Source organism: Acanthaster planci, linkage group LG02 (genome assembly GCF_054643075.1).
Source record: "Acanthaster planci isolate LZ-2023a linkage group LG02, COTS_SCS, whole genome shotgun sequence".
Taxonomy (NCBI): domain Eukaryota; kingdom Metazoa; phylum Echinodermata; class Asteroidea; order Valvatida; family Acanthasteridae; genus Acanthaster; species Acanthaster planci.
In genome coordinates this window covers 12,668,341-12,870,272 of record NC_141778.1, presented here as the reverse complement: position 1 = coordinate 12,870,272, position 201,932 = coordinate 12,668,341, and the positions used below count along the sequence as shown (strand labels likewise).

At 40.5% G+C, this 201,932-nt stretch overlaps 14 protein-coding genes across 29 annotated transcripts; 10 read left to right on the top strand and 4 right to left on the bottom strand.

Annotated features, from left to right (window-relative positions):
* Positions 1-248: 248 nt before the first annotated feature.
* Positions 249-10,433, top strand: LOC110980455 (NACHT, LRR and PYD domains-containing protein 3-like). Of its 2 annotated transcripts, XM_022237148.2 has the most exons (4): positions 249-397; positions 753-860; positions 4,483-4,838; positions 5,390-10,433. In XM_022237148.2, exons 3-4 carry the CDS (start codon positions 4,562-4,564, stop codon positions 8,719-8,721), a joined length of 3,609 nt encoding a protein of 1,202 aa, XP_022092840.2. In that variant the 5' UTR covers positions 249-397; positions 753-860; positions 4,483-4,561; the 3' UTR covers positions 8,722-10,433. The 2 variants fall into 2 exon arrangements, with proteins under 2 accessions (XP_022092840.2, XP_086989350.1); XM_087133224.1 differs by lacking the exon at positions 249-397 and having other exon boundaries at positions 488-860.
* Positions 10,434-10,802: 369 nt separating this feature from the next.
* On the top strand, positions 10,803-19,813 carry LOC110980456 (NACHT, LRR and PYD domains-containing protein 3-like). 2 transcript variants are annotated; one of them, XM_022237150.2, is made up of 3 exons: positions 10,803-10,938; positions 11,940-12,300; positions 12,508-19,813. In XM_022237150.2, the coding sequence occupies exons 2-3, from the start codon at positions 12,024-12,026 to the stop codon at positions 15,465-15,467; spliced, it is 3,237 nt and encodes a 1,078-aa protein (XP_022092842.2). In that variant the 5' UTR covers positions 10,803-10,938; positions 11,940-12,023; the 3' UTR covers positions 15,468-19,813. The 2 variants fall into 2 exon arrangements, with proteins under 2 accessions (XP_022092842.2, XP_022092843.2); XM_022237151.2 differs by lacking the exon at positions 10,803-10,938 and having other exon boundaries at positions 12,159-12,324; positions 12,508-19,811.
* Positions 19,814-20,319: 506 nt separating this feature from the next.
* On the top strand, positions 20,320-28,179 carry LOC110980485 (NLR family CARD domain-containing protein 4-like). 2 transcript variants are annotated; one of them, XM_022237194.2, is made up of 4 exons: positions 20,320-20,883; positions 21,787-21,866; positions 22,967-23,253; positions 23,407-28,179. In XM_022237194.2, the coding sequence occupies exons 3-4, from the start codon at positions 22,977-22,979 to the stop codon at positions 26,349-26,351; spliced, it is 3,222 nt and encodes a 1,073-aa protein (XP_022092886.2). In that variant the 5' UTR covers positions 20,320-20,883; positions 21,787-21,866; positions 22,967-22,976; the 3' UTR covers positions 26,352-28,179. The 2 variants fall into 2 exon arrangements, with proteins under 2 accessions (XP_022092886.2, XP_086988764.1); XM_087132638.1 differs by lacking the exon at positions 20,320-20,883 and having other exon boundaries at positions 20,924-21,866.
* Positions 28,180-30,554: 2,375 nt separating this feature from the next.
* Positions 30,555-40,283, top strand: LOC110980414 (uncharacterized). 4 transcript variants are annotated; one of them, XM_022237063.2, is made up of 6 exons: positions 30,555-30,783; positions 34,590-34,935; positions 36,557-36,750; positions 37,562-37,829; positions 38,177-38,319; positions 38,827-40,283. In XM_022237063.2, exons 1-6 carry the CDS (start codon positions 30,697-30,699, stop codon positions 38,848-38,850), a joined length of 1,062 nt encoding a protein of 353 aa, XP_022092755.2. In that variant the 5' UTR covers positions 30,555-30,696; the 3' UTR covers positions 38,851-40,283. The 4 variants fall into 4 exon arrangements, with proteins under 4 accessions (XP_022092755.2, XP_022092759.2, XP_022092757.2 ...); XM_022237067.2 differs by having other exon boundaries at positions 30,559-30,783; positions 34,622-34,935; XM_022237065.2 differs by lacking the exon at positions 30,555-30,783 and adding an exon at positions 30,853-30,982 and having other exon boundaries at positions 34,622-34,935.
* Positions 40,284-40,423: 140 nt separating this feature from the next.
* On the bottom strand, positions 40,424-76,477 carry LOC110980413 (uncharacterized). 4 transcript variants are annotated; one of them, XM_022237062.2, is made up of 36 exons: positions 76,311-76,477; positions 73,933-74,071; positions 73,029-73,202; positions 67,242-67,390; positions 66,090-66,198; positions 65,730-65,942; positions 64,958-65,115; positions 64,559-64,652; positions 63,926-64,331; positions 62,412-62,548; positions 61,935-62,090; positions 61,296-61,429; positions 60,519-60,681; positions 59,913-60,128; positions 59,259-59,393; positions 58,624-58,824; positions 57,493-57,678; positions 56,483-56,652; positions 55,881-56,175; positions 54,957-55,136; positions 53,839-54,036; positions 53,054-53,254; positions 52,267-52,367; positions 51,888-52,047; positions 51,007-51,164; positions 49,070-49,343; positions 48,274-48,541; positions 47,311-47,485; positions 45,780-45,996; positions 45,221-45,417; positions 44,210-44,369; positions 43,625-43,914; positions 42,605-42,867; positions 42,105-42,286; positions 41,483-41,632; positions 40,424-40,898 (listed from the first exon to the last, which is right to left on the bottom strand). In XM_022237062.2, exons 2-36 carry the CDS (start codon positions 74,060-74,062, stop codon positions 40,864-40,866), a joined length of 6,435 nt encoding a protein of 2,144 aa, XP_022092754.2. In that variant the 5' UTR covers positions 74,063-74,071; positions 76,311-76,477; the 3' UTR covers positions 40,424-40,863. The 4 variants fall into 4 exon arrangements, with proteins under 4 accessions (XP_022092754.2, XP_086988761.1, XP_086988763.1 ...); XM_087132635.1 differs by lacking the exons at positions 73,029-73,202; positions 73,933-74,071; positions 76,311-76,477 and adding an exon at positions 69,956-70,197; XM_087132637.1 differs by lacking the exons at positions 73,029-73,202; positions 73,933-74,071; positions 76,311-76,477 and adding an exon at positions 69,969-70,057.
* Positions 70,306-74,570, top strand: LOC110980416 (RWD domain-containing protein 2B-like). Of its 2 annotated transcripts, XM_022237068.2 has the most exons (3): positions 70,306-70,637; positions 71,858-72,582; positions 73,008-74,570. In XM_022237068.2, the coding sequence occupies exons 1-2, from the start codon at positions 70,419-70,421 to the stop codon at positions 72,563-72,565; spliced, it is 927 nt and encodes a 308-aa protein (XP_022092760.2). In that variant the 5' UTR covers positions 70,306-70,418; the 3' UTR covers positions 72,566-72,582; positions 73,008-74,570. The 2 variants fall into 2 exon arrangements, with proteins under 2 accessions (XP_022092760.2, XP_086988765.1); XM_087132639.1 differs by having other exon boundaries at positions 71,858-74,570.
* A 2,455-nt stretch (positions 76,478-78,932) lies between the features above and the next one.
* On the top strand, positions 78,933-89,043 carry LOC110980440 (membrane-associated progesterone receptor component 1-like). Its single transcript, XM_022237119.2, has 3 exons — positions 78,933-79,235; positions 83,155-83,310; positions 84,247-89,043. The coding sequence occupies exons 1-3, from the start codon at positions 78,962-78,964 to the stop codon at positions 84,345-84,347; spliced, it is 531 nt and encodes a 176-aa protein (XP_022092811.2). The 5' UTR covers positions 78,933-78,961; the 3' UTR covers positions 84,348-89,043.
* Positions 89,044-89,707: 664 nt separating this feature from the next.
* ik (IK cytokine) lies at positions 89,708-102,249 on the top strand. The gene is made up of 20 exons (XM_022237159.2): positions 89,708-89,866; positions 91,215-91,290; positions 91,813-91,911; positions 92,441-92,570; positions 92,916-93,010; positions 93,245-93,359; positions 94,180-94,268; positions 94,562-94,599; positions 94,860-95,023; positions 95,205-95,313; positions 96,768-96,822; positions 97,064-97,313; positions 97,929-98,000; positions 98,165-98,250; positions 98,403-98,486; positions 98,630-98,696; positions 99,360-99,448; positions 99,642-99,753; positions 100,151-100,188; positions 100,599-102,249. The coding sequence occupies exons 1-20, from the start codon at positions 89,857-89,859 to the stop codon at positions 100,621-100,623; spliced, it is 1,803 nt and encodes a 600-aa protein (XP_022092851.2). The 5' UTR covers positions 89,708-89,856; the 3' UTR covers positions 100,624-102,249.
* A 582-nt stretch (positions 102,250-102,831) lies between these two features.
* Positions 102,832-119,701, top strand: LOC110980448 (ATP-dependent DNA helicase Q5-like). 3 transcript variants are annotated; one of them, XM_022237133.2, is made up of 19 exons: positions 102,836-103,068; positions 104,207-104,465; positions 105,626-106,266; positions 106,934-107,151; positions 108,208-108,391; positions 108,758-108,846; positions 109,114-109,350; positions 109,866-109,989; positions 110,517-110,556; positions 111,608-111,666; positions 112,325-112,416; positions 113,048-113,144; positions 113,601-113,711; positions 114,257-115,050; positions 115,367-115,427; positions 116,192-116,455; positions 117,390-117,462; positions 117,752-117,885; positions 118,437-119,701. In XM_022237133.2, exons 2-18 carry the CDS (start codon positions 104,219-104,221, stop codon positions 117,847-117,849), a joined length of 3,429 nt encoding a protein of 1,142 aa, XP_022092825.2. In that variant the 5' UTR covers positions 102,836-103,068; positions 104,207-104,218; the 3' UTR covers positions 117,850-117,885; positions 118,437-119,701. The 3 variants fall into 3 exon arrangements, with proteins under 3 accessions (XP_086989147.1, XP_022092825.2, XP_022092826.2); XM_022237134.2 differs by lacking the exons at positions 102,836-103,068; positions 105,626-106,266 and having other exon boundaries at positions 104,332-104,465; XM_087133021.1 differs by lacking the exons at positions 115,367-115,427; positions 117,390-117,462; positions 117,752-117,885; positions 118,437-119,701 and having other exon boundaries at positions 102,832-103,068; positions 116,192-116,447.
* Positions 119,702-133,245: 13,544 nt separating this feature from the next.
* LOC110980445 (uncharacterized) lies at positions 133,246-141,665 on the bottom strand. The gene is made up of 5 exons (XM_022237129.2): positions 140,821-141,665; positions 138,487-138,544; positions 136,980-137,105; positions 136,586-136,675; positions 133,246-135,128 (listed from the first exon to the last, which is right to left on the bottom strand). The coding sequence occupies exons 1-5, from the start codon at positions 141,181-141,183 to the stop codon at positions 134,893-134,895; spliced, it is 873 nt and encodes a 290-aa protein (XP_022092821.1). The 5' UTR covers positions 141,184-141,665; the 3' UTR covers positions 133,246-134,892.
* Positions 141,666-144,106: 2,441 nt separating this feature from the next.
* LOC110980446 (core alpha-(1,3)-fucosyltransferase-like) lies at positions 144,107-152,676 on the bottom strand. 2 transcript variants are annotated; one of them, XM_022237130.2, is made up of 2 exons: positions 152,548-152,676; positions 144,107-147,913 (listed from the first exon to the last, which is right to left on the bottom strand). In XM_022237130.2, exons 1-2 carry the CDS (start codon positions 152,557-152,559, stop codon positions 146,621-146,623), a joined length of 1,305 nt encoding a protein of 434 aa, XP_022092822.1. In that variant the 5' UTR covers positions 152,560-152,676; the 3' UTR covers positions 144,107-146,620. The 2 variants fall into 2 exon arrangements, with proteins under 2 accessions (XP_022092822.1, XP_022092823.1); XM_022237131.2 differs by lacking the exon at positions 152,548-152,676 and adding an exon at positions 148,523-148,720.
* A 4,400-nt stretch (positions 152,677-157,076) lies between these two features.
* On the bottom strand, positions 157,077-161,579 carry LOC147799906 (uncharacterized). Its single transcript, XM_087133875.1, has 4 exons — positions 161,252-161,579; positions 159,572-159,641; positions 158,686-158,811; positions 157,077-157,650 (listed from the first exon to the last, which is right to left on the bottom strand). Exons 1-4 carry the CDS (start codon positions 161,576-161,578, stop codon positions 157,415-157,417), a joined length of 759 nt encoding a protein of 252 aa, XP_086990001.1. The 5' UTR covers position 161,579; the 3' UTR covers positions 157,077-157,414.
* A 3,568-nt stretch (positions 161,580-165,147) lies between these two features.
* On the top strand, positions 165,148-180,587 carry LOC110980444 (lymphocyte antigen 75-like). 2 transcript variants are annotated; one of them, XM_022237128.2, is made up of 14 exons: positions 165,148-165,462; positions 167,514-167,601; positions 168,463-168,620; positions 169,427-169,533; positions 171,488-171,612; positions 172,155-172,312; positions 173,564-173,667; positions 174,295-174,431; positions 175,299-175,439; positions 175,880-176,076; positions 176,763-176,877; positions 177,015-177,053; positions 177,561-177,649; positions 178,084-180,587. In XM_022237128.2, exons 2-14 carry the CDS (start codon positions 167,529-167,531, stop codon positions 178,147-178,149), a joined length of 1,509 nt encoding a protein of 502 aa, XP_022092820.2. In that variant the 5' UTR covers positions 165,148-165,462; positions 167,514-167,528; the 3' UTR covers positions 178,150-180,587. The 2 variants fall into 2 exon arrangements, with proteins under 2 accessions (XP_022092820.2, XP_022092819.2); XM_022237127.2 differs by having other exon boundaries at positions 165,149-165,462; positions 177,558-177,649.
* A 2,234-nt stretch (positions 180,588-182,821) lies between these two features.
* On the top strand, positions 182,822-197,823 carry LOC110980486 (secretory phospholipase A2 receptor-like). 2 transcript variants are annotated; one of them, XM_022237195.2, is made up of 15 exons: positions 182,822-182,965; positions 186,125-186,212; positions 187,068-187,225; positions 188,414-188,520; positions 190,178-190,302; positions 191,379-191,536; positions 192,064-192,167; positions 192,946-193,076; positions 193,510-193,650; positions 193,923-194,119; positions 194,632-194,746; positions 194,881-194,919; positions 195,257-195,298; positions 195,476-195,552; positions 195,759-197,823. In XM_022237195.2, the coding sequence occupies exons 2-15, from the start codon at positions 186,140-186,142 to the stop codon at positions 195,822-195,824; spliced, it is 1,533 nt and encodes a 510-aa protein (XP_022092887.2). In that variant the 5' UTR covers positions 182,822-182,965; positions 186,125-186,139; the 3' UTR covers positions 195,825-197,823. The 2 variants fall into 2 exon arrangements, with proteins under 2 accessions (XP_022092887.2, XP_022092888.2); XM_022237196.2 differs by having other exon boundaries at positions 182,895-182,971.
* Positions 197,824-201,932: the final 4,109 nt, after the last annotated feature.

Sequence of the window (201,932 nt, the reverse complement as noted above, 5' to 3'; positions counted from 1 at the left end):
GGAATTTCTTTGTGTGACCTTGTGTGGCCTTTATAAGGAGTCAGGCAACATTTTGTGCATTTACCCGCTTTGGGAAGGAGAAATAAAAAAAGCATCCAGTCGCCTTTCTCTGACTCTCATTTTATGAAAAAAAACAACTTTCCCTTTTAAGGGGATGGCCCCCGTCGTGCAAAGGGACTGGCTAATTTCCTCATGACGAATGACAAAATTTCTTTGAGCCCTCACTGGATACAGTGAATTCGCTTGACAGTAACATAAAACAGTACGCGCATCAGGGCAGTGCACAGCTCGAAATGCCTCGAAACGAATGGGTTTCGGTTACTGCACTTTGTGACGGATGCCCACGTCCCTGCGACGTGGAGGCGGTGACGACCAGGAAAATTCCCGAATTGTACAAGTATGTGTCTTCTTAAATGTTTCACTTTAACCTGTTCAACTTAATGGATAACCCCTGACTCTCTGGAACACATTAATTATTATTATTATTATAACCGTGCGCTCGATGTAGGCCTACGTGTCTGACTCGTCGTGGGTAATTGCGTCATGTCCCGCTGGCACGTTGAAGCACCGAAATATAAACTGTGCCAACATTTATATTTCACTGAAAGGTTGTCATGTCATAGCATGGACATTCCTACACTGTGGTCGTTATGTTTTCTGTGCACTGCCAGTGTGCGTGCAGCAAAACCTGGAGAGCCGATGTTTTTGTTCGAGATCTTAAAAATAGTCGGCCATCTCTGTTTTCAACACAGCTCAAAATATGTGTCTGATGTGTTCGTCCGATGACTGAATAGAACAAGCTAAACCACTGTTGATGTGGAGTAAAGATGGTTCGTTTGGTGGTAGCAAGAAGGATAAAGGTAAGATTTGTGGTATTTATAAGAATGCAGGTCTTTGTTCGTCAGTTTCTAAAACAATGAACATGAGTAGAACAATGCATGAGTAGAACGTTTCTCCAAAGGACCCTTACAATGAACTTTTTCAAAAAACGATTGGAAATGCAACCTTGTACCCCAATTAGCCATGTTTGCAATTTTGTTTTTTAATATGGTATTACTTTACTAACTTTTTATGTTATACTAATGAGATTTCCATCTTCACAAGCGACACCGTGATCTCATTCTTTAACAAAAACTTCAGCGTTACATTGATTGAGCACAAAGGCTTGACATGGAATGACCATGTTGACTGCCATGTGTCTATGTAGGGTGAGTAAAAGACTGTACATAGAGCCTATTTGATAAATCGAAACTTGTAGTTAGAAATAAGACTGGCCTGCTAGCAGTTTATTTTCTGACCTTACACCTGGTTTGGAATATGCATGGCAAGAATAGCTCAATAGTTTACCATATTATGAATGGTCTGACAAACTAAAATGATCCAGAAAAGGGTTCTGCGATGTATCCACCCAGGTCGGAGTGGTCAGTCATAATCTTCTTTGGGCATCTAATCACTGCATGAGAGGCGTAGTAAAAAGTGCAAGAAGTAAATAATAAATAAATGTGCGTTCTAACCACAAATGACGCCGTTTATTGTCCCCGAGACTCGCCCATAAGCTGAGATTCTAAGATAAATTTCTCCTCTCCTCCACTTAAAAAGGGGTTCAGGAATTCTTTAATATCATGGAGCCTTTTTAACCAATAATTGTTCACAACAATTTGTTTTTATCTTGTCTCATCTCCGGTTTATTTTCTCAAACTAATTAGTTTTTTTTTACAATTAAATACTGTTGTCTTTTTTTATCCTCAGTTCTTAATTCCTTCAAAATTGTGGTTATTGCTTCGTGGCTCTGAACGGACCTTTTCCTATTACCGATTACCGTTGCAAGTCTGTCTGCCAGGCGGGCCTTTTTGCTGTTTTTCTGGTTGCTTGTTTTGTTTCGTTATATGTAATTTATCCCAGCCAGAACAATTTGGCCGGAGCTTACTTAATCCCTACTTTTTATTAAATTCATTCCATTTTTTTCAATGAATTCAATCATATATGTCTGCTAGGATTTGTTATCAAATCTTATCCCAATATTGTTTTCAATGAGGTGATTCTTTTGAAATTTGGTGAAGTATGGAAAAATTTCAAAACGCTTTTTCAATACACTAACAACTGGCCCAAAATGGACGTCAAAAATAGTTTTTCTTGATTTGAAAGGAGATTAAAGATGCAGAAAATGTTCGTCTTAGAAAATTCATTGCATGGACCCTTTAAAACTTGGTGAATGTCGTCGGTTGAATGTGAGGCCTGCGCATAATAAGCAAGGTGTGCCGCGGGGTCATGCATAGTCTGACAATCTCATAATGGCTTGGCTTCCGCCTGGTTGTCGGACGCATTGAATGTAACGAAGGAAATGAATCACATACCACGCCGTTTAAATGCAAGTAATTATACTAGTAATATTATTAAAAAATTCCACGTAAAAATTTGAAAAATTGCAAGGTTTGTAGGGATTGTTTGATTTTTGTTTCTCAGTTCTGGTGATGTTATAGGTTTGGTGGGCTGGCTGAGCAAGTGGTTTAGGGTTTGGTTAGGTCGGGTTGGGTTAGCTCCGGTGGGGGTTGGATTGGGCCGAGTGGGTTGGCGTGGTGAGGTTGCTTGTGAGTTTTTATGTGTTTTGTTCTGTTCTAGGTTTTGATTTGGGTTTGGGTTTCCATTCAGTTTAGCTGTGGGTTTATCTTGGCTGTCGCTGTTTCCCGCGCTGTGAAGTACATGTATAGTTGACAGCATTAACTGAACAAGTGGGTACTTGGACAGGCTGCAGAAAACTGCACAAGGGGATTTTCTGAAAAAGAAAACCAGGGTTTGAATTGCTCGATTGTCCAGATACTTATTCAAAAGATAATTGGATCCTCTTTTTTATATGATACCTTAAGGTGATACTTATGTATACGTATGACTGATCAAAGACAATAATCTGAAATTGTGATGCCAAAATTGCATGGCTTGGCTTTGTTCATTAGAAGTGGTCGACGGGTGTCGGGTAGTTTTAAGCGAAGTCAAAGAGATGCGTGTTCAATTTATTTGCCGTCTTTGCTCATATTTTAACATAATGATAAAAAGATTGCTGAATAAACTGTCCACATGTAGAACACGTCCTCACTGTTTCCACATAAGATTTTGCTTTTGGCGTTACCCTGCATATCTGGTTGTGGCCCAGCTGCTTTGGACTTCGATGATCATTCTGTCATGCAGGTACTGATGAGTGCATGGAGGTGGACTTTAGTGTGAACCTTGTTTTAAATGTAGGAAAGCCCAACATATGGAGAAATCCCGGGACCTGCTTTGGCCCTTCAGACGGGTTATTCCACACAATATCCCAATCATCATTTTAGACATTCTATTCCTCGTTCTCCCGCAATCACTTACTAATGTTGAGGAGGTGCTCCATCCTTTCGAAAACGTCATCCTTTCTGTCGTGAGAGTAAACAGAACAAGATGAACAGTTCCGTCCAGTCTTTGAATTAGCCTAAAAAAATGTCCAGCCTCTCACTGTTCTGATCAGACCGGTTCACCAGACCACCAAATCAACCGAACAATTTTCGCCACCGTTGCGTTGTACGCATCGTTATCTGCACTTATCCCCGCTTCGGTTTTGTAATCGGCCACTTGGTTTTAACAGGGTGGCCAGTCACGCGATGACAGTCTGTTTCTGTATGTTCCACTAGGAATCATGTGACTTTCTTCGTGAATTTGACTGGTCAGCATGGCCTAACATTGTATCTGGAGGAATATATTTCTTGCCCGAACACATTTCCAGTGATTTCAGATCTGATGAAATTGGATGCAAACAAATCAACGTTTGATTTCGTCCTGCGCCCGAGGTACAGTCAGATCGGCCGATTTTGAGCGCACACCTTTCCGAGAGTGGCGTAAAAAACGGGGGGGGGGACATGAGGGCACGCCCCTTCCCGCTTGGGGCCTGTACCTCCTGTGTCCCCCCCCCTAGAAATTAGAGAAGGAAAACATGTGGAAATAGTGCATTTAAGTCATCGTTTCAACCTGACCAAATCGAGTGTCCATTCCAGCAAAGGAGAGCCCCACGTGGCCTCCTTTAATTAACATGTACCTCAGTTTCGCCACAGTGTGGCCTGATGAACTGGTCAAATGGCATTATGTGCTGCGGGTTAAAAGTGTCCAACACCATAAAGCTGCTTCCCGTAAATAAAGCCAAGTTAGGCATCACCGATTCAAATTGTCTCTGATTATGTAGGCTAGTCATGCTTGAATTTTCTGGTATCAAATAAAAGAGGACAAAATGAGCTTTACAATTAACCATATATGTACACTTGTGGAAAATGCTTATTAGGAATTGCTTATTAATCTATTCATCGTTAAGTCAATTTTTTTAGAGCACCCTGCTTTATGTCAACAGATAAAAGGCAACAAAATTTGGAAAACTGCCACTTGCATGTGGGACAGACGTTTTTTTGCGCATAAAAAGAGGAACATGAACGTGAACATGCAAAAGGATTTATGTTTTGTTGCTTGCAGAGAAACAACTTGAAAGCCATTTGGCACAAAGAAAACGGACACAGTAGGATCTTGTGTTAGGACACTCTACAGATCCACGATGTCATCCTGTCTGTCTGAGAAAAAACTGCGACTTTTGGCTTCGAATCTCGGAGAGGAGTGGAAGGCTGTAGCCACCTATCTGGGAATTAGAAGAGATGAGGTTGAGCGGATTCAAGCTGATCATTGGGGTACAGAAGAGCAGATATTCCAGATGTTGATGATTTGGTGGCAGCGGTGGGATCATCTGAATGACGGTAGCGATAGTATTGCCGTTGCTGCTCTTTGTGAATCTCTCGTGAAAAGTGGAAGATTTGACGCAGCAGAGTCATTGAGAGGTGAGATGATTTTCAGTATAAAATACGAATTCCATTTCCTCAAGAAATCTTGATTTTATTTATTAAAATAGTCACTTCGTTGCTTTGTGTACACTCTAAAAACGTCCGGGTCAGATTGACCCAGAATTGGGTCCAATTCGGTATGACCCTTTTCTGGGTCAAAATATGATCCCCTTTCGGGTCATATTTGACCCTTTCTGGGTCATAATTTGACCCGGAAAAGGGTTATACCAGACGTTTTTAGAGTGTATTGCCTTGAAGCAGGATGGAGGAAAGATTTATTTCAATCCCTTCGAAGGAACAAAAACCGATCAAGAGTTTTTCCAACAGTTCAGAATCAAATAATTCAAGCTAACAAAAAGATTATTCTAAGGGAACTGTTGAAATGTGTTTACTTATAGTCTGCCTGAATTCAGCCCATAAATGTATCATCGTTCCCCATTGATTCCTATAAGACACAATTTCTTTTGACAACGAATGATTAAGTTTCTTTCACAAAGACGATCACAGCATTAATCAGATTTAACAAAACTGATATTTTCTGTGACTAGGTCTGATCGCGCAAGATTTCAATTTTGATGTGTGCCTTGCCGAGTTTACCCAGTACTACATTGACACGATGGGTCTAGTCCCCCTGATACCTTGGCTGCCATCAGAGGTCAAAAGGATAAGTGATATCTATGTAAAACTGAAGCTGATTGAGAGAGAGAACAAGGCTGGTAGAGTGGTAGTGCGTAACATCAACTCCTATGAGGACATGCTTCGTCTTGAATATGATAACGGTCAACCAGTCAGATTTATCTTGCTGTCTGGCATTGCCGGTACTGGCAAGACAACTATCGTGTCAAAGATGGCAACCGACTGGGCACTTCAGAAACCAGAATCACCGCTCTCCAAATTCAGTCTTTTGGTTGCTTTGAGTGTTCGAGAGTTGAAGCGCGTCCCTGATCTTGGTGAGGGAATATTCGACCAGATTCTTGCGAAAGATACAAACATGTGTCGCACCTCTCTAACAAATTACTTGAAGTCTCATGCTGAAGAAGTCCTTATCGTGTTAGACGGTGCTGATGAGTTTAATGAAGAAGGATCCGAGCTGCCAACTGAAGGTGACATCATTGACATTATCAGCAACAAAATTCTCCGTGGATGTACCGTCCTTGTTACCACACGTCCCCACATGGTGGACAAGCTGTGCAAGCTCAACCCTGCTTTTACTCGCATCGAGACCAGTGGTTTCTCAGACAGTGGAGTTCAGGAATATGTTCAGAAGATTTTCAAAGGTGAAAAGACATCGGTCCGTGCCGATCTGTATCAGGTTTTGATGGAATCCAAAAGTCTGCACACTCTTGCAAGAATACCCATGATGTTGTTGCTCATTTGTCTCATTTGGTCGGATGAACGCAAGCTGCCTGAGACATTAACGGAACTTTTCAGGGAAGCAGTCTTCTTCATGATGAAACGACACTCTGAGAAATTTGGCAAACTCTGCGAAAAAGAAGATTCACTTGAGCATGAGTTAATGCAGTTCGTGCAGGCATTAGGCAAACCAGCGCTTGATGGCTTGTTGCTTCCTGGTCAGAAACTGATTTTTGAATCGGTGGAATTTGGAAGTGCCGAAATGGTAGACAAAGCATGCAGTCTTGGCATTCTATCACTGGAAAAACGGCGAAGAAAGTTGCGTTCAGTGCATTATGTCACCTTTCTCCATAAAACCCTCCAAGAAGCAATTGCTGGGTTTTACTGGGCTAGTCTGTTTGAATCAGACATGGAGTCTTTCTACCGGTATCGCCGTTTACTCAATGAGGAAAATGCCTTCAATTTGGAGTATGTGTTGCGTTTTTGTTGCGGGGCAAATGTCGGAGCAGCTGAGTCTCTTCTGACCTGTGTCACTGATGTTTTCTCCAAGACAAATCCAGAATCATCGATGTCAATGGAAAGCGAGCATTTGCCGAAGAGCATAGTTTGGACACCCATTTCACTCGAGGCTAAAAAAGAGAGGATGGTTCAACGACTGTGGCTTTTGATGCATTTGGAAGCACAGTCCTGGGAACTGCACAGCATTGACAAACCTATGAATAGATACAGGCTGATATTCAACTTTGACTGTTCAGGTGATGAGAGAATAGCCTTCGGATATTTGATTGAATGCGCGTCTTCTGCCAGAATGTCGTTCCTACACGAGATACAGATAGTTTCCATGAGTGCCATTAGTGGAGCAAGTGCGACGATCGTCACAGAAATTCTACTCCAGGGAGTAATGAATATTACAGATCTCACGATTGCATTTGTAGACTATAAGAATGAGGAAGCCATCCATCACTGGCAGTTGGACCTCGGCAAGGCACTAAGTAAGATGAAACTTCAAACCCTCTCCTTCTGTGGCCCATCTGTTATCGTAGATTACGACATATCGACTGTCTTTGAGGGATTATACAACACTAACAACTCTGCTTCTCTTCAGAACTTGACTCTTGAATCGGTTGCTGTTAATCCAAGATACCTAAAGAAATTCCTTGAAAAGCAAGGGGAGCTTCGCTGCATTACTCTTCGTTCGCAGCACGATGTCGACAACCGACAGGTTTGGGGTGAAGCTTTGGGAGGCCTTCAAACCCAGGCACTTCAAGAGATGGATGTGAGACAGTGTGTACTATCCGATTCCCATGAATATTGCTTAGATCGATCGTATCCAAAGCTTCAAATCCTCAGACTGATTGATGATGATCTTCAAGAGGACGACATACAACATGTCAGTAGTCTTCTCTTGAAATCTCCAAAACTGAAAGAACTTGATCTATCAAGGAACAACATTGGTCGAGGTATCCAGAGCCTTGCGGAGAGGTTTCCACATCTTGATCAACTTCAAGTGCTAAAGCTCACGGACACTGGCTTGACATCAAAAGAAGCGATCACTCTTGCCGGATATATTCCTAGCTTGGTTAATCTTCAAGCCTTGTCCCTGAGCCGTTATGAGTATTCGCCAGTGATAATAACTGCAGAAGCCTTGCTCACAGTTTTACAGTGGTCGTGCAGATGCCCATTGCTAAAAGATCTTGATATCAAGCAGTGCGTTTTGACAATCCTTGATTTGGATGAAGCCGATGTATCAGTGGATTTAAAAGATGGTTCTCAGATGCTGGTAGATGAATCACGTTCATCGGAAGGTTTAGCAGACGGTCCTCAGATGCTTGCAGATGAACTGCATTCATCTGTAGATTTAGCAGACGGTCTTCAGACAGTGGCAGAAGAACCATATTCATTAAAAGGTATAGAAGACGGTTCTCAGATGCTGGCAGATGAATCACATTCATCAGAAGTTTTAGCAGAAGGTCCTCAGATGCTGGCAAAAGAGCCATATTCATCAGAAGATTTAGCACACGGTCCTCAGGTGCTGGCAGATGAACCACATCCAACACTTAAAAGCACCATTGAAAACTTAGATTTGAGTAGTAACTATTTTGGCAAGTGGACACAACAATTCCTGAGGCTTCTGAAGTATATGCCCTTCTTGAAGAACTTGGACATGAGTAGCATGAGTCTCACATATGCAGACGCAGTATGTCTAGCTGAGGTTCTCCCATACTGTCAACGACTACAAACTGTACATGTAGGAGACAACAATCAGATGGGAAATCGTGGTCTCGAAGTATTGCTGGGAGTGATTCCGGAACTTCCTGATCTGAAATATCTTTCACTGCCAGATAGGGGTAGAAAACCTCCCGAGATGGTTCGAGAATGCCTCCAACATGGTCACCGATACAGCATTATCAGATACTTTCACCATTTTAATCGACCCCAAATTGAGGCTGTAGTTCAGGTTGTCAAGCGATTTAAGGGAAAACAGAACAACGTTGATAAAAGGGCAAAGCTAATCTTTGATGTATAAAGTCATAGCTACCCTTGGCAAGCGGACTATGGCCTATTTCCTGATCAATGTCTAAGACGACAGCTGCATCTTTGTATGACCCTCCAGACTCTTTATAGTCCCAGAGGCAATCTTTACGAGCCAAGATGTTTATATACACATGCAAGATTTTCTAAGAGTTGGTATTTAGACATTGGACATAGTTAAGCATTATCTCTCGTAACTACAGGGCTGTAGGTGTGAACTTACAGGTTGCATGAATGGCGTTTGAGTGGATCGGAGCTGCCCATCCCCAAACCCTTGACGTAAGTTTTTTTTTCTGCTAAGAAAAGCTCAAGCTGATCTAAATATGGATAGTTTAGTAGCCTTGGCAATTCCTCCCAAAACTGTTTTCTTTTTGGCGCTGTTGCTTCCATTTTGCGTTGAGAAGTGTCAGCCACACTGGATTACCATTATTACATGAGACACGTATTAACAGTTCACCAGCATCCCCCTACAGGCTCTCGTCTTGTCACACCCCTTTCTATTATTGGTCGGTGCCAAAGAAAAAATATGTGCCCATCCAAAAAATTACTGCCAAGGAAATATCTTGTGTTTGCCTACACGGCAAACATTTTTCACGATTCTTATGTCCATTATGGTATGTTACCGTCGGCACTAACACACTTTTTAAGTATCTGTTTAGGAAACAAAAGAACTTGTACCATCTAGGTTTAGGCTTTTTCTTTGTTAACTAGAGAACTTCTGGGTGTGCATCCTCGTGGGATTATGAAATGGTAATCGTTTGACTTGGATGGCTTTGGACGTATTTTTATTGGAAAATCTCGTTACCGATAAACCATCAAAATAAAAACAGCAACACAAGGAAACACCAGTTTGCTATAGAAACCTGGTGATGTGACCCATTCCTTGAAAAGAAAACAGTGCAGTTTTCACGATGTTTACACACGAATACGGTGATGATGTTTCCTTGTTATAAGTTAAGATGTCTATGGGAGGACCCTTGTAAATAAATTCCCATACACACCGATAATAAAACTTTTATTTCAAAATTATTTTAAAAATACAACTCTCACAGGTGTCCAAGCTGGACATCAAAATGGTGTTCGATATGTCCTCCTTCATTTTCCTTTCAAGTTTTAGTGGGTTGACGGTTGAATTTTTGAGAAAATCTCACCCAAAGCAGACAACCCCTAAAATGAAGGAAATTTCACTGCCCGGAAAAGCAGCCATCTTGAAAATGCATCTCAGGCCTCTGCAAAACGACTAAATAGTGCCACATTCGAACCTGATTGCATCGCAATTGATCAGAATTGGAAGCCCTGAATCCGGGCCAGAGGTTCAGTGCCATAATTCTTCATTTTCCCAATTCCATGGCTCTCAGGACTCTCTAATATAGAATATTTTGAGTGTATAACTTTTATTGATATTTTTAAATAAGCTCGACAGACATATTCCCAGCCTATTTACCAGGTTGCACCCCTATGGACAATCGCTGCCTTGTAAAAACACGCCCTCTCTTGTTTATTTTGGAGTGGATCGATAAAATAACCCTTTGTGCTTTTTCTTGTTTATGATTTTTTTCATTGTTTGGTTTTGTTTACATTGGTTTGGAGTGAGGGTGGCCTTTACTTTAAGACTGGCCTTGAGGTCAAACCGGGTTTGAGATATTTACTTTGGTTTGATCCTCTTCTCTTTTAGCAAAAATAAAGGTTAATATTAGGTGAAGAGAATTTCATTGATATCAAGGCGGTGTCTGACATATAAAGAACCGTCCACCCTTCAAGTCTGAAATCATAATATAAGGCCATTTCCTGCAGACCACAATTGCTGAATCGTTTCCTGCTTTCGATGCAGTGAGCCTGGATTTCCATAGTCTGCCTAGCGTACCGGTATATAGTAGTGGTGATGCATAGGCCTGCCGGCTGGTTTCGTGCGGTTCACTGAAAACGAAAGTATACGCACCAAGCTTTCTATTATTTGGCTATTCTATGAAACTTGACAATGGAACGAACACGCCATCGCCATTCATTTCATTTGAGAGAGCTCACTTTTGTCACGGGCTTATCTGAGCATGAACTTTGTACTCTGCTCTGGTAACTATAATAAAATGAACCACGTGACTGCTCAGTGTGGAGAGAGGCCTGCACCGTAAAAAGGCAATGCTGTGGCGCTGGCCGGCAGTGAATAGAGAAAGTTAACTTGGCCAATAGTCTCGGCATACGAACCACCAACAAGGTAAGGCTTTTTAATAAAAAGGATTACTCGTTATATTTCCGGTCGTATCAATGTGAGTTTATCATTACAGATGTTTCCGATTGGTATGAAGTGAAATTACACGGAAACAATAGGGAGATGAAACAAAGAACCCGGATTGAAACAAACAAAACAAAGATATAATGTATGTACATGTATACTGTGTTGTTAGTGTTCTGTGTGCAGCCGATGGTCTTGTCACTGGTTATGTGTCTTTCGCTTGATTATTGACTCGCTGGGAAATTTAAGGAAATAAGTGTCACCAGCAAAACATGCATATCAATAATAGCCCCTACCAACAGCCTTGCCTGTCCTTCATTCTTGGTCATATTTTACAGTGCGCGTTTAACTTAATTATGAAGTAGAACAAATACAATTTCATGTATTATTTTTGAGGAGCTGCAAGGTGGTCATAATCAGTAAAATATGAATACCGAGTGCTCAGTGAAGTATTACCATTAGCATCCCCAGCAAAAATAGCGAGGGAGTATCACTGATCTCGTACACCTCTCTGGTATCGGTTTCGATGCTTTTATATCTCCCTTGTCTGTCTAAGAAAAAAATGGGGGAAGAAAACGGTGGCCATTGAGCAGTTCAGGAGCAGTTGTGTGATTGGGTACGCGTTTAACATAGAGGTAAACCCTGTCCTTCCATGTAAAATTCAGAATCCGCCATAGGGTCCTTGGAAGCTGCAGTCTTGCTATGGTTTCAGGAATCACTTAGCGAATATTTGTGGTGAAGTAGCTGGTGTATTGGTATGCCACAGAACCCCCCCCCCCATTGTGTCCACGGCGGTGGTGCACTGACGATTCCACGACCTCCAGGAGCCCTTTGCGTCACAAACGTACAAAGATCGAATCACTTTGTGAAGTGCTAAGCAGATGATTGTGATAGTGCTGTATTTAATTTAAAATGTGACCAAAACACTCTTGATATCAAATTTGTTTAGTTTCAAGGTTGATATTTTGTTTTGTTCCAAACAGTATATTAGCTCCGCACTACTGTATATTAAAGCTCCTAAAAGATTCAGCTGTCCCCTCCCCGACCAAGAGAAAAGGCTTCCCAGAATGCAGTCGGCTCTGACTGAGGCTACTCTGAGACACATTGCCTGTAACCTGGGAAAAGAGTGGAAGGCTTTGGCAACCTACTTGGGTGTCAGGAGTGATGAGGTTTACCGGATTGAAGCTGATCATCAAGGAACAGGGGAGCAGATATTCCAGATGCTGATTATTTGGTGGCAGCGATGGGATCATCAGAGTTACAATAGAAATGGTATTTCTGTGGATGTTCTCTGTGAATCTCTCATCAAATGTGGGAGAACTGATGTAGCAGATTCGTTGAGAGGTTAGCAAAACTCAATTTAAAACTGTAAGTCCTATACCCCCCCAATACCTGTTTTTAATTATACTGAAATAAAAAACGAAGGAAGTTTAAAATTATGTGACCATCACAGTCCACTGGTAATCGTAAGACTTAAATTAGGGAAATGAACGTTAACTGCATTCAATATGATTAAGAATTTCTAATTTATTGCTCTCGTAAAATATCTAGGTCCTATAGCGGGTGTGGATGACTTCAACCTTGACGTGTGCCGAGATGAGTTCATCAGATACTATAAAGACACACTGAGCGTGGTTCCTTTGCTTCCCTGGCTGTCTTCAGAGGTCATAAAGATACGAGATATGTTTGTTAAGATGGCCCTTGGAGACAAAGAGAATAAGGATGGAAGATTGGTGCGGTGTTACATCAGCTCCTATGAGGACATGCTTCGTCTTGAATATGATAACGGCCAACCCGTCAGATTCATCCTGCTTTCTGGTATTGCTGGTAGCGGCAAGACAACTATCGTGTCAAAGATCGCCACCGACTGGGCACTTCAGAAACCAGGATCACCTCTCTCTAAATTCAGTCTTTTGGTTGCCCTAAGTGTGCGAGAAATGAAGCGTGCCCCTGACTTTGGTGAAGCAATATTTGACCAGATCCTGGCAAAAGATACAGTGGTGAGACAAACCTCCCTAGAAAATCACCTGAAGTCCCATCCTCAAGAGGTCCTTGTTGTTTTGGATGGAGCTGATGAGTTTGACAAAGAGGGGTTCCAGCTACCAACTGAAGGTGACATCATGGACATCATCGGCAACAAGATCCTCCGTGGATGTACCGTCATTGTCACCACACGCCCTCACATGGTGGACAAGTTATGCAAGCTCAATCCTTCTTTCACTCGCGTCGAGACGAGTGGTTTTTCAGACAGTGGAGTTCGGGAATACGTACAGAAGTTTTTCAAGGGGGAAGACCCCAAGAACTCTGCCGAACTCTGCAGTATTTTGATGGCAACCAAGAGCCTTAAGAATTTGGCGAGATCGCCGATGATGTTGTTGCTCATTTGTCTTATCTGGTCTGGGGAGCATAGCTTACCAGATACTCTAACAGAGTTGTTCCAAGAGGCAGTCATGTTCATGCTGAAACGATACTTCGTGACAACCGACCATCCTTGTCAAGGTGACGAAGAATTGTATTCAAAAGAGGTATTACAGCTGGTTCAAGATTTGGGAAAAACAGCACTTGACGGACTTATGCTTCCAGGGCAGAAACTCATTTTTGAGGCATCTGAGTTTGGACATTCCAAAAAAGTAGTAAAGTCTTGCAAAATTGGAGTGCTGTCACAAGAAAAGGTTCGTAGTAAGCTTCGTGTGGTCCAGCATGTCACTTTCTTTCACAAAACCTTCCAAGAAGCAATTGCTGGTTTTTATTGGGCCAGCCTGTTTGAGTCTGATCAAGGTTCCTTCAAAAGGTATCTCGGGCAGGTGAATGAGAAAAACGTTATAGGTCTTGAGTACCTGTTGCGATTTTGTTGTGGAGTAAATGTTAATGCTGCAGAGTCCCTCCTTAAACACGTTGTTGGACAAGGAAGCATGGAGAAATTAGGGACTTTGTTGCTTAGGTTGCATTTGGAAGCGCAGTCCAAAACATTGCACGGCATCATGGCACCTATTTTCAAGAATGGCCTCTTCTTCGATTTAAAATGGGGAGGGGACATCAGGTTGGGTTTTGAGTTTCTGATAAAGTGTTCCTGTCAGCCCTCCGTAAGTCAGTCGTGCCTAAGTGAAGTGAAAAATGTTACCATTCTTAGGGTTAATAAAAATGTCCCACTGGTTGTTGACGTACTGCGACATGCTGAGAATGTGACCGATGTCCTGTTAGATTTTAGGCCCGCCGCAAGCGTTGATACAAGCTTGCTTTTTGCCTTGGGCAACGCAATGTGTCGGTCAACATTTCTCAGCAATATATCGCTGGTCGGCAAACTCAACTTATCAGCCATGTTTAAGCCCATGGTGGAATTACCCCCGGCTAGTTTCTTGCAGGGTTTTTTCTTAAGGGGTCCTATGATTGATTCCAGGCTTTTGAAGAGATTCATTCAAAAGCAAGATAAGCTTTGCCAGATTTCGCTCTGCAATGAAAACATAAGCGAGCGGGACTGCACTTGCGAAGTTGATGAAGCTGTTGGTAATGAGGAGGCAGCTGATGTTTCATCAGGAGATCATCAAATGCAGCCATTGCAAAAATTTACAGTAAGGTACTACAAGAGTCAGTTCCTGACAGGTTGCTTCTTTGGTTGGTCCTGTCCACACCTCCAGGTGTTGGAACTTGTGGGGGTTAACCTCCACGAGGGAGATTTTCACAGGGTCAGTGTCTTTCTCTCCCGAGCACGCCAACTGCAAGTGGTTGATTTATCCGAAAATAGAATCGGAGGTGCTTTCCTGAGGCTTGCAGAGCAGTTCATTGCTTTACAATGTCTGGAGGTGTTGATACTTAAAGACGTGGGGATGCTCCCGGATGATGTCTGTCATTTTGCCAGGGGCACTTTACCACAGTTAGCAAATCTGCGGATTCTGTCCATTGCCAGGAACAGTGCTCTCACTGCGAAGGCTTTACTTTCAGTCATTCAGGGGTCACGTCATTCCTCATCTCTAAAAGAACTTAGCATTCACAGCTGTGTAAAGGAGGAGCCTGAGGAAGAGCTCTCACAAATATCAGATAGTGACGTGGAAGATGCTTTTCCGATGGTAGAGGAGACCCAATTGAAGTATCAAGGCTCACTTGAGATTCTCTCTCTTCGTAACAACAATCTCGGTAAAAGCTCCTCCAAAGTCATAAGACTTTTAAAGGAAATGTCCTGTTTAAAATCATTGGATATGATGGATTTGCCGCTGACCGATTCCGATTTGATATTTTTCGCTGAGGTTCTTCCTTGCTGTCAGCAGCTTGAAGAATTATTCCTGTCAAGAAAGGATAAGTTTGGAAATGTTGGAATGGAAGCCCTTCTAAAGATACTTCCTGATCTACCACAATTAAAGCATATGGAGTTGCCAGCGTACGAAGACAACGAGGGCACTGACTTCATCCGAGAGTGTCTGAAACATCGATTTCCGTACAGCTCAGAGTGTCTCTTTGACCTGCCAGATATTACGAAAGTAAAACAAACCGTGCAAAAGTGCAGTGTAAAGACATAGTCAAAAATGAAAGGTTATTTACTACGTTAGGTGCAGAAACATCATTTCCAACAGCGCCAACAATCGCCACTCTTTCATGTAGAAATTGTTCCTCATTAGTGATCAAGCAGCATCGCCCATGATCACTCCACCTTGACATTTGTGGTGTCTTGAAATTTGTCACTGTTTCTGTGTACTATTATTAATATCAATATGTTATTTCAGTTATGGACTAATTAAAAATATAATTACACTTATCATTGCTTAGTTTAGGTTTCCCTTTTTATAATTGATTGTTCTTGTTTATTTATTTTGATAAATTGTCTTGTTCATCGTTTTTTTGTTTGTTGGGGTGTTGGGGTGTTTGTTTGTTTGTTTGTTGGGGTGTTTGTTGGGTTGTTTGTTTGTTGGGTTGTTTCAATTTCGTTTTGGGAGGTTGGAGCTCAGGCAGTCCTTTTTTATTGGACAATCAACCTTAGATTTGATGTTAAGTTACTTGTGAGAGAAATCATAACAGACCCATTTGTTGGCATTATTGAGCGCATCTAAGTCGGAATTGAGTTGAAGTAGTTTCTTTTAAGTGGTTTCATAATTGTAGATCCCTCTTCATAATATTGATAGGCCTATAAGTTTAGGTTATCTCAGTAAAGTTTATAATTTATCGAATGGCAGGAACTTGTAAAGGCCAGCGACACGTGGTTTGAAAATATAAGAGAAAACTGGATATTGTCTGCACAAGCAAAGCGGGATAAACTGGGAGTAATTGGAGAGGGAAAGTACGTGATCTTGGGCATCGCCTGGGTGAGGGGCAAGGTGCAGTGGCACTGGTCCTCGTGAAGATGTACTTTGCGTCGGGAAGATGTTAATTTTAATATGCAAGGATTTTGCCCATACGTAACATACATTGTTACGAATATACGTCAGTGTAAGGGGAAAGCCCGCTTTTAAATTGGCATCTGTCTTGGAAAAGTGAGCAGAAAAATAAAAATAAAGATAAAGGAAAAGGATCGAGGAAGAAAAGAGAGGAAAGAGATTGTAAATTGCTATTCTTCCATGGGAATATTTCGGAATTGCCGAATTCACGTTTGCAGTGTACCGAGTGCTTTACCCATTCCCGGGAGGAGTTATGCTTCTTCCCTGGCGACACTCATTAATATGATCTTCTCCACCAGTACATGTCGCAGTGCTATTTTGTGGTCACTCAAACTGTGTTCTAAACTGTCCAGTTGTTGCAAACAGACAGACAGCCCGACAGACAGACACGTATAGGTAGTGCATTACGTTGTTACTGATGTCCAAATAAGGTTCCTCATGGTATGTTGTGTTTTTTATTATTACTTTAATTATCGTTACTTTTTCTTCATTCCTTTTTGGTGTCAGATTGGGGGCGGGGGAGGTGTGACCCCTGAACCCCCTCCCGGATGACAAAAGTGCATAATCTGGAAGTTAACTTTAGTTCCATCTATACCCTTGCAATATACTCGAATTCGAATTTTCATATGCTAGACTCTAAGCCAATTTAAAAGCTAAACAAAAAAAAGCCAAATTGTAATATTTAGAGTTTAACTCTGTAGACTGTATAGTGCTTTGTTGTTTGCTGGATTTATGTACTTATACAAGGTGTCCCAGAAAAAAACAAACCCTGAGGAAAGGGGTTAATATGCCCAAACCATGAGATATGACTATAATGTAGAAGGATCTTATAATTATAAGGATCTTCGAAAAGAAGAAGCAGTATTCTTTCTAATGATACCTTGATAGTATCCCTCTTGTCATGCATGACTGAACACCGTTGTCTTGAAAACGGGGCATCCGAACTCAGTTGTAACACTTTCAATAAACCAGTGAATGAGGTTGTCCTCTGTCATGCTTGTCTAGGTTGAAAGTGACAACAGAAGGTCATGTTAATGCTTGGGTGGCTTGAAAGCTCCTGTTTTCAAGAAATTTCATAACGACAAACACTCTTTGCTCTTTGGTAAGTTGTACCATGTTGCAGATTTGCTGTCCTGCTTCGAACACTTTTCAACACTGCACTGGCACACCTCGGGGCAAGTCAACACATAAAACCAGATTATTGCATAACTTGAAAGTGACAAAAGGCAATCTTTCCTCATTAACATGACCTTCTGTTGTCACTTTCAACCAGGACAAGCATGACAGAGGACAACCTCATTCACTGGTTTATTCAAAGTGTTACAACTGAGTTCGGATGCCCCATTTTCAAGACAATGGTGTTCAGTCATGCATGACAGGAGGGGTACCATCAAGGTATCATTAGAAAGAATACTGCTTCTACTTTTTGGAGATCCTTATACACTATAATCATATCTCAAGGTTTTGACATATAACCCCTTTCCTCAGGGTTTGGTTTTTTTCTGGGACACCCTGTACAAAGTTTCAGAAGACTGTTCCAATGTCTTAGCCGTATCAGCAACGCGTGGTATTAGGATTTTGTATTTACCTCCATTTGTGTTTTTTAATTACTGGTATACAACAGCAGCACGGGCTTAATGCTTGATTCTGCCGCATTCTGAGACGCGTCTCAAGCAGATGGTACTTGTTTATATCTGTACACACATACTTTATCTTAGCCTATGTCAGAGCTAATATCTAAGCTCACATGATATCAGAGCTTCTATTATTTAGTATGAACACAAAAAGTACGACTAGACACGCGCTCAGGCATTACTGTATGTAGTTAGAACACCAAACGAGAAACTGCATTCTTTTATTTATTTCAGCACAACATGGATGTAAAATCTCCAACTTGATAAGACTAAAATACAGCTAGTGTATAATATCAACTTCAATTAGACAAATTTCTATTGTTCGGTCTGATGTGTCAGTCTTAAGTGACGAAGATTTATTGTTTTGAACTTAAAATGTTAAATATGCTTGGTATATTTTAGCTTAAAAAGCAAGTCCAGAAGGTAACTAATATAGTCAACTTTCTAAGTTCATTGAAGCCAAATTTTTAATGCTTGCACTAGATTAATTTTAGTCGTTTAAATAAGGCTATAAAGGATTTTTACTAAGATGATCCTGAACACGGATTCAAAGACATGAAGTGGCAAAAGAAATGACTATCTATCTTGAGTTGTGTAAAAGGATTAATACCGTGCTAATTGAATTTACCGAAGCAGCTAATATTCGAGAAAGTAGGACATAAAATGGAATTGCGCAATTTGGAATAATAAACATACTGTTACAGTCAGAGAAATTACTGTGTGTTTTCAGACAGTAGTTTTTTGTTATGAAAACAAAAGCAATATTGTTGGCTTAAGTTAATTAATTTATGGGCTTAATTTTTACATTCACAAGACTCTCCTCACAACGCGTTGCAACGGTTACTTGGAGGTTTGGATTACTGAATTTCAAGATTGTGTGCTTACGTGAAAATTATTCGAGTATTTGAGTTCAATACAACAAAAACAAAATCATGAAATTTAAACAGTGCATGATGAAATGGAAACTGTGGGAGTTTATGTAAATCATTCCTCGTTTGACATCATGTGTAATATGTCTAGTTGTTTTTGAATTAAAAGTGTGAATCAGTATCTTTTGGTCAAACATAAATTACGGATCTGTGCTTGACACGAAATAAACACCCTCGACGTATAGCATGAGTGACCTTTTTGACAGAAAATTATTTCAAATTCTATGATCATTAAATATCCAGTACTAAATATTTGATGACACGAAACAAATGTATGACAATTTTTATTCATTTTTTGATACTTTATGATAAATAGATCCTTTAGTTTGGTACAGATGAACTTAGTAACTGAATATGTGGTGATGAACTGATGTAGCGATAGGACATGGCGTTGGTCTGCCTAAATTGCCTGTGTACATTTACAGTTCTCATTTAGCGCGTACCCCCCCGTACGCCACACTTGCGCGGAAGTGCTGACCCACAGCATGTTGTTCACAGTGAACTTTGCCTTACGGAAGCCCGTTAGTGCCAATTTTAAATCCGCAAATTTTTCATTTTTATTGCTAAACAACGCAATAACATTGCGAAATAACGCAATAACTTTGCGGAATAACGTAATAGTGAAATAACGCAATAGTTCTACGGACATTTGGGGGTACGTTCGCAAGGTTACTCCTATTAACAAGAGTGGGATGCATGAGCATAACACTCGGGTACAAGAGTACACGCCCCCTCTTGCGAGAGTATATCCTCTCTCTGACCCGCGGGTCGTACTCCAGCCGTTCGAACGCTCAGGAGTGTATACTCATGTTAACACGAGTAGCTTGCTCGAACGCACCCCTGCGTATGCTGCATGCAGTATGAAAAGAGCAACATCAACAACTGGCGATGACTTATTCTTTCTCTTAGACAATGATCCGTAAAAGGCCAAATGTCGTTTTAGGGTCCTTAAACTTATAATGGTATTTCACCATGATTTAATGCCAAAACCACAATATGTCATCATAACTCAAACCAACAGAGAAGTGGAAGCACAAGTTTGCGTAATGTCCTGCTTAATTAGCTTTCCTCGATTACTGTTTCACGGGAAATTACCTGCACTGCTCACTCAAGAGTGCGTTCGAGCGAGCTACTCATGTTAACGCTCAAACGGATGCAGTACGACCCGCTGGTCAGCGAAAGTATACTCTCGCGAATGGGGGAATATACTCCTGCCCCCGGGTGTAATGCACATGCATCCGACTCTCTCAACAGGAGTAACTGCGAGAACGCACCCCAAATGTCCGTAGAACTATTGCGTTAGTTCGCAATACTGTTTAGTTATTTAACAATAAAAACAAATTTTGCGGAGTTAAAATTTCGGAAAGCCATTGCGTTATTTCGCAAAGTTATTGCGTTATTTCGCAGTAAAAAATGTTTGCGGAGTTAAAATTGGCACTAATTGGCCTCCGTACAGCCCCATATGGGCTCTAGGAAATTCAACGCTGTGCAGGATCTAACCACCACTGTCTTTCATCTAAATGAAGTCTGCTTCCGTGTTGATAAGCCGCATGCCGAGAATGTACCCGTTACACGTATCTGTATCAAAAGTCATCTGAGTTGTCTGTCGTAGCTAAAGCGCCCCGTCCTGGATTTCGCCCTTTTGAGCTATAAAATGGGTTTCCAACAAAATGGTATTAATTGGAAATATCAGTAAAAGGCCTACTGTAATCGTTCGCACGACCATCGTGCTTTTGCGAGGGAAGAAATTTCGTGGGTCGAAAATCTAAAACAATCTAAAATATTGACATTTGGGCGATATAGAACGGTGTCACCTTTAAAGCCGTGGAACACTGTGGCACGTAGGCCTATACGCTGAAAATCACACCATTACTTCCTGTATGGGCAACAACTACGCTATGATCAGCATGTCGTGTAGTTTATGACGTACGAAGTAGGTTCACTGCAGAACTAACGGATACCAGAACTTCCTTCCTTCATGGACCAACAATCACCGCCGAGGTAAAAATAAATTATCTTAAATGTTCGTTAAACCTGACTTTAAATGACAGTCTTTAAAACGGGTATCTGGAAAATAATGGTTGCATTAGCTACAAAAAAGGCCATGTTGCTTTGGCACCGTACGCGAAGGTGCATGGAGGCTTGCATGCAATTTCTCATGTAACTAGTATCATCAGTCTCCGACCCTTGCCTATAGAAGCAGTAAAACTCTGCAGAATCTCGACCCATTCTTAGTAAGAGATTTTAATTGCCTCTAAATGCTGTGTTGAATGCAGCTGATGCAGTTAAGCAATCTTGGATGAAGGCCTACCTTCATTATTCTGTACAGGTCTACAAAATGTGCGCGATAAGATTGCAACTCAGAGAATGAAAGTTGGGGAAATTTACTTCCAGTCTCATTTTGTCAAAATAAAGCTGGTTTTTTTTGGCGAAATCTGCCGGTTTTAAACTAACACCCTTGATCCATTGTTTGCTGTAACCCCTTGGTTCCGCCTTTGAATGTGGGCATGGCGATTCTTTGCCATACACTTGTGGCACCATACCTTTTCGTGGAATTTATTCATGGCATACAGTTATAGCCCTGAATATCCAGATGCTTCGCCCGCCCTCAGCAAGTAATGTGAAATGGTCAAATGTACATTGAGCTGCACGTAGGCTTTTCTTTTTATCTGAGTGCTGAAGATAGGCAAATACTTTATATCAGAATCGTACCAGGCCTAATCTGAGTACCGGTTTTCTAAGAAGCATATAGTCCTCAAAATGTTTTGATTGTGGACAAAGTCCAATCTTATATAAGTATAATCACATTTCACTGTAGTTTTGAACGTGGTGGCAGCAACCTTGCCGCCAGGCATATATACTTGACCACAGTGTTTGAGTTTTTGCTATCCTTTCTGTTTACAGGACTAGCTTTTCTTGGATATCCCCATTCCAAATATTCCAGTTGCACCTTTAGATATCCACGACGTAGCAAGCCCTCTAAGGTAAGTTCTGGGTTGAATTTATCTATATTATGTAGCTCAAGTCATTTCTGGCCTAATCTGCGAAACCGAAAACAATTTGCTCGCATTATTATTCTTCGTTGATTTTCATTCAGTTTTTGTTTTTATTACCCATTAAATTGACAATAGGATGGGTAATGCAGGCAGGCCCCAGCGGTGTTTGAAATTCGTGCTGTTTCCTGACGTATGAATGACTTCATCATTTATCGCTGCAAAGGCATTTGTATAAAACTAGATGAACCTGATTATCAATGTTACCAGTGAAAAGAAACCTCATGGACATTGATCCCGAAAAGGGGAGAAAGATCCTGTCTCAGTACCCTCGATGATAAAATGATGTACGATTTCACAGTTTGTACATTTATGTACGTTCACAAAAAATCAGACCACTAAAGCTATGCCCCGACTTGAATTAAAAAACCAAATGCAGAACCTTTACACAGTTTAACATCTACTAGATGTGATGCGAAAATTTTCTGATCAAAAATCGAACTACTGTGTTCAGGGACAAAGAAACGCCCAAAACGAATATTAGTTTGAAATTATAGTTTTGTCAACTATTTGTGGCCTTCACATCCCTCTTGCTGAAAAGTTCTCCACCTATTACAATGCTTATACTTAATCTCACTAATCAACTAATTGTTGAACTAAAGAATAGTGACGTTGAAAGAGCGTAGGTAGTCGTAACCATGTTAAAACTAAAAACCAAGACTAATTATAATAGTTCAGGGCTTGTGCGGTAATATTTTTTCACACATATACACAGCCACCCACTCTGAAGTTGTACTGCTTACTAGCGTAGTGGGGACGAATGTTGTATATTTACTCTGTAGCATTATTTCAGATATATATGAAAAAGTATGAACAAAGTCTTTGGTATAGTCTTATCATGTGGACAAGTTTTAAAATCTGGATTAAAACAACCCATCTCACGATGAATAATAGATGATCACTGTCGTGATTGTACATTGTTCCCATAGGAGAGCCATGTAGTGCATGTACTGCGCCATTTTTTTTAGCACCGCGGTAACTTGTCTCTTCATATGAAAACATGCTTAAAATTTTGTTTCTCATCACTTCAGGATTCTCAGGATGCAGCCAGCATTGAGTGAGGTCAAATTAAGGCGGTTGGCCTCAAATCTTGGATCGGAGTGGAAGGCTTTGGCAACCCATTTGGGAATTAGAAGAGATGAAGTTGACCGGTTTCAAGCTGATCATCGGGGTACAGAAGAGCAGATATTCCAGATGTTGATGATTTGGTGGCAGCGGTGGAAACATCAGAATGACGATGACGACAAAGATTGTCTGAGGCTCCTACAGGTTAACCTGGTCAAGATTAGCCGATCGGATCTCGCAGAATCTCTGTCTGGTTAGTTTTGAAATTATTCGATAGTGTTGCTTGCATAAGCTTAAATATTTTTTTGAAAATGTTCAAAACTAGTTTATTTTTCATTTCAGCTTTGAAGTCTTCTCAAGTAGGTACTAATACGAATCCTTTGTTTCCTCATTATTTCCCACGTAGAGCCTATGGAATGTCTGAAGAACTGGAACACTGGCGTTTGCTGTGCAGCGTTCGTCCAATACTACAAGGATATGATGGGAGTTGTTCCCTTGCTTCCCTGGTTGCCATCAGATGTCAGTAAAATAAATTATATCTACATGAAACCAACACTCATTGAGAAAAAGCAGAAGGCAAAAGGGATGATAGAGCGTGACATCGGTTCGTATGAAGACATGCTTTGTCTTGAATGTGATGACGGTCAACCAGTCAGATTTATCCTGCTTTATGGCATTGCCGGAAGCGGCAAGACAACCATCGTGTCAAAGATCGCCACCGACTGGGCACTGAAGAAATCAGGTTCACCACTTTCCAAATTCAGTTTGTTAATCTCCCTGAGTATGCGAGAATTGAAGCGCACCCCCAATCTAAGCGAAGCTATTTTTGACCAAATCCTGGCAAAAGATACAGAAATAAGGGGTAGTTGTCTGAGACATTACCTGAATTCTCATGCAAATGAAGTCCTCGTCGTCTTGGATGGGGCTGACGAAATTGATAAAGAAGGATCCGAGCTGCCAACTGAAGGTGACATCATGGACATCATCAGCAACAAGATTCTCCGTGGATGTACCGTCATCGTTACCACACGTCCCCACATGGTGGATAAGTTATGCAAGCTCAATCCTTCTTTTACTAGGATTGAAATCAATGGTTTCCGAGAGAGCGAAATCAGCGAATACATCCACAGGTTTTTTCATGGTGAAGCCCAACAACGTGCTACAGATTTGTATCTGTATTTGGCTGCATCTGAAAGCCTCCACAATTTGGCAAAAATACCTATGATGTTGTTGCTCATCTGCCTTGTCTGGTCAGAGGGACAGAAACTCCCTGAGACATTAACAGAGCTTTTCACAGAGGCAGTCTTTTTCATCATGAAGCGTTACTTTTTGGCAACGGGTAAACTGAGCACGTGTGACGAAGATGAGTTCCTGCAAAATGAGTTGAAAGATCTGGTACAAGCATTGGGCAGAATAGCTCTAGAAGGTCTGATGCTCAGTGGACAGAAATTGATTTTTGAGCCTTCAGATTTTGGAAATCCCGCAGTGGTTGAAAAGGCGTGTAAAGTAGGGATTCTGTCTCAGGAGAGAATGAGAAGTAAGCTGCGCACGGTGCAGTGTGTTACTTTCATCCACAAAACTTTCCAAGAGGCGATTGCTGGATTTTATTGGGCTACACTTGTAGAATCCAACAGAGATCTTTTCGACCATTACTTCCGTCTGATTCCAGATGATTGGAAATCCTCCACCCTGGAGTACGTGTTTCGGTTTTGTTGTGGGGCAAATGCAAAGGCAGCAAAGCATTTGCTCGCCCACGTTGTCTCCTCTTTCAGCTGGGACAGCCCAAGGGTGTTGAGATTTGATGATTACAAGAATGTCAGCATTTTGGATAGCGATATTGGGATGAGGCTGTATAACAGCATTTACACACAAACGAACCTTTGCCTTTTGATGCACTTGGAGGCGCAAAACAGAGAATTTCACAGCCTCATGAACCCAGTCTTTAAAAATGGATTATCATTTGACTTGAAATGCTCCACGGACATCAGGCTGGCTTTTGCTTTTTTAATCGAGTGTGCCTCAGTTGGGCGTCATTCTTTCCTCACATTGTTGAAGAAAATTAATATAGAGAGCATCGATAAAGACAGCGCTTGTGTAGTCGCCAGGATATTGAGACATTCAGTCATTGCGACAGACGTCGAACTAGAGTTCCATTCAGCGCCCTTCCCGAAGAATAAGAACGTCAATTCCGATTGGCAGTTTTCTATGGGTGATGCTCTTGGCTCGATGCAGTCATTGAAAACCCTTTCCCTTTATTGTCGACCTTTCCCAGTCAATCTAGATTTGTCTCCCATGTTCAGATGCTTTGCTCAGTCAACCACTGTTAAATTGGAATGCTTTGCGTTACAGGGGTGTGAGGTTGATCCGAGATGCTTGAAACAGTTCTTTGGAAACCAAGATAAGCTATTTCAACTCGGTCTCAGCAGTCGGAGTCTTGTTCACCTCAAGAATAATGATCACTTTTGGATCGGAGTCTTCGAAGGCCTTCAGACGCAGTCTTTGAGAGTACTGGAGATCAGTTTCTCCAAACATACAGGCACTCGAACTGTACATCTTCATCAGTCTTGCCCGGATTTGCAAGTGCTGAGGCTCGTCGATGATGGTCTTCATCAGGAAGATCTCCTGCAGATCTGTGCTCTCATTCAAAAGGCCCCTCCACTCCAAGAGATTGATTTGTCAGGCAGTAAGATCGGGGAAGCTTTTCCGAGCTTAGCTAAGCAGCTCCCGAAACTCATTCACTTAGAGGTTTTGAAACTGAACGATACAGGCTTGCTCTCAGACCAAGTTATCTTCTTAGCCAATGAAGTCCTTCCAGCCTTGTCAAATCTGCGGGTCTTGTCACTTTCTCGTTCATATCATCACTTTGCTGAATCAATATCCCCAGATTCTCTACTGTCAGTCGTACGATGGTCATGTAATTCGTCGTCCCTGAAAGAGCTTGGCATGAAAGGATGCGTAATGCACCTTCCTCATAGAAACGAACCACAAGCTGAAGATACCGGTAATGAGGTTCTTGCAATTGGAACTATGCATAGTAGTACCACCAGGCTCTGCTCACTTGAGATCTTAGATCTTCATCGAAACTATCTTGGCCAATTCACTCCTCAGTTAATAAAACTATTGAGGAGAATGCCCGCTTTGAGGATCTTAGACATGAATAGCATGGGGCTGACTGATTCTGACGCATTCCATCTGGCAGAGGTTCTTCCCAACTGTCAGAGGTTGCAGGAGTTGAAACTCGAGGGAAATGATGACAGCTTAGGAGAGGTTGGGGTCAAGGCACTTCAAAATGTTATGCGCAAGCTACCCGGCATGAAAAATGTCTACATGAATGTTCTAGTTGAACTTTAAACGAAACATGCTTTGAAGGTGGATCTGTCACATGTGCAAATTGTTGATTTCTTTCCAATACAAAAATTGCCACAGCGTCTCTGCAGTTCGTGCCCTTGAGGAACACCGGGATATTGCACTTTGCAAATTAATGTCAACAGCACCCCACACCAACCGCAGCTTTCTGATTACATGTTCAAGTGAGTGTGTCGATTTGCGTGCTGCGCATGTGTTGAGCATAATTAATATTACAGGAAGGACAATAAGCTAAGAGGCAATATGAGCAGTACTTCAACGTAGTTGAAGTGTCTATGATGCCGAGCCTGTGCATATGGGCAAATAACAAATACAACAAAGTTTAAAAATAATCATAGGACTTTTCTCCTTGAAGTCTTAAAAACAATTCTTTGAAACGTCAAGGGAAGGAGGAATGTCAAAATATGCACCTTGATAGGCTGTGTCACAGCTGAATCAGAGTAACCACATTTTTTTAGTCTTTTCCCTGGCAGGACCATGATTGCTGTTGGCCATTGTAGTTTTGTATTAATCAACTTAGTTCACCTTTTTGTTAGCCCTGGCCCAGCTTTGGAATGCAGGGGCGTGCACGAGTGCACCCTTGGCACTCGCTGAATGTGGGTGTGAATGTATATAAGGATTGATTAAACAGGGTGTGGTGTGAGATTTGCTATGGTAGAGGGAACACGGCGTTCTGATTTATGCTGACTTAGCCATTTTGGTTAGCTTATGCCATCCCTTGGCTATTGGCACAGATGATTGAGGATTTGTGAAGTTATACCTTATGGCTTTTTATTTTAATTGCTTGGAATTGGTTTAATTTGCCATCTTGACAGAGTTGTTGTACTCGTTTTGGCACGGCGTAGTTTGATAATTTTCTATTGTAGATGGTCTTTATATGATGTACATGGATCGGCGGATCCCTGATGTTGTACGCAGCCCAGTTAATCTGTGAAGCCTGGAGAGAGTCTTTAGCTGCCGGGAATCCCATTGGCAGAGTGAAGCCTCGCTGTTCCCGAACCTGTGTAGATGAAACTACAGGCGGCTCCCCACAACGTCGTCCTGCTCTTGCGAAGTAGCCTTAGCGATCTGGACGATGGGTGTGGAACTACCGTAACTGCGATGAGCACCATTGCAAATCTCCCCTACATAAGTAATTTCTTATTGTTGTATAACATTCTGATAATTTATTTTAATCCCTTTGTGTTTGGCTTTATCTTGTGAATATGATTGAAAGTTCAAGATATTTGATTTATTTGGTTTGTTGCCCCTGTTTAAAAGTCACACGTCGTGGGAAATTTACTGATTTTTTGCTATATAAATGTCCCCCTTGTGGTAAACTACTTGTGGTATTGTGATATTTTGGTTATAAACGTGTAAATTGTTCGACTTATTTGACTTGTCTGGATATTAAGTAAGGAATTGCAGTTTGAAGTAAATCTGGCTAATTTACTATATATCCTCCACAGTGCGGATGGATTGTGTGGTTAGGCGTTTTAACATTGAGCCTTGAGAATTGACCGGCAAATTAAGTATTCTAGAACTGTTTTATATAAAGAAAGGTTGTACAAGAAACTGACAGTTTTGTAACGTGAATTGATGATTGAGCATTACAAATATTGAGTAATTCGTATAAAGGAATTTGACCGTGTAAAATAAGAATTGGTCAGGAAACTCAATTGTAAGATAAATCTGGTATGATTGATGAATTTGCCATTTTATGGTCATGGGCCAAGTTCTGCATTGAGGGACATTTGGACTTTGTTATGTCCCCTGCAATTTCAAGTTGTGCATAATTATTGTTTTGAATAAATTTAGATGTATGTATTGTAAATATTAAAATTTTGTGTAAAGTGATCTTCTTGCTAGAGTTCCCAAAGACTGTGACAGGCTGTAATTATTTTTACTATTTAGCGCTGTCGGAAGAGGGAAGAAAAAGACAGGACTCAACAGTACTTTAATAGTGATGGGGCACAATAGTAACGGCAAGTAGGCTTAGCTCCCACAACAAACATAACTCCATATAGAAAACAAACACAATAAAAAGGGTGAACTGAATCTACTTGCCCTGAAAGCTCGGCAATCACATATTCCAGCCTGAGAGCACCGATTTTATATGATATTCTTGTCTATATACAATTAAAAAAGGTATTTTCTCATTTTGGGTTAATTTTATGTCCCAAACACAAAATGAAGCATATCGGAACGGATGCCATGCAAATGACGGCCTTCTTCGCATTGGAACGTGGAGGGTGCTTTCTGATAATGAAATGTGTCAAAAAATGAAACAAGTGTCAGTGTCCGGAGTCAAAGGGATATCGTAAATGATCCTAAGATATCCTAAACTGGATGCGGTACTGTACAATCTTAATTCTATTTACTGATGTATTTCTATAAACCTTCCTGGGATAGGCCTAGACTCCGTTTCTTGTGTTCTCGTAAAGGGATACAAGGCTCACCGTGTAGCTTTCGTCCCACTCAACCAGACTCCAAAGTGCAAGGGGTTGCCCCGTTCCGCCTCGCCTGGAACTGTTAAACACCTCAAGTAAAAACTTTAACATGCTTTGATACTTGATCCTACTTATCTGATTACCTTAAAATTAATCATGCATATTTTAAAAGGTCGCATGGGATGATGTATAAAATTTTATCAGTTTCTGTTTTTGAGAATGTGATTTGATGATTCAGCATAAGGGTTTGTTTCCATGTTTGCATCGTTTGTCAAATCTCTTGCAGTTCTCTGCAAAATTTACGTTAAGGAAATGCTTGAGACATGATTTAGGGGATTAGTACGTGCCTTATTCAAAGTAGTAAACATTACATAAATTGCAATGGTTTTGTTTTTCTGCAAACTTCTATGACAACCGAGGAACTTGATTTGAGGTATTTATAACAGACGGTCATTATCAAATTGTAAGGGACAAATGGGAAGGTACATAGAACAAAACCAAACCTGTATACCGGAATCAATTATAAAAATATAAACAAAATATACAATGCTAGATAATACGGTCAATTTACAGTCCAAGAATTTGCAACGCGTTGACCAATCACAGTCCGCGAAATCTGTCCGCCCTCGTCGCGCAATGAGGTTGGTCAACACGTTGCAAACTCTTGGAGGCGCACTATTGTGAAATGCCCGTGTAGGCCAGTGGCATAGGCGCAATTATTTAGTAATTGAATTTTGAATTTATGAGGTGAAATATTTTGTATGCAATATGTTGGAATTTTATTTTGCCCCTCAATAATAGAAAGTTTACTTTTAAACACACATCATAGTCACTTTACACAAAATGTCCATTCTCGGAGATGTTACGACAGAATTCAAGTGTGTACTATTTCAATCCACATTAACTAAAATTTAGCATGAAAATAAGCAAAAGTGCCGGGATGTGGTTTTCCCAGCTTTTTAATTTTTAAATACGAAGTGGAGAATTTTAAGTTTAATTAAGACATGCTATGGACAGCTTAAAATATACGAGACGAGGCCGTAAAGCTGAATCCGATGAATCGTCATCCCGCCGGCCCGCAGCTGGCTGGACACCGGCGCTAGATATAGAACCGCAATTGTTTTAGTAACTGTCATTATAAATAAGCGACCAACTGATGATTATAGACATCATGAACCGGTATAAAAGTTAAGTTAAATTTCGTGTGTATTTGTGAAGGAAAAAGTTACCTTGTAATATGTAAGTGTTATAAGACTAAAGTTCACTCCATTAACCTTTTAAAAAGACGTCAAACATCAATAACAAAAACCTTATGTTGGTTCTGAATTTCAGTATACTAAAAAGTTGATTCGTTGCATGTTTGTCCTCGATGAGTTTTGTGGATTTCAATGAATGAAGGATACTACACGTTGTGTGTTCCATCCACACACAAAAGCGGACTGAGAAGCTGCGCAATGAAGATGTTGCATACTTGCATCGTTTTCGAAGGGTAAGACTAAGAGGCCTTCAACGCCTTTTTGAAATGGGTTAGTGAAATTCTTAAATCGCATGTAATCTGCATTTCTATTATATATCCTGCACTGGGCAATACATCAAAAACAATCCCCCACACTCCCACCCCAAGAAAATTCTAAAATCTCATCATTATTCTCTTATTACGGAAGAACATATGTATTTTAGCGTCACGTGTAAAAGCCAGATGGTTCTTTGAGTTGTGTCGAAATTTATTTCAATTATACAAAATTTGGGGGCAGCTATATGCCCCCGTACTCCGTCGATTGAAAAAATCGCTACCCCAGACTCTTCTGATGGATATTAAAATGCTAGAAAATTGGGGCAACAGACTTTCAAAGATGGCAGCGTCCATAAACTTACATAACTTGTAACAACGACCCCTCGTTATGAAGTTTTACTGGAAGGTTCCAGCTGAAATTACAAGCAGAACTCAATTTTATTTTACTGCCCCGGTTGTGTCATACATGCTCAAGGTAATTATTAGACCTGTACTTTTTTTCTACTTCGAGAACTCAAAGTCACTAACGTTACCCCGTGTGCAGGGGTGAACTAGCCCCACTAGTGTGGCACGGACTCTCACTCCCGATTTTTAGGATGGATCGGGAGTGAGAGTCCGTGCCACACTAGTGGGGCTAGGGGTGAACATGCTACGCTGGCATGGTGGATGAGTGGGTATGTCGCTATGGGTACAAATAAAACCCTCTGATTGGGCCGAGTTAATTACATTAAGTCTTGCATGATTCATTCATGAGAAAATTTTGACCCAGAAGCTATGCGCTGTGCTTTACATATACATCACACTGCAGGACCCTAGTAGGGCCTGCCTCATGTTGTTGAGCTCATGAGAAGTGCACCGTACGCATATTGCACAGTGTTGAAAGCTTTTCGCAAGTTTATGCTTGAACTTTGAAGTATACTAATTTCTGTCTTTGTGATTATACATACATGTATGTGCATATGTGCATGTACGTGTACAGTAAAGTAGACTTGAAAATCTAGCTCTGTGCGGAATGACGCTTGTGTGATGAATCACAGAAAGAAGTACAACTGTAGCTGCACATCAATGTCGCCAACAGCAGCCCTAGGCCTACTTGTACATGTACATGATGTACATGGGCATGTACAGGGCAAAAGAAATGCACACAATTCCCATAATTACAAGTGACTACAACAGGGCTCAGTTCTCTTTCCACAGAACTCTTAATTTCAAGTGGGCTATGTGTGTGTTAAAAATACATGTATGAAAATTGTTGGCCTTTGTAGTGCATGTTAAAGTGGACAACCCAATTTGTCATGAAGCTAAATGTAGCCGTGATGTTGCAATCGTAGGAATCTCATTTAATGAACAGGGTGAAACATAAGGGGATATATGGGTATGATCATTCAAGCTCGAAGGAACTTGAAGACATTATTCAAAACACAGTTATAAATTCCACAACTACACGTACGACGACAATCAGAGGCGGATCCAGGAGTTTCCTAAAGGAGGGCGTGATCCCAGAGTGTTAACGAAAGCAGTAATGGTAAAATGCCCGTGAGCGTGTAGTCCTTACGGCATAGGATCTGGGGCATTTTTGGATTCTAGGCCACTATGGTGCAATTTCTCCATCCCTCTTCTTCTTCTGTTTTAAATTAATTTATTTATTTATTCATTCATTTTGTGTGTGAAAAAAGGGGGGGGCATGTGCCCCGCACTCCCCCTTGATCCGCCCTTGTATGTATCTTTTGGCCTTTGAACCTAATGCATCATGTACAGTATGACTACATGTATTTTGTGCACAACTCTATGGGACTATAGCGAATATGTGGTCCAGAAAAAAAAAAAAAACGCTGCCGTTGAAGTTGTTGGTTGTTGCATGTTTGTTGTCATGGGCATGATGAGATCCTAATGCTAAATGTTTCTGGAATCAAACTGTTGAGGTAATGATCTGGTGGGAAGAGTTCAATATGCGGATGCCACTTAATTGACATCCCATGCACAAACCTAGTGAGTATGAGATTGGTACTTTCTCAGTAAAAGACTTGATCATCATAATTGAATTTTTCTGGACATGTTTTTGCTTTCTGCATGATGGCTAATAGTACAGGGCTAGGTCACTTTAGGGAATAATTAGGAGCGTCTGTATATGGAACTCTACCCAAACGGTGTAACAGAGGTTTCAGACCACGAGACCAAGTATTTTCTGAAAAATCTGAGATCTTTACGGTGGTTTGAAATTACTTTACGTTACTTACATGACTTATTCCTCATTTGACGTTCAACGTTCAATGTTGAACAAGTAACTGTTTGATATTTGAACGTTGAATAAGTAATCATTTGACATTCAGGATGCACATCCCTAAAAGCAATGGAGTGCCAGAGGGACAAAAAACAAACTGTCATGACTATGCCAACTACATTAAGGGCTTGTTTGACCCCGAAGAACCCGGGTTGCAAGGACTTGTCTCCGATTGAGGAGAGAATGACATCAGATTCAGTGTGATCTCCAAGCGGGGCATGTGGGTATTGGATTTCAATTGGAGAAAAGTGTGGTGTGATGCATTAAAACTTTCCCTTTCTAGTTTGCAAAAGAAGAACTCAACAGACAAGACTCGTTAAAACCGTTTCGACCATGGAAAACTGCCTTTGCCCTAGTTGAAATGGAGGCAAAGGGGTCACTAAAGTGTACAGAAGCACTTTGAAAAAAAGTACACGTACATGTAGTTTAGATCTGGGGCGTGTGATTGATTTATCATTTCGATAGACTGAAATATACCGTGACTTTCGATGAAATGGCAAGTATATAAAACAAACCGTTTTTCCTTCTAATAATTATACTGGCGTAAAAAGCCGTCGCCTACATTTCAGGGCTTGTTTGACCCCACAGAACCCCATGCCCTACTGTATTTGCATTGTGTAGGTTCCCTCTATGGGAGAGAGTTGTTTGTGTATACATGTACATTATTGTGAAATGGCACGTACAATGTAAATTGGGTACATGTGAATGGATGTTTGGCAGAGTGTCTTTTTTGTCCCTTTTGCACTCCATTGCTGTTAGGGACCCTGAATGTCAAATGGTTACTTGTTCAACACTGAATGTTGAACATCAATCTAGGAATGAGGAACTACCTTGTAACTTCACATAGGTAATGTTTACTCACTAATCTGTCGTTTCCACCCGATGGTGATCGCTCTGTTCGTGCCGTGCGTATTTATTACATTCCACATGCGTCGGGCCAGCCAGCAGCAATTTTTTTTCATAATTTTTTATTTTTAGTTTGTGTTTATTCTCTTAAAGAATTGTAATTTTCTGACAAATTTCTCACCTAATCAACAAGTTAAGTCATTTCTTTCATAAAAAATTTGCAAACAGTAAAGCTTTTGTGTGCAGAACTTAAAACCACCTACTGATGTGATGGATGCCCATTGCGTGTCATAGAAATGGCAAGACTGATAGCACAGATTCAAATAAATATATACATACATTTGTAACATTAAGAAACAACGACTTGGCTTATTCTTAGCGACAAAATGAAAGGGTACAGGCTATTGAAATTATAGGTAAAGTTAGATCCTGGAAGAAGTGTGTGGTTTTCACAGAAAGTAAACCTCAGGTGCATACGTATAATCATGTAAATTCTGAAGGTGGGATCTAATTTGATAAACAGTTAGAATAACGTGCTCATACTGTTTACATGTTGAAAGGTGAAGCCAACACTTTTGTGCTGTGAGACACTCACTGCTGCCTACATGTACCTTGGTGTTTACTTGTATAATAATGCACATGGACATGGTATGATCAGCCTGATAAATGGAGACAGATCAATCAGTGTTAGAGAGCATCAAAATGAACAATTTTACTTGTTTTACATTCAATTTTTCCCCCAAAAGTAGATAGATACAGAAAGAAAATAAAACCACTGTGCGGTTACGTATAAGAGGAGTACATTCATTTCGTCTGTTTCAAAAAGAACACCGAAATCGTGTCGGTCAAATGTCAAACCTGAAAAAAGGGGTTCAGTTTAAACAATTTGGAACATCTGTAAGAGCTTTTTAACTTTTTCCGTTTAAACCTTTGAACATGCAAATTTCTCACCCTTAAAAACTACCTGATTTTCTGTATAAATACAGAAAATGTACTGTTCTTCCGTGCAAGTTATTAGTACAACTGAGAGCGTGGGGATAACATAATTCTACAGGACTTTATCGTTGGATTTTGACATACATGTACCAAGAAATTTCATGTAAACATTCATTGGAAACAACAGTTCATACTGAGCAGCCCCCTATTTATTTCAGGTATCCCAAAAGTGGTGTCAAATTACTTGCAGATGGACGTCCACAAGACCTACTAGCAGAAGGTTGCCTATTGTCCACCATGATGACTATGTGTGCACGCTGCCGCCCAAACATCGCTTCCCTATGTCCAAATTCACCAAAGTTTACAATCACTTGCTACAAGATGGTGTTATACAGCCAGATCAGGTTGCTGTGCCAACACTGGTTACCATGGAGACAGCAGAGTCCGTCCACACAACTGACTACGTTGACAAATTTTTTAGCGGAAAGACAAGTGAGAAGGAACAGCGAAGAACTGGATTTGCATGGACTGAGGGTTTAGTAAGGAGATGTCGCATGGAAACTGGTAAAATATGCTTCTACATCGCATACCCACCCCAAAACCAATCCTTGTAAAGTTTAACCTGCCATGTATTCATGAGTGTCATGTTTTGTCAAAAATCTATTTCCAAGGATGGATTGTGCTGGGGAGATGTTAATTAATTTTGGATTTTTTTGCCCTGCCTGACGTGTATTATAACACTGTATACTCAGTATTTGCTCCTGAGGGCTTGGGAAATCCATCCTTGGTAATAGTTTTTGTGGTACCCGCTGCTACATCTGACTTGAACCAGCCAGCCGACACTGATGAGCTCGGTGGTTGAGTGGTTAAGATGTCTGCACTGCACATGTAGTAAGCTGGAGGTCGTGGGTTCGATTCTCACCCGAGTACGCTTGTGGTTTTAAAATTAATTGTCAAAAATCTTCAGCTCCATCCGTTGTCTGCATGCGCCCTCAATGTACATACATGTACATGTCATTTGCATCTAGCGAAAACCTCCATTGCACACATGCAGCTCCCTGAAGACAAGATTTGAATGTCGTGCCCAAAGAAGGCTTTGTGTTACAACAAAAATGGGTTCTGTCAAGCAGACGGGGATGTGGATTATACCCTGTACGTACATGTACACGTAACCCAACTCATGGTGGACTTGGGGCCTTAATTTTCATTCGAATGTGCAGTTGTGCATAAATCCAAGCCTCTTCATGTGAGATTGATAATCACTGGTAACTTACAGATGGCACTTATGCAGTGCCATACAATCATGACAATGAACCTGATTGCGGGTTCAAGCATATATGCGTATGGTTCAAGTTATCCTAGGTCATGTGTATGTGGCATGCAGTGCCATACAATCATGACAATGAACCTGATTGCAGGTTCAAGCATATGCGTATGGTTCAAGTTATCCTAGGTCATGTGTATGTGGCATGCAGTGCCATACAATCATGACAATGAACCTGATTGCTGGTTCAAGCATATGTGTATGGTTCAATTTATGCTGTCAAACCTCGTTAATAAGAGGTCCTTCGGACTTGGCAAATTACCTTGTTAGAACAGGAACCTTGTAGTATTAGGAATAAAAACAATGAAGACAAAAGACTGCTACCACCTAGGCAGAATCTTGTAATAACAGTGGTCTTATTAACAAGGTTTGACTGAACCCGGACGGGGTGAAAGTGGGGTTGTGCCGGGGGGTACACAAACATACAGTATATGTGCTTGCATCCCATGCAAAATCATGCATGGCCAATAAGCCTTTTGCGAGTTAACTTTGACCCAAATCTGGTACACTGAGTTCTTTAAATTCACATGAATGTAAAAACTTGAAGTCTCCATACTAAAACCGCTGTTGCTATACCTCATGATTCAGGGCAAGCTTTTGCTCAGTTACATGTACATACATGGAAGAGATGCCTTGCAACAATACACTATTCTCAATGAATAAAAGAAGCGCACAAAGGAACCAGTCCATTTCAGAGATGGCGGTCGCTATGCGAAAGCTTGCCCCGAATTACGAGGTATAGCAACAGTGTCTTTAGTCTGGGGAATTCAAATCGTCGTTTATGTGCAATCAAATAACTCTTTGTGCCAGATTTCATTCAAATTTAACTTGCAAATGGTTTATTCTTTGCCTTTCATTCAGGCGGTACTGTTCTGGCAGCGCACATGGCCCTGTCTAGAGGCCTGGCCTGCAGCACAGCAGGGGGTACCCATCATGCCTATCCAAACTTTGGCTCAGGGTTTTGCTTGCTGAACGACTTAGCTGTAGCTGCAAGACAGGTCCAGCTCAATGGGAAGGCATCCAGAGTTCTTATCCTTGATCTTGATGTTCATCAGGTAATGCCTGTACTTGAATGGTGTATGTATAACACATGGAAGACAAACTTGTGTTTATCTTTTACTCTGTTGTTAATCCCTTGCCTCTGCAGTTCAAGTGGGGTATGATAAATAATGTAACAGGAATGGTACATGTGCATGTTCCACTCCAAGGTCAAGAGTCCATCCATTCGGCCTCAAATAATGCAAGAGGCTTTGTGCTACATACAGTCACTGTACAGAATACCGGTACGTGTAGCTGGTCCTGTATTACTGTGCCATATAACTAGGCTTCCTGAATATGCAGTGCTCTCATGCTGGGATAGGTCCAACATGCATGTACCTTTGTGTACTGTGTTGTTATAACGAACAGTTCTCTTAAAGTGCATAATACTGTAAAGTGTCTATGTGCTTCATTATCGTTATCCCAGCACATTGGGCTCATACTAGCCCAATACTGCCATAGCAGGCGCACACACAGCTAAACATAATGTTCTGCCCACACAGGTACATGTACCCATTTACTCCTGGGTGGAGAGAGGCTCGTAGGGGTAAAGTGACTTGCCCAAGATCACAACATGCTGCCACCAACTGGATTCGAACCCCTGACCCTATGATCAGAAGCTACAAACCCTAACCACTCTACCAGATGCCCCCATTTCTCAGTGTGCTCATGCAGTTTTCAACTCCATGCCTTCACCATGAATATCTCCATTTGCATTTTGTAAAGAAATATCTCTCCCCACTTGATCACAAATCTTTCAATATGAACTCTCCACTGTTTTCCTTCTTAAACCAACTTCGTGGTGCATGTATTTGGTTTTGCCTGCAGGGTGATGGGACTGCCTTCATTTTCCAAAATGACTCCAGCGTCTTCACTTTCTCTGTCCACTGTGGCAAAAACTTCCCTTTCCGTAAGGAAAAGAGTGACTTAGACATCAGTGTTCAACCTAAACTGAGAGACAAAGAATACTTATTGATTGTAAAGGAACAGTTGCCATGGATACTGGAAAGTTTCAGGCCTGATCTTGTCTTATATGATGCAGGAGTGGATCCTCATAAAAACGATGACCTAGGAATGTTATCATTAACAGATCAAGGTTAGTTAGTACTTCAGTCTTGTTCAACCATTTGGAGCTGTATACATATTTTTATCATTTTTAACACCTCATACGGAAGGTTTTGTTGCTTGATTGGCTAAGAATGCATCATGTGGTAGTCTCCGTTTTGTTTGTGTACGATTTTACCATGCACTGCATTAGATCGCAGTCTTCCTCAGAGTAGTATTGCATTGTATATGCATGTTTGTATAAGGCACAAAGTTTGTACAACCAATTTTCAGCGGAATGTGTACAAATCTGCAGAGTCTCAGTGTGAGAGGAGTCTGACCAGTGTCAGTAATGTTTTCCATTTTTCCCTCCTTGTGAATGTTTGGGTGTACTTGCAGGCTTACATGACCGAGATTACTGGGTGATCGATCACATTACATCCCGTGGTATTCCCTGTGCGTGTGTTATAGGTGGAGGATATTCTAAGGATATTGGTGTTCTGGCAATGCGTCACACAATAGTGCATCGTGCAGCAACTAAGGTAAAGTGTACATGTACGTCTAGGCATCTCATCACAATGACTCACTTCCCATGCGAGGTTTCTGCCAGAAACTTCCTGAGTAAAATCCAGCACTTTCTTGGAAGTTAGTCCTCTGGTGAAACTGTAGACAGTTTAAGGTAATAAGGTTGAGGGGTTTTGAACAAGTCTGTATCTTTGCTCTAAGTGTGAAGGCATTTCTGAAACCAGTGCCTCCTCGTAGCATATCTTGTACCCCCATATCCAGTGTTAAAAAGAGAAATTCACAGTCATCGGGTGATACACTTCACACTTTTGTTACTTCAAAGAAGAGGGATTTTTTTTATTCAAGATGCTGAAAAGTATACAGTTTGATTAGTTTTTAAGCTCAGAAGATGCTATCATTTTCGGAAAAAAGTTCAAAGCTACTTGCAAATTCACAAGTTCAGCCACTCTCCAACCACAGCCCTGGTTTCAGTATTCAGTGAAGTCCATTGCCCAAAATTTAGACAGTTTAGTTTGGCCCTCCAGGTTTGGGAAGAGAGAAGGCTTTGATGGAAACAGCCAACATTCATGGTTTTCCTTCAATACTACTGGAGTTGTATTCTGATGCTGAAGAGCAACGTGTATGATACACAAACTGGACCTACAAAAAGGCTGTTCCTTTGGGTTGTCGACAGAATCTTTGTAGACGGTGTGAACTTCGGATGCTTTTAGGTATTTATTCCTTACATGTCGTGTTACAATAATATAAGAGTGGTTGACGACAAAATGCAGACATTTGTCAACATAATGTACTTACATGGGCCTTGTTTGTAAGTGAAACCTTTCTTTTGAATTGGTTGGATTAATGACAATCACTGTTCGCAGTCATTGCAATGATTACTAAAAAAGGCAGAGATAAGTTGTTATAAACTCTGGTATGTCTTGACCCATTCAAATACAAAGCTGCAGTGTTCTGAATGTCGGAGGATTATTGTAGTTTACTGTCAAAAGTGTAAAGACAATTTCAGCCAACAAAGGATTTTTGTATAGAAAAAATTGCCACAGTATTTTTAATGTCTGTCTGCAATAATTGTTAACATAATACGGGTATACAGTATTCATTACATGACTTTTATACATCTACCTGTACATTTGCCAACCCTTCTGGATTATGGGAGAGAATTATATCTTTCAAACACTCTTAAATTTGATTGTATGTCAATGAAATCTTCTTTGAGTTCTCTTTGAAGAGATTCACTTTGGAATGATTTATGTGAGAGTAACTTTGAGTATCAGGAATTGAATGGATTCTGTAAACTGAATATTGGAAAACATCTACGTGTAGTTCACATTGATGCAAATTTCATGCACCGGCCTACATCAGTCAACCCCTTCATGACCATGTTTCAGCCAGCCGGGCTAAAGAACCAGCAAGATGTCCTCTCAGATCACTTTGGTGGATCAAAGGACTCAATAAAATAACTTAACAGTTATCTTGACAACAGTCCCACTAATTACACCACAGAGATAAGATTGTTCATTCTAATTTACTGGACATTTCCTTAAATTATCCACCAGTTTTCGGCATTGAAAAAAGTTCTTTATTGGGTTTCATTGGAATGGGCATTTTAATAAAATATTAGGGAAAGAACCTGTTCACAAAAAGCTTATTAAAGAAATGAAATTTTGATCCAAATGCACCAAGTGAAATAACACAGGGGATCACAAATAATTTAAATGCTTTGTTCAAACACATATGTGTATTTATTGAAAACAAAAACTTTTACCCCAAATCAGACTTTATTCAGTACCCGGCTGTGCTATACATTTTCATGTTCATAATATAAAACTGCAGGAGATGACATATTTGATTGTATTTGCCGAATACCTGACTTATCTATTGCACAATTTTTTCTTCATTATATTCCTATCGCAAAGCAATAAGTACTTGTATACGGGGCATGCAATAAACATGTTTGTCACCTGACATCTGGGTTAGGATACCCCTTTTTGCTGTAAGATCCTTTTAGTTCAACAGCTGTTTGGAACTGACCCCCTATAATGTGGCACAGAATGGCAGGCAAAAAGGTGTAAGGAACTTTGGAAATACACATCGTCCAAAATGAAGTTTGTTTTTGAGAGATATTTTTTTCCAAGTTCGTTACTTGAGTGAGTTTTTTCACAGTGCTTTTTTACAAAATATATTTTTCCATAGTTCATTTTACAAGATATATTTTTCAAATCTCTTTTAATGAGACAGTCAATGAAAGACTTCAAGCCCTCCAAGCCTACGATGCCGTTGATATTTTCTTGTGGTAATGTGATTTGACAACTATGTGATTTGACAAGTGCATACGTTCAAGTAAACATAAACAAGTTTTTCTTGGAGTAAGGCTGTACAAACATAAATATGATACAACTGTGTATCTGTTACAAACAAACTTGAAAAAATGTATTTCATAAAAATGAACTCTGAAAAATGTTCTTCTACTTTGCACTAGTTTGATTTTGTACTATTCCTTCAAATGCTTCCTACTAATGTTCCTTGCCTTGTTGGTCCACTAGCCAGCAAGATGAGAAAAGTTAGTAACTGCAGCTGAGAGAAGGTACCTTTTTACCTGAAAAACCAATGACATAGCAGTGATTTCAGTAAAATTAATAATGAAAGGCGTGGCGGTGGATAGACAGTGAGTAGGGTAGACTGGAACTAGACCTGCACTCTTATGTGAACAGGTACCAGCTGCAGGGGCCTACTTCGAGCCATGACCACTCGATCACCGGCCAATTTTACTTGGTACCCATGCTATACTTTGTGCATCGGTTACAAGGTAAAATGGTATAACTGGTCGGCAAATGGTCATCTCTTGAACTTGTCCCTGGAATTTTGTAGTGCTCTGGACTGTGATGCATTGTTTACTCCCTGTCCTCCAATTGTTATGCACAAGTATTATTTGAGTGGAACCAGACATCTGTTTGCCATGGGAACTGGGTGGCCACTGATCATCTGAGTACCCCTGGATCCACCAATGACGGCAATGAAAGCTAGTTCTCACAAAAGTATACCAACTGTGAAATTGTATATGGTAGCTAAACACTGGGAGAAGCTGCACCCGGCCCATTAGTCAGCCTCTGTGAACAGAGTCTGTCTCCAGACTAGGAGACAGTAGAAGATGGAATGGAACGTGTAAAACTCACAACTTACCAATCAGGATGAACTCTAGAATCAGCGATGGAGCAGGCAGGGCGTGGACCTCCTGACCTTCAAACAGTAAATCTTCCTCTTCATAAGCCGCCAATGCCGCCTGAACACGGCCAGTGTCACCCAACGGAAACACGTGAAAGCTGGTTGCACCTGGTCATAGGAATCAGAGCAGAACAAGTGCTTGACAATTGACAACTGAAAAGAGAAAAGCCTTACTAGTCAAAAAGAAAGACTAAGATGGGAGGGACTGTTACAATCTGACTCTTAATGTGACACGTTGGAAATCTTTTTAATTAATCAATTAATTCTAAATTGACCTTAAATGAGTGCCCTGCGTGAGGGACCTTTTTAACGAGTCCAAAAAGAGAACAGGAAGGGTGGAGGGGGAGGGGTCCTCAAGGAAATCTAGGCACACTTTTCCATCTTGGACTTACTGCTACCAGTACGGCACAAAAAGTCTTGAAACTTTTTACAATTGGCGGCTTTGATGTCATTTACCAATCCTGTCACCCATCTAACCTGCGTTTGAATCCCACGTTGACCAATTTGTGAACTGAATTTTTCGTTGATTTTCTCCAACCTCCTAAACTATAAACGGTGAAAACATTTCACAACTGCTTACCATACGTGTCCAAAGTGTGAATCTTTACAAAGAGGTCAACGCCCTGAAACTTGTAGACACTGGTGGTGACTTGGTCCACAACAATGATGAATGACTCATCTCCTGTGCTGTAGGAACCCAGAGCTCTAGCACCAAACGCTGACAGCTCTTGTTCTAGTACCAACGTGCTACTATCTGAATATCTACAGAGAACAAAGAACGAAGCGTAGCTAACACACTGCACTATATACTTGATGATCCGTGGGCATGCGCGTCCAATTACCTTAATTGGTTCAGCACCATATAAAGTATGATGAAGTAACTTGACTCATGAATTTCATGATTTTGTGCAGTGTTTTAACGGTTTGGGACTGTGTATTGCAGCCAGTGTTACTTTCGATCGGGGCGGATTGCCAAGTTCTGCTAAAGAACAGATCAGTTTACCGTACCAATCATTGCTAAAGTTTGGAGGATTAATAATCTAGGAAAAAAAGACAAGCGTGTAAAAATGGGGAGCTTACTTGTAAACGGACACTGGAACATCGTAATCTGCTTTGTTGAGTGTGCCACTGAATTCATTGGCTAGGACGATATACCAGTTATCTTCAATGGTAATCGGCAGGACATCCAAGGTTGCTGTTCCCTCAGTCGTAGCAACTTGGATGAAAGAGCCATTACTCGATTGTTGAAAAATGGCAGACTCGGCAACGAAGGAATCTGTGATGTCAGTCAAGCGATTAGCAACAGCCAAGTGAAGGATGCCATCCTTGAAGAAATGTTTGATCTTTGTAAATGAATAGACAAAATTTAACAGACATGATATTTTTATTGAACATATTATGGGAGAACAACTTGATAGTGATTTAGTTCGCTTTTTAGTAATCCCTCAGGGGCATGCAACTATTTTGGTGTTAGGGTCTTAGTCTTTTTATGAGGTTTGATGTTATATTTAAACTTTGTCTTTTTATGTCTATACTGCATGTAAATTTTCTTTTAACCCTTGTAAATTTGACCTGCGACATAATTAATGAAATGGAACATGAGAAACATACAGAACATGAGGTAAGTATGGTGAAAAGGACTAGCCAACACTGTCAGTCAAGTGAACACGAGATGTGTTAACTTTCAACAAAATGAACCTGATGATGTAACAGAACTTTTTATATTTTCTGAAAGAGCATGAGTGTAAATTAACATTGTGAAATGTTTGCTGAAACGACAGAGAGCCTAGGTAAACAAACTCAACTGAAAAAAACAAAATGTGAAGATAGTTTTCCATTAATATTACTTACATTTTTTCATAGTCGCCTTTATGAATACACACAAATATCCCTTACCCCTTCATCATAACTAAAGCATCGATTTTGACTAATTTTCACAGGGCTAACCTTAAAACAAGTGAAAAAGTGGAAATCTAAGCTAATTAAGCTCCAAAGAATAATGCTTTACTGAAATCCTGTTACAGACCAATATACAATGGAGCTAGAAGGCACACTGACAGAAAAAGTAAATAAGATGGAATCCAGCAAAGTTTTACTTACACTGCGTGCCCCAGCAGTAGTGAAATTATCTTTCAGATAGAATCCATTCTCCAGGTCTTCCAGACAATAGACATAAGACGGCAAGACAGAGAAGAAATCCCCATTGCTGTCAACATGGACCTCATTAGCTATGGCTACGCAGGTTTGATTGGTTAGGGGATCAACAAAGACTTCGACATCGGAAGGTGAGACACAAGGCAGGGCTTGGTAGAGATAGAAGGTCTCAGAGTCAGGCAACCAGACCAGGACATTGGTGGTGCTGTAACTGTAGAAATCACTGGGGACTGAGGCTGCGAAAGACAAGCACGAGAAAAGGATATTTATGGGTTGGCAGCCCCTAGAAACATCTCTCACTGTGCAACATGGCTACAGTACTGAAAAAAAAACGGGTTTGTCTCTTGCCAACATGAGTAGGAAAATTTCTGACAAGTGCTAAGAAAAACTGAACATACAGCATTCATCAAGTTGCATTGGCAAAGCGTAGCCTGCTTTTTCAAATGTACATCTTCCCAATACATTAGTTCTATTAGAAGTTATAGTCCACTGTGATTCCCGATGTTATGACAGTGACGCATGTTCACTTACTTCGATTAAGTGTGATGATACCATCCACATCATCGCCTTCAAATAAGCGTGTAAAGTTGTCACACTGTCCAGTATCATTATGCTTCCCAGCGAGGATTAAGAACAATCGATCATTCATTACAAACGAGTCAACATCAACAGTGGTTTTGGGATACAGCGTCTGATGATGAGAAATAAGATTGATAGATTGATTGAGGATGCAACATATTGTTCAAGAGGGCGGTATATCGCAGTATTCCCCTATGAACACTGCTAATGATCTTCAGATCCATGCTTCAGATACATAGCTTGGGTGCATAATGTAAAACTGATAGACTTGGCATAGAGGTTCCATGACAGCCAACTTTGAAACTCGGCTGCCACTAGTGTTAAACTTCTAATTTATGTACTCGTCCATCTCTTCTCTGTAGAGTGACGTCATTTTGAACCAGGACGTGCAGTACTGACGAATGGAGTATGCGCATGTGTTGTTTTACATGCATGTTCCCACGCTAATGTCTTTCACACACATAATTGTGCGTATGACATTGTCACATCGGCACACTATAATCCCACCTGTTTCTTTCTTTCAATGACTGGCATGAGATACTGAAACAATTTTGAACACTTTGAAAGCGGGACAAGTATTTTTACCCCCTCATACGATGCATGGCACCCCAGCTTCCCTACAAATACCAAGCATCCTCTAGGTGTAAAAACCACCATGCCCAACATGATCACAGCGGTCAGCAACAGACAAATTATGCTACAGAAATTATGGCCCATCATTCCAAAACCAGGCTGAAGAATGACAAGCTACTTCTGGAAAATGATACCAAAATAAACACAAGAACGATGCCAGTTCCACAACTTTCACAGCTTTCTGCAGACAAATCAGTCACTTTGGATTACTTTGAAGGATGAAAACTTTGGCCTGGTTTGGGGGTATTTGGTCATAATCCTCAAGTTTCACTCAGGATTCTCAATCAAGTTTTAAAAAGTAGCGTCTCAGCTAGTAGTCAACAGACAGACCTGATAGTACTGATAGTTGTTGGTAGTCTCATTCCATTGGTAGATATTTGAGCCAACACAGTCAGTGTCTGGATACGTTGTCTTCTGAGCTGCCACCAGCCACTGGGTGTCGTTAAAGTAGAATGCATGCCAAGAGAGAGAGCCAACTGTATCGATAACCTGCACTGTATCTAGATGTATCAGCAAGACTGCAGCGTCTATTGGAAGGGGTACAAAAACCAGCAATCAACGACAGCAATCTGTAGATTTAGATTTGTAGATTTTTTACGATTTATTGTGAACTAAGGGTGTTTTTAAATGCATAAATTACTTCTTTTTTCTATCTTGGGAGAAACCAAGACAATTTCTGCTACAATTCCTACTATTTCTGTAATCACCATTCAATTTCAATTCAATTAGTCAATAAGACGACAGCAAATGTGTCAGCTACTTTCAGTGTAAAGACGAGGCAACTGACATAAATGAGAGAATGAGACTGTAGAATCTAGTGTACGCTGTGTAAAGACAACATCAAAATAAATTCGTATTTCTTCAGGTCACAAAGCAAAGAACAGCTTACTTTCCTGGGCTTCATGCATCTTATTCAACATATCACATCTCAGCTGTAGACTTCTATTAAACTCCTCAAATGTAGGGTAGGTGTAGACATGACGATACAGCTCCTGAATACGTATTCCGTCAACAAGTACGTCAGGCAGGGTTGTGACATTACTCAATATCAGGTTGTCATAGAATGTGTACGTGCCAACGATTGTCTGGTTGGGACTGATCAGAAGCTGTTGATTAGACAAATTTAACAATCATTACAAACAATCAGTGATTTACTCATTTATTTTAGTTCCTTGATTTGATTAGGGATGACAGAGGGTGACTACAAAGCAATGTTCACTACTCTTCAGCTAATCAAAATTCTAATGTGAGAAATTCCAGGTCTTTCTTCTTCTTGTCTTTTTCAACAAAACTTCATCTTGCCAAAGCATCATTTCCCTCAGCTCCCCCCAAAAAGGTCAGAGGAGACAGATACTGGAGGAAACCACCAGACAACAGCTATTATTCTAATTATTATTATTTATTCAACCTCAACACAAAACAATAAAATATATAGCAAACATGTACAGTACAAAAGAAGTAAAAAATTTACAAATAACAAGGGGCCTACAGCAAAAACAAAATGAACTATAAACACGATAACAGAGGGGTGACGAGGCGAACACAGACTACCAAATAGATGTATGCAAGGGAAATGCATTTGGGTTTGTCAGGGAGCATACAAATATGAGAGGTCAATCATAAGAGAGAACAGCTATATAACGAGAAAATACCCACAAGTGGGAAAACGACATCCAAACAAGACACTACTACGTGGGTCGGGAACAACAACAGTAAACCAAATTACTGTTGCTCGGAAGCATGTTGAGTTGAGTTCTGCTCTCAGAGGAAAATCTCTTGACGTAGATGGAAAAAAAACAACCCCATGTGGTGCAGTTGAGGATAACTAGGCTATATCAAGGGATATTGGGTCAATGCTGAGGTTGCTGGTGGAAAAGATGACATTGCTGACAGATGACTAACTGCTGAGTAGCCCTCTTCACTGCATTGGAAAGATGCAAGTAACCTGGCAACTCTGACTAAATCAGGTGCACTCAGGGTATTTGTGCAGAATCTTGACAGTTTAACTTGGATGCACCTTGGAGTAGCCACGTTACATGTCAGAGCAAATGGGTTCAACCCAGGGCAATTAGTGTGCATCTTTATTGCTGACAGATGGCCTAAAAGATTTCATTCCGAAAATGAAGCACACAATGCCTCCAGAAAAATCCCTGGACCTGTTCAAACTTATTGTATGATTATGTGCTGTCAAACCTCTTGACGATGAGGCTAGCATGGGGGAAGAAGCAATGTGGAGTAGCCTCCAATATCACCATTCAGGAAATATCTCTAGGCATAGATGAAGCTCTGTTTGTTCTTTACAGAACGTCATCTGCATCAAGAAGAAATATTTCCTGCATGGCATTATTGCAAGCCGGTGTCACGCTTCTTACCTCATGAATACTGAAATATGTACACATTAAAGAAAACGAAAGACTTACTGTATTCTGGAACAAATCCACTAAGTCGATACCATTCAGCAAAGCATTGAGGATTATATTTGGAGAAACGTTCACATCCTGAGAGAATGTCTTAATGCCAGTGATGTTCTGAGATCCAGCTGTAAGCAGCAAGTTGTCCCCTGAGACATTAACGCCATCAATTTCTCCATCCACCCTAAAACAAGAAATGCTACTTGATTATTTCTCAATTCCAAGAGAAAACTCTGCAAGTGGCTGCAAAACGGCTGATTAAGAACACTGTTTGGAAATTCCGCTCTTTTTCTTGACCTTCATCACTATTTGATATCTAAACTACTCCCATGTTGCCTGCAATTTGTATGGGCGGCCAAAGTTTCCTCAAAATCACCTTTTGGTTCATTTTCAAGTTTAGGACATATTCTGTCAAAACGTACATTTGTCTCATTAAGTTTAAAGAGGTGTGTAATATTTACAAAATAGGTCATTTGGGAGACATTTTGTGGTAAATTTTTCAGCATTAGGGAGACATTGGCTTTAGGGAGACATTTCAGTGTCTCCCTATTTTCAAACTACCAGAAGGAGGCCGAATTTGACTGTCCTTATTTTGAGAGACGATAGTTTAGGGCCTAAAATGAAAACAAAGTTTGGTTCAGATCAGATTGGGGAAAATTGAATTATGGGACAGGAAAGTTGGAAAAATTTTGTGCACGTTCTTATGGGAATGTCTCCCTAATGACCCATTAGCGGTAAATATAATTTCATTTAGTAAAATATGCGTGTCATTATCTGATGTTCTGATAGCTGCGTGGGATTTTGAAAACTCTGAATTATTCTTTTACGTTTGTCCTGACAGCTAGCCATAGTTTCAGCAGTCACTTGTAGGAAAAACACAACTGCGGCGTAAACAGAGCAGTTCTTATAAACCCGATTCAAAAATCGCCTCAAGTGTGAGTACCAATAAGACTGCAGAAATCAATCACTCACTCCAGGTTACTTTGAAGGATAATCCCGGCAGCACCGGTAGGAAATGTGATGTTGTGGTCATCTCTGGTAGTAGCTGCATTCTTCTTATATTCTGATAAATCCACGCCATCCACTTCCATCCAATCCGTCATATTGATCCTGCCATTGACAGTCAGCGGGCTACCAGTGAAGGTCTTAATGCCAGTTACTGTGTTGCTTTGGTCGGTGACCATTGCATTGCCACCGACGTCTAGTCCATTAATAGTCCCGCCAACAGTTAAAGAGTACCCTGTGGGGTAGAAAGTTAATGGAAAGGATATCATCAACCACTTCACATGTATCACAAAGAAATCCATTCCACATCAGAGTCGGAGCCTTCTAACCAAAACTGAAAAGATTATTCTAAGCAGATCATGTTAACATGGAACGTCTTGACATTTGGCACCTCCTCTTATTCCCAACAGTGCTGAAATCCTCCAGTTCTGCTCTCAATTTGATTGGTTAATCAATGAAAAACCAAATTGCTGAGGATTAAATTTGGCACTTTCTGGTATAGTTAGACAGGCCAACATTTTTAATTTAAATACTTGCAAGCTCACCACCCTGATTTTTATAAAATTCCACAGCAGTGACTTAGCAACTGGTTGTGTTTTACTGAATTCTGTGCTCCATAATAAAGATACAACCAATTCACATGGGCACAATGTTCTTATTTTGTACAAGCAGAAATCTGGTTTCTGCTCATGCTAAGCATCCACCTTTGACTGATTCAAAGTGTATTAAAAAGCTCTTGGTGGTTTGCGGCAACAGAACTTACTTAGTGTAGCATTCTCTGTGAATGTCTTGACCGCGATGACCTCATCCCCACGACCTCCGACCCACACGGATGCAGCAAAGTCTTCCAAGTCAACCTCGTTTAGATTTCCGTCAAGTAGGATGGTGTCAGCATCTAGCGAGGCAGGACTAGCTATAGTCAGAGTGTCTTGAAGCATCTTGTAACCCGTCACAGTCTGAGGGATTGTAAGGCTCATGTAGGATTGCTTTAACTGCTCTGGATTCACACCATCCACCATACAATTACATGTCAGGTTCTGAAACAGCATTTGGATAAGAATTAGGAATCCATGTGGTGGTTAAGCCAAAACTCTGAAATATAAAGACATGAATATAGAGGTCCGAATTGACAAAATGGTACTGCTTTCACCATCTTCCACCTCTAGTTACTCAGGATAATCTGGTTTGAATAAACCCAAGTACAGATTTTAGAAACACTTCTATGACTACATTTATTGGCATTTCTGCATCCCAACTCATCAAAATCACTTTCAATCATGCTACATGTAACACCATATGAGCTTCCAATGACTACATTTATTGGCGTCATTTTTACCTTACATTTATATTTCATCATTTTGACTATAGACAATTAAAAACCCAAACACATGCATTTGGGAAACTTAAAACATATGCAAACATGTATTTGCAACCTATGTGAATTCGTTCTGTGGCAATTTTATGCTGAGATGAAATAAAAAATGCTTGAGATGAAAATAATTTCATTGGATATGTTTCACTGAAAATTGGCCCTAAATAACAGAAAGCTAAGTTGTCCAGTGACAGGACATTTTTGACATACATGTGCTTGGATTCGACTTTCAAAACCAAGAAAGTGTGGTGCAATATGCATTAAAAAAAGGTTAATTCAGAAATTAAAGCGCAACCCCAACGATGGACAAAAATAAGAAACCTGGCCGTAGTATGTTTACTTGGATCCCATTATAGACAACTACATGTATGCCATATAAACATGGATTCTGCAATATTTTTAGTTTAAAAAATTCACTTTTGAGACCCGTTTCTGCTGAGCGCCATGGCTAGCTTTCGCAAAAGGAGTGTGTCGTCATCGCTTCATTTACATCTCATGAATACAGCTTTTCCAGAGTTTTGTTGACGTAGCACCATGGAAACGGTTCTCTAGCTGGTGCATGTACGCACTGAGCCGGCACGGTCACGTGAACGCAATTACACGTTGTATTGTAATGCATGTGTAGTGACAGTTACATGTATACTGTCCCAAGTCTGAGGTACAGAGCCTTATTGCTATGAACCCATCGTGCCACTGGAGCGAGTGGCAACGGGATCCCGATCGGGCCGACGATGGGGCCACTGCTGGGGAACGAGGCGGTGAAGGAGACCAAGATCATTTGATAAATACGGCTTGGTACGTTCAGAGTGAAGGACAGATGTTTTAAATGTTTTTTGTGTTATTATTTTATTCCGATAAAAGTGTCAGGCGAGGCCATGCAGCTCAGGCGTGCACGGCTTGGTATGAAAATATACCCATGAAACCAGGTCCTGCGAGGTCATGAGGTTTTCTGTTTCCACGGTGGTAAATAATCCAAAAGGCATTACTGCGTGGTGCCACCAACGGTACAAATGTGGACAGTTTTGAAAAACCCACAGAATTGGTCCCTATTTTTATTGCACTATTACTATTTTACCAGAAGTCACAGTGCCACTTTACATATATAACTTATTACTTAGATGCCACGTCAGGATATTAAACTTTTTTCACCATCGTTGGGGTTGCTCTTTAAATCGAAATAAAAATTCTGAAATTCATCAGCTGCAAATTGGATCATGACACGAGGATAAGCAGAAAAAACCAAGATTTAAACATTTTTACACTTTATATCACTGAAAACAGAAATGTTACATCCAACAAAAAAAATTGCTCCGTAAAGAATATCCTACCCCGAGAACAATGATGTTTCCTAGGGTTCCATTGCCAAGGACAATTTGGTTTAACTTGAAATCACTCCTGGTTGCTAAGGCATTGGCCTGTAGTGCTTGGACGTCCACAGTGTCGACTAACATTGTCACTGTCAGGTTCTGCTGCAGAGAAATCCCTCCTAAAAGACAGACGAGGTTTACAGGTTTGCCAAATTAGCTATTCTGTATGCTGCCCACAACTATTCAGCATGAAAGTGATTTCTACCTTCCCCAAAAATGAAAACAATAATTTTTATTGAAAATGAGCTAGAATTGGGAAGTTCTCATAGAACAAGCTTGCTGTGGCGTGCTGAAAGAACAGTTCTTAAATGATGGTGAATTGTTACAAAGGTCATGCTAAAGGGACAGTGGAAGTTTGAAGAAGAGTAAGGCTGATTGCATCAATGTTTGACGATAAGGAGCATAAATTAGATCTTGAATGTTTTCCCACGTTCTGCTACTGAGGTATCCAACTGGTTTTGATTTCTTACACTTTTCACGACTGTGAAGACACACCATATGCAAGTTACACCATTTTAAATGGCCTCTACCACTCACTGTAGTCAATGTGGGTCACAAGCAAAGATCGTATGCAAGCCGCAAGATGGATAACTCTGCCCAAAAGGTGTAATTACCACGGGCACCATTTGAGCAAGCGATACGCCTGCGCAGGTCACGGTAATGCTTAGGCGCAGGCTCACCAGGTGTACGTGCCTGCCGCGGCACCTGCGCCTACGCATTAATGTGCATTGTGCAGGCGTATCGCTTGCTCAAATAGCACCTATGCGATAACAACATTTTACGCGTATTCACGGTGATGTTCTCCATATTGCGGCGCTATATGATCTTTGGTCAGAACTTACTGGCAAATGTCTTATTCCCGCTGATAGTCTCTGTTTCGTTGTGTCGTACAGCAAGACCGTTGAGATCATCAATAGAGACACCATTAATCAACAGAACGACCGCAGTTTCAGTTATCGTCAATGATCCTTTGAACCGCTTGTCACCTTTAATAGGTTGGAACTGGGGGTGGAAAATGAAACCAAAACAGGCTAATAAGACAACAGTTTGCAGACATGCGTATGGGAGCGCGTGCATGCACCGTCGGTGGAATGAGATGTCTCACGGTGAGTGTGATATGCGGATATGTCACCCTGTCATATGATCGTTCTGGGCCAATAAATGGACAGTATCCAAGACAGAGGTACGACAAAATCTTATTTCTAATATTATTGCACTTACCTCGGCCACCTTCAGAACAAAGTTGTTCATCTTGAAGCCATCAATCAATCCATCAAGAGTCACATTCCCTCCACATACAACGTCAGAAAACTCCACCTCCACTGAAAAAAAAATACACAACATTCCAAATGCTTCCAACATTTCTTATTTATCTAATGAAACCCTTGCCATGCAAATCATCCCAGTCTAGCACCATACTGCCTGGCCACTATGACAGGACACAGGGTTCTTTAATAATCTGATTGCACTTGGCGTAAACAATACGAAAGTGTATACAGCCGTGTTAGTCCACTGGAAACATCAATATACTGGAGGGATAACCAATTCAAAGAACCTTCCTATGCTCAAGAGAGCCTTCCAATGCTCAAGAGAGCCTTCCAATGCTCTAGAGAGCCTTCCAATGCTCTAGAGAGCCTGCCAATGCTCTAGAGAGCCTTCCAATGCTCAAGAGAGCCTTCCAATGCTCTAGAGAGCCTTCCAATGCTCAAGAGAGCCTTCCGATGCTCTCGAGAGCCTTCCGATGCTCTCGAGAGCCTTCCGATGCTCTAGAGAGCCTTCCGATGCTCTCGAGAGCCTTCCGATGCTCTAGAGAGCCTTCCCATGCTCAAGAGAGCCTTCCAATGCTCTAGAGAGGCCTAGGTTTTATGGTTACAGATACTTCTTGCATCTAAACATGGGGCAGACTTGTCATTCTCAAAAAAAAAAATTAGTGAAAACAGAAGTATATTCCGAAATGTACAAGTATTTTTATGTCCTAGATACTCGCAAAGTGGATGTTTTCTCTTACCTTCATAGGAACTGTTGAGGATGTTAAGAACGCCCAATAGCCTGGAAGTCACAGAGTGACCGTTGACAGTTTGTGCAACTATGATGTCATTAGCAAAGTCTACATCTTGATTAAAAGTAACAGTGCCTTGTATCGTCTGAGGGATTGTCTGGATTACGACTCGCTGGCTGAATGACGGCAGATGGACTCCATCAATGTGATCTGACGGATCGGGACAGAGTTGAGTCAGCAAAGTAAAACTTAGCCATTATCCAAAGCTTGCTGTATTTGACAACTTTCCATCAAATTTAGAAGGAAGTGAATGCACTAACAATGAACTGAGTTACGTAGTTAATCATGGTTAAGAGTTCAAAGAAGAAAAGAAACGTGCAATTAACCTTTGTCTTTGCATGTGCAATGTACTTTACATTACTGCTTAACTAGATAAACCTTTGAATTTGATAGAAACACACAGATGAATATACCCAGGATCCACTGGGGATCTGACAAAAAAAGCAATAACCAAAACAACAACAAAAAAGAGAAATAAAATAAAAACTATAAAAAGTTAAGATCTGGTAGCAATTACATGTATTATTTTTACATCAGTAACAATGTAATACATTATTAGTCACATGAATGTGTCCGTCGGTCTGCAACAGTGGGAGGAGCCTATCCCCCCCCCAATTTTTTATTAATTTGCCCATACCTCTTCATGAGGGACTTAATATCATGTGCAGTATTTCAATTCTCTAACAAAATGGCTTCTTAAAATGTAACTGATTTCTCCGTTACTGTTTTCTCACCTGTGGCATTAAGATGTGTTATATTTGCAAATCCAAAGGTTTTGGCTGCGGTAATGACAGTGTATGCGTCATTGGTGTACACCGAATCATTGGCAACAGTTGAAAGGTCAACACCAACAGTGTTGTTGTTGACAACAAGGTCACCATTGATGGTGAGTCCATTCAGGAAAGTCTTCTGGCCTGTGACTACCTGGGTTCCTAAGTATGATAGAGAAAAATGAATGTAATGTGGAACTGACAATATATGATCTGCCATCATGCATTATTTGCCTCTAATATGAGATAACTTTAAACCTTAGCCTGACCAGTCCTCAATCCTCATGATTTCAATATGATTTTACACACACCCCAGGTGGTTAGGGTTAAGTGCCAAGTTGCTGCATACTGTTTGCAGGGACCCATAAATATCAGTCGATTCCAGGTGCACCGTAAATAAAAATCTCGTTATCAAAAGAAGCAAATTCCAACTTCAATTTTATGTGAGGGAATGAGAAACGTAAGTCTTCATCATCAAGTCAGCATCCAAGTAGACACCAACTTCAATTGGCATGTGCTCCATAGCCAGCAACTTACACCTCCAGATTCACAGCCTGTATGCACTGTAATTCCCTTGAATTCAATTAGTAGCAATGGCCTGTTTTTGGGTCTCACTGCATGCATACGGAGGTTCATGTGCATGTGACAAAGGATGCACCGAGCACACATGATCAGTTTCTGCTTAAATGTATTCTTTGTGTATGTTCTGGGCACTTGAATGAACCCGGTTGAAAACTCCCCAACAGCCTGTCTGGTCTTTACCGGTGAGCTGCACGCCATGCAACTCAAAGACAGCTTTGCTACCTACTTTCTCAGTATTACCCATTGAACTCCCTGCTGATAGTGTAGCCTATCAAACTGCATGTTGCACTGCCATCTTCACAAGCATTGTTCTAGTGAAGACCACGAGACCAGCACAGGACCCAGCGAGACTATCATGTGACCAACGTAAGCTACAAGGCATTATATGGCAGTACAGCTCTACTCCTTGGTGTCTACCTATCAGTGCTGTACTAGGAACTTCACATCCAAGAGCATACTTGTGTGTAAAGGATTATACTTCTGATGACTTTGTCTCTTACCGGCTGTGTTTTTCTTGAGGGTGTCGTTGTTTACTGCTTGTACATCGTATCCATTGAGCAGACCTGACAATGTTAGAGTATCTACCCACAGGTTCCTTGCAGTAATATCACCGGTAAACGTTGTCATTGATGCTACACTAGAATTACCCGCAATCGTGACGATGTCTGGAATGTACGTACCTGGGAATTCAAAGGGGGCAAATTAGACGGTTGTTTAATGAGTTGCTATGTGTATTCAACGTCAAAACATTGTGCAAGAATTACGTATTAATAAATGGCCCAATTTATAACACAGCTTTTCTTGTAGATGTCGGTTTGATGTTGGTGTAGATCGAAGTAGGTTAACCACTTAGCGCCGGGTGACCCATACGGGCCACATTCTTCTGATCCACACAGCTGGGCAACCTTATTTGGGGACAGGAATGACTACTATGAGTCACCATAGGCTGTAATCCTTTTGTGAAGTACAATGGCATGAAATACTGCAGCGCTCTGGGCCAGCCTGGCTGACGAACGTGTCGCCCAGCCTGGCTGACGAACGTGTCGCCCAGCCTGCCCATTGTTTGTTGTTCCTGGCTGGGCTGAGGGCAAACAAAGAAGCCGTTATGTAACACCATCATCAACATAACAATGGTATTTTTTGAATAAAAGTATGGTGAATACGAATGTCAAAATCAAAATCATAAAGCACCGCCCAGCTGCTTGTGATTCAAGGGAATTTTTTACCCGGTGTTAAGTGGTGAATGACACTCTGGGGAAAAAATTTCAAGATGAGTGATCCTTCAAACTATAAATTGTGTCAACACATATGATGTGGCTTCCTCCCTAGGAGAAAATCACGGATTAAAAATGAAAGCTCACACATTGCTGCAGCTTGGCAAAGTATTACGCACAAAACAAACCAAGACAACGGACACAGCTTACCGTCAATGATTTGTGACTGAATGCTCAGGTTGCCGTTCATATTGACACTGTACCAGAAGGTGACGTTGTCGTCAATTACGAGAACAATGCCCGGAATGACTCGTACAGATTCTTGGAAGAAACGTGAGATGTTAATGCCATTGACTAGTGTTGCTTCTACATCCTTCAAGGATGAAACATCAGGGAAAGATTTGAAGCCATAGATGGTGTCCTCTCTGCCTTGGATGACGAGATCTTGGAGACTTCGTTTGTAAGGAAATGAATGATTGCCAGCAGTTATCAGTGGGCCTGCCATCTAGCGAGGAAATCGAAAATAGAGAGTGGATAAATGGTTCAGAAGGACAAGTGGATGAACTGATAATGCTCATCAAAGAAGATAAAAAATAACACATGCTTGGATGAAACAACACAAATTGCTAGGATGGTAAGAGAAACGTGCCTGTTTCCACTGGTGCAAATTTTAAATGAACCTACTGTCCCTATGTGGTTTTTGACAAATCAAAACTTTACTGAAATAACCATTTTACAAATGGACAGCAATAGTAAGTAATTCTAGTTTCTTACAAGTTGCCAGAGCAACTGCAAACACAAAGCTTCATTACCTTGGTTTCTGAAGCTGTGAGTTCAACATCTCCACTGAAGACAATGACATCATCTTCTCCAAAGAGTTTTACTGAACTGGACTCAAACTGAGTAACGTTGATGCCATTAATCAAAAGTTCCACCAGGAGATTGAATTGGAAAGTCACATCCGAGGCAAAAGTCTTCTCTCCTGAAAACATGGAAAATGTGGAAAAGTTAGACCATCTATTCCTTGCAAAGAGAGCTACATGAATAGTGTAAGAGAGTCAGGTTGGTGTAGTGGTCCTTTCCTCATGCACACTCCACCTCTGCAACCCGGGTTCGAATCCCAACAAGGTCAACATGTAGATTAGGTTTTCAGTCCCTCCCTGAGTCCGTGGTTTTTCCCTTGGAATATTTATGCCGGGTTTTCCTCCCACCTCTAAAACTGAACATTTCTTCATTGTCATCTGAACTGTCATTTCATCCTGTCATTGGCGCTAAAATGCACTGTTGGATGAACAGATATGAATAACTAAATAGACATTTTGGCAAAGACCCATTATAAAATTAGCTAGCATCTCCCAGATGCACATACAAACAATAAATAACTACGAGTAATTACATTTTACAAACATGAAACACTGACATAAGATGTAGATGCTTCACACTGATTTTTGCCTAATGTGTTGGCCAGCTGGTGCACACTGGTGTCACACCCGACTTGACTATGACGCGTGTGAATTATTCTGTAAGTCCTCCCCGATGACAATTTCTGATCACAAGCTGTTCACTTGGTGTGCAGTTGGTATGAGGTTTTCTGTACATGTAAGTCACATGCTCTACTACAGGTCCTATAGCAAATTAAAGGGTTCAAGCGCCGTGCATTTTTTCCAACGTTCCAAACGGGTCTACAGTTTTCTCAACAAAATGTGAACAGCAAGTCCTGTAGGGAGCAACTCGGCTCAACATGATAATGCTGCAAAGTCCCGGTGTACATTGGGATAGATTCCTGCTCAATTTCTCAATTCACACACATAGGATGAAATACCTGTAATCTCCTGATCACCATTCTTATACACAGCCTCTGCAGTCATGGATGGAATGTCCACACCATCAACGAGACCAGTGACCTGAGATGAACCCTCCAGTCGCATGCCCGCGGCAAATGAAATAGCGCCCTCAAGGGTCTGACTTCCACCATTCACCAGCATGACCTCCAGCCCAGTGCCTCCTCCTGTCAAACAGAACACAGGGGGAAAAGTCAACTCAAACTGGAAGTCGACACTAAGCTGAAATGAATTGGAAGCTCTGATGAGGTCACACTGTGTTATCCAGTCGGGGAGCATGGTGACTTCATCCTCAGCATTGCAGGCTACAATGCTTGAGTTGGGATTCCACCAAGGAAATTCAATCTGACTGCAATTGTCCATCTTCAAGATTTGTTTATTAATTACATCTTTCTGACCTAGGTAAAATTTCAAATTTAACCAACCTTTGATTCAGTTTGCTGGGAAACCCAACTTGGTATTTGTATGTGAGCAAACTACAAAGGTTTGACGGTAAATCTGATTGAAATGAACAACTTGCTGGCACAGATGAGCTTCACAATGGGGAAGGGTGTTAACCATGAGAAATTATGATCTTACTGGCAAGCTAATGAAATTATAATGTCTCTTGAAGGCACGTTTCCGACAGCCGATAACTGTAATTGTTGTTTAACACGCAAATCCAAGTGGAAACCAAACTGAATTTACCAGAACGGACTGAAAGAAACACTGCTCTGTGCTGTATGAGGAAGTTTTACCTGTTGCTAGGATACCATCAATGCTTGTGAGGAAGTTTTACCTGTTGCTAGGATACCATCAATGCTTGTGAGGAAGTTTTTACCTGTTGCTAGGATACCATCAATGCTTGTGAGGAAGTTTTTACCTGTTGCTAGGATACCATCAATGCTTGTGAGGAAGTTTTTACCTGTTGCTAGGATACCATCAATGCTTGTGAGGAAGTTTTTACCTGTTGCTAGGATACCATCAATGCTTGTGAGGAAGTTTTCACCTGTTGCTAGGATACCATCAATGCTTGTGAGGAAGTTTTTACCTGTTGCTAGGATACCATCAATGCTTGTGAGGAAGTTTTACCTGTTGCTAGGATACCATCAATGCTTGTGAGAAAGTTTTACCTGTTGCTAGGATACCATCAATGCTTGTCTCCACAGTGATGTTTTCTGCAGTGATGTCCTCAACTCCCCAATTCTCTGCCAAAACAGCCTGTCTCGCTGAATTTTCCACCAAGATGTCACCAGGAATACTCAGCCCATCCACCAGTCCATCCACGCTGAGATTGCCGTAAATATCAACACTTTGGCTGAAATTGTAATTTCCTGTTGACAGAAAAGATGGCAGGAGAAATGAAAATGCAAATAATCACAGGTATGATGCTTTACAGCAAGAAACTTCTTGTACAGCAATGCGGATTGTTCTTACAAACGACAAAACCAACTACATGTATTCTGCTTGACAATAACAATATACCATTTGTTTAATCACCTGTCAAACATCAACTTCGAGAAAGTGCACACACAGCAACATCTTAAATGATTGCCTTAGAGCGTCTGTTTCTATTATGTTATTTCAGCAACTGCGTGCACTGTGCACTTCCTGCCAAAGGTCCTCAAGTTATCTAAAGAAAATACCCTTAAAACCTAACCGGGCACATGATACTGAAATAATGTGCTTTACATATAAAGATTTCCGACTTGTTCATGCCACGAGTATCCAGGAGCTACACAAAATGACCAACATGATGCCTTCGTACCTGTTAGTTGCTGGTATCCCGTTGTCTTAAGCACTGTTCTATCAAGTTGCAGGATATCAACTCCATCTATGGTATGTCCTGCGCCCATTGTTATGCCCTTCTCTGGAGTCAGGTCACCGGTGAAATTCTTGTTTCCTGCCAGTCGAAAAAAAAAAAAATCATACCCACATTTTTAGATCATGACCTTCAGAACATAAATGCACATCAAACATCACACCAGACTTAAAATCTGATTGGGACCCCCGCACACAATTTCAACAACTTGACGAAAGGTTATGACACATGGATGTGCAGTGCAGTTCATCAACTGGTGACTGACCATTCCAACGGTTCAGTCTACGCTGGACGTGGTGTCGTAGATGCTGCTGTGAGTAAACCTGACGGACTAGGAGTTAATAGGATGCGAATCCAGTTGTGATGGGAATGAAAAGACGAACAAAATGAGTAGAGTGAACAGAGAAACGTCAAGGTAGTGGAGGAATAGGACAGTTGAGTACTAACTACAAGCTATGCTCAAGCACATGAGTAACTTTGTTACTCGAGTAGTCTTTAGCTGAAACTGAGTTACGAGAGGAGCAGGATAGTCACCACTGAAGACATCTGGAGTGTACAACTGGAGGGAGGGAGATGAACAATTTCTGGGGCCCCACAAACCTGTAACAGTTATGTTGCCTGATGTCAAGACAGCGTCTCGGTTGATTGTTGATAAATCACAGCCATCAACGAGTCCATCCACTTCCACATTGTTGAGGAAAGTTACAACTCCACTCACATTCAAGTGATATTGAATAGTCTGGTTGCCGTATGTGAGAAGAAGGTTGCTCTCAGACACCCTGACCCCATCGATATTTTGTGATACATCCAGATTTCCTAGGTAAGGGAAGCACGACTTTTTAATAAAACAGACTTCACATGTACATGAGGTATCATTCTTTTTTAAGGCCTTAAAACTTTGTGGTTTGTGGGATATTTTCTATTTGAAACTAAAAATTGAGATGACAATCATTTTAAGACCTTATCTTCAAATTCTCATTTTATGTACTAAGAAACATGCAAAGGTCTTCCAAGACACTTTCTGGCTCATTCTGAAAAAAAAACCCTATAAAAGGTTTATGATTAAAAGCCCACACAATGCAACTTTCAGCAGACATTAGATTCCTTCTTTATCACATGGGGATCACATTCTTGCTTTTAGAACTGCTCACTGTCGAGAGTCACGACAATTCAAAGGTTCCACAATCCGAACATAAATGCACAAACCTTTTACTTGCACAGATGTGTCAAATGTTTTGCTGCCCTCTATAGTGTGATCGCGGGACAGCGTAACAATGATCGATGTGTCCACCCCATCTAGCAAACCCGATACAGTCAGACTTCCTTGAACTGTCACATTTCCCGAGATGCTAACTGCAACGTCAATCATCTGAAAATGTAACACAAGACTGATCATTTTACTGAATGAAAACACTGTAAACACCATGCTGTAAGTGAAGGGAGCCTGCCACATTTGTTAACCCTTACCAAGATGTATGTAAAATCATATTGGGGCTTGTTTAATGTAAATATCAAACACAGCCATGCTGTAGGCAAACAACAGGCTGTCCAGACTACTTCCAAAAGTACTTTTCAATGGTCTATTGAGACTGTGTCTGACAATGATGGCTTGAACTGGAAATGAAATGGACAGCTAGGGGAACCACTGGCTAGTCGCTGCAGCTTCTTCTCAGGGATGTGACTTATTTGATTCAGATGATACCATAATTGCCTTTACTAGTGACCTATAGTAGTGAGACGATAAGCCACCTAGGTCAGCCATGCCCTCTCTGCTACACAGTTTCACTCTGTTGGCCACATGTAGGTCAGGTGGAAAGGACTGGGAACATATGTTGTGACGATCTATTTTTTGCTCTTATAATGATCTGATGTATTCATGAATAGAGGGGTGTGGCTGTTGTAAATGAAGGCCTGTGACCACACCCCATGATCACTGATTACGTGGAAAGGATTGAACCATCACATGTTTTGTCTCGTATTCACCTGGTCAGTATCCTTGTGCCATGTGTTAGTGACCAACTCCGTCAAATTCACATTTTTGTTGATGATGTCGCTTCCTACATTGACGGTGTTGACATCAAGAGCTGGGGTCATCATCTGGGTAAAGTTTTTCTGTCCTGGATATAAGACGAGAAACTCTGAATACCTCTGAATGCTCTGCTACATTTATGTACAAGAATTCAGCAACCTTTAATGAGATTCAAGGCAACAAAGCACACAAGTGTGTATTTGCCTGCAACTGGGGACCCCCTATTGTTCCTCTTTTATTTGTACTTTAACTTTTTTAGAAGACCACCCATATGTTTTGTACACGGTTGTCAATCGGGGACCCTCTGTCCATCGGGGACCTTATTGTCCGCTATTGTTCAGGGTCCCCAATTGAACGCAAAAACAAACTCAATTACACATTCAATGACACACCCATCATTCAATGCACACAGATATCCAATCCTTTGAATGCACGTTCTTGAATTCTGCTCTCACAAAAGTTGTACACATTGGCAAAACTTTTTACCAAATTGATAAAAACTCTCACAATTTTCACATCTCAATTCGGCGGCAAGTTTCCTGTTTTCAGTATGTCGTAAGTTTTCTGGATTCCTTTGTCAAGAGCCAACCTACCTGTCACTGTTTGTTGGGGGCCTGTTTTATTCATAGCTCCATGCAGCCGCTGTTCTATGGTGTTCAGGTCAGTGAAGCTCTGTGTCTGATTTGACCTCACCTCAGCAAATTGTACCTTTTCCTTCGCATCGAGGATCATACCATTATCAGCATGAACTATGGGAAAGTAAAAAAATCCAAAGAGTTCATTTACTTCAAAACACACAACTTAATTTGGGATTTTGCTCTATCTATTTTTCTCACCCTAATAAGAAATTAGGCCCCACCCCAATTTTTTTGATGTGTCCAATCCATCATCAGAGATGAAGGGAGGTATTTTAAACATTGCTAAAATATTCCTGTTGCATGGCCCCTCCATTCATAAACAAATAAAGCGAGGTGTCCAAACTTTTCATAAAGTTTTGCACAGCAACACTAGAGAGAGATGTTGAAATCAGGCTTTTGAGTAGAGTCTAAGACACACAGTTTAGTTCTTACTTTCAGTTGCTTTCACATTATACATGCTGACATCATCCAGGAACGTCTTGTTGCCGGTGACAACCTGAATTTTGGAAGAGTTGACATACACTAGGTTGTCTGCAGCATTCTGGGTACTGTTCAGTCGGCTCTTGAGGCTGCATTGATGTTGAAAGCAAAGTAATGGAATTCAGATCATGAAGCGACGGTGTTTTGTTATACAAATAATGAATGTTTACAAGTGTAATGGTAAGAATATTTTCCTGAGTTGAAATTCACCTTGTTAAAAGGAACATTCCATCTTTCAACTCATGAAAATATTCTTACTATTGCATGAGTGAAAAAACACTCATTATTTGTCGTATATATCTGTCATATAGATCATTGTCATTTGATTTATCTTTTAATAACTTTCAAACAATTTCAAATCCCAATAATTTTTCAGGCCAAATTTTATTCCTCCCAGGTTTCAATCAGCGCTGCATGTTGTGCTCGGGCTGTGTGTCACGCTGGCGCTGCCTTTTGAGGGACGAGGCCATTCATACATCATGGAAAAAGGGATGATCCAAACCGTTGTATATTTTCACCATCCACACATGGGCGAATAGTACCTGATGTAGCATGAATGGCAGGAATAATGAATGTCATGTGATGCATGTTCCACCAATCAAATAACAAGGATCTGTAAGGCAGTTATATAATGACACATATTCAATTTAGGCCAACTAACTGCCTTATCATCTCAGTAACTGCTATTGTGATGGTCACTGTCCTACTTCTGAAATATTTCCAAGGCCTACATCAGTGTGTGTTATTGTGAACAATCTGATATGATATATGCAGAGCCATGTTTGGGCTCTTAATGTACAAGTCTGGGGTACAATCAAGTAAGTTGAAAGTCTGAAGACTTTTGACAGAACCTTCTTGAAATTCTTTTGGAATACATACTCAGTGAAAACGTTGAGGGTGCAGTGCGTTAATAAGCCTTTTGCGAATTAACTTTGACCCAAATCTGGTACACTGAGTTCTTTAAATTCACGTGAACATAACAATTTGAATTCTCCTTACTAAAACCACTGTTGTTATACCTCGTGATTCAGGGCAAGTTTTTGCTTGGTTACATAAGAGACGCCTCGCAACAATACACTCAATGGATAAGAAGGGCACAAAGGAACCAGTCCATTCCAGAGATGGTGGTCGCTATGCAAAAGCTAGCCCCGAATCGCGAGGTATAGCAAGTGTCTTTAGTCTGGGGAATTCAAATCGTTATGTTTATGTGCAGTCAGATAACTCAGTGCACCAGATTTTATTCAAATTTAACTCGCAAATGGCTTATTAGGGCTGTGTGAATACAGAGTTACAGAGCTATTTTCAAAATAAATATTTAGTGCAAAGTACAGGTAATTCTACATTTATCTTTGGACAAACTCCTCTTGAACAAGTGTGAAGACCCTCTGAGGTCTTGAGGAATTGAATTTAACAAGGAGACCTGTACAGTCATCCCATGATCTCAACATTCCACAGCCACCACCAACCTTGCCACTTTTGATCTCAGGTGTATACATGATAATGATGCATCTCTGTGCAACTGCTGAACGGCGTGATTGGTGCGGAACTTCAACTCGAACACGTTGGCCACTAAAGTTGAATTGTCTGCCACCACGAGAACCACCCGACCACTCTCAATGAAGGAAGTCATGCTCTGAACCCCCATGTCTACTGAGCCGCCAGGCTGAGGAATCTTGATGGTAGACAGTTCAAACCGCCAGCCGTTGTACTGATAGAAATTGATACCATCATCGCTGGACAATGCAAGGGCTCTTAGGGTACCATCAGGATTTTTGACGGCATGCCACACTCTTGCTCCAGTAGCTAGGATACTTTGGAAAGGAACAAACTCATTGCGATGATATTTGTAGATGATAGACTTGCTTGGACCATCTGTGAATGCAAAAATCATAAAATGTCTGTTTCAATTTCTGCTTTCTTGTAGCTTTTTGTGTAAAATGGGATAATTGTTGGGCTTTCTCCGAGAGCTTTGTGAGGCAAAGTAAATCTCACATTCCTGCAGTAAAGGAAAATGAACTAAATCTCTGCCTTTTCCACAAATGTTCTTACATGTATTTAGAGTTGTAATTACTTGACAAGTTTGAAATGAAACTGCTGACCTTTACGGGTAGCTACAGCCAAGAAATAGTCCTGTTCTATGCCATCACCAAGTTTGAAATGCTCCCAGTCAACAGCATGAGTGATGTCAATATCCTAATGCACAAAGGGCCGGATGGGAAGAAACTAAACAAAGTTAGTTTGCAAGATGTGTCTTTGTAAAGTGAAGGAAAGTCTCAAACAAACAGACACAAGAAGAACAAATAAACAGCAAAGATCACACATGCACATGAGGGCCTTGTATACATTTCAGGTCCAAGATTGTGCTAGCCTTGTTACACCAGGGCCGTGTAATTTAATTTAGTCAAATGACATTTGACTTGGAACACTTTTTATTTCTTTGACAGGTAATTTGTATACAACAACTGAATAACAAAATGAAGGAATTTCTCAATCGATACCTGATATCTCACAAAGGCCTCCAAGTTTGGATTGAATATGAGGATGTGAGAGTCAGTGCTATTGGCCACAGCCAGGAAAACTTGGCTGTGAATCTGGAAGGGGTGAACATCAACCGCATCACCGGTGATAAATGTTGCAATCTGGTCAAAATGACCTCCTGTGAAACATCAAGGACAACAAAGTGAGAAGTTTGTGATGCAGATGAAGCGTTATACAAAGTTGGATCTCTTTGGTTGGTAAATCTTCTCCGGTGTATTCAGGTAGGATTTGATGAACCCACATCCTCTTGCTCACTAGTATAGCCATCTTGACCAACTGACCACTCATTGCTGGGTTCTTTAACACTAATCAAATCTTATACAGACTCCCCTTACCCTAGGGTGTACGTCAAGTCACAATGATTCAGGATCATTGGGGTTATTTTTTATATTTTTTGATCCAAGTGAAACTTAGTTGAAGAGCTGGACCTTTTAAAAATGTAAGTCACCTGCAGAGGCCGAAACCCCTTCAAACATTGATTAAAACAAAGTAGACTTTGGTTGCCAATTCTTAACATATAAGCCATCCATTTCGATACTAAATCCACATTTTGTAAGGATCTTACCAAAATGCCTTTGTTACTTGTTGGAGGAATATTGTTTACAGTTTGGTACTCCAGAGATGTAACAGAGCGAAAATATTGATTGATAAATGAGTCAGATACAGTTCCCTGCCAACTGATCCAGCTCAAAAGTCGAAGAACAAACTGTGACACACAGGTCCTGAACGCACCTTCCCATCTATGTATAGCAGATACTCTGCGTTGTATTCCTGCACCAACATTCTCCACGAAGGCACCAGCCAAAATCAGATACTCCACACCATTCAGTGAGAAGCCCTCAACCTGCTTGGGATCGTTGGTGAAAACTCTTTGGATGAAGTGAAAGCGTTGGGTTGCATTTTTGAACTCATAAATCACAGTGCCTGTTGGCAGGCCTGCGGTATCTATGAAAAGACACAAAAAATAAATAAAAGTTTCTGAACGTAACTCAGCTACAAAGGTGGTGGAGCTGTTTCACTGCTCATCTTAGACGCTGGATGCGACATTAACTATAAACAATGAACAGAAGAATCAAAATGGGAATCTTTTACCAGAGTTACTTTCCATGACAACCAACATGGTTCGATCCTCCATTTGAAGAACTGCCACATCCTTAACATCAGCCGTCTCCAAGACTTCAAGCACAGTTGATGTACCATTCTGAGTGTTGAAAGTTTTAATACAAAGCCACTGAGTGAAAATGGTAATAAGGTAAAAACTCTTGCGCAGAATGTCAGACAAAAGTCAGAAAAGTAGTGACTTTCTACAGTGAGTGAGAGAGTTCAAAAACTAAGGCAGTGAAAGCATGCAATTCAACAATATGGACCGCTTCATGGAACAACCTGTTTACCAAACCCTTTTCATGTTGCCTCGATCAAAAGAAATATCTGGCACCAGTTTTTATGTATTCACTCAACAGTCTTACAAATGTGCTTGCTTGCATAAGGCTTCAAATAAGCCTTTTGATACGGAGCTAGCTATTGCATAGCGACCATCTCTGGAAGGACTGGCTCCTCTGTGCCCTCCTTATCCATTGAAAACAGTGTATTGAGGCATGGCGTCTTTTAAGTACACAAGGAAAGCTTGCCCCAAATCAAGAGGTGTAGCAACAGTGACTTTACATACATGTAAACTTAAAGAACTCAGTGGACCAGATTTTTTTTCAAATTCAACTCGCAAAAGGCTTATTGGAATCCCTTCGCTTCATTCTCGTATAAAAAAATCTTCGGAGTTTGGTTTAAAACCAAAATGATGGTTCCCAAACAGGGCAGGTGAAGACCTGATGAAGAGTATGAAGGACCTCCTTCCCTAACACTATTTGGAGAATGTCTGTGGAAAAGCGAGTACACCTGCCATAATTACGTTTTATACATTTTTCGGCACTTGAATACAAGGCCGGTATTGTCTTGTAGCATCCACTGTACAGTCTCTTACTTGTACACAGCCTACCTCCAATTTCTTTTGAAATTGTGATTATAAATGGTTGAACCCTGTCTGTGAGATGGTTTTAGCACAAATGTATACATGTACATGTATATATTAAAATAATCTCACGATACCAAGAACTGAACTGGAACAATAATGTAATTGTACATGTATATGTAGCTCTCTTGTCGATTATACATTAAATGTAATACACTAAATCACATTTGTTCACTGCTCACAGATCACCTGCCACAAGTTTTCATTTTTCATGTACTTACATTGTATTTATATAGCACTGTTTGTTCTCTCGAGCTGATATTGGTTGCAACAATGTACTGATTGTTGTATAGAGCAAAGGACTCAACATCAGTACAACCGGGTATGCTGGCACCAGACAACGTTTGAATGCTGACCAATTCATAGAAAGCTACAATGAAATGAATACACAGAGGCAGTGTAATTTATAATCCATTAGGCAAGTGAAACATGTATCAACAATTAACAATAAAAGCCAAATAACCCCAAATTTAACCAAGGATTTCAAGCTTTAATTTTAGACAAAGTCTATCAAATCAATATATCACATTAAAATCATGCTCACAATAACAATTCACTACAGGTCTGCTTTGAGCCCATTATTCTCAAGGGTCTTTCAACATTTGGCCTACTTATCATGTCAAGTGGTCTAAGCAACTAGGATGCTACGAGTCACCTCTTTTAAGATGTAGATATGGTCGGCAATACATGTCCAAATGTTAAGAGGTCATTCACTGAGTCCTATACCTGTACAGTGTATACTTGAATGACATTAATTAAGCCAGGCTATTGCCCATAACTTTAAAAAAAAGTTAAATGTTAAGAAAGCCCAGCTTAAGACAATGACCGAGCAGCTGTTGTAACAACAGCAGTTGGAAAACGGGAGAGAGTTATATATAGACAACACTCGATGCCCCAAACTTGTAATGACTCAACTTGAGTCTGACTCAAGTCAATTTTGGGCAACTCGACTCGACTCTAGTCCTGAGGGGTAAATGACTCGACTTGAGTCTCTGCAACCAAATGACTCCACTCGACTCAAATCTCTCATGGAGACTCGACTTGAGTACAAGACTCAAGTCTCAACAAAATTAAATGGAAAATTTTAGTTGGCTAGATACATGTACCCGTCACCCTGGTCTATTTTCAGTATGTCTAAATGTAAACAAAAATACCCCAAAAATGACTTACAAGTAGTTATGTCTTATTTTGTTTGAAAATGTGATTCAAATTGATTTGAGCTTCAGTACTTGACTCAACTCAACTACACAGTGACTGAACTCGACTTACCCGACTGACCTACATGTACATGTAATGACTCAACTCAGGTTACAATGTTAAAATGACTTGACTCAAGTCACCAAATTTAGTGACTCGTTACAACACTGGCTGTGCACAAACCTACATGTATGAGACTTGTCTGAAAAAAACCAAGTCTGATTCACAAATCTCAATTTTGTGTATCTGCTAAAAAGGTCATGATGAAATTTTATTTTCACCCGGTTTTCCAAATTTTTTCTGAGGTGCAAAACAAACACTTTTAGAATGTGTTCAAAAATATGAAAATAATTTTCTGACACGCTTATGGATGGGTAGGTGAGCAGAAGGAACGATCCTTTACAAGAATTTATCAACCGTAAAGAACTTGGAAAATATTTACATGTTAGTCCGATTTTCTTAAATTTTTTTTAAGTGTGCCACATTCGGGAACACTCAATTGAATTCGAGCCCAATTTCCGGACTCAAACATTTTGGGATTTCGGATACAATTTCAGAACACTGAAATTGTTCACAAATGTCCACCTCCCTGTATCACAAGGGTTATAGTACATAGTATTTAACCAGATGGGTTTTGAGTTTTTCAGTGAAAAAGTTTGGCAAATGCTGTGAGGGAAAAGTTAAGTGGAAGTCGAAGTGTGCCATGTTAAGGGACTCTACTATAGCCAAAGTTTTTTCGAAGTAAATGCTTTGGAATTTGCCTCACTAAATTTCACTTTTTGGGATATGTTATCACTTTCTGATGACTGTTATAAAATTTCAAGGGTAAATTAGTGTTGTTTTACATGGAACTCTTTCTGGGAAATGTTCCAGATAGGCCTAGGCATATACAGATGCCACCTGAATTATGCACCGGGTGCACAAACCATCACGTATGTTTCCTTCCTCAAATTAGTTTTGCTTATTGTTCAAGGTCGTATACTGGAAAGCCAGTGAGCTTTTGTGATGGAAACGAGATGTCTGATGGATTACTTAGTCAATGATCTTTTGTAAGCAAATATGCAGTATCCTTTATCGAGCAGTGAAAATTCATTTATTTACTCTCTTCACGTAAAAAAAATCATATTCTTGCAACCGGGGTTTTTGCAAGAATGTGAAACACATAAATATGAAGCCAGCACTGAACTAATGGCCCTCCTGATGGTCGTTAGCTTGCAAAAGTTTTTTACAGCCAGATTCACAAACTTAAAATCTGGTTTGCCATGATTTGATTCTGTCACAGCATTCATTGCTTAACCAAAAGTCCAGTTGATATTCAAAGTGTAGAATTTAGTAGGGTTTAATGGTGTTGATAAAAATCAGTCTGAGATATGTCAAGGATCAATACTCACTATATTTCATGAAATGGCTCAATATCTCTTTAACATGTTTAAAATTCTTTTACATGTTTGGCCTTATAATGTGTGTCATTACAAACGTGCATTGCAAATATGTGGGGTATATCTGCAGGAAAATCCAAAAAGTACAAGAAACATTTTCAACAGTTTTTAATGTTGCATTCTAATTCCTCTGTCAGGTATACATGTACATGTTAGTTGGCAGCACGCGATGCGGCATCTCCACGTGAATAGTCTAGGGAAAACAAGTCGCGTCCGTTCCGAGCAGTTGCGAGGCTGCCTTTCTAAAACCTTTAAGGGATTTTTATGTTCATTCGTGGGGCTTACCCCTAAGATCTTACATGTAGAACATACATGTAGGCTATGCTGTGTTAAACACTGTCCAACTCCAAGTACATGAAGTAATGAGTAAACATCGCGCTGCTCGATCATCTAGTCACGCCTTCCCTATGAATATTTTTAATAAATTTTTATGAACTACTGGTGGCGCTTTACATTTTCTTCTTAAAATCAAAGAGATAAGGATTCAACGTAGGCTAGGCCCTAACTAAAAATTTGGGAGAATATGTCTGAAAAGTGAAATAATATTTTAATGGTCTATAGTATTTAAAAGTTTTATCAGAAAGTTCCCATTTATACAGTTGAGGCTTAGAAAGTGTAATAATTTTCTCACAATTGAACGAGTATGAGATGGCGGCGCCCATGATTAGTTGGATTTGACGAGTTGGCATGGGTGACCAAATTCCGAAGCAGAAAGTGTAAAATTGATTCTGAGTGTAATGATCGATTTAAGGTGAGCTTGAAATGGAGAAAAGGGAACTCATTGAGCTTCAGCTTTCGGAAGTTGAGATGCTTCAGAGTATGTTTCCTAACGAAGAGTTTTGTGTTGATGACCCGAGTGTCATTTCTGAAGCACGCAGTATCGTCAGCGACCAAGGCTACAGTCATGACAGTACAGCTACAGCACAGGAGGGATATCGTCAAATAACCTTCACAATCAAAATTAAGGTTGAAGAACCTGAGGTAAATTATGAAGAAATTTATGAAACGTCCACATGGTGGTCTGCATGGTCTGGGAGTTTTACTTAAATAGTGATGGCAGACATCACTTGACAGAGACTGAGTCATAAATGTTGTTAGTGTTACTGAATTATGCAGGCCTAATTTACTTAGGACCGTGATAAACTGCAGTGCTACGTACAGTAATGTACGATGCACGACATACACACATGCATTTGTGTCTTTAACTGCCAAACTTAGTAACCATGGTTACAAGTTTACATTTTTCTGGCACCCTCCCCAACATGCCCAATAAAACCAAGTCACCTCAATGCAAAAGGAAGACTTCCAGAGGCTGCTGAGTTAATTTCATGTTAATACATACCTTGTATTAAAAGTTGAATAACCTGAAGTTGTCCAAAAGTTTTACCTCATTTAAGCAACTAAACCATCCCCTGTGCATCTCTTACATGCAGATCAAAACTAAACCATTACTACTCATCAAACCTGCTACTCCTAGTTACATGAGCAGAAATTGGGCAGTCGGTTGATCTGTGTGATTGCTTAATTTGATTGCACAATTTGCTGATTATTTACCATCTACCAATCACCTTTTCTCTCAGATTCATAGTTGTGAAATACTGTTTCAAAAGAAGGGAGCAAAAGTTACTACAGGATTGACTACTTGTGCAGCATGATCTGGCAATACTGGTGATTCACAAGAGCACGCCTCAAAGAGTTTGCAACGCGTTAGCCAATCACGATGCGTAAAATCTGTCGACCCTTTCCAAATGCGCATTGGGCCGACAGATTTCGTGCATCATGATTGGCCAACACGTTGCAACCTCTTGGAGATGCACTTTCGTGAATCACCCATATTATGATGCAGCTGGACAGATTGCGGCCAACATATATTATTCCCTTTTGAAGTTCTCTGGAGAAAAACAACCAAGTGCCAAATAACTCCAGCCTCACACTCATCATTGTGGTAACAGAAAATTTGTGATTTTATCCTTCCTGATCACATGAGCATCAGGACGAGAGTTACATTTTCTCAGGGTACAAGTAGATACTCATTCACCTAAATAAATATTTAATAGCAGATACTAGAATACGTTGTTATATTTACTTAATGTACTACATGTATACACAAATGTATGTGAGTATGTATGTACATGTTCAAGGTACAGTGTATAGTTTTTGCCTGAAATCTGAATTTTTCCCATATTGTCATTTTTTTGCAGTGTGATTTGCATGTGATCTGCCTTCTTCCTGAAATGTACCCACAGGATGTCCCAGAGGTCTTGGTTCGATCAGACGCACCATTGTTTACACGCCAGCAGCAGAAGAGACTGAATGATGACGTTGCTGAGCACATTCTAAGTTTGGACCGAGGGGAGCTCTGCATCGGTGAAGCAATCCAATGGATTAGAGAAAATACCTACAAATATGTCGAACCTCCCTCCCCATCAAAAGACAAAAGTCTATCAAACTTGTCCAAGAAAACAAAACATGATGACACATTTACAAGACTTTGGATTCATAGTCATCATATCTACAGCAAGTTCAAAAGACGGGATATCTTAGACTGGGGTGCAGAGCTGCCGGTAACAGGGTTTTGTCTCCCTGGAAAGCCAGGCATCATCTGCATTGAGGGGGAGAAAAGTTCTGCTGAGGAATTCTGGAACCGCCTCCGAAGAATGAACTGGAAAAAGATCTCTTGCAAGCATCGGGAAGACTTCCCATTTTGTGATGGAAAGGGTCAATTGACTCCCGTGTCTGACCTCAGAAAATTTAGTGGGTTTGAGGAAAAGGAGTTTGCTGTCCGAGGTGGTCGAGACTATCACATGGACCTAGGAATGTTCTTTAAGTTCCTTGAGGAGCACAATTGTGGATCCGTGTTTAAAATCTTGTTGGGCGTAGATGGAAAGGTGTCATCCAAGGCTGAATGAATTTGTATTGTTGCAAAGTATGTAGCTGTCCTGTGAAATTATCAAAAACTTGTACTTTTTAATTGTGCGAAAATCATTTCTCCTTTGTGCAGATGTAGTGGGCTATTTGAAAGTCGTCAGAAAGTTCAGTCGTGTCTTAATTTCGGTATTTGTTTCTCATTCACTGCAAAGCTCAAGTTTCCAGTGGTAAAAGTTTTGCTTCAAAAAAATTAAAAAGGTATCCTGTCTTGTAGGGGAAAGGAATATGCTCCGGATCAAAACTCAAACAAAATGGAAATGAAAACCTTTTATTAAATTGTTAGGTTCACGGGTACATGTACGAGTGCTATACTGTTTACTAATATTTGCCATGTTGGAACACCAATCAATGACTTCTTAAGAAATATTGAATTGACTGGCTTTTTACATTTTTCGAAAATATATGTTTACATTGATTTACTAGATGCATGTGATTTCAACTTACGATGTTGGACTCGAGACAGCTGATCAGGAATGGATCGTCTTGTCCTGTGATGAGAAGGAATGTCACCCAATTTGTAGATTTCCTTTGTCCTTTGTAGCTTCTGCTTCATGATTTGGTCGGCTGATTTCTTAATTCTGGCAATAAGTTCATCCAGGGTTGCAGTTACGGGTATTTCTATTGAGAAATCGATGATGTAGTGACACATTAGTGTACCTAATTGACACACGTATACCTTGAAAGATTTTTTGTGAAGAATGGAATATCTTCAGTCAAACTTCTAGCAATTGACTTTTATAGGAAAAGATTTAGATGAAACATTTAAACAGATGATTACTCTAAGTTCTGTCGGATCATTTGCCATAGGGTTCTATGAAATGTGCTGAGCAAGACTGTTGAAATGTAACTTTAATAATTTGCAAGTAAAGAGTCCTCTGGTACAAAAACACCCCATGGAAGCACATTGCATGTGCTCCATATCTCATGTGATTTAGAAGGAGAAAAAGATGTTTGATGATGTACATGTAGGCCCCCACATGCAGTGCAAGGTTCACTCTGGTTGGAGTACCATAATAATGTGCGTGTATTGATCTACTGTGGAAATTCATAACACTCTGCTGCACAGATGGGAAGTCGAAGTAAATACAGTCGACTCTTGTAACAAAGTTGCAGGGATCAGACAAATTACAGGTACTTTGTTATACACAGGACTTTGTCATAAGAGGAGTGAAAAAAAGAAAGAAAAACATAAGAATTCAAGAAAGTGGGATCCTCAAAATTTGTTCTGTATAACAGTATTTTGTTATAACATTGTTCTTTATAATGAGAGTCAACTGTGTATTATTTCCTTCGATGTGGTTTGAGATTCTCTTGTGATCCTTCTCTTTTTTATAACTGGATCTCATACCTTCATGTTTCACCGGACTTCCAGAGCCCCCCAAAGCACTATCAGCCGCATTTGATGAGACCGTCTGGCTCCACAAAGATGCAGCCAAATACAAGGGAACTAGCAGGAGGAAAAACCAGTTCCCGGCCATGTTGGATATCTGGAAAATTGGCAATTTGATGAAAACCTACTGAATATATCTCATATTCATAACTCAGGCTTAAAAGGAAACGAGCATAAAAAACTAACTGAACGACTGAAATGCAGGCATTTCCCCGTGTTGCTCCCCAGTCTCGACTTTGAATCACACGTACGTGTTCTACTATTTTTTTGTTTGATGGCATTTGGGAAAATTATCTGAAATAGCCGTACTTGAATTTGCTTTACAGTGATGTTTATCAAGCCCATCAAGTCAACGATTTGTTTTTTCTGTCACTGGGAAAAGTCCTTCCGCGTTAGGAATTTTTCTTTAATATATAGTTTTGGGAAGAACTCAAAAACTGTTTCTCACAGAAAAAAAATGTATTTTACCTGAATTTTATGAACCAAGCATTTCCTACTAGCACACCGCGGCTGCTCTATCTTCGGGCGTTCCGCTTTGAAACATCCTCTCCCCCAAACTAACCAATAAAACCCTCGGGCTGTAATTCAGATCCATCCTTCTGACTCAAGTGTTATATTTTGTTCATATTCATTGTCAGTTTTCAAATTTAAATCGGCAAGTGATTTGTACAAAGGTGCTGAGGATTTTACCGCTAAAAAGAGCTGGGGCAGAATCCACCGCAGACATTTTTCGGTATCGCCATGCGTTATTGTCTTGGTGATCATCATGCCTTTAGAAGTTTTGTAGTAACGTCTTACGATCGTTTTGATACAACTTGTATCCAAACGGAAATAGCTGGTGCCGAAAATCATGAAAGGCTGGGTTTTTTTCCCCGAGACGGTCAGCCCCTGATATTAACTTTTTCCCATTGCTGTGCTTTATAGTGCACGTGGGTCACACACGTGAGATCTGGGAAGAACTTCAAATGACTATGGTTACAATAAAGCCCTATGCGTCAGGTAGAATTGAAACTTTAAGCTGCACTCGTTATGTCTTTATAATGAGTCAAGCTATACTCTATGTCTTTATATGCATGTTTGAAAATAGATCAGGCGCCTGGGACAGCTAAGATCTTAATTATAGCCCTCTCCCTCCCCGGCTGTAGAAACTGGAAGGTCCAAAATAGGCCTGGTCAGTGGCGTATCAGGTGAGGGACAGACTGAGGGGGCAACCCCCCCCCGGATTTTAAGTTATTATTATTTTCTTTTACTTAAGATGACATCATAGGTGAGTAGGAAAGAAAGTAATTGGTATATTTATTTATCAGATATTAACACAAGAACTCTAACTAGCAAATAAAGGCAAAGATGTCGGGACCGTAAGGCTTTCGATTTTTTTTACTCCCTATCATCAAGTGGAGTGAGCCCGAAGCCGCATTCGCTTTTTAATTTGCCCCCCGGCCAAAAGCTGAATACGCCGCTGGCCCTTTCAGAGTTAAGGAAGGATTGCGTTAGAATTTGCCGGAGGTATAGTTTCGGGTTTGTGAGTCGGTGCTTGCGCCTTTTCGGGTGCATATTTGGTTTCCGCTTGTCTGCAAAAAGGAGACATTAAAAAATCTCCGACGTGACACCCTCCGAAAAAAAAAATTCCCGCATCCGCCCCTGATACCTGTCAGCCTCTGAATAGAGTAATCAAAATCGCTGGTAATGTATGAGCATTTTAGTCAAACAGAACGAAAGACTGTTTTCGATGGTATACTCGGGACAGTTTCGTCTGTCTTTTGAGACATTCTTTCGGTGGACTAATCCTTTTTCTGTTTAATGTAATGAATGGTCAGCGCCGGGAAATAGCAGACGTCATGCCATTTTTGAACTCAGGGCGACAGGGTTTAACTCCAAATAAAAACGTTTCGTTTTGTAAATTTAGGGAGAGAGTTCCATACGGACAACGCATGATGCCCCTGTGCACAAACCTATGAGACTTAATGACTTAACCTATGAGATAAAAAAAGAAGTATTTTCAAAGTAAGTTCTTCGGACATGTTATCAATTCCTGACGGCTGTTAATTAAATTTTAAGGGAAAACTAGTGTTGTTCGTATATGGAACTCTTTCCGAATCCAGGCCTAGCTGTTGGTTGTGTTGTAGAGATAACAGGCCGTGGACGGGGATTGCTGAGTAAATTTAGGGTTGCCTTTCGTACAGTTTGCGTTATTCCGTTCATTTGACGTTAAGTGCCCAGCCCATCCTCAAAATGCTAGGCCGGGCTCTCAAATCTTAAGGACACTTTAAACAGACACAGTTGTGTTACAACCGAAATAAGCTTTACATACTAAGGAAGCAGTGAACTATACTCACCAGACCTAAGATGTACTGATAGGATACATATGATGCAAGACGGATTCCTAGACGGCGAAGATGGCCTGCGTATAGTGAAGACAGCGCAAACTCCGTAAAGAATGTGAGGAATCGCGATTATCAACTCTTTCCCCTCTGAGATGGAATTTTGCATTCAACCTCTTCTTGCTACAGAGCTCTTTCACAAGATTCAATGGCAAGACCCGCATTCCAAATATTTACTTTTCTTTTCCATCAACAGCTGAGGAATGCCGATTTCGTTCCCAACCCCCCAAGTTTGCGCTGTAAAAGAATCCAAATACAATGCATGTATTGGAAAGGCTAGTTAATTAAATCAATCTGCCAGTAGAAATTGACAATGAATTGATTCTTTAGCCATTGGTTTCATTCCCGACTCGAAAAGTAAACCGTCACTATGAAACAAACAAACAAACAAACAAACAAACAAGCAAACAAACAAACAAACAAACAAACAAACAAACAAACAAACAAACAAACAAACAAACAAACAAACAAATTGAGATTAAATACTTATGTTCCATAACTTGGGGGAAGCACATGAGAAATATCCATGTCTATGGACCTAGGGCTTTAAAACCACATTCAGTTTATTTCCTCAAATTTTGACCCTGGTAGTTATTAACATTTTATCACTGGTATCGAGACTGATGAAGATCGCACTTGAGAGAATTTCCTCATTGACAAGCTGATGTCGAACTAGAAGGAGCACTTACAGTCCACCTTGACTTTGAGATGGAAATTAAACGATGGACTTTTCCATTTAGGTAAATTAAGATGCACGCAGATCGTTTTTGAGATGACGGACTCATTATGAACGGAAGAAATTCCCGTGACGATCAGGTGTGACTTCACTGAATTACTTCACCAACTTCATGGGAGGTGACCATGGTCCACATTTGCTAGATTTCCATCATAATCCCAGTCAGAAGTCTCAATGTCAATTATTGCCATGAACAAAGAGGATTCAAAACTACAGTTGGGCAAGGAGATTATATGTTTTTAGCGGAGACTTGAATTTGTCTACAGAGTCAGCAGCTCTAATAGTGTATGACATTATAGTAGCAATCGTTTTTCCACCTGTAGTCGTACATACCGCCCCCTGTATGACAGCACTAGGAAGGGAAGGGTTAATTAATTCAAGTGCATTATGTAAAGTCTCAGAGCCCTCATTGAAGATTACACGGATCAACGTTTCCGCGTGATCATGACGCGTGTGATGGGTGTGTTACTTCAGTGGTATAACTACCAGTTGTGCTCAAAATTATAGGTCTAGGCTTAAAACTGCTTTGGTGAAAGACACTTATACACTTTAGCCTCTACCACCAGTGCCCTCTGGTCCCGGATTATTGTCAACTGTGTAAACCTATTTAATCTTTGAAATATTTAATTACTATTAAGAGGATGATACCATTTACTTTCCCCTAGATCTTCTGTTTGCCTTCAACTGAATATCCAACAACTTTTTAATAATGAAATCTGCCCGCTCGCGCACTCCGCAGGGAAATGTTGGACGGACCCACGCCCCCTGAACTTGAACGTACGAGGACGCGTCTTCGCCGACTGACACTCGCGTGTATTGATGAATGAAGCGCATACTAGTGGGACAGTTTCCCGTATTTGAAAAAGTGAACCCTTGGTGTCAGGAACACCTAAGGAATTTGCCGGGTGTAATAACCCTGAGAGAAACAGGAAGGCTAGTATGTAGTACTCTCGTACACGACAGTTAATTATGCGGCATATTGTGTATATGTACATGTATAATGTACATGTATGTACTGTTGCATAAGCAGATAGTTTTTCCGGCAGGGATTGTTCAGACCCTATAAAAAATAAAGCACAATGTCTTATTTTGCGTGTGCTGCTAAGAACAAAACAAGAGATTTATGGCTTCGCCGACGGCGTAAAGGCTTATGTTGTACGAACAAAAAATGTCCCAACCCGTTGCAACGTGGATCCGCCCCTGTTATGTGATCGTAGCCAATGAATTAGTGGTAAGCTGACCCAAATCGTACACGTACAGTGAGCTTTAGCAATAATGCAAACATGCGGGTGGTATGCGTTGTGCTAGACTGGGCCTACAGGTTTGATGGCAAATTGATCTACCTACCACCATGATGCCATCAAGTGGTAGATCATCATATTTTTATTCAAACTGTAACTGTTCTAATAGCCGGATATTACAATTATACATTCTCTTTTCTCATTGTACTTTTCAACTTAACATCTTAAAGATACATTGCTTTTGAAATAAACAGCAGAAGCTACGTTTTTGTTTGTTTATAAGTGCAATTACCTATCACAAGTTATTTCAGAAAGTAAAGAAACAGTCTTCTGCCAAGTTATTTTTTGTGTAATATTTATTTCATTACCCTGTTGTTTCTACCTTTTTGTGTTTTCAAATCAAAATTGAAGAGAAGAAATCCCTCCCTTTTTGCACTCCGCCCAGATTAAGCTTGGGGACTTTTGTCAAGGTCATGATTGTGAACATGCGATCTATCGATATCGCGACCCCGACGCGCGAAATCTACGTAGCACAAGCGAAAGCTAATCAGTCTGATACCTGGACGCCACACATCTAGAGTCTTTACAAATAAAATAAAGTTCACCAGACTAAATTCTCAGCATCCACCATGGCGGTCGAGGAACTGTTGAGAGAGCTGTTTTTCAACCCAATAAATCTCGCATTACTGTCCGTTTGCGGATTTCTTCTCTACAAAATCTTTGTGGGGAGTAGAAGGAAGCCAGATCCACCCAGGGATCCACCTCTCCCGAAGATGAAGAAGAGAGATTTCACCCTGCAAGATTTGAAAGACTACGATGGCACTGGCCCAGACAAACGGGTGCTGGTTGCAGTGAACGGCAAAGTTTTTGATGTGTCGAGGGGGAGGAGATTTTACGGACCAGGTGAGCAATGTCATGAATGTAGAACCGTGAAGAGAGAAAGTACCGGGAGGTGCTTCGAAGTATGCATGCTGTGAATTATGCCAAACTCTTTGACTACGCTGTGATCCCCTTAATCCTCCTGACATATTCCCCACCATGCCCACCACACTAGCATAGTGATGACTAAGGGGAGGGGAAATCAAAACATTGTCCTCTAGCTCTAGCATGCGTCCCAAACTCTAGCGGGATGCAGAGTCTTCTGTTTTGCGGAGGGCTTTTAGGGGAAGATTTGATTGAAAAAGGGCAATTCTAGGCAAAATAAATGTAAATGGGTACATTCAGAATCCCATAGCGTTTCAAACCAATGAAAATTTGGAACTTGTGCAGCAAATGATGGCATACGGAACATGCATTCTGTAACTTACACAGTGATTTTAGGAGGCGTACATTGTCATTAGGATGAACTAAAATGAATACATGTAATTGGACAAACTCATCATGTGTGGTTAAGGCTTATCATTGCCAAACTTAACAAGGCTTTTATGAAATACATGTACATGTACAACCGGGAAAGAATTCCATATATGGATGGCAGTAATATTTCCCCACGGAGACCTATTAGCCATCAGCAGAAAAGTCCAGGCAAGTTCAAACTAGGAGGGAAAGTGTGTTTACTTAGAAAACACTTATAATTGCGCAGCTACATGTAGGACACGAGGCTTACACGATTGGCTGCTGACGCCCCTGAATTAGTTCAACAACACTCACTAGATCAGCAGTCAATTTTGCCGCGACACAAGTCATAAATACAAGTTAATGCACAAACTTGTCAGTTCACAAATCAGATCAGAACAAACAAGTTGATTCACAACTGAATTATTAGTGACTGTCTAATGGAGACCTGTGGTGACTTGTGGTGACACCAACTATACTTGGGCCTATCCCAACTATAGTTTAGACTTGTCCAAGTATAATAATAGGGGCTATTGCCATAATTGGGACGTACATGTACATTGTAACATTGTCAGTTCCATTGTCAGACTCTGGAGTCAATTTTGAACAAACCTGGTACTCTGAGTTATCCGATTGCACTTAAACATAACACTTTGAATTCCCCAGTCTATGAGACACTGTTACTGTGCTTAGTGATTCTGGGCAACCTTTTTTTACAGTGACCACCATCTCTGGAATAGACTGGTTCCTTTGTGCCCTCTAATCCATTGAAAACAGTGTACTCTTATGTAACTAAGCAAAAGCTCGCCTAAATCACGAGGCACAATGCATAGCAACAGTTACTTAATATGGAGAATTTTAAGCGTTACGTTCACATGAATTTAACGAGCTCGGTGTACCATATTTTATTCAAATTTAACTCCCAGAAGTTGTATTACAGTTGGGATAATGCTAACTATATGTATACACCATACATGTAGTTGCGGCAATTCTAAATGCATGTACCGGCTACCGGTATGTGTAGGGTGCTGGAGTTGGTCAAGCCTAACTACATGTATGGTGAAGTGTGTGTGATCTGCCTACTGGTGCACAATATTGAGAATTATAATTTTTGTACATGTATGTGTCAAAGATGAAATGGCAAACTGGCATACTATTTACAATTTATGCGTTAGTATGAGCTGCAATGAATCACACAAGGTTGAGACATTATTTTCAGTGTACCTGCCCTATGCACCTTCACCGTGGAAAGGTTTAAAAAGGGCTCATTTGTGCATAATTTTGGCTTTGTAACTAAAGATATCTACTGTACAATATTCGATATCCTTTTTTTTTTGGAACTTGAAGTCACTTATTGCAGACATCCATAGCATACATGTACATGTACATCCAAGGTGTAATGCAAACATGGGTTCACCACACAATGTGCTTCATGTGTTTGTGCAAATATCACCAAACACTGTATTGCAGACTGCCGACCTATGTATCCCAGTCCTGTGCTTAGTCATGCCATTTAGTAAGCCAAGCAGAAATGCACACACACTGATCAGATAAAGCAGTTCCAATGTACAAGTTGTGAGTCTGCATTTGGAGCTTCTTGTACCTAAAATGTACTGGTACTAAGCCAGCCAACAAAGACTGGACGACCTTTCTGTGAAAAATGAACTTTGTATTAAACTCTTGTATATGGTGCAGGCACGAACTGTAGGCATGGTGGGGATACATCATGCATGTGAAAGTACATGTACAACAGGCAGGCCTTCACCAGTGTTTAAGGGGAAATTAGAACCAAGTCAGAGCCATTAGAACCAAGTTTTGGGGACATTTTGCTGTCTTCATGATGTTCTCGATCTCTACAAAATAGGTGAAATAACGTGTACATGTACGTCCCCACAACTGCGGAGCAAGTATGTTCATACATGTACAAGTACCTTTAGACACTGTGGGCGCATACAGTGTTCATTGTACCTATACATGTGTACGTGTGGTTGTGCACATGTACATTTGTTACTTTATAATGGAGATTATGCGCGTACATGTGTTTAATTGTAGACATTATGAGGAACAAAAACATTATGGTAACAAATTTTGTCCATACTGCAATTCCAGCTTTCCTGAGGGGTGGGATTGGTCAGGATTTTTCCCTGATTTCAGGATTTTTCAAACAACCTGTTCTTAGAATCTGGAATATCCCATGTTTACCACTTCAAAGTTTTTACATGTAATATTGATACAGAACACAAATATGGGTACATGTACGTGGATGTTAATGGGTGCGCTCAAAATGTCCAGTGATTACATTCTGAATTTTTCATTTTTCTCCAATTTCACCCCTGTGTCCTAACAAGAAATTCTCCCCTTCCAACGCATGCAAAACCTACATGTACTTACACCTGTACCAGTATACGTGTACATACAGCTGTATGTACATGTACTAGTACATGTGTCTTCCTGTATGCTTTAGATTTTAACCTTATCAACATGCATGCAGACGGATGTACATGTACGTATTTATATCCTAATCGTGCCGTCTGTTGGTACCATTACAAATTGTTCAATGTGTAACTTTAGGTCATTGTTGTGATTGAAGCCAGCATTTTTTGCATCGAGTGGTAACAATTTGAAGTTTTATCAAATTTTGTGTCTTGTGTGGGTCTTCATCACTTTCTATGCAGGCATGCAACTCTTCCGTGGAGCTGCGGATTTCCGCATTATTTAAAAGATCGGACCACAAAAGATTCCACCTTAGGCTTTGTCCACACTTTCATCGTTTGCTTGCACCTGGGATCGCTGCACGGTTGACATGATGAGGCCTTGCTGCCGCTTGGCGGAAACTCATACAATCATGCTTCCACTCAGAAAAAACAAGGATAGAAATTGTTGTCTGGTTCTGTGCTAGTGTGTGAGAGGAAACTTTTAAATGAGCTGTTTATCATAGCGCCCTCTATTCTATTCTGGTCAATAGTCTGGCTCCGTATCTTTTTCTCAATCAACTTGCATGGATACGGACTGCACATGCTGTCGCTCTGAGCAATGTACGTGCACATATACATGTACGTGTCGGAAAAACATCTGAGATCATTTGACAACGTGGAAAAATGACTTTGAAAAGGGAGGACATGGTCACAAGGCATCTCTCGCACTCTTCTTGAAGAAAGACTTTCTTCATGAGCCAGTCAGCAAGAGTCTTTTCCAGAACTGCCCAGAATGTACCAGAGAGCATCTAGAATTCAAAATTTTTCGGGGCCCACTGTATTGGCTTTTCACTTTACACTTGCTGTGTCGTTCGCGTAGGTTTTCCTCTTTTTATTGAAAACAAGAGTTGCATGCCCATCTTTGAAAATAAATTGCCTGGCATATCAAGAACACTTCCTCCAACGTGGTTAATTTGCACTTGTGAAATCCACAGACGGTTTTTACATTATCAAAAGTGAGATGACAGTTTACACTTGAGTGTGCAGTGATCTGTCATTTTGTCTGTATGCAGGGGGTCCATACGGCGTTTTTGCTGGTCACGATGCTTCCCGTGCCTTAGCAACATTCTCTTTGGATAAGGATTCTTTCAAAGATGAGTACGATGACCTTTCTGACCTAGACAAGGAATCTTTGGATGGTGTCCGAGAATGGGAAATGCAGTTCATGGGTAAGTGTCAGCCATTAGAAATTACTGTTTGGAAACATCAGGGGGGCATGCAGGTGCAGTCAGACAACTTACACTCAATGAAAAGGTAACAGGGTTACCCAGCATTGCGAGAAAATGGTTTTTATTGATGTGTACATGCGCACAGCGATTTTAAGGTGACTGCTTTGATAAAACTGTGTTTTGATCTGAGATTATCTTCGATGAGAGAAAAAAAAATCTGATAAAGAGTTGGCTTAGCTGAACCTTAAACGGTCTCTTAAGTACATTTTGTTACAATTCAGACCTGCAAAATGCACCTTTTTGTTTCAGGTATCCCGATTTTCAATTTCTGTTACAGTTTTAAAGGATATTTTGCCACCTTTTTCATTTTTATGTAAATTACTATATTAGTGAGCAACACGGCATCCATCGAAGAACACTTTAATGTTACGGTGGTTTATGCACAGAAATTACTCTTTTGATTTTGCTGGCCTCAATATTCATTTCTTTGGTATTTGCAAGTAAGCAATCCTTTTTTTGCTTGTAAGCAATCCTTTCTTAGTATGTTTTCAGTGTGTAAATTCTGATTCACAATTTGAACGGAAGAACAGTGCCCTCAGCTTCCCAGGAAAGCACGGCAAAGTTTTCAATGTATAATAAAGTGCACTTTCTGTACATTTATCAACGAAGCAATTGACATGTAAAGTTACCAAAAAAACCTGTGTCAATGAAAAATTTGTCACTACTACCCTTCAAGCTTGAACCTTGATCTGTGTTGCAATTGTTTAAAAATGGATTGCTTGTGCAGTCGTGGGAAAGAAGATCTTTTGTGCCCCTCCCTCTCAGTGTTAAAAGTCTCTCTTTACAAATTTTCACAATTGATGCATTTTTGTTCTTGATAAGAAAGTTTCATTCACTGTGATTTGTTACATGTGCATCTTTGTCTTATCTCCACAGAAAAATATGACTACGTGGGCAAGTTGTTGAAACCAGGGGAGGAGCCCACGGAATATTCAGATGAAGAGTCCGCCACAGAGACAGAGAAGAAAGAGAACTAGGAGCAACCAAGCATGAGAGATGAACAACGCACTACAATATGTGCGTGCCAGTGTGCGAATAAAGGAATGAGTGCCGTGGTGAGAATCGTTTGATGAGATGGCAGATGGAACGTTTCATTTCACAACGCAAGGCCGAGTGGAATGGATTCTCCCATCTGTCACCTCAGGAAGTTATTCTTTCCATGGCATGAATGTGGCATATTCATTGTTTTTTTTAATGCCGAATAAATCCCCAGCTGAATGTACATGTATACGTCTGCATCAACTACATGTACATGTATGAGTTCAGAAATGTCTTGTTATTAGGGATTAGTTTGTCTAATATTTATCGATTTGAACATTCTATTTTTGCAGTGCTGGTACCTGGTACATTTGTGCCACGTGTTTGTATGAATAAATCAGTAATCACATCATCCTCCACCCATCGACGAGATGACAGGGAATTATTCAAGTGTTACATCGAATGGAATGTGACAAGTCAAATTTATTCAGTTCAACATTTAAGCAATATTGGACTTTTCTGTTGTGCTAGCTTTACAAAAATGAAAATGTGCCCACACATTGTTTCCATTTGGATTGTGGCATTGGTTGACTGCTCGGTGAACATTCCTCATAAAATGCCATGATCTTAATGTGTTGAACATGTAGGGTTGGGCCATTCTTGGGTGGGTGTACATACATGTCTGTATGGCAGGCTAATGTTCAGTGCTCAGCCTAGTCCATTACAAGTCCCTGTGAGCCCACCACAAGTCATTCAGTCTTATTAAAGCCAAGACACAAGCCTTTTAAACTGAACCTGTGGCACTGTTCAGCCTGTTAGTACATAAGGACAGGACTCTACTTGTGAACGGACTTGTAATGGACGGCAACACTGGTGATTCCATCAGAGTATTCAAGGTTTTGAAACACTTCCTACTAGGAGCTCTGCCATGAAAGGTTTACTTTCGGGCTTTGCTGTTCAATATCACAGTTTGGTTTTCCATAACTACAAGATAAAAGAGCTGTTACCGCATAGGCAATATTTTGTATTGCTTTGTTTTGAAATGTTACTCTCGCTTGGCCCAAAATATTGGAGTTGTAGTTTGGTGTTTAAGCAGCAGTGGCCTAATGGGGGTTGTATCCTTACATGGCATATTTGGGCAACTCAAGCACAACTGGTACATGTACATGTAGTTCACATTACTTGAATGTACATGTATATGAAAGATTGTCCTGTACCACCGCCTTCTCATATTGTAGTGCGTTGTTAAATCAAAGACCAGTTTTTATAGATACTGGTACTAACAAATGAAAGTGATTTCCATAATGCTTTACTTCAAGAGATAGCCAGTTGCTTGTACTGGTACCTTGTAAAAAATGAGGTACATACAACGTGTACATTTAGATTTAGAGGCTTTGCATTCGCTTAGAGTCACTTGTCATTCAAACAAAGGAAAAGGGTTCAAAACTTGTAAATAATTGTTGTCAATTTTGGATTGACTTGAATAATTTACTATTCAGGTGTTAATTTTAGCCTTTGTGTACTCGGTCAAAATCTATTACAGTTTCATTTGATCATCAAAATGCTAAGTCTTGGATCTTTATGCAAGGGGACTTGCATGTTTCTTGTGCTAGTCTTGTGCTAGTGTTCTGTTCTCCCCCATTCATTTTCACCTGGAATGCTTTTCACTTCATTTCTTTTCAACTTGGTAACAACTTGTGTTTTCTTCGAACATTCCTACGTTCTATGCATTAGGTAGGCATCTTTCATTTTAGTGGCATGCATCTCTGCCTTTCAAGTAATCTTGGTACTTTGATACATGTACGTACAATTGGACTGTTTCAATTCCTCTTGTGGTGGTATCCAGTTTGAATGCCCCAATACTTTGCTACAATACTGATTTTGATTTTGTCTTGAATACGAAATCTAAGAGAAGGATTATTTCTTTTCAACTGAGGACATGCATGTACATTCATCCATAAAAAAGTGGGCTTGTTGAACCTCAACAATGCTTCAGTGATTTATTTCTGTTGTTAAAGTCTTAGTTGGTTTAGTTTTTGTCATTATCACTTTCATTTGAATCAAAGCTTTTTAAAGGTAATAAGAGAAAAGATATATAGTGGAATGGTTTCTTATAGTAAATATACTTGTATATGATGGACTTTAGGCATGAACTAACAGAATATCCTCCCCTAAATTTAGAGTGGAGGGTATTCTATGAGAACTGTGAGTTTTAGTTTACGAAAATGTAAACCCTTTTTTGTGTTTGTCGGGCCTCTTCCAGGGATCAGTCGTAACTCCACAAAAAGGACATTCTTACATTTGCATTGTATACGTGTATATGATGGCCCAGAAAAAAAGGGTTGATTTCATGAAGTTGTGTGCTCTACGACTATGATCGTGTATTTTTCATAAAGTAGGAGCAAGATGTATTCAAATAAGACTTTTATGGCTTCCCTTCTGTCATGCTTCACTGAGCACCTTTGTTTGGAAAATGTTACATGTACATGTATGTCAAGAGCCATTTGCGACACTTCTGTAGAATTGGAGTTTCATTCGGGGAAAGTGGTAAGCCAACATTTATTTGTGTTAAATGGAATGCCTGTAGTTTTGCTTTGCGGAAAAACGTATCTCAGGTTAGCTATGTGATGCGGATGCATTAGGCTGATGCATGAGAAAAAAAAGTTGTTTCGGTTAAAACCAGTTAGCTAGATATGTCTAACAACAGTTAGTGTCATGGTCCAGCTCACCATTGAGCAAAGAGTGTTTGTTGTGACTGAATTGATAACCATCTTGTTTTTTAATGTTTCAAAAACGTTAAACTTTGCTTCGGGCCATGTTAGATGTGATCAGTCATTTTTAAAACAGTGCTGCTTGGTGAAGCATGACTTGAGGAAGTCCAAAGTGTTTTGCTCTTTATGGCAAACACAATAGTTAGTCATTTTAACATGGCACACAACTTGGATTCATTAACCCTTTATTTCAGGATTCATTTTTTTCCGGCATACCCTGTTCATGTAGGATTCATTTGATTTCTTCCAATTCCTGGCAATTTCATGTTCTCATAGTTCCAGCAACCTCCCTGCCGAGGGTACTGAGACAGTTTATTGGAATCTCTCTTGTATGAGAAGATATCATTTTTCAAACAAGTTTTGTCTTGCCTATTTTGATTAATTTACTCAAGTATGGTGTACTAATCATAGATTAATGATGACTGGCTGTACAAGCTTGGGAATTTTAAGACAGCTGCAGTGTTTTATGTTGATGAAAATGTAGTGAAGCAAGCAGCCTTCAAAGTAGCTAATGAGAATGATCAAACATTGAATTCAAATAGTGAGAAATTTGTAAATGGTTAAATTTACAAAATTAAAAACTTACATGAATGTTTCTTGATCTGCTGTGAAATAGTACATGTGGATGTACCATTGAAATATGGGAATGGATTGCATCCATTTTACAATATTAGTAATTTTTGTATGCATTCCACCAGAAATAGATTTTTAAAAGTGCTATTTGATGAATTAGTTCTTTCAGCAATTAGCAGGATGCCTAGGTTGGCAGGTTGGCAAGACAGCAAAAGCAGTGAAATGGTTCATGATTTGAGTACTGCTCCTTGAAATCTTGCAGGAAGCCTTTGCAGTTGTTGAAAGTTCCACAGGGCTTTACATGGTGACAATGTAGAGAACTCTGCAGTAATTCAGTCACTGTTGAGTTTGCATTTGTGCACAAAAGAGGAGCAAGCCAGGGTGTATCTCAAAACGTTCTCTGATCCTGTTAAACGGATTTATTACTCTGATCAGAGGACGAATCCTATGGTCTGCTAGGAGTGTTCCTTCTCCCGGGGGATCTTCCAAATCTCTGTGTACATCACAGACTGCAGGCTATACTTATAGTTTTGTGAATCAAGCCCCCCTTGGATTAAGATCACTATGCTTAACTTAGCTGTACAGTTTGTGTAGTCTGAGGCTGTAGATGGATGGAGGTTTATGTCCTTCCCCACGGTGAACATTTCGGAACCGAGTGTACATATGGGGCTCTTAATGAACTCCTTGTAGAAGATGAAGCAAAAAAAAAGGGATATGTGTTCCCTGCTAAAAGCAGTACATCAGGGGACTGTTCCAGCTTTTTCTGAGCTCAGAGACATTCCCTGAAGTCTAAAATGGTGCTTCCACTGGAAAAATGAACAACATGCGGGGTTGAGTCTCATTGTATATGTGAGCTCTTACGACGTGTATGTTGTGATCAGCGTCACTTTTAAATTTGTGTGTTAATCTATTGAAGTGTGATCTTAATGAGGAGAATTAACCCTTCTAACTTCAGTTGCAAACATCGGGGTATTGTGTCGATTTGCAATGTTGCATAAATTCTTATAGTTAGCATTGTTCGGGCAGGAATGCTCGGCCTGTTTGCCCTCATATAAAACGTTTGAAACCGGTTCAGGATTTCGATCATTTGGGAAAGATGAACGAATCCTGTGTGAAGTGATGTGAATGACACTTGATGAAATACGCATCTACCCAGCAAAAGTAATTTCAGTGAATTGTGTGAGTTGCATGTACAGAAATTCTGATTAGGTAGATGATTATTGCTTAGATTTCTGTTATTTGATAAGCTGTTATGTTACCAGTTGATAACTTTGCCAATTTTCTGTTAAGTGTTGAAATTGGGCTATTCGAGTGATATACAAATAAACTGGCTAGATGCTTGGAACTGTTATGTATGGACTGAAATCTGTCTATTAATAAAATACTTTCAAATCTCCTTGTCAGAATAGAAAATTGAGTAAGTTCTTGTTTTGAAAATACTATACTACAGATCTGTACCCACCGAGAGGCAAGGGATGCTTTGATGGGGAGGGTGTCACCTGGCATTGGCTTTTTAAGGAGATTGTGTGGCCGGAAAAAAATTGAGAGATTGTTGAAAAATAGGCCAGGACCTCTTTCTTGGATTTGGGGGCTTCCATCCGAGGGAAGAGTTGACGAAATTACGTAAGTAGAGGGAAGCTGTTTGAAATATGGCTGCGAGCAGGCTTGGGAGCTATCCCTTTTGAGGGGCGAGTTTGTTTTGCGTGAACAGGTGAATAGATAGAGGAAAAAATGCTAAACCACCGAAAATTGAAAAGAAATGGAAAGATTAGGGTGAAGACAATAATTTAGGTTTTGTTAGAAGCTCCAGTAATTTCGGTTTGCATGTCACTGAGCGCTGAACTTTTTGTTGAGTTTATCATTCCATGATTATTGTTTTCAATGGACATGGATGTACACTGTACATGTAGTTGTCTACACCCTCGCCTCTTCGCCTCTGGCGCGCGCGATTGAGCGCCCTCATTGACTGCAAATGTGCGTAGATGGTGCACCATTAAATAGTTCTTTGGTTCTTTGACCATACGCAATTCATCAGTCTGGGTGCCAGACAGCAGTGCATCGTTGTAACTTGGTAAATTTTGTCTCGGTGGAACTGGAAATCTCGAAAAGGAAGTCCACCAATTTTCCGCCAAGAGTTGCTTCCAGTTTAATAAGCTTCCCAACAATGCCAGAGCGTAAGTAGCGAGGCTTGTGTTTTTGTATGAATAATATGGTGTACTATTTCATGACACATTTTCGCCTCCTCATGAGCGACGCCACTGACGTGACTACATCGCGTAGCCTACATGTACATCACCTACCGTACCTGCCCACTGCCTGTGTAGGACTACGCCATCAATTTACTTAATACGTCATGGGACTAAGACTAGGCCTACTTCCGGAACTGTAAGATTTATACATATCCGACATTGTGCTACTGCAGTTTGTACTGCATGTTTTTTGGGTACATTGCCTCTTTTTCCTTCCCACAATGCCTTTCTACCATTGTGCAAAATCACCCATGCAGTATTTGCCACAAGGCTTATGAAATTTCTATGCCGTTACACCAATTTTGCCCCTATAATTTCATGAGGTTCCTGAGATACAATTTTATATGGGATGGGGAGGTTCATTTACATTATGAGGCAGCGCGGACATCCGGGAGTTTCACCAAAAACGGGTAGCAACCACACCGCGTCGGTGAAAACAACTGTAACGAGTGCGCGCGTATGTACAGATCAAAGAAAAGATTGTATAACCCGATCCTCTGACTCGCTGGTGCATGCGTACATCGCCAAGATCGCTGTTTTCACCGGCACAGTACCTGTCATTTTGCAGATGTCTGCGCTGCCCCATACCATTTAAAATGCTGAATTTTATGAGAATTTTCCTTACCCACACTCTTGTCCACGACTGCCTGCCAAGCTCACCCTGTCATGTCAGTTGAAAGGTCATCGTTTTCAGCAGTGTGGCAGCTTCACCAATTACAATGTGGCTCCCATCTCTTTCTATTCAGTTTCCTTTTGCTCTCGAATGAAAGAAAAATTTCTATTGTTTGAATGGTGTGCTGGTGACATTCACCAATTACAGCTTGTCTCTTGTTTCATGCGTCATGTGGATAGGATGTTTCATTGGACAACACATTACTCGCACTGGAAACAGTTGTAGGAGTAGTGGAAATGCATTAGCTAAGAAAGGGTGTGCGGTGGCCTCAACATGACCAAAATTATGTTTGTCGGAAAACAAAATCAGTTTACCGAGGGTGAAGATGGGACTTTAATCAGCGGAGATTATGAATTTTTGTAGGGGGAGGACTGAAGTTTACTCCCAAAATAGCTTTGGATGATCGAGGCCACACCCCCGTGTGCCACTGTACAGGGAACTGGGAGTTATAATGCGCTGATCAGAGCTAGTGTCTAAGATGGATGTGCATATGCATTTTCTTTTTAATTTAGCATGTAAAATTCAAGGCTGTCATGTTTAGCCCATGTTAAGAAACAGCATGTTAATAAAAGAGTGTCGGATTACTTTGAACTTTGTTAGGAGACAAAGATGAACCATTTTCCAACCCCTTGCCACCTGCGGACATCCGACGTATGTCAGAGGATTCCGATGCAGCGTAAGTTCCCAGTCAGTTGATATTTTATCATGAGTAGTTAAAAATAAGTGTCTCAAATGTCTACTTAAGTTCCTTCCAAAGTTTCAATAAAATCTTGGGCTTCTGGCATAAATTGTTTTTGTTAGCAGTACTGTGTCTCGTTTAATATTTATTCAAGGTCCAGCAACAAACCAGTAATTGTGTTCCACTTCATTTGGGAAGCAGTGGGATTTGCGAAGCTCATCAAATGTGTGTCAGTTGTAGCAGTAGCTTGTGGGTGGACATGTTCCTGAAGTATAGAAAGTATCAATATGAAAACTTGTGACACGTATGCGTGTGTACATGTGCAGGTAAATGTATGGCTTGCCTGTTGCGGGCAAGTTGTGTCTTGTCTTTTGCGTGTCATATGCCATCACCATGATCACTCTGCCGTCGGGGGTAACCCATGCAACATCTTCAGGAGCTCTGTGTGGTTGAATATTGTTTTATTTCTTCAAGTGTCCATGTATACTGACTTTTCATTTACTCAACCCTTTACTGTAGCCTGACTCACATGACCAATGCAGACTTCAGGAAGCTGTTGATGACCCCTAGAACTACACCAGGAGAAGCCCCACCCTCTAAGGTCAAACATAACAAGGAGTAAGCACACCAATATTGTCATTTTATCTCCTTTCTCAAATAAAATGCCTTGCAGGAATTTATAAGCCTTTCTCAAACCCTATGTTTATCTAAGTATTTAAATCTCTGTCGAAACATTTTTTTTGGATCACGTTCATTTATCCAGTAACATTGTCATCTAAATATAATTTTTCAATCTAACCTGATTTTCCTTAAGTCTTGAAATAAGCAGCTACCGCTCGTTGGAAAAATCTTTCCATAGATCAAAAATATGCAACCATCTAAACTTGATGGATTATCAACAAATCATGCACGGAAAGACTGAGTGATACTGCAGATCAGCTGATCATTTCCAACCTCAATATATTGAAGGGACAGCCCCTTAAGACTTATGTTTAATGGAAGCAAACATGCAAGCTTTCACAGGTGAAGTTTCATACATTGTACGTCTTCACATGTGGGTCAGTGGTGTGCCTTGTGGGTGTATTTTGCCCAAGATTGCCCCCAGGAGGGAAAGAAACTCATTTGATCAAAATTTTTTTCTATGGAGACTGCCAAGAGATTACAATGAAGCGGATGATCCCAGAGCCTTACGGCGGAAGAAGAAGAGCTTCTATGCCAAACTCAAGAAGCAAGAAATGGAGAGGGAAGCTGAGCTGGCTAAGAAATACAGAAACAGGGTGAGAATCAACAGGTCTTCTTGAGCTGAAAGAATGCACGAACGGTATACGCGCAGTTAGATGTACATGAGGTTGTGGTCTCCAGGCACCATGCTTGATCCTGAAGAACCAATCAGTGTCAAAGTTATGAGGCTTGCTGAATTCAATAGACCCTAACTGGCAAGAGAAACAGACTCTTTGTCTTTGGCAAAGGAGGATGGCAGTGTACCCCTTTCATCTTCTGAAGGTTGTATCTCTCCAATTTCAAAGATCAGTCAATGAGTCGTTTTTGAAAGTAAGTCTATTTTTTTTTTTGAAGTAACAAAATATTTGAAAGCTTAATTTTTTTATCCTTCCCCTTGATAGGCTCAAGAACGACGTGAAGGTAAGAATGACTATGAAGATACTGAGGTGGTCAGTACAACGGCCAACTACCGTGCAGTGGCACCCGATGCTCAGGCGTAAGTACTGATAAACTCGCGCGTCTTGTGAGGATTTCATGTCTAATTCAGCCTGTGGAGATGAGATCTGGGGGTCATTAATACAAAAGCAGTCTGCTCACCTCCCAGATTAAAATGAAAAGTTTTAAAACCAAATGTAGAACTTCAGTAGAATTTTTCGGCTGGTGTACGTTTTTTTAAAGAACACCATGGATAGTACGCTCAACGCAATTTTGAATTTTGCCCTTACTTCAGGGGTGACACAGCTTCCAATCGCCGTAAACAGTTGATTGAGGAGAGTAAATATCTGGGTGGTGACATGGAACACACTCACTTGGTGAAAGGACTGGACTATGCATTGCTGCATAAAGTAAGTTTGTCTTGTAACTAAATAGTGTGGTAAGTAGAAGGGTTTACAAATAACTGCAGGCGACTTATTGAGAGTGGACAGATTGATGTGCCTGTACAGGTTAAACCTGTTCAGTTTACGTTGTTTTCTATCAGTTAATTCTCATTTCTTGAAAATGGTAAATGAAAGTACACAACGTTGATTTGTCAGTGTGTGTCTGATTCGTGTTTTGTCACTTTTGCTGTAAGTTTTTACCTTTTTAGCTACATTACATGCATGTACACATAAACCAGAATATTGAAAACACACGTCACACGTGTCAAACGGGACTTAAAGCAGTGCCTCATTAGAGAAGGAAAAAACATCAGAAAGTTCATTAAGAGGAAAGCCCACACGGTGAAGAAGGGACCAACAACAAAGCCTGCATGGTGGCAGCAGGGACAGCACAGTTGACTGGCAGGGAGAGAACCCTCCCAGTAATCTGCAGTGTCACGGTGGCATAGCTGGGGGGTGGGGGAATGGAAGCATGGCTGTTTTTAAGAGAGGGAATTTCAATTTGACCCAGGACTTAAATCAGGTCTGTGTCCACACTGGAGTAATGCGTATCAACACACTGTAGCTCCCCTCCCCATTCTAAAATCCCAATTTTCCAGAGGGGCAAATGTTCCCGGAGGGGGGGGGGGTAATTCTCCATTGGCTACATCCCAGTTCTTTTGGCTGCTCTGTGTCATGTCGATAGACCACTGTAATGGTGATACCATACCTTATTTTGGGTGCGCTTTCTGAAGGCGCTCAGTGGATCAGGAGGTTATTTTTGTTACTGACATTGCAATCGTTTCAGGTACGAGCCGAGATTCAAAGCAAGGAAAAAGAGAGGGACGAAATAATGGAAACCAGCCTCCAGACCTCCAGCAAGAGCCAGAAAATCATGTAAGCTCCCCTCCCCCCTGTCAAATCCCCATCGTCTGACCCCTGGGAAGAACATTGTCCCTCCTAAACTGAGTTTGTATCAGAGCTGTACGTTCTCTGTCAAACGTGGGAAAACCAAAGCTGCGTTTTGCTGCACTTTATTTCCTGGTTTAGAGGGTACTGATAATTTTGTTTTAAGCTAGCAGCAATTTCTGTATGTGTGTGAGTAATGTGGGGTTTGGTGCCATTACTGTTTTTACACGTAGAAATCTTTTTTCGTTTATTAACTTGGGAATTAATTTTGTATTTTTCAGTGAGCCCGAGGAAAGCATTCAGTTCAAGACCAAAATTGGTAAGTGATTTACTTTTCTGAACTCGTCTCAATGCATAAGAAGTACCACTGCAGGTGTTGCTTTTTAGAACTCGCATAACAAGAGGGTGTTACATGCTCTGCCTTGTGTGCATAATGTGTAACACTGAAGCTGCACATAGCATCATGATACGCTCTCATCTGGACCTACGTTGTGACTGCAGAAAACATGCTTTCACTCACAGCACTTAAGTCCAGATTGTTTCTTTGCCTCACTGGATAGATCTTGTCTCTCTTGACAGCAAGGAACATCTATCGTAGTTTGTTCAAGACCAAGCTACCTGAGCGTAATGAGCTGTTCCTACCGGGTCGTATGGCTTACAAAGTAGAGCTTGACGACGAGTATTCGGAGACTGATATACCCACGACAGTCATCAGGAGCAAAGCAGACTGCCCGACAATGGAGGTAAGGTGACCTTTGACCCTCTTGCTTAGTTTAATTGGAAGTTCCAACTGTGCAGTGTTGAGTCCAAAACTTGATCAAATTGAGTATCTGAAGTAGGCAATGAAAGTGATGGGAGAAATGATTGTCAGATTACCTGGAAAGAAAATATTACAGTGAACCATTGAATTTGGTTTGTTTTCAGTCTCAAACGACCCTAACCACCAATGACATCGTGATAAACAAGCTGACTCAGATCATCTCCTATCTGAGACAAGGTCAGAGAGGCAAGAAACTCAAGAAGAAAGACAAAGGTAAGACAACAAGAAATGTGTAAGTAAATACAAGCAAAACTATATAGGAAACACCAGATTTGGATAAAACCAAGCCGTTGTGTCAGTCATAAATTAGACAGTCAAACTTTGACGTTGACTGCAGGCTCTCTTTGGAGAAAATGATGTTCTAAAATGAATGGATATACTTTCTCCAAAAAGAGAGAATGTTTGAATAATATGACAAAATTTCTGCTTCATTATTCATCACGGAACCCCTTCAGCATCACTTGAGGTACTGTAGTAAGTCAGGTTTTATACTGAAGAGGCCTACCGTGTGGTGATGCAGTGTGGTTGATTATAGGACTATGTTGTGCATTTTGCTGGCTGATGTGCCCTGGCTTGGACTTCCAGGGACATCATTGTGTCCCTGCAATGTATTTTTGGACCCCACAGTAACAGGTGTACATTCAGGTGTGCAAAGTCCACACAGTCCTATGAAAAGATTACAAGTTTATAAATATCAGTACAGCATTGTTCACCGCATAACAACTTCATGCACAGACAAATGGAAGTGCAAACTGTAGCTTGACTTGAAGAAAATTGCTTGTTGACCCCTTCACGATGGGATTATTTTGACCGCGACTGCTGGGCTGTGGCATGCCCTGAATGGAGGGCTTGGTCCAGCAGCAGGCCCCATTGAACCAGCAGCTGCATGGTGAATAGACTGTATGCGTGGTATGCACTAATGCTCACACAAAGGTGCTGTAGTAGCCGTCATCCATAGCGAAAGGGTTAACAGTGTGTATATAAAATATAGCAACGCTCAAATGTCCTTAGTCAAATTATTTTCATAAGTCTCCTCAAGGCTCACATTTTGCCGTGGGCTACAACTCTCACGCTTTCATGGTCAGTGTTCTCAGTGAAACCTTATACAATTATTTTCTTGTGAACAATTCCCTCTGTACTGATAAGCCTACATGAAATTGGCCATTGATAACCTGTGGTGCAACCATGCTCTAGGGTCATGTCCGAAATGGTCAACTAGACGGTGAAAACCCATCCATCGTTCGGGCAGCGGTGGTTGACTATGGAGGCTTTGCATGGTAGCCATCTTGCAGGGCAGCTCTTTTGTTCCACAGGGAGTCCTCCTTTATGCATGCACTGCAGAACAAAAGTACTGGCCTGCAAGATGGCAGCCATGCAAACCCTCTATAGCTAAGTGTAGTTGTAGCTCAAATGTGCCCTAGGTATGTGTAGTTTAGTCTTGGCTCATTATTGCATCTTAGACTTTAAAATAGATTACAGCAACCAGTGCCGATTGGCTTCTACCTCACTGCTTTCACCGTTGTCACATTAATGTACATGTGGCTTTGTTTACCGTGAAAGTGTCAGATATGGAAAATGAGGTTATACCTGTTTTATTTTGTCCATCTGTGGACCGTCTGGCATATTTTTGGGGCCTCACACCTTGTCAAAATTTTGTTATCACACAGGAAAAGGAAAAGATGACAAACTTGACAAGGACAAGCTTCCTGGAGCAGATGACAGGTAATACCACAAACGTACAAGGAAGCTTAGAGTGAAAGTCTCTGTAGAAATTGTAGGTTTTGCATGGCTGTATAAGGATGTATGCTAGGAATGCAGATCTTATGCAACCATTGCAGACACATTTCAACATAGAATTTCTAACGTATAAAATCTTCACCTTTTTCAAGACCATGCATGAACATATTTAGTTCCCTCCCAGTTATTAAGGTTATTAATATTAAGTCTTCTTGCCTCTCCCTAGCATCTTTGCCGATATTGGTGAATATGCACCCAGCTTCACCAAGGCACCCCCTACCGCTAAAGACAGAGACACCAGGGACAGAGACCGTGGTAGGGATCGTGATAGAGACCGTGATAGGGACCGAGACCGTGACAGAGACCGTGATAGAGACCGACACAGAGACAGGGAGAGGGGACGTGATCGAGACAGAGAAAGAGAGGATGATAGACGACCCAGGAGCTACTTTGAACGACCCAAAGTTGATGACGAGGTAATTGATAGGATTGATATCAACACAGATCCTAGCCCCAGATAGGACTAAATTCCATATTTATTATCAACCTACATGTATTCTCAAGTTTACCATGTACTACTCGCTAACCCTTAACCCTCCTATGCTGAAGTCACTCTTTGGGTCATTTGGTAAACACCTCAAAGAAGCACAGCTGTGTTGTGTTGTGCACTGCACCAACTGTCCCTCACAGGAATATCAGATTGCACTTTTGTGCTGCCCAACAACTGTGCTTCACTGTTTCATGTGCATAACTGTGCAGTAAACCAAATGCAGTGAAGAGGACTGCACAAAAGACCCTGGGTCATTTTGTGCTGGCAACCTACTGTGTACACACTGAACCTGTGCATGTTTGAGTTCCATATAGAAACTACATGCTCACCAGTGACTGTGGGCATTTGTGCACATTTGTGCTGTAAAAACCAAAGGAGAGTTAAGGTCAGTAATTTTAAAACAAAAAGCTTCTTTGTTATTTTGCCAATTGATACAGGTCACATTTAAATTGAAAAATTACATACATTTTCATTGTCATGTCTTAAAATAGAAAAAAGAACAACTGGTTGTTTACAGTTTCTTGTTTTTTTTTCTTTTTAGCCTATACCAGCCCCCAAGAAGAGCTCCAATGCCAGGGATTTTGCTCAGATTATCAATGAGAAATATGGAAAAGTAAGAAATGTTTGGATGCTTGGTTCAATGATGGTCTAGTTTCTGAGACAGAACGTACATTTAGTGCATGAAATTTATCCATGAAATGCTGGTCAGGAGCAAAGTTGAGGTAAACTGTTGATGTTTCTTAAAAAGAAAGTGGTAATCTTTGCATGCAAACGCAGGTTGAACCGAGACACGAGGAACGCTTTGCTGGAACCATGACCACTGTTGATATTGCAACGTCACAAGCCAAGGAAAAGGAGCGCGGGTAAGTCAAGTTGACAGGTTCAAAAGGCAGACTACTTAAACCTGCTTCTGTACCTCTTTATTGGAATTATTGTTCATCCTTATAGTTTCTGATTTATTGCCTGTAATGACAAACTGGTAACCCTTTTGGAATTCATTTTCCACTCTGTACAGAATTGCATTCAAGGGTGAAGACAGACAGCGAACCAGAGGGACGAAGAGTGACTTTGTAGACAGCTACGCAGAATGTTACCCAGGGTAAGCATTGACAGTTTGCCTTTCTTTATGTGAAAGCTTTTTCATTGGAAGGTGGTTGGGAAAATAATTAGCCCATGATCATATTGAACGGTCCACTGTCTGGGGCTACGCTCAGTGATAATGTCTTGACTTCTATTTGACAGAGCTGCGGAGACTGCTGACGCATTGGACGATTCTGATGATGAAGTGGATTACAGCAAAATGGATCTGGTAATTCATGTGTACTGTGTTCAGTTAGAGTTCCGTGCATATTCTTGGACAATGGGTTTTTGATATACGCTGGCATGTCCAATGTTCACATAGGGTACTATTAGAGATGTGCGCGTACGGGATACGTATGTGGCTCTGAAAAACTGGGCGGTTACATGTAAATCACAACTGTGTGGTTATTTTATCCCCTACACAGTAGGCAATGTGCATTTCTCACAAATTCACTCGCGGAAACACACGTGCGGTAGGTTTTTGAAATAACTCTACAAAACGCGATGTAATCTCCTAATTTTTCTGAGCCGTATACATATGCCACATCAGCACCATTTGTAATGGTTCCTTTAGATCTCTCATTGGATGCCATCTTTGTTAAAAAAATTGCAGCTCTGTATGCACTGTCAACAGGTGCGTGTTTGCGTGCTGAGCAGAATGTTCTAAAATCACCCGCGTGCCGATCCAAATATGTTTGAAATACGGCACAGCCAACGTGTGTTATGAAAATTGAAGTAAACAAATGCCGATGAACTGGGCAATCTGTTCGAAGTGATGTCGTTCATTGAGACCTATTGCCCACTTCACAATCACACGTGAATGTTTCTTCAAAGTGTTCATCTTCCAATTCATTTTATGCCCTGTACAAAATGCGGTATTTTTCATCTGTAGGGAAACAAGAAGGGTCCAGTTGGCCGATGGGACTTTGATACTCAGGAGGAGTATAGCACTTACATGAACAACAAGGAAGCTTTGCCTAAGTAAGTCATCCCTAAGATCTCAGAGATCCTCGGGAGCTCGTAGCTTGGCATGGACAGTTCTTACAAATATTTCTCTGAATTAGTCGAGGACGATGCCGACTCCTTTTCCGGTGGAGGACTTACCTCTCTGAGGCCTCATTGTATGTGCTGTCCTAGCCAACCGTTAACTGCATGTCCCATTTTTTTTCAACAGAGCCGCTTTCCAGTTTGGCATAAAGATGTCTGACGGACGGAAGACAAGACGAACATTTGGTGAGAAGAATGAGAAAGCTGAACTGGATCGAGAGTGGCAACAGATCAGCCAGGTGAATGCGTAATGCTGTGGGAGGGATCAATATGGAGTGATCCAATAGCTGCATTGTGTTCATGGGCAAGACACTTTACGATAACTTTGGTCTTTTATGGACCAGAAAGGACAATAATGTGAAGTGAAATGATAAATTGGAATGTGTGTTTCTATAAAAGATGAAAATTACTCTGTATTAGATTTTGAATGTGAGATGACTGTCCGCGTTGATCTATATTGTACCCGAATTTTGTGGTAGGAATAAATATGTATTTGTAATAAAGTTATCACTTGCAGTTAATTGTTTCAATGTGAAAACGGTATAAGTTTAATCGTAATCCATCCATCCCATTATTTATTATCATATTATCCACTCATGTCAATGTTTCTAATTTCATGGACTCACATTTCTATAGATCATCTCCAAGAGGAAGACTGGTGCAGATGGAGGAAGGTAAGAAAAAGGACGTGACCTGGGAAGTGACCTTTGACTTTAAGCAACCCAAAAGTGTTCGGACATGTTTTTATCTGGTTAATGACGGTCCAACAAGATGAGGGTCACAAATAATAAGAAATTTGAAGTTTTTGCCTTCGAAATATTGCACTGCGCTGGCAGCCCCAGAAACATTGACTGATCTGTCACTGCCAGCTTTCAAGGACTCGGTTGACGAAGGTGTTTTCAGTGCAGTGATGAGTAAGACTGGAAGACTTTGGCCAAGTCCCTTGTCTGCTCTCTCAAATGTTGATTCCAGGTGCACAATTATGAATTCATCTGAGCCATAAATCCGAAAGATGACATATGCCGTAGTCTGGCCCATCGGTCTTATAGTAAGCTGATGTTTTATGTGTTTGTTTTCTTTGCAGTGGGGGCAAACGACCAAAATACTGAAGAACAGCAGCGTTGGAGCCATCCATGGTCTCATTGACGCCCATCTTCCAGGCATCTCTTTCTATAACCATAATTGGAATCACTAGCCCAAGCTGTGTATGGAAACATCTAAGATTTTAGCCTGCAGGATTGTAAATATTAAGATTTTACTCTTGATTTCAACAAAAATATGTCAAATGAAGTTGGTTTTCTGTTTTCCAACTGTACAGTAAAACTGATGCAAGAATGATTACTTCAGGCAGATTTTTCCTTTGGGATATCACAAGTATTCAGATATGGTGTGCTTTAGGACTGATGGAGAAGTTTGCATTTTAACTTCAGCATACCTACATGTATTTTAATATGCTTATACACTGGTTACATTCCGTGAAGTACATGCATCATACTCTTTGTACAAAAACCTGTAGAAGTAGAAAGTGTTGCATGCTGTAATATATATGTCCAGCAGAAAATAACCACCTCGGTGTGCTAAGGTCACCATCCCAAATTACACTGTTAATGGAGTACATGTACACTACATCAGACCTGCCAACCTTGCCGCACTCCTTCCTGAGGTCAGGCGTTACCACACAATAGATTAAAAGGTATTTAGCCTTCAATTCATTTAAAAGGTTGATCTATTGTGTGTTAATGCCTGACCTCAGGAAGGAGTACGGCATGTTGGCAGGTCTGCTACATGTTTTCTATGGGGATCAGTAGCTGAGCATGTCAGATCTTTTCAGGAATGAACTGATGTATCTGTTCCCAGAGTGGTACACAGACATACTCAGGGGTGTAAATCTGGTCAGGGGTGGATGATGGGGATTTGATATATCCCCCATACATGTGTTTTGATCAGGGGGATGGGCTATTGGCTCCTCCCCTCCCCCTACATTTTCCTGGTGGGGGGCGGAAACAGTGTGGATTTAGAGGTGCTTTGTTGAGCTTGCCAACAACGAGAGTGTATTCAATGCACTGGAGAAGGGAGAAAAGCTACAAAGTTTGGAATTTGCAGTTTTGATGTAAGGTTAAGTGGGTGCACATGGACATATACATAAGATGTACTTCTGTATCATGATTACCACTCCCTTGTGTCATATGGTGTGGGGGGGGGCTCCCTTCTTTGCAAATTTCCATGGCCAAGCAGTTTTTAAGTTACCCCCCGCCAAATCCCGGGGACAGATTTGCACCACTGCACATACACATGGCAAACCAGTTTGTTTGCTCCGTTTTCTACATTAATTATACGAAATAGAAACCACTAAGTATCTAGACAAAATTTGAACTGCTGCGATATCTGTTGTGGGTGAAAAATGACCACATATACATTGAAAGGGATGAGAGTGTACGATTTAGGAAACTCTGGTGAGCTGGAAAGATTTTGGTGGTGGAGTCTTCAGCGAGTGGCAGAATTGGCCTAAAATTACACATCTTCACTCACACAATCTAACAGACATCCTTCATTTGCATGATTAGTCTTGAAGTGATTTATCTGGGCAATGTTGGCAAAGTGTGGCTCCGAAATTGCTGTCAGTGCCGTTTTAGAAAATAAGGTAGTACAGAATGGTCATCATTGTTTAATCTGTAGGTAGCTCTGTAGTATTGTTTGTGGATAATAAATTGTTCATGAGGAATTGATTGATTAAAGTACCTGTCCATGGTCCAGTGAGCTTACTTTTCAAGAATGTGCTGATGAAAGTCTTGTGGTTGAAATAAATATAAGCAGACAGACTGCTACAAATTTCCAAATTTTCAGCACAGTTTATTGCATCAGATAATGGGACCAATTTTAAAAAAGACAACAGTAATTAAGTACATGTAGACATGTTGATCTGGTTATCAGTGCAAGCATTCCATACAGATAATGATCTCCTAGCTCAAGTTGCAGGGAACGGAGCAATTCTTTCATCAGCCAATCCTGTTTTCTTTCTACTTTGCGGTTATGAAAAACTGTATTAAATTTTAAAGGGAAGAAAAGATGGAGATTTCATGCAGAATCGAATAATCGCACAGAGTGATCGGGTGATCTAATCATGGAGCTGCAGATCAGTCGATCGTTCGCCAAACATTTGACGCGCCGCCCGCCGCCGCGCCCCGCTTTGATGCCCCCGTGACTATTTCGTGAAATGGTAAGAGCAATCTTGCAGATTTCGCGGACAGTGTGGTTCGTAACAGTCGTCGAGTATATCCCAGTACGAAAAGTACGTGCGTGTCACCGCTTGCCCAGCATTTAAATACCCTGTACGTCATGTGCATGCACTCGTGCACATCAGATAGATGTGTGCTTACTGCATGTACATTGTAGTCGAAAAAAAAAATCAGTTTGCTAATTGGCCGGGCAGCGGCAACATACTTCAGTGAAATATCAAGTTATATTCAAATTTCATCGGTTTTTAGCCCAAGAGATGACTGCAAGTGCCACCGAATCAACGTTAATTCACCTTTGATGTTAAATTGGAGAAGTCGGTAGGTCTTGGCATGGAGGTAGAATCACCTCCATGGTCTTGGTAAATTTTGAAGGAATTTCGTCGCACCTTTGAGCATGTTAAGGCTTTGTTGCCACTGACTGTCATGACCAGGGCTGCCTAGCACTATTAGTAGAAGTAGTACTAGTATATCACCCTGAAAATGGTCAGGATGGTTCGAGAAGGCAGTGACCAGTTATGTTTTAATAAAGATAAAATATCCCCAGAACTAACGTCTGTGACCGTATAGTCATGATAGTCACCAGGTCACCTAATGTCGCCACCTATTGTAAAGTAGGTTCTCACATTCAGTAAATAAAGGACTTGGCGACTAATCACAGTAGCCACACTGGTGGGGCGATAGTCACAGATGCCATGGGGTTTGTTGTTGACAGTTCTGGGTGTATCAAAGTAACACTAACATGACTACATGTACATGTAAGTTTAAGTTTATCTCGACACTTATTTCCATTGTGGCTGCCATATGGCATGGTACAAATAAATGTCCTTGACTGTACTGTCTCTAGGTCCCTTGTTTCGCCACTTACCATGCTTGCCGTGAAAACCAATCAGACTTGACAATAGGTGGTGAAATAAAGGAACTGATGACTATACGGTCACAGATGTTAGCTATGTTCATGATGTTAAACAGAAAACAAAGAGGCCCTAACACTAACAGCCAGGGGTTTACTACATACTGGGCAACTACATGTAGTATTCATGATTTATTTGTTGGCCTACGTCTACATTCAACCCAGGTGAACTCCTTGACCTCACTATATACACGTTAGTCCTTAGGCTACCCTCAGAACTGTGTTGTTTGTCATCCGCCATGCTCCTGTCCCTGATGAATCACACAGTTCTGGAGATAATCAGTCGTAATGTAATGAAGACTGGTGTCCAACCTGGGCCAGCCACTACATGTACAGTACTGTACATTGTACTTTAGCATGACCATCAGAGTCAAAAATCGGAAAAGGAGCAGGCTTACAGCTACTGGTAATGTACCTCTGGAAACCAAAAGCTTTGATTTTACATTTGTTTATAATAATTTCAATTTTACAATATACTTGTACAGATGCATATACATGTATTGTATTTGAAAGTGTTACAAATCAGTAATATTCTGAAACCTTTAGGTGTCTGCAGTTATGCCTAAAAAGTCTAGCAAGCATGTTGCAAGCAAGAGAATCACTGACTTCATGCGCCCAGACTCTGCCAAGACATCAGATGCATCCAGCCCATCTTCTTGCCAGGAGAAATCTTCCCTTCAGATGGTCGATAACAGGCATGACAGACTCAAAGTTCATGCTGTACAGAGGACCCTTGAGACAGTCTTCAAGCACAAGACCTTCAAGAGCTCATTGCAGCAGAAAGCTGTGGAAACGGTCACCGAAGGTATGCACGGTGTAGTTGAATTCTTTGACCACTGCTAAAGACTACCAGTTATCCATACAGTGTAACAACCACTGTACAGCACAGCAGTTTACCGCCATACCGAACACCGGTTTACTGAACAATCAGGTTTACTCAACATTCTCCTTTGCTCGTGAAGTTTTACATATGTTTATAAACATGTATGTTTATGCATGGGCGTAAATATTGGGGTCACAAATGGGGGTATGTATCCCATAATCCCCCGGCTTTTCATGGTGGAAAAAATAAGCAGATTTTGAAGAAGTTTTCTGAGTTCCCAACAACCAAATGTGTTCAGTATCACACAAAGGGGAACAATAACAAAGCCATAAGCATGCCGTTCTCATGTCCATGTAAGATTCAGCAGGAATGTAAGACAGTTGTACAACTGTATCATCAACATTGCCCTCTATAAAGTGTCATATGGTGTCATCAGGTCCCGCCCCCCTTTTCAAATTGCCATGGCAGGGTTAGTCATCCTTCCCCCTACATTTAGCCATCCCCCATCCCTCCTATTTCTGGCACAAATTTACACCACTGCATTTTTGACTGATGAGAATGACTTGAGAGTCTGACGACTCAATAAAGTAACAATAGCCAACATGCACTGCAGTCAATATTGTTTGTAGATGGGCCCTACACGTACATTTGTAAAGTACATTTGCACCATTGCTACAAAAGCAAGGATTTTTACCTCGAAAAGAATTCATCAATACATGCGCGGATGGACAAATTAGCTTTTGTGATTGAACTCAAAGTAGTTTGCTGGTTTCGATGGTTTTATACGTACATGCAGCTTGCCTGAGCTGACATTTTCCTGAGGTAGGCCACCATACATTTGAATGGGCTGGGAACCGGTGCATCAGTGACTGAAAATTACCATACCATTTGTCCGTCTACTGAACATTTTGTGTTGGATCCTGCTGTGTTTTTCTTTTTTTTGTAGCAGTGTTGTGCTGTACGTAGAAGTAACTGTTTTCAATCAAAAGTTGAGCTCATCCTAGACATCTAATGTTTTGCCCCATATGAATGTACATGTAGTTAATAGAATTTTGTGGAAGGTTCCCTATCTCAGCACCTTGGAAAATATTTAGTATAAGGATTTGGTGCACTGATGTTTGATTTATACTTTTTGTCAACAGGGAAGAAAGATGTATTTGTTTCCATGCCAACGGGTTCAGGTAAATCCTTGTGTTATCAGCTTCCAGCATTAGTGAGGCCTGGTGTCACTCTTGTTGTCTCTCCACTCTTGGCTCTGATCCAAGATCAGCTGGAGCATCTCGACCAGATGAAGATACCAGCCGAGACGTTAAACTCACAGATACAAGGTGAGAAGAGACTAGCTATCTTGGCAGACATCTCCAGCAAGACGCCTTCCATCAAACTTCTCTACATCACCCCAGAGCTTGCTGCCACCAATAACTTCCAGTCCATTTGTCGCTCCCTAGCAAGTCGTAACCTCCTCTCCTTGATAGTCATAGATGAGGCTCACTGTGTCTCTCAGTGGGGACACGACTTCAGGCCAGACTATCTGAAGCTCGGAAGCCTACGTGTCAAGTTTCCCCTGGTACCTTGCATTGCTTTGACTGCCACGGCAACACCTCACGTGCAGAAAGATATTCTTGACAACCTGAAGCTGAAAGAGCCAATTGCAATCTTCAAGGCTAGCTGTTTCAGAAAGAATCTCTTCTATGACGTTGTGTTCAAAGATCTTCTTGAGGATCCAGTGCAGGACTTGAAGGACTTTGCCACTGGAGTGCTGCAGAAAGACGAGGAGGAAGGGGTACATTGCTCTTTTCAGCTTCTTGAAATCTAGACTCTCATTCCTGGTCTGTATTTAATGCTCCCTGCTTTTGAATGTGCCATGCTTTGCCTTTTTGTACTTTGCTGGTGACAAGAGTACAGCAAATCAAAACATTCAATAAACTTAAGTAAAGCAGAGTACAGGTTGCCAAGGACAGGTGCACTTTGCTAAAGCTGATCAGACTGTGCTATTCTATGCTGTGCTTTATATACTGTGCTAATTTTTTTCCTCTGCTGTGTGACACTGCTTGGTTGAGACTGGTATTCTTTTCTGTGCTGTGCTGTGCTACAGTGTACCATATTTTGTGTTTCATTTGTAGACTCTGCAGTTCTTTATAGTTGTTTTCTGTAAAGGTACTGAGTTTTGTCCCCTACAATCTTCACTCAGCAGGTGTACTCTGATGACTATGAACACCTTTCTCAGTCACTAATTATGGTCTAATTGTTTCATGCGTTTCATCGTTCACCCTTTTTTCTGGTTTATACCAGTGAAACTAGCCTTTTCATTCATTGTTCTTCCTTGTATAAATTTGTACCAGTTTTGTCTTCCTGGCAACAGTGCTCTTCCTACTGTTTCAATCTGTTAACTCTGTTTTAGTTTGCATGCAATACCATATTTCTCCCTTTGTGTTTCTTTTACTCTGAAGGGTATCAACGGTTGTGGCATCATCTACTGTCGTACTAGAGATGCCTGTGCTGCAGTAGCTAATCGTCTGACTCGTCTTGGCTTACCATCCGAGGCGTACCATGCTGGCTTGAAGAGCTCCCAGCGCTTACAAGTACAGAATGACTGGGTAGACGGCAGGACACCAGTTATTGTAGCCACAGTCAGTTTTGGTATGGGTGTGGACAAGGCGACCGTCAGGTAAGTGTTTTAACAAAATCAAACCATTCCTGTTCTAATATGCAGAATTATTCATCAGGACAATGACGAGTTACTTTGTTTATAATGTGTACCTAAACAATTAAGGCTGTTTGACATTTGTTGGCATGTGCCTGTACATAAAATGAACAAATGTTAATGTTTTGGAACATATGTTGCTGCCAGGTTATTGCCAGTTACAATGTACATCAGGCAGTATTTCCATTGTAATGGTAACGGGCAGCATCTGAATCATATGCACATCTACTTACATGTAGCTATTCTTGAAATGATTCACAGTTCATGTCATAGATGTGCGTGCTACTGCTAACAACTGTTGAGTGATTCAGATCACGGACCATTTACCCAGGGATGTACAACTTAAGCTCAGAGCTGGTTCAATGCGTGTTACGGCCGGCACCTTATCAAAGCAGAAATTAAATTGGATTACGTAACACTTTCTCTAATAATAAAAAATATATTCCTGTCTACCACTTTGTTTTCTTGTAATATTTTTAAGTCAGGGCACACCCTTTCTAAAAATATGCTGCTCAAGATATTTCATCCTATACATTCTGAGAAAAGCGTACCACAAAATTGGGGAATTTTGCCTCATTAAAACTTCGTTTCTCCTTGAAATCGATAAATGAAGACGATTTATTCGTCAAAACGAATAGATTTAAGCACCGCGTCGGCACGTTGTCTCGGCATAACCATGGCTGCACTGTACATGCTGCAACACGTGTCATGTGGTTGCGAGTTTTCTTGAGAAAAGTCGAGAGCGCCTGCGGGGGTAATAACAATCCGTAACACGCATGGAACCAAGGTGGCACATGTGTGTTTCCACTGGGGCCACTCGCGGTTGCACGTCCCTGGGTAAATGGTCCGTGTTCAGATGTAGCCAAAGCATTCTGAATCTGTGGGAGCTGGTGCACAGACTTTTACATTGATAGTCAACCTCTCAAATTGTTCACAGGGGTCTGCATATTCTATTTTGTAATAATGCTAAATGCTAACTGGTGCAGTTTTCAAGCTTCTCCTTGCATGGATCTGTTTCAGGTTTGTGGCCCATTTCAACATTGCTAAATCCATGGCAGGGTATTACCAAGAATCGGGTCGTGCTGGACGGGATGGCAGGCCAGCTAGCTGTCGTCTGTACTACTCTAGAGATGAGAGGAATCAAGTGGCTTATCTGATCACTCAGGAAATGGCTAAGGCTAAGTCAAAAGAAGAACAGAGGTCTGTAAGTAGGCAAATACTATTTCTTGTTTTAAACATTACTAGTTTTTGTGCATGGAGGCCTCCATGGGTACAAATGTGCCACACCTTGTCATGCCACAGAAAAATTTGTTTTTGCTTTGAGAAAATTCTGCTTGGCACAAATTGTGAGGCCCTCAAAATTGTAACTTTTGTTAGTTGTAATGAATAACTAATTTCTATCTAGCATATTCAGGTCACTGCAGTCAGGAGGCAGTTTGCTGCTAGTTCTCTGTATGGTTTATCCTTAATATTCGGATTATTATCTGCACATAAACCAGTGATTAGTGGCCCCTCTGTATTGATTTTGTTGCAATCATTGAACACGTTTGTGTACTGTTTGTTCAAACAGGGGGCATCAAATGGAAGTGTGATTAATAAACATGGGAAAGCAAGCTTACAGAGCTTTGAATCTCTCGTCAAGTTCTGTGAAGAGGAAAAGTAAGTTGTAGAATCACCTTGTTTACTGAACAATTCATTATATGGCACGAGGTATTAAAAGATTTTGATTTCCTTTATAATAAGCCTTGGTGGAATTTTGTGTGGAAGGTAACTTGAATATATTCTACAAAAATTGAACGCAGTCCAAGTGACATAATGGCATGTTGATGTATCTGGCATTTTGCCAAGTAATAATTACAAGAGGTTTGTGATGGAATTCCTTAAACACAAATTTAAGTTTTCCATTCTTTACGTTTTCCTTGTCAGGTGCCGCCACCTTGCAATGTCAGATTTCTTTGGTGACAGCCCACCAAATTGCAGCGGTTCCTGTGACGTGTGTAAGTCGCCGGCCGAAGTCAGCCGACAGCTGGAATATCTCAAGCGAGGTGTCCTGGCCAATTCCAAGAAGAAGACGGATCGATCGGGACGCACCTGTATCATGGAAGACACTAAGGGCAAAGTAGATAAGGATCTGTATGGAGAGGGGCGGTATGGAGCTGACAGGTGCTTGGAAACAGCATTGCTAACTGTGGATCGGTGTTGAATGTCATAGACATATCTCCAGTTTAGCGTGTACAGTTCAGTTGCATTGGTCCTGTACCATTTATTGCCCTCTTAGTGTTGAAAAGACAGAAGTTCTTGTCTCATGAGGGCATTGCAGAACCACAGTATTTGCACATACATTTTCTTCGGATTCTCTCCAACTATTCCTATTTGGTGACGTAGTAGCAGTGTACCCCTTGAGTCACAGAAAGGTTAATGGGTTGTGCAGATTTCTTTTAGGCATGCTGGATATATTGTTGAAATTTTCAACTTGTTTTTTACAAGATTTGCATCAGTCTTGTATTTCTTTGAAGTGTTCTTACAGACATGAACCTCCACGTGTCTTGTCAACCAGGCCAAAGGAATTCATCAAAGAGCATAATCCAAGCTGTTGAAATCTTTATCAGAAACAATTCATGCAAAGTGTTTAACAAATGCTCAAGAGTGTAGCCATCTAACCTTTGTGCATCATGCAGCTACTATGATGGCAGATACAAGGCAAAGGATGACAGCAGTGACAGTGACGGTGATGATGATGACAAGGCAGCAGCCAGAGAGCGTACAAACATGATCAAAGCTGAGTTTGAGAGGAGAAAGAAGGTTTGTAGCATAGAAGTGTCAAATCATCAAGGATGACCTTTGACCTTGGGATGAGACTTGTTACCAACCTAGTGGTGTGTGTAAACAGCTGCTAAGAACCAATACTTACCTAGAACAGTTTCATGCTATTTTTATTCAGTATGACAACATTCGTCCCTTGGTTGAGAACCTTTCGTTGCACTGACCCCACTTACCAGAGTCCTTTTTGAAGAATTTCTTTCATACACAGCTAACTTCAACATGGACAGGCTGAATCTTGATTCTCCAGTCTTTCTTTGAACTGGATAGAGAACTATTGTAGTGCTTAACTTGAATCTGAAACATCTAACAGCCCCCTGCAGGTGTGACAGCCAAATCATGTCAGTCTTTTGAACAAGAAATCAGTAAACCCTATTTCACATAATAGTTTGCTGATTGAAAGCTGAACATCTGAGTTTAAGGTCTTTTTTGATGTTTGGATGCAGGGTGTTTATTTACATACATGTACTATATCTAAATCGTGTCTCGAAACGTTTCTCTTTTTTTAGAATCAAAGCAAGCCAGCTGAAACTGATTTTGTCAAACCTGGTAAGATTTCCTAATAAAATCTTCCAAATAAATCTCACAGTTGTCTTATGCTTTGGTCCAGCTTGGCTTTCGAACTTAAAATGTTGTCATTGATATAATAAAAATTACTTCAGAACGACATTGCTGTGTAGTGGAAAACTGCAGCTCATATAAATTAAGGATATAGTTTAGCCAAAAGTTGTACTCTGATCCATCACATATAAGGCTAGAATTCAGACCATAAGTATTGAATTAACAGTGGGTAAACAGCAGTGTTGTAGTCAAGTACTTCGGAGTACCAAGGTTCTCTGTCAAATATTGAACTGGGTAAGAGTGAATAAAGCTGGAGTACACAGGCATTTGATGGTAAATGCGCAAAGGAAGATTACAAACAAAATGTAAGACTGCAGACACTCCTAGTTTTGTGAAATTTCTGTTTTAAGGACAAAAGTACCCAGAAAGTACTCAGCCAAGTACTTTTGTCCTAAAAACTTTACTTTTACTAAACAGTGATAGTCCGGAATCATCATTTTACTTTATCTTACCTTTATGCATGTACCATCAAATGCCGATGTACTTCAGCTTTGTTCCCCCTAACAAGTTAAATATTTGCCAGAGAACTTGGTTCTTGAAAAGTACTCGACTGCAACACTGGTAAACGGTGACTAAGGTACGCCTGTGTTGTAGTTTATTACGTAGCTTGTTGCTAGTACTGGACAGGGGCTGTCTTGTTATGAGGTTTACCTGTAATGTGTTGATTACATCTCCTGTTATAGTCAAACACAGGCTGTTGGGACTTTACAGGGACCTCGTATAATCAGCAGTGGAAAGCAAAGAACACAGAGACACAGGGATCTAAACTTTATCTTGTTATAAGCAGGATTTTGTATGAATAGTCCACTTATTGGACTGTTGGGCTTGAATAACTAGTCATGGCATTTTTTCATTTCATATTATGGCCGCGTGTTATAGATAATAACAGATTCTAGCTCTGCCTTATTTGGCAGAAGTGTCTAGGAATTACACACAAGGAGGCAAGTAACCGGATCAGTTCAATGTGTGTTATACACAGATGAGGATTGCCCCTTGAGAGACGCAGCCAACTCCAAGATCCCAGGCCTGACTGTCAAGGTATAGCCTCGTTGTGAATCAGCACAGGCAGTGGTCATGTGCTCTGTGATATCAATTGTTGCCTCTCTCCTCACACTACGCTCAGTTTCCGGAGATCCAGAATTAAGCAAGGTCGTACATAACATACACCGTAGTCATGTGTGCAGAAGACATGCGTAGATCAATGAAGATTACCTGTGCTAATGTCATCAAGGCACCCTGAAAAAAGACTTAGATCTGTGACCTTAGAAGGGTTTTAGCCCATAGCTATAGATATATTTTTGTTCAGGGAATTGAATATGTGTGAAAAGAAATGAAGTCCGGGTAGTAGTGTTTGCACTCAATCATCACAGTGATCCTATGACTGTCCCTGCCAGAATTGGTACCATCACCAATGCCAAGCTTGAAGGCAGCAACAAACACAATGTAATGGGGGTTTTCATGGCTGCCATCTTAGTGGCTCATGCTTTTGTTCCACAGGGTATGTAAAAAGAAGGTTTCCCTGTGGGGTAAATGAATTGCCCTGCAAGATGGCTACCGTGCAAAGCCAGTATTGGACATAAGTTGAGCCTGGTGTAATGATAGATGTCATTCTAATCAACAATATATTTATATTGTTTCCCTGCCTTCACGCGATCTTCACATTTCCGATCTGTATAGTATTTCCTTTCTTATTCAGTCCAGAGAACACTGTCTGCAACTGATAGAGAAGGCTCTTCGAGACAACTTTGAGCAGTTTTTTAAGAATAACTCCAACAGGTTAATGGCCAGGTAATACACAGTTAATTTGTTAATGTCAAGATCCGTTTAACCAAATAAAGACAGAAACATCAAAGTTTCTTTTCAGAGACGCTCTTCAAAAGGCCAATTGCATCATTGCAAGTGTTTGTTGACGTTCTTGGCTTCATGATGACTTTGTGAATTTCTTACATGTACACGTCAAGCATGCAGCTTGATGTTTGATCAGCTGCCTTCGATAACCTCCTATGCTTGCCACTGCAAATTGAAACAGAAAATCTTGCACTCTTCTGAAGTTTGGACTCTTAATTTGACTAACTCCCTAGCTGCATGTCTCGCACACACTTGCTGCAAGTCCAGGGCAGACCTATCACAAAGCTTTCAATGGTACATAAAAGGTCTGGGACAAAGCCTTTGATATATCCTTAAAAAAGCAGAGCACCGAAAGAAATGACTCAAAACATGAACACATCAGACTAAAACAACAATTATGACAAATTATAACACATTAAACAATATTTGTATGGAGTCATTTGGAATTCAGGAAATTGAGTCGACTAGTGAATGAGTTTCAGTAGGTAGGGATGAAAGTGGTCCATTGTCTGCCTTTGGTCAGGATCTGAGTGTTGATGTAGGTGTTTGACGTGTTCTTTTTTCGCGGCAGTGAATGGGAATCCCATGGCCAGGCCATTGATGCAGAGCATGAGATTTTCAAGATATCGAGACGTAGCAATATGTACAAAGCCAAGATCCTCAGTCTGGTAAGACTTCAGTCATCAGTCTGGTGTAGACTTTTTAAACTTTGTTTTTTAAAATTTGTTTTCTTTTTACATTTTTAGACATTGATTTCGAGAGAAGGTAAAATGAATAAAAATGAGCAGGGCCTGTCATAGATCAAACAAAAGTTCAGAATTGTCACCCTAGATGTGTTAATTCCGACCCCTGTTCACACAATGAAACAATCCAGACTAATAATCAGGCAGAAACAATAAAGTTATAAGACTTATAATCCCCCAAATAATCATAAACCCTTCTTTATGATATTATTTTGCCATCCAGGGTTGAATGGTCTACTTGATGGAATGTTTTGTTGAAATACTTCATTTTAAGCATGTCCCCATTGCAATAAGAAACGTACATTATTCCAAGAGTCCTGAGTTCCTGTAACTAAGAGAGTTGTGATTTGAACCCTTTTCAACCACTTGTTTACGGATCAGGTGAGCAATATCAAGAAGGCTACCAAGGAAGCAGACATCCATGAGATATTCCTTAAAGGAAACAAAGAGAAGACGGAAGACTCTGCTGCCAATGTGCAGCTAGACAATCAGGTAAAGTTTTGACATTGTTATGTCTTGGCTCTCAATTGATTAGTATTTATAAACGCTGCACTCAGTGTTGTCCAGCAATATAAAATCAGGTGAAGTGTTTACTCATTAGTGTGCTGTGATGATAAACAGAAACATCCGGTGCCTCACACCACCACACAACTCAAAAGTGGGATTGATTTCCATAGTGTTACCACAATCCTTCCATACTTTCACTGCGTTTGTTTTCACCTTGAGCTCTATACAGAAGCATTGCAATAGTCCAGAGAGTGACCTTGTCTTATGTAGCAACACATGTAGTATTTATTGTGAGCTGCAGCTTATCTGAGTGAATGTTCATGAGAGTACAAAAAATTGTAATGCTGTATGAAATATACTTTCAGACCAGGAATCGGTCTGATCTACATGCTCTTGTAAAGTCTTCATAATAGGGTAAATAGAGCGGCCTATAGTTTGTGTGGAGGCACAGTAGTCCCTTTCCAACCCAAGTTAATCATGCTTCTTTTTTCAACTCAATAATTGATACCGTCAATGTTTTGTTATTCCAGGAAGTACTTTCTGCTGCTACAAACCAGACTGACGAGGCATCAACGTCCAACAACAAACTGTTTGTTGGTTTTCAGACTGTCTCCTCTCTCCTTGCCGCACCACGCCAAGCAAGCAGTAAGAAGGGAGATCCTGGTGCAGGCACACCGTCAAGACTTGAGGAAGAATCCTACCGGAATTTGGATCCCACAAGTCCCCACAAATCTGGTTTCCAGACGGTCTCCTCGCTGGTATCGCAAGGGGTGTGGGCAGGCAGCGATTCCAAACCCAAGGTGGGAAATGGCAAGAGAGAACAAAACAGCCAGAGCAACTTAGCCGGATGTAGCTCAGGACTTCTGAAAATGACGGCGAGAGCAGAGGCATTGCACAAAGACAAATCATCAGTATGGGTGCCATCAGGTGATTCCTCGGGTCCTACAGCAACACGGGACGGTCTCAAGGACAATCAGGGATATTATGTACCAGGATGCAATGAAAAGAGTAATGAGGCATGCGACACTATTGATGGGAGAATGAAACCTTTATTCGCTGACTCTGAGCATCCAAGCAACGTTCCAGATACCTGTCCAAGGGATCTCACTGTCAACCACGCTGATGCAGCCTCCGGGGATTGTTTAGATGATGACATCAGTGCAGCTCCTCACCCAACTTCTACTGGTACATGTATCCTAAATGCTGCTGCAGAACGTTGTAAAGACCGCCCAGAACTAACCAAAGAGTGTGTATCAGACCATTCAGGCAGGGGGTGTCCTTCAATGGAACCTACCGAGGGAACATCTGTATCTTATCATCCCAGGTAAAGCAGCCGATGACTGTCATAATTGCATTTGTTGTTCTTGAAGCATTTGGATTGTCTTCCATTCTCCTCTGCCATTTCTCTGCTCTTCACTCTCCACTCTGGCATTCGTCCTCAGCTTCATACCCTTTCTGTCCCTCCGCCGTCATCCCAAGGTCTCCATCCTTTGTCCATTTCCTCTCCTCACCGTTGATGTGTGGCAGCTTTGTGTGTTGCCACTCACGATGTCATGTTGCCTGAGGCAAAGATTCTGCTAAGATTGAAATTTCACACCTGCTTGCTTAACCATTCCTTTGTGTGCTGTTTCAATAAACAGTATTTCTGGTCATGACTTGAAGATATCGAACCGGAAGAGAACAAGCGATTCCGCCCTCAAGGTAGGTTCGGGCTCATGTCATCAACCATTTTCCATTATATTCCAATCATGGCAATCAATCTCTTTTAATTGTTGTAATGCCACCTGTTATAAGCAATTAAAGCTTATGCACTGTCTAAAGCAATACAGTTGACTCTTATCATTACAAACTTGTCTATGACAACATTCCAGTTATTATAAATAAAGGTTCACACTCAATTGAATTGATCATACCCTGCAAAGCATTCTTACAAGTATTCCAAACATGACACCTGTTCACATCGGTGTGTGCTCGCAATAGGATCTGTGTACATGGTGAACAGTAGACTGGAAGCCAGCACTTTGCACTCTCGCAATGCAGCAAGTTTCTGATGCAACAAACATTTTAATTGGGTCCTGGGGATTTTTTTAATAACGGGAGTCAACTGTAGCTGTTCAGTTAACCTACTCTGATAAGATTTGAAGGTTGATATGGTGAAGTGAGAAACAGGAACAACTTTGCAGTGACAAAGGTTCAAGTGTCTGTCCCAGATCCTGTCAAACTCACAGTGATATGGCTCCTTGGTGCTGCTACAAACTTGCAAACCCACTCTGATAGATAAAATTCAAGGACCCACAAATAGCTTGTGAATGGCACACGAAATACTTCTGTGTCTCGCCCATAATTTCGTTTGACAGTATGCCTCGTCTGTCAGCAATGAACAGATACGATGGCGCCCGCAATTGGAAACAGCTGTCGCATTATCTGACTTTATAGTTTTGATTTTCGCACATTTATTCACAAAGCATCCAAACTCTTCAAAGAGGCCAAAGCTGTCAAGCCAAGATGACCAGACCGCTGCAAAGAACAACTCTGGCAGCAGTAGCTCAGATGAGAGCAAGCCCAAGAGAACTGTGACCTTTGACCCAGGCACGGTGGACAATGAGAAGTCACGAGAAGACGGAGGGGATCAGAAAGGGTCAAAGTTTAAAGACGTTCGCCGCTTGGCAGCAGACGTCGTGGTGAAGTTATTGACGCCATATTACAAGGACAATAAATTTGGCTCAAAAGTAAGTCATTTATGTCCCCCATGTTAAGTTTTATTGTGTTAATATAGAATTGTGAACTGTTTGCGGTCCACTTCCACTTTAATGCTAAGATCCAGAGGGACAATTACAACTTCACCCCATCCATTTTCTCTGCTATCATTCTAACAGATTTCTTCATCTTGCCAAGCCTTCAGGAGTTTTCTCAATCTGACACTTTTATTCAAGTCAGATGTACTGGTACTGTTCTTGCAAAATGTCCATTTTTCAATACCAGTAGGCCCAAAGTGTTTACTTTTTCCACTGATGTATCCCTAGTGCACGTCCACGCACGAATGAGAACAGAAAATGGCCATAGCAACAAAGCCCTTTGTCTAGATGAATTGAAAGTTCTGAGGTACACCCATCATGGATGTCTGTACATGTACATGTACATGTATGGTCACGGAACAGCTCAGATCTCAGGAAGGGGATCCAAATCCTTCCCAGTCTATGTGAAGGTCTCCAATACCTTGGCCCTTTTATGGTTGTCTGTGAACACCTATTTCTCAGGCTGTTGTTGGTTTATATTTAGTTCAGTCATTGTTCAATAAGTGGATAACTTGGCATTTGTTTTTGTGGAGTTTCGTAGGCACAGATGCCCTTACATGTAAGTGGCAGGGACGCCCCATCTGTTTGTTTTCATATCAGTCTCATTCATAATGAATAAAATTTAATGTAATTGTATATTTAAGTTGGTAGTTATGGTTTTTGGAATTCAATTGTAGAATTTTACATGTATATGGTTTGACATGTCTATAATTTTGATGTCTATTTTAGACTTTTGATGTCTATTTTAGACGTATGCCAGTAGTATTATTGTTTTAAACTGTAAGGTGGATTTGATCATATTTTAATGGAAAATGTGTGGTATAAATGTTAAAATGTTAAATAATTCATGTTTGTTCCTCATGTTCAGGATTTGTTCAAGATGCTTGCTAAGCGGCTTGCTCACCAGATAACACTGGATGGTGCACTCACCAAACGGCCATGTAAGTTTACTTTGCTGTGAATGGCAAATCATCAAATGGGATAGAATTTCAAAAAACATCGTGCTATGCCAAGTCCGTTTGAGGCAGATTATTTCCAGTGCACTAATCTGTCAAATGCAGACAATCCAGAATGGCATTGTGAGTCCTCTTTGGAGAATAAGTTACAAATATAAATGCACCTCATATGTCATCTTCAAAACCAACTGCTCGGACAAACCACACAAATAGCATTTTTCCATTTGGTCCCGATTTTCTCAGTCCTTTTTTCTCCGCAAATCTGACTTTTCAGTAAAGGATAAAGCCAAGAAACTTGTCAAGGATTACTTCAAGAAGCATGCCCTGTGTAACCAAGAAAGCGACCTTCCCTCAGCTCCCTTGCATCAATGATAGTGGCTCTAAGCCAGCGAAACAGGTGTTTAGCAGGTGTGTTATACAAGTACAACATGTGTTTTTAAACATGTTAATCTTATGCTTCCATCTATCAAAATCCACATCCTTTTGCATTACTTTAACGTATCCAAAATGTTTGAGCCCAGACTCTACTGACAGGCCTGTGCACTGATGACATTACATTTTTTTAGGAGCTGGGGGGTACAATAAATTCCAAGCTCCGTAGGAAAACATCATGGATAAGTGGAACTTGATGCCAGCAGTACACTGGCCTGTTACATTACAAGGGCTTGATGATGGCCTTGTATCAGTACGTGTCATTTGCATGCTACACATTGTGAACTATGGTATGATTTTTAGTCAACACACCATGGGAGTTAACATAGTTTTAAATGTCTTGATTTACTGCTATGACTTTTGAACAAAGAAAAAGCAACTTGGCTGCCTTATTAATTGACCTAGAGCAATACACCTTGAATGGGTTTTATGGCTTGAGCCCAGCTGCTAGAAATGTGGCACATCCTTGGAGAATTATGTATCCAGCCTAAGTTTCACTTTCCTTTATCTGTTTGACCCATTCTCAGGCAAGAAGCAGCAAGTGACAGATTGGCATCTTTATCCAGGGAAACAGAAATATTTTCGGTCATTCTTTGGGGAATGAGCTGGTGCATTATCCTCTGGGAGCAGAAGTACCCCCTCATCGGTTGAAAAGAGCTGTGTCGGTCAGGAGTGTTCATTTTGCTGGTAGCGATGGGACCGCAACGCATGCATTTCTTTGTTGTTTGAAAGATATTTGTTTATTTTTAAGTTTGTAAACTTGAATCCAGGGAATAGAAATCACTTTTAAAGGTAATAGAAGATACAGAAGGAAATATTTCAGGTACGGTTCTTGCTAAAATTCAGAAAATCTAGGCGAAGTTATATTTTATGTTTGTCTTGCATAAGAAAAAAAATCAGGTTTCATTGCTGTTTAATCTTTTGTGATTTTATCTTTGTTATTACTCTCCGTAATTTTTAATTTGGTCAAAAATCACTGCATTGTAGCTGTTTATTCCCAATATTTATGACTGGAGAAAAAAAGTCCTGAGTTTATTTCACAATTTTATACAAAATGTGGCCCTACAGGCTTTGCTAACTGAACAGTACAGCTTAGTGCAGACATTAACTGTAGGAAATGAACTTACCAATGGCTTCATACCACCCAAAGCTTATATTTGCCAGTTTTATAGTCATAATGGAAAGAGAGTAAGATTAGCGTTTTAAGAATAGGGACTTTGATTTGAGCAACTTTGTCTACATATAGATCATGATTCTCTCAGTTTTCAGTAAGCCCGATCTGTGGGGAATAATATTTGTATTAGAAATACTTAAAAACGTTTTTGCAAGCAAGTTGAAACTCCATGTGATGAAGAGATACAGATGTGATTTAAGTTTTACGTGTTGAAAAATGTCCCCAGTTGTTGTTGTTTGCCTGTTCGTTCAGAAAACAAAAGCCTCACAGGGAGGTGTAACTACATACAACAAAAGTGAAAACAAAGGTGCACATTGCAACACAAATGAATGCATATTAACAATATTCAATGTAATGTCATGATGTTTTGTCGGATGGCATCATCAACTATATAAATTAAACTTGTTGATTCCACTGTAAGAATAATAAGTCTCTATCTTTAGCCCGCTGAGAGTCTTGGCAACTTTGTTGCTTCTGCAATATTTAAAAGTGGGCTTCAGCTAGCCTATTAGAAGAGAATGAAATTGTTTATACATTTATTTATAACTGATTTATATGTACTGAAAACAAAACCTAAAATTTGAGAAAGGTATCAGTAAATGTCCTGAATCAATGATATCAGTGGCTTGGCCGGGATCATTTTCATGGTATCTAACTGGTGAGTGTATACCCGTTGGCCCATGGACGGCTGTTTCTATTGTCTCTCGAGGGCAGGGTTGGATTGGGGGGGGGGTTGAAAGTTTAGACAGGGGCAGTGATCTGTTCACGGCTTATGTGGATACGAAGGTACAGTTTACCGTATGCGGATTGCAGATGCGGATTCAGAGGGTTGGAGTCAACGTGACTCTGACACAAACATTTAACAGTTTCAGCAACAAACAGTTAACTCATGCTACGTGTTAAAGGTATGTGTATCAGTCACAATGTAGTGTGTCCATGCACTGGTCTGCAACGGTCGGGCATCAAAAACTCTGATGGGCCTGACCCCTCGGGGAAAAAAGTCTGGATCCGCCCCTCGCGTCTATTCAGAAGTTAAAAAAACACGGATTTTTCTTGCCCCCCCCCACGTTGGAACGTCTGGAATCTCTCAGTAAGGCGGCCAATAGACCTTTTCACTGATAAATTCATAATTATGCACGCGTGCACAGAAATGGCCTTGGCGGAAAGAAGTGTGAGAGGGCCACTGAAAACGTACAGGAGTGCGAGTTTGATCATTTCCCCTCAGGTTTTCTGACTTTGTTCATTTTTTTCTTCAGAAAATCCCATTAGGCCTAAATCGTTTTTGCTATAAAACCACACGAAATGAGACCAGATTAGATACGGCAATCTCGTGCGTACAGCAAAAAATTACGATTTAAAGTCATTTACAGAGCACTAAAATCCCACTTTGATAGAAACTAAAAGCAAAAACGATTTAATGGTCCAAAGTCCAGGGGAATGGGACACGCTTCCATTGATACCTTTGCCAACCTCATGCTGCTGGAATTGGCATTCAAAGAACGATCTTCAGTTCCACTATAAATATAGAGATCGTTCCAAGCTAGAACCTTGTTGGCGCTGTTACGGTAAAATAAAGTAAAAACGCTCGTCTGTCCATGTAGGCCTATTTGGAATTCGCATAATGCACAAATCCTATTTAGTGTTTACGGTCGTCACTAATGATGTGCAAAACGCCAGAGCTAATTCGAAACCACACATCATGGCGAAAAGATTTGGGACGTATACATAGAGTAATAAGCCCTTTGCAAATTATAATTGGAATTACCTGTGCTGCACTGCGTTATCTGATTGCACCTAAACATAAAATTTTGAATTTCCCAGACCAGAGACAATGTTAATATGCTTCGTGATTCGGAGCAAGCTTTTGCATTAGCGACCAGCAACTTTCTAATGGATTGGTTCGTTCCTTTGCGTCTTTTATCAATTAAGAACAACATGTTGGTTAAAGTAAGGGGTCTCTTATGTAGGTGAACAAAATCTTGCCCCGAATCACTAGTTACAGCGACAGTGTCTTTAGTATAGAAAATTCGAATTGTGTTCATATGAATTTAAAGAACTCAGTGAACCAGATTTTATTCAAATTTGACTCGCAAATGCTTATTGAAACTTAGTAGGGCAATTCATTTCTTCCTAGAGATGATTTTGACAAGCGTGCAAAGCGTAAAGGTGGCTATACAATACAATTGTTAACAAGTATTGAGAACCTTACACATTGCAAATGCCCACTCTCCATGAGCATTTGTTTGTTCGCTCATGAAAATGATGATCAGAAATAGACGGCTCCGGTCCATTATGATTCCTGGACCGAATTTCATGGCGATGCTTAACAGTTAGTAATTTGCTTATTATGGTGACTCGAGTCGAGTCGGTGACACGAGTCGAGTCATTGACTTGACGAGTCATTACAACTCTGCTCTACATATATTTAGTCAACAGACCCCAAATTCCGTAGCGCGTATGTGCTAACATGAGAAGTTTCATCAACGTTAGATGATAATTTAATTTAGTCATAAACCGAATTCTCATTGCTACTTTTCTTGCACATTTTCCTTGACCATGACTTCACAGAGTTGAAGGAAATCAAATTTATCACCATAGTTAACATCTACACTGACATAACGAGCCAAAGTTTAGGAGGGTCACAAACAAACTCAATCCATGCCCCCGGTTGGGCCTGAGATTCAGTGACTGCTGAGCCACATACCATGTTACGGGTGACTTCAGAGTTGAGACCCACGCGAACTGTTGCGCCGATCAAGCGATCCTCTGCAAAAATGTAAAAAAGCGATCATTTCTAAATGTACAGACGTCATGGTAGGTCTACAGTAACAAAGTTTAATATATGTGAGAGGAAAAAGATAGAAGCTGTTAAGTCTTGAGTTGTCTTATACGTCTACAGCCTACTGTATTTTGTGCTAATTGTCATACACTTGATAGGCTTCAAGATAGGGTACACCATTGTTAAAATCACGAAAATGGGACTGTCGAATAATCTTTGGACGTCTTACTTGAAATTCAAGAACTATATAACAGTCACCGTGTAATCTTTACAATTTTGTCCGCCCCGATGCCGCTGTTTTTCGAGAAAATTTCAGAAATTTGGTTCAGTTTCTCACAGTAACCATGGTCGGTCCACCATCATTTGAATGTACGTTTCGTTTTATATACCACACTCGTTAAACGACGCTAATTTTACGTGTAGTGTTATCAAGAGGTTGTAGGAGTTCATACAAAGGGTTAATATTAGGAGCAGCTGCAACATACTGACGAAATTCACTAAAGGAATTACATGTACCTGTATAACAAATGGAAGGAGTGAAGTAAAAGGGAATACGGATCAGTTGAATCTATCTATGAAACAGAACATTCTTAACGCGAACAATAATAGAGCCTCAACTGAGTTGACCCGCTGAGATGCGCTTCCAGAACCCTTGGATAGGAAAAATAACCTGCAAAGATTTTAGACTTTGTTATATTTTTCGTTCAGATACTTCTTAAAAATCCAAATTGGAAAAGGGGCTTTGGAAAATATTTGCCAGTATATCAATTTATAGAAACTGAAAAATTGCCTGATCTAAAAGAGAAATATTCTGCCCAAAATTGACCCATCACTTCCGAAAATCTAAAATACACGAAGAACAGTGCAATGCGGCAGTCTCGTATGCAGATGAACATTTACGGTGAAATTTTATGGTAGTCTGTGGGTAAAAGCCGGAATAAAAACAAATCAAAATATTTTACAAACTGTTTCGATTTAGGTAATAAACTTAAAGCAATAATCTACTTTTACAAGAGATTCTAATATTTATTTACCTTTGCTGACAACAATTGCGTTATATCAAATCAACGGAACATGAAACCCATCGACTACAGGTAGGGAAATATTTGCAACGTTTCACAATCACATTTTCACGCACTGGGAGTGAAAACAAACGTGTATGAACAAGGTGACCTGGGTACGACATCGCCGGACGTGAACGGTCGTTGATGAAATTCGTTCTTCACCCATCTCCAGGTGGCGTTTCCTAAATATTACTTGAGGAGGACAAAGGTAAAATTCCAACAGAAGTGTTTCGTGGGGTAGTTTCAGTTAGGGACTATTCTTCAAAAAATTATCGAACGTGATAGGACGGCCCAATGTAAAACTCCCATAGGCAAACCGCGCCAGGGTTCCGGAAGCTCGTTACGTGACCTTCTACCTTCAGGCTGTATATTGCCATCTCGACTGTCACCCCTAAGGCATTATGGTATAGTCCAAACTTTTCGACTTGGCAAGGAGCAGCACAGACAAGGTTATTTTTGTCCGACGTTTTCAAATGATTTTCAGGTGTTATACCTCCTATAATTTTTCACCTTGCCTATAATTAGTAGTTTGCATCGTTCGCTCTCTTAGAACGGCGTCTTGTGCATGAGATTTGCGCAAGGAAAAGACCTTCGATTTCACCACACTATGTTTTCTCAGTTTTCTAAAAGCAGTTAATTAACTCAAAACATGAAAAAAATCTTGTTGGGAAAAAAAAGCTGCAGTAACTTTTGTATCCCAAACTCAACCAGTCTTGTATATTATTATAGTGAAAATCAATGGTGTAGGTCCATCATTCTTTTAACTTTTTCAGTGTATGATGATGCGCATGTAGGTTTATAGCAAGAAGTTCTTCCTCCCTGAAGTCTCAACCATACCCACGAAGCAAGCATTTATTAAGTACATGTTGTTATGCATGTTTTTGAAATTTTCCTTTCCTTAGTTTAAAATACACCACATACAGTTCTATTGTAATACTTGCACGCGTATTCGTTTTTAATTAACTGTGGCTGTGCTGAGTGTTTGGATATTCAATCATTTGGAAATTGGTCCGACATTTGGTGGTTTTAGATTTGAATGTGTACCGAATGTTAATTGAGGGAAAAGGAAGGGGAAATGGCAAGTTTCGGACAAAGGGCTGACGCTAGTCGGCGTCGTGCATGTATCAGCAGTCAATGAGGGACAAGCCGTATTCATTAAGTGTGACTGATATTCTTGAGGCTCTATTACAGTTTTCGGTTTTTTTTTTTACAATACCATGTCCCACACTTTGATTTAATGCTTACCACAACAGTCACCTCTATTGACAATGGTGATGCGTCCCAAAAGGCGGTCTCCTCCCAAGTCAACACGCCACCAAGGATGTTGGGCGGTACCTTGAGGGTGTTCCAAACAAAAACGTTAGTTCTAATTTAACGTATCATGTAAAGCATTCAGCTGTTTTCTAATGATCACTCCAAAAACTTATTTGCACATCCAGAGAATACACGAGTTTTTCCTCTTTTTTTAGCTCTAGTTTTGTTGGTACAGGAAACCTGTTTTACCAGTATAGTGTTGTTTCGAGCAAGCATATACTCTGACATTCTTCGTGTCTATATGTTCTGTAAATTAAACTGGCCTTTGCTGTAACTAAGACGGGTAAAGTCTTTCTGACACCCACCTGTGTGACCACAGTAGGGCTCGCTGGTCATGACTGTATTAACGTGGCCGTCGTTGGCTCGTTCAGGGCCATATGAAAGTCCGAAGAGTGGGCTCAGCTGGCTCGACTTTCCGACCAATGACAATTCTGCATGCGTTAACAAGAATCTCTTCATACATAAGCAGTGGCACACGGACCGGAGTGAGACATCGCACCACCAACAGTGTCATTTGTGAGCATTATGGGTATTTGATTAGATTATGGTATTCCACAGCTTGAGAACAATCAAAGTAGGGCTAAAGTACAAAATTTATGAAGTTCATACGACCACCAATCCTATTGGAGTTGAACACGCTTTCAGACACCACTCTCATTTGCCTACAATTTGTAGGCCAATGTGCCAAAGTTTGCAGAAAAACCATCCTGTAGTTGGTACTATTTTTCGGTCAAAATGTTGATTTGTGGCAGTAATTTAATGAACGTTGTGTTTTCATTAGGATTATAACATGTGTTATCTGGTGTTTTGTTAGCTGCATGGCAATTTTAATATCTCGGAAATTGTTCTTTTACTTTATTTTGTACTGACAGCAAGCCATGGTTTTAGAATTAGCCACTTACAGGAGAAACGCAACTGTGACGTGACCTTATAAACAGAGCAGACCTTATAGCTACTACAAGGCAGCAGCAAAGAACTTTTCATTGGCACAACTTTTTTCTGTATTCTTTAATAAAGGAGAACTATTTGATCCCTTTCACTTTAATCGTAATGAAATATGCACTTCTACACACTCAATATTGTCCAATCTTTCCCCGGTAACCCAGGGCGTTGTTGCTGTAATGTCATCTATGGAAGACTTGAATTAACATTTGCTTCCTATCAATTCTTTTTAAACTGGGAATCCTGAATAAATTCACTTGAAACATTTCTGAAAAAGGTTTGCTCGCTTGTTTATAATCATGGGTATATATCACCAAAGCAAAGAAAGGAGACAGTGTTTGAAACCCGAAGGGCGCCACCATTTGTTATAAAAGACTTCCACACGTGACAAAAAAAAAAGATGGGTAAAATGGCTTGAGGACCTTCCGGTTTGTCGATAAATGTACAGTTTGACCTCATAGTAACCCCTCCAAAGTGCTCTTAACTTGTTCTATCCATACTATCTCAGCCACACTGGTACTCTTCTCTGTGGTTGGTCCCATATTTCACTATACAGATACAGTGTAATATCGGATCATACATTATCAAGAGTCATCGTACTTTTAGAGTTAGTTGTTGTGCACTAATAATGAAAACATTAGAGTAATTACAAACTGTCATGAAGGACGAAGCCGCAGGTTTGAGTTTCATCGTAGTAAGCTTATAAGAGGAAATATGTAACTTATGAGGATCTCATGATTACATATATTACATCTACTACATTATCGATTCAAATGAACATTCCAACAGTGAAAAGTGCCAGACAAATGAAAATGTTCTAATGCACAGAGCAATACAAATTACATTAAAATTAATACCACAATTATGCTCGTCCTAAAAACATCACCACATAATCATTTTTCCTGAAAAACGCTGAAACTACAAAATATAAAACTTTCACCGGGTGTCTATTTTCCCTCATAAAAAGCCTTGTTGGAAAAAAATGCAGGTTTTCAATTCACGTTTAAAACTGTACAGAGTTTCCCGACATCTGATTTGACTATAGATAAACTGGTTCCAAAGCCGAGGACCAGCCAGCATAACTGCTTTTTCCCCAAATTTGTCACAAATCTTACAAGGGGGCCTGTAACTTGAGCTGGCAAGATGATCTCAGAGAATGAGGACTGGTATTGAATAAGACTACACGTAGGTGAGATTTTATGAACACATTTCAAAAGAAAAAAAAACAAGAAAAGAAAATCTTAAACCAGATGCAATACTTAACTTTAAATTGTAAGAATTCGAGTAAAATGTGGCAATGTCTGGATTCACAACCCACTAGTCTCGCTGTGGCATATTCTCTTCTCTCTAAAGTTTTGTTAGATCACTATTTGCTTTATCCTGCTAAACGTTATTACAGTAATCAATGCGACATGTAACGAGTGAGTAAACCAAGACTTGAGTAACCCAATGCGTAAAATATATCTGAATACTGCAAATGTTATACATCTAAATAAAGCAAGCATTACTCAAGTTGACTTGGACCGGCCAGTAGACCCTAGCAAGCTCGTTTTTCAAGTGGTAAAAACGTCTATACTCCTAGACGTCTAGCGAGCAGGGGACCGTGGGTTCGAGTCCCACCCCAGTAAGTTCGTGGATTTCTTTTCGGGTTCTCGAATGAACACTAATTATTGAGTGGTAGTATTAAAAAAAAAAGCAGAACCTATTTGGTCGTCACTTCAAAGGCTCTCACGATATAGAGGTTAGCCACGAAATGTCCAACGCTGAAACACTTCCAATCCTTATGAAAATCTATATACGATTTGCATAACGCAAGTTCAGCGCAAAAAACAAACAAAAACATATTCCTCGTTGCTGCAGGGATCGCCTCCCACGTTGTCAAGAACTGCTGTAGGGGATGAACGGATAATACTGACTTGCTCGAGCGTGTCGATGTCTGCTAGAGGCCTCATATTCTGCCATGTGTTACAAAAATAAAGGCTTCTTCGAGTAATTTCGTAAAAAGCCTCCCAATTGAGTGAACCATAGAGCATGATATTTTTCTGGAGACGAAACGGTCTATCTTTGTTTTGAAACACCTCCAGAGGTTCGGATTGATTTAATCGATAACTAAATACCATGCAAATTTGCCTGACATTATTTAAATACGAAATGTGTGATAAATTTACCACCAGCGTTACAAAGTACCTCTCACGAACCCATAGCATTTGCTAATACATGCACCACATTAGCCCGTACGTATTTTATTTGTTGTCACGGGTACACACTTTTGGCCATGCGTACATGTACATGTACATATGCAACAAGAAATACTGGGACTATAGAATCCGTGGGTGAGTTGTTATAAAGGGAACCATATCGTTCAGTACGTGACGTCGTCACGGCAGTCACTTTTTTCAAATAATCTTTAGGCCTAATTCTGAGCTTGATGTACCAAACCATTTTATTTGTACAGCTAGTTTCAGGAGGCCAATATACTGAAGTTTCACTAAATCTTATCGCCTGATTTCATATTAAAAGCAGTACTTTTCAGCTAGCATTGACATGGATATATTTTGACCTTACATATTTTCCCACCAGTTCTCCTTCAGAACCGTTCCCATTTCGCCTGTTGCCATTTTAATGTCGGTAAAATGACCTTGAAATCAACTTGCTCTTCGCTGATGATTTTTGCCACCTTACAGCTAGCTGACAAGAGGAAACAATACAAACTGAAGACAGAGGTTTTAGACATAACAGACCTCATGAATCTGACTTTTAAACCATTCAATGTAAAACTATGTCTATTTGTATGTCTGTACTGTTTCGATTGGTAACAAAACACTACGATCATTGAAGAACGCAGTACAATTCTTTTCAACGGTAAAATCAAAGGAATTTTCGATGTTGTAAAAATTAAATTGTGTTGCAGTATTCAAAATATTCACGCTTCCCCACGATCTGTGACAAATTCAAACTGCGTGTTTAAATAAAATAATGTTGCCATGTTAATGAGATGCTTTCAATTCATAATTGTTGTGACACCCAACTTGAATTGCTTGATCGTATCCAGGCAAATGCCATTAAGAGCTGGCTTGGCCTTGCAATCCACTTTGCTACTCCATCCTTTATTCAAAGACCAGAGGGATGTGTCCCTTGAGCAAGACAAGTATACCTAGCGTCACATATATACAGACTTAGAAATCTAAATTGGACTCTTCTGTGGTCTATTCAGATATTCCCGACCACGCAATAGCTGGCGGTACAATCCTCCCCAATATTTTGATTACCAAAGCCTGACATGGTTGTCTTGCAGCATAAACTAAGTTCGTTACAATTACGGAACTCATTATTTCTTTTGAACCAAACAAAGCTCAAGAGCCTAAGTTAATGAAATACAAGTGTTTAATTTAGGACCTCACTGTAGAAGGCTACAATGCCCAGCTCCACTGAATTGAAATTGGTAGTCGTGGGTTGATTACAACAAAACAGTGTAAGAGTTAATACGTCTTCAGTCTGTCTTCCAGGCCAATAAGAGACAAATTCAAAACTTAAAGAGGGCTTTAGTCGGATCTCCCTTCTCTCAAGCTTCACCATCTCGAACGCACGACATAATGGCGTTTGGGAAAATTGCCACATTTTAAGTCTTAGCTCCTGTCTGAAATGGACTTACAGAGCTGCGGCTCGGTCTGTTCTATAACGCGAGTCCCCATGTATACATTTGTAGTGGAGTGGAGCCCAGGACTCGGCTCTGGACGACAGATTCGGCTACAGCCCTCGTTTTAGGTCCATCTTTTCACTACGTAACTCCGTCTATTTTGTTTGGAACCTTCTTATAGTACAGAACATTTTATGTCCACCTCTACACTACCCCAGCCTCCGTTTTAGTATCAATTTGTGAGCTTTTACCGATTTCTACAATTCAAACGTAATATCTTAACCTAGTTTACTATTTTTCCCTATACAATTTCAGGCTTGTAGATTAATTTTTTTATGTAATAATGGTTTTGTAGTAGTTTTAAAATGTACTGTAGTATGTCGTTTCTGTCTTAGTATAGTGGTGCGTATACCGTGTATAATGTGTTGTACTTTGCCAAAACCATGACCTGGGTTATGCAAACATTCCCTTATCGTGAATGAAGAATGAATAAAAAAAACAGTTGTCCTTGAACAGTGCATGTTCACTCCTTTGCGAATCTCCTGTTCATTGTGTTTGATAAAGCTGCCCTTTATTATGCAATACGACACTATAATAACTGTCTTGTAGACAGTTTAAGTATCTGCACTGTCTTCAACAAAGTCAGTACAAACAGCACAATGTGATGGTTCCAATCGACTTCCATAAGGATTGCGTGGACACTGCTGGAGTACACAGAAAGGCTTAAACATTGTGTCCTGAAAAAAAGGTGTAAGAAAACAAAGAAACTATAACTAGACTGCTTGTGTTTACCGGAGCATGTCTTTCGGATTGGTAATGACAATTTGATGAAATGAAAAGCAGTTTCAGGTGAAGTTTAACAAATAAGCAACTTCACTAAGTGATAAAAAATTGATTTATATCAACGATAGAGACAATCTCACAACAGGAGGAATTGAGGCTTACGTCACTATTTTCCGGTATGATTCACAATACTGACTCTATGATTAGTCCATATTTAATACGGTGTTCTAGTTTCTAAATAACCCCCTTAATGTTTATGATCACATCTTTCGGAAATTAACTTCATACCACCGATTAATGTCGAATGCTCAGTCGAATATCAAGATTGTATTCAAGAATATTTCATAAACTACACATCTTTTCTTGATGCATTATGGGCGCAGCTGCAGCTATATGTTTATTTTCCTCAAGATGAACCTGGAGGAATTCCTCTACAGTTCATTACCTTCCACAGGTCCCTACATTCGTCAGCGTGAAGACGTCTGGAGACTGTTTATGAAAAGGAATCAGTCTATTGCATAATTTTAATTTAGTCGGAATCGTCTCTACCACAAAGTCTTGACGTCGTTTATTGTAGAATTGGCGGTCTCCAGGGAGTAATTACAGTGGAACATAGTTATAACATGGTCCTTGGGACTTCACAAATTACTTTGTTTTAATAATTACCCTTTGTTAACAGTAATGGAAAACAAAGACCTAAAATTGTGATAACAGTCCTTGTTATAAATGTGACCTTGTATTTACATTGCTCTTATCATCTATGTTTGACTGTAGTTTGATCATATTTTGTACATTATAGATATCTGAATAATTCAATATTTGATTTGCTCTCCCCAGCGTATTTCTGTCCTTTCTGTCTGCTTCATAAAGTTGATGTCGCGATCGCGATGACTGGCCTAGTCACTACTGATACATGAGTCATCAGCTGACTGGACATGCCAGGAAATTACCTGTTTACATGAGACGTTTGTCCATTTTATTCCAGTCTGTTTGGTAATGAAGCCAAGGATTCCTACAAATTTTTGGGTACTTTAACCTGGAGTGCTGAAACTCGGAAGAAATGGTTTCGGAGGGTGAAGGGCGCACTTCAACTGAGAGCTCGCATACTGCAGCCAGTCTCCTTCTTGTTGGTGACAGTGTACTCAAAACAAAGAGGGCAGCGTAGAGCAAGTTCAGGTAAAGACTGTTATGTCATTCATTCGTCCATTCGGCCCATACCCATTTTAGAGATAGATAACAAAGGAAAATCAACCACCCCTTGACGTCTTAGCAGTTGGTCAATTTTTCCCACATTGACTGGATTGCATGCGGCCTCATTGCTCAAATTTTGGGACTTCCTGGATTGGCTCGTGCAACAGAACGGGGGAATTTTTAAGGTTTTGAATAGTATCGAGGGATACCTAAACAGGAGCTAAATCGTGGGTTAAAAGAGATTTCTGACCGAGTAACCCTGGCATGAAAAGGAAGTTATGGGTCCTTCCAAAGTATCCGACTGTCAGAGTTTAATTCTCCCAGTGAGACTTTAAGGAGTGCATTCATAAGCAAATTTGGCGCCGCCAAAGATGCCGCCGTGCGTTGTCCAACCACTGATCTCGATCTACTATCCAAACAGTAGATGCATGTTAAGGGCAATACGAGAGTCCATGCTGGAGTGGACCAGTGAATCCCCGAGGCGATAAATGTTATCGCTCACGTTCATCCTGGATCATTTTACAAGCTAAGTCGACAACTTCATATCTTATCTCGTCAATATAAAGTATCACATTTTATATGAATATAATCACAATTCATAAAGGGTATTTTTAAATTAAAAGTGGACATAATAATTCACAGCAAATATGAGAATGCGTCATACATGTTGAACTTATAAACACCAAATGCATACTAGAAACTTTTTCTCCGATCGCGAAATCACGTTCAGCAGCAGCAATCTTTCCACTTTGTCTTTGTCATACACGGGTATTGTCTACAACTTCATACTTTGTAAGTGCTGCATATTCAAATCCTATGCATAACCGGGGAAACTCATTAAGATGTACCCAGTACACGAACAGAGGAATCAGTGATTTGGTCTGAATCAAACGGCAGCGACTGCAAGCTATTATAAAGGTTACTTTTACAAATAACACATAGAAAAGCCAATAGGAAGGAAAAGGAAAAATAAACACGGAGATAGACTCACACAACAATCAACGTTCTCTGTAAAAAAAACCCTCTCAAAACACAAGAGTACTGCAGCAAATTGAAAACTAAACCATCACCGACTTCACAGTAAAATCAGAACTATATTTATTTTACTCAACCATCAAAACTCAAAACGGAAACTTAACAATATTTATCAACTTGTTAAGAAAGTGGTAACTATGCATCACGTTTCAAAATGTAAGAGAAAAATGCACTCCAAAATAGTCTACATGAGTTGCAGAAAAGTTGGAAGTCATCACTTGGAGTATGAATGAATTAAGTTACTAGATTGAACAATTATATGATACCAATATCACTGATGTTCTAGCCAAATACATGAAAAGTAATTAGAGTGCTCCAGCAGATTAGCTCACCAAGACAGGGCTGGGATTGGTAAATTTTGGCTGTTTCAACTTAGCTGCTTGTGTGCCAAAGTCTCCTGGCATGTACCACACTCTGGGAGGGGGAATTCTGTAATTTTGGGAAGGGTACTGTTAAATTGACAGGGGTCATTCTGGTTACGATGTAGGGCACTGGGGAAAGTTCACCTGGAGGATGAGTATACATTAAATTGTCTGGCCCTACATATATCAACGTTAAGCTCATAAATATCGGTAATCAAACTCGCACAAAGATAAACAAGATTCTGAGAATACAAATGCGACAAAACACACAAAGAAAGGTCCACAGAATTATGGGAATTATTCGTAAATTACAAGGACTGCATAATCATAAGGGTGGGTGGGTACAACGGATTCCAAGTTCCATAGGAAAACATTATGGATAGACAAAGCCTGATGTCAGTAGTAGGCATACAATGGCCTATTACATTACAAAGGCTTGATGATGGCTTTGTAAAAGTACGTGACATTTACATGATACACATTGTGATATGACTATGGTATGATTTTTAGTCAACACACCATGGGAGTTAATATGATTTTAATTGTCTTTATGACATTTTAAATTAAACATGCAAGAAAAGGAATCGTGGCTACGACATCGACATAAAACAATACACCTTGAACGAGCTTTATGGCTCCAGCTCAGAGGATCAGCGGATCTAACCCAGCTGCTAGAAATGTGGCATTTCTTTGGAGATTTATGTATCCAGCCTAAGATTTTCTTTGTTTCATCCAAATTATTAGCTGAGAAGCAGCAAGTTACAGATTTGCTTTCCAGTCATTCCTCAAGGTATGAGCCAGTGCGTTATTACAAAAATTATCAAGGTTATTTGATCACAAAGCACGCGTGTGAGTCGGCATATCACTGCTCTGATAGGACAGCTCCCCACACGTGCCTGTTGCTGTTTTTACCCAAATAACTTTTTTATGCACTTAATGGGGGGGGGGCACGCACTGTCGGAATACCAAGCTGGCTCACTCCATTTGTTGTTAAAGTTATTTTCTGAAATTACACTTGGCGAACAAACTCTTCCAGCACTCAGTATGGCCTTATATCTGTTTCTTTTTTCAGATTTATTTGACAATAATCATTCAGTGCTGACATACAATTCGTCTACTTCTAAGTTTGTGAACTTTAATCCAAAGGGACAAATAGTTTAGGCGATAACAGATGTAGATAATAGAGGGAAAGGTTTCAGGTGTGGCTTTTGCTAAAGTGCAGACAATGTAGGTGAAGTTACATTTCATGTTTTTCTTGCACAACGGCCGTATTTAGAACCAAATGTGGCCCTACAGGATCGACTTTCTTAAAAGTAAAGCGTAGTGCAAAGATTTACCGTCGAAACTGTACTTACCAATGGCCTCATTTTGCCATTTTCGCATTCATAATGGAAAGAGAGTAAGATTAACATTTTAAGAATAGGGACTTCGATTTGAACATCTTTGTCTACATATAGATCAAATTCTTTCAATTTCCAGTAAGCCCCATCTGTAGGGAATATTTGTATTAGTTTAAGAATTACGTAGAACATTTGCAAGTTGAAATTCCATGTGATGATGAAATATCGATGAAGTTTGAGTTTGACTTTTTTGAAAATATCTCATCCCACTTGCTTGCCTCTTTGTTCAGAGAGCAAAACGTCTCATTGGGAGGTAAAACTACAGTACATGTTCTCAACAAAGGTGAAAAACAAGAAAAGGACACTTTACAACCGAGATGAATGTATATTAATAACAACACTGAAAGAAGAATAACTTTATCTTTAACCCGTTAAAAGTCTTAGCAACTTTGTGTCTTGTACCCTATTTAAAAGTGGGTTTTAGATAGCCATGAGGAGAAGGGCGTTAAATTATTCCTTGTTTAAACACTTACCGTACTCCTGGGCCGAATTTCATGGCGCTGCTTAACCTTAAGTTGAGACTTCATGTTTACTTCAGGAGAAAATTTCACCAATACTGTTTAACGGTGGTGCTCGGTGTGGTTGTACTTACGGTTGCGCACGCGTAGAAATTTCCATTGTTTTTACACAACGTTCAGCGAATTTCCTATCCAAGATAAGTTTACCTTTTGCTGCTTAAAGTCTCAATGAAATACTTGGAGCCTCTGTCGGCGTAAAACGGTGTGCTTAGCAACACCATGAAATTGGGAAGCTAAGGGTTTTAACGAGTCATCACTAATGTTTATTTGACTCGAGTTATTGTAACTTAGTCACTCCAGCTTCCTCGAGTCATTTTAACGTAGTACTTCGAGTCAAGTCATTAACGAAAAAAGTCAAGTTAAGTAATTTATAGCTCGAGTTATTTCGAGTCACCAATATTTGAACAAAACCTAGAAATACCAGAAAGAAAAATCTTTGGGGGCATTGTAAAAATTTACCTCGGGGTTTCTACATGCATTGTGATCACATGAAATCTTACTCTTGATGATCGTTACACATCGCATAAATATTAATTATAAACCGGCACTGTAAGTCAATGCAGATATTTTCAGCAAAGAAGTTTGCTTTTATGTTTTGGACTTGAGTCTTAGTAACTTTCACTCGAGTTGGGTCTTCTAATGAGGAACTCGAGTCGAGTCGCCAAAAATTGTGACTCTAGTCGAGCTCGAGTACACAACAGTCCAAAAATTTCATGCTAGCATTTAACTTTATTTTGAGAATAGTTTCATCAAAGCATTTAAGTCATAAACCGAATTCTCATTGCTACTTTTCTTGAACATATTCCTTGACCATGACTTCACAGATTTCAAGGGAGTCAGTACCAGCCCCATAGTTAGCATCTACACTGACATAACGAGCCAAAGTAGGAGGGTCACAAACAAACTCAATCCATGCCCCCGGTTGGGCCTGAGATTTAGTGACTGCTGAGCCACATATCATGTTACGGGTGACTTCAGAGTTGAGACCCACGCGAACTGTTGCTCCAATCAAGCGATTCTCTGCAAAAATGCGAAAAAGTGATCATTCCTAAATGTACAGACGTCATGGTACCGTAACCAACTGTAAAAGACATAAGCTTTCGAGTTATGAGTGGTCGTGGACGCATATGCCTACTATATGATGTGATACATTGTGCAGTTGATATATACATGTTGGTTACACAATTATTCAAATCACAAAAAAATGGAACTGCCGAATAATCCTTGGATACAAGAAAAGTGCATTACATTCATTGGACAATCTTTAAAACATTTCCGCCCAGGATACAACTGTTTTCAAGTTAACAAAAAATGTCTTCTGTTTTTGTAACTATGTTTGGCTGATCATCGTTTATGTTCATCACTCTATGCCACATCCGTTAATTGGCGCCAATTTACGCAAGCAGTTGTAGGACTTTATGTAAATTGTTAATACTAAAAGCAGCTAGATTACTTTGGCGAAATTCACCAGAAGAATTACCTCCAGGTATAAACTGAACGAAGAGGAAACTAAATGTAAGGTTTGAGGTAAAATAGAATATGGATCAGTTCAAAGTTAACATTTATCCACGAAAAGAGACATTTTTAATGCAAAAAAATACTGACATCTAACTATCATAGTCCAAACTTGTCGGCTGTGCATGTTTAGCTAACATCGCTGCTCTTTCGGTACTAGGGAGCGAGGCCTATTTTTCTGAACAAACTCTACGATTTCTAGACCTTATATCTCCTGATTTTCCAGCTACCGGAATAATTTCCTCTCCGCTACCTGTAGTAGTGACCAGAAACTAACGTGAAACTGCGATCACGGTGACCGTGCAAGCACCTCATGGACTCATATACGGACTGGATGTACACACATACGAATGCAGTCATTTTCCCGCTAAATCATTTTTTCATGTATTTTGGTGATACATGGTCCAATAGGCACACTACTCACTAGGTGCATTTTGTGTTCCTTAGAACGCCATGTAGTCCATGGGGTTTTGTACAAGAAAAAATTACAAGATGTTCAATTTGACCGTTGAAAACACACTTCTCTAAGGTAACTTTGCCGATTACTCTTGACTGTGAAAATAACTCTTTATAAAGGGAAAAAGCTTTGTTCCCCGGCAGGTGCATACTTCGTGTGCATCACTCACACTTTTTGAATACCATGTAGTCTGTGGGTTTCGCCCAAGACAAATTACAAGATCCTCTAATTGACTGTTCTCACTTTTCATCAAAAGAGTCAATTGAAAACATCAAAAATCTGCAAAATGAAGTTATAAATTGTGTATTCCAAAAGCAACCGATCTCGTAAACTTGAAGTCAAAAAACCCCTGTGCAATATGTGATGACGTACATTTAGGTTTGTACTAAATTCTTCCTTTCTGAAGTCTTAATCATGCTCACAACACGAAGCAACACATCAGACACTCGATTAAATAGAGATTTAAAAACCGAGTTAGGCCTACTGAAGTTGACGTATCACTTACCACAACAGTCACCTCTGGTGACAATGGTGATGCGTCCCAAACAGTGGTCTCCTCCCAAGTTAACACGCCACCAAGGATGTTGGGCGACATCTCAACAGTGTTCGAATAAAAAAAATCACTTTTGATGTATCATGTACGATCACTCTCTGGAGGTGTTATGTACCTCCCAATAACATTTTTTGCACATCAAGGGAAGACACAGATCTTTCTCCTTTTTTCATTTTTGATGTTGATGCAGTAAACTTGTATTGTAGTACCCAGTAAAGCGAGTGTTGCTTTGGGCCAGAATCGAATATACTCTCACATTCCTCATCTCTATTTTCGGTAAATTAATCTAATAGCTTGAAGCGCCTTTGTTAAAGTAATAAGGGGGCAAAATCGGTCTGACACCCACCTGTGTGAGCACAGTAGGGCTCGCTGGTCATGAGTGTATTAACGTGGCCGTCGTTGGCTCGTTCAGGGCCATATGAAAGTCTGAAGAATGGGCTCAGTTGGCTCGACCTTCCAACCAATGACAATTCTGCATGCGTAATATTAACAACAAACGTCTACTTATACATAAGCAGTGGCACACAGAGTGAGACACCGCACCACCAACAGTGTCATAAATTAATCGAGGGCATTGCGGGTATTAGATTAGATTATGATTTTCACAAATTGAGAACAACTGAAATGACGTAATCAAGACTCTCCCGTATCGCAACGACCATGCGAACTAGATTACTCGTCCACAGATCACTCCCATTTTGCCTCAATTTGCGGGCTGCCAAAGTTTGGAGAGAAATTACATCTTGATTGTTGTTTTGTTTTACCTTTATTTCCTTCAAAATGTAGGCTACGTTAGTGTTTCGTATTACATGTAACACTATCTTGTGCTTTGTTGTAGCTACATGGGATTTTAATTTATTAGATTAGAGGGGGGGAATGATTCATTGTCAATTTTGTCCCATGTCAGAGTGAACCATCCCCAATTATGCACCTAAATTTCAACACATTTGTGCTCAGTGATGCTTAACGGTAAAATCTTAAATGAGGCATCATTAGAAAGCATTTGTTCATTACTTTTAGATGATTCCAAGTTTTCCGCTGGAAAGTGTGTGGCTTTGCCATAGTAACCACTTAAAGTTGGGTTTCCTTTTTTGATAAACCCGCTATATGGGGTTTCTGATCGGATTCATAATTTCCTGACTGAAAATATGTTTTCCCAGAAAGGTTTGCTTGCTTTCTAATTGCAATTTGCTTACACAACAATGAATTGCCAAAGAATTGAAATCAGGCGTACAGTGTTTAATTAAAACGGGACTGATACCTAATAATTTGTTAAAATCTCCCACTCTCAAGTCTATAGAGGATCTGGGGATCTGACTCTTTTCACTGAATAGAATGTTCACATTCACAGGTCAGACGAATGGATTTCTTATCTTTTGCCCTTCCTGACGATTTTATAACACATATTACTCACAGTGTCCCCCAGAGGCTTGTAAAAAGACCACAAGCGTACTTAGGTGGGACTCAAACCCACGATTTCTTGCTTACTAGTGCAGACGTCTAAACCACTAAACCACCGAGCTTGCTGGTCTCGGCTGGTTGGCTCGAGTTAGATGTAGCAGCGGGTACCACGAACAGCTATTTCTTAGGATGGATTTACACCGGGGAGATCTTAATTAATTTTGAATTTTTTTGCCCTTCCCGCCGTGTTGTATGAAACTGTATACACAGCGTTTGCCCTTAAAGGCATGTGAAAAAACCTCAAGCGTACTTGGGTGCGAATCGAACCCACGACTTCTTGCTTACTAGTCCAAACGAATGCTTGGACATGTTGATAGAAAAAAATCTAAGGATCGAAGGTGTGTGTATCACGAGATTAAGTACGCACACATTGTAAAGCATGGTTATCGTACCTTGTTCAATCCATATTGCCTGAGTCTTCTCCGTGGTTGGTCCCATACTGCATTCAGGCTGTTTGTTCACAGATACAAAATAATTAGATCACTGATCAAGAGTCGTCGTAATTTACGAGTTTGTTTTCTGCAATAACTAATTAAAATTGCCATAAAGGACGAAGGTACAGGTTTGAATTTCATCAAGATCATAAGAGGTAATAAGTGAAAGATTATACATGACGAATTGATGGCATTTCCTTGAATATATTTCAGTTTCAAATTAAAAGTACCTTACTCAAAGGTGGACGATAACATTAACAATAACAACAACAATTCCCACACGGAAACTTACAATGTTTTTCCATCCGCATAACAATACAATTAACCTTAAAATTTCCGCCCAAACTATACTTATTCTAAAAATGTATTAGATAATATCATTTTAATCATAGATAATTTCCCGGACAGAAGTCGAAACCATCAACCATAAGAATGTCATTCGGTGCCTATTTTACTCATTAAACTGCACAGAGTTTCCTGACATTTCAATGAGACCAACAGACGACGAACCTCCATAAATGCTTTCCCCGAAACTTGTTTTTCCCCCAGGGCCTTGTTTATCTTGTGTATTAAATTGGGGTTAAAAAAAGAAATCAATACACCGTCAATTCACACTAGACATTAATAAATTACACGGAAAAGCGAAAAGGCCCCACTTAGTAATAAATTTGGCAGAATCTCCGTAAGTTATTTTCATCTTATTAATATGGAAGCGGCAAAACAAAAGAATTCAATTAAGTATATTCCTGGAATTATTGGATATTCTGAAAAGGATAATTAATTTGTTATCCAAAAGCATATCAATGTTCAGGGTATTTTTTAAGCCAATTGCTGATCTGGTTCCAAAAAGAAGTATGAAAACTCACAAGTACAAAAGAGATGCATCGAGGTTTTATTTTCAGCTTGACAAAAAAAAAACACAAGTCATTATCTCTCTTAAAGTTTTAAGCAAATAAGAATAAAAAGCCAAGATTCTTTAAGTCTATATTGAAACCACAGCAATTTGGAATCGTGGAACTGAAAGGGCAAACTGCAAAACCTTTTTTTTTGTTGTTAGAAGTCTTACAAGTTGGCACCTTTAACTCTACCTGGAGTGATGGTTTAAGAGAATAATGAGAACAAACTCAGTTGAATAAGACTTTAAATGTAAGTCGTTGGGATCTCATTGACAGATTTCGAAAACACTTACAAACAAACAGGAGAATCATATAAATCAGATATTTAACCGGGTGCATTGTAAATTTCGGTTGAGTAATACATGTACATATGGTGATATCTTGATTCACAACCAGCTGAGGCTTTCTCGTGATCACAGTGTTCTTTACTGTACAAGAGAGTATTACAATGATCATTACGGCTTGTAAAGAATGTGTGAGCCAACACTTGAGATAACCCAGGACAATGCAAATATTATACATCTGATCAAAGCCAGCATGACAAATTTTATTTATAATTATACACATCCGTTTTGAAGTTTTCATCGAGCCAAAAAACAGAGATTTTAATACACAAGAGACAAGAGTGACGCAATTGTTATGCCAACAGCTATGTGATCGATATTAATCTTGGATAGTCATTCCTTTTGTACTAATGACCAAAAAACACCCCCCCCCCGAAACAGTTTTTGTGTCTTTGATTTATCATAAACAGCCAATCACGAACCACCTGGCGCCTGTACACGGCCATTTCATGCCTCTACAGTCAATCAATTCAGGCACGAGCCGTTGGAACACTTTGGGGCAATTCAGAGTTATCCAATTTCCCAATTTCGTTGAGACCTTTCCGATAAATTAGTTGCATGCCTATTAACTGTATTCTACCGATTCTAAAGCTTTCTGCATGGCCACATTTTGGAAGCTCACATAGCCCTGATTATCAACGTATACGAAAAAACTGATTGAATAGCCAAAATAAATTGATAATGACATTCCAGCCTACTCTTTATGTGTGTTTTTTGCATGTACGCTTACATGTCTTACGTGTTGATTTGGTTCTAATAGCATCAGTTTCCAGACTCATCGCCTAAGCTTTTCAGCAACAGCTTGCGGTTTGTTGACTATCACTGTATGAGTAAAAAAAAATTCCACAACTTCTGATCTTATAAAGTGTGCACGGCAAACACTGCGGTGTAAGTTTAACACCCTTTATGTGTGGATATTGAAGATGTTAGTGCTTTGGACTACAACAAATCCACTCGCATGTATGAGTGGTCAAACGATTTAGGGTGACATGATGCGTAGCTTCTGTTCATACATTTGCAAGTAAGTGAAGAAAACGATTTTATTTACTCACCCTTGATTTGGTGAATGCATAGAAACTTCCAGATATCATCTCCAGTGCCTGGGTACCGCCAAAATGTGATACGTTGTTTAAGACACACTCATGTGTCTTCCAGAAGTAGTTTGTAGACTTGCAGTCTGGATGTTCAAGACACAGACTGAAGCAGTGTCTCTGTGTCTTTACGATTGATTGATTGAGGATTGGACTTTTCAAAAAGTAGTCAACAAACCCGCACATTTGGTCAGGCGTGTACCTGTGGTTTGTAGGGGTACGTGCATTATAAGCATGCAACTGCATGGAAACAAATGTATTGGCTAATGCCAAAATAAGTAACATTTTCTTCCTTGCTACAGGTTGGTCAAGAAACGTCCTCATTGAAACCACTCAACGAACCAGTATGAAAATCTATACAAAACGTGACGCCAATTTCGCGGCGTAGAAACATTCCTCGCTGCTATAGCGACCGCCTTGCATGGTTTTAGAACAACCGTAGGGGATGAGAGGGTCGATACAGAATTGCTCAGCATGTCTATCCCTGATGGAACCTCGCGTTCTATGAAGGTATTACACTATATTGACTTCTTGGAGTGATATAGTAAAAAGCGTTCAGAAGAGAAGCATGGAGCGTTCTATTTTTTTTTGCCAGCATTTGACAAAGTATTCCACTTCACAAAAATGTTAAATTTACATTTGATAAATTGAAAATTCGACTTAAAATTTTATTTTCTAATTTCTTTCTGGAGATGAAGCAGTCTGTGAATGTTTGTTTAAATACAACCCCCCCAGTAGATTCGGCAGTGACTGTATCGATGGCAGATTCCCCCTAAAATGTGCCTAAATTTTAAATCCAAAATTTTTGTGAACAAAAATACCAGCATTTTGACGAATTATACACTTAAGTGTTAAACCCAGCTCTGTATTTGGGATTACACGCAACACATACACCCGTACGCAGTTTGCACTAAAGACCGGTTAGTGTAAGTGTCGTTGCTGGACGAGTGGTGGTATATTGTATATACAGTGTGCCTTAAAAAAGGAAACCGAGATTCAACGTGTTGATGAATAAGCCAGCCACTTATTAATTGTTGTATATAAGTCAGGTGTTCAGGTGAAGTATATTTCAAGTCAGGTCTGTCCGGGTTACGTCATTAAGTTTCCACCAATCAGATTAGCCATCATCTCGACGAAGACCAACTTTCTTGGGGGACTCTCCGGCGTGCCGTCCGACGCGCAGCGTCTTGAGGAGGAGGGCGCCCTCGCCTTCGTCGGAGGGGCGCGGCGTCACAGTATACTTTTGTCAATCCTGGCCAACTTGGAGTGGGTTATTCTTGTTATTTGTGATGTCCTTTTGTTAAGTCCATTGATTTTTATGTTTGTTGAATATTGTCCCACCAGTATCTGTTCTGAATGGCCGAATAAATAAATAATAATAATAATAGTAATGAAGAATCCACGTATCCATTATACATGACTGAGCGCGGTTTAATGGACCGTGCCAGAAATGAAGAAAAATCGAAAAGCAGTACGTAGGAGAAGTTGAGGCGACTGGACCACTTAAGCATATTCCTGATTCTAACCATGATATTCCATAATCCAGGAAAATGATAAAATTGTTCTTAAAACATGACCAAAGCACTTGTTTGTTTATTGCAAACAGTTGAATTCAATTACATTAATAAAATTTATGAATATTAACTCATTAAAAATTCACCTAAAGTGGATCACCAGCCCCACACCCGGGGCAAGTGGACCACATCATAAAACTTTAAAACGTGACACCAAAAGAGTACGAAATGAATGTTGGAATGGGTAAATTGATAATAACACACTGAAATTGGCAATCGTAATTATGTCAGAAGCATCAGAGTTAAATAAAACAAAGTAATTATAAATTCCTGCATCTTTCCTCCAGTCATGCAATTTCTGTTTTTGTAATATTAAGCAAAACATGAATTTGTTTGGTTTTGGCATATTTATTATCCTAAGTCATGATTTGAAGTTTATTTTTCAAGTTTAATTTATATTTCTCCCATGGGCCTCAATTTATGTTCAGCTTGACCTCTGATAAATATGAATATTGTTGTTTAAACGCAACTGCTCAATTTCTAAACCTTTTAATTGCTTTTGGCTTAAGAGTGGGCCAGTTGCCCCGATGACCCACCTGCACCACCCTCCCCTACACTGCAGGAGCTCATTCTTCCTGCAGCCTATAACCCAGTGTCCTTCGACATAACCCCCATTTCTTCCAACGTATACTTCCTTCTCTGTTCTTATCGCTTTTGGGTATCATGCTTTGGAGATCCCAGCAAACATTACATAATTCTGACAAAAAGCTGTCTAGACAGTATGAATTTAACACGAAAATAGTTATTTGGTGCAAAGCCATTCCTGACTTCGTGCTCGTTCATCTGTGGCGGCAATTTGGATTTCTTTGTGTGTTACGAAAGAGAATAATGAAACAGATAATGGTTACTTTGTACAAAAATAATCACTCACGTTAAAGAAACAAGTTTATCTCAGTTTCCTTTTTTACTAGGCCATATGTTTGGATATGTGAAATTGCTCTCCCAGTGTGATTATGCCCTTTAATTCAGCCTAATGAAGCCGATGTTACGATCACGATGACTGGCTAGGTCATTGCTGGTATATGTAAGGCTAAGTTATCGGTTGACTGGACATGCCGGGAGATGACCTGCTTACATGAGAAGTTTGTTCATCTTAGTTTTATTGCAAGGCGGTCAGAGCAAATTTAGGGCCTCCAAAGACGGCACCTATGTCGTCCACCACGGGCGTCGCTAGACCGTTTTTAATAGGGGGTGCCACGTAAAATTAACCGACAAACTGACACGTAAAACGAACGTACTGTAGTCTGATCCCCTAGCCAGACATCTACCTGGCTTTTTTAGTTTGCAGACAGACCATGATTTTGCCGACAAAACTAACCAATGGGGGTGTGACACCCCCGACACCCCCTCTAGCGACGCCCCTGCGTCCAGGTTTTAGTCTCGAGGCAAAACCCAGTCATTGGATGCATTCGATTAGTTGAGGCTATAAGACAACTGAGGGTCCATGGAGCGGAGCAGTCCGTTACCAGGGTAATAAATTCATTCTGCCGCCTTCATCCTGGATTACGTTATAAATGAAGTTACCGTTGCAATATTTTACCGCCAATACACAGTATCGCATCAGATATAAATAAAACCAGAACTGAAAAGGCAATTTTTTTTATAGGAGAGTGGGCGTGATACTTCTCCCACAATAATGAATAATATACACGTAATATTGAAAACACCAAATGTATGACTGATATCATTTCTTTCCTTTATTGCGAAATCACGGTCAGAAATAGAAAACTTTGCATAGGCCAAAAAGGTCTCCGGTTTCTGGTCAGGGACTGGCCCCAAAGAGGGGCAGCGACGCTGCTTTTTGTCAATTCTTTTTTTTTTTTTTGCCCTCACTTTTTTCCTAGAAATTGATACACGCACATGTGCTTGTACGTAGGTTCCGCCGCCACCAACACTTGAATAGACTAGTTCCATTACTATGTACTGTTTAAAAATTTATAAGCGTTTACGCGGGACATCCACCTCGTTTGTCTGGTTCCCAGATGTAAATGTATAATGCAAAAATGACGTCATCTGAAAAAGATTGCCCGACTAAATGTATGGGGCCCAGAGGGACTCCTTTTTCTGTACATATTAATCATTTAAAACACGTTAACATTACGCAGTAGCAGGATTCAAGTTGATCAAGCAAGTTTGGTAGCTATTGGGCATCGTATTATACCAAATAACATTTTTTTTATTTTGCCTATGCGCAAGTCTACGGCAACACGCCTGCTGACCTGAAACTGAAGACTTTTTTTGGCCTTAGCCATCATTGTGTGTGCCTCGGGTATTGGCCTCGGGTTTCACGAGGCCCGCAATTTTTTTTTTATTTCTTTCACACAACGCGCTGCTCGGGGCAAAGGTCTCCGGTTGATTGTTTTTTGCTGTTTTTCAAAAGAAAGTATATAACGCCCAATACCTCGAGAAACGAAGCTTCCACGAGGCTTGAGGACTCATCTACTCTCAAGACTGGCAATAAAATAATCTCCCACAGGAAAGTGATGGTTAACCCAGTGGCTGGAAATACCTCAAAATCCATTTGGCAAACCCATCAAAAAGATGACGAATATAAGCTTCAATTTGAAGTGTAATTTAAAAACCTGATAATTTTGTGCCTTGGAGCATTTCGCCTCGAGGTATCAACTGTCTGCCTCATCGGAAATTCGGTGTATACCCGAGGAAGCTAATCAGAATGTGCCCAGTAAATGCAAGGGAAAAATCAGCGATTAGTCTTTAGAGGAAATAGTTTTTGTATCGGAGATCAACCTGCAACGACCTCAGGCTAGTTGAATGGGCTACTACTTATGAAAACACGCAACAAAGAAACGCCGAGGACAAATAAACAAGACTGAACACGCACGAGAAAAGCCTTGTAGTCTCTCATACAAACCATGCAGAAAACCTATTGTGCCAGAAAACCTATTGAGAGCTGAAGTATACAGGTATGTGACCTTGTCACATAAGTTCACGATCCTAAAAGGCCACACTGCCAAATTGCCAATTTAAGTTGCAATTTACTTATAAATATGAAATAAAGCTAAAAAGGCGCATAAAGCTCCTAATTAAACTGCGATTTGACAATTTTACATGGAATACTCCGACTAGTAGTACAAAAACTAGTCAACAAAAATAAGATAGAAACATTCATTGCGATTGATCCATTCTTGCTTTGAAACAGTCAAAATTACATCTGAAAGATGTCTAAAAATTTCCTCACCAGAATCTAGTTCCGCAAGACTAAATTGCCGTTGGCCACAGCCACTGGTCAGGGCTCACTGATGCAAAGATCGCATTACGTTAAGAAATCCAACGAAAGAAGAAAGTAATGTGGCTATTGACTAAGAGAACGCAAGAAACGAAAACAAGACAGTGCTCTACGTACTTTCTTTCTTACGACGGCATGTACAGGAATGGTCGTCTTCATCTTGGCGCTGCACCACATCCTAACCTGCTCATTTCTCTAGACGGTGACACTAGTCCCACCAGGCTATGTAAGCAAGAAATTCCCATTACCACATTGTGGGGCAGTAAGTAATCAAATTAAGTTGCAGGGCGCAGAATTCGGTTGCTTACAACTAAAAGGACTGAAATTCTGTCGTTCTTCGTAAGGTCTATCCTCCTTGAACAGAAGCACCCCCTAATAATTGGTTGAAAAGAGCCATGCTGGTATCAAGAGTGCTCATTTTGTTGGTAGCGATAGGACCGTAACGCGTGCATTTCATAGTCGTTTGTGAACCAGCGAAGGGCAGTTCCGACCAATGGAGCCTGCGTTGCTAGGAAAATTGCGCCCTCTCGTGGTTCAGCACGAGGCTCATATTATTATACATACTTGGACCGATATTTTTGAGTTAGACAAATAATGTAACATGTGAACATGTGGCTGGTGTTGGGTTCCATCGGTATTTCCTTCCGCCCTTTTAACAGGGCCATATTATCTTTAAATTTAGTGGGTAGTAGTAATATTTATGTTGTGTTTGGATATACTTCAAACGAAATGTACTCTGTGAACCGTTCTTTCGCTTTTGTATTGATGATCAACCATAGTTTAGAATCCAACGCGTTGCCGAAGGGAGAGAGAGATCTCCTGCCTCGGCCCCACGTTTTATTTTCACTACGTTTACTTGCATTTTGTGATAACGTCGGATTGAAATAAATTGAGGAGCCTTTGCTTATGTTTCGACCTAATCTCAACTCGGTGTTCTTAGTTACCACGTATCCAAGATTTCCACATTGGAGAGTGACTTCTGTCGACACGTTTGAACATAATCTCGCGACAAAACTTGTGTTCGTTTCAACTCGCCTCTCCGAACTCTTTCAATGATCGGCACAAGATGGCAAAACCTTGTCAGGTCGAAAATCCCGTAAAATATTTCAGTTGTAACGGCGGTCCCACTGTATTGCCATTCGAAGTACTTGGCATACAAGTCGGGGCGAGCGTCCAACAGTTTCAAGTAATCCGCCAGTTCTTTGATATTCTTATAGTCCCCAATGTAAATGAATGAATTGGGAGGGAGCAACACTTCATAGTCTCTCCGTCTGGCACCATAAACGACGGGAACAACTCCTCGAAGGAGAGTTTTGTCCCAAACTTTCTCTGTGATGTACTCTTCGCATTCAGAGTTCTCCAAGGCTAAATAGAACTTGTACTTTCGCACCAGGTCCACAGCGCATTTGGGCGACATTCTGGGTAGGCATTTGAGCTTTCCACACCCTCCGTACATGTCGATTTGGATGTAATTCTTGAGCTTTCGGACAAAGCGTAGTCTTGGCCAGGCTGTAGTTTTGCAATTGCTTCCAATCCAGATGGCCAACTTTGTCTTTCCTTGTAGCCATTCATCGGCCGTCTTTGTTCTATTTACCGTGGGTATCCCGGGCCGGTAGAATCCGAATGGAGTCGTGATATCGGATGCTCGATGGTAGGTCCACTCAACGTTGGCTGCTAAGCCCGTTAGTTTTGGTTGGTGACCGATCGGTGCGGCGGTTCTGTGCGGTGGTTCCCACGAGCAATACACCCACGTCTGTTCAGGGTTCATGTCTGCAGGGGGTATATGAAGTGGAACTAACTCCATGTAAAAATGAAAGAGGACAGCGTCCATTCCTGTGAAGTTATTTTTATCGTCAGCAATAGTAATCTCAATAGTGCAGTTATTGCCACACTGGACGTCAGCTCGGGGATTTGGGCCACCCTTTGAATGCTGCAGGATGCGTCTAAAGGTGTTAGTTTTTTTCGTCAAGTGTTTTCGAGTGTCGTACACCTGGATCTTGTAACTACGTGGCTCTCCGATGGTTGTCATCAAATCATCCATTCCAGCAGACTTGGTGTCCTTTGCCGCCAGTGGAATAACGCGTGAACATTTTCTTTTGGTGGAAGAACTGATGTTTTTTGCCCTAGAAACGGGCTTTGGAGGTCCTGTCGTCATCGAATTCAATATCCAAAGACTAAGAAGAAGGTCCACTCCAAGAAGAACGACACCTATAACAGGCAAGAAGTGCAGTCTCTGCAGAACAAAAATTGTGAAAAGACATTTATTTGAAACACTGTAAAACTGGACTGCACTTGTTTAAACCTTTGTAATCTGACAGTATCGCCGATGATCGGAGGGGAATTCGACAGAAATGTGAAAAGGTGAAAAATACGGAAAATGGGTCCCAGTGGAAAAAGGTAAATAAATAAAAAAAAAGGTTTTCTACCAAGAATGAACTTTTTTCTTCAAAAGAGTTACTAGTCTTTCATGTGGCAGCAAAGTTACTTGAAGGTAAACCCGGAAAAATTTGTGAAAATGAGACACAACGTTGGTAAAAAACGATAATTTTTTCACAGTTATCCTTTGTTGTAATTTTGACATGTTCCACCTCTTTTTTCAGAGATCTTTCTTACAAGAAGCTGTTAAGTATCACCATTTGAAAGATTCTTGGCAATTTATTCACACATGAGGTCTTTTAGGGAAGAGGCAGAACAAATCTGTCACACGGGTCACCATCGATATGCGTCGTCTGCTCGAATAACTTTTCAGGCCGACGACCACATGTCACTATTGCTCATGCGCTAATATACAAACTAAATGCACGCACAGTCTATTAGGACCGAACAAACGTGTTAAACGTACGCGTTCTGAAGCTTCAGATGCCTGCACACTGTTCGCAAGTCGCAGCACCTAAAGGCCTTTTTGACCCACGTGACTGGATAACGCTAAACTACAGTACAGTACCACCACGTGTGGACCGCATTGGCCACGGCGATCGCATAATTCCTACGAGCAGCTTCAACCAAGTGCAGGCGCATGTGCGAACACTGCATGCTTGACTACTTTATCTTGAATAAGTAGATTACCATCGCAATACTCCCCGCTCATTACCATCACAACACATGGCGGGCCAGCACGATTGTGACATCACAGGAAAAAGGTCTATCCGGTTCGTAAGTGTGACGTCACTTCAGTTTAAACCACGCCCACTGCACACGTGCATTGCACATAGGGTTACATGCATTGGTCGTCGTTTCGATTGATTGATTGATTGATTGATTGATTGATTGATTGATTGCTATCTATTTATATACATACGTATACAATAGAAATTGCTTCGGCTCTCGTGCATTAAAATACACTAAGTACTTACATGGTACCATGGAACCGGAAGTTAACGCGCAACTTCAACGATTGTCCAATGAGAGCCTGCAAATCGTGTCGCGTCTGCCTTTGTGACGAAGTCACTTACGAACCACATTGATCGAAGAGGCATACGCGCACCACTTTTCCACGAGCCTGTTACCATCGCTGTAAGGCTTCCAAGCTTTAATAGGACGCTGTGCTCTTGTCTGTGGCTTGAATTACGCACGAGCTTGTAAATTCGAACCGTGGACACGTAATTCGAAGCGGTTAACTGCATTCTAATAACCCTCAACATTTGCAATGCTTTGTGGGATTGTTCAGTCAGCCTTATGGTAGAAGTGTACCTGCGAAATCAAGCCAACCTCTTATTCACTGAATTGCTTTAAAGATTCAGAATAAACCGGCTTTAAAAATGGAACTTGAAAGCTTACCAGAAAAAAAAATCTTGAACCTTAACCTAGAATGTCAGTGAGCTGGTAGTGGCTTTTCAGAAGTGAATTTGGGAGCTCATTCATCCCGCGTTGACCAGTCACATTCATATTAAGCCTGGTTTCCATATGGTCATTTGTAACGCAGGCGGTTCGCAAGACACGAAGACGCAGACATGAACAGAAGAGACGGTACATGACGACACTTCCACTCAAAAATTGAAACGAAATGGCGACCAAACTCTTTGTAATTTTTTCGGAAAATACCCTTTTAGATTGACTGTATCAAACCTGTACTCCACTTTCGTGCATTTCGTAAATGGTGATCTATTTAGTTGATCATGAGGGTATGACGTTTAAGTATTAAGGAGAAAATGGGCAAAATTCGTGGAACTAAGAAAGAGGGACTTTGTTGCGCACCAGTCATGCCAGCATGCGTGTTTATATGGGGATAACACGGCTACCAGTCGGCAAAGTTGAACCTGGCTCAACATTTTCGTTCGGTCGCAGGTTATTTGCGTTTGTCTTGTCAGCGACACCTCCGTTTGGCATATTTCCATATATCCGCGTTGCAGTCTGCGTCTTGAATGCGTTGATCTCTGCGTTTCTTACGTCGATATGGAAATCAGGCTTTACAGTCTCTAGGACAGTTTCCCCTTTAAAGAGACCTTTAAGGGACCGCTTCTTCTAAATTAGCTTTTGGAAATTTCATAGCTGCACGTTTCTTCTATGCTAATGGCTGCATCAGTGACTTGAAAGCTATGTACATATTTTGGAGGGAACCGTTTGACTTGTTTAACTATAGTTAATTTCCATCATAAGTTTATGTGTAAAATTATTGGCTTATTGTCAACCAATCCTATGAAGCAACGTGTCAAATAATTTCATTTTATTGGTTGCTAATTCCACTTGTTAATGAAGTGCCCGAGCTAACGTGCAGCGTCCTCTTATCAGGCGAGAAATGTGCATGTATTTCTTTGCTTCTGGCACACGGTGGCTTACACAAAGTGAAATTCTGGTGAATTGCAACTAATCCCTTTCTTAAGTCTTGAGCTCTGTAACAAGTTCGAAAGTTACGAATAATATTTTATTTTGACATAATCTGTAGAGTTTACGTGGCCCGGAGTTTTCCATGAGGGGCGGGGCACATTTTGCGGGGAGAGGAAGCAAAATATTGATCTGATAACTCCTTTAACGGTGGAAGGCGTCAATTTCCGATGTATGGCCCTTTTTTATACTATAGCATTCGTTTTTTGGATAGGTTGGATGGTGTGGTAATATGATTGAAAGTATATAAACTTGGACTGGAAGCCTTTTTAAGATTAATAATCGTTTTCTGACAGCCAGTCCTATAGCTAATCAATCAGAATATCACTGGGATAAAGAGGATATGCTGGCTGACAGTCTAACGGAAAAAGAATAGTCTCTAGAAACCGGCACAATCTCTTTAAATCAAATTTAACTCTGTCAGTCCAAGTTAATGTTAAATTTCTAATCACAACAGTATCTCCGAATATTTCTACAAACACGAAGCTGAGGTTATGAGTGAAAATAATGTCAGATTGCTATTTGTTTTTTGAATGAAAACGAAAATCACATTTATTTGGGGATCATGTGAATTCGTAGCCACAACATAAGGAACAACTCTGGGAACAACCACAGTCACTGTGCAATACAGTCTGAAAACTAAGGGAAAAAAAACAGCTTTTAGAGTAATTTAATTCACATCTTCTCAACCGTCGGGGTATTAATTTCGTTCTTTCAGCGTATAAAAGACTAGTTAAAATGCTTTAACATGATTTAAAACTTATATTGATAAAATCCAAACTGAGTCCGTCAAATTTGACTTGAACATAGACACTAAAGCGAAGTTCATTGTGCGCCGTCTCATTTTTTCTCGATTTGACCGCTATTGGGAGCTTTGAACATCCATAAGCCCACAACCAACTCAGCTAATCTTTTCGTTCTCAAGCTAAAATAAGGAGTAAACCGTGACTCTGTATGACTGTTTATCAAAGACGAATGCGGTATAACAGAAATTTAGATAAACATTTACTATGGGCTTCAGCAAGGGGGACAAAAATAAAGTTTAGAGTTTAAACACTCTCTGTACCCACTTTGTCCACACGTTCACCCAATGACATGTTTATTAAAATGTGTTTAGGAATGTGTTTAAACGCTCAATACTTTTCGGTAGTACATGTTTACTTTTTGAAATCCGCTTAGTATTTCAACACATTCCTAAACGCATAACACTAAACATGTCGTGCTTAAACATGTAAAAAAAAGTGGGTACAAACAATGTGTTTATATACGTGTCAAAAATCTAAGCGTTGTTTTTACAGCGAAGCGCTCCTCAGCAAACTGACAAACCATCTACGACTGGGGGTATTTCCAAGGTATTTCTATGCAAGTGATAAAAGGAAAGCCCTCGTTCTGCTTATGCTGGGAATAATTTAGGTTATGTCGGCAAATCCCAGCCAATTAGCAATATCCAGCATTATATAAAAGTTTACTAAAAGTGTGCGTGTGAACAAATCAGCGATCACTGGACTGTTCGTTCACTGTTTCTAGCCGAGATTTTAATGAAGCCTCCTGAAGAATCCTATAGAAGTAATTGGAATGAATACTCAAACTGAAGAACGATGTATTGATGAAGATGAACTATTAACGTTAATATCCAGTGTACGCTCTAGTGTTATTGCTGCTTTTGCGGTACCTGTACTCGTAAACTTTATTGTCTTCATTCTATGGTGTGGCTTTAAAATGGTTGAATTTTTCAGCAATAGAAGCGTTTTGTTGAATAGGGGCACTAACTGATGGGTTCAGTTCGAGATGAGGAGTCGCGCAAGAATAAAGTGATGGAGATCCCTTCTTTTTACATTTATTCATTTAATTGTTTGATACATTGGAACAGCATCTTTCCTACTCTCAGATGCTGAACATACGAGGTTAGAAGGAACCAGAAGAGAGAACACGCGAAAGTTCACTAATGCGACCGAACAGTCTGGTAGGCAAATAGACTATGATGTACTATGGTAGATCCTATAGCAAAGTGCTCCCACTTGACGTAAAATATCGATTATATCTTACCAATTCAGCCATTTTCCGCACTGAAGATCATACAATCTGATACTGGCCGTTCAAAATGTCAGAATCAAGACATGGTCACTGCATCCCTCAATGCCAGTATACGAATTTGAAAACCACACCACAATGCACTACCGTATTTACTGCAGTCTTTGTGTCTGCGACCTCATACTCATTTTATGCTCTATTTGGTGCCCTTTGATACTTACAAAAGATGTGTTTGTTTAAGTTACAAACACTAGGTGATCGGTCCATGTCGATTTCTAGTTTGATCACATCGCTGATTTTTGAGGCGTGTCATTGGAAAACTGATGGTGCTCCATCCTATCACCAACCGGGTTAAGTTGTAGTGCTGTTTTGTTCTAATGGTGCTTTCGACTACTCCGGCTATTTGCGCCAACAACTATACGTTTATTCATAACCTTTATTAATCAGCATCACATTACGGAGGTAGGAAGAAGGTCCAGTTTTAGAGGCAGGAGGAAACCGGAGTACCCGGGAAAAAACGCGAGAGCGAGTATAGACTGGAAACCAAATGCACTTAAAGCCTGGGCCAAGCCACTCGAACCCGGGCCTCACTTGTAGAAAGCGAGGAAAGAGCCGCTACGCTAACCCGCTAACCCCATTTGAAATGGTCCATCTTTCTGCTTTAAGCTGATTGGGCTCAAGCCAATCATCCTTTTGAATTCATACAATTCCATGTTTTGCGCCCTCTGTTTTCTTCGGGACCACAATTATCTGATCCTATATTCAGCATGGTACACAGAATGTGAACTAACATGTTGGTGTAAACATCAACCCAAGACCTAAGGTAAGCCTACATGGTTGAGGATGACGCAATCAGTTGTCAAATTACAAACAACTAAGTTTTAACATCTTTATCTTTCCAAACTTCATATAAAATCAATCATGAGAAAACTTCGTCTTGCTTTTATATAGTGGCCAATACATCTATTCAATTCAAAAGTAGGGCAGCGAGAGGTGACGGATCAAGGTTAACACGATGCGACCGAGGCTTGAAGCTGATTACAGTGACTATAAATGCGCTTTTTGTGGTGCAGAGATGCAAACAATACTTTCTTATTTTTTTTCTTCAAAAATTGTAGGCCTGATGACGCTAGTGTCCCGCACAGCTGAAAATGATGCCCTATAAACTTGGGGTGGGACTTTGTCATTAATGTCTATAACTTGGATGCAATATGCAACAGGTTTCGGGAGTGGATTTACAGGTTACGGACACTCAGCAGCTTTATTTGTCGCTCACAGTATGTCCTATGACCCGTGAGTCAGCAAGAGTATACTCTCGCTGAAGGGGGCACCCGAGTGTAATGCGCACGCATATCCTACTCGTGTTCACTGGAGTACGCACCCCCGAAATCAAGATGTCCTCGGGCCAGTTGTTTCACACGGATCTGGAACTCGATCAGTGATCCCATCGCTGGTTTGCTCCATCCATTAGGCGGGTTTGGGTGTCAGTGAACCAATGATGGATCACTGATCCGATCCGGATCCGTATGAAACAAACTGGGCCTAGACTTGCCTATGCAGTGAACCAGCGTTAGAATCACAGATCCAGATCCGCAGAGACAAACATTCACAGAGGAGCTGCATGTAGCGCCCTCACAGAGGACATGTTTGTTACATTTAAGGACAATGAAGTACTAAGGTCTCCTCAAGTTTATCGCACAAGAACAAAGACCTGTCCTCACGATGCAAGTGCTCTAACGTGATGGCTAATACCATCGTCACTATATAACAGGTCATGAAATGCCCACGTGTTAAAACCACTCCAAATAAGTATGAGCACCTGCGCAAGGGATCGCCTCCCATATCACCGGTTTGTGAGAGCTACTGAAGGGAGCAAATGAGTCGATTTGGACTCACTCAAGCGTGTCGATCTCTGATGAAACCCTATATTCGATAATTACGACTGTATTACACAAGTATTGACTACTTCGAGCGGTGCAGGATAAGACATGGAGCTAATGAAGGAGACAGCTGGGTCGATACGGACTTACTCAAGCGTGTTGATTTCTAATGAAACTTTGTCTTCGATAATTATGGCTGTATCACAAAAATACGGACTTCTTCGAGCATTGTGTGAAAACCAACGTTCAGATGAGATTATGAAGCCTTCTCTTTTTCCTGAGGTGAAGCTGTCAGAATTTATAACACCCTTTCCACAGATTCGACCGCTAAACACAGTTAAAGTATGCCTATATTTTGAATCTGATTTTCGTGAAAATTTACTACGATTCTTACAAAACACCTCTTCACAAATTGTTTGAACCCGGCTCTCAACATAGTGCTATAGCGCCTAGGGTGCGAGCAACACACAGACCTGTATGCATTTGCAATACCGATGATACTGGTTACATTATAGTGGTTGCTACAGGTTTGGCCATGCATATCCATGTAGCAAGAAATATCGCGATTATATTAATCAAGGTGTTATAAAGGGAATTGTGTATCGTTCTGTATTATACGTCCTTACGGCAGTCGCTTTTTTCAAAATCTCTTTTTTTAAGCTTTACACTAAGCATGAATTATTTAATTGAAACAGAACATGTTCTATACTTTTTTATTTGTACAACTAGTCTCATAGAGGCCAATACATTAATCTTCACTAAATCCTTCTGCCCGATTTCACATTTAAAACATTAGGCCTACTTTTCAAGTTACATTTTTACTGTATCATATGCTGACCTCTTTCCCCCCATCATTACCTTCAGAATCGTTCCCATTTTCTTGTTGCCATTTTAATGTCATTTTGCTTAAGTAAAAGTGACAAGTGATGGTTCTTAGTTGAACAGGGCATGCTCACTCCTATGCAACTCTCCTATTCGCTGCTCTTCTACTATCTACACTCTGCACAAATAGCGCTTCGTAATGGTCACATACAATCGACTTAATAATATAATGACTGCATGTAGAGACCCCCAAAGTAAAAATGGTGCAAGCAAATAAAACTCAACTGTAATTAGACTGTTTTAACTGGGGCATGTCTTTGGATAGACAAAAGCGAATAAGATAAAATAAAAATGCCACCACACGGAGAAAGTGCGCTTTAAGACCGTGTACGTTCTGAGTGCCTCCATTTGACAGTTTACGTTTACCTTGGACAGTATGTGCTTGCATCACTTTTACCGATTTAAAAGGAGATTTAAGTCAAAAGGAAAATCAAGTGCTGAAAAAAATCTGAATCAACGGTGGAGGCAGTATCAAATCTGAAGGAAGGTTTTGGGTTTTTCCCCCCGAGACAAGTGTTGTATTCAAGTCCATCACAATTCCCTGCAAGTCCCTGTAAGCCCATCACAAGTCATGCGGTCTTAAGCCAATTCACAAGCTTTTAAAATGAGCTGTGACAAAAACATTCCTTTGTCATTGTTTACCCTCATACTTACGACTAGCCTTGTGAAGGGACTCATGACTGGGCGTGTGAAGGGACCTATGAAAGGACTTGTAATGGACTCGAATACAACATTGCCTGAAACATTTCCCCATTTTTCCCAATCGTTAAACAACTGTCCCTTTGAAAGGAAGGCGCTGCTATAGGTACAATTTCTACACTGTTGCTGCTCCCATTTGGCAGTGTATTCCACATTGCGTTCCTCAGGCTGAAAGTAACTCTGGCCAGTATTTTAGGTTCAACATTTATGTCAACATTGCCCTACAAAGACACATAGATAGTACATGGCAAGAATGCGCATATTTAAATTTAAAATAGATTTAAAGAATTAAATTATTACGCAGGACAAATAATACTAACACTTGAGCGCATAAACAGAGGGCAGCATCTAGGTACGTGGGTGAAGCTAAAACCTTTTGCGAGAACACATCATGCAGTGACTAGCTGCTGTAATTTAAAATGTGTGCTTCATCCACAGAGTGTCAGAAGTGTACATGAGACAAATGAAGTACCAATGGGAAAATGACTCGATTTATTAGCAGAAACATGCCTCACTGTCGTCACGTCTATCCCTGCAGGGCCATGTGTGACCCAGAGGGCCAGGAGACATCAGGACGTTCCTGGCCAATAGAAATGTTGATTTCCTGTATACGTCAGCTTTGAAAGGGCTCAGGAAATGTAAAAGTAGACGTTCCGTTGGACTATGTTTCTGTAATTATTACACCAGGTGTTAAATTAGGATAAAAATCTAGTTCGCATTTCCATTTAGGAGGCACATGTAGGAGGATTCATGCAGGAGTGGCGTTATAGCGGTGTGACATTGTATCCTGACGTAGAAAACCTAGGCAATACTGTTGAGGACAGTCACTATGCTGCCCCAAAGCCGCAGCAATAAAACCTATGTAGAAGTTGCTCATGATATCAAACAGAATTACAAAAGGATGAATGCATTTAGCAGCGGCGTATCCCGCTCTTGGTGTCGGGGGGGAATTCAAAAACAAATATTCACCATGACTATAGAGGGAGAAAATATAGCCTATTTATTTGATAAATATACCGATTAGTTTGTTTCCTACTCAGCTATCAAGTATTCAGTTGAAAAAATGTTGTTTTTCTTTAAATGAAAAAAACGGGGGGAGGGGGGCCAAGTCCCCCTGCTGGATACGCAACTGACATATACTAAGTACACCAGTTTTTATATAGCGAGTTATGATCGACGTATGGCGTGTCAATTTCCGTTACGGTCCCCTGATTTTATCGTATGATATACATGCATAAGGCGGTAAGTTGGCGGCTGGGGTCGTGTTTTCCAAGAATTTAATCATGTATATTGCAGGTTTTTCAATTTGATTCTCTATGATTACTGATCACCATTCAGCACATGACATAAACCTAAAGTTAGAATTTAATTTGATGTTGAGGATCATTTCATCTGAAGCTGTATTATCATAAATCACATAACTACTTCTCCTGCACACATTCCTTGACCATGACTTCACAGAGTTGAAGGAAATCATTTTTATCACCATAGTTAGCATCTACACTGACATAACGAGCCAAAGTAGGAGGGGAGCAAACAAACTCAATCCATGCCCCCGGTTGGGCCTGAGATTCAGTGACTGCTGAGCCACATATCATGTTACTGGAGACGTTTAAGTTGACACCCACGCGAACTGTTGCCCCGGTCAAGCGTTTTGCTGTGAAAAGTTAAAAGCAAAGTGACATTTGAGAGCTATTTAAAGTATGGGTAAACATTAAAGTTGACAAAACGCGAGGATTGTGCTTACTTATGGTATATGTACCGCTTATTCTTTTTGTACAAGTTAGAGGTAGTATGCATAACACGATTTTCCTGTTTGATGTCATATGTCAGCCAAACACGCCTTCGGTTAAGGCAGTTTTCTATTATTTTTTTGTGTGTCTTGTATTTTGTGCATCGCGTGGTTCTGTTTTGGTTTGGACTTTTTGTGGTATCCTATGAGCACATCATTTGGGAAAAATATTACATCGCAAGTACATCTAGGTAAAAACACATGGAAAGCTGGTAAACCTTAACAGTATAGAGTTAGAACCAAACGATAATTTTGTCTCTGGTCTTATTCAGTCATAAGTAAAATACAGTGTTTGTTGTGTTCTTTGTAACCGAGTTACTAAGTTGACTCATCGCTTACCACAGCAGTCACCTCTATTGACAATGGTGATTCGCCCCAAACAGTGTTCTCCCCCCAAGTTAACACGCCACCAAGGATGTTCGGAGATAGCTTAAAGGTATAAGATAGATTTGACCAGTTCTGATTTATTACGAATTATGGGCCAGTTTTCCCCCATATGATCACTTCCTGCCAGTCCTGTAGTCTTTTCTCCACATCTCATAACCGTCTTTTTATTAATATACAAGTCTTGTAATGTGACAGCCAATGTTCGTCATTCAAAGTTGTATGTGAGACACGTATGTTCACTCGGGCACGTCTAAATGAATTTGGCCAAACTGCGTTCATTATATTCAAATAATGATTTTTTCTCATAAGTACAATGATCTGAACGAAGTCATAAGTGGCAGATTATATGTTCTGCTCCCCACATGTGCACACAATACAACTGTGTAATCAACAGATAACCAACAGGTCCACACTTGATGGTGACCAATCAATCAGACGATGAGATTTATTCAGGTGTTGTATACAGGGGTATGATTACTGATGGAATAGGCCGAGTACCTTCTTTACACCTACCCGTGTGAGCACAGAAGGGCATTTCTCTCATGTTGGTATTCACATCACCATCAATGGCTCGTTCAGGGCCAAGTAAAGGGCTGTGTGTTGAGGTTTGCTGACTTGCTTTCCCCATCAGTGGCAATTCTACATTACAAGAATTGATTCGTGGCATTAAATCACTTGCTGTGAACTGTTTACAAGCTGTAAGTTATGTATTTCAGAAGTTCATATGAATAATCAGACTGGTATAAATGCAAAATCGAGACGGTGAAAACAGGTTACAAAGCAAAGAAAACCGCGTCACTTATATCCGTGAGTGTGGTTTCCACATCGACGTATAAGAAACGCTGAGAGCAACGAAATCAAGACACAAACTGCAACGCGGGCACATGGAAACGTCAAACGGTGGTGTCGCCGACAACGTAGACAAACGCAAACCAACCCGCGATCGATCGGCAAAGTTGAGCTAGGTTCAACTACACGGTTTGCGTCGGGTAGCCAACCAACAAACATGCATGGTGGTATGACCGGCGTGCAACGATGTCCCTCTCGCTTAGTTCCACGAATGTTGCCCATTTTCTCCAGAATGCTTAATCACTACACCCTTATGATCAACTACATAGCTGAACATCAATGAAATGCATGAAACTGGAGTACAGGTTTGGCATCATGAGGCGGTACCGTCAAGAAGAAGGGTATTTCCCGTAAATAATCACAGAGTTTCGGACGCCGTACGAGAGGCTTTACTTTGGAATTTACACAAACGCAGCTGGCAAACACAACCCTGGCAATAATGCTCCATATAGTTCATTTGTCGGAAAATAATTCTTAAAAATAAAACATAAAAAGTCACCTTACAGGTGTGTAGGGTGTATCCGTGCACCTTGTACAGAACAGTTCTTACCTCTTTCAATCCATGTGGTCTCTGCTAGATATGTTCTTTGCCCGGTGCTTGATCTCATACTGTAGTCAGACTGGACAGACACAGTATTGACACGAATGTTTATCTTCAAAAGTCAACGAAAAACGGTGTTGGGTTTTCTTAAGTTTACTTTCTCATAAAAGCATCAATTATACATAAAGAACGTGTCTCACGTCCCCGAGCAAGGTGTTACTATACAGGGTGTCCCAGAAAAAACCAAACCCTGAGGAAAGGGGTTAATATGCCCAAACCGTGAGATATGATTACAATGTATTAGGATCTCCGAAAAGTAGAAGCAGTATTTTTTCAAATGATACCTTAATGGTATCCCTCCTGTCATGTATGACTAAACACCATTGTCTTGAAAATGGGGCATCCAAACTCAATTGGAACACCTTGGATGCGTTCCAGGAGCCATTGAGAAAACTCCCGTCTCCTCCTGAGGTCTCCACGCAAAGGTTGGTGGCGGATGTGCATTCGGTATGGATGGAACTGCAGGTCTAACCGCGTTATCCGGTTAAACGAAGAATGGGACAGTCCAAGTCCATTCCTCCAGCAACTGGTTCCCCTTGGCTGTTTGACAAGTTGCTCTCGAACTGCAGCAATGTTTTCAGGGGTTGGCACTATGCACCTTCTTCCCGAATAACCCTTATTCAAATTAAGGCTTGTCCTATGTTCGAGGTATTTGGGCACACTTTCCCAGATGGTCGACTTGGCCGGTGGATCCCCATCAGGGAAGGCTTCCCTAAATGCAGCTTGGGTGGCTTGAAAGCTCTTGTTTTCAAGAAATTTCGTCACGACAAACACTTTTTGCTCTTTGGTAAGTTGCACCATGTTGCAGACTTGCTGTCCTGCTTTGAACACTTTTCAACGCTGCACTGGCCTACCTCGGGGCAAGTCAACACGTTTAAACCAGATTATTGCATAACTTGAAAGTGCCAAAAGGCAATCTTCCCTCATTAACACGACCTTTGTTGTCACCTTCAACCAGGACAAGCATGACAGAGGACAACCTCATTCACTGGTTTATCCAAAGTGCTACCACTGAGTTCGGATGCCCCATTTTCAAGACAATGGTGTTCAGTCATGCATGACAGGAGGGGTACCATCAAGGTATCATTTGAAAGAATACTGCTTCTACTTTTGGAGATCCTTATACATTATAATCACATCTCATGGTTTGGGCATATTAACCCCTTTCCTCAGGGTTTTTTTTCTGGGACACCCTGTATAGTTTGAGTACGATCATAGTTCGACTTTGGAAATCGGAGACGATCAAACTTAATTTAAGATTTAAATGAAAGATAACTGGTACAAAGTGAATTGTATATTTTTGCATAAGAATTTTGTATCGTCACAAAATCGGCGATAAGTTTTTTGTTCCATGTTTATAGCTGCTCCCATGCGAGCCCTTGCCACAGTTCATGCACTGCTCGTTTCATATTCAGGACGGGGAAAAGACAAAAATACACTGTCACTATAGTTCATAACTGAGCAGGCTTCATCAATGAAGTGTTTAGGAGATTGACACTTAACACCGATATTTGGCTTATTTGATTTATTTTGATTCCGATACTTTATAGTCTCAACTTATATGATGTGTAGTGCTAGTGTTTAATAACTGGGTAGAAAATAGACATTGCTGCTGCGTTATATACTCACCCCTGATTGGGCGAATGCATAGAAACTTCCAGATATTCTCTTCAGTTCCTGAGTATAACCGTCAAAATGTGATACGTTGTTTAAGACACACTCATGTGTCTTCAAGAAGTAGTTTGTAGACTTGCAGTCTGGATGTTCAAGACACAGACTGAAGCAGTGTGTCTGTGTCTTTACGATAGATTGATTAAGTCTTGGACTTTTCAAAACCTGATCAACAAACCCGCACATCTGTTCAGGTTTATACCCATGGTTTGCGGGAATACATACCTTATAAGCACAAGCTTGAACACAGGTGTAAGCAACGGCTAATATCACATTTCGTAACATATTGTACTGTTCTTACTGAATGATCCGTTCGAAGGTTGAAATATGTGTACAGCCATGTGCATATACAAAATGGTAGATAATTTTTATTTTTTAGATCTGGGGCCTAGTTTCATTTCAAGAGATACATACTTTCAGGTTAAATTTATTTCTTACAAATAAATTTCAAATACAAAACTCATAATACGGACAAAAAGAAATCTCCTAAAGCCGAATTCTGAAAAATATATCTCGTAAAAACGATTTGTTTCCATAAAGAGAAACAATATATCTCAATATAAAACTCATAAGAACTCACTGGAGGGCATAATTATGCCTTCAACAAACAAAATCTTGGAAAAAAAACTCAATTCACTTGATGGCACTACAGAGTTTTTAATAGAAGTAACAGTAATATGTTTGTGAAATCCGAGACTCTTAAGTCACAAGTCATCACTGGTAAGTCATCCTTGCTGGTGTTGAATCATGACTAGCTATCACCCTTGAGTTTATTGAGGTACTATGTTTATTTATACAAGTTTCATTCCAATATCGAAGCAGGACTAATACTAGTCCCCTGTTAGTGCATGGTGGTTGCCTCATTTATTCTTAGTATGTCACTTTGAATGGCAATAGCGAATCATTTCAATTCAAAATGTATTCACCATTCAAAGCGGCCTGCTGAGAAAAAAAATGAAAAGTATCGTGATTTGAATGTGCACATGCATGAGATACTTTCGTAATAGGGCCTGACAGTAAAAGATCACGCAGCGCTAGCTCAAAACCCCTGGCGGTCGTTCCCCAATCGGGATTTTACATGAGACCGTCCTATCACGTTCAATAAGTTTTGGAAGAATTATTCCTACCTGAAACCCCCCCATGAAAACTCACGTTGGAATTTAACCTTTGTCTTCCTTGAGTAATATTTTTGAAAAAGTAATCAGGAGATGGGTAAAAAACGAATCCCATTAACTTTTACTTCCGGCAATATCGTTCCTAGGTGTCCTTGTCCATGCACATTATTTTGTTTTCACTCCCTGTGCGAGATTGAAAGCGAGATTGTACAACGTTGCAGAGATTTACCTACCTGCACTCAATGTGTTCTGAATCCAGTTGAGTTGACCGGACACAGTTCATGTCAACAAAGGTTAAATGAAACCTGGGAATCTTTCGTAAACGCAGTTAATGAATCAAAACAACCCTGAAAAAATTTGATCCCTTTTTATTTTGGCCTTTCCGGACAGACTACCATAAAGTATAATTCTGTGACTGTTAGTCTGCGTTTGTGACCTCGGAATTGCACTGTTCTTCATGTATTTTAGATTTTCGGGAAGTGATAGGTCAGTATTTGGCCGGATATTTATCTCTGAAGTAAGGTGATTTTTAATGTGGTAGCAAATAATTTACAAAAGGCCATTTTATTAGTTTAAGTTTTAAGAAGTATCTGGATGAAAAAGTTTTACAAATTCTAAACATTTTGCATGTTATTTTACCTGACGCGTGCCATCAGGGGTCAACTTTCAGTCTAAGAATGACCGCGCTGTGTAGTGCTTGTCTTCTGTGCAATTGTAAAGGGAAAACGTTGCATCCTTCCAGCGTGAACGGCTCAAATATCATACCAGTGTACACGTACACATCGATCCATTTCCAAATCTGCTATGGAAATGATTCTTTACCAACTGACGCTTGAGGTTTTCAGTGTTTATGTATGTAGTGAAGCGACGTGTAATGTCGATTTCAGGGTAAGATTAGCCCACGTGGGGTGAGGTGTGGTTCCCTGGTGAGGAAGACCAGAGTCCAATAATGGGAGAGTGATTTTGTTCTGATGTCACTGGACGTTTATTCCTCCCAAAAGAAAAATCCATGTAGAAAAATCCTCTATAGAGTTGATTTACCATCACAATTAACATTACAAACACCATGGCCGTAGTGTGGATGGCGGAATGGCCTAATGAACACTTAACCATACCCTGTCCGTTTCTCATATCTACTCCCTCCCCACCCAAACCCTGGAAAACCCCTTTTGGACAAATACATTTTAATTTTGGGATCATTTCCTTATGGCCCTTTGGACAATAAATGTCTTTTTTGTTTTGTTTTTTGCTTCGCCACTCTTAGTAAGAACCATTTTATTTATATTGAAACTAGGTCTAAGATATGAAAGTTAGAATAACGTAAATTGTGATGTGAAATAACGAGGAAATTTCAAATACATGGACATTGTGCTCCCAGAATCGGAAGCTGGTGCCACTGTACAGCTCTGCTGCTGCGAGGAAAATTGCGCTCTCTCTTGGTCCTGCTCGGGGCAGTGCTAACAAGTCAGAGCAGAAGTCTTTGGTTGCACTTTCCTTGTTTCATATTTTCGGTTGTGACTTGAACGACACAAAGTCCAACACCTACCACATGTTCCAAGGTCCAACCACGGAGGAAGGATGTCCTTCCTCCGTGGTCCAACAGACACTTTAGGCACTGTGCCATGGGCCTCTGTACGAATAATGGGGGCATGATACAGCAAATCTGTTTGTGCGTTGGGAAATATTTCCAAGTGCTTTCTGGAAAGAAAGTAAACGTGATCTGATAAAATCAATTAGGGCAAGGTCATGTGAATCAGGAAATATTTTTTTTACATTTCTTACGATCTGCTGATGCCAGGCTAAGCCTGGTACTGATACGTATGTACACCGACCAGGAAACGGGTCCCAGGTCTGTGGCATAACGTTGCTACGACATGTCCGGGGCTGAAGGGGCAACTAAGCCCCCCCCCGCACATGTGTTACCATTACTTTGTTCAGGAGATTGAAAGCGCTAACACTGAGAACTGGAAAAAAAAAGTATTAGCCCCCTCTATGAGGAAAGAATCCTTCTTAAAGCACCTTTCCATATGGGCATCGACAATTGCGCCAAGCGTTCCGTATCCGTCAAAATCGCTCCCGGGGCGATTTTGACAGCCGAACGCAACGCACGCTTGTGTGATGTGGAGTCTATTTTTGTGTCCGGGAAAGTGAAATGCATGAACGCATCATGTGTACAACGCACACCCAAAACGGACACATTGAAAGGCGCCTTTTTATACAGACAAATTTGCGACAGTCGTTGAAGAATATAAATTCTACATCCCCCAGCTCAAAAATTACTGTCTCTGAGTCACTGAGAAACTGGTTGTTTTCGAAAACAACGCAAGCAAAATATACATGTATAGCATACATGAAAGTCTATCAAATCCTTCGCGTTCAGCAAAGATTGTGCACCGAAGTGTTACCCAATGCAGGCCTCCATCGAGTGATCCCTACATTTCTGAGTGCTCAAAAAATGTATTAACTTCCATTATGTTGTATACCACCGTTTTATCAACCTCAAGTTATGTTACTAAAGACAAGCTTACTGGGAAATAATGGAGTGCAAGTTTTACTCGACAACAGGTGCATGTATGAGTTGTTGGTGAAATTAGCTTGGCACATGGGCGGATCCACCAATAAGAAATCTCATTTGGGGAGGAATGATTTCCCCAGGATCTCCGCCCATGATTTAAAATTCGGCGGTAAAATACGGTGTCAGCGTGAGAGCGCTCCCTGACTGTATATGAGTGTTTAATTTTTACAGATTCCTTCCGTAGGATGTGCCGGTGTGATCAACATGGTTCGAGTCTGACTAGCTACTTGATGCACCATTTAAACATTTCTTACATGGTTAACACCGGAATCTGGCTATTTACACCAAGTATCCAGTGCAACTCAGGGACATCCGTAAATTGACTGGTACCTATTTTCACCCACAAGCCTCCATCAACGATATATAAGCAACAGCCCACCCTTAGAATCGTGTCGTTAGTTGTAAGCCAGTAGAAAACGAACGACGTATACTGATATCACGGAGTGGAAAGCCAACTCATAGCTCCAGTTCAAGACAAGGTACCGGCATGTTGTAGCACTACTAATATTATAAGTAAAGTTATGTTACACTTTCCTTAGGCCCATCGAAAAAGGAAAGTAGTTTGTCTCTGGTCAGATTGATGGTCCGGAATCGGTGCGGTGACGCAGCTTTTTCCCCATCCTCCAGGGTTGGATTGTGCAGACACACGTATCGAGTCATGGGACTAGACCAGCTTTATTATGGCCCTTTTCCAATACTCGACTTCGGATCCGTATCAGGCTTCATATGCTTTTTTGCTACCTGACTTCGAATAGTGCAAAAAATATCAAGTAAGATGCAAAAGAGTCTAACATTACAGTACTTCAATTTAATTTAAACGCTTCAGGCCTACAGTCGGGAATTGGTTTCGGAAACGAACCTGAGACGGAGACAAAGTTGAGTATTGGAAAATGACATATGATTATAAGCTGACATCAAACAACTTAGTTTCCATAGTCTAGCATTGTTCAACATCGGTCTTGTCGGAATCTATCATCCTAAGTAAAAGACTGAGCTGCCCCAAAAATGTTGATGCAGTGTGGCAATAGCAGGTGCAGCTCTCTGAGAAAACATTGACGCGCAGGCTTGAAATCGATGCGCGCTAACCAGAGACGAAAGACTTTTGTTTTGGGTCTTACGGATATTGTTTTCAGTACTGTACATCGGTTGCCCACTTCTACATTAGAATCCATGTAGGCTTAGGGTACATGAAGAAGTTCTGACCTACATGAATTTCTGGTACTCATTGTGATAAATAATTATTTGAAAATCAGTCTACGACATGCTAAAACTAACCGAAACACCAATCAGCTGTGTATAAAGGTGCAATTGAGGTTTCAAGTTTTGTTTTCAGAAAATGATTAAGAATTTATTTTAGCCATTTTCAAATACGTGGAATTCTAGTCCGAGGCCTATTCAGTGTTTTGAAGAAGACGTAAAACTAAAAATTCGTGTAAGTTTTATTTTGTGAAAACAGTTGATCGAACGGGACCTGTAGCAGTAAGGTTTGTATGGAGTGTTAAAATCCATTGGCGTAAATTTCTGCCTGAAATGGGGTATGGAGGATGGGGGAAGGTGTGGGGATGACTCACTCGGCCATGAAAATTTGAAAGAAGGGTGGGGAAGGACACCATACGACTTTATATAGAGGTCGTTGTTTATAATATCGATGTACACCTTTAATGTGTATTCAGATTTGCATATTTATGGCTTTCGAAAATTGTTTTTCCTTTTTCGAATAATATTAAAAGCATTTTAATCGTTGGAAGTCTGACAATTTTTTCACGATCCACTTAAGTTTTAATAGTCGCAAGACGATGGGGGATGATTCAGTAACCCCCCCACACTGTTTATCGATCACGTGCATGCCGACAACCACGTGTCACACTCATCTCCAGACATCACGCGTGCACGTGTCCCCCCGCAGCGTGCGAGATAATGCAGAGGCCGCTAAATGCCGGTGTCTACAGATTTGTCGCCATTAACATCCCTTAAATTGCAATACAAGTCATAAAGACAGAAATATTACAAAGTAATTGTTAAACGTCAGATAGAAGCATTGTTACCATCACTGCACATAGTAGTAACTCCTTTCTACTTTGGACGTCTCTTCCTTGTATATACGAATAACTAAGCCCCCATTGTCTGCACCTATAGACCTTTTTCCTGTGATGTCACAATCGTGATGTGTTCTGATGGTAATCTACTTATTCAAGATAAACTAGTCAAGCATGCAGTATTTGCACGTGGTTGAAGCTGCCCGTAGGAATTTGTGGAATCACCATGGCCAGGGCGGGCCACACATGGTGGCAGTACAGTGTTTACATTTAGCGCTATCCAGTCACGTGGGTGAAAGGGTCTATAGACCAACCTGTACCCGACATTTTGCTCGTCAAACTGCTGTTATCGTATTGTGTATGGCTTTTCCTGTTTGTGCCATTGAGGAAACAAGCATCGTATGCATGCATGTCTTTGTCCTAGTAAGAATATACAAGTTCGGCTTTACAAATCAGCTGTTCCTTCCGTTCCATTGGTCCTGTTTCCGTGATAGCTGTGGACTTGAAGCATGCCCGGGTTGAGTTCACGGATCTTCTTAGCTCATCTAGTTTCCTGTATTCTGAAGGTGTATTGCCAGTCTGGTAAGTCCATCAATTACGATCCATTTTTTTTTATAACTGACCAGCTGACTGGCATATTTGTTATTTATTAAAATAAAATCGACAATGAAAATGCATGTTCCCCCAAGCCTCAAATCAGGAAGTGATACGTACAATACCTGAATATCAAACGTTTTAAAACGCCAAAAATATGGGGAAATATTAAGACAATGAACCAGCATTATTGGTGTTCCCAGTGTAACAAAATTCGCAGGCAACCTATTTACATCATGTCAGTCTAGTCCTGTGACATCAAACCCAATGACTACGATAGGTATAACTCTGTTAAATGCAACAGAATGAAAAAAAACTCTCAAAAAGTGAGTCCTTTAGTATAAACCCACTTGGCCTACACAAGAGAGTGGAAACCAGAGAGAGCAAAAATCATTCCAACAGACAGCAATTTCAAGTAAAAAATAGTTGTCCCTCATATTTGCCCATCTTTTGGTGCAAGTTTCACTCTTCAAGACCTTATTCCCTCTTTTAGGGTTGTTTTCACCATCTTGGAGGGTATGAGGGACTCCCTGTTTTAGAGAATATGTTTTTCACTCTTTTCACACCTGACAATGACGAGATAATGCCGTCCGAAACATTTTGTCAACATGTTCTTTTCAGAACCTCGCTGGTTCACAAAGGAGATTTTACAAAGTTCAACCGCAAATCTTCTTTGTCACATTACTCCGTCCGCCAAGCAAAAATAAATGGTGTTTGCGTCTACAAAATTATGTGGAAGATGAGAGGACATCTATCCAGTGTATTTGGGCGGACATCATGGCTCCGATTCCTCCTTCGCTGCTCTCCTGACTCTCTTTCCTTTCATCCATTTCTCAACCTCTTTCTCAGATAAAAGTCATCCCCAAATTTGCTCCGATGGTGTCCAGTTCCAGGGTCGTTGCTACTGGTTTAGCACAGAACCGGCTAATTGGCTCGACGCAAATCACAAATGCAGCCAATATGGTGGTAATGTTCGGTTGCCTGTGATTACCAACCAAGAACAAGAGGTGAGATCGAGACCTCAGATAGATTTGAATCAAAAGAGTTTGCCAAAAATACGTTCATGAAGAAAAAACATACATTAAATATTTTGATTGTTGTCATTATTTGTTCGTTAAATTCATGGTAGGATGTATGTGTTGCACGTATATAACAAATCAGTCACTGCGAGTGATGACTGAGGCGTTGGCCGCTCCCCCAAAGGTTAGGCCAAGTTGTTCGCCGGTTGCAAATACTTGCATACAAATTTGTGACCAAATCATGATCATCGATCATGTCGTTCCGAAGAATACTAGTCACTCAGTTTTGTGGCGCGAGTCAGAAATTATATAGAAATTAGTTAGAAATTATATACGTCATGATAATTGAATTCTGATTTTCAGAGATACATTATCATTGATTTCCGGATTTCTGAGTTACATTCTCATTGAATTTCATGATGCCATATTTCCAAGTTAAGTTGTTTTAAATTAGACATTTCGGAGATTCAGTCTTATGATAAGGGACTCGACTCGAGCCGAGTCATTTGCTCACAGTGACTCGAGTCGAGTTAAGTCACTAGATATTATGACTTGACTCCAACAAAAGGGAATTCACTGACTCGAGGAAACACGAGCGATATAAACTGAATTTTGTGCATTTTTGTCAGTTTTAAGTTTAAAAAAGCAGACACTATTGTCCCAAAAATGAATAGAAGGACTTAAGTCTTTTATCATTTCCCATTCCTTTATTATTAAAAACCAAAAACGAGATCAGTGAAATAATAATAAAAGTTGTTTCCGTTGGTGTAACGTCAAGTTTTGGCCTGTTTCAGGACTGGTTGCATGCGACACTGCCCTATCATGATATGTGGATTGGTCTACATGATATACATGCAGACGGACAGTGGTCCTGGGTCGATGGCACGTACCCAAACTACACGTAAGTTGTTCAAATTTAATCACAGAAGAGTATTTTTGTTCGTTGATTTCACGTGTTCAACCAACCAATTTTATTCTCACTGAAGACTTACTGTGGATTATGAGTCAGTATGTAGGCTGATTTGCACTAAATCACCGCCATCGATCGTTTCGTGGATTACAGCACTAGCGACGAGGACATTTCAGCTAGAAAGCCTTGGTATTTCGTTTGGAAGTAGTCTTCCCGTCAACCACAATTGCTGTCGACCAGATATTAAACGCCTTACCTTGTGCTCCTCTGCGCCGCTGTATAGTGTCAAATTGTCTGAACATCAGACAGATTTGCAAAGTTCATATTTGGTTCGCATAAAAAGGGTCCAGAAATTGGCTGATCAGCGGTTCGAATAGATTGGGCAGCAAAATGGCACGGCGTACTCTTGGCAATAATGCAGTTGACTGGAAGACCGAAGCCAATAGAATATACATATAGATGAGCATTGCGAACTCCTGGCTGTTTAGTCCTACTGTTGACTTTGAGGAGCTACGCGTAAAGCACCAGTCGGTTATTTCTTGTGGTTCATAGTCCACATTTTGCATCCATGCTGGCAGCACAGGTACCAAATCGACTGTCCGATGGACAGGGGAAACTTCAAGATATTACTGAGTCTTCTGAAGACAATGAGAGCCAAGGCTTTCTAGTTGATACGACCTTGTCGCTGGTGCTAATCCACCCCCGGGTATATCTGAAGTTTTGCGTTACGAGGAATGCCATTTTGGAGTGCCATGCAAGTATGATGATGGAACTTCACCTTATGCCATTAACCTTGTCTCTTTTTCACTGATGTGAATTGAGATTTGGGATTCGGGTGTTTTGCAAATCACTGAACACAGCGATGCCATCCGTAAAGTCAAAATCAGTAACACACTGTATATTGGTAGCTGTCTTGAAGACTTTTGGGCTTGAACTCCCGACGCCGGGACACAGATACGAATACTTGCAAGACATAATTACAGTCCATCATGAGGATGAACAAGTAGAAAGCGGCTTTGTTACCTAGAAGATCTGTGACAGTTATTGAAGTCTTCGAGCACAAGTTTCCAGGAGTCTGGTGAACGTAGTTCAAGATCCTCCACAATGTCGGCAATTTTCCTTGAGGCGTTATCCAAATCAGCTTTGGGCTGAATGTACACAACAGTAAGAAATATTTGGTTAAACTCCCTTGGGAGGTAAAAAATGGACTCAGGGCAATGGTTGGAAATTCAAAGTCCTGTGAAACTCAGTGTCCTGTGAACAGTATCTATGTTTTACTGTGACATCTGTACACCATCTTTCATTGATAAATTATGGACACATACTCCGCCTCCACTCACCTTATGGGGGTCCGAGTTTCTGTCCATACGCTCACAAAGAAAGCCATCAATAAACGGCCAGAGTATCGACTTTTTAAACCAATTTCACTGAAGTACATGACCCGCTGTCCTGGTATTCATAGCGTTCGTTCATGCAGGCCTTGACGAATGCCTCCGTTTCCCCCCTTGCTTATGTCGCGGTACACGTATCTCCGGTGGAATGTCTGTGATGGGTGGGGCCTAGCCGATGGCCGTAACTGCAGCAGCTCATGTCCCTTGAACATAATGAGCAATGGTCGTACGTGTCCATTTCCAGACTCGGAGGGACTGGCAAGAATTTGGCTGAATTCGCTCAGGAAAAGCACCAAATACACACAAGTCCACAAAAACATGACTCCAGAGACAGTTCCACATCTATACCCAATGTCAAGAAAGGAGGAACAGAACGAAAACTCAGCAAAAAATGAAATAAAACAGGGATTTTTGCACACTAGGTGGTCGCCGCAGCATTCTAAGGGGGTGAGTCGGTGGGTTAGATTGGCCCATGAGATGCTATTTTCAATATATCCTTTGACAGGTTTTACCTGAACAGAAACTAGTAACTTTACGTTCTCAATTTGTCGTAGTAATTGGGGCTATACTCATCCCTGGAACTCTTCTAATCATAACTGCGCAATTGTGTCTCACCTTGGAGGTGTATGGGTGGATACGCAGTGTCATTCTGAGCACCACTACGCATGCTCGTCAACGCGTAAGTAAGATTTCAAATAAAATTTTCTGGCATAAGTCATAAGTATATGTACGCCCAGTGAAGATATGTTTATTTCAGTTTGATTTATCACAGAGGTATTAACTGTTCAATTTTGAGGCAGGAACATTTGCGACCATGAAAGTCTTGATACACATGGCACGGGTTTTGCACGGCTGATCTCCCTTGGTGGGAAAAATGAGGAACTCTGCCATTTCAAAGATACGCACATACTGTTATGTTTCCAATCTTGATGTTATCGGTAGGTATTTTCGTGTTTAAAATATAAATTTTAGTATTATTATTTGCTTGGTGTAAAGCAGCTCTATAGTTCGCATCATTTGGCAAAAGTTGCTATTACCGACAGGATAGTTCGATGGTACCCATCAATTTAGCAAAGGGTCATTTACCTGTCCTTGTGTGAAAGGTGCAACCCCCCCCCTTGCGGTTCTCTTTTCCCTTGCTTATTCATGTAATTGTTTTCCATTGTATTGATACGATCCCAATCACCAAATTAAGAATTTCATATCTGTTTTTTGCTGCAGCCAATCATCCCATTTGCCACAGCGGAGGTATATTTTTCCGTGATCGCTGTTACTGGAAAGTAAATGGGACCAGGTTGTCCATGTCGGGTGCCGAGGCAGCGTGTGAAGAGATTGAGAGGGGAGCACAATTGGTTGTCATCCATGATGGGGAACTCAATGTATGTCAAAGATTTTCACGACATTATAAGCTTTTTCAGTTTGTACAGTTAATGATGTAGTGCCACATTAGGTGTGCGGATAAGATGCTGGCTTCTGATTGGAATCGATATGTCTTTTGAGGTTAGATCAAGGTAAGTTTGGTTTAAATTTTGTTTACATACCTTGTGTGGAGCAACAGACGTGCACACAGTGCAGGTTGTGTGAAGCTTGTGTGGAGTAAGGTAGGCCACATAGCCAGCCTCTCGCAGTTTCAAAGACAATTCGGATGTATGGTAATTAGAGGCGAATTGATGAGCAGTACAGGAAATCTTCGACAAAATCCTGCTTAAAATAGTGTTCATCTTATCAGAACTTTATAAATATTTCGTCGGTATTTTCACGAAGTGACAAAAAACCTCAAAATCTAGCAATGGACAATCTGAAATAAACGCGTTTGAAAATACCAGCTTTTTCAATACACATATTTAATCATTTTTGTGCTACAGGTTAAGGAATTTTTACAAAGTCGTGAAATATATGACTTGGCAAATGCTAATCCATACTTACAGATAGATTGTCTTAATTAAAGAATAATTAATTAATAAAACCCAATAAAAGTTTTTTCACTTGGTGAAAACAGAAAAACCCGCTGGACTTCATTTTTTCTTAATGCATAATACACAATAATTTTTGTCACTTCGTGAAAAAACATACGCGTTTGAAGAAAATGGTTACATTTCGTTACATTTCAACACGAGCGCAGGTTTTCATGCACAACATTGTTCGCAAGGATGTGTATACAGACAGAGTCGTACAGGGATTGTGTATAATTCTCTCTAATTTTGTCCTGATGTGACTTTTTGTAGCTTCGTGAGAACAGAAAAGCGAAGAGGCCAGGTTTTTGTTAGCTGTTTGTTTACAGTTACCAGGAAAGTAAACAGCATTTTGCTCTGATATTCTGCTAATTAAATTATGTTCTTTGCATAAAAGGAAGTAAAATTGTAGGGAAGACTTCAGATCGAAAAATTATCAATTTTCCGGGTTTTTGTCGTTTCGTGAAAACACTGAAGATTTGTCGCTGACGGTCAAGAAGCGAAAGCGGTTGATTTGAGAGTGGCGATTTTCTGTGCTGTGGATAATTCTCAGATGTATTGATTAGTTTTATTTGCAAATAAGCTTGTGTTCTTTTAATTGTAGTTTGATACGTTCACTTCGATTGTGTGATATTCCAAGTTTTGTATTGCTTTTTTTCTCTTGTAATTTCATTCCAGACTTTTTTATCCAAGTTAGCGAATCCACTAGTTTGGATTGGTCTGACTGACTCTGAACACGAAGGGTTCTTTAAGTGGATTGATGGAAGCAGCATAACATTCAGGTATAGTTTCATCATCAATTTCTACAAAGCTTTCAAGTTCGATGTATTTGTCAGGATACATTTCAAAGAATTTCCTTGCATTGCAGTTGTTTATCTCACAGTAAACTTTGAAACAGGTTAGCGTGACAACAACAGCCAAATATGGTAGATACCCATAAAAAAACTTTGTGTAACGCTCAGAACAGCAGAGTCCAGGCGTGGATCCAGGGGCCTGGGGGTGCACCCCCCCCCTTTGACCAAAGTATTAAATGAATAAACAAAAAAATGCCGGAGGGACAAGAAACAAAGAGGGGTCATATGCTTCCTGAAATTGCTCACAGGGAGCCTAGAATCCCAAATGAGGGATTCGCGCTATGCACTCGCACCCCCCCCCTTTAGAAAATCCTGGATCCGCTACTGGAGTCCGCCAAACATTGGCCAGAAATGGTTGTCTGTCTCGCTTAACTCGTTGCATATAGAACTGCGTAGACTTTCTTTGCATCAAATCATTCGAAATCATGTTATCTACTTTATGAACTGACTTGTCAAAAGTCCGACAAGCTCTGGCGCTTGGAGCTGTTATAGTTGTGTACAGATATTAAGATTAATGACTCATTAATTGGTATGCATGTGTTTGGATTTCGGAAGAAATTGGCGACCCCGCGAGCCCAACGATAGCAACAACAATGAGGATTGCGCAACCTTGGACTATGGTACAGGCAGCTGGAATGACGTGGAGTGTTCGCGCACGCAGGATGGTTTTTCTGTGGTGTGTGCTTTACCTTGTAAGTCTTTCGAAGTCTTTCGAGGCGTGAACACTAATGCACACAAGAGGAAATAGTCAAATACTTTTTAAAAACACCAACGAATCCATGGAGGGATTTCACATTAGCGCCGTCTGCGCAATTCCGCATCGAGACCGAGGCTCTCTGTGTTGAACTTCGTCGCGCGCGCCCCCGGAGTCGACTATTAAGTACATGCTGTATCCGGTTCGTAACTGTGACGCCACTTCAGTTTAAACCATGCAGATACACGACCATCGCAGGTACGTTAGTTCGCGGTAAATTGTAACGGTTATTTTTTTCTTTTGATTTTACGTGTCGAGTCATCCTGAAAGACTCTTCTACCAAAATTTGCAGCCTGAAAAGTCTAAATTTATGTATTTTGTATCTTGACTCCTTTCACTCGTCTGATCGTATTAAGAAGTGAAGCTGACACATACAGCCTCGTTTTGAAACGCAGAAGTGCGCAGATCGACGCTAAAAGCGTCGTACTGGGATCCCTCTATTGTAGTTTGACAGCAAAGTCCGTCATGACAGTGAGATTGAATACGTATACGACTAAACATGTTGTTTAATTACCATGCGCATTGTGCTGCTTTGAGTTTTCTGTATACTTCCTACCGGTCTATGATTATCCTTATGGTGTTTTGACGCTTTTGTTACTTCTAATGTCCATATCCACAAAGCAACCTTCAACTACAAACTGGGGTATTTACAATTTATTTCCTAATTTCCATTAAATACGAATTTCTTCACTCTTTCTTCAAAAAGATTGAAGCAAATCATTATGAGAAATAATAGGTCTCACCCAAAGGCCTACCCACAAGACACATTAATATGACATCACCTGTATTTCTGCTATTTTAACAGCATGTCGTGATGAAGGATCTGGCGATTCTGGACCGTGCCTTGATAGCAGTGAGCAGTGTTCGTGCGTATCAGGAGGTTACTGCTCAGACGTTGGCAGGTGTCGCTGCTTAAGGCGATTCCATGGCATGGTGTGTGACACAGGTCGGTTCAGGATTCACACATATAATCCACATTTAGTCATCAAACTTATCATCTATAAAAGTCAGCAGCCGGAATTTGAACTCTCATTTTCTGCCCGAGATTAAAACGGACATTTGGTCAATAAATGAAAAGGAATATTAAGACAAATCACCTTTTTTCACTCCTTCACTCATTGCGGTTTATTTCATGAAGACTAACAAACAGCAAGTCACATGAAAAAATGTTTGATTTATGATAAACAGAAGTTACCTTGAGAAGTATGAAGAAAAATTTAAAATTACAAAAAGTAACTTAAAATAAAAGTATGGATATTAAAAAAACATATAAACTTAGCTGAGTAAATCATTCATTTATTGATACGCACTGCGCATGATCTTTGATTGAAACGGTAATCATTTATTTCCTTTCATGTCGTTTCTCCTAATTGATGATCCGTACAGCTGACGTCAGGGTGAGACTGCACTCTACAAGTGACGTGATGGAGGGAGGATTGATTGAGTTGACATGTCATGTGAACATCCCTAAGAGTGACTATTCTCTTCAAATTCAACACCTGATTGCACATTCCTCTCACAGACCCCTCCCAGAAGACAGGACCCGCTTTTATTTGGATAACGAGGAGAATGGTTACTACAGGGTAGGTCTGCCAATCGATTTTGCCAAACTTCACTTTTGACACAGGTCATCACCGATACCTCAGTGCATCTACCTAAATGCAAAAGAGTATATAACCACTCTCAAAAAGAGTCCTATTTAAATCCACTGCAAATAGTAAAACCACTCTAAAAGGGTTAAAACTGTTCTAAAAAGGGTGAATACCACTCCAAAAAGTGAACATTACTCAAAAGAGGAACTTAATGGAGGACACTTTTTGTTTACATTTCTATTTATAGGGATATTATACAACACCTTACATAACCTTTGACCTGGGTTCTGGAAAGGTACAAACATGAGACAATACGTTCCGTAGATGCAGTCTCTCTTTTGCCTTAACTTTGCCATCATGTTCGTCTAGCAAAAAATAAGACATTATGATATGGCTCCTTAGAAGAGTGGAAATACTTGAAGTGCTTTGTACTCACTTCAGAGTGGTTTTATACTCTTTTGGAGTGGTTTTTGAAAGGGACTCATTCCTTTTAATTAAGAGTGAGTTTTTCATTCTTTTGTACGTAGAGTATAAAGGTCCCTTAAGTTGACTGTGGGACTATGGCAGCTTTTGCACCAAAAAAAAAACCACTTGAAAGCTCAAGCTATTTTTCATAGACTTGATGTTCAGCGTGATTTATTTTTAATGTCTTCAATTTCATCTGGTATCATTTCAAGGTTGTAATATCCAATGCCACTATCAACGACACAGGAAACTATGTTTGCGTTGTTTCAACATCTGCTGGTATAGAACCATTAACAAGAGTGGACAGCACTCACGTCAAGGTCAAATGTAAGTATCGATTGTATACCTCAGCGATTGATCGTGTCATTAAATTGAAAGGCATAAGCCCATAGAATGGAATGATTACAATTCACTCACATGTGTGCTCTTTATAATTCCAAATGGTTTGCTTTATATTTTCATAGCAAAAATCTCACCTGCTTCCGAGCTAAGATCCAACCAAGGTAAAATAACAGACACACGTCAAATTTAAGTAAACATCCATAAGGTTTACAACACTATTGTTTTTCCCGAATAATGAGACTGACAAAATGGGAGCAACCTGTAACACAGAGCTGAATTTCGAAGTTGGAAGAGCTCCAGTACGATATTACTGAGGTTACAGGTTCAAACCCTTCTCCAGTCAATTTGTTTGTTCAGCTTTACAACATTGTTGTGTTTCAAACGCTGACTATGTAGTTCAGAAATTGATTTGATTTGATGTGTTGTATAAACTAAAACATTTACCACCAAAGCAACATTCATTGATACTTTTTGGCCAACTATGAAGCCTCGGAAATTACAAGAGGCAGCAATTCCAGTACTAAATTGTGGTCATCAAAGCTGACCATTTAACATGAGAACTTTTGATTGAGCACAATATGATTTTTATTCTGGCCAATTACAGAATGAATCTTAGCAAGCTCCTGCAATAATGGAGCCGGTAATTTTTGGTTTTGTTCATACAGCAGAGTCATACTTAGAGTCTGGATTGACCGTCGCTGTAGGTGTCCTGGCTGCCTGTTGCATCTTACTCATCATCTTGCTGGTGGTTGTCAAGGTACTTTACCATTAGGACAAGTAAGCCATGATAGCAAAGTCGCCACAAGAAATAACCCTAAACGCAAAGCATCATGACAGCTGGAGGGAGCGGGTTAGCATAGTGGTTCTTTACTCGCTTTGCACCAATGAGGCCCGGGGTTGAGTCCCGGCTTGACCCAGGCTTTAAGTGCATTTGGTTTCCAGTCCATACTCGCTCTTGCCTGCTTTCTCCGGGTACTCCGGTTTCCTCCTGCCTCTAAAATTGGACCTTCTTCCTAACTCCGTAATGTGATGCTAATTAATAAAGGTCATGTATAAACGTATAGTTATTGGCGCAAAACGCCGAGTAGCTGAAAGCGCCATTAAACTAAAACAACCCAACAGCTTAGCAACAGAACTTCAAATGTCGACTTAAAAACCTACCGTATTCTTTTCCATCATTACTTTCTCCAGGTTCTTGCCAAAATGCGGAAAAAGCAGGATGGACCTGACGTTAGCATGAATGCCTTATTGTCGTAACGACACCAAGTTCTAAACACGGATCGCAATACTGCTCTTTCACTGATAAATTATAATCATGCACGCATGCACACAAATGGCCTTGGCGGCAAGGGTAATTGAAAATGTAAAGGATTGCGATTTTGATAATTTTCTCTCAGGTTTTCTGGCTTTGTTCAATTTTTCCCGCTTAATCTCGGGCGCTCAGGAGAAATCACGATTTTAAATTCACTTTACAGAGCACTAAAACTCCTACTCAGACTTCAAACTAGTAGCAAAAACAATTTAATGGGATTTTCTGAAGAAAAAAAGAACAAAGCCAAAGAACCTGAGAGAATCGTACCCCTGTACATTTTCACTGACCATTGCCGCCAAGGCCGTGCGCATGCGTGCATAATAACTATGAATTTATTAGTTAAAAGGTCTATTGACCGGACTTGTTGGTTGAAATCTAAACTTCTCCTGGAACTGTATTTGAATGTTAATGATGTTTAAGTACCCGGACCTGTATTAACAAAATTATGTTAGTGTACTTTAGGTTTCAGATGAAGAGCCGTGATGGACAAATGCTATTTGTAGAAAATTTTGTAAAGGGGGTACTGGCGTCGCTCAGCCTTGTGGGAGATTACTTTACATTAATCAAGTTAAGTAGATTTTGTGCATAAGGTTCATGTCATACGCGGAAACGTGCATTTTTCCTGTTATTACTGTTGCTCAAATCATTTTGTGTTATTTCTAAGAATAAAGCCTGAAAGTTGATCCCTGATGGCGCGCTTCCAGAACCCTTGGATATATATTTAGAACCTATTTGCTTGCATCAATTTATAGAAACTGTCACTAACAAAAATCTAAAAAAATCTTTAAAAAGCCAAAATAAAAAAATCAACATAATTTTGCATTAAAATTTAGGAAAAAACTTGAATCCATGATCTACTTTTACGAAAGATTCTAATGTTTAATCTAACCTTTGCTGACAAGAACTGAGTCGTGTCAATTCAATAGATTGGTTCCCGTCCAGTACCTAGTCTCCAGACGTCTAACAGGCGTCCTTTGAGGGTGCAGACCACTAATTCAAGTGAGAATTTCTAACCAGCTCATTAGCATTAAAAGTGCCCGCACAGTATCTTTTGAAAAGGAGATTGTTTGGCCCCCAAAATGGTGAGATTGTGTAAATCTTTGCCAGGATCAACTCCCTGGGTCTTTGAGCTTTCATATGAGGGCAGAAGGGCTGAAAACTACGGTTGAAAAATGGTCCTAAGTGCCCGAGAAAGTTGAGGGTTGCCACTTCAAAAATGGCTGCAATCAGACTTCGGAAAAATCACTTTTTGGGGGGTGATTTTGTTTTGTGGGAATAATTAAAAATGTAATCGGTTAACCCACAAAAAATTGAAAAGAAATTGAAAGATAAGTGACCAGACAAGAATTTCATTTGTGTTTCGGAAATCTCAGGGATGTTTACGGTGCTGATTTTGCACTGTTTTCAATGGGGCTTGAATTAGTGGACTGGACCCTTGAACGTAGGGATTGGTAGAGGGTAATTGATCCGGCAGAACCCTGCAGAGTGTATGTAAAGGAGGAAACGATGTCCGCTCAAACACAAATGAAACAGGAGCTAATGTAATATTTTGCCTTTTCATCTTTGTCACCGAAAAAAATTCATCATAAATTGTTTACATAACCAAAATTTAACACGATAACCACTGATTTGACATAAGTTGCCGTAAAATGATTTATCGATGAAAATCATTGAAAAATATATTGCCATACTCTGACCGACAGAGGCGTACCAAGGATAGGTCCTTGTGTTTTTTGTTTCTCGCTGCAACGTAATTGGTCTGACAAAAACTTAAATATTCAGCATCCAAATTGCCAGGGTTAATTGGACACGTTAAACCGCAGCTAGCTACCGGTCCTTATATAATAGGAACAGGGACCAGTCCAGTCAACTCAACTACACATGGAACCTATCGAGTGCAGGTAGGGAAATCTTTGCAACGTTGCGGTCTCGTTTCACGTAAAGCACAGAGAGTGAAACATAAACGTGCATGAATAAGGAGACCTATACGAACGATATTGCCGGAAGTAAAAGGTCGTTAATGAAATTCATTTTTTTACCCATCACCAGGTGACTTTTTCTAAATATTGCTTGAAGAAGAAAAAAAGATACAAATTCCAACATGAGTGTTTTATGGGGTTTCAGTTAGTAACGGTTCTTCCCAAAATGACTGAACGTGATATGACGGCCCCTTGTAAAGGCTCCATAGATGGACCGCGTGAGGGTTCCTGAAGTTCGCTGCGTGACTTTTACTTTCAGACTCTATTGTGGGACTAACTACTGCGGGCGAAGTCTAGTCACACAGTCCTCTCGTCAACACAACCCTCTGGTACCGCTAGTATATTGATCCTGTTTAAGGGTGACGGAACGTTAAATAAACCAGCTATCAGTATGTTGTTCATAAGTCAGGCGTCCAAAGGCAGTTTGTTTCAAGTCATACACTGTCTGGGTTACGTCAAGAAGCTTTGGGCCAATCACGTCAAACCTCCCCGTGTCCAACACTACAGTCGACGTACTTTCCAGGTTGGGATGGTATCCGCTCGGAACGGGCGTGTCTTTAAATGAAATTGAGAGTCCTTTGGTAAGAACTCACCACATAGGCGCGCGAGTTTATGCGCGCGAGTTTATGCGCGTTCGACGTGGAGCACGCTGAGTACGAGCACTGAATTTATTCTGGTATGCATGGTCTTCTTGTGCACGCCTAGGGGCCGGTTCATACTTTTGGTGAACGCAAATTTGTAATGTCAATTCAAATATTCGCATCGCAAAAGCCGAACACATTTCAAATCAAGCGAAATTTCCGGATAGTTGTCGTGACGTCAAATTCGCTTCGCTTTCGCATTTGCCTGAAGTATGAACCGGCCTCAAGACATGTAAGAGCCAGGTTAGAAAACTTTGTACCAGCCTGTCTTTCTTTTGCCGATGAGAATGCACTTTAACTCAGGGCGGATAGAGTACCGAAGTGCGACGTCTTTTCGAACCAGGAGGCGTAGTGCAGACGAATGGAACGTGCGCGTGTTGGATCATGCTCTGGTTTTCACACCAATACCTTTTACACACGTTATTATGCGCTTGACGCATTCACTTCCGTACCAGTGAGATTGGTAACTGAGTACCGAGTAGTTATTGCTATACCTCATAAATATTCATGAGGCAGCCGCGACATTTCATTGGTCCCTTCCAGGAACTCACCGATGTGATAGTGTTACTATCTCCTCTCGTCTCATACGCGCGCGTGGCGCGCAAAAAGCAGGGAACTGACGGAGGGAACAATCACACTCCTTAGCGATGTCCAAGTGCAGCACGATCTTTTTGCCACCAACTCATGCGCGCAACGTGTGTACTCGGAAAAGTGAGGACAGTGTCACCAGTCTGTCAAAATGGCGTCCGGTGGTGCTTGATCACGCAGGATTTGAGGCTCGACACATCATGAGCGTTATACAGGTCACAGGTCGGAATCCAGCATCCGCAATTACAGCCGCACAGGAAAGGACAAAAAGAAGAAAAAATGAGTCACACCATTTGAAACAACACATATGGAGAAAACACAGACGGGCAGCCTGACTTGCCATCTCGATCAGGACATGACCAGCCGTCAACAAGCTCCTGTGATGGTCCTACTTCTAGAGTTCTGCGGCCAAGTTCTCCAAAGAACATTCTGCAAATTTTGAACTCTGGACAAACTTGCAGGAGAAAGAAAACCTGGCAGACTTGCCTACCGGAAATACTGCAACCAGTCAAATTTTGACAAAATATTGGCCTCTCGCGACAATTAAACGACTGCCTCAACTACCCGGTACTAATTTGACATTCCACAACTGTAATGTAAACATTTACCACAATTAAATGTAGCAAGCATTTGTTTTATTTTAAGTTGATACATTTTCAACTTGAAAAAATAAATTCAGTTTTCATTTGAATATTGAAGTTAAAATGGCATCAGGCTAATTTTTGTTGTGTTGTTTTCTTTGATAAAAATTTCTGTTTTGTAAATATACAAAACACTGAGGGATCACACAAAAATATGCTGGAATGGACTAACGAAATACTGCGGCTTCCTCATGAATGTTTATGAGATATAATAAAACAAATACAACATGGTTTTTTCGGGAAATAGTTGAAACTAATGATCCCTCGGTGTTGGATGATCTCCCTCGGCGAATTCACTATTTCCCCGCAAACCATACTGTATTTGTATAATTTTGTATGTTTTTATATGAACTCCTTTTTTGACCCCTTGCTCATATACTATATGTTTATAGTCTGGTCTAGTAAAAGCTTCTAGACAGGTTGGTTTTGTATACGCGTGGTGTTGGATGGGTTCCAGTTCAGTTGCGGCAGCTTAAATACAAGATTATCAGGAAATAATAGAGTGTACGTTTACTCGACAAGAGATACAGTTGTGAAATCGAGTTTGGCGGTCAGATATCATGGTGTCAAGAGTTTAAGAGCGTTCTGTGACAGTACTTGAGTGTTTTATTCTGACAGCGATGCCTTCAGTAGGAAGTGATAGTGATCATCATTGTTGGAGTCTGACTGAGACCATAGTTGCCTGGTACACCACGTAAACACTGCCAAAATGGCTTACACTGGAAGTTCGCCATTTATGCCAAGCATCCGGTGTCACTCGGGGATATCCGTAATTGACTGGTACAGATTTCAGGCACGAGTCTCCACCAAGGTTACAAAAGCAATAGCACTTCCTTGAAATCATTAGTTGTAAGCCAGTAGACAACGGACGACGTATGCTGACATCACAGAGTGGCTCCAGTTCAAGCCAAGGTACTGGTATGTTGCAGCACTACTAAGTCCAGGATTTATATTTTGTTACACTTTCCTCAGGAACAGAGATTATTAATGTAGGATGGCTACCCACTCTTCTGATTCTACATTAGAATGCATGTAGGCTTATGGAAATGAAGAAGTTCAGACCTAAATGAGTTTCGGGTAGACTTACCGTGATAGCTCAGTTAAAGTGCCGGTTAACAGCGTGTTCAGACTTACTGAACTCCTTTCGAGCTAGATTCAGACTGTCTAGAGCCTCGAGACCGATCAGCCGGGCAAAAACGTACAACTGATCTCGATTTGTTGTTTTCAGAATCTGATATAGAATCTGTTTTCGTCAAATTCGAAATACTGTACGAGGAATTCTAGTCCTAGGCCTAAGCATTATTTTATGGAAGACGTAATAATAACGATAGGCTTCATGTGAAACTGTTGAACGTGCTAGACCTGCAACACGTGGTTTGTATGGAGCGGTGAAGTCACATTGTAAGACGCCATGATTTGTCCAGAGCGACCACGTGGCAGGGCGACAACTGAGCACGTGTGTGGCATGAAAATTTGACATCTTATTCCGAAGTACAGATATCTCTATTACACAATTAAATTAGTGTTAACTTTGCATGTCTAGAAAAAGAGAATTTCTCCAGTGGTGCATGTGCAAAATTATATGAATACGGTTTATTTTAGGTACTTTGGTTCTTTGTGATGAAATGGCAATCAATACGGTATATATCCACGAAACGTTTTTATTTTCAACGTTAGCGCTTGAATACATGAGCAAAATTATTGGGACACTTGACATTCCTGAAGAAATTGATATTCAATGCTCTGGCTTACATTTTTCACCTTTATTAATTTTTTAAAAGGTGATTGTTGGCAGAGCGCCGAATAATATATTAGTATACTGTGCTTTACAGTTGCTACAAGATATTCATTACTGTACCTTTCACCCTTCCGTCTGAGCACTCACACTCGCTGTTTGGTTCCAAACTGTAATAACTTGGATTCATCAGTCAAGGAGACTTTATACTGATCCATCTTTGTCCAATGCTTGTGTTTCTTCGTAAAATTCAGATGTTTCACTTTGTTGGTCTACCTCAACAATGGTTTGTCAGCTGTTACTCTGCTGGCCAGTCCTTTTTCCATCAACCTCTAACACACAGTTGATGAAGAACCTACAACACCATTAGTCAGCATGCCGTTAATGATAATCTGGAAATTCTCCTGAGCTTCTTAACTTAATTACAAGTATTCAAATGTCTACCTTACGGTTTCTCCTTACTTCCTCTCCCCTCGTGGTTTTGGTTTGGTTTATTATTAAAAACTCAATAGCAGCCAGAGGCTGAATTACTGAGAGTTTTAGACATTTTAAGATTACAAGAGTTACAACATCAACACACAATTAACCAAAACAAGACAAAGTAATATTCTAAAAACGATAAACCTAAAACAATGGTTTTGGCACGAATCGGTGACTTTAAACCTATCTGAGGTGTGTTTTACAGAATTTGGGCTGCATTTTATGTCCCTGGCCATTAATCGGTACATTAGCTCCATCTAGCATCCGAGAGGACCTTTATTCATGCCCACCCTTGTTCGGTAAATTAACGTAGACCGGTCATGGAGTATGTATATGTATATGCAACACTAGCGACTCGGGTGCAGAAAACCTTGAATAATAATCCCTGTAAAGCCGGGGGTGACCTAAAAAACAGAAACCAATGTAACCGTTCGTGCTGCATATCACATGCAAATTTTAAGAGATGCATGACCCAAGGAAAACTTGATTTCGTTTCGCGAGTTACTCTCAGTGAGGGCTACCCGAGAGGTGGAACATGAAAGGAAATGAGCATACATTTTACAATTTCAACTATTTATACTTTTTACTTTATTTCTTGCGTGTAAGTGTTGACCCAAAATGGTTGGCGGCGGCACACGTTTGAATGGCAGAGTGCATCCGTGACTGAAAACCTACACCGAACGATCGCTATGACGAACATTTTGTGTCGACGCAGTCCTGTTTGTAATAACAGTGTATCTACTATATGACAAAATAATTGTTAATTAAACGTCAGAAAAAGTATTTTCTTCATAAGTAGAATCTTTATCACTGCACATAGAAATAGACCCTAACTACTCTGGACTCCTCTTCCATGTACACGAATAAACCAGCCACAATTATCTGTACAAATTCAGAACACAGCGGCTAAATCATGAAATAGTCCAACCTTTGCCCGAGATTTTGCTTGAACTCGGGCAATATGGGCGATTCACAATAGTGCGCCACCAAGAGTTTACAACGCGTTGGCCAATCACAAAGCGCGAAATTTGTCGACCCTTTGCAACCGCGTATTGGGTCGACAGATTTCGCGCATTGTGATTGACCAACGCGTTGCAAACACTTGGTGGCGCACTATTGTGAAACGCCCGTATTGTACGGGTGTCGACATATTGCTAGGGTTCGTAGTGTGGATGGCATTTCCTGTTTGGTCCATTAAGGAAACAAGTATCCTTTTCATACCCTGGATTAATAGTAACAATATACATGTACAGAATGCAAAGGGCAGGATATTTCTGAAAAAGGGTTTAGGTCCTAATTGACCAAACGTTCTTTGCATTTTTTGCTTTCTTTTTCTCATTTTTCTCTTTGAAAATTTAGTCAGTACTTACCACGTGAATATTTTGAACAAAATGTAGACAGGTGCACACATTTATTTCGAGCATCGTTTTTATTATTCGTTGCTCGTCCTGTCATTCTACAGAAAAATAAATATCTCTGCTTGAAAAAACGTTGCCAATCAAGAGTGGAATTGACCTGTCACATGATTATGTACAATCTCAATCTTCAATTGATAGCTGACTCCAAATGATTTCTGACTTTTCACAAAGCATGAGGGAACATTCTCGCCGAAATGACATCAATGCAAAGTGGTTGTGCCCACCATGAGCTCAAACCAAGTTTCAAAGTACACTCTAATTGAAACTCTAACGAGAAAGGATTGTCTCAGTCGACATTAATCATAAAATCACTTTCGGTTCTCACTCTCACCGATGTTTCTGTAGTTTATTTATAATTATTCAGATCTTTACAATTTTGTATCCGGTCTTACAAATGTGGTTTTTCCTTCCGTTCCATTGGTCCTCTTTCCCTGGTAGCTGTTGACCTGAAGCATGACTGCGTTAAGTTCATGGATCTTCTTAGCTTTGCTAGCTTCCTGTATTCTGGAGGTTTACTGCCAGTCTGGTAAGTCCATCAAATACGACCCCTTTTTACAACTGATAAACTGGCTGGTACAGTTGTTATTTATTAAAATAAAATGGATAGTAAATGATTATGCATGTCGTCACAATTTTCCCCAAGCCTCCTACCAAGGCAATGATGAGGAAAATGCCTGGATTACATGCAGTATCAAACAGTTTGAAACGCCCACAGTAAGCACAAAGAAAGAGACTGAACCAGCTTCATTTTTGGTATTCCTTGCGTGACAAATTCAAAGTCAAATCTGCAGGACGTCAACCGAGTCCCTCAGAACCAATCAGCCTGCAAGGTTGGAGACTATGACAGACATTACTCTCTGAATTATACTTCAAATGAGTGTAATTTCCACTCCTACAGGGAACCCTATTAACAATTCGAAAGAGAGCTGTTACTAAATGGCTCATCTCTCTTGGAGTTATTTTCAATCTTCAAGAATTGTTTTCAGTCATTTTAGAGTTGTTTTCACTCTTTTGGGTGCGTTTCAGGGACTCATTCTTTTGGAGAGTATGTTTTCCACTCTATCACCTGCCAATGAGCAGATCATACTTTCCGATACGCCCAGACAAAAGGTTCTCGTCAGAACCTGACTTGTTCACAAAAGAGATTTCACATGATTCAACCGCAAATTTTTCAATCTTTGTCACATAATCATGTTCATCAAAAAAGCCAATAATCAATTGTTTGCATCTACAAAAGTTTATGGAAGGTGAGAGGATCTAAGTGCTAGTTTTTCCAAATTGTTTGAATTGCATCCAATGGATTGTGTGGGCAGCATGGCCCCACTTCCTCCTACGCAGCTGACTTTCTGTCCTATTATCTATTGATCAACCTCTTTCTCAGATGACAGTCATCCCCAATTTTGCCCTGGTGGTTTCCAGTTCCGGGATCATTGTTACTGGTTTAGCACAGAACCAGCTAAATGGCTGGACGCAAATAGACAGTGCCTTCAATATGGCTCTGAAGTTCATTTGCCTGTGATTACCAATCAAGAACAACAGGTAAGAAGTAGACATCTGATTGGTCTGTGTCAAAAGGTTTGACCCCCCTCCCAAAAGCAAACATTAAATATTTTGGTCGGCATTTTTTTTTCGTTAAACTTATGCATGGTAAAGTTATGAGCACTCCTGTTATACATGCAACAAATCAGTCAAAGTGACTGGTGACTGAGACATTGGCCACTCCTCAAAATCATGTAAAGGGTCATTAGGTCGAGGTCTTCGCCAATTACAAATACTTGCACACACATTTGCTACCAACTCATGATAATAGATTGTGACGTTTGAAAGAGTTGCAGTGAGTCACTAAATTTTGTGACTCGACTAAGACGTCGAGCAGAGTTAAGTATTTAGCTTGAGTCCATTTGAGTCACAAATAATTGAACACAGAAAAGAAAAGGCGATTCCTTAGCCTTTTCTAACTCATATCTTGGCTGCTACGTTTGGTGATATTTCATCTTACTCTTCATAAAACAAAAAATGGTGCCAGTAGTTGTTGATGAAGGAGGCAAAATTTAATCCATAACAACTCCCAAATCCGATTGCGTTACACAAATCTGTTTCTTGTTATGTAATGTGGAATTTCGTCTACTTGTATTTGAATTTGTATGGCTAACATGAATCGCTAAGACGATTATGAAACCACAAATTGAGAAATGCATTTTAAGTCCAGGTCCAGGTTAGCATTACATGCTACAGAACCACTATGGAGGCAGGACAATGCGTCTAGGCTGCGGTATTTGGCAACACGATGTGAACACAAAAACGCTGCACCATGGAAGTGCAAATATTTCTCGCAAAACTGTTTTCTTTATCAGGACTCGGGTCCTATTACCTTTCACTTCTGATGAGGGATTCGAGCTGAGCCGAGTCAGTTCACCCTTCAGGACTCGGGTCAAGTAGAGTCTCCAGAAATCGTGACTCGAATCGAGTCATTGACTCGAGGAATTACAACTCAGGAGAGCTGATAGTCTTGGACACTTCCATTTAATCTTCTGCCGATTTTAGTCTATCTTTTGAGTTGAAAAAAGTGCAAGCACATATTAAGTTACATATGGCCCAAATAGATGTTTGACAGAAGTCTTTTAGCATTTCCCATTTCTTTATTCTACACACACAAAAATGAGATCAGTTGGTCTAAGTAGATAAATTGTTTGCGTTGATGTTACGTGGATTTTTGGCCTCTTTCAGGACTGGTTGCATGCGACACTGCCCTATCGTGATATGTGGATTGGTCTACATGATATACATGAAGATGGACAGTGGTCCTGGGTCGATGGCAAGTACCCAAACTACACGTAAGTTGTTTGATTTAAGCACGGAAGAGTATTTATTTTCTCCTGGTTGTCACGTTCAATCAACCAATGCCATTCTTACTGAAGATTGGCAGTGGATTACGATCCAGCTGATAAGCTGATCGATCATAGCTACTAACTCACTGTATCATTGATCGTGTCATCTGGTAGTCTTAGCCCAAGACGTCAGTGATCGATAGTTGTTTTTATTTCTGTTGAAGAGCGCCCTCGCACAACAAGTTTTTACTTACTCTCACTAAGAGCTAGTGCACAGTCTTATTATGAGTAGTTAGGGGGTGCAGTATGCACGGTGTCCGCTAACAAGCAGTAACGTCTTGAAACCAAGACTAGTCGTCTGGAAGTATATTCTTCCCGTCAATCATTTCCCAAATATGTCGCCCTTGCTGCCGATTCTACATAGAAAAAAACCCTTGGCTCGTGCTTTGTTGCGCCGGAAATGGCATTAGACAAATTCGCAGAGTTCTTGGCACAAAAAGGGTCTGAAATTGGCTGCTCAGTGGTTCGAAAAGTTTGGAAAGTAAACACTAGGGTCCTCTTGGCAATAATGCGGCTGACTTGATGATCGAAACCATTGCAATATAAATGTATTTGAGTGTTACAAACTCTGGCTGTCCAGTCCATGTTGTGGGCTACGAGGAACAGACGCTTGAAGCTCCCGTCGTCTATGTTTTTTGGTCATGGTTCACGTTTTGCGGTCATAATGAGCGCCGAACTGGGGTAAGAGAGGGCGCAGTTTCCTAGCAATGATGGCTCCTTGACGGGAACTTCACTTCGCTGGTTTCCGTATGAAATGCACGCGCTGCTGTCACGCGCCACCAACAAAATGAATACTCCCCAGCAACACAGCTCTTTTCAACCGATGAGGGGGTGCTTCTGCTCAAGGCGGATAGCGTAATTTCTTTTCCTAGGAAGGTTAGGGGTAATTATCATATACGGTTGTGGTGAACTGCAAGCTCAGTCAGGTTAAGGACACTTAGAACTTAGGAACAATGGTAAATGTCGGGCTTTACTATCCTATTACAGAAACCTATACCTACAAATTCCCCACCAAAAAAAAATTGCAACATGTAGACTCGAACCTTTGGCTTGTTGTTCTAAGCATAGGTGTGCACATGTAGAAGGAAACGGATCAAGCAATGCATCGCGGAACTTGCAATTAAGACTAATACTGGCAATAATAAGTTCATAATAAGTTACAGTGAAAATTGTGTGGTGATAATTTACTTCAAATTAAAATTGGGCCTATAAATAGTAAACATTCTTGTTTAGAAATCGCTACTTTGTCCTCTTCGGACTGATTTGAGGACAACTGTCCGCCCAAGGGCCAATAGTATTTCCTTGGTGTTTTGCATATCTTCACTGACCAGATAGCTATACCACCCGTGAAGTCAAAATCAGTAATATAGATCGCTAGCTACCTTAAAAACTTAAGGTTGACTTGCGAAGCCCAGTGTACAATTTCAAAAAGCAACATGAAAGACATAGTGCGCCTCAATGATATATGGAACGTTGAGAGCGGCTGCTTTGACTTGCAGTGCTCAATCGCCATTGTAACTCTGTGGTGGGTCTGTGGATTCAACTGACAAGTTATTTTAACACAAACAGAAAAGAGTAACTTTGTGTGTTATTTTTGTCATAGTAATTGGGCTGCTCCTCATCCGTCGAACTCTTCTGATCATAACTGTGCGATTATGTCTCGTGTTGGAGGCGTATGGGTAGATAAGACTTGTGAATCCACACACCACTACGCATGTTCGTCAACACGTAAGTGACATTTTAATGTGTTTTGTGGTATGCATAAAATATACGCCCAGCAAAGATAGGTTTATTTCCTTTTAAATTGCTGAAGTCCTAAATGTTCAACTCTGAGGCAGGAACATATGCGACCAGGAAAATTTATATGGAATGGGTTTTGTTTGCACGGCTGTGCTCTCTTCGTCGGGAAAACGAGAAAAGTCGCTGCATTTTCAAGACGCACTTCAAACGTTGCGGCAGTTAGTAGGTACCGTAATTCATGTCTAAACATAAATTCAATGTACTTTTTGAGTCTAGGCCTGTCAGTAGAGCAGCTCTTTAGGTCGCGTTGTTTACTGGAAGTTGCTGTTATAGGGTCTGCGCAGTGTTTACGTCACAGTCAAGTTTTTTTCCTAAATGTGACTGCTAAAACTATGGTTTGCCGTCGGTACAAAAGGAAACGAATAATTCACAAAGTTTAAAATTAAAGAAGGGCCCACGCAGCTATCAGAACTCCAGATAATAATAATTATACATACTAATAAATACTAAGTGAAACTATTTAAAATTAATGAGACAAATGTCCATTTTGAAGGAATTGAAGATAAAATCCAAGACCAACCAAAAGGTGATATCTCTGCAAAGTTTGGCCGCCCATACAAGTTGTAAGTAAAATGAGAGTGGTCTATCTGCTCCGAGCTGGAACAAAGGACGACGTGTTTTGAAATGGAATTGACAGTCTTTTATTAGTACGCACTCGCACCGCATAGGCGCGTGAGTTATGCGCATTTGACGCTAAGTACGCGCTACGAATTTAGTCTGGAATGTAATGATCTTCGCATGCACGCTGAGTCCGAGCAAGACCCCGGTTGGAAAACTTAGTTCATTGTGAGGGTGCGCTTCAGCTCAGGTCGGGTCGCAACAGCGATTTGATGGTATCCCATCGAAGGGCTCTTCAATTGTCCATGCACCTCCCCCCGCCCCTCCCCCCGCAGTTCATTGCCCATGGGACTTGCTATAATTGCTTATACTTACTTTCCCTTATAATACATTGGTACGATCCCTGGTGGCAAAATTAAAAAATTAACAGCTCTTCTTTGTTGCAGCCAATTATCCCATTTGCCACAGCGGAGGTATATTTTTCCGTGATCGCTGTTACTGGAAAGCAGAGGGAGTCAGGAGATCCTTGCAGGATGCCAAGGCAGCGTGTGGAAAGATTGAGGAGGGAGCACAATTGGTTGTCATCCATGATGGGGAACTCAATGTATGTCATGATGGATAATCGCGACATTTTAAGCCTTTCAGAAATGTGCAAGTGATGTAGTGCGGTTGGGTCGAGTAAAACTTGTTAGATTGGCTTGGGTTATAGGCCTACTCTGCGAGGTTAGATGAAGGTGTTTACATACCTTAGGTGGGTTAACACAGCCCACAGAGTGCCGGTTGTGTCGACTAAATCAGGTCACAAAGCAAACTTCTTAAAATGGCTTCAAAGGCCATTTGGATGATGAGCGATCAAAAGCAAAATGATGAAAAAAACGCTCCACAATATCCAGATTAAAATAGCGTTCGTCCGATTAAAAACAGACTATTTGTTCCTGCTGGGCGAGTGGTAAAAGCGGCTGATTGGGATGCGGTGATCTTCTGCGTGCTTGATAGGTTCAGGTTTATTGATTGTTTTTAATAGCAGATAAGTTTGTGTTTTCTTAAGTTTATATCGATAACTGAATTTGGTTCGGTTGTGTGATTTTCTGCTAATCGTAGCGATTTTTGTCACTGTTGATTTCATTGCAGACTTTCTTATCCAAGTTAGTATATCCAAAAATATGGATTGGTCTTACTGACTCTCGGAATGAAGGGCACTTTACATGGATTGATGGAAGCAGACTAACATTCAGGTATGGTTTAATTCGAATTTTCGACATTTTCAAATTTTTGTATTCGTGTTTTTCTTTCTTTTTTGTAATACCATAAAATGTCTACGAAGCATGCAGGCAAGATGCATTATTTCTCAAAATAAATTCCAAAGAATTTCAAGTTAATAACAGTCTTTTATGTAAAGTGCTAAGTTGGGTTTTCTCGCATTGCTGTCTTTAATCTAGACATGACCCACAACAATCTTTACAACTGCCAAACAGGATTGATATACGACATAAAGACTGTAACTCTCAGAATCACCCATGATCGCAGTCAGCTAAACATTATAGAACGAAAAGATTAATCTTGAGACTGCATTCGTATGTGTATGGGCACGATCGTAATTGTCGAAGATGGCAAAAACATTCAGAATGTTTTGTAACTTTCAAAGGAATAGTATTGATTTTAACTAGTTCAAAAATGTAACTTAAAAGTTTATTTTGTTAAGTTGTAAAATCATATTTAGTCAATCTATTTATACTAATTAAATTGACTCCAAACCCCAGAACATCAAAAACAGAAAGAGCAGTTTCGTCATACTTCAACCTGTGACTCGGAATCCCATCCGTAGTCTATCTTGCAGGACTGGTTGCCTGCAAACGAAACCTAATTCGAAATAAATACATGTATATTAATCAGTTTATGAAATGACTTGTCAAAAGTCCAACATGCTCTAACGCCTTGAACTGTTATATTTGTGAACAGAGATATGCAGTAACAATTTATTAACTGCGTTGCATTTATTTTGATTTTTGGAAGGAATTGGCTGCCAAAGGAGCCCAACGATTACGGCAGGGGTGAGGATTGCGTAACATTGGACTACAATACAGGCGGCTGGAACGACGTCCCCTGTCATGGTCATTTTTACTCTGTGATCTGTGCTTTACCTTGTAAGTCTTGGCTAGAAAATGTGTGGACTGACTTTAAGTGGAGCTGCAATGAATTTTTCTTAGACACAATTTTTCTACAACTTTTTACTCTTCATTGTAAGTAAACTCTTTGAAAAACTTCTTTTTTAAACACTAACAATTATCCATGCTCTCCTGGACAACGGAGGGCGCTGTTGCTGTGATGTAATCTGGGGAAGGCATAGGTTTTCTGTTAAAATTGTGAATTCAAAAATTTACTTACTGAAAACATTTCTTGGAGGAATTTAGTTTCCGCTAGAAATGTCTACAAAATATGGCTGAAAAATTTTCCACTCTTTGCAGAACTTAATAGTTCTTGCAAATGATGGAAATAAAATAGAGAAAAATAATAGTTACTTAAAGGCCCACCTGCAAGAAGTTTATGTTGCCACTTGTGTTTCTGCTTTTTTCACAGCATGTAATGATGAAGGATCTGGCGATTCTGGACCGTGCCTTGATAGCAGTGAGCAGTGTTCGTGCGTATCAGGAGGTTACTGCTCAGACGTTGGCAGATGTCACTGCTTGGAGCGATTCCACGGCATGGTGTGTGACAAAGGTTAGTTCGTTATTGAATCATCTAATCCACAGTCAGTTGTCAAACTTATCACCTAAAACGCAGCCAACTGGCAGTTGAAACTTCATTTTCTGCCGCAAGTAAAGACAGAAATGTGGTCAATAAACGAAAAGGAATCATTATAGTATGACGAATTAGCTAACCTAATAACTCATTTGTTCTTTGATACGTACAGTGCATATAATCTCCGACAAAAACGGTGATTAGTAATTTAATTTCTTTTCATGTTGTTTCTCCTAATTTGTCATACGTAGCTGATGTCAGGGTGAGACTGCGCACCGCGAGTCATGTGATGGAGGGTGAATCAATCGAGTTCAAATGTCACGTGAACATCCCTAAGAGTGACTATTCTCTTCAAATTCAACACCTGATTACACACTCCTCTCACAGACCCCTTCCAGAAGACAGGACTCGCTTTTATTTGGATAACGAGGAGACTGGTTACCACAGGGTAGGTCTGCCAAATGTCACTTTTAACACGGTTCATTACTGGTACCTCAGTGCATCTAGAAGGCAAAAGAGTGTCCAACCACTCACCAAAAGAATGCATCCCTTGTAAATCCACCGCAAAGAGTTAAAGCCACTCTAAAAAAGTAAAAACCACTCCAAAAGAGTGAAAATCACTCAGAAAGAGGAGCCATGTAAATGGCAATTTTTTTGAGTTGTCCTTTATTTTGCTCCTTAGAACAATGGAAATGTCACTCCTTTATAGTGCTTTGTACACTTTTTTACTCTTTTTGAGAGTTTTTATGAGGGACTCGTCCTTTTTGACAGTGAGTTTTTCACTCTTTCGCATTTAAAGAGTATATGCAGGTCTCTTAATTAAGTTGACTGTAGGACTATGACAGCTTTTGGACCCATTACTTTATGAAAAACATTTGAATGCTCAAGCTATTTTCATCGACTTGATGTTCAGCGTGATTTATTTTTAATGTCTTCAATTTCATCTGGTATCATTTCAAGGTTGTAATATCCAATGCCACTATCAACGACACAGGAAACTATGTTTGCGTTGTTTCAACATCTGCTGGTATAGAACCATTAACAAGAATGGACAGCACCCACGTCAAGGTCAAATGTAAGTATCGATCGTATAACTACGCATCTTATACCAACAAGTTAAAAAAAAACTATATAGGCCGGTGAATTGCGGTAGTCTCCCACGTGTGCTCTGTATAATTCCAAATGTTTTGTCTGTGTATTATTTTACAGCAAATGCCCCACCTGCTTCCAAGCCAAGATCCAATAAATGTAAGACAACAGATACACCTCCATCGTCAATTTAAATAAAGTTTACAACATTTATTGTTATCCCCAGTAAAATTAAACTGACAAATGGAAGAATCTCCAACACAGGGCTGCTTCTCTGAGATGGAAAAGCCCCTGTACGATATTACAGAGGTTACGGGTTGAAATCCTGCTTTGGTCAGTTTGTTTGTTCATCTTTACAACGTGTTCAATTGTGTCTCAAACACTGACTACGCAGCCCGGAAAGACCAAATTTGTTTGGTTTAATGTGTCTCAATCAAAGAAAAGTACCAAAGCAATATGAAGTAACACTTTTGTTCTTTTTCTCATCAATGACAAGCCTCCAAAGAAGTGTCGGACAATACAACAGGCAGCAATTCTGGTAAGAAATTGTGGTTGTCGGAGCTGGCCCAGCTGACCATTTCAAATTGGAACTGGCCCCCAAGTACAGAGCTCGATATAATTACATGTATTATTTCTGTTATGGCCAATCACATATGAATCTTAGCAAGCGCCTGCAATCGTGAAGCCAATAATTTTGTTTTGGTTCCTGCGGCAGAATCTGGATTGACCGTCGCTGTAGCTGTCTTGGCAGCCTGTTGCATCCTACTCATCATTGTGCTGGTGGTTGTCAAGGTAAATTAAACATTAGGACAGAAACGTCGCTACAAGAAAGATTGGTCGAATGTTTTAGCACCCCTGCCCCCTCACCCCACCCCCAATGCACAATGACTGGACAGATTAGCAATTCACATGCATATAGTTATACCAGGAGCTGCAAGTGTTTTTTGTCAACTTACTGGCTCTGTTTATTCTCTGTTTCCCATCGTCATTTTCTCCAGGTTCTTGCTAAAAGACGGGAAAGGATGTACGGACCTCGGGTTCGAATGAGTGCCCTATTGTCGTGAGGAGACCAGTTTCTAAAAATAAAAGTACGCTACTCGATTAATGGTTGGACATGATACCTGACATCCAACCTTCTCCTGGCAATGAATCTGATTGTAAATACTTTTTAGGTACCAACGAAATTATGTCTGTGTAAGTTAGGTTTCAGCTGAACAGCAAGAGGCTCGTTCTTACCATCGATCTGAGATGGATAAATGCAATTTCGCGCAGAATTTTGTAAAGCGGGTACGTGCTGGCGTCGGAAAGCCATGGGAACTTACTACGTTAACTAAGGCATGTAAGTTTTGTGCGTAAGTTTCATAACGCGTAAACGTTTACCCTTGCTGTTTTTCAAATTAAATCTGTCCAGTAAAAAGTGAAAAGAAACTGTGTCTCACAGGCTGGAAGAAAGCAGCCTATCCTTATGCTGTGTACTAGGCCAACGAGCGAAGAAACGCGAGAGAGCTTGACACATTGATGGATGAAATAATGGCGATCTTTGACTATAGACTGTAAGTCTGGAGATCTGAAGTGTATGTCAACTCCCGTTGCAACGATTATTCATAAAGACTTCCCCTTAAGTTAGGGTGCAAATGGACCACTTTAGTGGCAATGATGGATCAGGGGGAGTATCCAAACCAAAATTTGTGTATGGATTGATTTTTGGTTTGTTTGATTTGTTTTGTTTTTGGAAGGAGGGTTGTTTCAGAATTTCCGTCTGTAAAGTTTTGGGCCTTTCCGATTGAAAGTCAAATTTAACATGCTTTTACACGCCCAGTTGTTTCCCCGATGGATCCAATGGATGGATCCAATCACTGGCGTATCCAGCAGGGGGCCAACTTGTCCCCTGATTTTACTTTATGCTTCATGGGATGGGAAAGAAAGTAATCAGTATATTTACTTATCAAATATTAGCACCAAAACCCTAAGAAGACAAGATCACGAAATAAAAGTGAGGATATTGGGACCGCGAGTAAGGCTTTTGATATCATTTTGTTTGTTCCCCAGCATCATTTTTGAATATGCTGAACTTAATGAAACCTAAGAAACCACGTCATTGCAAATGAAATGTGGGGGGGGGGTTGGTTATGTAATCTCGAAGAAATACGCATTTGAGTGTATTTTTTCCTTCTCCTTAAATTATCTCAACCTTTAAATGCTGTGTATTTGAGATTATGTGTTTAATTTTTCTTCTTTAATCTACATGATTAGTTTGCATGACTTTTCGTGTTAGATTTCCTTTTTTATCTAAAAACCTGACTTTGAGAGTTGTACATATTGTTCTTTGTTGATGATATGATTTGGCAGCGTAACAGTGTTAAGTCAAAGTAAGAGTGCCGGCAACAGATCGGTATACGTTTCCACTTTGAGAGACATCCAAGTCAATCATAGAACTGACTGATACGGGCAACAAAAATTTGTTGTCAGCATGGGTATATAGTCTTGCCAGGTAAAGGCAGTTACGGTTATTTTTTTGTAGATAGATAACATTGTTCGCATGGGCTAAATATGCTTTTGAAGAACTTGTAAACTTACAAAAAAAAACAATCTTAAGACTGATAGGCCCTATCTCGAATAGTTTACTTGTCTTCGTTTAGTTTGCTTGGTTAAATACATTAAATGCTTATAATGACAATTTGATTATAGATTAAATAGAAGATTGAAATTAGAAAAGGGAATTTTTTTGCTATAGATATTATTATAGCACTGCGTAGCCTGCCATTTTGTTTTGAAAAATATTACCGTATGCATACTACACAGGTTTTTAGTCATTTTCACCAAATTAGATCTAATGCATGGTGCGTCTCAGTTTATGAATACCATGTGGTTTTAAACATCCAATACCGGTAATAATTTCTTCAATTCGTTTGACGCAAAACAAGAACATTTGCATAAAAGAGATTTAACGTGAGTAGGAACAGGTACAGTACTAGATGCTCACACTTTATACTCAAAAAGTAACGTGACATGTCTTTTTGACAGCACTAATAACATCATAATGAACACCGTTCTTAAGTTTAATTGCTTTATCCTGGTGTTGATGTACATGCTTAATTTCAGTATAAAAGGAAACACTGAAAAACCAAGAATACTCTGCATTTTATCTACTCCAATCCGGGAAGACATTGTTGATATAAACCGTTGTCATTGGTTAGTGTCAACAACCACCTCCCCGCCAACGTGACAAGAAGAGCAATTTGTTAAAGGTCGATGACAGTCACTAAGCAACAGAATTATTGCATTAACACTGATGGCTAATATCAAACTTCAGGATCTGATGAACGTCTTCCTGATTTTATTTACATACTCGATACAGAGTACTGCTCTGCATCGCCATGAGAACATGTCGACTTTCCATCAGCTCCATGCAGCACAGTTAGATAAACGTATGAAGTGCTCGAACAATGCTGATTGAGAACAAAACGGTATATTCTTCTGTGGTAAGTCAAGGCAACTTCGATGCGGAAAAACGCTTTCCCTCAGAAACGCGCAACACCATCGAAGTGGGGTCCTTCGAAGCAAACATCAAAACATTCATAAGCGGGCGGCATGTTATCTCATTGACAAAAGCTCTATTAACACTGAAAATAATAGACCTTTTGTACAGACATTTATATGGAGGAGACACACCTGTAGCTTTATACTTCCTAGGGGGAAGTGATGCGTTCGCAAACCTGTCGTGTGTCTCTACGATTACATGCATCATCAAACTATACAAACTGATTATCATTGGTACGTGAGCTTCTGGACAAGGATTCTGGCCGATTTAAAGCGAAACATATCTTTGTAAGAAAAACAGATGTTAGAATGGCTCTTTCTGTGGTAGACAACGTAACGACCGAATTATTCCATGACTGGAATGGTAACAGCACTACTGCCCCTGAGGGACAAATACAGCGGGCCCTTGACGTTATCAAGGCATCTCTGATTGGTACCACAGCGTTATTGATTATCGTTGGTAACTCCTTCTGTTTGGTGGTACTTCGTCGTACCAAAGATGTTCCGGCTGTCTCCAGGATATTTATGGCTTCTCTTACCACAGCTGACCTGCTGAACGGGGCCTTTGTAGTGGCTCCAGTCTGCGTTTCATCGGCACTGAACACATGGCCGATTCTGAGCAAGCCGTTTTGCTATATCCATGAAATATTGGCATCGATGTTTGGTTCCATCACAGTCCTGTGTCTGTTTGTAGTGAGCATTGACAGGTACCTTTCGGTATCAAGACCGCTTCGATATGAGGTTCTCGTGACAAAAAGGGTCGCGCTTTTACTGACCCTTCTGGTCTGGGCTTTACCGCCCATTACCCGCGCTTGTCTTACACCGTACCAGACCGGCTACGAAGTGGTTTTCCGTGAAGACAGTGACATGTGCTGGTTGGCGCCAGGCGATCCCAGTAGTTTCACTTACGGCGTCTTCTTATTGATATATATTATTCTACCATTTGTTGCATCATGTATTATCTATGTAAAACTCTTCCTCCTAGCTCGTCATCATCAACGTTGCATTGCCTCCCAGCTGTCAGATTCCAGCATTCATCGGAGGCGTTTTCGGCGTAACACCAAATCAGCCGTCACCTTTTTCGCATTAACTGTGACTTTTGGTATTTCTTGGACCCCGTTTGTCATAAGTTGGTTCTATCGTATGATCAATAACCGCAGCCCTCACGTTGCTATCGTAATTCTAATACAGCTCACCAGTTTTTCAAATAGTTGGATCAACTGTTTAGTGTATTATTTCAGAAACAAAGTTTTCCAGAGAACCGCAAAAGAACTCCTTCGGCTCACTTGTCCCAGTTGCCATTCAAATAAAGTAGATCCTGTTGTCTTGTAATAAACCACCAACAAAACTAGCATTCACAATCAACGGAAAAAGTGTGGTCGGCTAAACATGCTTCCCTCGCAGGCACAAAAGAATGGAAAGAATTCCTTGTCATACCTGATGATTGCTATTTGTTTGGACTTTCGTAAGCTCCTAAACCCAACCTGTTGTCCATCTCTTCAAAGTTACTCTACATTAGGCTATAATTTCTGGGCATTTTTCTTTTTTTGATTCCTAACTCTTTTGTTTATTTGTTTTGAAATTGTCGGGTGAATTCATTTTGTCAAAAGAATTGACGACAAAAAAAGCCGATGTCAAAACTTTGTGGTTATAGCCTGCAATGTAACCGTTCAATGGTGAACAGATAATGTTTATAGTGCTTGAAGAAGAGCATGTGTTGCCACCAGAGAAACCAATACATGTACTTGGTTAATGGGAATACGGCCAACTATACAAGCTAAGGCTGTCAAGGGACGGCAGTGTTTATATTCCTAAATCACGACTTCAACATTATATTGGGACAGTTTTTCTATTCCTATTCCTCAAAACGCGTCACGTTATTCGCCCCGAGCTGAAGTGCACCCCCAATCGGCGAAAGAAAGACAGTAAGACCATACATGCCGGATTATCCTCGACTCCATGGGCTGCGTGCGCGCGTAGAATACAAAAATGACGCTGATTGGCTGTTTAGGATGAATGTACATGAATGTAAATTCAGACGCGTGCGTATTTCAAAAGTTGCGCACTCGTGCCCACGTATTCTCTTGCACGTCACGCACGCATAAATCTGCGACGCTCGTAAACACGTTGACTAAAGTCTCAATTTAAATATCCCAAATAGGGTGCGTTCGATTAGCTTACACGTGTAAGTTAAACTTGCACGAGAGCGTTCGTTTAGCCATCACGTGATCCTCGCGCGTACCCTGGTGTCAGCCAAAACTACCCCGGCTAGCGAACGGGTCTCTGGAGGCTGCCCAAGTGTAATGACGTCACGGATGGACTGTTCGTGCATGGGCATGATGGAACGTGGCGGGGACTTGACCTTCTTCCCAGAATGCCTTTGCGAATACGCTGCAGCGTTCGGTTAGCCTCATTCTGAGGCTTCCCTTGCGTGTATGTAACACTGGTGTATTCAGGGGAACTAATCGAACGCACCCATTGTATGATATTTAAATTACACAAAACCAGGGGTTAGATCGCTCAAGGCATGTTGGGAACCAACATGGCGCGGCAAGATCGTTCCCACGGGAACGAGGTTGATTAGTTACGCGTGCTCCGGGTCAATAGCGCCATATACTTGCACGCCTAATGGCGCGCCTATGCGGTGAGTAGCAAAAAAAAGCCCTCTTTTGTTCCGCTTGGAGCGGATAACATCTGATAATGTCCGCCGAGAAAAGATAATACCCGCTACGTGCAATCACACACTGGCACTTGGTTACGCTTCGTTTGGGTGCGTTCGATTAGCTTCCCTGAATACACCAGTGTTACACCAAGGGAAGCCTCGAAATGAGGCTAATCGAACGCTGCAGCGTATTCTCCAAGGCATGCTGGGAAAACGGTCAAGTCCCCGCCACGTTCATTCTTTGATGTCCATGCTCGAACGGTCCATCCGTGACGTCATTACACCTGGGCAGCCTCCAGAGACCCGCCCGCCAGCTGGGGTAGCGGTGGCTGACACCAGGGCAGTCACAAAGATCACGTGATGGCTAAACGAACGCTCTTTTGTAAGTTTGACTTACACGTGTAAGCTAATCGAACGCACCCTTTATGATCGGATCTGATCAGGAGCCTGAGTGCACGCAACGTGCCACGCGCGCACCATGTTCATTGAAGGGGATTCTATAGAGTACCGATGTAAATACGTCACACGCACGCATGAACTCTGCTTGCCATGAAGAAGGTACTCGGTTACCGAAAGCTCGGCAATCACATATTTCAGATCACTGATTTGATATTATTTTCTCGTCGATATTATATGTTAAAGGCATTAGCGCGAGAACAAGCGCGTGAACCAACACACGCGCGTACTCCATTTGTTTGCACTGCACTTTCTGGTTCACAGTGACGTCACACTTCGGTACTCTATTGGATAACTTTCTTTATACCATAGAATGGACGGGGGTGTTGGGAAAACAATTTAGAACAAAATCCTGAGCCGGTCTTAAACGCTCGGTTAACACCGGCCAAGCACATTTTATTCCTTTGTGAAAATGCCTATCCTTGCGGGTATTTTAGCTACTTTGTGTCGCGTGCAGATAAAAATACCGAAATCTGTTTAAAAACATCTTTAGAAATAATGTATCCGTAAAATA

Excerpts from the sequence above, each read along its gene's own strand:
- LOC147799906 (XM_087133875.1), bottom strand. The coding sequence starts at position 161,578 with ATGTTACGAAATGTGATATTAGCCGTTGCTTACACCTGTGTTCAAGCT. Across the intron at positions 159,642-161,251 it reads ATGCATTCGCCCAATCAGGG|TCTGACTACAGTATGAGATC; the intron begins GTGAGTATATAA and ends GTGTCTGTCCAG. Across the intron at positions 157,651-158,685 it reads GCCCTTCTGTGCTCACACGG|CAAAACGCTTGACCGGGGCA; the intron begins GTAGGTGTAAAG and ends AACTTTTCACAG.
- LOC110980485 (XM_022237194.2), top strand. The coding sequence starts at position 22,977 with ATGCAGCCAGCATTGAGTGAGGTCAAATTAAGGCGGTTGGCCTCAAAT. Across the intron at positions 23,254-23,406 it reads TCTCGCAGAATCTCTGTCTG|AGCCTATGGAATGTCTGAAG; the intron begins GTTAGTTTTGAA and ends TTTCCCACGTAG.
- LOC110980445 (XM_022237129.2), bottom strand. The coding sequence starts at position 141,183 with ATGAGGACGTTTCTTGACCAACCTGTAGCAAGGAAGAAAATGTTACTT. Across the intron at positions 138,545-140,820 it reads ATGCATTCACCAAATCAAGG|CCTGAATGCAGTATGGGACC; the intron begins GTGAGTAAATAA and ends GTGAACAAACAG. Across the intron at positions 136,676-136,979 it reads GCCCTACTGTGCTCACACAG|ATGTCGCCCAACATCCTTGG; the intron begins GTGGGTGTCAGA and ends AACACTGTTGAG.
- LOC110980455 (XM_022237148.2), top strand. The coding sequence starts at position 4,562 with ATGTCATCCTGTCTGTCTGAGAAAAAACTGCGACTTTTGGCTTCGAAT. Across the intron at positions 4,839-5,389 it reads CGCAGCAGAGTCATTGAGAG|GTCTGATCGCGCAAGATTTC; the intron begins GTGAGATGATTT and ends TTCTGTGACTAG.
- LOC110980486 (XM_022237195.2), top strand. The coding sequence starts at position 186,140 with ATGACTGCGTTAAGTTCATGGATCTTCTTAGCTTTGCTAGCTTCCTGT. Across the intron at positions 190,303-191,378 it reads CTACGCATGTTCGTCAACAC|CCAATTATCCCATTTGCCAC; the intron begins GTAAGTGACATT and ends TCTTTGTTGCAG. Across the intron at positions 193,651-193,922 it reads CGGCATGGTGTGTGACAAAG|CTGATGTCAGGGTGAGACTG; the intron begins GTTAGTTCGTTA and ends TGTCATACGTAG.
- LOC110980414 (XM_022237063.2), top strand. The coding sequence starts at position 30,697 with ATGAAGTTTTACTGGAAGGTTCCAGCTGAAATTACAAGCAGAACTCAA. Across the intron at positions 30,784-34,589 it reads TTGTGTCATACATGCTCAAG|GTATCCCAAAAGTGGTGTCA; the intron begins GTAATTATTAGA and ends TATTTATTTCAG. Across the intron at positions 37,830-38,176 it reads GTTATCATTAACAGATCAAG|GCTTACATGACCGAGATTAC; the intron begins GTTAGTTAGTAC and ends GTGTACTTGCAG.
- LOC110980456 (XM_022237150.2), top strand. The coding sequence starts at position 12,024 with ATGCAGTCGGCTCTGACTGAGGCTACTCTGAGACACATTGCCTGTAAC. Across the intron at positions 12,301-12,507 it reads TGTAGCAGATTCGTTGAGAG|GTCCTATAGCGGGTGTGGAT; the intron begins GTTAGCAAAACT and ends TAAAATATCTAG.
- LOC110980440 (XM_022237119.2), top strand. The coding sequence starts at position 78,962 with ATGGCGGTCGAGGAACTGTTGAGAGAGCTGTTTTTCAACCCAATAAAT. Across the intron at positions 79,236-83,154 it reads GAGGAGATTTTACGGACCAG|GGGGTCCATACGGCGTTTTT; the intron begins GTGAGCAATGTC and ends GTCTGTATGCAG. Across the intron at positions 83,311-84,246 it reads ATGGGAAATGCAGTTCATGG|AAAAATATGACTACGTGGGC; the intron begins GTAAGTGTCAGC and ends TTATCTCCACAG.
- LOC110980448 (XM_022237133.2), top strand. The coding sequence starts at position 104,219 with ATGCCTAAAAAGTCTAGCAAGCATGTTGCAAGCAAGAGAATCACTGAC. Across the intron at positions 108,847-109,113 it reads AAGTTCTGTGAAGAGGAAAA|GTGCCGCCACCTTGCAATGT; the intron begins GTAAGTTGTAGA and ends TTTCCTTGTCAG. Across the intron at positions 113,712-114,256 it reads ATGTGCAGCTAGACAATCAG|GAAGTACTTTCTGCTGCTAC; the intron begins GTAAAGTTTTGA and ends TTGTTATTCCAG.
- LOC110980444 (XM_022237127.2), top strand. The coding sequence starts at position 167,529 with ATGCCCGGGTTGAGTTCACGGATCTTCTTAGCTCATCTAGTTTCCTGT. Across the intron at positions 175,440-175,879 it reads TGGCATGGTGTGTGACACAG|CTGACGTCAGGGTGAGACTG; the intron begins GTCGGTTCAGGA and ends TGATCCGTACAG. Across the intron at positions 176,077-176,762 it reads AGGAGAATGGTTACTACAGG|GTTGTAATATCCAATGCCAC; the intron begins GTAGGTCTGCCA and ends TATCATTTCAAG.
- LOC110980413 (XM_022237062.2), bottom strand. The coding sequence starts at position 74,062 with ATGGCCGGGAACTGGTTTTTCCTCCTGCTAGTTCCCTTGTATTTGGCT. Across the intron at positions 67,391-73,028 it reads GCTGTCTCGAGTCCAACATC|CTTTCTATGAATTGGTCAGC; the intron begins GTAAGTTGAAAT and ends ATTTCATTGTAG. Across the intron at positions 47,486-48,273 it reads ATCCTTCAAAGTAACCTGGA|GGTGGATGGAGAAATTGATG; the intron begins GTGAGTGATTGA and ends TTCTTGTTTTAG.
- LOC110980416 (XM_022237068.2), top strand. The coding sequence starts at position 70,419 with ATGGAGAAAAGGGAACTCATTGAGCTTCAGCTTTCGGAAGTTGAGATG. Across the intron at positions 70,638-71,857 it reads TTAAGGTTGAAGAACCTGAG|TGTGATTTGCATGTGATCTG; the intron begins GTAAATTATGAA and ends ATTTTTTTGCAG.
- ik (XM_022237159.2), top strand. Across the intron at positions 93,011-93,244 it reads GTGGCACCCGATGCTCAGGC|GGGTGACACAGCTTCCAATC; the intron begins GTAAGTACTGAT and ends CCCTTACTTCAG. Across the intron at positions 98,697-99,359 it reads ATTACAGCAAAATGGATCTG|GGAAACAAGAAGGGTCCAGT; the intron begins GTAATTCATGTG and ends TTTCATCTGTAG.